General features: G+C 39.9%; 4 protein-coding genes across 15 annotated transcripts; 2 read left to right on the forward strand and 2 right to left on the reverse strand.

Moving 5' to 3' along the window:
* The first annotated feature begins 589 nt into the window (after positions 1-589).
* TBC1D9 (TBC1 domain family member 9) lies at positions 590-109,841 on the forward strand. 3 transcript variants are annotated; one of them, XM_033857344.2, is made up of 22 exons: positions 607-1,481; positions 50,198-50,308; positions 62,347-62,465; positions 69,664-69,892; positions 70,326-70,587; positions 72,361-72,568; positions 73,397-73,450; positions 78,321-78,527; positions 79,429-79,599; positions 80,217-80,367; positions 83,821-84,035; positions 86,086-86,203; positions 87,326-87,611; positions 88,111-88,240; positions 91,933-92,031; positions 92,205-92,273; positions 96,454-96,694; positions 101,778-101,843; positions 102,745-102,831; positions 106,378-106,452; positions 106,547-106,650; positions 107,741-109,841. In XM_033857344.2, the coding sequence occupies exons 1-22, from the start codon at positions 1,352-1,354 to the stop codon at positions 108,464-108,466; spliced, it is 3,858 nt and encodes a 1,285-aa protein (XP_033713235.1). In that variant the 5' UTR covers positions 607-1,351; the 3' UTR covers positions 108,467-109,841. The 3 variants fall into 3 exon arrangements, 2 of the variants coding, with proteins under 2 accessions (XP_033713235.1, XP_019782063.1); XM_019926504.3 differs by lacking the exon at positions 73,397-73,450 and having other exon boundaries at positions 612-1,481; XR_012332162.1 differs by lacking the exons at positions 87,326-87,611; positions 92,205-92,273; positions 96,454-96,694; ... (3 more) ...; positions 106,547-106,650; positions 107,741-109,841 and having other exon boundaries at positions 590-1,481.
* Positions 109,842-113,336: 3,495 nt separating this feature from the next.
* Positions 113,337-142,465, reverse strand: ELMOD2 (ELMO domain containing 2). Of its 3 annotated transcripts, XM_019926502.3 has the most exons (10): positions 142,334-142,453; positions 141,463-141,545; positions 141,052-141,199; positions 139,120-139,148; positions 129,738-129,835; positions 127,986-128,115; positions 125,425-125,558; positions 122,114-122,182; positions 121,236-121,369; positions 113,337-116,893 (listed from the first exon to the last, which is right to left on the reverse strand). In XM_019926502.3, the coding sequence occupies exons 3-10, from the start codon at positions 141,191-141,193 to the stop codon at positions 116,748-116,750; spliced, it is 882 nt and encodes a 293-aa protein (XP_019782061.1). In that variant the 5' UTR covers positions 141,194-141,199; positions 141,463-141,545; positions 142,334-142,453; the 3' UTR covers positions 113,337-116,747. The 3 variants fall into 3 exon arrangements, with proteins under 3 accessions (XP_019782061.1, XP_004316152.1, XP_019782060.1); XM_004316104.4 differs by lacking the exon at positions 141,463-141,545 and having other exon boundaries at positions 142,334-142,465; XM_019926501.3 differs by lacking the exon at positions 142,334-142,453 and having other exon boundaries at positions 141,463-142,304.
* A 7,824-nt stretch (positions 142,466-150,289) lies between these two features.
* CLGN (calmegin) lies at positions 150,290-206,186 on the forward strand. Of its 6 annotated transcripts, none has more exons than XM_019926500.3 (16): positions 160,869-160,994; positions 163,859-163,970; positions 173,753-173,905; positions 176,640-176,713; positions 177,380-177,438; positions 180,633-180,774; positions 184,302-184,383; positions 185,816-186,008; positions 188,948-189,137; positions 197,168-197,281; positions 197,406-197,556; positions 199,101-199,316; positions 200,467-200,592; positions 200,812-200,971; positions 202,249-202,349; positions 204,186-206,186. In XM_019926500.3, exons 3-16 carry the CDS (start codon positions 173,762-173,764, stop codon positions 204,264-204,266), a joined length of 1,833 nt encoding a protein of 610 aa, XP_019782059.1. In that variant the 5' UTR covers positions 160,869-160,994; positions 163,859-163,970; positions 173,753-173,761; the 3' UTR covers positions 204,267-206,186. The 6 variants fall into 6 exon arrangements, with proteins under 6 accessions (XP_073661649.1, XP_033713242.1, XP_019782059.1 ...); XM_033857348.2 differs by having other exon boundaries at positions 205,355-206,186; XM_033857350.2 differs by lacking the exon at positions 204,186-206,186 and adding an exon at positions 201,077-201,163 and having other exon boundaries at positions 202,249-202,355.
* A 4,791-nt stretch (positions 206,187-210,977) lies between these two features.
* SCOC (short coiled-coil protein) lies at positions 210,978-220,958 on the reverse strand. 3 transcript variants are annotated; one of them, XM_019926499.1, is made up of 4 exons: positions 220,778-220,958; positions 214,490-214,561; positions 214,036-214,119; positions 210,978-212,591 (listed from the first exon to the last, which is right to left on the reverse strand). In XM_019926499.1, exons 1-4 carry the CDS (start codon positions 220,956-220,958, stop codon positions 212,449-212,451), a joined length of 480 nt encoding a protein of 159 aa, XP_019782058.1. In that variant the 3' UTR covers positions 210,978-212,448. The 3 variants fall into 3 exon arrangements, with proteins under 3 accessions (XP_019782058.1, XP_073661652.1, XP_073661651.1); XM_073805551.1 differs by lacking the exon at positions 220,778-220,958 and adding an exon at positions 219,042-219,095; XM_073805550.1 differs by lacking the exon at positions 220,778-220,958 and adding an exon at positions 215,789-216,020.
* Positions 220,959-288,358: the final 67,400 nt, after the last annotated feature.

A 288,358-nucleotide genomic window follows, 5' to 3' on the forward strand; every position in this document is an offset into this window, starting at 1 on the left:
GACTCGAAATACCGGGGGAAAGCAAAACTGTCTAGGGATAAGCATGGCCTGGGTTGTGTGTCTCTAATTTCAATAATTCTTAAAACAAATTTAAATCCATCTATTAAGTGTGGATAAATCCTTGAATTCTGCCATGTCCTGTCCTCGAAGAGCCAGACGCCTCATATAGGGACAGCTGTGGTATGAATTAGTTGCTCTAAGCTTCTGGGCTGCTTCCAACTTCGCTATTGCTCATGCCCTACAGGTCAAGGAAAGAAGTGATGTAATGCACTTAGCTGGGCCATTTTAATTACCATGGAATGCAGAGGGGGCGGGGTTACAGGCGATGACACGTTTGACGCATGACTTGCCCTAGGGATGCAGGAAACAAAAACATCGACAACCATTGGCTGCGTCCACTTCCGACCCGGGTCTCCAGCTCCAAGTCTGGAACCTTGAAACACATTTCTTGGGAACAGGGGTGGCGCTAGCCTACCGAGCGTCAACCATAAACACACATAGCGCGCGCGCGGGCGCGCGCCCGCACACACACACACACACACACACACACACACACCCACCCACCGAGGTCCTCCCTGCTGGGATGGGCGTGGGGCCGAGTGCTCGCCACCCGGTCCCCAGAAGGTTCCCCCAAAGCCAGCCGCTGCGGCCCGGCTCGGCGCGCAGGGCCCGGGGAGGATTCGCGTCCGCGGAAGCTGGTGTCACTCGGGCTAGCTCCTAGCGAGCCGCGCTGTCGTCATTCATTCGCAGTGTCCGGATCGTCCTTCCAGCTGGGAGCTGGGCTTCACCGAGGGTGCGAGCGGCCCCAACGCGAAGTGTTAACGCGCGAGGGCTCTGAGCTGCTAGAGACGGAGGCGGCCCGGACCCTGGGTGGGCGCTGAGGGAGCAACCGCGTCCCAGCCCAGCTTTGCCCGACCCGCGGGGTCGAATCAGCTGGCGGCGCCCGCAGCCCTGCTCGGGGCCGAGCCGGATCCCGGGACTGAGCCACACCACTTCCTCCTTCTCCCGCTCCCCTTCCTTCTCCTCCTCCCGCCGCCGTGGGCCCCGGCCGGGCTGCGGAGCGAAGAGCCTGGGCGTCTGCGGCCGCGGGCTCGCGGAAGGCGGCGGCGCCGGGGAGAGGATGCTGCTCGCGGTGCCCGCGTCCTCGCCATCCTCCCCGGCCGCCCGCGGGGGCTTTGTTGTGACCCGGGCGCCGCGGGCCGCCCCGTGGTGAAGTCGCTCTCCGCCGCCGCACCTAGCTGGCGGGCTGGCGAGCGGACGGGCGGGCGCGCGTGTGCCCGGGAGTGCGCGCCGGTGCACGCGGGACCCGACCTGCCGCCCCATTGTGCGTGCGCCCTCGGCGCCCAGGAACATGTGGGTGAACCCCGAAGAGGTGCTGCTGGCCAACGCGCTGTGGATCACGGAGAGGGCCAACCCCTACTTCATCCTGCAGCGGAGGAAGGGGCATGCGGGCGATGGAGGCGGCGGCGGCGGACTGGCGGGTAAGGATCCGCGGCCGGTCTCTGCGGGAGGGGGGCCGGGAGCTGCGGCGCCGCCCGCCGCCCTGGGCTGCGGGCACCCGAGAGACGCCGCCCTGTCCCTTGGGGCTAGGCGACCCGCCCGCTTTGCTGCGTGGAAAGCATCAGGAGTCGTAATTTTCAGACTGAAAGAGATGCTTCTTTTCTCACCCTGTCAGGCGATGGGGCCCTTCATGTACCGGGCGCCCCATAAGTGGGTGATGTTTATGATAATGGAGATGAGTGAGTCTGGGGAGGGGGGAGCATCAGTCCTTAGGAATTGAATGCGGTACTTCCCCTCTCCCCCTTTTAAAATATACTGCTTTCTGTATGGACAAGAGAGGGGAAGGGCGGTTAATTTTTACTTGATTCTCTTTTGGTAATGGCAGGATCAGGTATAAAATGCTCTTTTGTTTCCAGGGAAGCAATCAGTAAGGAGCTGGTGTGGTCATTTCCTATGTTAGTTACGCCTGAAGAGAAAAGGAAAAAGGAAGGAAAAGGAATTTTGTTGTTGTTGTTGCATCTAATTAGGCGTAACAAAGCAAGTTGTCTGGTTATAAAAAGAATCAGAAGTATAACTGCATTTTAATCATTTTTAACTCAGTCTCTTCCCCAAACCCCCTCACAAGGTATTGTTAATATTGTAACTATTACTAAAACCATGCCATATCATTCCACATGGTAAAATCAGATGCCTACCCCAAGTAGTGCCATATTAGAAAGGTCTTCTTTTATTAAGTAACTAGTTTGCATGGTGGGAGATGACAGATAATCTTGAACTCATACCATACTAGAGAAATTGGACCTTCCCCTCTCCCTCGTGGTTAGAATGAACAGAACTGGGATGCTTTTTAGAACGAAAAAGTTAGCAGAAGGAACAGGAGAGGTTTAACCAGGAAAGATATTGTAGAAAAGAGATGAACCTTGACCTCTGCAGAGTTCAAAATATATCCCTCACCAGGAGCTTGCATGCTAGGTAAATTGGTGCTTTCAAAATGCCCTGCTATGAACTCAAAATTCTTGATATAGTGTGTATGTAGTTGTGATTCTAATTTATGAAATAGTTTTCTCGAGTAAAATTCAAGTGTCACACTGTACAGCACCTACTAGTTTGCTTGCACATCAGGGCACCTCTAGATAATCTGATTTTTCTGCACTTTTTCTACCATAAAAGAAGGGAATCTGCAGAGCTCCAGACTGTGTTCCAGAAATTCTGATTAGTGGCCTAGAATCAGTATTTTCCAGTTCATTTTGTAGAAGTTGTCTAACTATGTACATTAATATGAAACTTGCATATCTAATATTGGTATCAGCCCAGATTGTCCTTTAAGTCTAAAGCAACAATGTAGAGTAGATAGTTTCTTGTATTAACAAAGAACATTTCCTGCCTGGAGATAACCCTTCCCACACCGTCAACTACTAAGTATTTGTTTTCTAGAGTCATTTGCAATAGGTTATAAAAAATAAGAGATGCAGAGCCTTCTTTTTCTAGTTAACTTTTTTATTGCATTCCTACTGACTCTTAGAGCTGTAATTAACTGCAGTCCATTTGGAATCTCATCATCGATGACTTATTTCAGATAAACTTAGCTTCTGAATTGAGAAATCATAGCTATTGCACTTATCGCTAGAATAATTGAAATCATTGAAATGAGTAAAAATATTCCTGCCAACAAAGGCTATTTTCAACCAACGTAGGAAAAATGTTTGCTAGATTGGTTGGTGCCACATCAAATTTATGAGGGGCATTTTAGAAATCCTTGTACAATGTACAGTATATTCTAATTCTAATGTGGGCTCATTCATGCATTCATTAACTCACTATATCATTTAAAATATTGGTTGGTAACTTCTAAAGTGCCCGTGTCATGAAGCTCACAGCCTAGCAGGAGAAGACACATGCGGATAAAATTATCCTATAAATTAATATAAAATCTCCATTCCGCAGGGTCCCAGCAGAAAACAGAATCCAACCTAGTTCAAGTGAAGAGAATTTAGTGAAAAGACAACCCAGATGAAGGCAGGGTTCCCAGGACCAGTGAAAGGCACAGCAGTGGAGAGCTGTTATAGGTGGCAGGAATGATGCTGCTGGAAGGGTTTGGGCCTCCAGAGAAGCAGCCACCCCTAGGAACACAGACCACAGCAAAAGAGGGTGGGGAGGACATGTCCGACTTCTCTCTTCTCCTCACCTCCCAGCTTCTGCCGTTGCCTCTCCTCTGTGGAACCCAGTAGAAGCTGGCTGGATGGACTGTCCTGGTGATCTAGTGCCTAGGGATCAGCCTCCCAGGGGTGGAACTGGGAGGTGGGGACAAACTGAGAATGACCAGCACTAATGTCAAAAGGAGACGTTACCCCATTCCGGGTAGGGGTAGGTGCAAGGAAGGATTCCCTGTAGAAGAGACCTGGAGCTGAGAACTGAAGAAAGAAAAACATTGGCCTGTGAGGAGAGGAGGGAAGAGCAGGTGTTGGGTATCCTTTATTGGAGATCTTCTGGAAGATCTCAGGACCTTTATATAATGTGCATTATCTGGACCAGTGCACCATCATCCACTCATCGAATGGATTACGGATGAGTGGGAAACCCACTCATTGTGAACTGGTCAGGAGTGCTCAATGGTTCACAGTGCTTGTGAACCCTTATAGATTATTACAGCATATTGAGTATAGTTCCCTGTACTATACAGTAGGTCCTTGTTAGTTATCTATTTTATATTTAGTAGTGTTTATATGTTAATTCCAAACTCCGAAGTTATCCCTGCCCTCCTTTCCCCTTTGGTAGCCATAAGTTTATTTTCTATTGTGAGTCTATTTCTGTGAGTCTATTTCAGTTTTGTAAACAAGTTTTGTAAATAAGGTGTTAGCACAAAAGCTGTAAAAAGATAATGGGCCTCAATGAGGATACTTGCCCCCCCCCCCCGCCGCTTTTCAAGCTATTCTCTTTTTGATTGCAGGCAATATACATGGGTATTGACACAATGAAGTTTTTTTGTTTAATTGTAGATGCATTTGATTTATTTATTAACCCCCTTTAACTGAGATTTCGTACACATACAAAAAAGTGCGCAAAATAGAGATGCAGAGTGCAGTGACTTATCACACGTAACACCTTGCAACCAACACCTTGTAACCAACACGAGGATAAAAATTGGAACACTGCCAGTACCCTAGAATCCTCTCTTGTGACCCTCTCCCAATCACTACTCACCCCTGCCCAAAGGTAAAAAACAGAAAACCTGTCCTGATGTTTTTTGGTAAACATTTCCTCACTTTTCTTTACAGTTTTTCCGACGAAGCGCCTATCTCTAAACACAGTATTTTGGTTTCGCCTGTCTTTTTGAGCAAGGAATGAATGGAGTAATGGAGTATGTATTCACATGTGTCTGGATTCTTTGCTTTGTGATATTTATGAATGCTGTTGCTTGTGGCTGTAGTTTTTTCCTTTCCCTATGCTGTGCAGAAAACTATTATATGAGTATAGCACAATCATTTATCCGCATTTATCCACTGTTTTGTTGGAGGACCTTGGATGGTCCATTTGGGGTCTGTGGATAAGGTGGCTGTCATCACTCTTGTTTGTGTTTCTTGGTGCCTGTGGACATGCATTTCTGTTTGGTCTGTACCCAGGAGAGGAATTGCTAGCTCATAGGTTATGTGTATCATCAACTTTAGTAGATAATACCAAACTGGTTTCCAAAGTAGTTGTACCAACATACTCCCACCCACAACGTATGGGAATTTCCCTTGCTCCTTATCCTTGCCAACATTGTCAGTCTTTGTAATTTTAGCCTTTCTGGTGGTTTTGCAGCAATATCACATTGTGGAGTTAATTTGCTTTTTCCTTATTGATGAGGTTGAGCACTTTTTCATGTTTATTGGCCATTTGCAATATTTTGTGACATGGTTGTTCAAGTCTCTTGTCCCCTTTGTCATTGGGTTGTTTGTCTTTTTCTTAGTGATTTGTAGGTATTTTAAAGTATATTCTGGATGTGAGCTCACTGTTGGTCGTACGTGTGGCACAATCTTCATTCTGTTGCTTGCCTATTCACTGTCTTAAGGATGAAAAGAGGTTCTTAATTTTAATAACCAAGTCCTTTACAGATTCCGTTTTCCTTTATGGTTAGTGTTTCATTGTGTTCTGTTCAATAAGTCTTTTCCTACTCTGAGGTTATAAACATAGTCTTCTATATTTTTTTCTAGAAACTTCTCAGTTTTAACCCCCAAATTTATATTTACAATTCACTGGGAATTAATTTTTGCATATTGTGTGAGATGGGGTTAAAGTTTTAAATTAAAATAATTTATGGACCTCCAGTTATCCCAGCATAATTTACTGGTAAGTCCATTCTGTTCCCACTGCCCTGTGGGGCTACCTTGTTCATAATTCAAGTGTCCCAATGTGTGTTTGGGCTCTCTAGTCTATTCCTTTTGTCTATGAGAATATTTTTGCACCAATACCACACTGTAGTTTTATAATAGGAGTTTATATTCATTAGATCAAGTCCTCTTATTTTGTTCTTTAAGAGTTTCTTGTCTAGTCTCTGTCTTTTACATTTATGCAACATTTTAGAATCAGCTTATTAAGTTCCACCAAAACAAAACAACAGCAACAACAAAGACTTAAACTGTTGGGATTTTGATTGAGCTCACATTGCGTTTATTAATAAATTTGGGCAAAATTAATATCTTTATAATATTGAATCTTCTGGTCCATGAACATGGTATATGCCTCTATTTATTTAGAGCTTTCAAAATTTCTTTCAGTGATGTTCCATAGTTTTGTCTGTAAACGTCTTTCACACCTTGTATTGGATTTATTCCTAGGTATTTTTTTTACTCTGCTGTATATTGTTTCCGTTCTTAAATTTTATTTTCAAATTCTTTTTTTGCTAACCTATAGAAATATAACTTTAAAAATTGACTTTGTATCCAGAGCCTAGCTAACTTATGAAATGAATTCTAGTAATTTATCTGTAGATTCTTATGTATTTTTTATATACACAATCGTATCATCTGAGAAATTTGTTTTTTTTCTAATCTTTATGCTTAAAAATTTTTTCTTTGTCATTTTGCACAGGCAGATTGTACAGTGTTGAATAGAAGTGCTGATAGTACATATCCTTTTCCCTTTTGAGGTCTCAAAAGACTTTCAACATTTATCATTTGTTCATCAACTATGGTGATTTTTGTAGATTTTTTTTTTTAATTGAAGTATAGTTGGTTTACAATGTTGTGTTAGTTTCAGGTGTACAGCAAAGTGATTCAGTTATATATATATATATATGTATATATATATTCTTTTTCAGATTCTTTTCCCTTATAGATTATTACAGGATATTGAGTATAGTTCCCTGTACTATACAGTAGGTCCTTGTTAGTTATCTATTTTATATTTAGTAGTGTTTATATGTTAATTCCAAACTCTTAAGTTATCCCTGCCCTCCTTTCCCCTTTGGTAGCCATAAGTTTGTTTTCTATTGTGAGTCTATTTCTGTGAGTCTATTTCAGTTTTGTAAATAAGTTCATTTGTGTCATTTTTTGGATTCCACATGTAAGTGATATCATATGATATTTGTCTTTCTCTGTCTGACTTATTTAACTTGCTATGATAATCTCTAGGTCCATCCATGTTGCTGCGAATGGTATTATTTCATTCTTTTTGTAGCTGAGTAATACTCCATTGTATACATGTACCACATCTTCTTCATCCATTCGTCTGTTGATGGACATTTAGGTTGCTCCCATGTCTTGGCTATTGTAAATAGTGCTGCAATGAACATTGAGGTGCATGTATCTTTTCAAATTATAGTTTTCTCCAGATATATGCCCAGGAGTGGACCGTATGGTCTACTGGATCATATGGTAACTCTATTTTTAGTTTTTTAAGGAATCTCCATACTATTCTCCACAATGGCTGCACCATGTAGATAATTTTTTTTTCATTTAAAGGGAATTCTTATCCCTAGTTTGCTAAAAGTTTTTAATTATATATGGCTCCTGAATTGTTTCACATGCTTTTCTATATCTATTAAAGTAATCGTCTGATTTGTTCTCTTTTATTCTGTTAGTGTGGTGACATATTAACTGATTTTCAGGTGTTAAATCAAACTTGTATACATAAAATAATCCAACTTGGCTGTGACATGTTATTGGGTTTTTTTATGTGTTTATTTAATATCACTTGCTAATCTTTTATGTAGGATTTTTGCATCCTGATAAATTAGTAGAATTTTCCTATAATTTTTGTTTTTCACAATATCCTTGTCAAATTTTGGTATCAAGATTATACTGGCCTTAAAAATAAGTTGTGGAGTGCTCACTCTTTGTTCTGTTTTCTGGAAGACTTTGTGTGATAGCAGTATTGTTTCACCTTGACACATTGGCAAAACTCACAGGTGAAGTTATCTGGCCTTGAAGTGTTCTTTGTGGGTTTGTTGAATGGTATGACAGCTATTCAAATGTTTAAAATTTTTCTTTTACTGTCAGTTTTATAAGTTGCTTATTTCTAGGATTTATCTTTTTCATCCTAGATCTTCAAATATATTGGCATAAATTTGTTAATGACATTCTCATATTTTTAATGTCTGTAGGATGTACAGCGATAGCCCCCTTTTTTATTCCTGACATTGGTTATTTGTGCCTTCTCTTTCTTAATCGGTCTTTCTAGGAATTTATGAGTTTTGTAAAGAATCAGCTTCTAGACCTGTTGACCTTTTCTGTTTACATTTATTTTCTACTTCATTAATATCTACCATTTATTATTTCCTTCTTTCTGTTTTCTTTGAGTATACACTTATTTTTCTAGCTTTTGAAAATGATATTAGTTCATTGATATTCAGCCTTATTTTCTAGTATATTTATTCTAGATAATTTTTCCCTCTAAGCATGGCTTTACCTGCACTTCACAGCTAAGTTTTGATATATAGTGTTTTGGTGGTTATTTCACTCAAAATAGTTTTTTTCCATTCTGATCTTTTTTTGCATGTTATCTTGAGTTATTTAGATATATAGTTCTTAAGTTTCAAACATTTTGGTATTTATTTTACTGCAGTTAGAAACCATAACCATATTTATATGATTTCAGTGCTTTGAAATTTAGTAAGATTTGTTTTATTCCCTGTTGATGGTCAATTTTTGTAAATGTTACACGTTGTGCTTGAGAAGAATAATGTGCCTTGCAGTTGCTGGATAAATGCTTTATTTATGCTCAGTGGTTAACTCTGCTGCTTGTGTTCAATTCTTCCACCATAATTGTGGTTTTGACTATTTGTCCTTGTAGTACTTCCAATTTTTGTTTATATGTTTTAAGGCTGTATCATTAGGAATATATACATTTGTAATTGTAATATATTTCTGGTGAATTGAACATTTTATCATGAAATGTTTGTATCTCCAGAATTGCTCTTTGCTTCATCATTATAGTTGTAGCAGATTTATTTGGCTAATATTTGTATGGTTATCTTTTTCATACTTTTACTCTCAACCTTTCTGTATCCCTCTATCTATCTGTCTATCTATATATGTGTGTGTGTGTGTGTGTGTGTGTGTGTGTGTGTATATATATATATATATACATATATATTTTTAAAATTCATTTTTGGCTGTGCCGCAGGGCATGTGGGATCTTAGTTCCCCGACCAGGGATTGAACCCAGGCCCCCTGCATTGGAAGCATGGAGTATTAACCACTGGACGACCAGGGAAGTCCCTGTATCCTTATATTAGATGTCTTTTATAAGTAGTAGATGGTTGATTTTTTTTTCTTAATCCAGTTAGAAAATCTTCACCTTCTAATTGGATTATTTAGTCAATGTACACGTGACTTGGGTTTAAATTGACTATCTTATTAAGTGCTTTCTATTTTTTTCTATTGGCTCTATGTTCTTTTTATTTGCCTTCCTTCCTTGCCTTTTGGTAGCATATGGGTTTTGGGGGTTTTGTTTTATTTTAATGCTTACATTTTTAAGCCTCCATTAGCTAGAAGTTTTTTGTTAATTAATTTATTTATTTTTGGCTGCGTTGGGTCTTTGTTGCTAAGCATGAGCTTTGTCTGGTTGTGGCGAGTGGGGGCCACTGTTCATTGCGGTGCGCGGGCTTCTCATTGCGGTGGCTTCTCTTATTGCAGAGCATGGGCTCTAGGCGCGCAGGCTTCAGTAGTTGTGGCACACGGGCTCAGCAGTTGTGGCTCGTGGGCTCTAGAGCGCAGGCTCAGTAGTTGTGGCACACGGGCTTAGTTGCTCCATGGCATGTGGGATCTTCCCGGACCAGGGCTCGAACCCGTGTCCCCTGCATTGGCAGGCGGATTCTTAACCACTGCGCCACCAGGGAAGTCCAGCTAGAAGTTTTATATTCATTTCTCTATTCTTTTAGTGGTTACTATGGAGATCATAATGCCTTCTTGACTTAAAATATATTGTTAATTGGTATTTTCATTTTATTAAACATTTTTTTAATTGATACTTTTAATCTCTTCCCAGATAATGCAGGGACCTTGGCTACTTTAACTCCATTTACCCCTCACCCCAACCCCACGCCCTCAATTCATATGCCATGGCTGTAATGTATTTTAATTTTTTATATATTTTCCACACAAGAGCATATATATAATTACTACTATTTTTTAAAGTCTGTATTCAGTTAGACTTCCACATATGTTTACCATTTTTATTGTTCTTTCCTCTTCTCTGCTCTTTTTTCTAGAATCATTTTTCTACTGCCTGTAAAACATCCTTTACTCTTTCCCTTAGTGAGAGCCTACTGGTGACAGATTTTCTCAGCTTTTTTATGTCTGAAAATGTCTTCATTATGCTTTCATTCTTGAAGTACATTTTTGTTTTGAATGGTTGGCAGTTAATTTTTTAAAGCATGGTTAAGATATTGTTCCATTGTCTTCTGATTTGCATTCCCTCTCTCTCTCTCTCTCTCTCTCTCTCTCTCTTTTCTGGAGCAGTAAACTGTCACTCTGAATTATTGCTTCTGTGTAATAATATGTCTTTTTCTCCAGCTGCTTTTAAGGTTTTCTCTTTGACCTTGGTTTCCTGCAGTTTTACTATGATCCAGCTATTTGTGGATTTTAAAAAACCCTGCATGGGGTGGTAGGACTTTTTTGATCTATTGTTCATTGGCTTTGTAAACTTCATCCAATGGCTCTTCAAATATTGCTCTTACCCCATTCTCTTAGTCTTCCTTTCTGGAACTCCAATTACATGTATGTTAGACATCATTGTATCTTCTATGTCTGTTACCTTCTGATTTTTACTTGCTTCATTTTGGTTATTTTCTTCTGATCTGTGTTCCAATTCACTATCTATTTAACTGTATTTAGTCTGTATAAGCCTACCCATTCTTAATTACTTTTCAATTCTAAGATTTCCATTTGGTTCATTTTTATAATTTCCAGTTATCTGTCAGAACTCTCCACTTTTAAAATCATTCTTGAGCATGGCAAGCATAGTTACTTTAAAGTCCCTTTGAACTGCAATATCTTCAGCCCATGTGGGTCTATTCTGTTGTCTGTCATTTCTCCTAGTTTTCATTAATGCTATTATATCATCCTGTATGCCTGGTTACTTTTCATTACGTAGGGACATTGTACTTCTACTTTGCAAAAGTAATCTGAAATAGAAGACAGTGTAGCAGAGAATTTTTTTCTGCCAGTTGCAAACCAAAATCACTTTATTTTTAGGTATTGATATATTTCAAAACTGAGCTCTAACCTGGGTGGTTTTGCCTGCTTAAGAGTCACACTTATGATTAGGTTGTAGATCTCTAAGGTCTCAACCCAAAGAGAGAGGAGCATCATTACTTTCCTGCCTCTTTGCTGACACTGATTGCTACCCTTGTCTTTCCAGTTTCTGATTCTGTTAAAAGCACATCCAGACTCTCAGCCACTCAGCGGCCCCTTTGGGAAGAAGCAAATGCCTCCCCAAATAATAGTTTCCTCCCAAGTAGGGCTCTTGTCTCTGAACCACTTTCCCAGGTGAAGTAATTTATCTCTTTTTAATTCTTTGATATTTTATTTTATTTTTTTTGCGGTACGCGGGCCTCTCACTGTTGCGGCCTCTCCCATTGCGGAGCACAGGCTCCGGACACGCAGGCCCAGTGGCCATGGCTCACGGGCCCAGCCGCCCCGCGGCATGTGGGATCTTCCCGGACTGGGGCACGAACCTGCGTCCCCTGCATCGGCAGGCAGACTCTCAACCACTGTGCCACCAGGGAAGCCCTCTTTGATATTTTAAAGTACACTTTTGTCCCATTTGTATAGTTGTCCTCAGTAGCAGATAGTCGTGCAAATTACCTTGTATGCCATTATAAAGTGGTGCGACTATTATCTCCATTTCATAGGAAAGGAAAGTAAGGCATTAAAGAGATGGAGTGATTTGCCACAGATCACACAGCTAATAAGTGGGGGCCTATTTGACTTTGTATTTATTTTTCTTTACAAGACTAATTATAGTGACATAGGTTAACTTCATTTTCCTCACTATCCCCCTTGAGAATCTAATAAAAGCAATTGACTCTACCTCCCTAAGAATGAAAACACTGAAAAATTTTACATGCAACTTTAGGAGCTTCGTGGATCCTGGCGAATTAGAATATGGGTGCTTTAAGTTAGAGGACATCACCAAGAGATTGAGACAATTTCTCATTACCCAAAACCAAAAGTGTGATAGCCTCAGTTTCTCATTACCCAAAGTCAAAAGCTGTTCTGTTAGAAATGTTTGAGTACCAACTGTGTTTGGAAGGCTGCACTTTATAAAGATATAAAAGAAAGAAAAGGCAAGTTTCTCTTGCTGAGCTATTACTAACCAGCGATCAAACCTGGATGAATAGGGACATCCCTGGTGGTCCAGTGGTTAAGATTCCATGCTCCCAATGCAGGGGGCCTGAGTTCAATCCCTGGTCAGGGAACTAGATCCCGCATGCTGCAGCTGAGACCCAGAGCAGCCAAATAAATAAATTAAATAAATATTTAAAAAAAAACCCTGGATGAATACATTTGGGAGAGCTAAAAACATAGGCATGGGGATGATACAAGTACAGACTAAGACTGTATCAGAATATTTTGATCTGAGATTTAGCAGTGGACTGTCCAGGAAATGGACTTTTTGCACCGCATGGAGACCATCACAACTAGGGAAACATGACATTTGATAAAGGAAGGCAGTTAAGAAGCAGTAAACATAGGGAAAGCTTCCCCTTTCCTGCCTAAAGGCAGGAAATAAATTCTCCTTTTGCTAGAGACAGACTCTTATCAGCCCAGAGGCAGCACCAGAGGACTCTGCAAACAAACCTTGTTAAACTATCCCTTATCTTCCTAGTTAAGTAAGATGAGGACTACCTAACCCTAGTTGGATTATACCCCTAGCCCAAACCCCTTTGTTTTGACAATTCTTCACAAATATAATTGTTTCTTTGTCTAAAAGGTCTAAGAGTTTCCTCCTTTGGCCACTTCTTTGGGTCTTCATTCTCTTGTGAAGGCTCCTGCCTGCATGTACAGATTCACTACGATTTGTATGCTTTTCTCCTGTTAGTCTGTCTTTGTCAGTTTAATTTTCAAACCCAGCGGGGGAGTCAAAGAGGGTGGACGAAAACTTCCTCCCTACACCAAAGAACTCCCAGGAGTGAGAGAGACAACAAAGCGATGTTCTAGAAGGCCTCTTGTTTTTAGGGTAAATGCATTCATCTTGCCAATTTGCAAGTTTTTCTTTTAAATTTATTTTATTTATTTTTATTTTTGGCTGTGTTGTGTCTTCATTGCTGTGCGCGGGCTTTCTCTAGTTGCGGTGAGTGGGGTCTACTCATTGTGGTGCGCGGGCTTCTCATTGCGGTGGTTTCTCGTTGCGGAGCACAGGCTCTGGGCGCGTAGGCTTCGGCAGTTGTGGCTCATGGGCTCCAGTAGTTGTGGCTCGTGGGCTCTAGAGCTCAGGCTCAGTAGTTGTGGCACACGGGCTTAGTTGCTCCGCAGTATGTGGGATCTTCCCAGACCAGGGCTCGAACCTGTGTTCCCTGCATTGGCAGGCGGATTCTTAACCACTGCACCATCAGGGAAGCCCCCAATTTCCAAGTATTAATGAAATTGCTCTTAGTTGCACTTAGCAGTTAACATTTTTCTTTGTAGATTAATTATGTATAAAAGCCAGTACAATGTGTGTTAGTTCCTAGTGGAACCTAATGTTATAACTGTGTGTTGTCGTGAGCAGTGATCTATAGTTCTGTATGGGGTTGGCTCATATACTTACTTAATAAGCAAGTGCTGCTGGCGAGAAGCATGGTTAGACAAAAGCAGATGTTGCTTGCTTGTTCCATGAATTCCTCCCCCTCTGCTTGTTATTATCACCCTCAAGAGGATTTTGTCCACAGAATGATTTAGTCACCCATTCCAATTTGTCTTGAGACTTTACATTATTCTACACAAAAAGCTGTAAGAATGAATACATGTAATTTGTGTAGGATTTGAGATGGCTTTTGACATCTTCCGGGTGTTTGTAAACTGATCTCCAAAAGTAGGAAAGAGAAAATTTACTCCAAGCCTCCTTTTCAGAAAGTTGAGGAGTTGAGGCTGACTTCCTGTTCTAGGGACACGGCGTATGTTTTCAGCCTTACCATCATCACACGCAGAGGGGACACACTTTATTATTTATTTATTGGAGTATAGTTGATTTACAATGTTGTATTACTTTCTGCTATACAGCACAGTGAATCAGTTATACGTATACATATTTCCACTCTTTTTTAGATTCTCTTCCCATATAGGCCATTACAGAATATTGAGGTAGAGTCCCCTGTGCTATACAGTAGGTCCTTATTAGTTATCTATTTTATATATAGTAGTGCGTATATGTCAATCCCAATCTCCCAATTTATCCCTCCTTCCCTTTCTACTCTGGTAACCGTAAGATTGTTTTCTACATCTGTAAGTCTATTTCTGTTTTGTAAATAAGGTCACTTGTAACATTTTTTTAAGATTTCACATGTAAGTGATATCATATATTTGTCCTTCCCTGTCTGACTTGCTTCACTCAGAATGACAATCTCTAGGTGAGGGGAACCACTTTACGAAGAGATCGGGTTTTAAATTGTGGGATGGTTCCCAGGCCTGCACACAAAAACCTGTTTTGTAGTTGTGTCCAAATCAGGAATTTGTCACTTGGAACTGAGCAGATTGTAATGCTGACGGCTGTGGTGGGTACCACCTCCGGTCTGGGCCTGGGTCTCAGGCTAAGCCCAGGCATGCTTCCTGGCACCCTGAGTGCACCAGATGCTATAGGCAAATTGGGAAGCCACCAAGGTTGCTCTTCTCACTACTTCTTTGGTGTTCTCTACCCCCTCACAGGGCTCTAGTCTTTTTCAGCCCTTCCCTTCGTAAACATACAACTGGAGTCAGAACCTAATTCAAATCCCAGCCCCATCTGTTACCAAGAGATGTGATTTAGGAAGTGTCTCTTCCTTTTCTGAGCTTGATTTCCTTATATAATATGGCTTAATCACCTTTCAGCACCAGGAGTGAGGATTCTGTGAGATGAGTGATGTAAAATACAGGAAACACAAGGAGCCCTTCATAGATGATGGCCCATCATTGTTCTCCAATCGCTGATGATCTCTATTAGGTGTAAGGAGGCCATTGGCTCTGAGTAATAAACACCGGTGTGTGAGCAACTCAAGTCTTACGGAGACATTGCATTTTTAAAAGGTGCTGATATAGCAAATGGTTATCTGTCTGAGGTTTAGGCGGCTTAAAAAAAGTTAAGTGAATACTCAGGCTTTTTGGTGAAGGGAATTTTTGATAAGCAACTTTATTATTTATTTATTTATTTTTAAACATCTTTATTGGAGTATAATTGCTTTACAATGGTGTGTTAGTTCCTGCATTATAACAAAGTGAATCAGCCATACATATACATATATCCCCATAACCCCTCCCTCTTGTGTCTCCCTCCCACCCTCCCTATCCCACCCCTCTAGGTGGTCACAAAGCACCGAGCTGATCTCCCTGTGCTATGCGGCTGCTTCTCACTAGCTATCTGTTTTACATTTGGTAGTGTATGTATGTCAGTGCTACTCTCTCACTTCGTCCCAGCTTACCCTTCCCCTCCTGTGTCCTCAGGTCCATTCTCTACATCTGCGTCTTTATTCTTATCCTGCCCCTAGGTTCTTCAGAACCATTTTTTTTTTTTAGATTCCATATATATGTGTTAGCGTACGGTATTTGTTTTTCTCTTTCTGACTTACTTCACTCTGTATGACAGACTGTAGGTCCATCCACCTCACTACAAATAACTCAATTCGTTTCTTTTTATGGCTGAGTAATATTCCATTCTATATATTACCCCATCTTCTTTTTCTATTCATCAGTCACTGGACACTTAGGTTGCTTCCATGTCCTGGCTATTGTAAATAGTGCTGCAATGAACATAGTGGTACATGACTCTTTTTGAGTTATGGTTTTCTCAGGATATATGCCCAGTAGTGGGATTGCTGGGTCGTATAGTAGTTCTATTTTTAGTTTTTTAAGGAACCTCCGTCTGGTTCTCCATAGTGGCTGTATCAATTTACATCCCTACGAACAGTGCCAGAGGGTTCCCTTTTCTCCACACCCTCTCCAGCATTTATTGTTTGTAGATTTTTTGACGATGACCTTTCTGATGGGTGTGAGGTGATTCCTCATTGTAGTTTTGATTTGCATATCTCTAATGATTAGTGATGTTGAGCATCCTTTCATGTGTTTGTTGGCAATCTGTATATCTTCTTTGGAGAAATGTCTGTTTAGGTCTTCTGCCTACTTTTGGATTGGGTTGTTTGTGTTTTTGATATTGAGCTGTGTGAGCTGCTTGTATATTTTGGAGACTGAGCAGCAACTTTAAATCATTCTACCTGCACACCTTCCTCCCTCCTTCCCTTCCTTCCTGGGGATGCACATTTTGAAAGCTCTGCCAGGAAACACAGACCTCCCTCTCCCCCTCTCTCCTCCCTTCCTCTCTCCTGGCCTCAGTGACTCTGTGGCAAACTGGGGCCACCTTTTCCTTATATTTCTATATATTTTTGTATGTAAAGATGCATGGTTAGTCATTCAGAAATTTGTAATTTAGAAATGTCATCACTTAATAGTTAGGTAAACCAGAGAACTTATAAAGAAATCATTGACCCACTCTCCCCTTTGCTTTGTTTCCCTTTCCTGTCAGGGGATGTGTTCAGAGGACAGCCAGTCATTTTTCAAGTCATTCTGCAATTGCCTCTGGCTTCTGGTTTGCTCCAAATGGCATTTCACAGGGTGCTGTTGGTTATTTACACTTGCTTTCAGGGAGCCAGAGGTCCTTGGCTGTGGGATCCAATCAAGAGCTCCATTAAGGTCCTCCTAACTCTCCAGGGGAGATCTGGGTTGGAAACTTTCATTGGGATGAATCAAGTCTTCTACTTTCTGTTTGAGCCCAAGGAGCACAAGGCGAGGTGAATAACTATCCAGCCCCTGAGGTGAGGTCTGTGAAATGCATGCCCACCTTCCAGCTCCATTATTCTAGGCTTGCTGGGCAAGTATTTGCTAGAGGGAAGGTCAAGTAGAACATTAAGGATTTGATCTGTGTTTACCCTCTAAGCAGAAAAGGTGAACTCTTGTTTTTCTCATTTCTTTTTTTCTAGATTCCTTGCCTTTAATATTTCTTACTAAGGAAACTCTTTACGTTTCAGTAGTACAAATGAATTTTTTAAATCTTTGTGTTAACCTAGGAACCAAAGCAGTCTCTAATAAAAGTAAGCAGGCCTTGACAGATTTACATTTGGACTTTTTAATTAAAGCTTTTAAAGAAGTCATTAATCTTTTGTTTACTCCATTGGCATTTTATAATATTTGCATATCTATTACTATAATGAATAATGTAAAGTACATTATTTCTAAAAGCATCTTTGTAATAATTTTCAAATCTGTGTGGTCTAAAGGCTAATTTTCAAAGTCGTTGTTGTGGTCATATTATTTTATTAATGCTTGATTGTATATATTTTCTATTATTTTTACAATTAATATAGAGTATAAAGGCAGAGGAGCTAACATTTGCTGAAATTCTTCTGTGGTTCAGGCATTCTGCTGAGAGCTTTTCACACATCACTAATTTGATTTTCATAACAACCCTGTAGGTTAGTTATTCTTTCCTCTGTTATAGATGAGGAAACTGCCTGCTGGAAAAGTTTAGTTTCTTACTTGAGGAGACCCTGCTAGTAACAGACAGAGCTTGGATTTATACTTAGGTTTGCCTGCATTTGGAAAGAAAAAAGGATTAAAAGGGAGATAAAGAAAAAGGAGAGGGCTTCCCTGGTGGCGCAGTGGTTGAGAGTCCGCCTGCCGATGCAGGGGACACGGGTTCGTGCCCTGGTCCGGGAAGATCCCACGTGCCGCGGAGCGGCTGGGTCCGTGAGCCATGGCCGCTGAGCCTGCGCGTCTGGAGCCTGTGCTCCGCAACGGGAGAGGCCACAACAGTGAGAGGCCCGCGTACCGCAAAAAAAAAAAAAAAGAAAAAGGAGAGAGGAAGATGAAATTGGAATGCACCCTTTGGAAAGCCAAAGGGATCTGAGGCAAGGTCAGTCCCAGTCTTAGAAATGCAACCTTGAGCGTGGAAGTGAAGGTGAGAGGCAGAGCCAGGTGTGGTATCACTGGCTGGTGGCTGTCATGGTTACAGCTAGCTGACTGTATGCCAGGGAGGAAGCCTGAAAACTCTCTCTGGATTTTCCTAAAAAAGGTCTTCAAACTTTCCCCATATCCAGCCTTCTAGTTAAGCTGTCTTTGGGACCATGATATAGAGCCATTCCAAGGTATACAACTGAGAGAGCATTGAACCTCCGGATGGAGGACCAGGGAAGGAAAAGGCCTGTTTGTGTGGATACTGCACAAAGAAAACCAATATCCATGTTTACTGTGTGGGAGGTCAATCTCAAAAAGATTACGGCTACCAAAGGAGGAAAAACGTATATTTGACATACACTATTGATTTTTATTAACGTAATCTGTGTCAAATGTCATAAGATTTTTTTGAATTTAGTGTCTTCTTCTTTTTTCTTTGTGGATATAAAAATATTGAGTTTTTTATAGGATTGTTGTAATAGTTTGGCTCCCCAAACTATTTTTTTTCTTTTAAAGATACGGTAGAAGAAAGGGGGATTTCAGGTCTTTGAACGACCTGAAATTATATACAAGATTTATGGGAATTCATTAGGAAGGTGTATTTTTCTGGAGCTGAGGCTCCACCACTTTCATTGGCTCCTTAAAGTGGATTATGAATCAAAGAAATGAAGAGCCAGTACTCTAAGGTCTTACCTTTCTCAACTCTGAATTTTCTACCAAAGTGATTTTTCAGGAATTCATTGCTATTCCTTGCAGCAGGATTATTACAACTTGTAAAAGTCAGGTAATTTTGTTAGCCTTCTGACCAGTTAAAGATGTTCAGTTTGCTATATAGTGTTTAAGCAATAGAAATGTATCACTGCCTGAATACAATGATAAAAATGTTAGTGCTTCTTTCTTTCTTTCTTTTTTTAAATTTTTATTGGAGTATAGTTGATTTACAATGTTGTGTTAGTGGTTCTTTCTTACTCTTATCCTGATACCCATGTATGTGGCCCTTCAACTATACTTCTCAGTTTCTCGTTGTGGGGAAGACCCTAGAAGTGTGTGTGTGTGTGTGTGTGTGTGTGTGTGTGTGTGTGTGTGTAGAGGGGGGAAGAAGAGAAGGAACAGGGTCTAGATAAGCCAGGGGAGGGTCTTGCCTTAGTCTAAGGACTGATGTTGCCCCAGCTGCTACCTTCCTTACAAATGATTCCATCAGGGAGCCCTCCCTGGGATGCTCTGTAATGTAGAGCATACAACTCTGACAACTAAATCCCCTGGTTCTTCCTTGTTAATTCTCCTTCCCTACAGGAGAATGGAGAGAATAATTGGGTCCAAATACAGAACAGTGAGTAGGCATTTCCCTTTTGCACTATAAAATTCAGCTATCATATAATTTACAAGATGTGGACACAACCTAAGTGTTTGCAAACTGATGAATGGATAAAGAAGATGTGATTTATATATACAATGGAATACTACTCAGCCGTAAAAAAGAATGAAAGTTTGCCACTTGTAACAACATGGATAGATTTGGAAGGTATTATGCTAAGTGCAATAAGTCAGACAGAGAAAGACAAACACTGTATGATATCACTTAAATGTAGAATCTAAAAAAATAAAACAAACTAGTGAATATAGCAAAAAAGAAACATACAGATAAAGAGAACAACCTAGCGGTTAGCAGTGGGGAGAGGGAAGGACGAGATAGGGGTAGGGGATTAAGAGGTACAAACGACTATGTATAAAGTAAATAAGATACAAGGATATATTGTACAACACAGGGAATATAGCCAACATTTTATAATAACTATACATGGAGTATAACCTTTAAAATTCGTGAATCATTATGTTGTACACCTAAAACTTATATAATACTGTACATCAGCTACACCTCAATAAAAATAAATAAATCAAATCAATTTCAGCAGTTCTGATAGGATGCTATGGCTAACCATTACAGATCGTGCACTCCACTCCACTTATTAAACGATCGTCAGGGTATTGACCCTCAGGCTAGGAACTGCAAACTCTTCTTCCTTCCTATTCTCTATTTTGCAAAAGAACCATCTCTGGTCTCTCAAATAGGGCCCTGCTTGGGTGTAACCTGTGAGCTTTAGGAAGAGGGTGCCATATGCCCTCTGACTTTCACCCATTAATCTGCTCTCACCTGTTTGCGCCCACTGTCCCCTCCCCCGTCATTGTTTCCTTGATAAAAGTCATTGTTCCTCTCTTCTGACAACTCCCATCCTCATGGCAGATTCCGTGGAGTCGTCATAAAGGCACCACGTGCTTTTGCTTTTGAAAAGAGTCATACATTTATGGGCTGTTCTTCTCAGAGCCCTGCTGTTCTTGTGCCTATGATTCCAGTTTCAGGGAGTACCCCATGACTTTTCATAACTTCAGTAGCTTGTGTTGTACCCTTGATAGAAATATCTGTGATGAATTATGATCTGTCTCTCCTTTCTTAGTGCCAATAAAAACTTTGGCTAGCAGAGGACACCTCTTTCTTTTATATTTTCTGTGGACGTTTCAGTTTGTCACACGGACTGAATGCAACTGGATGTTACAGCTGTACTTAACTTTAGCATGTGTGCTTTTAATGGCCGCTTGCAGATTTCTATTTCTGTGTGCTTGTAACCCATGTTTTTTTAAAGTTTAGATGAACACAGGGATTTTATAAAGTCCTGAAATGAATTCATTTTTGCCTTGCGCTTACTCTCCAACTAGATCTTTGTCTTACAGGATCCATAATTCCTGCACAGAACGGGAGAGAGTATTTTCAAAAAGCTTTGTAAATGGGAACAATCATTTGTGAAAGGGCCTTGGAAATGTCCTTCAAATAGAACGTTAATGTCAAAGAGGGTATCTGTTCCTTTTGAAGATCACGTATGGCAGATAGAGTTTGATAAAAAGAAATTCTATATTGTCTTTTATTATAAATTATATTTGGGGTGAAGGAGTTTAAACATTTCTGGTGGTTGTTATCTTAAAGGACTTTCTGGAATGGAAGGAGACCCAGCGATGCCATGGTTTTTAACTTCTTTGAGACTGGTTTTCAACTGAAAATGGACATGGTTCCTCCTACCCGTAAGGGCCAAATGAGATGCTGAAAGTCCTTTGAAAGCCAGAAGTGTCAGGTTTAATATGGTATTAAGATTCCGTGTTTCCAAATGAAGTCCTCTCTTGTCAGAGTATCATCCATCTACCCAGCAAAACCGGGAACAACCCGATGACAGTATCAGAAGTCTACTGGGCAGCTATCGGCTTAGTGGTAGCACGTACCAAGCAAAAATGGTGTGTAAATAAAACGGCCTCGCCCACAAGGAGCAGGTGTTCACTGAAAGAAGGAAGGAAAGAATGAGAAGAAAAGGAAGGAGAGAGGGAGGGAGAGATGGAGGAAGAAAGAGAAAAGGAAAAAGAAGAGAAGAGAAAGGAAAAGAAAAATGTTTTGTTACAGTAACTGTCTGGGATGGTAAATTGTCAGGTCCTTAGTTTTTTAAATCTAGGTGAAACTGACTACTTCTTTGGAAGTAGTTTAATACCTTATTTTACATCAATCACAGAGTTAAACATAAGCGTAGGTAGTTCCAAGTACTTTGAGATTTCATGTACCTTTGGATTCCATGTACCTTGTTACGATTTCATTACAGGATAATCCAAGTAGGAAACAGAGAAAGCCTGCCTAACTGTTTTTGGGGGGGCCTTTTGCCCAGGTACAGTCAGAGGAATCTGGTTTTATGGAAATGAGTGCAAATTGAGGTAAAAAGAATTTGATGTTGCTTAGTTTAAGGTAGTAGGGTTTTGTGCTGAAATTAAGAGGGAAAACAAAGATCCAGGCGTTAAGAAGTATCAGATCTACAATCCCTAACAACCCCTGAAGGATCTAGAAAACCTCTCTCTGAAAGACATTTCTTTGGAAATTTTTTCTTATTTCCCCGGGCAAGTCTGGTCCTGACACCAGCTAAATAAAGGAGGGATTAGTACCTGGATATTTAATAACTCCTGGCATTTAAAACTCAAATAATTATTTTTGAAGGAATTGAGGAAGGAGGGAAGAGGGCTACTGTCTATATTGTAAAGGGCAATTTTTTAAAACATTAAACATTTAGGAATATTCTTCATTGCACAAAGAACTATCTTTTCCCAAATATTATGAACTCCTAGCCCTTTCAGTCTATCTTTTTTTCTTTCCAGCTTTGATGCAGATGTAGTTTATGTTTATAGAGATACATTTCATTCCTATGAACAATGATTGTAGTTTTTTTAAAGTACCATGTGATAAATGGAAACTGGCGCTTGGCCCCAATCAGGGGGACAATAGGGAGTGGTGAGGACCAGGGCAAATTGGGGAGTCCATGCCCTATCGAAATACCTAGTCACAGGCCAATATTTACATTGCAATTGTATTGTATGGTGTCACCCTGATGCATATTGTTATAATTTATAAATATATACTGTCAGTTGAATTGTATCAGTAGGGATGTTCATTCCCTGATATTCGTTCAGCATGTTTGAAATTAGCTCCAAAGTGCTACGGATTTTAATAATCACACTTTCCACAGAGAAGTGGTTTTCTGGTAACAGGAATGGGATTCTGGGGCTTGGTGGAGTGTTGTGTCCTGTGTCCTGTGGTATAAACAATTCTGGAAAGACTTGAGTTCTGTGTCGAAACCAGTTTTAACTGGTAATGGTGTGTGTGGCTGATTTTACATGACCAAGACCAGATTCCATTTCAGATAATTAAATAAGCACTCAGTGAGATGAGAAATGAGCAGTGTTTGTTTTGGACTAGGAGAACATGGGTGAATAAATGATAACAATGTCCTAATTGGGAAAGGTGTTCTGGTTTCCTCAAAGTCTTCTTGTGTTTGAGACTATCTTACATTAATGTCTAGCTATTAAGGCAGAATGTGGTTGCACATTTCAACATATTTGCAGCTGAACAAAGGTACTGTTAATGTTTGATTTTCTTTACAAACAAGACCTATGACAGGTGTCTGACAGGGAAGTCAGCCAGAGAAGATTAAGGTATAATTTACCCCATCCCTCTAAATCCCATTCCCCTTTAACCCATTACGTATTATATATTATTCATACATTTATCAATAGTCTTGAGTTTATATTTTCAGCTGGTACTACCTCTCGGGACAGCAGTCAAGTGTTTAAGAATGTAGACTTGTGGCTAAGAGCGTGGCTTTGGAGCCACTACCTGAGCAGGTCCTACACAGGGCACTGTGCACTTAGAAAAATGCATCCCTTCTGAGCTGTGCCACTGCGAAGACAGCCCCCAGGGCAGAGCTGGGGCTACATTTCAGCCCCACCCATCTCTCTTATCCAGGTACTTTTATGCAAAGCACGAACAGCTCAGAGATCTAGAATAGCCCCGTATTTGAGTTTGAAACCCGCATGTCACTTCCAAGCTGGTGTGGTTTGGGGCAAATGGTGTTTCCCTACCTCACACTTCTCATCTGTAAGGTGAGGATGAAAGTAGTGCCTATATGTTGGAGTTGTCTATATTTATAGACGGAAAGTGTTGAGAACAGCCATCGGAACCTAGTAAGAGCTCAGTATGTCATGGTGCTCGATATAAGGAGTGAGAGTGGGGAGGTTCAACCTATGGCATTTGGCTCCATTCGTATTGGGTGATGGTTTCTATTAGCTGGAAGAGGTGGAAACTCAAAGTACTCTTGCTTCTTACTGGATTCAGCCTTGAGGTCCAATGCACCAGTTAAGGAACAGTTTCACTTCACAGTGTAGTGGGAAGAGAAGAGGATTTGGAATAAGTTGGCCTGGCTTCGAGTCCCAACTCTACTAACTTCATGTTTACATGTAGGTATAAGGCGAGAAAAATAACACCTACCTTGGATTTTCGCCAAGATCAGCGAGTAATCTTGAGAGCACTGAAGCGCTCTACAGATGTTTAGTTTAGTTTTACTACGGAATCGCATAGGGTTTTAGACCAAGTGTTCCTTCCGCAAGACAGGCACCAGCTTGCAAACCATTTACTCTTTTGTGAATCAGTCGTTTCAGTGGTTTCAAAGAAGAAAATTTCTGGATTTTGGCAGTGAGATTCCTCATAATAGTGACCTTCCTTAATAATAACAATACGTGACACCAGTTGAGCGCTTACTGAGAGTCTGGCACTCTCATTTGACCATCACAGTGACCCCAATAAGTAGCACTTAACATTATCTTCATTTTGCGGAGGAGGGTTCTGAGCCTAAGGTCACACATGCAGCCAGTAAGTGCTTTGAGCTGGTGGTGTGTGAGCCCAGGGTAGCCTGCCTTGAGTCCACCTGCTTCAGCACTCTGCAGCCAACTTCCCTTTCCCCCTTGCATTTCCCCCTCAAAAGCTAGTTTAAGTGGCCCCACGGTCTGCGTAAGAATGTGGCTGACCCTCTTTGGATAAAGGGCAGGTGTTGGTATCATTTAACTTGAGTTCATTGAGGATAGACAAGTAATGCCTGACTGATTGCATAGAATAGCAGCTCAGAACATATGCAGGGTGGACAGTGGTTGTTCCAGCAGTAGGAAGGGCTGTCTGCAGTGTTCTCCATGTTGGGGTGGGGAGCACCGACCGTTCACATGCGCCCCTTGTGGCGCTCAGCTGCTTAGCATTGTTTCGGTGGCCTTGGGGTGCGAGCAGATGCGTGTCCTGTTTCTTGTTGCTATCTCAGTGCCATCAGATCCATTCTTTGTCAGGGTATCTGACATCTGATTTCCTCTGGTTCCAGCAGTTAGAGGGAAGGGCTTTTTCCTGACTAGGTGATCTTGGTTTCAGAGTGGCCAGCTTGCACACACCAGACTGTAGTTGAGGTGTTAATCACTGGAGTGGTCTGATGATGACCCTTGCAGGCTTACTAGTCACATCCTGGACTGAAGGCGAACCTCAAGCGTAAAGCTCTGTGAAGTTATGGGAAGAGACCAAGTGGGTGGAGGTTTTTGCTACCTAACTAGGAGTCCATGTGGGGGAAGACATAATCCCTGCCACTCACTATTACCCAAATTTTTAGCCCCAGAGAGGCCATGACAAAATGTCTGGATGAGTCGGTCTTGATATCCCTCCAAAACAGAGTGCCTGCTCAGATCCAAATGAAATAATTGCTCAAAGGGGATTTTCACCAAGGAGCGTAGCAAGGGAGAAAACCCTGTTGCGTCATTATTTCTATTTTGAAAACCAAGAGGAAGGAGAGAACAGCCTGTTAAATGGAACTGAAATTATCATCTCCCTGGTGTCATATTGGGCTCTTGGCTGTTGTGATGGACAAGCTGAACTTTGGGGATGAATCTGAATGCAATCTTATCTTCACACCGTCAGAATCCTCTCATTAAAACTGTAGGGATTTGTTCAGACCATGCATATTTCTAACATATTAGGAAAAACACATTAGTTAATATCCATCGTTACCATCCTTACTCTTATGAGAGCTTCACATTCTGAAGTCCAGTGAGGTGGTGTTGCTGTGTAGTCACGTGAAAACTGAAATTTCAACTGAGAGAGAGGGTAACCAGTTAATGGCAATTCCATAGCTGTGGTGAATAAGGACTGTGTGACATAGGGACCACCCAAAGAGGAGGAAGAGTAAGAATTAAGGATACAGAGGGACTTCCCTGGTGGTCCAGTGGTTAAGACTCCGAGTGCTTCCGCTGCAGGGGGCACGGGTTCGATTCCTTGGTCGTGGTCGGGGAACAAAGATCCCGCATGCCATGTGGTGCAGCCAAAAAAAAAAGAAAGAAAGAATTAAGGATACAGAAGGGAACAGAGCAGTGATGCCAGGACCCCAGAATGGCACTAAATGCTGCTGTTTATCTGCCTCACATATGCCTACATTCTCATCAAAGGAAGTAGATTTCCATCTTTTCTACCACAGCTGACTTGAATTCATTGAAAGCTTTAGGAGCATTGTTAATTCTTACCATTTAAAGTAAAAACAAATAAAAAAATTCTTCACGTAACTCAGAAACTGCTTGAACTTGAGAGAATTGTTTCCTTTCCCCCTTATACTGGGTTGTAGCCAACGTTCCTGGCTGACTTTGAACGTGGTATCAAAAGAATGTGCCTGAGGTATGTAGCCAGTGACCTTTATAATCACTATACACATAGAGTGGGAAGTGTTTACCATATTACAGTCTATATTAACTTCAGTCATATAGAGTCTACTTGTTTTAGCTTTAGCCTTGGCGACAGGCCAACTGTGAGAATGACTTTCTACGCTGAACTTGCAAATGCTTTAAAAATAAATGGTCGAGACAACTCTACTACATTTTTCCGGTAGACTCTGGTTTTTAAAGAACATCATATATGGAGAAAGATTTTAGTTAGAAAAGGGTACCACTGCTTCTGTGTAATCAAAGAAGGGCGTTAGAGATGTAAAAAAGAGGCCAGCTGATGCTTCAGGAGCACGCAGCAGTTGGACGAGCTTTTTTCCTTTTCCCTATTTTTACTTTCTGGCTAATTCATCACTCACTTTATTCATTTATCCATCCATTCACTCTCTCCTTCATTTATCTGTTGAACAGGTATTAGGCACTGAGTTAGGCACTGAAGATGCAAAAATGTGTGACATCATCCCTTTGCCTGGGAAACTGGATTCAGCAAGAATCTGCACAGATGTTTAATACTGGAATTAGTTTCTTGGGTTTTGTTAAGACCTAATGAGAGGAGCTTTGAAATGCAGATTGATATGTGTGTGCCCTCCATGGGGAATTGTTATTTGTGCTAAAGGGAGACTATACCATCATGGATGGTCTACGCTCTCATCCCAGTATATGGGTGGTTTGAGACTGCCCCAGGCTCAGGTTTGAGAGTCTGCAAGTGGGCACAGGAATGGGGCCGGGCTGCTTCACAGCTGTGGGCAGCAACACAAAGAAGGAATCGTTGGTGAAGGCAGACTGAGGGGCCAAAGAAGCTGACTCGTCAGAGGCTTGAACAGCAAGTCCAAGGCAAAGAGTCTTCGACTGGGACCGAGACTAGAGGCACTGCCCCTCAAATGTATTAACTAATTACAGCGGTGTTTTGCAGCTAGTTTTGTAGCTAATTTTGCAGCTGTGAACTGCTGGAGGTCTGTGTACACTCTCAGTCTGAGTTCTCTCCGGAATTTTAAAATTTGATGTTTTCATTTTTATTATGTTAATAATTAATAGTGTGAATAAAAGTCAATACAAGTTATTCTGGGTTATCAGAAGGACCACCTTTTGACTGACACGTGTTAGTGATCAAGTTAGCACTTGGATTTACGACTGTGATGACTCCATATCAGTTGTTTTTGAGCCATTGAGAAAGTGGCCGAGGCAGCTTGAACAGCACAAGATGCATTGGGCCGAAATAAGGTCAGAAGATTTCACAGCACTCTACACAAAGGTGTCCTGAACCTGAATAGAGGAAAATGGCTGTAGAGTCACTGCATTGCGTAACAAAAGGTAACTAAGTATGCTGACTTCCGCTCAGCCTGTGCAATATTCCTGCTCCAAGCCACAAGTTAGTGTCAACAAAGCAACCCAGTCTTTCACAATAAGTTAATGTGGTTATTGCATACTTCTATTGGTTTCATAATTTTGCTGTATTTGATTTGTAAACATATTTTGGTTTTATCATTGTGAATGAGTTTCGAGCATGAGAAGTTTATGCTTGGTTTTATGTGTGTCGGTGTTTAAGTCACACCATTTTAAGGAAAGGTAGTACTGAGGGGTTTGTGAGAATGTTTCTACCTTTAAGGTCCATAATTAACATTTGGGAAACTTTTGAGAAGAGGCTGTAATTGCTGACCCTTACCAGCTCTCCCTCATGCCTCCCCTAATTCTTGAGGTTATCGATTTATCAATGTGCTGTGCAAAAACTGCCTTTGACACAGTCACAAAGGCACTCTCTAAAATTTAAATAAATTTTGTGCAATAATATATTCATAGGGTTCAAAACTCCAGAGATTTTTTTTAAAAATATTTATTTATTTATTTAGCTGTGCCGGCTCTTAGTTGCGGCACACAAGATCTTCGTTGCGGCATACGAGATCTTTAGTTGCGGCATGCAGGACCTTTTAGTTGTGGCATGCGGGAACTTTTTTTAATAGCAACTCTTAGTTGCAGCATGTGGGATCTAGTTCCCTGACCAGGGATCGAACCTGGGCCCCCTGCATTGAGAGCACGGAGCCTTAGCCACTAGACCGCCAGGGAACTCCCGGAAGATATTATTATAAATCTACTATACTTCAATTTTTAGAAAATGAAAAAATAATTATTGAAAAATCCAAACATATTAAAAGGTCTACAGTGGAAAATGTCTCGGTCCCATTACTCTTGGTAACCACTGTATTCATTTTTTGTGTATCTTCCCCAGATCCTTTTTGCACATTCAAGCAAATACCAAATCTAGCTTTATCCCACCCTTCCCCCAACCCTTTGTACAGAAAGGTTTCCTGCACCACCGAACATGTATCTTCGTGTAGCAGGACGGAGAATGTCACCATTCTTTTTTTTTCTTTTGTACGGCTGCCTATTATTCCATCAATGTCATCATTTATTTAACCGCTTCCCTATTAATATACATTTATACTGTTTTCAAACATTTACTATAAAACTAATGCTGCAATAAATAATCTTGTCCATGTCATTTAGCCAAGTGAAACATCTGTAGGACAAGCACCAAAAATTGAAATTACAGGGCCATTGGGTCCATGCATTTGGCATTTTGATAAATCTCGCCAAATCACCCTCCCTTGAGGTTTTACCAAGTTTCACTCTCCCAAGCAATGTGTGAGGAATGCCTGTTTTCCCCGTCTTGTTCAAGAGAATGTGTTACCAAACTTTGGATTCTTGCCATTCTGATAAGTGAAAATGGTGTCTCAGTGTATTTTTAATTTGCATGTCTCTTGTAAGTGATGTTGAACAGTTTTTCATCTATTTACAAGCTATTTCTATTTTCTCTTCTGTAAACTGTCTTTTATTGTTCTTTGCCCATTTTTTATTGAGTGGCTGCTCTTTTTCTTACCAACATTTAGGAACTACTTTTAGGGACGTGAGCCCTTTGTCCGTGACCTGAGTTGCATCTTTTATTCCCCCTAGTTTGTCTTTTGACTTAACGTATAGGGCTTTTGCCATGTAGAGGTTTGGGGGTTTTATGTGGTTTCTGAATTGTGAGGCATAGTTAGAAAGGCTTCTCACTCCCTGATTCAAAGGGAATTTTGAAAGAACCTTTCAAAGATGTTGACTCACTGGTGCTGATTAGGTTGCTGCCCTGGGCTCCATCATAGCCCCTTGACCTCGACGCTCACTATGGCTCATCCTGTCATCCTTGTCTGTGGCATAGTTTTGGGGGACCTAAAGCTGGACGAGGGTATTTTCAGTTGCCTATCGAACTAGTAGCAGACCAACTCTGTCAGCTTATATCCTGTTTCTTTTTCTTGGGCATTTTTTGAGAGGGTAGTAAGAGGGAAAGATAGAGCAGAAATGGCCAGCTGACCCTGGAAACTGTGCAATGACCTTAGTCATGCCTGTTTGCGTCAATCAGGCCATTCCACAAATATTCCATCACTTGTTACTTTTGTGATTTTTTTTTTAATTAACTTTTTTTTTCCAGAAAGTAATGCTACTTGTATAGTTAAAAAAGTAGTACTTTGATCATTAAACTTGACATTTTTATGGAGCCCATATATTAATATTTTCTGATTTCAGTCATTCTGAGAGCCTGTCTAGATTGGAAGGAAGCTGTCAGAGACTGGGAAGTAACGATGTGAATCAGTTAGTTTGAGCCTGGCTCTGTTGGTGATGCCTTCTTATAGTAAGCCCTTTAAAGACGGTTGTAATGATCAAGTTGTAGTATATGGACATCTTTTTCTTTATGCCAGCCACCCAGGGTCTCGAGAAGGGAAGCTGCGAGTGCATGGCATAGAAGGGGTAATTACTAGGAGTTATTAGAGTTTGTAATTCAGGACGCCATAACCACTGAGACACAGTAAGGCCTTTGTCATCTGAAAGAACTCTAATGCGTAGGTACCATGATTTCCATCATACAATGTAATTTGATAGTCTAAGAAAAATAAAAAGCTCACCCCCCTCCCAAAGGAGGTCGAAAGAAATAAAGAAGAGGGAGGCAAGGTGGGGGGTTGAAGGGGAAAGAGGGGGAATGAGAGATGATGAGAGAGAACCCCAAAGAGTCATTAGCCATAATTCAGTGACCAGGAGCCTTTTCAAAGTAAAATGAAAACAAGCAAACAATTCCAGCATTTAGCAGAAAATAAGGGTTTAATTGTTTTAATAACAGTCGAAAAGTGAAAAGAAAGTATAGAATGGTACCACTCTAAAGAATTATAATTAGGTCAGAATCATAGCGTTATCTATCATATATTAGTTGCCAGACTGGTTATTCTCCACTAAACCAAAGGTTTATTAAGATCAACATAGCATTGCCATGACCCAGCCTAATACCAGTCATGTGTTAAGTCACTATGTAAATGTTTCTGGATGAATGAGTGATTGAATGGTAAATAAATCGTCTGTTTGGGACATATTTAGGTCTCTGACCTCAGTTCAGACTGAATAAAGATATTTATGGTCTTGACTTTATTGTGACCGTGATTTACCTGTTTGTAGAACCAGATGGAAAGGTTAATGGAAAGGATTTCAAGGACCACACTTGGGTGCCGTTTACATTGCCCCCACTCCTTCTCTGTCTCTGAGGTTTGGGGGCAGGGAGTTGTTTTCTTTTTCCATTTATGGGAAATGAATGAGTGGAGTTGTAAAATGATCAGTGATCAATGGAACGTCTCAAATGACCAAATATCTTTTTTAGTCCTGGCATCTGTGGTGGTCGCTTTGACAAACAATAATTGATTCATACACCCATGTGATATTATGTTCTCGTCCTTGATTTTTATGTCATTGGGAGCTATTCTTTTTTTTTTTTTTAATAAATTTATTTATTTATTTTTGGCTGCATTGTGGCTTCTTTGCTGCGTGAGGGCTTTCTCTAGTTGCAGTGAGTGGGAGCTATTCCTTGTTACGGTGCGTGGGCTTCTCATTAAGGTGGCTTCTCTCATTGAAGTGGTTTCTCTTGTTGGGGAGCACGTGCTCTAGGTGCATGGGCTTCAGTAGTTGTGGTGCACGGGCTTCAGTAGTTGTGGTGCACGGGCTTCAGTAGTTGTGGTGCACGGGCTTAGTTGCTCCGCGGCACGTGGGATCTTCCCGGACCAGGGCTCAAACCCATCTCCCCTGCATTGGCAGGCGGATTCTTAACCACTGCGCCACCAGGGAATGTCCCTGGGAGCTATTCTGATTGTTGAAGGTTGACCTGAGTAAATCTTTCCTCATCCCCCAAAGGTCCCCTGCTTCTATGAATTGGGCATCAGTTATTACTTCCATTGTTTGAAAAAATAGGCTGTAGGTCTCGTGGGGATCCAGGACAGGGGAGGAATAAATCCTGGGTTGGAGATGGGACAGTCCAGCCCTGGGAGACTGGAGTAGGAATTTAGATCCACTGAGGCTAGGTGCGTTGTCTGAGAAAGTCTCAGTAAAAGGTAGCCGGCTAAGATCAGGGCAGAGATGAGCAGATGTTAGCAAGTAGGGAGATTGTATGCTCAGGGAATTGGAATGTTGGCGGCAGGATACCAAGACTGGGATTCAGCCACAGGGGAATAATTCTAGACACTGGGTCAGAATGATCTTGTTATTAATAGGACCAGCAGGAAGATGGCGGTTCCTCAAATACTCTTTGCCCCAAAACAGAGCCTATTAGCCAAGTGCCAGGGTTTTATGTTCCTCCACTCTGGGCTTTAGGTAGCTGGAGAAAGAGAGGAGATGAAGGAGTTCATTTGGACCACTGCAGGCTCACAGGCTTGGGGGCCAAGTCAGGGTCAAACCAGGCTCATCAGCACCCCAGTTGTCTCACAGTTTCCAAGGTGATGCCTGTTGTCAGTGTTTCATCCTAACTGTGAAACATCTTTATTTATGAAAATCGCTAACAACTACACACGTGGGAGTTAAGGAGAATACTGTAATATTTATAGATTGTCAGTTAAAAAAAACAGAAAGGATGCTGTGGGATCTAAAGTACATAAGGACATCGAAATAAAGTTGAAGTTTCTGGAAGCTGGAAGTCCTTATTATTACTCTTTTTATTTTATTCTAGAAGCTGATGCAGTAGAATGAGCACAGGCTTTGGAGTCCTACCGCCCTAGACCCACCGACTGGGGCTGCCACCCAAGTGGCTGTGTGCCCGTGTTCTCGTCCATCAAATAGGGATAAGAGTTGCATAAATGTCGTAGGATGTTGTGAGGATTAATTAGAAGGTGCTCTATGTAAAGTGATTAGGATAGCAGCTGACATATGGTCGACACCCTTATTGGTTTTGTTTGGTTGTTGTTTTAAAGTCAATTGGAAAAATACACATATGCTTGGCATATATAGTACATTTCATTCCATTTCTTCAACCAGAGTGTAAACAAGGCTTCTAGTGGAAACATAAATTCTGTTCCCCAGACCCTTAGGAGGGGCCAGGGTAATTCTGGAAACTTCCTTCGAAGGCTGGCTGAGTCCTAGCGAGGGCATTTATCTCAGAGAGAAATCACCTTCTAGGAACTAGGAAAGGAGCTGTGTGTGTTGTCTGGGCCACAGTGGCTCTTCTCTGGGTGTCCACACAGGAGCTGGTCTCTGGTCTCAGTCACAAGGGTCCATCATTCCATTCTGGGGGATAAACAGAAAATACCAAACTCTGAGGCCTGAACTTGCCAGTATTGGTAGAAGCTTGGGGACCACCTTGGAAACCAGTTCTTCAAAGATTAGTCCCCTCCAGGAGAAGGTGGATGAAGAAGGCTTCTCCCTAATAGAAATAAAAACAGCAGAGGTTTTGCCACCTTCCCTGGGGTGGACAGTGTTACCACCCAAGGAGCACAGTGGTCCTTGGTTTCCCTTGCTGCACCTGCCAGTCCAAGGCCCTTGTCACCCTGTGTGTGGGAAGCAGCTTAGTGGACTCTCTCGGCCAGTTGAACGGATCCTGACTTCACTCACTTAATGTCTCTGGGCCTCCATCTCCTCATCTGTGAAATGGGGATTTCATCTGGGTTTTTTGCAAGGATTAAAGAGGTGATCTGTGTAAGGACAGTTCCTAGTATAAAAGAAGGGGCTCAATTAATCTCCTCCTCCTCATAAAGTTTCCTAACTGGTTTTCCTGCTTCTGTTCCCCCTTCCCTAACGACTGCATGCTGCCATCAGAGGGATTTCTACGCAACACGTGTGACTCCCCAGCCCCAAAACCTTCACCGGTAGGATAAAGTCCAAACAGTGCAGCATGGGGCTGCCCAACTACAATCTGATCTCTATTCCAAACCCTCAGTCAGGCCCCAAACATGCCATGTGCCTTCCCACTGTGCTGGGTCACCTTGCCACACTTGGGCAGCTGCAGTCAGGCACTGTAAATGTTCCACACGCCTTATCTGCTTGAATCCCCACCACAGCCCTGTCAGGAAGATACTATCATCTTCATTGCATGGGTGAAGAAATTATGATTTTTTTTTTTCAAATTATACACCTTGCTGCAAGGTCATGACCCTAGGATGCAGTCAACCTGGGATTCCATCCAAGTTCTTGGTGCTTTTAAGTGCTATCTTCTACCAAGCCCAACACCAGGACACTGTTCGAAACACTCTCTTGCATGAGCATCCCAGCCCTGGTTAATCGCCCTGGAGCATCTATTCTACATACCCTTGAACTAACCAAGCAAATGAGCATTTTATTTCTGTGAGTTTTTTAAAATAAATTTATTTATTTATTTATTTGTGGCTGCGTTGGGTCTTCGTTGCTGCGCGCGGGCTTTCTCTAGTTGCAGCGAAAGGGGGCTACTGTTTCGTTGCAGTGCACAGGCTTTTCATTGCGGTGGCTTCTCTTGTGGCTTTAGGCGCGTGGGCTTCAGCAGTTGTGGCTCACAGGCTCTAGAGCGCAGGCTCAGTAGTTGTGGTGCACAGGCTTAGTTGCTCCGTGGCATGTGGGATCTTCCCGGACCAGGGCTCAAACCTGTGTCCCCTGCATTGGCAGGTGGATTCTTAACCACTGCGCCACCAGGGAAGTCCCAAATGAGCATTTTAATGGTTGCTGTTTGTATGTGCTGCTTCCATCTTCCCAGTTGGATCCTTGTCTCCCCAAAGGTAGCAGAGGTAGATTGTGTTTCCAGTGCCCAGCAAAGAGAGCCATGGGAGCTCAGTGTACATTTCGTAATGACAAAGATGAAAACCTGGCCTCCAGGAATGAGACCGTATTGATTCCTTCACCTCTTCTAGAGACTAATAACCATGGTGACCACTTAACTAAGATTCAAAACGTAACCATGACAAGCACTTTTTCACCTACCACTCAGTCTCCTTCGTAATGCAAGATGGAAGTGTTATGACCTAAAGCTCATTTCATGCTGTCAAATTAAGCATTATTTTAAAAAATCCTGCATACATTACATGGACAAGATACTCCACGGTTTATGTAGCACTTCCTTGAACAGTATGTCATCTGATCTACCCAACAACCCTGGGAGATGGGCAGAGAAGATAAATGATTCTTGACTTAGTGGCAGGAAACTGTGGCTCAGAGAGGCCAAGTGACCTGTCTGAAGTCACACAGCTCGTGAGTTAGGGAAGCCAGAACTTGAATTCGCCACCTCTGGTTACTTTACACAACCCTGGGTGGGCCCTGCCATGTTAGAAACGTGCCCATTCCCATCAAGGAGATAGACCGCTGCCATCTAAATGTTTCCCTTGTATTGCTGACACTGTCCCAAATTTAAACGACCTTAGTTTTTCTAGGGGTTTCCCTGATGGTCTTTTTGGAAATTATTTGAAATAGGCATATTGGTAATTTCCTAATCATTTGGCTTGCTAATTGTTAAAGTGTCCAGTCATTGTGGTTGTTTATTCGTTGGGCCTTCTCTGGAGGGCCAGGAGGCCTGAGAGCCTGGGCATCAGTTACGTGGGGGCCCTGACTCGCTTTTCCTCGGAGTCCATTCAGAGGAGTGCGGGCTAAGGATCAGAGATCCTACAACTTTTACAAGGAGGGGATTTTTCTGTCCTAATTAAAATTTTCCAAGAATGAACCCAAAGAGAATCAAAGACCAGGCAAAATGTCACGAGTCACCTCCCGATGTACATGGCTAGATGTATTCTTTGCCTATTAAAAAAAAAAGAAAAATATGTACATTGCACTTAAATAAAGTAAAGCATGTTTAGCATAACTTTATAGACAAACTCTTGGAGAACTACATATTATCAACTTGAATGCTGTCAGTATGTAACAAAATTAAACATATAGAAATTTTGTGATGTGCTGAAAGGTTTTTGTGCTTTGTTTAGTCTATCCAGAGCTTTCCACCTATTTTCACATCATAACACACTTAGGAATTGGTAGTGTTTACAGGGCACATGGGGTAAGTGCCCACCCAGCTGCCCTAAAGGGCTGAGGAGTCTGTGTGCTGCCCCATGTGTGTCACCATCTCCTGGGGGACCACTGGGAAGCCCTGTCCTGATAGACAGAGAATTAAGGGCTGGGCACCGGGGGACCCAGAGCCCTGCTTTGCTGTCTCTGTCTCAGAGAATGCACTAGTTGCACTGGTGGAAACCCTGAGTGCATGAAGTACACGCCTCTCCCAATCTCATAATCTTCACGCTTTGACGGAGCCATGGAAAGAATCTGTTTTCCTGATCTGTGTTCTAGATTTCAGAGGCCCTGGCCCTCAGCCAGCAAAGAAGTTCTGAAGCTGGAAGTGCTGTGCTGGGATGCCTAACACTGCCCAGTTCTCCGCTGGGCCTTTGCCTCACTCAGCACCTTGTATCCAGTATCTTCCTTGACGTCCCTGAGTCCCTGGTTGGTAGCCGACGTGCTGCTGGGAAATTAGTTTGAGAGCCGTAAATGAGATGTTGTCACAACAGGAAAAGGGGAGTCATGTCTAAAAGGATAAGGGCTGGTGAATTAGCCATCAAGGAAGAATCACTGACATTCTAGAATCATCTATGTAATAGCTGTCGCACAGGAAGCCTGTGCATTTTGAAGAAGCATCTTAAATATCGTTCATTTACAACTGGAAAATATTTAAAACTTAGGCTTTTTCTCCCTCTATTTCTCCCTCTTCTCCTCCCCCCGCCCCCCGCCGGCCCCAACCAATACAGGTGACAGGAAGAAAAGTTGGGGCAAAAATCTTCTGTCTGGATCTTCTGGATTCAGGGAACATATGGTGACTCTACAGAGTCAGGATGTTTAGGGTCTCATAAAAGAATCTGAGGGAGATAGTGTGGAACTGTTATATGTTTTCAACATTGGCGTGAAAGGAGTTCTTGCCCGTGATTATCTTTTTTTTTTTTTTTTTTGCGGTACACAGGCCTCCCACTGCTGTGGCCTCTCCTGTTGCGGAGCACAGGCTCTGGACGTGCAGCCTCAGCGGCCATGGCTCATGGCCCAGCCGCTCCGCGGCATGTGGGATCTTCCCGGACAACAGGGCACGAACCCGCGTCCCCTGCATCGGCAGGCGGACTCTCAACCACTGCGCCACCAGGGAAGCCCCGCCCGTGATTATCTTTTTAAAAAGTTTTAAAATACTGATTTTGTTGTAATCCTATTCTTTTATTGCATATTGTGTTCATTAAATCCGAAGATAGAAATCAAAATTTGAGGGTTTTTTTTTAAGAGGCTTCCCTACTCTAATCTCATTTTAAATGAGCATGCTTTAAATGAGCATAGTATAATGTGTGTATGCATATATATATATGTGCATACTATATGTCTGTATATGTATGTATGCATGTACATTTATGTGTGCATGTGTCAGTTTTGCTTAGAGATTAAGAAGCTAGGTATAGAAGATGTAATTCAGGGTGAAAGAAACAAAGCATGACCTTCACTACTTTCAGTTTCCCCCATTCATTGATAAAACAATAATATAAAAGATAATTCCCGGGCTTCCCTGGTGGCGCAGTGGTTGGGAGTCCGCCTGCCGATGTGGGGGGCGCGGGTGCGTGCCCCGGTCCGGGAAGGTCCCACATGCCGCGGAGCGGCTGGGCCCGTGACCCATGGCCACTGGGCCTGCGCGTCCGGAGCCTGTGCTCCGCAACGGGAGAGGCCACAGCGGTGAGAGGCCCGCGTACCGCAAAAAAAAAAAAAAAAGATAATTCCCCCTACCTTTCATCTTTCTTCATCAGTCTCTGCTTGAAGATATATGAGTCAGTGACATTGCTGGTGTTGTCATACTGCTCTCTATGTCTATTGTGTCTGGTTTATAGCATGAAAAAAGAACAATTTCTTGGTAATGACTTAGAAGTCACTTTGCAAAAACATGCCCCACCCCCAGTATACTGCTTTTATTATCGCCAGTGATCCTTTCTTTTTTCTGCCATCCACTATTGATATTTTTTAGAGTAGTTTACAAGGACTTTCCAGGCCATCCCTGAACTATTTCTTAAGAAATCTTAATTGGGTTTAATATATTCCATAAGGGACTCACCTACATTTGCAGGTCATTAACGTATATTGAAAAACGCGGCAGGTCATGATACACAACTTGACGAAGTAAGGGCATTACTGGCTACCGCACACCTGGCTTTGCAAAGTCAAACCATCTTTGGCAGATTTCCTGGTTTGGTTCCTCCCACTTGTTGGTGCCATGGTGTTCTTTTTATTTTCAGATCCTCCCAGCTTAGTTTTCTCTTTAAAGCTTTATCTGGACCTTAGGTGAAGATTGCTTTCACTTGATTCATCACAAACTGAAATGTCTCTGTGAAATAGCCCTTAGTCTTGTCCAGGTGACTTGAGGCTAAGCTAGAACCAGGATTCTTCTGCAGAGTGCATGCCAGTGGAGTTGGATGCCCTCAAAGTGGTAAAGTCAAGACAAAACACCCAGTGATCAAGCCAGGCTGCTACTGTACCTCTCCCCTGTAAATAGCCCGATTGTTTTCATTACAGTTCTGTAGCCGCTATTTTTATCTGTTCTGGAATATTTGGGTGCAAGTCTGGAAAGCGTATTATTAAATTGCTGTTAATGCCTTGGCACTTTGTTATGTAACACTTGCCTTGCCATCGTACAGAAGAGAACATTTATTCAGAGTCCATCTTAGATGGAGCCAGGGGGGTAGTTAGGGTTTTAGTTGGACACTTTGGGTTACAAGGACCAGAGACTCAAGTTACCTCTGGTACCTACGTTTCCTTGCCAGGATACATGCCACCTGGAACCGGGCCTGGAGAGCGGACAGAGAGCCTGTGACAGCTGTAAGAAGTGGCTCCCCGCCTTTCCCTTGGCACCCTATCGCGGCCCGCTGCTTTGCGTTCTGCGTTTCTGCTCTCTTCTGAAGACGCCAGGCTTCCTCAGCCTCTGCTGTGTATCTGTTCTTTAGCTCAGTGTTTCTGCCTCTGTGTCATCTGGCTTGTTTGCTGCGTTCGCTTCTCATGGAATCCTTTCAGCTTCCGCTTCTGTAGCTACTTGGCTTTCCTCTTCCTCTGTCTCAGCTCAGATTCCCTTGGGAGGGTGTGATGGGCCAGCCTCATCTTCCACTTAGGCCCCTGTGTATCACAGTCCCGGGTGAAAGGCAGCCTCATTTTATACAGTGTGACCCCACGCGTGCATGCTAAGGGTGACCAGTTCTTAGGGTGGCTGGTGCCCATGACAGAAAATAGCAGGAGCTGACTGGTTACAGAGCCTCATCTTTTATGAAATCTTACTGGCAGGATCTTCATTATGATATTTTGTATTCCTTTAGTAGTTCTTTTGTTATTGCTCTATTATAATATATGCATCTTGTAAATAATTATGAATACAAAGTTTTATATAGTTCTAACAGCATAACAATTACTTTTGAAAATATAGTTCTAACAGTTAAAAGAGTTCCTAATGTCTTCCCTATGGGGCATCTCCCCATACGGATGTCATTCTCCAAAGGGAACCATTATTAACAGTTTGATGTACATCCTTCCAGACATTTCCAATGTAGGTATAAACACATATTGCCTCTTTATTTGCCTTACTTATGTGTAGCCAAAGGCAACACTGTGGGTACTTAAAATATAATGAATATGCAGTTTTAAAATATAATGAATACTCAGTGATGAAAGTTGAGAAACTAATTTCATTCATTTAACTTTTATGGTTTTTATTTTGGGACTGTAAACTTCCTGACTTAAAGATAAGCTAGTTATTAAAAACACCCAATCACTACAACTGAGTTAAGCCCTGTGTGTATTAATATGTATCAATTTGTTGTGTCGCTGTGCTTTATATACTAAAGGGAAAAAAAATGAACTTAAAAAAAAATTTCTGAAAGGCAAAGGCCAGACTCCTCTCCATCGGAGAGTGTTTTAAGGATGCCATTCATTTAAATATTGACCCCTAACTGGCATGTTGCATCCTAGCAACAAGATTACTAACCTGTGGTTGGGAAGAGCAGCTTTAATGTAAACACAGTAACCATCTATTTACTTGATGGCTTACTTGATCTCTCTTTGAGTAAAGAAAGCCCAAAGTAGAAGGTTGGAAATAATTGAGAAAAGAACAAAAATTTTTTTTACATCATAAAAGTATTGAATGTACGTTCGAGAAACTTTTGGAAACAGAACAACACAAAAGAAAGTAAAATTGTTTTATCCACCAAATATGTTCATGTTTGTAATCTTTAATAATAATGTTATAATTCATAGCATAGACAATATTATACTTGTAATTTGACAGAGTGGGATCATATAGAACAAAAATTAGAGTTTTGTGGGGTTTCTTCCACATAACATACTAGATATGTTTTGCCATCTCATTAAATAATTATTCGAGGACATGAGTTTAAATGTCTAAATATCATTGATAGATGTACTATAATATATATAGACATTCTAGGTCATTTCCTAGATGTAATTTTATTTTTTTTAATTTTTAAAAAAATTTTATTTATTTTTGGCTGTGTTGGGTCTTCGTTGCTGCGCACGGGCTTTCTCTAGTTGTGGCGAAGGGGGGCTACTCTTTGTTTGATTGCCGGGCTTCTCGTTGCGGTGGCTTCTCTTGTTGCGAAGCACGGGCTCTAGGTGCGCGGGCTTCCGTAGTTGCGGCACACAGCCTCAGTAGTTGTGTGCACGGCTTAGTTGCTCCTCGGCATATGGGATCTTCCCAGACCAGGGATGGAACCTGTGTCCCCTGCATTGGCAGGCGGATTCTCAACCACTGAGCCACCAGGGAGGTTCTACCTAGATGTAATTTTAAATTCATAACTGTTTCTATTTCGTGATATTATTTCACTGTGGAGAAGGGGTTAGGTGAATTAGGAGGAGGGTGGGCAGTCGTCTTGGGACAGTCAGTGGCTCCTGCAAATTCGGCCCACCTGACAAAAGGAGTCGAGGAACATCTCGCTCAGGTTTCCTTGAGGTGGTGGGTGTCGCTTATCTGTTAGAAATAGTGGGCTTCTCACCAATGAATTGCTCCCACCAGCACCAAAAGAACTCCTGCGTCCTCGTCCTCGCTGTCATGGCTGACCTTGGCCGGCCTTGAGCCATCAGTTTCAGGTGTTCAGACTTGCCTCCACAGACAAGATGAGAATTAATATTTCCCATCGTATACATGGAAGCAGCTGTAAATATAATGAATATGCATCTACCTTCCTCTTCCTGGGTTGAGGGCTTACTTGAGGACTTGGATCACAGAGGTGCCTGGAGTGCTTTTGAATAAATTCAGTCCATTGTCCTCATTGGTCTGTATCAGAGCAGACTTGAATCCCTGAAAAAAGTCTGAGAACAACAGCTTGCCTGTGGAGATGAAATCACCGGGGCACTGCCGGGGTCAGGGCTGGCCCCTGGGTATGTGGTCCATGCTGGTGCACAGGGACCTGCATTTAGAAGGGCCCCAGGCTTGGGTTAATGTTCTGCTGTGGCTGCCTAGGAATTTCTAAGAATTTTTAAGCAAGGGAACATGCATTTTCATTTTGCACAGGGCCCAAAAAATTATGTAGCCGGTCTTAACTGGGGTGTAAAGTAAGGTATTAAAGATATATATATATATATATATATATATTTATTTATTTATTTTGGCGATACGGGGGCCTCTCACTGTTGTGGCCTCTCCCGTTGCGGGGCACAGGCTCCGGATGCGCAGGCTCAGCGGCCATGGCTTACGGGCCCAGCCGCTCCACGGCATGTGGGATCTTCCCGCACCGGGGCACGAACCCGTGTCCCCTGCATTGGCAGGCGGACTCTTAACCACTGCGCCACCAGGGAAGCCCTAAAGAGATATTTTAATGGTTCCTTCTCAGACACAGAAGAGAAGGAAAAATCAATTCCACCTGCCCTCCCTTTCTGCAGGAGAAGAAGGTGCATGTGACTTTAAGAGGCTGGCCTGCAGGGTGAAATGGAGCAGGTCCTGGAAGACTTGGCCTTCAAGGATGCTTGGAAGATTTGAGCAGCACAGAACTAATTGGCTGCTTGACAAAGGCTCTGCAGGAGAAATGCTCTTCCGATTTCAGTTTTCTGCCCAGTCTGTTTAGTTATAAACCAGCCTGTGCTTTATCTTTGGTGATGGAAAATATGAACGTATATTTTGAGCCCTAACTTTCTGGGTACTTGTATAAGCATGAAATTCAAAGACCCTGTGATCCAGAATTAGTTTGAAATACTACAGGGGGGGGTGCCCCACCACTCGGACCTTGTCATTCTACCCCCTCGAGCCTGCTCCCCTATCGGTAAGAAATGAGTCAAGGGTCTCTTCAGGGATCACCTAATAGGCTAGTTCAGATTCTCCACACTTTTATTTATTTTTATTATTTTTTAAAATTGAAATATAACTGATGTACAATATCATATTAGTTTCAGGCTGATTCATCACCACACTTTTAAACCTAGGCCCCTCGAAATAAATATACAGCAAAAACCTCATGCCTTTCCCTATTCATGTATTCTTGCTTTCAACTGAGAAATGACTTTGTGGGATTTTATTTTAGTTTGCAGTGGCAGAGCAATAATTTTTTTCATTTCCCAAATAAAAAGTTATAGAATTGAACGTACTCTTTAAAACTATAGGTGATTCTAGTAAACAGAGTCCCATGAATATTGCTGCCCTCCAGCCACCCCTTCCCTAATTAGGTGCTATTTAAAGTGCTGGTTTGCAACCTGTTTGTTTCAACTGCCTGGAGCTAAAGAATAGAAATTGAGATTAAGCATTTAGAAAGCTAGAGCCATTTGTCTGTTGAATTAAATGGTGAAAAATTGGAGGCTTGTATTTTCTTTGTCTCTTTTCCTATTCTGTAGCTCTATTTTAGTATTTCCTAGGCACTATATTTTACAGACGTCTCAGTGAGCAACACACTGGAAACTAAAAACAAACTGATTCTTAACCACAGATAGTTTAAGAACTATCCTAATTGACAGAATCAGCAATGTATTTCCTACACTAGCAGAATTCTCATTAATCCGTCTTTCCACAAACAGAAACAAGTTGTGTGTGTGTGTGTGTGTGTGTGTGTGTGTGTGGATGCGCCCCCTGCCCTCTAGTAACTTGTCCTATTTCACGGCAACCGTGATGTGAGATACATCTGGCTGGACTAGGGTCCTGAGAGGCAGCTGTGAAGGTGAGAGGGAAGAGTTGTGTGTGGCCTTTTTCAACCAATAATCATGGTTTGAACTGTGTTGAGAAACCATTTTTACCTAAATATGGGAGAGGGGTTGGAAAAGAAGCAATACTTATGAAAACAAAAACACTCGCAGACTGTTCTAAGCTGAAAGTAGAATTCCAGTGTTGGGATTGGTCTCTCCCTTTTAGCCAGTAATACCCATGCTTGAGAAAGGCTGTTAGACTCTTTGAGGTTATGACACTGAGAAAACACATTGCTCTCATCTTGAGCTGCAGCTACCTCGCCCCTCAAACCTCCTCTGTCCCTTACCTCTTTAGGCGGCGACCAGCCATCGCCCGGATTTCTCTGCACACAACTGTGACTGGCCTGCAATAGCCCAGGTGGGCCTTCACATTGGTGACATTACAAGCTCAGGTGCAGGTTTAGGTAGGGAGCTGACCCTCACCCGGCAATGCCAGCCTTCCCCTTCACAGCTGTGCGCACATGCAGTTCCCTGATCTTTCCCCAGGTCCCCTGGCCAGTATGATGTGCAAACAGTGTTTACTGATCTGTGGGGGCGGGATGCGAGAGTTTAAATTGATTACATCTTTGTGTTTTCTTGTGTTTTTTTGGCAACAACTGCTCATCTCTGGACTAGTTTCCAAAAGTAGGAGAATAGAAGGACTTACCCTTCCCCTAAATGGCTCTAGTTTTGGATCCAATTTCATTCCATATCAATCTCAATATTCATTAAAAAGAAATTAGAGAAGTTAATTTCCCATGGTAAATTTCAGTTTCAGATATGAGTTTGATCTGCATTACCTCCCACTCTCTGAGATGGGATTTTCTAGCCTTTTTCTCAAATCTTGGTCTCCTTTCGTTGTCCGACTCTTAGGCCAGTTTAATTATTTATGGACAGTTTGCTAGAACTTGTTATATTGGGTTCTGTGGGGCAGAGATGAATAAGCTCTGAAAATAATTCTTGGTTTCTCCCAATGTCCATCAGGTTGGAAACTTTGGGGCCCATTTTATAAATATTCAGCATGATGTGCGGGACATTATTCCAGGCTTTGGGAATTCCAAGGTCGATAAGGCTGTGCGTGCCTCACGGAGCTCACAGCCTGGTGGGAAGAAACTAGTTTTTTTTTCCATTAGGAAACAATGTGATAATCGCCTTAGTAATATGAAGTGCAAGATGGTTGGCAGATCACAGACAAGGGGACAGTTAATTGCCAGGAGATTTGGGGGTGGGGGGGTTGAGAGGATGGGGAGAGTGTGGGAAGAAAGCAAAACAAATGACTGCGGCTTCCCTGGTGGCACAGTGGTTAAGAATCCGCCTGCCAATGCAGGGGACACAGGTTCGAGCCCTGGTCCGGGAAGATCCCACATGCCACGGAGCAGCTAGAGCCCATGCGCCACAACTACTGAGCCTGTGCTCTAGAGACCACGAGCCACAACTACTGAGCCCACGTGCCACAACTACTGAAACCCGTGTGCCTAGAGCCCATGCTCTGCAACAAGAGAAGCCACCGCAATGAGAAGCCCGCGCACTGCCAGGAAGAGTAGCCCCCGCTCGCCTCAACTAGAGAAAGCCCTCGCCCAGCAACAAAGACCCAACGCAGCCAAAAATAATAAATTAATTAATAAATAAAATACATTTTTAAAAAAGCACAGACTTTTTAAAAAAACAAACAAACAAAAATGCCTTGTGACCCTTGACCTGGATATTGAGGGAAATGGATGTTTTCCAGAAAGAAAAAGAAAGAGGACATTCCAGATCAAGTAAAATAACTTGGGTGAAGGCTTGAAGGCTTTAAAAACAGACAAGCAAACAAGAAAGATTTATTCAGAGAAGTGTAAAAATTACGATGTGGATGGATTTTGTATATATACCCATTAGCAACTGCTTCTGGATGTTATTGTTTAAGTGCTTTCTGCCTATTACCATGTAGCTCACATAAGTCCTAAGACATACAGGCAGGGTACCAATGACAAAGAGGCAGCAGCAGGTAGAAGGACAAGGTGGGAGCCTGTGACCTACAGAAACCTTACATGGGAGAGAGGCAGAGGGGCTTGCAAGTGCTGATCCCAAGGTCTTGCCTTTATATAGAACATATATAAAGAAGTAAATCCAAGTGTACTGCCCCTCTGGCTTTAGAAATATCAGTGTGTATTTGCTGAAGTGAATCGAAATCCGGTGTATATCTGAGTGAAAGCCTCTAAATAGTAAACTGAATTTCTGATCTGGAAGTTTCAGCAAATGTCAGCATAGTAGGAAAGGCAAATAACTCAGAATACGGAACTGGAATGGCCAATAAACAGGAAGAGATACCCAAACTCATTAATCGTCAGAAAAATGCAAATTTCAACAACAAGTAGATATTGCTTCTCATCCTTGAGATTGGTGAGAAAAAAAAACAACTGATAATACTAAGTGTTGGGAATATTACGGAGAAACAGATATTCTCTCACTTTCCTGGTACGGGTGTAAATTGGCACAATCACTTTGGAAAGCAGTTTTGTAATGACTAATAAAGTCTCAACACACACCCTATGACCCAACAATTCCATTCTAAAGAAAGTGCTCACATGCTTAAGGATCATGTACAGAGAATGATTGCAGTGCCTATTATAGCAAAAAAAAAAAAGAAGAAGATAGACCCAAGCACCCTTCCTTAGGAAAATGGATAAGTTACAGTATATTTAAACAGCGGACTATTACACAATATTTAAAATGAATGAATCAGATTTGCAAGTATAACCTGGGCAAATTTTCCAAACATTGGGTAAAAAAGATTGCAAAACAATATCTACTCTTTATCATTAATGTAAATTTTAAAATATACATCAGTGTTAAATCTATATTCATGTTCATACATAGGGGGGTCAAAGTATAAGGACTTGGATGGGAAGAATAAAAAACTGGAGGGTGGTGAATGGAGAGGGAAATAGAATTGAGGGGAGCACAGGGGGGACCTTTACCGTGTATGTTATATTTTCTTCTAAAAAAACAAAACAGATCTGAAGCAGATAAGGCCAAGTGTTAAAGTCAGAGTGGTGGGATATGTGTTTTGTAATTTTCAATACTTTTCTGTGGTTTTGAGATATTTCATTAAACAGTGGTACTCAGTACACATTAGCTGTGCCACGTGGCTTGTGGGATCTTGGTTCCCTGACCAGGCATTGAACCCAGGCCACCACAGTGAAAGCACCAAGTCCTAACCACTGGACCGCCAGGGAATTCCCTAGTGGGCACTGCTGTAGCTTCCATATCAGGAGACAGCCCACTCCCCAGACCACTCCAGCATGGTCTCTGTAGGGCTCTATCTCTGACTGGCTACAAAGCTGAGGGAGTAGAGGGAGACCAAGTAAGCTTTAGGATCTTGTCCACTTTAACATTAGATTATCCCAAGATCATCAGTAGATGGATTGATCATTGCCATGGGCACATCCCTATGTGTCCCACACTCTTCTGATACATCCCTGCCCCCAGAGGGGTGAGGGTCCGCCCGGGAGTGGAAATGACTCTGTCTGCATCACATACCCTTTAGCGCCCACAGCTGGTGGGAGGCCTAAATGTACCAATTCTGCAGAGTGTTTTCTGAATCTCCTTGAAAACAGCAGTTTAATGTTACAAGATGCCCCTGAGCTAATGTAATAGGTAGGTGCAGAGCAGAGTTATTTTGAGGGCCATAATTTGACTTAGTTATCTCAGGCTATCAAAGATTGTTTAACACCAGAAATAGCTGACTAGAACAGCTGCTAAAACAGTGCTTTGTGTGGGAAATGATGAAAAGTTCAGTATTTTGACAGCCACTTCAGAGGGATGAGTAAGTAATAAGACTTCTAAGAAAATCCTGATTGCTACTTTTTTTGGGGGTGGTGGTGGCGGGGATTCTCTAGGCTAGACTTCAGATTTCCCATCTTCTAGTATTCAGTGTAGACAGAGGGTATAGGAGGAGTATTTTCTCTTTTCCAGAGTCTCGACTCCTTGTCTCAATAGAGATTAGACAGCAGCCCAGTAATAACTTATTATTTAGGTTTTCTAAACATACCTAACTTGTCCTTTCATCAGACGTGTGTTCAGGGCTCACTGTCCTCCAAGCAAAGTGCGGGGTCTAGGGGTCCAAAGCAAACAGTCAGACCTTGCCATCATGGAGCTTCCAGTCTGGAAAGAGGAGAAGAAACAGAACAAGGCAAAATGTACATGTAATTTTAAATAAATGCGGTGGTTATTACAGAAGCAGAACTCAGAGGGAGATCAGGGTTAGAAAGAGGTGGTGTAAGGTAATTAGGAGTTTGTCGTTTGAGCTGGTGGGAAGTGGTCATTGACGGGCAAGCACAACATTCCAGGTGGAGGGAAAATCCTGGTCAGTGCTACAAAGTGAATGGAAGAATGTATTTATTGATTTGACCAAGTATGAGTCTCAATTCACGACATTACTTTCTGTTGGGATATCCAGGGCCTTAAGTTTTCAGAGGACTTTTACAAAATGTTTTTAATTGTACATGCACCTAATGTGAGCATCCCAGTATTATACTGTCTATAATTTACTTTCAAATATTTCAGCATGGAGCCTGTGGTAAATATGGGGGAGCCTGTTAGTGTTCATCTAAATCTTCGTGGATGCGTGCTCAGCGTTGCTGAGCTAGCATGTAATCAGAAGCCCTCACTCCAGGGGACTCTCCTCGAAGCCACTCAGTTTTCTTTACCTCTGAGTAAAGAAGGTACTTCTTTACCGGAGGTTTTGTTAATTAGGATAATGGATGGTGGAGATGGATTACAGTGGGGGCCATTTGTGGTGGTCAAGATGTGCAGATAGGGTCGGACCGTTTCAGAGGTCTTTGCTCCTTGGTGTTACAGAGTACAGAAGTCTAGTGAGACGTGAAAGATTGGGAAACTGAGGCTCGGAGAGGTTGGGTCTGGGAGTTGGCAGAGCCAGGACTAAAGAACTCCAGAACCCGGACTGCCTCTTGTCGGTTGCCCTGCCCAGTGAGCTGCGCTTGCCCTTGGAAGAATCTATATCTACCCTGACACTCCTTTAGAGGCTCATGAAACCACAGAGGCTAATCCTTGACTGTGACTCCTTAATCCCGGGATGAAGTCTGTATGCCCTAGAAACAGCGTATGTGATACTTCCAGTATTTTGATTCAAGAAGAGGGAAGTATTACCAACATTCGGTTGTTATGAGGGATGAATCTGTATTTCACATGTCTTTGTATTTCTAGTTAACACAGAGGGCAGTCCAGTTTAGCTAGCACTCTTCTGCTTTCCCTATTAATACACTCTACCATCTTCAGATAATTGAAGAGTCATTAGAGGTCTTTGCGGTAAATCCAAGTCACCGTAGAGAAAACAAAAATGCACACGTGTGTGGTAGTATATGGAAGACGACTCCTTGGAAAACTCTGTAGACTCTAAATGTTTGATTTTTGATGTATTTCATACAGGCCAGAGCAAACAAATGAATTCATTTACCCTTTAGCGAAAGTTTGTTTTTCCTGGAGTATGCAGGTCAGCTAATGGTCGCTGTGGTCTGCCGTGAACCCAAGTGGATTCCTGGCCTTAGACAAAGACCAAAAGGACAACTGTAGGGCTGCCCCATGTTAACCTTCCCTAGGCTTCTTGCTTGACCCCAGGTTTGGGAAGGCAAGTGCTATTACAACCACTTTACAAATGAGGAAATGAAAGCCACGAGAAGTTAAATGGCCTGTCCATGTGCCCCAGACCTGGTCATAACAGAGTCAGAGCCAGGACGGAGCTGTGGCAGAGCAAGGGAGGCTGGCGGCCTTTACCTCCCCCCCTCCCGGCCTCAGCTACCATCAGTTCCATACCAAAGCCATCCTTAATAACCATGCAATCTAAGTAAAAGTAAAATTAAAGAAAGGAAGATCTTGGCATGTTCTAGAGAGGTTGCCTAGCCCCTCCTTCCAACCAGCCTCTTGCCCCCAAACCTTATTGTATTCAGTCTTTAAGAACAATCTTGTGGGACTTCCCTAGTGGTCGGTCCAGTAGTTGCCTCCGTGCTTCCACTTCAGGGGCGGGCATGGGTTGGATCCCTGGTCAGGGAACTAAGATCCCACATGGCGCACGGCATGGCCAAAACAAAACAAAACAGCAACAACAAAAAATCTTGTAATCATCATATCATTTCTATTTTACATCATATGATTTTCCATTTTGTGAACACCAAGACATTGGAAAAAAATGTCCTAAGATTATTCAACTAGCCACAGTTCCTAACTGGTCCTTCTGAGTCCAAACCCTGCTCTATGCTGGGTTGCATCTGACTTTAGAGTAATTACGGGCATTTACTTTATGGAAATCTTTTAGATTCATCCTGCCAAGCAAGGAATCCTGTTTATTTGACTTTGTAGAATGTGTGTATGTGTGTGTGTATCCGTGTAATTTTAGAATAGTATAGAAAATGTTTGGTGTCTAATCCCAGCTTGGTGCAGATAAAGGAGGCACACCTTCCTGGAGGGGGGATGTTGGCTGAAAGGCGGTTCTAAGAGAATTTGCACTCCTGGCAAGAGAAGGCACTGCCTCTTCTTAAGTGAGCGTCAGTACACTGGACGTTTGTGTTTCTCACACAAAAATTGCTAAGTTCGTTTGTTGAATGTTCCAGCTTGCCTCGACTTGGATGATGTGAGTAAGTTTCCCCCAGGACCTGGCAAGATCACTGAGGTTGTCAATTGGAAGAACTCAACTTTGTGCTACCACAGTACCTTTCCTGACCCTCAGCCTAATTACTACATCTTTGCAGAGCTGAGTGTAGACCAGGCTTCAAGCATGTCTGCTTATAACAATTGATGTGACCAATGGCAAAGGACTGTGCCGTTGAGATGGAGAAATGCTTGTTTCACAGCCCTGTTCACTTCTAAATGCAGCCCTAAAACACTGCTTGGCCCTCGCCCCTACTGTATTATAAATGCCATAGGGACTCTGTCTTATTCAACTTCGTGCCCACAGGGTTTGCCTTGAACATAGTAGGCACTTATTGTTTGCTGAGCTGAGCTGTACCTTCTCAATACAAAAGAAAAATGAGGTGCATGAAAATAGTACATGGGGCAGCCTGGTACACAGACTCAGGTGTACGTCACTGGTACCTGTGGCTTTGTCAAGTTACTCAAATTAAGGATTTGTTTCTAGGATGCTAGAGGGGAGAAAATAATACACATTGGGTGTAATGTAGGTAAAGCAGAGACCCCAGGATATCAGTGCTTAATACCTTATTTCTTTTGTTTGAAACAGGCATTTATTAATACTACCGTGTGCCAGGGACTGAGCTAGGAGCTTTGCTGGTTTTGTTTCTGAAACCAGCGCTCTTTTAGCTTGTGCAGTGTCTCTTGGAGGTGGGTGGAACACCTCTTGGAGGTGGGTGATGGTAACACCTCTTGGAGGTGGGTGATGGTAACGTCGAGTCACCATCATCACGTCTGAGAGGAAAGTTTTGTCCAGGTGGGATGTGGTGGGAGAGGGCTTGTTGGCAGGTCCCCCGGAAGGGGAGTGTCCACACTGCTGCCTCTGGGGATTTAGAGGAAACCCTTACTCATTTCTCCCCCTTTTCTACCCTCAGGCCTCCTGGTGGGCACCCTTGATGTTGTGTTGGACTCCAGTGCCCGGGTTTCTCCTTACCGCATCCTGTACCAGACTCCAGATTCTTTGGTCTATTGGACCATCGCCTGTGGTAAGTTCAGTGTTTGGAAATATGGAAAAAAGTTATGATTAACAACTTTCTGTCAGAAGGGAAGGAACATTTAATTGTGAGATGCAATCACTTCGTATTTTAGGGTAAGTGACCCTAGCCATTTCGACAGATGAACCCTAAACCTCAGTGCTTAACACATTTTGACAGATGAACCCTAAACCTCAGTGCTTAACACAATAAAGGTTTCTTTCTAACTCTGGTGAAGTCTTGTTTGGATCCTGTGGCCATCTCCACCTGCAGTAACACCCTCTAGAACACAAAGGCTCCAGGGTCAACTTACAAGGAAAGTGCGGGAGGTGGAGGCACACCTGTGTTTCACTTGCTTGACCCAGAAGTGCCACCACTTCCACTCACACCCCATTGGCTAGAACTAGTCACATGGCCCCAGCCTGTCTTCAGGGAAGCTGGGAAATGATGGAGTCCTGGGTGGACTAAGTAATACTTACTTATCCCAGTGCAGTCCTTCCTACTGAGTAGGGATTGTTTATTTCTCCTGATGATAACCTGTAATAATGTGCTGGGATGGTGGTAAACAGTCATGCTGTTATCGGATCTCTCACAAGAACCGCCAGTCCAAAGTGGCTAAGATTTTTTTTAGTTATTTGTTTGCATGTGGCTTTTCAAATAACCATAGGAAGAGCAAGGGCACTGGACACTTACCTTTTTTCTTTTCATTTTTTCGCCTCCACTTGATTTTTTTTTAATTAATAGATTTTATTCTTTAGAACAGTTTTCGATTTACAGGAAAGTTGAACAGAGAGTTTGGAAAGCAGCCAAATACCCTCCACATACATAGTTTCCCCTATGATGAACACCTTAGGACGGAACATTTGTTCCAATGGATGAACCGATGTGAATACATGGTTACTGGAGTCCTTCATTTATTTAGATTTCCTTAGCTTTTACCTGATGTCCTTTTTCTGTCCCAGGATCCCAGTCAGTGTACCATTTTATATTTAGTTGATGTATCTCTTTAATCTCCTCTTGGCTGTAGGAGTTACTCAGACTTTCCTTGTTTTCGATGACTCTGCGACTTCTGAAGGATCATGGTCAGGTATATTGTAGAATGTCCCTCTGTTGGAATTTGTCTGATGTTTTTCTCATGATTAGGCTGCGATGGTGTATTTTTATGAGGAGGACGATCGCAGAGATAAAGTGCTGTTTTCATCAGGTTATGTCAAGCAAGGGCACCTACTGTCCAGATGATTGACGACTGATGATGTTTTTGATCACCTGGCTGGAGCAGTGTTTTTCATGTTTCTCCACTGTCAAGTTACTCTTTCTTTCCCCTTCCCATACTGTCCTCCTTGGAAGGAAGTCACCGTGCACAGCCCACATTTACAGAGTGGGGAGTTTTATTCAATTATTTTTATCACTGTGGACTCATGAGTATTTACTTTGTACTTTGGGCTACAATCCAATACAACTTTATTTTATTGCTCAAATTATTCCAGCTTTGGCCATTGGGGGCTCTTTCAGTTGACTTTATTCAGTTTTTAAATTGATCTCTGCTTGGTAAGAAGTGTCATGCTGGGATCTGAAGATCTAAAGATAATTAGATCCGGCCCCTGCTTTTGAGAATACAAGGAAATACTCAGTTCTAGCCCAGTGTGAACAAGTACCATACAGTGCCATTGCATGGTGGGGCTTCCAACGAAAGACAGGAATCTTGGCCGGCCTTCTACAAGGGTAGGGGGAGTTATGTGGGTGTGATTTTAGGCTGCTGGAAGGCTCTGGTGCCCTAGCAATGCACCCTCAAGGATTTAGTAACACCGAAATTCTAATATTGTAGTTGTATCCCTTTAAAGTTATTCTGGTTCAGATGCAAATAGCTCCATGAGAAACAATGAAATGAATCAGCATTTATGCATTCCACTGAATGAAGGAATGGCATCTGGAGTGGGCAGGGAGAAAACCACCCAGGAGCGAAGGGGATAAAGGATAAAGGAAGAGAGAGGCTGGGACCCTGAGGAAGACAGACTTATCTGTGTAACCCAATGTAAGATAGAGTTCCAGCCTTCTGTGCGGTTCATTCAGCACAAAGGGAAACACCCAATGGCTACTGTAGAAGGGGAGGTGCCCTGTGGAAGTTGGTTGGGAAAATGTCACCTTTAGTTGGCAAACAATGTAGAATGGTGTTAAAATAGACAGGGGAGCCAGCAAGTGAAGAAAGAGAAAGGAGATTAGAAATCAGGCAGAACCGCCAACGCCTCTGGACTTAATGAGGATTTGACACTCTCACTCAGCTTCCAGCACTTTCATCACTTTTGCCTGGAGGCTTTTGAGAACCTGTGCAGCCTGGAGGTCCTCAGAGCCCTTGGGTCTCCTGGGCCTTTCCAGATCAATGCACATGTATGGGGCTATGACAAGCTGGTTTCTATCTGTGACTCTTTTTTCCCACCCCCCTCAGCCCATCCTTTTTTTCTCCCCTGTTACCTGACATCACTACTCCTCACTTTGTTTCCGGGGCTTTGCCAATTCTACTGTCGACTTTAAAAAAGTACGCAACATGAGTGTTGCGAGTTAAGTTTTATTGGGGGCAAAATGAGGACTATAGCCCGGGAGACAGCATTTCAGGTAGGTCTGAGAAACTGCTCCAAAGAGGCAGGGGGGAAGGTCAGTAAAGATGGTGATTTTTGTGAAGGGGGAGTACATGCAATCAACACGTATTTTTTTGCAGAAGGTTTCTGCCAGTCTTGTGAAGGTTATTGCTAGTCACAAGGAGCAGACATCACCATGAAGGATTTTAGTGTTTTTCTAGATATGAGGAGATGCAAGAATTGGGCTCATAAAATCGGCTCCTGAAAATATCTATCTGAAGACCTGTTCCGCCAGTTTTTCCCAGAGCACAGAGTGCCTACTTCCTGATCTCCACCCTGAACTCCTTTCAGGGGGTGTTGAAAGTCAGCAGCTGCAGTAGCACAGGATTTAATACTCGTAGAGGTAGATGGCGAGTGCCAATCTGTAGTTGGCAGAGGCTCTACAAGAGCCAAGCAGAGGCTCCTATGAAAGCTCCTGTGGGGAAGAGCCCAGAGTTACAAAGCCGAGTTATTCCTGAGTTATTTGCCAAGCCAAGGCTAAGGGACACTGGGTAGTAATTGCTGATGTCATAATTTATACCTCAAAGAGATGTACTTTTGTTTTCCCATCACAAGTGTATGATCTCATTATAATAAACCCAGAGTGCTTTTAGCTTTTGTATATATATCGATTACACGTAGAGACAGCTCCAGACTTTCCTTGTAGAAGACACCACGGAAGTGACAACCATTGTGAAAGTCCCATTCACCCACTAATTGTTCCTTCTTATCAATTTCTCTCTGAAACCCAAGTGCCTGGCTCCCTTTCATGAGAAGATTTTAAGAGCGGAAGCTGCTACCTTAAAAAGGATTCTTTGATAGGCTGACCTTTCGGTTTGTAATTTTAAATGTTGGGTTTTTTTTTTTTTGTAAACTACAAAGTTGGTATTTGCTGGGACAGTATGGCAAGGGCTTTGTAATTTGCTGTAGTTTCATGAATCGTTGCTGTAAGAGAAGCTTCAGCAGAAAATTGGATGTCCAACTCACTGCCCTGTAGAATCCATAGCTTTGCAAAACCTTTGTTTTATGCCATGGGCCTTGTGAGTCTTTGCTTTTTGTAAATTGAACTAAGGGCACATCTACCATCAGTGTCTTCACCTAGGCCACTTTCTGTACGAGAACAGTAGACTTCGTGGTAAATCCTAGTCGTATGATTGCCTTAGACTTGAGCCACACGAAGCCAGGCAGGACCTAGTTTTGGACCTAGTCTCACTTACCCCCAATATAGTAATCACCCAGCCCTTAACAGTATGAACCATACAGAAAGAAGAGGGGAACAAAAACCAAGAGTTCTTTGGTGAAACATTATTTTCAGACGCTTCTTTTTATTATCTTCTATCATCTGTGAAGAAATTGATTTTTCTGTTTCTTTGGCACTGAGACCTTTAATTGGGAAGGGGAGCCAAATCCCTGCCTAAGTAACGACTCTTCCTTTGCACTGCTACCCAAAATGAAGCCATCGGTCTCTTTGGTGGATAGTCCACTGTGCCATCGGTTCCAGCCTACGGACTTGCGTTTTCTTCACTGGTTTGTGCGGTAAAGTATCAGTTTTGCCATTTCCTTCTTTTATTTTTTTTAATTTTTAATTTAATTTAATTTATTTATTTTTTGGCCACGCCACACAGCCTGCGGGATCTTAGTTCCCCGACCAGGGATCGAACCCACGGCAATGAAAGCACTGAGTCCTAACCACTGGACTGCCAGGGAATTCCCTGCCATTTCTAAGAACATAAAGGAAGTAATACCATAGAAATTGGTCCAATCTGCTTTGTTGAGCTGCTTATACTCTGACAATTCTGCCTCTCTCCCACCAGTAATTGAGTATTTCACAGCTGTGCTCTCACGAGGGCACTAGACAGCTGCAGGCGTTCTCCCAACAGCTGGTGTTTTGGCATTGGTACCCCAGAGGCAGGAGAGAGCCCAGTCCTTTGCACCCCTCGAGCTTCAAGGTACTTAAGTAGACAGCAATCCATTTGGCTCTCCCCGCTAGAAGAACTGGAAGGTTCAAACGATAAGAAGGGTTATACAGCCTCATGAGAATATGGGCACATAGAAATGCAGGTAGTTCCAAGGACATTACTTAAAGGGCTCTGGGACAAAAGCGTTACGGTTGGAAAGATAGAAGGAAATGTTGACAGTTCCCTCTGGATACATCTGACCTTCCAACAGGACCGATAAAGGAAACGGGGTGGAGGGTGTGTGCTTGATGGACACCTCACTGATAACACAGCCCTGAATGGTACCTCGATTCCCCTGCCCATTGATTAATTTCCCTTTTCTTCACCATCTTAGAATCTCATCTGGGCCTAGATAGGCATTCATTTTCAGAACTGAAAGATAGATTAGCCACCGCCTTGTCCAACACTCAGACTGTGACAGGGTACAGGGGCAAAGTGAAGTGCCCAAGTTCCCATTACTAGTTATAGCCAGTCAGTGCAGGGCTGAGATCAAGTTCTCAGGCCTCCCCACTCCCAGCCCCGTCCTTTTTAAGCGGCACCATGCTGGCTTTTATGATTAAACATTCTTTTAGTTGGCAGCTGGTAAGACCATGAGTTTAATGAAAGGTTGCTAGTTGGTTCTGCTTCTGCTCTTTCTCTACACTGGATAGCGAAATGGTGGGTGATTTAGTTGCCTTCCACATGAGATATACCTAATGTAGAGGTTGGTCAGTGTTTTTTCATCCTTTCTTGGTCTGTGTACCTTAAGAACTATTCTTGTATCCTTGGGAACACAGCAGCATAAAAAAAAAGTGCTTTTTTTCTTTAAGCAATCATGTTTATTGCAGGAAATTAGAAAATGTAGGTAAGCAAAGAAAATATTAAAATATTTTTATTTAATATTAAATTAATAAATTAATTTATTAAATTTAATACTTTTTATTAAATAAATAATTTTATTTAAATAAATAAGTTTTATTTAAATAAATAAATATTTATTAATAAATTTTATTAAAATAAATTTTATTTATAAAATTTATAAATTCTGTTATTTATAAAATTTATAAATTTTATATAAATGTCTTCTGCATCACAAAATTTATAAATTCTGTTATTTATAAAATTTATAAATTTATTTATAAAAATAAATTTTATTAAATAAAATTTATTAAAATAAATAAATATTTATTTAAATAAATATTTTATTAAATAAATTTAAATAATTTAATAAATTAATTTATTAAGTTTAATAATTAATTTAATATTAAAAAACAATAATACCACATTATAAATCTTCACCTTCCAGACTTTATATATATGTGTGTGTGTGTGTCTATACAGATATATGCCTATACACATATATATATGTGTCTGTATATACACATATATGTATAGATTTTCTATGTCAAGAAATACATGTCTATAATGTCAATTTTAATAGGTAGATAATATTTTACTGTGTTTATAATGTAATTTATCTAACTTATGTGCTATTTTTTGGAAATCTAAGGTTTTTTTCCCTTAATGTTAACTGCATTTTGAAAAACCTTAGTGAATATCCTATGAACAAAATATTTCCCCATTACTTTAGTTATCACCTTAGGATAAATTTATAGAAGTAGATACGCTGAGTCAAAGAATATGCATGTGTGTGAGCCTTTTAGCGTCATTAGCCTGACTGCCCTCCAGAAAGATAGCCATTTGCATTCTATCCATCAGGGTAGGAGAGGACCTTGGCATTTAAGTAAAGTATACAAAATAACGACATCAACCACTAATTCTTACTGCCAAGCTTGGATGAGTTACCTGGGCCTCTCTTTTCTCAAAGTGATTATAAAGCTATGAGCATACTGTTATGACCTGTAAGAGATTATAAGCAGAGTTATGTAAGAAGCTTATAATAGTTACACAAGGATTGTTCAAGTAAAGGCCTGCTTTACTTCAATCATACATTCGCTTTTCAATCGAAACATAATAGTGTCGGGGCCAGAGAGATTTGTGCTGAACATATGGTCTGGCAACAGTTCAGCAACTGGTTTCTTAGTGCTCTGACCTCAGAAGTTAGAAATGTCTTCTGCATCACATTTCAAGAGGAGATCTTTGTGTCCTGTTGCTTATGATGATAATAGCAAAGTAACTGTTTATTTAGTGCTTTGTATGTTCCAGACCTGTGCTAAGGACTTTACGTGTATTATCTTCCTTAATCTCTAGCACAAGCTGCTGTGGTAAGTGTTGTTACCTACGTGTTACAGATGAGGAATCTGGAGCGCAGAGAGGTTAAGTAACTTCTCTGTGCTCACAAAGATAGTATGTGGCACGGTAGGATTTGAACCCAGGTGTACTTTTTTGACATCAAAGTCTGTGGTCTGAGCCATTAGGTAATATTGTCTCCCTGATAATCAGGCCCCTTATTACTGCAGAGGATCTAACCTCTATGCATACTTAACCACACGTCTAAAATATGTCAGGAGGGCCTACTGTGCAGCAATTAAGAGTGTAGGTTATGGAGGCAGAAAACTCTGCATTTGATTTCTTAGAAACATGGAAACCTTAGTTTCCTCATCTATAAAAGGAGTGTAATTGGACCTACTTGTAGGATTGCTGTGAGCTTGCGTGTCTATAGTGAAAGCATGGCGCTGGGCCTTGGTTAAACCAGCACGAATAAGTAATAGAAAACACTTCATTATCACTATTTAACCTGTTTAAAATTTTAGCTTCAGTTGGATGTGGATTTTTAAAACACGAATCTCCCTTTTGTTTCTAAAACTGTTCAAATTACCACATTTGGGGGCGTTGTATCTCTTGCCCTCTCCAAATACAAGTTTGTCCTTTTTCTGGGTGTAGAGAGTACTTTGTAAATCCTACAGGGACAGCAGGTGTCACTCCAGTGTATTGGGTACTGCCCTTGACTTCATTTAGTATTTAAATTTCAAAATTATCATCTTTGGGGCTAAGGTTGTATGTGGCTAAGGCCATAAAATAGATGGTTCCCTTTATTTAAGTAGCTTCAAGTGCTATTCATTTGAGGACTGGATAGCTCTGGGATCCAAGCAGCCTATTCCAGTATCTGAAAATACTGGATTGGTTGCATTTTAATCTCTGGGAGGTTTAGTGGGTTTGTTTTGCTTTGTTTTGTTTTCTGCTGTGTCACAAGAGGTTATTACTTTTGCTTGTACACACAAATATATACCTACCTGTGTGCATACACACACTCTTGATCGGTAGGAATTTACCATCTTAGATATTCTGGAATTCAGGTTTTTAAGTCAGTGCTGCAGTCCCAGGGCCAAATTGTATTATTATTAATCATGCATCACAAAAAAAATATCCACTGAATAGCTATCGGTGGGTCTGTAAGCCTTTGTTCTTAATCCTCGGAGGCCAGATACAGTAGAATCAATTTTGTGGGTCCGCTTTTAATGCTTCTTTGTGGACTTCCTGCACTTTAAGGTACATTGCAACCCAGATGAGAAATTAGACTAGGCTGACTTAGTATTTTCCATCATCTTCGATAGTCTTTAAGTTTTGCCCAGGTATACACACAGGGCCTGTGGCTGGTATTCTGAAAACAAAACAAAACGCAACACTGCAAATGATAAAGATTCTCATTTTTCCAAAATTAATTTCTAAATACCCTTAAGCCCCTCAAGTGTTGATCCGGTTTTTCCCACAGCAGAAAGCTTTACCTTGGATTTCCTGAAGGCTTCTCATACCCAACACAGCTTTCTTTGTTGTTTCAGCTGATTGCACAGTCGGGTCGGCTTGTTTTTCCTGCTGTATCTCTGTAAATGCAGCCTTTCCAGAAAGTTGACTGCCAAGTCCTTCCTTTCTCTTCTGAGGCCTACCACATTTTGCTCAAACTGTTGGGTAAATAGACCAGCCCCCTTTTCAGAGTCGTGGCAAAAGCGCTTTGTGTTATCTCACTTTACACAGTAACAAAAGGAAAATTCCAGGCGCTTAAATATGGCAGCACTTGTACTTATTTTCTTGAGAAATGAAAGAGCCATTGATAAGGAACATGGAGGATCCCAACATGTTTCTTTTGGAGTTTTGCTGGTTCCTAAAGGGTGGTCCGGCCAAAGTGTCAGTTGCTCTTGAACTGTTAGCAGGGTGTTTGCTCTGTGATCTCTGAGAGGTACCGTGGACTTTCTGTTTGTTCTGGGATGAGAAGTGGACACCTGCTTCCAGAGATAATTTTTACTAGATTGGCATCTTCAGAATGTGTCTTGTCTGCTGGAGGAGGGAATCCAGCCCTGCCTTTTAGGTATCTTCATGCTTCCCGTCTCCAGAGTCTGGAACTTCGAACACCTGTCCTCATTTTTTGTGCATCTAGGAAAGTGTTCAGAGAATATGGTACATTTGCACAGTAAATATAAATGGAAAACGTACATTTACATTTCTCTCCCTGGAAAGTATCTGTTGGGTATAGATCGGAATCCATAAGTAATTCTTGAAACTACCATTGGCTGATGGCATTTGTGTCTTTCTCTTTCCTCAGTTATGGTGCTAATGGTTTCTTATAATGGTATACAAAGTTCTTCCTTATCTACACCCCAGTCTTCTGTAACTTTGGAATCTTAGACCTGGATATAACCAGAAGAAACCTCTGAAACCTCTTTGGTAGCATAGGAGTGGTCCCAAAGCACCCAGCAATCTGAAACAGTTGAAAACCTAAAGATACTGAGCTTTGACATCCCAGCGCCTCTCCTATACATGGGAGCTGTGAGCGGCTGGTGGTGACTCCAAAAGGCCAGCCTTTTCATGTGACAGTGACAAGTGTGGGAGAAGCAACAGGAGATGGAGGATAGCAGAGAAGCAACACAACAGCAGCAATGGGGGGAGGGGATTTACAGACAGAAATATGGGGATCTACATCCCAGGCAATGAGAAGTAGAGAAAAGAGCTGGTAGTCGTGTTAGGTGGTGGCAGGTGGAGATTGTGGAAATGACGGACAGTGGGGCAGGTGAAGAGGACGAGGTCTTGGGGCAACAGAGAAGGCAGTTGGGGAGGGGGGGGACAATGTGAGTAGTAAACCTGAACTTTGATATAAGTGTGCTGAGATGGCTACTTGAAGACGGGGATCAGCCCTATAGACCTTCATGTAATAACCATGAAAATCGGAGGTACGAGTGAATGTTTGTTGAATGAGTGCATGTACGCATACACCATCTCCACCATGGCTGTGTGTGTGTGTGTGTGTGTGTGTGTGTGTGTGTGTGTGTGTGTTGGGGGGTGATGGGGGGGGTGGACCTGTATGAATAAACACAAAAAAAACCGAAGACGGTGTGTGTAAAGGTGAGGGCACACCTGGTCTGCCCTGGGTCTTGTAGCTGATGGGCTCTTCTGTCCAGGATAACCAAGGAACAGTGAGGTTGACTTGTGGTTAGATTCCACCACCAGTATAACAGGAACTCCAAGGTCAAGTACCTGGTGTGATCACCTGGTAAAGGGCAGCACATGGTGGGATACCAGTCAACAGCCAGACTGCCCCAGCGGAGCCAAGGGATGTGTGCAAACCGGCCTCTGGAAGGCACATCTGCGATCCACATAGGCAGGGGCGGAGGAGAAGCAAAATCAGAGGCTGGGAATTGTGCCCAGTGGGTCTGCAGAAATCCTGCGGTCCCTTGGGTGGCCGGAAGTGCCTCTGTCCTGAGGTGTGAACATCTGACTGTTGCCAGTAGGTACAGGTGGGACAGCGGTTGGAGGGCACGTGGCTGGCATTCACTCTGGACTGGGCTCTGTATCACAGCCAGTCACAGCTGGTGATGGGAGTGACCTGTTTACAGACAAGGAAGGGTACGATATGCTTTAGAAAATTTTCCAATCCCTATTTAAAATTTTAAAGTCTAAAATGTTTAAAGCTCTCTGGCTGACTCATTCCCTAAATATTCCAAATGGCCATTGTACTTTGCATCTGAACAGTGTTTTCTACTTGCCAAAGTGTATCTATAGACATGATTCCGTGTGATTTTTTTTACAACGTTGCTCTGATATGAGTAAGGGGTTGGGTATTTTTATCTGTCTCCATGCTACATGTAAAGAGTTTGAGACAGAGAGAGATGAAGCAAACTGTCTAAAGGCACCCAACTGGCTGGTGGCAGAGAGGGAGGGGAGCCCAGGTATCCTGAGTTCTACCTCTTGCCATGACAACGTAGTACTGAGTCATTGATTGCTTTTCCAAGTGGTTGACTATGGCCCCGAAAGAGTGAGCCATGGAAAGTGCCTGTGAAGAGCTCCAGACAATCTCTTCTTTCGTGTTCCGTAGGGCTGCCTCTCCCCTCAGAAATTTGCTCTTCATCCTCTGCAGAAGCATTCCATGTAGGCAATTTTTGGTGCTGAGGCTTAAAGTAAAAGAAAATGAACGTGGGTTTGGTTTGGTTTGGTTTGGTTTGGTTTTGCCTTTCCTTGATCAGCGGATCTGAAACCCCTCAAACCTGCCTCTTATTCTCCAAGAGATTTTAGTTCTGTTCCTCACAGGTCTGAGTATCATTGTGGACACATTTGTATCTTTGACCTTTCCCAGTCAGGAACGAGAGTGAGATTCTGAGATATTTCGAATTGCTGGTGACGAAGAACAGAGAGAAGCCATTTTTAAGAAATCAATTAAAAGATAAGTTGGAAATCTAAGGAGACATCTGAAGGGGTGAATCGTTCTTTAATTCTGAATTTATGTATATGATATGGGTGATTTCTAACACATTGTTCTTCTGCAGGATCATTAATGATCCCAGAGCAAGAAAAAGAAATTTTAAAAAGGAAGGCAATTTATTACAGTCTTGACAAACACGTTGTGTTGGCATCCCTGTTATGCCCTGCATTTGCGAGTAGAGAGCAGGGTGCCAGGTTATCTATGCTACGAGGCTGAGGTTGTTTCAGTTCGGAAGCTGCCAGGCGAGGTGACTTGTGCTTCTTCTTTCTGATTTGGATGGAGGCTATGAGGATGACCTCATCCCATTACAATTCAGGGCAACTGTGCTGGTGAGAGCCGGGCTGCTATTCCCTAGCGATAGTCCATTTTCACATCTCATTCATAATTGAAAGGAGTGAGGATCATTTTTTGCCCATTATAGGAGGTGGTTACATCAGCTCTCCAGTGACATACCAGAGCCCTCATATTGTTGCAACTTAACAGCTGTAACCTAGTATCCTACAAGATCTGCGTTACCCTGAAAAGTGCAGGTCCTTGGGGGAGAAAAGGAGATAGGGCTAAATCCAGAAAGTGAACAGGAGAAACGTTGCTGCCTTCTACTCTGAAAGACTGTCCAAAAAGTTTCTGGACTCACCTGATCAGACGTGACCATAACACAGTACTTACTCTTTGGGTTTCTACATCCTTCAGCATGTTCTGTGTGTCCCTTCTGAAGGAGAGAAAGCGTTTGGAGGCAGAGCTGGTGGGAACAGTATTCTCCTTTCGTGGCACTGCACATGGATGAAGTGAGCCTGGTTTTTAAAGTATCTTTTACTTGCTGACATTTATCATTATCATTTTACATTCGTACAGGTGGTTCCAGAAAAGAAATCACCGAACACTGGGAATGGCTTGAGCAGAATCTGCTGCAGACACTTTCCATCTTTGAAAATGAGAACGATATCACCACATTTGTGAGAGGAAAAATACAGGTAGTTGTTTATTAACATGGAATCTTTTTTTAAAAAAAAAACCTTTTCACTGGAAAGAATTTCAAACACAGAAAAGTTGCAAAAATAAAAGTTGTATAAAACACACCTGTAGACCCTTTACCCATATTCCCCTGTTGTTAACAATTTATCCCGTTTACTTTATTATTTGTAGGCTCCATTACTCTATTTTAGAGGAATTTCCTCTAGATGCTTCAGTGTATATTTCTAAGAACAGAGCTCTTCTATTAAATAACAACACAGTGTTAACAACAGTTATCGCCTGCAGTAAATTTAATATGAATACTATAATAGTTGGCACATATTCCAATTTTGTTAAATGACCCAATAATGTCATGTATAACATTTTTTTCCATTCCAGTGCAAGATCCAGTCTAGGAAGCTACTGGATTAGTTTTTTGTCTCCTTCAGTCTGGATCATTCAATGCCCTTTCTTTGTCTTTTATGACATTACTGTTTCTAAGTGTATGGTTGTTTTTTTCATAGGACATTTTTCATTTGGGGTTTTGTCAGATGTCCCTGCATGATTTGCTTCAGATTATGCATTTCTGGATGGGACACTTCGTAAGTGATCCTGTGTCGTTTCCAGAGTGTCTTTTCTGGAGGCACGTGACACCCGTCCACCACCCATTGGTGATATAAACCCAGCAAAGTGCTAGCCAATTTCTCCCCTGGAGAGTTACTAATTTTACCCTTGCAATTTTCTGTAGGAAGACACTTTAAGGTTCCAGAAATATCCTGCTCTTTATCAACATTTCTCCCTTGCTTTAGCATCCATCAGTGATTTTTTTTGTTGAACCGATCTTTGTTGTGATGGTTTACAAAATGACGATTTTCCAACTCCAGTGTTCCCTCACATTTAGTAGTTGGCACCTTCCACTCTAAGCAAGAGCCCTCCCTCTATTTACCTTTTTATCTGTTTATTATTGATATGGACCTGTGGCTTCCTGTGTTTTTCAGTAGCTTCTGTTTCATTGCTGGGCTTATTTTGGTACTCACCCTCTTCCACATTTGGCTAGAGCCCCTATCAATTGCCTCCTTTTCTAACTAAGATAAAATGTTGAAACATTCATTATATATTTTTAATTAATTAATTATTTATTTATTTATTATTTTTGGCTGCATTGGGTCTTTGTTGCTGTGCGCGGGCTTTCTCTAGTTGCAGCGAGGAGGGGCTACTCTTTCTTGCGGTGCATGGGTTTCTCATTGCGGTGGCATCTCTTGTTGCGGAGCATGGGCTCTAGATGTGTGGGCTTCAGTAGTTGTGGCTCGTGGGCTCAGTAGTTGTGGCTCGCGGGCTCCAGAGCACAGGCTCAGTAGTTGTGGCTCTCGGGCTTAGTTGCTTGCTGGCATGTGGGATCTTCCCAGACCAGGACTCGAACCCGTGTCCCCTGCATTGGCAGGCGGATTCTTAACCGCTGTGCCACCAGGGAAGCCCTGAAACATTCATTATTAAGCATAAGTTTATGTTTATATACTTTTGGCTTCTTAATTTTATATGGTACAGAAAGGCTAAAGATATCTGGATCTTTTTTTACCACACTAAAAAAGAAAAAAAAAAATTGCCTCCTTTGTCCTTATGACTTGCTCCCACTACGCTTTTGAGCGCTTCCTACCCTGGTCTAACAGGGTGTTCCAGACTCATCTGGTACCTTCCCTGACCCAGGCCTGGAATCGGCCATTTGTTTCAGTTTGCTTTCCATTTTAGGCTCTTTCTTCTTCCTGACATTGAGAGTTTAATTTTATTTATTTTTTGAATACAGAAGATATTAACATGCTTCCAAAAGTCAAAATTCCTCAAAAAGTGTTACCTCCTCCTGCATCCTTGCTACCCTTCTCTCCGCAACCCCTTGTAGTTAACCAGTCTCATTGCTATTCTGGCTTATCCTTCCTGTGTTTCTTTTTGTAAAAATAGGCCAAATATATGTATTTTTCTTATTTCTCTTTAATTCTTGTACATAAGGCTCCCTGTATATATGCTCCTCTGCATTTGCCTTTTTTTTAAAAAAATTAATTTATTTATTTATTTTCGACTGTGTTGGGCCTTCGTTGCTGCGCACGGGCTTTCTCTAGTTGTGGCGAGCGGGGGCTACTGTTCGTTGTGGTGCACGGGCTTCTCATTGTGGTGGCTTCTCTCGTTGGGGAGCACGGGCTCTAGGTGCTCGGACTTTAGTAGTTGTGGAGTGTGGGCTCAGTAGTTGCGGCTCGCGGGCTGTAGAGCGCAGGCTCAGTAGTTGTGGTGCATGGGCTCTAGCTGCTCCGTGGCACGCTTGTTTTAGTATTGTTTTAATTTGTATTTATCTCATTTATGAGTGAAGTTAAACATCTTTTCTTATGTTTAAGGGCTGTTTTTATAACCCTGTTTGTAGACTGTTCATGTCTTTCACCTATTTTTCTCTGAGACTTTGGTCTTATTTTTCCTTAATTTTTAAAAGCTCTTGGGACTTCCCTGGTGATCCAGTGGCTAAGACTCTGCGCTCCCAGTGCAGGGGGCCCAGGTTTGATCCCAGGTCAGGGAACTGGATCCCGCATACCACAACTAGGAACCCGCATGCCGCAGCTGAAGATCCCGCACTCGGCAATGAGGATCCCACGTGCCGCAGCTAAGACCCGGTGCAGCCAAATAAATAAATAAATATATACATATTTTTTTAAGTTTTTTTTTTTTTTTGCGGTACGTGGGCCTCTCACTGTTGTGGCCTCTCCCGTTGCGGAGCACAGGCTCCGGACGCACAGGCTCAGCGGCCATGGCTCACGGGCCCAGCTGCTCCGCGGCATGTGGGATCTTCCCAGATTGGGGCACAAACCCGTGTCCCCTGCATCAGCAGGCAGACTCTCAACCACTGCGCCACCAGGGAAGCCCATAAAAGTTCTTTTTATACAAAGCCTGTTAGCCCTGTATCAATGACGTATGTTTGTCATTTGACTTGGCTCATGATAATTTTCGCCAGGCAAAGTTTACATTTTTATTTGGTCAAAATCATCAATTTTTTCTATTATAGCATCTGCATGTTCAGTCATAGAAGCCTTTCTTTAAATCTAGGTTAAGGAGGAATTCTAGGAAGTGATCCAACAGTGTTTCTCATTAAAATTCTACAGACTGATCAATTTTTATTTTATTTCTTCTACTGTACTAAATTTTTTTTTCTTTTTTTTTTTTGCGGTACGCGGGCCTCTCACTGTTGTGGCCTCTTCCGTTGCGGAGCACAGGCTCCGGATGCGCAGGCTCAGCGGCCATGGCCCACGGGCCCAGCTGCTCCGCGGCACACGGGATCCTCCCGGACCGGGGCACGAACCCGCGTCCCCTGCATCGGCAGGCGGACTCTCGACCACTGCGCCACCAGGGAAGCCCCCCAACTGCTACTTCTTATTAGTGGTTCTCATTCAGTCCCTTTCATCTATTCATTTATTTATGTCTTCTTTTCATTCTTACATATTTTTGGCTCCCCGTCTGAAGGCACTGATAACTTTGAAATGTCACATAGGCTGTAGATGTGTGTGCCAACTGGCAAAGGTGTTTCCATCCCTCTTCCCTCTGAAGTGGCTTCTTCTCCCCACCCAGAGGTCCAGTGCCCTCATGCTGCCTCCTGGCTGTCTACAGTTCCGTAGGATAGCACGCTACCAAAGCCTGCTCACCCTCAAAGCAGCCGAGGTCCAAAATGGGTCTCCCCTGGCCTCCATCAAAGCCAACATCTCTATTCTCTCAGTGGAGTAGCACCAAAAGTAATTAGAGGAAACAACCTTACCTTAGATACTCTCAGGGAAGTACATTGCTACTACCGATGCCAGCCATTCAATCCTCCCATATGACAAAAGAACAGGAGTCAGCAACTTGGTACTTAGCTTTCCAAGTTAATTTTGCTAACTCAAACAATTTTAGACTTGGAAATCTGTGACTCTGCAGGACACAATAAAGACTAAGATATGGCCCCTTAAGATACATGCTAATTTGGAAAAACAACATATATACCCTTTTAAACTTTTTTTAAATTTTTATTTATTTTATTTATTGTTGGCTGCATTCGCTCTTCGTTGCTGCGTGCGGGCCTTCTACTTGCAATGAGCGGGGGCTACTCTTTGTTGCGGTGCACGGGCTTCTCATTGCGGTGGCTTCTCTTGTTGCAGGGCACAGGCTCTAGGCGCGCAGGCTTCAGTAGTTGTGGCTCGCCGGCTTGAGAGCGCAGGCTCAGTAGTTGTGGCGCACGGGCTTAGCTGCCCTGTGGCATGTGGAATCTTCCCGGACCAGGGCTGACACCTGTGTCCCCTGCACTGGCAGGCAGATTCTTAACCACTGCACCACCAGGGAAGCCCTACCCTTTTAATAATCTTTTATTAAATGTCTTTTAGTTGCTAGGTACTGGTGGTAAAAACTGTTCGAGGCATTATATTTGTTTTTGAAATGTATATTTAGTGGTTGAGGGACATATAAACAAAATACTTTCAGCCAACATATAAAGAGAACACAGAGATGAGAATGCAAGTCCTCATTTGGGATTGGGTTAGTTTCACAGAGGATATTTACACTGAGCCTGGATAGGTTGATTTGGGCAGATCAAGAAAGGGGTTTTATGGCATGAGATGCAGATTGGACTTTTTCCCTCTTACACTGATAACCTGTGGACATTTTAAAGGTGGGAACGCGTGTAGCCATACAAAATATATCACAGTGTGGAAAGATGCCTGATGGCATGCCAGTTGCGAAGCCACTGTGATAATTCCTGGACTATGTAAAGGGGCTAAAGTTGGCTTCTTATTAGAAGAATAGGCTGGAGACTTGTCTTGGGTTGTGTTTGCTGTTATAGTTGTTTACATAGTCTGTTTTTTTACTAGAATTGAATGGTGATGGAGATAATGGAAGACTAAAGCCCTCCTTCCCCTCCCTCCCACCATCACTCCTTAGTACCACAACTGCTGGCAACTAGGGTGGAAGGTCTGGCAGTGAAAATAAAATTCAGGACATTATATGTATTGAAAAATAAATTTCAATACATCAGGCAGAGAGAATCAAAAGTACTTAATGTGAGGAAGGACAGTCATAGCTGGGAGAAGGATTCATAAGGAGGTGGGAATTAGACCGGACTTTGAGACTAGGTAGGATTAGTGAAACAGACAACAGTCTGATCCTAGATTTTAAGCACTCAGAATGGCAGGACCACAGGCAAGAAGGTAGAAAAGCACAAAAATGACACATTCAGGCCCTGAGTGTGCCTTAGGTTGACTAAGGCAGAAGAAAACAATTGGGAATCTTGTCAGATGTAGTACAGTGAGAGCAAAGGTTGCAGTGTTGGTTGGATCAACAACGTGCATGGTATAGAATTTTAGATTTTATATGGTGATTATAGGGAAACAGAACTTTGATAATAAGAATTTTGTAGATTTTTAATAAGTTTTAGGAAGATAAATTTATAGGGAGTATCCAGCATATACTGGGAGCGTAACAGCCCAGAGGCAGGAATTCTAGGTATGAGGCAATTTCAGTTTTCTATCCTTGGAATACAGAGGGCTCAGTCATGTCAAGGAGAACCCGAGAAGTTGCCCAAATTCACACAGACATGCAGTGACACCTTTGGGATCGAAACCCAAGACTTTCATGCTCAAAACCTCATGCTTTTCTAGCTACCTTGTGATCAGAGAAAATGGAGATGAGGTGAGAGGTATTTGGTGATTACAAAGTCAAGGTGGAATTCCAAGGAGCGTTTTCTGTCAAGGGATATAGGTAGGAGTCACTTTTCAGGGAATTATGAAGGAACTGGGTAACAATGAAACAGCCTCTCAAGCTACTATAATAATTAAATAGTAGATTAAGCCAGTCACAGGCCGTGTATATATTTTATTTCCTGTGCAACTGACTAAAGGTTGTGTGTCTACTCTAATTTTTGCTCCAATATTCACCCCATTTCTGCTCAGATGGTAGCTTATTCCTTTTATCTATGTTGCCTGATGTCATTCATGGCCCTGAGACAGTGGGTCTGTGGCCAGTGTCAGTTAGTGGCATGTGTTTTGGTCTTTCTTCCTCTCTTTCCATTCATGATGAAATTTCATTGAGTTTTTGTTTTTGTTTTTTTATTTATTTGGCTGCGCTGGGTCTTAGTTGCTGCACGCAGGATCTAGTTCCCTGACCAGGGATCAAACTCGGGCCCCCTGCATTGGGAGCATGAAGTCTTAACCACTGGGGCACCAGGGAAGTCCCAATGTCATTCTTTTATTTATTTTAAAAATATTCATTTATTTTTTGGCTGTGTCGGGTCTTAGTTGCTTAGTTGTAGCACACAGGATCTTCTGTTGCGGCGCGAGGGCTCCAGAACACATGGGCTCAGTAGTTGCAGTGTGCGGGCTTAGTTGCCCTGCAGCATGTGGGATCTTAGTTCCCTGACCAGGGATCGAACCTGAGTCCCCTGCATTGGAAGGCGGATCCTCTTTTTTTTTTTTTTTAATTTATTTTATTTTTGGCTGCGTTGGGTCTTCGTTGTTGTGTGTGGACTTTCTCTAGTTGCAGCAAGCGGGGGCTACTCTTCGTTTCAGTGCAAGGGCTTCTCATTGCAGTGGCTTCTCTTGTTGTGGAGCACAGGCTCTAGGTGCGCGGGCTTCAGCAGTTGTGGCTCTCAGGCTCTAGAGCACAGGCTCAGTAGTTGTAGCACACAGGCTTAGTTGCTCCGCGACATGTGGGATCTTCCCAGATCGGGGCTCAAACCCATGTCCCCTTCATTGGCAGGAGGAATCTTAACCACCGTGCCAGCAGGGAAACCCTGGAAGGCGGATTCTTAATCCCTGGACCACCGGGGAAGCCCCTCATTGAGTTTTTGAGAAAGGCAGATGTTGGTTGACCTTTGGGATAAGTCTATCATGATAAGCTAGGAAAAGTAGTAGAACTAACAAAATCTTTTCATCTCCTCATGTGTAAAAGAAAACTATGGGCTTCATTCTAAGTGAACTTAAAAAAATGATTAGTACCAATAAACAGATATGAAAATCTATATTGCTCTTTGGAAATCTTTTAGTACATAAATGCTGCTTGTTAATTGGCTTAGAATTGGGGAATTGGCTTTGAAAATAATTCAATTTTTTTGAACTCTAGCCTTAGAAATTTTTTGTTCCTTTCCAGTTATGTACAAGATACGGGAAAAAGCAGCTCTAGTCATGGTGATACCAGTTGTGTGTTTTGTGCTTTATCGCTTCTTAGGGCATCATTGCAGAGTATAACAAAATCAATGATGTGAAGGAAGATGATGACACAGAGAAGTTCAAGGAAGCCATTGTGAAGTTCCATCGGCTGTTTGGAATGCCTGAGGAAGAGAAACTCGTCAACTATTACTCTTGCAGCTACTGGAAGGGGAAGGTTCCCCGACAGGGTTGGATGTACCTCAGTATTAACCACCTTTGCTTTTATTCTTTTCTGATGGGAAGGGAAGGTGAGTTCTCTAGAATTTCAGAGGGAAGCTTTTGAAAGTCTCCTGAGGTTTGCCTGCCCTGAACGCATAAACCACATCCAAACATCAACAATAATAAACCTGTAGTTGTAACTGGGCCAGCGCTCTTTTGTGACGACTTAACAATTGAATCCAATCATTTTTGGCTCAGCGGTTGTAGCGAAATTAGTTATGAAGTAGTAGAGATTCACCAAAGGTATAATTCATTTAGTAGACATGGACTTAAATCCGTAATAATTGTAACTCAGAATTTTTGTGGTCCAGGTTTGTCTGTTTAACAAACAGAACAATGATAAGCATGGGCACATAAACTCAAAGGAGGTCAGTGAAATTGGGGGGCAGGGTTGTTAGTTTCCAGTATCTCGAAAGGATTTTGAGCAGCTGTGTGTTGACCCAACCTTGTTCCCTGTGCTAGCCAAGCTGGTTATCCGGTGGGTGGACATCACTCAGCTCGAGAAGAACGCCACGCTGCTTCTGCCTGACGTGATTAAAGTGAGCACGAGGTCCAGCGAACATTTCTTCTCCGTATTCCTCAACATCAATGAGACCTTCAAGTTAATGGAGCAGCTCGCCAACATCGCCATGAGGCAACTCTTAGACAATGAGGGGTTTGAACAAGATCGATCCCTGCCTAAACTGAAAAAGAAATCTCCTAAAAAAGTGTCTGCTCTAAAACGGTAGGTGTCAGAGACTTAGCGTCTTTTAGAGACTTTAGAAACAAGAAACACATCTGTTCCTTTATGAAAGTTAACCTTTTCTGAACAACTTCAAGGGTTCAGAACAGTTTTCCAGGTATAGATACAAAACTGAAAAAGACTACGTAAGGCACTCCCAGTTCATTAAGCGAGGCAGACACGACCAGCTCCAGTACAATGGGATGGGATCTCTTCTGTTCCTATGAGCAGAGCGCCATGAGCACACACATGGGGAGATGGGCAGAGTGTGTAGGAAAGACCTCTCAGCAGAGCTGCTTGGAGCTGGGCTCTCAAGACATAGTAGACATTACTCATTCAGAGTCAGTAGGATGGATATTTCAGGCAGAGGGAATAACATGATGGGAGAAGCAAAAGGGAAAAGCACAGAGGGAAGTTAGTCCATCGCACGTGTGAAAGGTGGCTGGGCATGAGATGAAGTGAGGCTGCAGAGAGGCCTGGAAGTCTGGATCTGGGCTAGAGAGAAGGCGAGGGAAAAGCTGATGCTCTAAAGTATGATGGTATGCATGGAATTACCCCTAACTGAGGTGGGGATGAGGGAAGGAAGAGCTTGTCCAAGGGATATGAGGGCTCAGTTTTGATCGTGTTGAGTTAAGTTGCCTGCAGGACATCAAACTGGAATTGGCAATCATTGCCATCCAGCTGGTACCTGACAAGAAGTCACTGCAATTAAAACGCTTTTGGTGATTTGAGACATGTTTTGATAGAGTAAGAAGAAGATGGGTTACTACAGTGGGTTGAATAGCACGTGAAAGGCAAGACAAGGGCATTAGGACAGTACGGACTGCTTTTTCAAGAAATTCAATGGTAAAGGAGGGGACTTGCTCATTTTAGAATGAAAAAGATTTGACCAGAGGATGGTATGAAGTAGGCAGATGGGAAGAGTTTGTTGGTGAGGGGTAAGTGCAGGGACAGAAAGGAGCATGGAGATAAAGCTAGAAGAAAATGAATAATTTAAAAGGTGACATCTCATAGGACATGGAAAAGGATGCTTATGTGTGCCGATACATCTCCCTTTGAAACAGGGAAAGGAAGTAGGATGAGATAAGGATGGAGTTGGTTTTGGAGACAGGAGGGAGGGAATTGGAGGGCCTGTCTTTGCCCTGTGAAGCCAGAAACTGGATCGTCAGGGGGCAGAAGTAGCATAAAAGCTTGAGCAAAGAGGTTTAAACAGCTGCCATGATGAACAGGGTAAAGGAACTCATTAGGGAAAAGATCATAGTTACCTGAGGACCCAGATGAGGTTAGATACTCTGGTTGTCCTGGAGGTGGGTCGTTCTGTGTTTTGGGCAGTCTTATTGTCTACTCAGCGTGGACAGTGTCAGTCAGCAGATTCGTGTGGCTTGCGTGTACTTGCATTAGGTCGTTCTTAAAAGATAAGGCCCCAAGAGTGGCTCTGGATGAGTCATGGATAAATGTAATCATCTCTTAAGAAATTACTGTATTCTTTTAGAAAGAGAATTATTTCCTGGCCAGGCCTTGTTTTCCTAAGATCCTTTGACATTCACAGATACTGATTGCAAAATGGCTACACAAGGGACCTAAATACCTTAAAATAATTTCATTATACTTTTGGGTCATAGTTTGGAGTTAACGCCAGTAGGAAGCCAAGAAGGTAGGAGTAAGTCTCACTAGATGGAGGAGGGGAAAGATGGGCTGGGGAACCTCCATTGCCGCATCATTTAGACGTACTGAAACTTTTATTTTGTGGGGGGTGTTATTTTTGTTGCTTTCCAGCGATCTGGATGCCAGGGCAAAGAGTGAGAGATACCGTGCACTTTTCCGGCTGCCCAAAGATGAAAAATTAGATGGCCACACAGACTGCACCCTCTGGACTCCATTCAACAAAATGCACATTTTGGGGCAGATGTTTGTGTCCACAAACTACATCTGCTTTACCAGCAAGGAGGAAAACCTGTGCAGCCTCATTATCCCACTCCGAGAGGTAAGTGGCAGGTGAAAATGGAACTTTTAGGGTATTTTAAGAGTTTTACTGGTAATACTTTTCTGTGTATCTTTTACCAGCCGTGAGTTGGCTTTTAACCATAGGTGAGTGTTCATAATTCTTTGGTGAAATCTGCCACTCTTTTTTTTTTTTTTTTTTTTTTTTTTTGGTTACGCGGGCCTCTCACTGTTGTGGCCTCTCCCGTTGTGGAGCACAGGCTCCGGACGCGCAGGCTCAGCGGCCATGGCTCAGGGCCCAGCCGCTCCGCGGCATGTGGGATCTTCCCGGACCGGGGCACGAACCCGTGTCCCCTGCATCGGCAGGCGGACTCTCAACCACTGCGCCACCAGGGAAGCCATGCCACTCTTTTTTCTTTTTTCATATATTTTTAAATTTTATTTATTTTTGGCTGCGTTGGGTCTTCGTTGTGGTGCGCGGGCTTTTCATCGCAGTGGCTTCTCTTGTTGCAGAGCCTGGGCTCTAGGCACACGGGCTTCAGTAGTTGCGGCTCGTGGGCTCTTGAGCACAGGCTCAGTAGTTGTGGTGCACGGGCTTAGTTGCTCCGCGGCATGTGAGGCCTTCCCAGACCAGAGATTGAACCCGTGTCCCCTGCATTGGCAGGCGGATTCTTAATCACTGCACCACCAGGGAAGTCCCATGCCACTCTTTTATTTGTTGTCATTGCTCTAAGTGACCATGGGACCTGCGAGATATTTTCTTCCAGAGACAGCCTGGTATTTTAAAATGTAGATTTCATTCTTGTTCAGGTAAGGTGAGGCCAACAGAGCAGATGACTGTCATTGAAAAGATTGCTTGCTATACTCACAGATTCCACTAGGGGGAGCACGCCATGCCGTGGGGACCACGCAGGGAAGCACCAGGGTGAGTCAGCTGGCAAAGAAGCTGGGGAAAACGTGGGCAAGAGCCTTTATTGTGGTTTCCATGGGAAGAAACAGGCGAGGCAGGGTAAGCAGGCTTAGGATTGGCGAGCTGAATAGTTTTGGCAGGCTCCAGGGCAGAGGGCCTACCCCTAGTTGTCTGGTACCTGGCCCTGGGGTGATGAGGGCAGGTGAATGTGGCCCTGAGTGTGAGAGCAGATATAGGAGGTCACTGGGGTATGGGCTTGCATTGGTTGGTTTGCCTATAAAAGGCCTGCTCACAGGTGAGTCCTTTAATATCTCCAGGAGTTGGCTAACTCTGGGTCAAAAAGGCCCCAAGATGTGAAAACATCAAATACAGAAGCTAGAAAATGTAGTTACTACACCTGACTCACAGCCTGAGCAGCTTGGTCTTCAGAGGAGACAGTCTAGGTTGTGAATCAGAAAGCCAAGTGTTCAGATCTGTCCGGTTTGTCGATTCCTTGCATTAGAACCACTGGGACCACTGGCCACAGTGGCAGATTCCTGAGCCCACCCCAGATCTTCTGGATCGCTGCAAGTTTGGGAAGTCTGTATTTTAATAGAGTGCCAGGCTGATGCCCATAGACAGTGAAGACTAAGAAACATTCTTATTGTATCTGGGGTGGAGGTGCGTTCTGTCGTGTCCTCACAGCAATAGATTACTCTGGTACTTGTATGGAAGCCTTGCTGTTTGGGGTTGAGAAGCAACTCAATGTTAGGATGTCAAGGGCTGGCAGACCCACAGTTTCTGACCTGGTAACTTTCAACTTACTCTGGTCCTTTTCTAGAAATTAAGACGGTTAGAAGCTTTGGCTATTTAATCAAGGTTGACCCTTTATTAAGATTCTCTATAGTAAAGGATTCAAGTTTCCTTCTGCCTTCTTTTCTTTTTTTTTTTAACAAAATCATTTATGTAAGCAAATTTTGTTTGTTTTTTCTTGTTTCAAAAATATTGTATCATTATCACAGAAAATTAGTAAAAATACAAATAAAAAGAGAACAAAATTCAGTCCTAATCCCACCCTTCGAAGACGACGATGTTGACATTCCGCTGTACAGCGTTTCAGGCTTTCTATACATTGCTGTATATATGTCATTTATATTATTTAGATATAAAACATAAAGAATTTTTATTTTTTTCTTAATTCCCTTAACAGTGGGTGTACACTAAACTTTTCCTCGTATCATAAAATTTTCTTTTACCATGTAACTTCTAGTGACTGCATATTATTCCATTAATGGATATGTATAATTTATTTCTTCTTTTTAGGTTACCTGTGCTTGGACCTTTGCATTGTTTTTAGTTTTCTCCCAATCATATATATAATTTTCCTTAAGTGATAAGTTCCTAGAAGTTTAATTGGTGGATCAAAAAGAATGCAAAATGTTAAGCAATTGAAAAATCTAGTTCTCCTTCTTATAGGGTGAACTAAGTAGTATTATAACACATTTGGAGGCCAGGAATCATTGGGAGTGAATTCTGAGATGGGAGTGAATCGTTGGGAGTGAATTCATCAGGACTTACAATTGGCTCTGAAAGGCATTTCATGACTTTTTCCAGCAAACTTTGTCTTAGGGAGTTACTAAACTCTGTGTGTGTGTGTGTGTGTGTGTGTGTGTGTGTGTGTGTGTGTGTGTGTGTGTGTATGTGTGGTGTAATTGACATAGTAGTTTCAGGTGAACAAAGTAGTGATTTGATATTTGTATATATTATAGAATGATCACCACGATAAGTCCAGTTAACATCTATCACCAAGGCTGCTACTAAAAATTTTCTTCATCAAGTACTACCTGAACATAGTAAAGCAGAGTGACCTGGACTGGCTAGGGAAACCCATCCTGGGATTAAGAATGTACCGTGAATGTGTCATTTATGAATCTGAGTGAATCATCACTTTGTTTATCCAGAGAGAACTCAGGAGCAGAGAGGGGCTGGGAGCTGCTGTCCAGACGTCTTCTCTCCTGTTCCCCACCTCCCGGTTTGGTCCAGGTGCTCTGTGTACATTTTAGTGTGATTTATAATAGGATGGTGAGAGTTCGGGGGAATTGAGAGAATAGTGGTTCATGTCCTCAGCCCATCTTCTGCTTGCTAGTTTTCCCCAGCAGGTGGTAGCGCAAAGATCATTCAGTCATATTTCAGGGTAAGTCAGAAGAGGGACAATGGTAGAGGTAGCATTTAAAAATAAAGTGTGTTGGGCTTCCCTGGTGGCGCAGTGGTTGAGAGTCCACCTGCCGATGCAGGGGAAACGGGTTCGTGCCCCGGTCCGGGAAGGTCCCACATGCCGCAGAGCGGCTGGGCCCGTGAGCCATGGCCGCTGAGCCTGCGCATCCAGAGCCTGTGCTCCGCAACGGGAGAGGCCACAACAGTGAGAGGCCCGCGTACTGCAAAAAAAAAAAAATAATAAAGCGTGTTGTGGTTGGAGGATGCAGCATTTAAAGAAATGCTCAATGAGACAGCAGTGCCCTGTCCTTTAACCTGATGAATCGCTGAGATATATTCATGGTAAATCCCGAACCTCGACTAATGGAAGAAGCAAAGGACTTAATGTAATTTTTATTACCTCTAGGTATGATAATGACAGAAAAACACTAGGACGAGGCTCCCACCCTCCATCCAGGTCTGTTTGAGTAGAGGTGGTGTGCTGTGAATTGAGTTAAGCTGATTGATGAGCAGGACCCTCCGTGGGAACACTGCATCCTCCTTGGAACGGCTACTAGGAATTGTTGTTTTATTTAACTTTTTATAAATAAGTAGAAATATTGACTGGAGATTGTTAATATATATTCTACATACAGACTTAAGGTAGACCAAATCGATACGTGTTAAATGTTTACACAGAATCATATTGCTGTAGATTTTATAGAAATTACTGAGGCAGCGAAGCAGGAGGATAAAGTGAAGTGATCGGGGTCCTCATTAGAGATTCCAGATAGAGTCTCTCTTTTCTTTCAATTATAAGTTACCTTGTAAGTGTTCCATATGACACACCAAGATTTGATTAAATTTGATCTATTTTATAACCCAAGTTGGTAACGAAAATGTGTCTCATTATTCTGTAGAATATTCGGATATAGCTGTTGCCCGTTCCTGGTGGCACAAAGCTTATGGGGTAGAATTCTACTAGAACTCGTTTGCCAGTGAAAAATAGGTTGTAACCCGTGGGAACCTTCCTAGGTTTTCTGAGGGAGCTTTCTTGCTGTCTCTGTATTCGTGATCCTGCTAGATACAGGACTTTCCACTTTGACTCCATCACGATGCACATGATGTCTGTGTTTTAGGCAGAGAACTTGAACCTTTAATTCCCTTGACATCTGTCATTTAATCTCAGATGCCTGGTGACTAAAAGAATCAAAAAATCTACTGAGAGAAAAGGAAGTTTTTATCAGTCTTTTAAAATAAGCGTGTTTAACACATGTCTGAAGTGTCATGGGAAAATCCTTTTCATGATAAAGAAGTTGGGTTTTTTTCCCCCAGTTTCTCTAGCTTCTTTTGCACTGAGGGAAAAAAAACACTTTTATGTGCAACTCCAGGTATCTCGGAGATTCCTTTAAAAAAGTATAAGTATATATCTAACTTGTACATATTTATGAAGTCTGAGAACAGAAGACAGGTCCTGCAATTTTTTCCCTTTATGGACCCCAGTAATATCTGTTTGCACTTGGGACCATGCAACTTTTTAGGCAATTCCAAGAAGTTCCTTAGCCTTGAAGGGGAGAAAAGTTTTTAAAGTTCTGCTTGGGAGGAAATGTATTTCACATGAAAATGCTGATGAAGAGGTTGAAGTTGAACCTGTCTAGACTGCTTACATGTGGAAATGAAGAAGGGAAAGAAACTTAACTCTACAGAGTCAGAGCTGCTGCAAATAAACCATTTATCTAGGGCTGGCCTTGAGATCTTCTTCCTAATGTGCTAAGAAAAAAGTTGTAATGCATTTATCCTAGTTTCCAGTTGATGAAAATCCTATTATAAGCCACCAAATATATGTCGTCATTTCAAAGCTAAAACACATGCCCCTCTTTCCTACTTTTCTCCTGACGTGGTAGACTTACTACACCACACACGCTATGCGTGCGCGTGCGTGCGCACGCACGCACACACACACACACACTCACACACACACACACACACAGTCAGCCAATGCAGATGGGGTTGCAGTTAAGCTGTTTACGTCATGTCTGTTCAGAATCGAGCCTTTAAAACTTTGAAGTGGCAAGAGGTGAGGGGTGCAAAGCCCTGGAGTCTAAATGAGATGCTTGAAGGATTGGTGGTGTTTTGAAAGCCATCCCCACATTAAGCTGGTAAAAGGGCCCAGTGTCGTCGGTTGTTTCTGTCTCTTATAGATGAAGCAACAGCTAGGAGTCCTCCCTCTTATGGTTCCATTAAATTTTAATGAAAATCAAAGGATTCCTTTACAACAAGGTTTCTCAACCTTGGCACTATTGGCATCTTGGGCCGGACTTTGATGGGGGCGGGCTGTCCTGGGTCCTGTGCACTGCAGGATGTTTTAGCAGCATGCCTTCCTCTACCTATGAGATGCCAGTGGTACCCTCCACTTGTGACTACTAGAAGTGCCTCTAGATGTTGCCAAATGTCTCCTGGGGGGGGCAAAAATCCCTCTCGATTTATAACTACTAATTTAGAAAGACCAGTAAGATGATTCCAGCTCCAGTTTGATTTGTTACGAGCTGTTTTATTTTATTGGAACAGGACTAAAGAATCTCAGCTTGCCTCAAGAAAATAGAGGAGGTTTCTACAGAGATTTAAGAGTGTTGTGTTCTTTTCAGTGCTACTCAGAGGCTGTTGTCGGATAATCCCTGGAAAATAATACTCTTGGTGTCCTGTTTCTTTTCAGGTGACGATTGTAGAAAAGGCAGACAGCTCCAGCGTGCTCCCCAGTCCTTTATCCATCAGCACCAAGAACAGGATGACCTTCCTGTTTGCCAATTTGAGAGACAGAGACTTTCTAGTGCAGAGGATCTCTGATTTCCTGCAACAGACGACCTCCAAAATATACTCGGACAAAGAGTTTGCAGGAAGCTACAACAGTTCAGATGATGAGGTCTGTGGAAGGCACCTGCAGGTGTTTTGGTTCATCTTCTTACTCTTCCCTGGGGTGCACCTCCCTGTCTGTTAGTCTGATCTTGAAGCTTTGCAGCTGTGCTAAGATGGACCACATACTCTGATGTCTAGAGCAGTATCTCATTTAAATCTCATGGAGTTTATGTTTGGGATCATAGGGCCGGACAGAATCTTAGAGATCATCTGGTCTATCCCTCTTCTTTCACTGTTGAAAGCATTATTAAGTAATTTGTCCTGGTTACATAGCAAGTGACTCTGGTCTATATAAGTGACCTTGTTGGGAATGGTACAGAGGTCACTCAGAACTGAAATACAACATCATTATGATGATTTGATGATGATAAAATACGAATTGTATCCCTATTGAATTAAGCCCTAGACATCCAAAGAACTGGAGCCCTGACAGATATGTAATTAGCTCAAGTGAGAGAGCAACTTACTAGCAGCGAAAATACATGGCAAAAATGGTGAGCTCATGAGTAACATGCCTGCCCCCGTCTTCCTGCTCCAAGCTTCTGTAGGCATTTCTGAGGCACCAGAAGCTAGAGAGGAGGTGAGGGAGGTGATCCCATTAGCAGTTGATTCAACCACATCATGCTTTGCATGCATACTAATCAGAGAGACATGTGGCCAACCAGTTTGTTGTAAAAATGCATCTAAAATACAGAGGAAACCTATTTTGGGCATTGAAGCTCTGTGGCCCATGACCCCATCTAATCCCCATCAAAGTGCTGGTTTGCTGCCTTTCTCCTATTTTGTCACATCACAAGAAACCTCTTAGGAACCATGACGTAACTATCGATGTCTGTCCAGAGGACGCTGAAGAAGTAGATTCTGTAGCCAAAATGGTTCCAGCATCTTGTTGCTCTCTGCATCGGCAGGTGTATTCTCGGCCCAGCAGCCTCGTTTCCTCCAGTCCCCAGAGAAGCACGAGCTCCGATGCTGACGGTGAGCGCCAGTTTAACCTCAATGGCAACAGCGTCCCCACGGCCACACAGACCCTGATGACCATGTATCGGCGGCGGTCTCCCGAGGAGTTCAACCCGAAATTGGTGGGTGCCGCCTCCTCTTGCCCGGAACTTTCTATATTAGAACGATAACGTTGAAAAAATCGTTTTAAGTAAAAATAAACTCATCAACATGTCAATAGATATTTTCCTACAAGTAAAGGATATTTTGTTGAAGAAACACAAATGACATATAAATATAACATATAATGACATGGTTATATGTCATTGGGTTTCAGAGTGGTTTCATCGTGGAAGGAGATGTTATAGAGGGTACAGCTGACCTTTTTTGGTCTTGTTTTTAGCTATTGTATAAGTCAGCCAACAAATAAGTACGTAATGTCTCAGGCCACGTTTAAAAGACATCCACTGTTTCACTTGGAGGTATAGACATAAAGCCATTCATATCATTTGCATTCTGCTGACTCATCTCAGGTAAGTACAATTCTGACTCTAGGACAGAAAATTTCGTGACAGATCCACGGGCATACATGTGTCATATCCGGCAAGGACTCGAGAAAATCTGAGTTCTTTGTTCTCCTGAATTCTGTCCAGAACTTAACTGCTCCGTTCACCAGGGAAAGTTCTGACCTTCCATCGAACTTGTCCTAACCGTTGTCGAAGTACGTTGGGATGTAGTGCTGCTTCATTATCCCTTTCAGGCCAAAGAGTTTTTGAAAGAGCAAGCCTGGAAGATTCACTTTGCTGAGTACGGGCAAGGGATTTGCATGTACCGCACGGAAAAGACACGGGACCTGGTGCTGAAGGGCGTACCCGAGAGCATGCGCGGGGAGCTCTGGCTGCTGCTCTCAGGTATGGCTGGGCTCGGGGTGGGAGCTGGGGACCCCGGGGCTGCCCTTCCGCCTTCCATCGTGCATCAGGGCTCTTTCAAATATGTCACCCCCTGATTCAGTGCTAGATCACAGTTCCTTGCCAGAGGGTTGACTTCCCTCAGTAAAAATACAGGACACATATTCAACAGACCAGACGTTGAAGATACCATCCCTCGAGTCCTCGTAACCTCTTCTGTTCCTTCACTAACTCTATTTAGGATAAAACGGAGACTGAAGAAAAAGAGTGTAATTCTTTGTGATTCTTGGAGTCCTTTCTGTCCTTTCCCAGCTGTGTCAGCTTCATTGAGGCTGTTTAAGTGTGGCACTCCGTCAAAGTCTTCGTTGGGATGGGGGAGAGGGTAGAAATGAAGGAATAGAAGAAGCTTCTCCTTGATTTTTGCCACCTCTTGAATTTGCTGGTTATCACTGGAGACCAGGAAGAGAGGCCAGAATCAGCCCTGGGAACGAAAGCCTTCCTGGATCATACACTCCAAGCTGGAGATGCCGGGAAGGACAGAGGGGGACGCGTCCTGGACCCATGGGAAAGCTGTGTCCATCCTCACTGGCCCACTGCCAGGCTCATGCCCAAATACAACACTGTCAGGTTAAACCTTTGAGCCCTGCTACAGAAACCAGAGGTCCTTCGGGCTAAGCCCATCCTTCCTCCCAGACTAAGCATCCGGTGTATGCCAGGGATCTATTCTGTCACAAACATCAGAGCATTCCTTTGGATGTCACCAGTCTTTAATATATAAATCAGTTACTTTATCTGGTTAGAAGCTTGAAATGTAATCGTCTTAAATAGGCCCATGTGAAAAGTTTTATTTGAATGTGAGGTGATCTGACACAAGCACTATTATCAAAACCTTTTATTTTAAAAATGACATTAAAATTAAAAGCATAGTTACCAGACTTATAAGAAAACCTTTGGAAAAAAAAAACACCTGTAGCTCTTTCTAAAAGTGGATATAAATGACAATTGCCTATAATGAGATATATCTCAGAAGTAGGGGGATAGAATCCTGAAAAATAATTGGTTTTATCTGTTTCATGTAAAACTAGTTTGTTCTAGCCTCATTTACACGTCTTGTTTTTCATTTGCTTTACATAGAGCAGCCATAGCTCCTCATTTAGAAACCCAAATTTGAGTCAAATCATTTCTAGTTACCAGTCCAGCCCAAGAAGATCCTTACCATCCAGTCTGCTGTCTTTCTTGTGTGTGGCGAACAGGTCACCTTGACAACCTGATTCAGATCGCTGACAGAGTAAACAAAAAATTCCATTTTCATTTTATTCAAATTGGAAGTTATTTACAGCCACATTTTAGATGAAAATGAAACACGTTAGCCGCCGGGGAAACAGCATACGACAGTCCACAGCCTTGTTATAAAGACACATTCAGAGTTAGACCCAGCGTTTTCTTTAACTGTGATGGGCTATGTGAGGCCAAAGGGTGATGTGGTCTACACACCATCTCTGTTGGGTAGAGAACTGAGCCCATATTTCCACCCAGTGCACAGGGCGTGGGGTTCATACGGAGGCCAGCCCACCCACGGGGAGAGCCCAGCCCCCAGCAGGGGAGCCCCGCCTGAGTCCTGCCCTGCTTCCCATAACTCTTAGGACCACTGTACCAGGGCCTGGCTCTCTGTACCCACTGAAGTGAGGTGCAGGCCAGATGGCAAGAAATCCTTGCAAATCTCCCTTGAGAAGAGAGCCAAAGCGAATGTTAAGTTGCCATCAACCAGACTGCCTTTCCAGGGCAAGTGTGAGTGATGAGGCTGGCTCTCTGGGTGACCCCCTGTGGCAAGGACTGGGTCAGCCCAGGGTTCTAATTTCTAATCAGTGAAACGCAAATCAGTTTACCCTGTCGTTAAATACGTGTGTGTGTATAGTGTATATATATATATATCTATTCATTGTATAATATGTACATATATGTATGTGTATTTTTATCTGTATATATTTATGTATGTGTGTGTATGTATATATAATTTATACTTAGGTAAATTATATTTAACTAGATTTAGATTCAAATGTTTGCATCCAGAGTTTTTCTGCCTTTAAGAATCATAAAATGCAAATATCTCAAAGCAGTCATTCTCACCCACCTCTCCATCGTCATCCCCAGCACTGAGGAACTCCCCTCCGTAGCAGTGGCTCATCACTGCCGGGAATACCCTCCCCGCCCCCTGCAATTCTAGAAATCCTCCACATGTCCTAATACTTCCTCCAACCGTTCAGTATGGCTGTTTGTGAGCCCTTCAAAGCGTATGCGTTAGCAAACAGTTTTCAAACTTATTTTGAGAAGCAGACCCTCCTTTTTCAAGTGAAATCCTAAGGAGAACCCCAATAAAATACAAGCAAAGCTGCTTGGTTGAGGGAGGGGAGGCCGGCGAGGCCTCAGTTCGGCTTTCTCTGCCCACTTCCCTTTTTTTCTCTGAGAAGCCCCTCAGGATCGTCTGTGGAAGTTCCTTGGAACACAGTTTTTAGGTTGGAAACCTCTATCTTAGGGAGGTTTTTTTTGTTAATTCATCATTATTACTTTTTTTATTGAAGTATAGTTGATTGTGTTAGTTTCAGGTATACAGCATAGAGATTCAGTTATCTTTTTTCGGATTTTTTTCATTAAGGTTATTACAAGGTATTGAATATAGTTCCCTGTACTATACAGTAAATCCTTGTTGCTTATTTATTTTATGTATAGTAGTTTGTATCTGTTAATCCCATCCTCTTAATTTGTCCCTCCCCCATTCCCTCTCCCCTTTGGTAACCATAAGTTTGTTTTCTGTGTCTGTGACTCTGTTTCTGTATTGCATATACATTCATTTGTATTATTTTTTAGATTCCACATATAAGTGATATCATATAGTATAGGGAGGTGTTTTGTTTTGTTTTTTTTAATTTATTTTTGACTGTGTTGGGTCTTCGTTGCTGCATGCAGGCTTTTCTCTAGTTGCAGTGAGCGGGGGCTACTTTTTGTTGCAGTGCGTGGGCTTCTTATCGTGGTGGCTTCTCTTGTTGTGGAGCATGGGCTCTAGGCAGGCAGACTTCAGTAGTTGTGGCTCATGGGCTCAGTAGTTGTGGCGCACGGGCTTAGTTGCTCCGCAGCAGGTGGGATCTTCCTGGACCAGGGCTCAAACCCATGTCCCCTGCATTGGCAGGCGGATTCTCAACCACTGCGCCACCAGGGAAGCCCCTGTAGGGAGGTTTTTAAACAGCCGCTTACTATGGAGTGAGAAGAGGGAAGGAGGACAGAAGTGAATTTACAATCTGGCCGTGATTGCAGCAGACATGTCATCATGGGATTTCATAATTATCTCGCCAGTGTCCTTTGAGGGGAAGGAAGGTGAAGAGTCTGGGTCAGTCAGCTGTGGTTACAGACCAAGGGCGGGGCTTCCGCTTTCTGATGTTGTGTCTGTTGGGTATTTCCCAGGTGCTATCAACGAGAAGGCCACGCATCCCGGGTACTATGAAGACCTCGTGGAGAAGTCCATGGGGAAGTACAACCTTGCCACGGAGGAGATTGAGAGGGACCTGCACCGCTCCCTCCCAGAGCACCCAGCTTTCCAGAACGAAATGGGCATCGCTGCTCTGAGGAGAGTCTTAACGGCTTATGCTTTTCGAAATCCTAACATAGGGTATTGCCAGGTGAATGTCACAGAGGGGTGAGACTTTAAAAAAATGTTTTATTAGCCAGTAAGTAATGAGAAAGGCGTTATGGTTAAGAGAAATATTACCGCACCAGGGTCTCTCGACCTTGGTACTGTTGACATTGTGGACTGAATAATTTTTTGTGTGGGACGGTCCTGTGCTTTGTAGGATGTTTAATAACAATCCTGTTGAATAACACGTTTAATAGCATCTACCCACTAAACGCCAGTAGAGCTCCCCAACTGTGACAACTAAAATGTCTGTGGACGTTGATAAATGTCTCTCAGAGAGCGAAATCTCCTTGAGCTGAGAACCACTGCACTGAGGTTCTCAGCCAGGGGACAAGAGTGCCCTTTCTGGATCCACCACCGTCTGGTGACCTAGCTGGTCACTAGGTGTTCCTGAGCAGGCCTGGGCACCAGGCCTGGACTCTAGGTTCCACAGGACTCTTGCTCTGCATCTCCTAAGCAACTAACGTCCTTGAGAATGTAACGTTTATATGCTATGGTTATATTTTAAGGCACTTTAAAATAAATGCTTAATTCAGTATAAAAAAATGTTGCGCATATACCCACTACAATTATCTCTTATACTAGGTACAGACACCACAATTTGGGGAGCTCCTAGATAACGTCCTTAGATTTAAAGGCCACATACGTACTCAGAGAGACCTTCCGTGACCATCTAGCTAAAAGATAAAGCAGGCTTAATTCCCTTACACCTCGACACAAACATACACACACACAGAGAGCACAGGTCTCCCTGTACCACATGTTATCTTTTTGATAGCACTTAATTTAAATATACATCCAAATTGATTAATCAACCTTTACGTCTTTATTCTCTCTCTCTGACCCCAGCATTTGTGCCCTGTGAGACTTGTCACCACTGTGTCCCCCCTTCCCCAATATTTAGTCCAGAGCCTGTTACCAAGTAGACCTTCGAAAGAACTTACCTTGACTGAATGACTAAGGCACTAACCATGACCATGATCGTGGGCTAGGCAGGTTAATTCTCAAGTAGAATTTTACTAATTTCACTTGGGAAGCTATTGAGTAAGGCTTACAAGAAAGAGCCTATTAGACCAAAATTCCTTTTTTTTTTTAAATTAATTAATTAATTTTGGGCTGAGTTGGGTCTTCATTGCTGTGCATGGGCTCAGTAGTTGTGGTGCACAGGCTTAGTTGCCCCACGGCACGTGGGATCTTCCCGGACCAGGGCTCAAACCCGTGTCCCCCGCATTGGCAGGTGGATTCTTAACCACTGCGCCACCAGGGAAGTCCCCAAAATTCCTTTTTTGACATTTATATTGTTGAAGCCTAATGAACACTTACTGGTTTCTAGAAGATCAAAAGAAGTACAGGAGTGGGTTCCCTTCTAATATAATAGAGTTCATATTTATCTTTTGATCTTCCTCTTTTTAATTAAGAGGACATTAAAGTAGTTGAGCCTTGAGTGGTTGTGAGCTATCTGATAATATCTTTTAATAAAGTAGGTTACTTTAGAATAAAATCCCTGTTACTTATCACTACCATCCTTATCCAGATGGAAATAATGGGCGAGGACTCCAACTTTGAAAGGTTTCATTGTTCCCCGAGGAGAGCCTCAAGCCATGTTTACTTGGTTTAGACACAATTATGGAAGAATTAAAAATTAAAAAGGAAATAGTTACCTCTCTGAATTAAGGATTAAAAACACGGAGATTTTTTAACAGGTTAAAAGCTTTGTCAAATAGCCTTTGGACAAAGTTTTTTTGAATGAGGGTTTGCGTGCATGGGGGGTGAATATTGGTGTTCATGGAGGCTGTTAACAGTTAACAGGCTCAAGGACTAAGGGCTTTTACATTTTTAAAGAGTTGGAAAGAAGACAAAACTTGGAAGAATATGTGTGTGTACTTGCAAAGCCTTTAAAAATTTATTATCTGTTTTTTTAAGGAAAAAGTATGCTGGCCCCTGTGGGACTAACTCAGTCATTTTTCAGGTTAACAAAATTGCTTGTATGTTAAAATGTAAAATGTGTTTGATGACATCTTCTTTCATCCCTTTAGGCCATGAACATTGTCACATCAGTGCTGCTGCTTTATGCCAAAGAGGAGGAAGCTTTCTGGCTGCTGGTGGCTTTGTGTGAACGCATGCTTCCTGATTACTACAACACCAGGGTGGTTGGTATGTGAGGATGCAGTTAACATTTTAACCCTTATCTCATCAGGAAAATGTTTCTAGAACCGGGATACCAGCTGGAACCCCATTTCCAGTCACCATTGGTCAAAAGAGTTTCAGACTACTGCAGCTTTCTAAGATGCGAATGAGAGGGCTTGAATCAATATAGATTATACACAAAGGAGCCCCATGGAGCTTCTCCCCATGGAGAGAATACACGTGTCTCACTGTTTTAGAAAACACTCAATGTGGGTGTCAGTCTGTGCCATGTGAGAGCTACACCAAGCACACAGATCATCAACCCAAAAAGGTTTAACAGTTCTTTCATGAAGAGCATGGAATCTATGGAAAGCAGAAGTATTCAAAAACGGAGTGGGCAGACTAGCATATAAAAATGTATCCAGAGCTCAGTTTCTAAGGTATTTTTCAGAACCGGTTTCATTGCAAAGCAAACAACGGTGGTGAGCATTTAAACAAATTATTGGTATTTCTCCTTATAATCCCCTCCAGTGTTAGACATTCATTTTAGCAGGATAAGCTTTTCATTGCTAGTGTAGCAAAAGGTATGCGTTATGCTCCCCTCTTGTGTTCTGTTTTCATTTCTAAACTTTTGCACACTAATCTGACTCACTGGAAATACTCTCCAGAAATGTCCACAGCTGGAATGCTTTTAAATTGAAGAAGCAATTGTTTAGAGAAATGATTCCTATGTGGGGACCATGCATCTAGATGAGCGATTTTTTCTTTTTTTAAAGAGTTTGCCAAGAAGTGAGCCTACTTAGATATACATTTCATGCCCAGCCAAACGTCATGTTGCCAACAAAAAAAGTAATTGTGTGCCAGGAGAATTTTGTAAATTGACCTTTTCAACAGGCTTCAGAGTTCTCATGTTATTGCTCTTTTGTGGTAAAGAATCAGGAGAGGAAGACCCCGGAAAGAGACGATGTAGCCAGAACTCATCTGGTGACTTGGCTGTGCTGACACCTTGGTCTAGTAACATAGTAATTAGAGTTCTGTCTCAGCAGCAGTTGTGAACTGGATTATTTTCGTCAAGCCATTGGGTTGGGTTCATTAGTGAGAAGGTGCAGTTGGTTGACCCATGGCCTTTTGCGTCCACCTCCACTGCAGGTGCCCTGGTGGACCAGGGTGTCTTCGAGGAACTTGCCCGGGACTATGTCCCACAGCTGTATGACTGCATGCAGGACCTGGGTGTGATTTCTACCATCTCCCTGTCCTGGTTCCTCACACTGTTTCTCAGCGTGATGCCCTTTGAGAGTGCAGTTGTGGTTGTCGACTGTTTCTTCTATGAAGGAATCAAAGTGATATTCCAGTTGGCCCTGGCTGTGCTGGACGCAAATGTGGACAAACTTTTGAACTGCAAGGACGATGGGGAGGCCATGACCGTTTTGGGAAGGTATTTCTCACTTTGAAAACTACCTTGGGGTTTTCTTCCCTGTACATTTTTTTTTTTTTTGCCGCGCCACGCAGCATGCGGGATCTTAGTTCCCCCACCAGGGATCGAACCCAGGCCTCCTGCATTGGAAGCACGGAGCCTTAACCACTGGACCGCCAGGGAAGTCCTCTTCCCTGTACTTACCGTGTATCTTTTTCCTTGGTTTCACGAGTCTTAATTGGCCTGATGGTAATCATAATGCCCACTTTTCTCTGTGGCTGAGCATTTCTTTTCATATGCTTTGTCTTTAGAAGTGAAGGCAATCAACTCTACTTCAATTAAAAAAATAATACAATTTAAGAAAAAAGAAGTGAAGGAAATTTTATTCTGCTCTTAAGGAAATTTTAGTCTTTTGTTTTGATATGCAGAGTTTGCAGATAATGGGTGGACAGGTGTAAAGGGATTCCAGATTCATTGACTCTGGACCTCCCAGTGACTCCAGATGCATTTCTTCTTCCAGGTATTTGGACAGTGTGACCAATAAGGACAGCACGCTGCCCCCCATCCCTCATCTCCACTCCCTGCTCAGTGATGACGTGGAGCCCTATCCTGAGGTCGACATCTTCAGACTCATCAGAACTTCCTATGAGGTAGGTCACGTTCCCTGCCCGAGCATCACAGCACTCTTGAGTGCTCCGAGGGGCTCAGCTGGACGTGTGCCGCAGCTTCCGTTGCTAACCCAGGGGCGTCCCTGCTTCCCTCCGCCTTCTGAGGACTAGTTGCCAAAGCGAGTAGCTCCCTGCCAGCTGACGGCTTCGAGCTCCAGAGATGGACACTGAATGGATCTTATACCACAGAGCAATTGGCATGACCAGCTCAGGCCTTCCGGTTCTTGGCTTTGCCCACCCTGAAGCCTGATCAAGGAGCAGCTCCTATTCAACTCTGGGTGGGTTGAGGAGGGACTGTTGAAAGCAAGCGTGGGGAGGTTGACCTGCACAAATCAGCTCACTTCCCATGCTCATGCCAAGTCCTTAGGTCTTCTGGGAAGTACACAAGCCAATCCTCTTACATCCAAGACACACAGAATACTCTATACCATCCTAGAGAAGAACCAGAGTCCTAGGATTCCACTAAAATTGCTTGGCCTGGGCGTGGGAGGGTGCCTCCTGGTCCATGATGACCCCAGATGTGGTCCTGAATCCCATAAAAGAACTAACGAGGGTCTACAGGTGAAGGAACCACGGTCCTGTGTACCCCATAGCACTTGGGGTTTGTGGCGTCCCCAAGGACTCAGTGCCCATAACATCTCATGGTTTGTTCATCTCCTGATCATTAAGAAAGAGCATGAATGTTCCGCTCAGCACACTAGACCCTCTCCTGATGTTTTGGGATCGTATGACTGGCGACTGTCAGCACTTCAATTAGCAACAGCCTGGATATGGGAGAAATCTCTCCTAAAGAGAACCCAAAATTTGGTGCTTTTAAAAAAATCGGCATGGATCCAGACATCTTTTCAGAAATGTGTGTCCTTAACTCAGAATGGGAGAAAGACTGGTAATTTAGTATTTCAGAAAATTTTCATTGACACTCCATATATATTGAAAACAAAACATTTTTGGTATGTTTTAGAATCATAAAAGTAATGCAGGTTTATTGTAAAAAAATGTAGAAACTGTAGAAAAATATGAAAGAAAAAACCATATCCTGTGAGCATATTTCCCTCAAGTATGGGGTGTTTTTTTCGGTTTTTAAAAAAATTTGTTTAAATTAATTATTTATTTTTGGCTGTGTTGGGTCTTCGTTGCTGCATGCAGCCTTTCTCTAGTTGTGGCGAGTGGGGGCTACTCTTCATTGCGGTGCGCAGGCTTCTCATTGCGGTGTCTTCTCTTGTTGCGGAGCATGGGCTCTAGGCGTGCGGGCTTCAGTAGTTGCGGCACACAGCCTCAGTAGTTGTGGTGCATGGGCTTAGTTGCTCCGTGGCATGTGGGATCTTCCCGGACCAGGGCTCGAACCCATGTCCTCTGCATTGGCAGGCGGATTCTTAACCACTGCGGCACCAGGGAAGTCTTCAAATATGTTTTTATTTTTTGCAACTTACACTTAAAAAATAAGTTTATACCAAAAAGTGTTTTGTACCATTCCAATTTTGACTTAAAATAGATCACGAGCATTCTCTGATATTTAATATATTGTTTGCAGGTTTTCGCAAATTCTTTTTAGCAGTACGCGGGCCTCTCACCGCCGTGGCCTCTCCCGTTGCGGAGCACAGGCTCCGGACGCGCAGGCTCAGCGGCCCAGGCTCACGGGCCCAGCTGCTCCGCGGCATGTGGGATCTTCCCAGACCGGGACACGAACCCGCGTCCCCTGCATCGGCAGGCGGACTCCCAACCACTGCGCCACCAGGGAAGCCCCATAACGCATTTTTTAAAAAATCATTGCCCCAGGACTTTTGGGTAGTCCTCCGTCAGAAATTTTGGATGATTATTTTTCCAGAAAAAGAGCCCATGTGACTGAACGCAATAGTTATTATTATAGCTGTGGGTTGTTTTCCTAAAGGCATCCCCTGAAACCTTTATTTTAAAGAGAATTCTAGACCAAAGTAATAAAGCTTGGTATGTGGAAACTCAGCTTTGTTCTTGACAGTAGATAAGCTAAGGTCTTGTTGAGGTCAGCACTTGGCCCATTTTTAATGGGAAAGAGAGGAGAATGGAGACAAGACCAGGGCTGGTCTCCATTTCCATCCTGTCTGCCTGGTCCCTAATGGTGACTCTTAGGCTGCCAAATATCCTATCACAGGACACAGCAGCAGTTTCCTTCCTCTGCCTGGGAAGACAACCCTGTTTATTTATAGCAATGCCTACATTACCTGGCCTTTCAATATATGATGATTGGTTTTTTGTTTTCTCCTCTCTGCTTGGTGTCACTGCCCTGCTCATAAGTTTCCTTTGCCTTCCCAATGCCTTCTAGGCCATCCTAAAGAAAACACCACAAACACTTGCCTTTCTTTTTTTTTTTTCCACCTATTAGATTGATGGTCCTCAATTCTGCCTGTGCATTAAAACCACTTAAAACAATTTTTAAGCCAAGCTTTCAAAAATATACATTCCTAGGCTCCATTCTAGACTTTGTATCTCTGGTATGAGGCCTAAGAATAAATATTTTTTTAAAGTTCCCAGGTGATTCAAGAGCCCGGTGAGGGTTGAGAATCACTGCCCTAGATGCAGAATGGGGCCACTAGACACAGAGGCCCATTATAACCTGGTTATACGGCACAACACTGGTGTTCTGAAGCAGGCGACTCGTTGCTTCCTGTGCTTCAGGATAATTAGTCAGGAAAATAGAAAAGTAGGGAAAATACCGAAAGCACAGTCAGCCTTGAGATCCCTAGGTTGATGCCAGTTGATCAGCTTTCTCCTGTCGAGTAGAGATGGTAACTTGATTCATAAATGCCTTGCTCATTGTGAAGTCCTACTGAGCCCCTCCTGGAAGGAATGGTACGGACAGTCTAGGAGACGGTTTTCTTCTGTGTGCGCCCCGAGTGCAGTTTTGTTAGATACACAGACGTAGAAGACAAAGTCCCGGCCTTCAGGTTCACCCATAGACTGAGATGAGCTTTCTGGAAGGCACAGGGCACTTTAATAAAAGACCTTTCAGCGGGCTTCCCTGGTGGCGCAGTGGTTGAGAGTCCGCCTGCCGATGCAGGGGACGCGGGTTCGTGCCCCGGTCCGGGAGGATCCCACATGCCGCGGAGCGGCTGGGCCCGTGAGCCATGGCCGCTGAGCCTGCGCGTCCGGAGCCTGTGCTCCACAGTGGGAGAGGCCACAACAGTGAGAGGCCCGTGTACTGGAAAAAAAAAAAAAAAAGGTTGCTAGCCCTCAGTGTCTGCCAATGAGAGACAAATGCTATTGAGCTAGAGATCAGGACAGGAAGCCTCACTCCAACATTTCCTACAACCTCCCAGTTTAATAGTTAGCCTTATATACTTCCTTTCTTCCTGCCAAGAAAGTTCTTCCTTTAAAGCATTATTTCATCCACAAAGGGCCCTTGTAGCCTATTTAACCCTCTCCTTCCCCCATGAACTGTTGATTTGAGGAAGCCTCATGTGGCTTTGAAATTTGGTTCAACTGTGAAGAAGCATGAGAATTTTTTGTTATTTATTTATGGTTGTTTAATGGCCTCCAAATAAACAAAGGCCATATAGTAAATAAAGGTATAGTCTAGGAGGCCTGTCATTTGGCAGGAAATTTCCCACTGGTATCAGGATTTATCTCCATCAGTCCTGCAGGCATGATATCGAGTGCTTTAGCAGATTTCTTGAAATACCAATGTTGTTTTTTTCCAGAAATTTGGAACTATCCGGGCGGATTTGATTGAGCAGATGAGATTCAAACAGAGACTGAAGGTGATCCAGACACTGGAGGATACTACAAAACGGAACGTGGTGAGTCTCTTGAGAAATGGCATGTGACCTTCTTTCTCCATCCTTCCTCACACTCCTACCAACTCAAATTCCTGCTTGACAGACTGAAGATGATTTAAAACAAGAAAATCAGGAAGTTTCCCTTTATGACATTTTTGAGTTTGTGAAATTCATTGTGTTTATTCTTCTTATAGGTACGAACCATTGTGACAGAAACTTCCTTTACCATTGATGAGCTAGAAGAACTTTATGCTCTTTTCAAAGTGAGTTTCAAAGAAAATTCATGTACATTCAGGGGAAAAAGGAGTTCACTTTAATAATTCAGTTAGTTCTAGATTTTTCTGTTAAATTATGAAGGGATAGCATGAGTGTCAACATGCATAAATAGGAAGATAGAGCTGAGAGTGTAAAAATAGAGTACTTGATATGAAAAATAAAGATATAACTCATTTAAATTGATGTTTTAGCGTTCTTCCACTCCATATAATATTTTAGCTGTTTCCTTGGTCTTAAGAAAATAGGGCGTTACTTTATAATTCTCACTGGAACGATGGCAATCAAGTTTAAATTCTTCCTGAGACTCTTGTAAATTGCAATTTCCTATATTAATCTATATTAATATAATCTATATTAAAGCACTCTTAAAAAGAGATATGTAGCTAGAATAAGAATAACGCTGCTCAGGGGCTTCCCTGGTGGCCTGCCGATGCAGGGGACATGGGTTCGTGCCCCGGTCTGGGAAGATCCCACATGCCGCGGAGCGGCTGGGCCCGTGAGCCATGGCCGCTGAGCCTGCGTGTCCGGAGCCTGTGCTCTGCAAAGGGAGAGGCCACAACAGTGAGAGGCCCGCGTACCACAAAAAAAAAAGCAAAAAAAAAAAAACAAGAATAAAGCAGCTCAAATGTCTAAGGAAAAGCTTAGTTGTTAAATTTCTGCAATTTTCCTTTCTAAGTCAGCCCATACCAATCTTGATCCTCAATAAGAAAATATTATGTCAGTAAATAAAGCAGTATAGAATGGTTTTTCTTCCAGAAAAAATACTTGTTTCATAACTGTCATTACCAACATTGTAAAAATGTAGCAATTGCCGAGAAAAAAGTTTTAAAAGATGCCTTTTATGTGGGTACCAATTTTATCACAATCTTTAATTGGCTAGCTTCTTGTGTACAGAGCCTTTTACTCCCAGAACTAAGGAAGACGGTTGAGGACTGCAAAGATATTACAGGAACGAACATAAAGGGACAAACGTAAAGATCTGAGTTGGACAGTAATAGATCTTAGGATCAGACAAAGTGAGAGCTGGGAATATTTTTGCAAATGTTCCCGCTTTGCCTGTTAGCTACTGGAGGCACCACCGTTTTATTTCCTTTTGTCTCACTGGTGCCTAGTTTAGTGTCTCTCCCCACTAGGTGTTCCAAACATGTGTGTTGAATACATAGGTGAATTAGTGATCAGTTTTCCATCTAGTATAATCTCTGCGTGCTTCTGGGGCCGGCAGAGAGAGGTTGATGGCTTTGTGCAGCCCAGCAGCATGACCAACAGAGTGGACAACTGCGTCCCCACCAGGCTGCGTTCAGCACTTGACGACGAAGTGTCTAGCCTGTGCCATTTCGTTCGTGTTTTATTCAGACACGTAAAGCGCGGTAGCTAATTGCTCCGCGTACGTTGGTTTTCCGTAAGGAGGGAGTCCCTCTTCGCTTCGTTAAGCAAAAACTACAGTGATCCAACTAGGTTCAAAACAAGAAGATACAATGATCCAGTTGAGATCAGACTTTCAAAGGATACTGAGGACTGGAAGAAATCTGCTTCACAGGGTGGTGCCGGTAGGACCAGGATTTGGGGTAACTAAACGGAAGCGGGAGTAGCAGCTGGAGGGGCAAGACCATGCACAGATAATGGGAAGCGCTATAACATTAGAAAGAGGAGGCTGACTCTGGGGCACACCGGGAAAAGGAAGACCAGGGCTGGTTGTGCAGAAGTCCAAGATCCGGAGATCACTGAAGACACAGAGACAGGGGTGCCCTTGTCTTCTTACCCGGGCACCCCTGCACTCTCTGGTCTGTGCACCTCCAGGTACCAGGTGTGTCATTTCTACACCGAGGATATTGCCTGAAGAAAGCTTTCTTTACACTCCAAAACCCTGCCCTAAGGGTGTGTTGACAAACACGAGTTCCCCAAGTCTGCTGAGCGCCCCAAGAGAGAACCCGAGACCCTTGGCTGGTGTCAGGAATGGGAAGGACTCTCGGGTACTGTGGAACCCAAGACAAAGACTTCAGTTACCGACTCTTTCTTGAGTCTTTTGAAGACTTTCATTGGCTTTAATTCATCTGAACGAACGTTTATTGAGGCATGACTGTGTCAGACACGCTGCCAGACTCTTAGTCCTTTAAAAAGCCAATTTCTGGGGGGTTTCCTTCGGATACAAAGGAAAGAGACATTTGTCTCCCACGGAGCATTCTGCCTTGGGCTTTGGGCTAAAACTTGGTAGAAAAAGGTGAAAGGCCGCCACCCTGAGGCAGATTTGATGGAAAATGTGGTTCAGGGCCCCTATGCCTTAGTTTCTCTTGAACTCTTAATAAATTAGTCCTTTTTCAATCTCGGGTCCCTAGTGCCCAAATGATGGAGTAGGGGGTCTCATCAAAGAAGAGCGTCATGGTCTGCATGGCTTGTCGTTTCCTGAAGGTTGTGAGCACGGTGAAAGTGTCTGCACCACATTCAGGCCTGCTTCCAGAGGAACGTGAGCGCTTTAGTTAGGAGGAAGTGCTTTGGGTAACCTTCATCCACTGACGAAGTTCCGGTAAAGAGGACCCTTCCTGGGGATGTATCACCAACACAGTCCCACCCAGAGGGCTGCTGGGCATCACTTCAGTGCAGTCCCTCGGACCCTCCTCTCCCTGACGTCACCACCATCACCACTCCTCCCAAGCCCCGCCCCCATCTCCACCCACAGCGCCAGTGCAGCCCCGAAGCCTGGTGGACCTGACACACTTCCTTTATTCTCCCGAGGCTGCCCTGCAGAAACCTCTCCTTCCTCCTCTCTTGCCTACTCTCACTCCGCTCTTTTTGGGTTTATTAGCTACAATTCCCAGCAAACAGTGAGGACAAAGACATTGGTCCTCTTTGCTCCGTTCTAAGTGAGAACGACACTGAAGTACTACGCACTCACCACTGACTCTCCCTTCTCAGAACCCCTAGGCAGGGGGAGGGGGAGATCTGTTTTGTCAGTGCCTTTTGCTATTGCAATATTTATATATGCTTATAATGAAATACTCAGTACAACAGAGAATAAAGTAAAAAATAAAGTCTCCCTCTGGATGCCCCTCCGATCTCCCCAGGCTACCATTCAGTGCTAACTGTAAATGTCTACATACAGGAGAGCTGGGGTGTTCCGTACTGGCCTTTCTATTAGATGTTTTTTCTTTGCGGTCTTCCTAGAATGGGCGTATATTTCTACCAGAATCAATATGACCTCCTGAATAAAGAGGCAGCCTTCTTTCCAAGGACAGAAACAAGAAGCCTTTTGTTGGGTCTCTGTTCTCCTCACCCTAGTGGTTCCTACTCATAATTTCCCTGGAGCTATTTTCAGATGCGTGAAACAGGAGGACCGCACACTTGTAGCCTGACTACTGGATGACTAGGATAATATTAATGGGATTTTGATGACCAGGAAGCAGGGGGTTTACAGGACACTAAACTAGGAGTTTGGAGACTCAAAATCGCATGATGATTCTGCTTTGACTAACTGGTTAGATGACCCTGTGGAAGCTACTTACCCTCTGGGCTGTACCATCCTCGCTGAGGACACAAGGTGATCAGATTGCCTGAATTACAGATCCTTTTTTCAGGTTAACATTCTATGTATTTCTTTTAAATTAAAAAAAGAAAGAGTTGGGACTTCCCTGGTGGTGCAGTGGTTGAGAATCTGCCTTCCAGTGCGGGGGACATGGGTTCGATCCCTGGTCAGGGAACTAGATCCCACATGCATGCCACAACTAAGGAGCCCAACTGCCGCAACTAAGACCCAGCGCAACCAAAATAAATAAATAAAATTTAAAAAAAAAAAAAGAAAAAAAAGAAAGAGTTTGTCTTTATGGGAGTTACTTCTTAAAATGCTTTTGAGTGTGGGGATGGGCAGGGGGAGAAGAAAATGGGGAGGGGGAGGGTTTTCTTTCTTTTTTCACCTACACCAGTAATTGAACCGGGTTTTTCATGCCAGATGTAAACACAGAGGTGGTTGCCATGGAGTTTGGGGGGAGCAGGGTCAAGTGGAGATATATGTAGAAGAGAAGCTGAGGGGCCCTGCGACCAGACCACTGCCCCCACCCCCAGGAGATGCACATGGGTGACCTAAAGCCTTTTTCCAGATTTGAGGGAGGGCCTTTCTTCTTGGTATTTGCTGTGAGATGCAGTCCCCAGTAGTCCTCCTGTTCTTTGATTTTTCAGGCGGAACACCTAACCAGCTGCTACTGGGGTGGGAGCAGCAATGCGCTGGACCGGCACGACCCCAGCCTGCCCTATCTCGAGCAGTACCGCATCGACTTTGAGCTGTTCAAGGGCATGTTTGCTCTGCTCTTTCCCTGGGCCTGTGGAACTCACTCTGACGTGCTTGCCTCGCGCTTATTCCAGTTATTAGATGAAAATGGAGATTCTCTGATCAACTTCCGAGAGTTTGTCTCTGGACTGAGTAAGGATGTGATGTTATTGCATGAGTTGGGGCAGGGGGAGGGGGGAATAGGTCAGTAAGCACCGTGGTCCTCGTGGTTCTCTGTGCCGCCCTCAGGACCACAGCCCCACTCGCTTCAGGAGACAAGGTTTACAGGACAGAGAAGCACATTTTAAGGTTTGCAAGCTGACTGTAAAATTCGTTTTTAGTTAATGGATATATGATTAAATCGTTAATCATATATCGTTAATCACTTCTACATTCGATAGTCCTCAGCACTAGTTAAAATACATTATCAGAGAGTTTGCAAGAATGCCAACTTAAACACTGAAACCACGAATCACGATAACTTTACAAGGGAAGAAATGTTTGGATGGATTGCTTTTCTTTGTCAAAAAATATATTTACGGTACATATGTTTCATAAAATTTTATAAAACATTTCATAATGTTTTTAATAAAGAGCTGAAAAAAAAATGCAACAGCCCTGCAGTCTAAATGGAAGTCTTTTCTCTCCATTTTACGGGGAGGAAGCGTGTCCATCCTGAGAATGCACACCCTCACCTCCCAAGCAGCACGAGTTTCTGCCTGTCAGCCTCACTGTCTGACCTGTTTCCTGTCCTATATTCCACTGGACTCTTGTCCCATTAATACTTGAGCAGAAAAGCTACGTGGTGGTCAAGCTTGGCCCGCCCATTACGAGGTTGTGGATATAGCAGGCATTATGTCAGGCTGTCTGAGATAAGAAGGAAGACTTTTTAAAATTCTAGTTGTGCCACTCTGTGACCTTGGTCCATGCACTTGAAAATGACCTGTGCCCACGAAAGATGAAGGCGTCAGACATAGAGCCAACGATGATTCCAAAAAGTACCCTAAATCATTAAGAATAATGACTGGAAGGCTTAAAGGCCAGAGAAAGCTGATGGTTGTTAAAAAAGCAAAGGGGTGTAGATAAGGTCCTCTTAGATAAGTAAAAACTATTTGTATAAAGCGCTCAGATGTATCATTCAAAGGGGGTACATGGAGGAAACTAGCCTTTTTTAAGTGCGGGCTCTGTTGTGATGCTTTAGAACTTGTACTTTATCACTTAATCCAGACAACAGACCTTTGAGGGTAATAACAGTATTGATAACTAACATTTATATAGCATTTGCTCAGCCAGGCACTGCCCTCATGCTCTATGTGCATTTAATTTACCTAAAGCACACAACTACAAAGCTGGAGTTTGAACTCAGGCACCCTGGAAGCAGCGTTTGTGCAGTTACTATCAATATTATGTTTTATGACCTGTCTGCTTACTATTAATACCCCCATTGTCAGTTAAAGAGATGGAGGCTTAGAGAAGTTAAGCAACTTGCTGGAACGTTCATTTTTAGCAAGTCAGTGTATGTCTGTTATTGAACTGAAAAGCACAGTTAGTACGTACTGGGTCCAGGATTCAGATGAGGGCTGTTCTCATTACTCTGTGCTACGGACAGCAAATAGGATTTTTTCTTTTTAGGGAAGAAGGAGGCATTAATTTTTAATTACAAAAGTAACATAAATACATTCTGCTTTTCAAAAAAGTGAACAAAATAAAGTAAATAAAGTAAAACAATCCGGACAAGGCTAAGGACCCTTTTGACCCTCTCCTAATCTTTTCTGCCCCAGAGTAACTATTATTATCACCTTGGTGTCTATCAAAAGGGAGATTTTTTAAAATTACCTTTGGACAAAAATAAGGAGGAGAAAAAAGAGACAGGTTCTGCACGTAGAGAGGGTTCTAGGAATTTTTGCCGTAAACATCTTTGCTGCAGCCAGTTTTGCTGCAAAGCTCATTGGCCATAAGGCCATTTTGCCATAAGAGATCAAAATAATTGGTTGACAGTTACGATACTAGAAAAAGATAACAAATCAGTTTTTATAAATCCTTCGGCGAGCACAGTCATGCCTCCCACTCGTCAAAACCAAAAGTTCACCAAGCTATGGCAAATATAAAAGAAGCAGCTACTAATTCACAACAGCCTTCGAGAACATTAGTGATTGATTCTTTAGCTAATTTGGATACAACAGATTGTCCTCTCAGGCCGTCTTTACCAAATTTATCACGCAGTATTAGACGTTGGAGGCAAACGAAGAATCAAGCTCCTCCTATCCCCCCAAAAGGAAATAGTAATGTGATTCCTGATGGGCGTAAGTTTCTTGAAAATGGTGCAAATTTTAACACAGTCTGGCTTAGATTAGCTCACTGAAGGATTTGCAAAAATTGACATCTTATTTTCTAATGTAATGTAACCATCAACCAGTTATTTTTATCTTTTATGGCAAAATGGCCTTATGGCCAATTAGTTGTAATGCGAATCTGCTTCTAGCAAAGATGTTCATAACAAAAATACCAGACACGTGTAGAAAGTGATAGGAATAAATATAAATATTTAATTTACTTAAGCCTAGTCAAACCCCAACAAGGTAAATACTCTTCAAAATCTTCCGAAAAGGAAAGCGAGGTTTGCAGTCCAAGATAGTGGAAACATTGGAGAAGAGTACTTGGGCTTCTTAAAAATGCAGTTGAGTTCTCTGAGCAAAGTCAACTCCACCCCGTTTGCCGGGCGGAGTCTCAAGAGCTGTAGTGAGTCATGCGGGTTGATTACAGCTATGGAGACAGACAAGTAGACTAGAAAAGAGAACTTCTGTTCAAGTCTTAAGAAACTAAAGAATGAATTCTGGAAGAGATGGATCAATAATTTCAATGTTCATCTCCAGAAAGATCCCTCTAGAAATTAGTGAACAGAACATCTCTATGGAATTAGAGATGAGGGATTACAATCGCAAGCCACAAATTAACTGGACCTCCTTTTCCAGTGGTATTGCTGGAAGGCAGCATTTCTAAACATGCCATAGATGTCATGAGGCAGCTGGTCACTGGACAGATAACTCATTATAAATGGAAAGTTGGAGGGATATGGATGTTGGTGATTCAATGACTGTCTGAACCCTGCACCCAAAGCATGACGGTCAATGGAGAGTTCTCTAGTATGCTGGGCTTGGTATTTAACCTCTGTGATTGTTCCCTCATTTGCAAAATAGTTATTGTCAGGACTAAAAGAGATAATTCAAGTAAAGTTCCTACAACAGTGCCTGGTTCAAAAAGTGTTAGTTATTGTTGTCACTACAATTACCGCTTATCCCCCTCTACCTGACTTAGTCAGGGATTTAAACTATAAAGGTAGAGAAGCTACCACTACAAAAGTGAAGAGAGACAGCCATTGTGTTGGAGGACAAAAACAAGATTTAAAGAAATCAGAGGAGGAAATGATTGGCAAAAACAAACTGATAGAGATAAATCAGAAATCTTAAATTTTAAGAAATGATTGTAAAAGAACTGTATGTCTGCATATATAGTATAGTGGTTTCAACCATGCGATCTAGGGTCAGACAAATCTGAGTTCAAATCCTGGGCCTGCCACTTGCTAGCTTATGACCTTGAACATTACTTAATATCAATAAGCCCGACTTCTCACCTGTAAAGTTGGGATAATAATTGTGACCATCTCGTAGAATTATTGTGAGAAGTGAAATGCATATGGAAAGTAGTTAACATAGGATTTAACACAAAGTGAATGGTTCAAAAATGTCTGTCATTATTTTCATGGTTAGTATTAGTCAGTGTGTAAGCATTTGGGGGTTTAGTTAACTATGTGGTCAATAAGAAACTCCAGAGTGAAGAGTATAAAGAGTTGAATGCAGACTTAGGCTAAGAGTCAAGAACAGTTCCACTATTCTCTGCAGTGGACTAGAAGCTTCTGGAACTCTCTGTCCAGAGGGTTATTGATGGACACATTAACACATAAGGTGGATGTGGGTAAGAATAGGGAAGAGTGTACAAACGATGTCGTATAAGAAAGTTGAAAAATGTAGAGAGGGTATAGCCTGGGGGACATAAATTTGCCTTGAAAAGATAAGCTGGAGAGGAACAGGACAGCTGTCCTTAAAATCTGAAGGATCGTTGTAATGAAGACGTAATAGACCTATTTTTTTTTTTTTTTTTTTTTTTACTCTAAAGAGGAAGGAAAAGGAATAGTTCTAAACCTTTTTTTGAGTTGTGATCTCTTTGAGATCTGATAAGGACTGTGGAAATCTTCCCAAAAAGTGACATTGGCACGTGGCCACATTTTACATTGTTTGTGGTTCATGGAATTTTTGCACTTGAACCTGTAGGTTAAGGGTCCTGACTGAAGTAAAAATGACAGGAGCCCTTTCAGTGTTTCTAGAACTCCCCAGTGAGATGAGATGCCTCTGGTTGTGATGAGCTTCCCGTCCCTGAGGATGTTCAGACGTCTCTCTTACATGGATGTGGGTGTGGGAGGAGGCCCGTGCGTTAAGTGGGAGGTGGGACGAGATAACCCCTGGTGCCCCTGCCAACCAATCCAGATCCTGTGATTCCCCTTTTCCCAAATCTGATGAACCTTCAACTAGGCGCTCTGGAACACGCGTTTACAAAGGATTTTCTGATTCCTGAAATACATATGGACTGTAAGGGAAAAAGTAACAGGATTCTTTGGGTTGAAGCAATGGTGATATAATGGCGGCTAGGTTAGGCTAAATTGAACTGAAGAAATATTTAAGAGACCCCAAAAGCAACTAAAAAAGATTTCTAAAATGAGTAATTTGAAGCACTCTTAAACGTGTATTGAGATTATTTCTGAACTCTAGCAAGTGTTTAGGGTGTTGAGGCCCAGTCACCTGACTTTTCTTATCAATAACACTAGTTAAATTTGTGCCAGCCACTATTCTAAGTGTTAACACCTTTAGTTCTCACATTTCATGGGCCCTGATATCAAGACCACTGGTAGTATCTTCTAATTTGTCATCCTGCCTCATAGAGGGGAAACTGAGGTACAGAGAGGTTCCCTCTCCCAAGGGCACGTAGTAAGTACAAAGCATTTGAAACCAGGTATCCTGACTCCAGAGCTCTCAACCCAAATACATCCTGGCCAAACCTTCTGCCACACGATACCTGGGTTTCAATTTGTAAAAGTAGGTGCTTCTGGGGGATGCTGAGCCTGGGTGGGGGGGGATTGCAGCACACATGGTGCATTTCACATTTTTACTTATGTGACTTCTAGGTGCCGCATGCCATGGGGACCTCACAGAGAAGCTCAAACTGCTGTACAAAATGCACGTCTTGCCTGGTAAGCGAGACGCACAGAGTAGCACAGGTACCTGTGACTCTGGCCTGGCTTGAAGTCTTTTTTGGCGAGACCTGTTTGCCTTTTTTTTTTTGATGTACAAAATCACTCATTGGTCACTGAGAACAAACTGAACGATACTTTTTACATGAGTTCCTGAATCAGCAGGTGCTTATTTCAATGATCACTCACCTGTGTGAAGTGTGAGTTGCAGTAATAGAAAAGAGCAGGCTTCTGCAAGAGAACGAATAACACTTGGTAACTCGTGGGATTCTGAGTCGAGGGGGAGCAGTGTTACCACCGACAGAAACAGTGGGAAAGATGGTGAAGTTGTGAGTTCAGTTCTAAACAAGGATGGCCTCCAGCTGGAAATATCTAGCAAATACTAAAAAAGAAATGGAGGGAGAGGTGGAGGGAAAGAGAAAGAGAGGGAGAGGGAGAGAGAAAGGAAGGAAGGAAGGGAGGAAGGAAGGAAGGGAGGGAGGGAGGGAAAAAGGGAAGAAGGAAAAAGGGAGGGAGGAAGGGGGATTAGCTCCAAGGATAGAGATAGGGTAAAACTACAGATTTGGGAATTATCATTATAGTTACAATTTCCCAAAGTTTGGTTCCTTAAACCCTCATTCCATAGGATTTAGGAAAAGTCTCCAAAAAAGGCAAATGTGAAGGGACACTTCAGTGTGGGGTTGTTATAAAGGAAGGTGGAGTTAGAACTGGAGGGAGCCCCTCCCCCATAAGGGTTTTGAGGAGGTGGGCATTCAAGGCTCGCACCAGTGATGGGACCCCCCAGCCCACCTTCGTAACTTCAGCTTCTCATGAGCCCCGTGTCATTTCTTCAGCAATTAAAGCACACTTTCATTGAATCCTGGCCCTGCCAATATGAGAATCATCTCTCCTCCCTCTCCAGAGCCATCCTCTGATCAAGACGAGCCAGATTCCGCTTTTGAAGCAACGCAATACTTCTTTGAAGATATCACACCAGAATGCACACATGGTAAGTGACTTTCCTCGTCAGGGCCTCTCTGTTTCTTTTTCTACAGAGCCCTCTGTTATTGGGAAAAGTTGCCTCCAAAGCTAGGCAATCAAAGAAGTATAATGAATACAAGTGCCTGATATGCTACTTTCTTTTTAAATTTTTGAACTTGACTAACTACTGGGGAGTGGGAACTTCAGCCCACCAAAAGGACCATGTACATTGTGTCCTGCTGGCTTAGAAAAAGCGTTAACTGGAGAGCATATACTTTGTTCCCCTCTCCTTGATAGGGAGAAGCGCTCATTAAGAGCGTCATTCTGTTGTTATGCTGCTGTCCAGAATCTGGACTAGCGTTGACATCAGATACGCTGCTCTGTAACAGATGTCAGCAAACTTTGGACCAAATCCAGCCCACCACCTATTTGTACGGCCTGTGATAATATAAAATTTATTTATTTTTTTTGCGGTACGCGGGCCTTTCACTGTTGTGGCCTCTCCCGTTGCGGAGCACAGGCTCCGGACGCGCAGGCTCAGCGGCCATGGCTCACGGGCCCAGCCGCTCCGCGGCATGTAGGATCTTCCCGGACCGGGGCGCGAACCCGTGTCCCCTGCATCGGCAGGCGGACTCCCAACCACTGCGCCACCAGGGAAGCCCGATAATATAAAATTTATATCAAAGAATTAATATAAAATTTAAACATTACTGCCTATAAATAAAGTTTTATTGGAACACAACCAGGAACACAGCCAAGCTCATTCAGTTATATATTGCCTATGGCTGCTCTCACACTATAGTGGTAGAATTGCCTCAGATATTTGCCATCTGGCCCTTTACGGAGAAAGTTTGCTGACCCCTGCTCTGTGCGGTTGTTAGATCTACACAGACATGATCCGGCTCATTGGAAATATCTCCAGATTTACATATGAACCTGTTCTGTTGTGCCATGTGTGGATCTAAGCAGCGACTGGGCTTGCTGCTGCTGTGCATTATCTCCATTCTATTGATACTTCATCCGTAGGGCAGGCGGCCTCCTGACTTCACCCAAGGTTGAAAGTCAGCATGGGTTGCTCCTGGGTCCTTTTGCCTCTTAAATCTTACGGTCCCCAAATAAGCACAGCTTAGACCTGCTTTTAAACTGTGAGCCCCTAAGTGATTGAGTGGAGAGGAGCAAGGGCCAGACAGTATTCTTATTGGTGATAGATGTTAAGGGCAGGAGTTTTGGACAGGATGCTAGCTCTGTTTGTCTAGATGACCTCAGGCAGCTTCGGGCATCTGGGAGCACCAGGGTCCTTGTGTGGAAAGTGGAGATGAGAGCTGTCACATTGGGTATAGTAAGGACTTAGTGAGATAATGTAGTAAGCCTCTTAGCATAGTGCACATCTGACAACATTCTTCAAATCCTTAGCAATCATATTTTGGCTGCAAAATGTTAGCCGCATTTTTCTTAGTGGGAACTCATCTCAGAAAAGGAGTTACTTGTTTCAGAAATGCTTTAGGAATGGTTACATGCCAGTAGCATTTAATAGCCTCAAAAGATGCTTTTTAAAAAATGTTTTTTCTGGGCTTCCCTGGTGGCGCAGTGGTTGAGAGTCCATCTGCCGATGCAGGGGACACTGGTTCGTGCCCCGGTCCGGGAAGATCCCACGTGCCGCGGAATGGCTGGGCCCGTGAGCCATGGCCGCTGAGCCTGCGTGTCCGGAGCCTGTGCTCCGCAACGGGAGAGGCCACAGCAGTGAGAGGCCCGCGTACCGCAAAAAAAAAAAAAAATGTTTTTTCTAACTCCATAAGTACTATTGCTTTGTATCAAAAATTTTTAAATATGGGTCAAAATATATAAAATAAGCTAATGATATCTTAAAACTGCATGATATAAAGATAACTATCAATAATAATTAATATCTTGAAGTATTCCTTTTTTATCCATATAATTATAATAATATCCATAATGTATATAGAAAACTGGGATCAAACTGCCGATACAGTTTTGTTCGTTTGTTTGTTTTGGCTGAAGGATTGTTTTATGAACAATTTAAACATAGAACAAGCGTGTTCTGGCACATGCCATCTCCACCTCTTCTGCCTGTACAGTTTTGTATCCTTTTTTCACTGAAAATCCAGTGAGCCTATTGCGATGTCATTTACACTCTCTGAAAGCATGGTTTTTAATTGGCTGTATAATATCCATTGCATGGGGCTTACCATAACATTTTGGACTATCTACTTGTTCCCTAAAGCTAGTTCAACATTAAGAGGAGAGGACTTTCTCCACGGCATATATAGTTCATTGTCCTCAGTCTGTCTTAAAAGCTGCTGAGATTTAAATTTGGCACTAAATATGTAAAGGTTACGTATGCGGCAAACCAGCCTCCTTTTGTATGGCTGAGGAAGTGCTTGGGATGCATTCTTACAGCTGACAAACTGAATGGGAAACTGGGGGGATAGTACACCTCTCCCTTTTGAAGCCCTGGGATGTCCTGTTTTAAGAAGAAAGAAGAAAACAATTATAAGTTGTTTTCTTGAAAGTCAAAAAATGCCAGATTATGAATCTGAAGGAATTTAGTAGCACATGACATTTGTTTTTCTTTTATCAACATAGATGTCAGTTTCTTTTTAAAAAGTGAGTTCTTGATCTTTTGCAGAGCCTGACAGGTCAATCTCATGTATACAAAGTTAAGATGATAATGTAACAAAGGGGGGAAATCAACATTCACTGGGGCCAGCACCACCGTTTTTTAAGTACTGAACACCACATGACATCATTCCTTTAATTCCTATTTATACACCGAGCCCTGCTTGTGAAAAAGGATTCTTGGGGAATCTTTCACCTAGAGATAGAGTTTTTCGATTGTAAAAAAAAAAAAAAAAAAAGCACTACCTAAAAGTTGAGAATTACGTTTTATTCAGCAAACATACCAAGGACTTAAGCCAGGAGGCAGCCTCTCGCATAGCTCAGAGGAACTGCTCTGAAGAAATAAGGGAGAGCCAGGATATATAAGATTTTTTTCACATAAAAAAAAACAGGTAGTGGGAATATCAAAAGATTAGTGTTAATTAAAGAAACCAGATATCTCAAGTTAATGAATTTAGTGCTTCTCTGTGTATGGGAAGATGCAAGAGTCTGGGCTTACTGAAATCATTCCTTTGATACGCACCTTAGCTATCTAGGGCCAGTATCCTATTTTTCTCCATCCTGAATCCCCGCAGGGTGGAGATGGCACAGTTGGGGGCAGCTGCAGTGCTGCTGGCTTGATGGCTGCAACATCCTTTGTTTACTGACCTGGCAGGCAACACTCAGTTGTCAGATCAAATATGAGACGCCCAGTAAAATTTGAATTTGAGGTGGACAAAAAATAATTTGCTTAGCGTGAGTATGTGGGATATGTGGGAACTCAAACTTTAAAAAATTACTTGTTGTTTACCTAATTATTTATGTGCTGGGGTTTTGTTTTGTTTTGCTGTGTTAGGCAACTCTACCTAGAGGTTTTTCTGTTTTCTACTACACCTGCTCAACCTATGGGTTTACCATGTAACATTCTCCTTTTTTTCTTCTGAATCTTTCCTGGTAGTGGTTGGATTGGACAGCAGAAGCAAACACAGTGCAGACGATGGCTTTGTTACAGTGAGTCTAAAGCCCGACAGAGGTACAGACTTTCTCTTCTCTGTGTTTCCCTTACTGCTGGTTCAACAGTTGCTTCTTGACCTTTGAACACTTATTTCTCGGCATTTGGGTTTTAGGGAAGAGGGCAAATTCTCAAGAAAATCGTAATTATCTGAGACTCTGGACTCCAGAAAATAAATCCAGATCAAAGAATGCAAAGGATTTACCCAAATTGAATCAGGTGAGTACCGAACAGTGTAGTTCATGCATTTCAAACCTTGAAGCTCTGTTTTCTAGTCATAGATAAATGTGGAATAAGTACTCCTCAAGGCGCTTAAGTAGTACCTGTTCGGATCTATTTTGTGCATTAAAAGTATGCTCTGTTGTGAGAAAATGACCTCCTCAGAGAATATGTGAACCACGAAATATTCAAATTTGAGAATACATGCATTCTCATCCCAATCTTTAAAAATACCCTCAGGTACTTGGAAGACAAGCTCATGCTGTTTTCAAACCACTGTGCTCAGCTATAAAGGTGTCTGACATATTTTTTTCCTTAAACAGCTGAAATGTAATGAGGGCGATAAAACAATATAAATAATTAAAATACAGGTTGCAAATGCTGTTTTCTAACAGAAGAACAGATAAATCATCCTGGTGGGGGTGGGAGGCATGACTTCCGTCCGTGGACACCAGCAGATGTGTCATGGGAGAGGGGATTGGAGCTGACCTGACCTTGGAAACATTGGGCTGCCTGCTGTAGTGTGTAGATATGAGATGAGGTGAGATCTGCGATTTACTTAAGATACTGCAAGAAAGGATAAAACAGTTAGTGAAACATTTGTATGACATGGTCCTTCTTCTTTTTTTTTTTTTAATATTTACTTATTTATTTTGGCTGCGCCGGGTCTTAGTTGCGACACGTGGGATCTTCATTGCGGCACGCAGGCTCTTAGTTGCCATGCATATGGGACCTACTTCCCCGACCAGGGATGGAACCCAGGCCCCCTGCATTGGGAGCGCAGAGTCTTACTCACTGGACCACCAGGGAGGTCCCCGTGGTCCTTCTTGACTCTAGAATGATAGGTACTATTATAAAGGCGTATTATTTCATTCTTTCTGCTTTCATGGATGTTAGAAGTTTTCCCAGTTTAAAAAAAGGAAGCATTGAAAGAGACTTTAAACTACACATCCATCCTCCCTACGGTAGGACTCTTCCGGGATCTTGTAGGAGTCCTGATATTAAATGGCTTTGCAGTCCACTTGGGTCCTGCCTCCGTGCTCCTCATGAGGTGGCCACATGCTTGTGTTTTCCCTCCATCACTTTGCAGGGGCAGTTTATCGAGCTGTGTAAGACGATGTATAACATGTTCAGCGAGGACCCCAACGAGCAGGAGCTGTACCACGCCACGGCGGCGGTGACCAGCCTCCTGCTGGAGATCGGGGAAGTGGGCAAGCTCTTCACTACCCAGCCCACCAAGGAGGGCGGGAGCGGAGGTGGCGGGCCACCCGGCAACCAGGGCCTCCCCGGCGGCATGCTCTTCCCCAACAAAGGGCCGGGCCAGCCTTACGCGCCGGACCCCGTGGAGCCCCTCCCGGCCAGCTTGGCGGGGGACGGCGAGGAACACTCCCTGGGGGGACAGATGGAGGACATCAAGCTAGAGGACTCCTCGCCCCGGGACCACGGGGCCTGCTCCTCCATGCTCATCTCCGACGACGACACCAAGGACGACAGCTCCATGTCCTCGTACTCGGTGCTGAGTGCCGGCTCCCACGAGGAGGACAAGCTGCACTGCGAGGACATCGGTGAGGACACGGTGCTGGTGCGCAGCGGCCAGGGCACAGCGGCGCTGCCCCGGAGCACCAGCCTGGACCGGGACTGGGCCATCACCTTCGAGCAGTTCCTGGCCTCCCTCCTGACAGAACCTGCCCTAGTGAAGTACTTTGACAAGCCCGTGTGCATGATGGCCCGAATCACCAGTGCAAAAAACATCCGGATGATGGGCAAGCCCCTCACCTCGGCCAGTGACTACGAGATCTCGGCCATGTCCGGGTGAATCCCGCGCCTTCTGTAGGGACACGCAGGCCGGGGGCGGGGGGAGGGTCTTTTTTATGTTCTGTGTTGGGGTTTCTTTCTTCCTTTTAAATTAAATATTTATTAGTACCCGGCTTAAAGCCTAGTGTTTTCATAATATAATACAATGAAAGCTGTTGGAGGAATACTTAAACACCTCGATGTAGGCACAGTTCACTCTCTTGTCGGGGGAGGGGGATTTACCAGAATACGGTTTTATTCAATGAATTCCGAAAGAAAGATGACTCTGTCCGTGATATGTGTGTATTTATAACTTCTTAATCTTGCTGTTGAGCTGTATACATAGTGCTGTTTAACACTAAATAAGGCGGCAGACGTGTATTGGGGCTTTTTAAATAAAATTAGAGCTGTTAAGGAAAGTAGAATGCCACAAACACAGAATGTTCTTAAATGGAATAGGCACTGTCAGCTGGGGTAAATCCTATACCACTTTTAGGGAGCATTAAAACTATTTTTTAAGATTTGAAATATATTTCATAAAAGTCCTCTATTCAAAAATCATGTTTCACAGATGTTCCCTTTTGAGGTTCTAAGCAATTATGAAAGTGTGAGTGATTTTTATGTGATGCCGGAATAACACCTCTATCTGATCAATTTGGACAAATACCAGGCCAATTTTGCATTTACAGAACTGATGATTTAAGTCAGCTGGCCAGAATTCAGGGGAAATGAACAGTCTTTTGTTACAGAGAATCTGAAAGTGGCAACAGAAATGATTTGAGGGCTCAGGATTTTTTTTTGGGGGGGGGAGTAAAAATACTGATGCTTCTCATACTAGATTTTCAGCTTCTTGTTACTCATTGCAAATGAAGCAAAAAGTAAAACAATGAACTTTACCATTTCCGTACTCTCCGTAGGTTCAAGAAATTATACCATGTATCACATATGACCATCTTTCCAGTTAAATCCATGTAAAGTAGAGATAATGTAAATTGAAAAAACCTGCAAGATAACGTAACTGAATGTTTAAAGCGGAACTTGTCACTTTATATAAAAGAATAGTATGCTCTATTTCCTGAATGGACTTGGAAATGAAAACTATCGCACCTGCACTTTGTATTGTTGCTTCTTTTTTATTCCTATTATAGTTTTGTCTTTTACAGATGTTGGAGTTTTTTTTCTCTTATTGTTGAATTCATAATCATGGTCACGTTTTCTTTGCTTATGCAGAATACTCCTTCCAATGCATTCCTTTATTTTAGTAGCCATTGGTCTTTATTTTAGCTGTTGCTGCTGTTTTTTATTTTGTTTACAGAATGATTTTTTAAACTGTCCAATGAAGTAGTGTTAACCTCAAGTAGGATAAATGTGAACAAATAAAATACATCCGATACTCAGATGTGGCTTTTATCTCAGTGCTTGAGTTCCTGTCTAAGGTGATAACATTATTCTTTTGACAACGTAGCAGGGGAAATTATGTTAGGCAACCATTTTGACTTAGGTAACAAATTTTTGTAGGCAAATATTTTGAGGTAAGAAATACAGTATGGGGAATTCCCCGGGCGGTCCAGTGGTTAGGATTCGGCGCTCTCACTGCTGGGGGCCCGGGTTCAATCCCTGGTCAGGGAACTAAGATCCCGAAAGCCTGCAGCATAGCCAAAAAAAAAAAAAAAGAAAAGAAAAGAAATACAGAAATACACTACATAGTGATGTGCATATGAATGTAAAATAAGGAAGAGAATCATTGTCAGTCATCTAATCATTTAACTTAATCCTACATAAGTGATAAAAGGGTGAAAATACCTCTGTTTAACCCTGATTAGTACACGGTAACACCATTTGGTATGTATTTGAGTAGTCATTCATTTGATTCGACTCTTAGATGGTTATACATTATTCCATTATTCTATCACTTAAAGATGCCTCAAGAAATAACTCTATAGAGTCTGATACTCTCTCTCACCTCCAGAATTAAAGATGGGTTTGCGAGGGGAATGAACATGTATTTAAATGTGTAGCCCTAGATAAATGAGAGGAGCCAGAATTTTCCATTAGCACTGAGAACGGGATTATAACTGAACAGCGCATCACCCTGAGAGTATATGTTCCTGTTGACACTCTGTCATAATACTGTCCTTATTTGTTCCAGCACCTCATAGTGTTTCTGTCACAGTGTCAATATACTATATAACAGCAGGTTCTAGTCCGTTTGCTTCGAAAGGCTACCTATGGAGGAGCCCTGAGCCTTTGAGTTGATTCTTTCCAGCTCAGTCTCTGAGACCGTCTTGTCAGTGCCTTCTGCTGTCAGGCATCATAATCAGCTCCACGTTACATTTACTGCTGTGTTTCTCCCCCGTTGACTTCTGAGGTTTCCCTCCTGCTTATTTCCCCCCAGTTGTTAACTGTAAAGTGTCTTGTAGCAGATGTCCTAATATCCAGCCCGGCTCACTCGGCTCTGACCACTTTAGTGATGCTGGCCTGACTTCCTATTGTCCTGTCAGCACCTGTACGTTTTAGGGTCTTCTTCTGGCCACCAGAGACATATCTGCCCACCTGTGCATGGCACACTAGAAGAACAAGGAAAGTAACACCCCCCCCACCCCGAGAGCAGCCCTGGACCAATAACTGATGGGAGTTGGCGGTGAATATCTCAGGCCCCTCAACGTCAGGTGGAATACCTCTGAGCGATCAAAATCCAGTTACACACAGAGCTATTTTGCTTACCTCTAAAACCATTTATGGGATGACTTCAAGTCCCTCTCTCTGTTCCCCACTCTCTTACCCGTATTTCCTGGGATCACTTCCTGAATGAATTACAAATCTTTGTCTCAAGGCCTGACTCTGGGAGAACCCAAACTAAGACAAAGCACGAACTTAGAGTAGCATGTTTTTTTCAAGAAGGTAGAAAACATAGAACTTCACTTGCTGGGATCCTGGTCAGCCAATGGGCAGTAGTGACAAGTCGCTACCAAACTTTAGTCAGGCTCCTCTGAGTTTTCTCTACTAGGTCCTGTCCTTGGGCATGTCCTCAAGAGCCCAGTTTTAGCCAGAATCCTGCTAAATTGGTTTAGCCAGAATCCCTCACCCTCAACATGTGATCACTATTGACACCAAATTCCTCATCCCTGCCCTGAATACCCAACCACCAATTCTTTTAGATGTTCTATGTACACATTCATATCATTTATAAGCAATAACTTTTCTTTCCATCCACTTGTTTTCCTGCAGTAGGTGGGACCTCTAGCAGTTTTGAATTTATTTGCTGTAACAACTTGAATGATTGGTCCTTATCCCTTCTTAATAGAGTACATTTCCCCGCTCTATTGATGTTGGACTTGACCATGTGACCTGCCACAACTAAGGGAATGCTAGTATACATGATGTGAGCAAAGGCTTGAATGTGTTTGAGCAATTGGGTTTATTCTTGTGCTTCTGCCACACCATGAAAAGAGCATGCCTCAGGTAGCCCACTGACCTCAGATGAATTAGTCACATGGAGCTGACCGGAACTGAAACCATGGCCCCAATTTAAGGCCAGCTGAATCCAGCTGAGATTAGCAAAACTGCCTGGCTAGCCTACCCCTGTGTGAGGAGGAAATTGTTTTTGTATGCCACTGAGATTTTTTTTGTGGTTGGTTGTTGTACATTGTTATTGTGGCAATAAAATGACAGATACAAGTGGTGACAGAGGACATCCCTTCTTAATTCTGATCCCAATGTTTTACAATTAAGTATATTTGCTGTAGTTTATTTGATAAAGATGCATTTTACAAAATTAAGGTAAACCCTTTCTATTTCTCATTTGGTTAAAGTTTTTAACATGAATGGATGTTGAATTTTTATCAAATGCTTTTTCTACATCTATTAAGATCTTCACATGATAGTCTGATGAATTGCAGAGTGTACACTCTAAATTATCTGGATGAGTTTGTGAAAACTAACATTATTTTATTTTTAAATGTGTTAACTCACTGGTGAAAGCCATATAAAACTGCAGGTTTTTTAGTGGAAAGGTTTTTAGCTGCTGAACCCATTTAATAGCTCTAGGACTTTTTGCTTCCCTATTTGTTCTTGGATAGTTTTGTTATGGTAAGTTGTATTTTTCTAGAAATTGTTATATTTCATCTAATTTTCATAATTTTGACAAGGTTACTCAATATATTTTCTTTTCAATATCTGTAGGATCTGTAGTGATGTTTCATATTTCATTCTTGACAGTATTTATTATTTGCTTTCTTTTTTATTGTTTATTTGCCTCACCAAGGTTTATCAATATTGTTCTTTTCAAACATTTTATTTTTGTTGATCCTATTGTATGCATGTTTTCTTTTCTATGCATCTAAGCTCTTGTCTTTAATATTTCCTTCTCTATTTTCTTTAGGTTTGTTTTGTACTTCTTCATCAAACTCCTTGAGATGATTGTTTTGTCTTTAATTTTTAAGCACTTCTTTTCTAATATATACATTTAAAGCTATAATTACTATCTTTAATGAGCATGCACACACACACACAGAGGAATGATTTGCAGCTGTAAAAAAAATATGGAAGCTATGTATTAATATAAAAATAGATCTATGATACACTGTGAAGCTAAGAAAAACATATTGCAGTAAAGTATGAATTATTCCTATCCTTTCTAAGAACGGGGGTGAGGTGGGGATGGTAGCTTCTTTTCTGGTCTCATAATCAATTGTTCTTATCCAATAACATCTTAAATAGGTAATTAGTGGATGAGTTAAAGTCACAAAAATAAAAAAAAATTTCTGTATATTCTGATTTACTCTATAGGAACATGATTAAAGGATTAAATAAGAAAAGTATTATTTCATGAACATAAATGACTTAAATAAGGGATGAGGAAGATGGGAAGCGAGAAGTATTAACAGAAAGGCTTATAACAATTTCAACATGTTTTTATTTGCTCACAACATTCCAAACAAAATGACATCGCATTTCAACTATTGCTTTTACATAAGAAGTTAATTGCTTTATCCAAAGTAGACAAAAATCTATTTCTTTAAGTTGCCAACCAGCACTCTTTCCCCCAGGGAAAGCTACTGCTTAAATATTTTTTGAATACTTTGTTTAACAAAAACATAGACTCGCCCTATAACAGTAATGCAGTAGTTGGGTCTTACCTGCACTACATTTAACATTTTTCTTATCGAAAGCTGAAGCCAGGAAAAAAAAAAAAAAAAACAACTCACTCACGATTTTTCTCAGATTTTTACCAATTCCCTTAATCTTCATTAAAAAAAAATTACTCTGTGGAGAGGTTCATAAATATGAAATGGAAACTAAGCCTCCCCAGAAGTTGGGTGGACCATTTATCCTGAGAAAATAGCTGCTGGTCCCCAATCATTAATTCAAGAAGGATAATAAACATTATTGCCCTCCAATTTCTTCTCTTCTGTGCCAAGATAACATGTAATCTCTTTTGCTCTGGCAATGAGCACTCCACTTTCACACTCATGTAATGCTTCTCTCCTTAGGGCAAATCTTTGACCAAGTTCTATTTCACTGAATGCAAAGGGGAGAAACAGCACATAAACAATTACGAACACTGGAATAAAAATGAAGAGTACATGTATTTCGCATAGAAAAATACATACAAATCCAAGTTGCTCTTAAAATAGAAAAAAATCAGGACGGGCATTTTTAAGAAAAAGATTCTGTTTTCTAAATTGTAAATGGTGCCAGTAAGACACTGATTTTTATATCTAACTATATCACCATATTTATATATAGAAAGGGGTGGTCTAGGTTCGCTGATATCCCCTGATTTCTCTCAATTCTTTAGAGATTGTCTTTCAGAACATATTTAAACTGCAACCATTTTAATTATATTTTTAGACTATTCTTATCACTGGTTCACTCTTCAATCTGGCACATACAAAAATTCATTTCAGCACTGATTCACTTTTTTGATGCTAAAACAAACAATTTTCCTGCTACTTCAATTCTATCACTACTTTGGTATTTTATTATTATAGAAACAGGTAAGATTCTAAATACGGATTTTCAGACTACCTAAAATTCTAACATACATATGTTGAAAGCAAGGAAAAGTAGGAAGGCAGACACAATTATCATATTTTTCTTTTCATGTATGTCATTATCACATGAAAGTCAGAAGGCTCATGTTACATTCTAATTTACAACTGATGACACTTAGCTTGGCTTTCAAACTAGCAAACCTCAGAATCTGTTGGTGGCTTTTAGACCAATTTGCTACAGAATTATCTGAAATGGTTACAGATTATTTTAAGCAAAAATAGAACAATGCATTATACAAACAGAGGTGGACTTAAATAATATATTATTGAACAAAATTTCTAGTAACATTTTAAAAACATTATTAGAAAGTTTGTTTTACTCCCTAGAAGGGGAAAAACTTAATTACTTGAAAAGTTTCTTCCATACTTGAATCATTCTTTTATTAAGCATACAGACAAAGGTTTAAATCAGTTCAAGACCTCATCTGTTAAAAGATGAAAATATAAAGGTAAACATTTTCTAAAACTAAAAGACTAACAATTGCTTTCCATGTAATGGTAAACACCTTGATAAAATGAACTTTAATGGTTAATACCCGATCCTTATCTCACAGAGCTCTGGCTGGATGATAAAGCATAGAAAACATTTAAAGAAGTTAAGATACTCCCAGGGTTGAGAAGTCTCCTATAAGAAACCAGTTTTAAAATTCCTATAATACTGAAAAGCGTTTTGCCACTATTATAATAAAATGAGCCCAAGTTTTAAGTTTTATCTTGTTGAGAAAAGAATTTTAATGCATGCACTTTTAATGTATGTGCTAGACAACACTGCATCTGTTATTTTCCAATTGTTTATTTTTTTTAACCACTCTTCTCTTTGGCAAGTTTAAAGAGAGAGGTTTGTCAATAGGCATAAACAAATACTTGAAAGTTTCAGGTCTTGCTATACCACATAAAAGCCAGTCCTTAAACACCTGATATATACCATTTTAAAGCTGTGCTAACTATCCTCATGTTTTAGATTAAATTATGTGTTTAACAGGCTGCTTTCTGTAGGATTTAGGGAGAATCTGGTAATCAGATGAACCTATCTTTAAACTTTTAGTTTTGCTATGAGTACAAATGTCTAAAACACATAGAGAAGAAATCGTTCCTGTTAGAATCTCATCACTATATAATCCTTGACAGCACTTGCTGCTCTCCTGAGATTTTCGGAGAATAAAGCTATACAAAAAGCACAGTCATCATCCTTAGGCTACTTTAGAATCCCACAGACTGTTAACTCAATGAATACCCACGAAGTCCATACATCATTATCTAGAAACACTGTGGAGTCAAAGCAAAGTGAAGCAAGACTTAACAGTAAGTAAAATAAACCAACGATGTTTAACTGAGATGTTTAAAAGCTTTGTTTTTCTCTTGTTAAAACTCAAAGACAGCTTTATTGAAATAGCACCTGTTCTTTGAGTATAATCAAGATTTTCTTAGCAAATGCATCTCTTTTCATAAACATACATCCATACAGAAGCTTCATGAAAGGCCCTCATACCAAGCACTAACTACAAGTTCTTCTCTCTAACTGATAAAAAGCAAATACTGAAGATGAGGAAATGTCTTTAAGCTTTAAAATTCCACTGTGATATTTCAATGTGGTATTTAAAAACAAAAAAGCTAATCACTAATACTGTCATTCCCTCATTACCTATTACATGACATAATCAGAGAAACCGAAAAGGCCATAATTCTTCGTCGTCTCTGACTTATCTATATGCTCCTTTTGCTCCTATGAGGCAACGGTATGACTAGTGATTGAAATGCAAACAAAGAAAACCATGAAGAACGAATCTCTCTGTTAATTAACCTACAAATAAAATAAGGCAAAGAAAATTAAAAAACAATCATTTCCAGACTAAAAAACAAAAAATCTTAGGAGCTCTGAAAAGATACCAACTTGATAGCTACAATACATAAACATGAAAACTGGTTTTTACACATTTTAATCAATCAAGTTAATAAAAATACCTGATTTGTACTTTTACACTAAACGGGTTAAGTCCCAAGTTCCAAACTGTAGCTCACGTGACTCTACAGAGGGGATCTTTGGAAGGATAAGGTACCTTTGGAGGACAGTGTATAAACAAGTGTAAACATACACTGATTGTCTACTAGCTTTCTTAAATAGTTTCTGAAACATTTTTGTAGGAAATTATATATAAGGAGTGTAAATGATCAGATAATTTCTATTACAACATATAAATTCTGTTGTGTGTGCAAAATGTGGTAGAAATAGAAGATACTACGGATGATTCATATTTTTAAAGTAAGTGATACATTACAATCCAGTAAGAGTCCTTTAATCTTTTCATGAAACTTCTCTCTGTACACGTTGAAATACATAATACTTTCTGGCTTTTCTTCAAACCAAAACTTGTCAAATTCATACACAAGATAACCTGCAGTTAAAAAGAAACCATAAGTACAGTGCTCAACAGTGAAATCACATCCAACCATCTCATTTTAAAAGTATATCCTAATCCATATTAGGATTCAATGATCAGAAACCATCTTAAACTACTAGAAACCTGAGGAACTTTATAAGAAATATTTTTGTATGTTCAAATTAAATATCACTTTCAATAAGATACTTAGAGTACATATACTCTTTGTCGCAAAAAAATCAACAAAATGCCTCAAATTTAAGAGAGACTGTCAAAAGATACCTTGAGAATAGGAAAAAAAGGTTATCCCCAGAGACCCCTGAAACAGGAAAATGAAAGTACAAGAAAATGGATAAAGTATAGAAAAGCTGTTTTCTACTTGATTTATAAATCTAAGTTATTTCTGCTTTTTTCAATGAACTATCATATCAGCACCTTCCCTTTTAGAAAAGAATACATGAACTCGAAATAGGCTTAATACTTTTGTTTTTCAATATCCTTATTACAGTAGCCAAATTCACACTCAAAATGTTAAAAATATTTCAGATAGGGCTTCCCTGGTGGCGCAGTGGTTGGAAGTCCGCCTGCCGAGGCAGGGGACACGGGTTCATGCCCCGGTCAGGGAGGATCCCACGTGCCGCGGAGCGGCAGGGCCCGTGAGTCATGGCCGCTGAGCCTGTGCGTCCAGAGCCTGTGCTCCGCAACGGGAGAGGCCGCGGCAGTGAGAGGCCCGCGTACCGCAAAAAAAAAATTCAGATAAATGTGTAAACAGACATATTTACAACAACAAAAAAATGCGAATTTAAAACCGCTCCTAAACCCTATTTGGATTCAACCAAATGTATCTATTTAATTATTTAACAGATGCTTCTATAGTCCTCGCCATGTGCTCATTCACTCTCATAGCAATCCTATGATGCAGTACCGTTATTCCCATTTTTCTGTAGAGGAAATAGAAGTGCAGAGAAGTTAAATGACTTGCCCAAATCACATAGTTTGCAGGTGGTCTCTATTATGTTGTAAATTAGACTTTGTTTCCACCAGAATCTCATTTCCCCTTCTGAAAAGCTATTCAAGAAGGGATAGAAGTGACTTATTTCAGATAAATGGGGGGGGATAAAGCCAGTGACTTTACATAAAAGGGTGGCTAGGCTATCATAATTGCCTAGTGTGAAATAAACGTAAATTCAATTTTAAAACATTAGTCATAAAGCAAACATTAACAGGTAAGAACCGTGACATTTCAACATTGAAACAGCACTTCAAAAGAAGGTCCACTGAAGAAAGATTTCAGATTAATCCCTTCATATATGATAAAACAGATTTTTGTCAACCAGGATACGGGACAAATCAAAGAATAAGGCCTCTTTGAGCAGACAGACACCATCTGCTTCCTGTTCCCAAAAGACAAGCTGAGAATGGTAATCTTGTAACTAGTTTAAACTAATATTTTAAGTCTTTCTTTCATTCAAAATTTATTTTGTATATACATTAGCACAAAAGTACATCTACAGAAATTACTCATCCATATATAAACTGAGTCTGTGTTCTCCAGCACCCTACCCCCAGTATCCTGAGAGGGGTGTGCAATCAAAAACGTTGGAGATTAATGTTCTTGGTAGTATGAAAAGTCAGACAACCATCTAAATTTTATAGAATACAACTTGTTTTCGTATTTCTGGCTATCAGGTTTTAGCTGTTTACCATTCCTTTAAATTGCTTTCATTACCTATTCAAATGACTATATAGTCTAGAACAAACTGCTCAAGAGTAAAATACTAGAAATTTCTTGCTTCAGAGTGAGGTCATTATAAGGTAAACTGGTGTCAGAAAAAGACTGACTCAAAAAACTGAGACTGTAATGGCTAAGTTGATTTAATGAGACATGAGGAAACTGCAAGATACCGAAATTCTAGGATGCTGGCAGGGCCGTACATGGCATAAGACTCCTAAAGCTTGCCATGAAGTGATGGAAAAGAGTTGTTTCCATAAAGCACCCCTATTGCCCTTTTGACTCTAGGAGTTTAGAACACCAGACTCAAGAGAAACACCATAAAAAATTTCTAAACTTACAATTCCCTGTATGCTTCTACTGCCCCTAACCAAAGCTGCAGGGACGCTTGAGGTTTTCCCACAGGGATTAAAAACAGGAGAACCACAGGAACAGGGATTAACTGTAAACTGGTATGAGGGATCTTACTGGGGTGACAAAAATGTCCTACAACTGGATTATGGTGATGGTTGTACAACTCAGTAAATGTACTAAAACTCATTGCATTGTACACTTAAAATAGGTAAATTTTATGGTATATAAATTATATCTCAATGAAGCTCTTACTAGTCATAACTTTTTGGTTGTAAATTTGAGGAGTTATTTTTTTGGAACCACCAAACCAATGGTCAGTGACTTCCCAGGATGACAGTGACTGTGTGCTTACACGTTAAATGCACAAAAGGTGACAGCAGAGCTAAGGAGCTAAATTACCACTCACTGCTTCCGCCTTGCCCATGGAGAACCACAACAGCAAAACAGCAGGAGAGGCAAGGGGGAAAGGGGAGATGGACACAGATCACAGGAAAAGAAAAATAATCTCTTTATATAGTTCTTTCTTTTAGATAGAAACTACTATCTTGGAACTGATTCGTACGAATGAATTGGGCTCAGTCCCCCAACCAAAAAAGGTAGGTATGTTTAAAAAATAAGGTTTCACATTATTTTCTAGTCAGAATACGCCCCTTCCTAGAAAAGCAGAGCCTTAATTAAGACATGAAACTTTATTGGTAAAGGGTATGAAAATCAATTTTGAGGGGGAAACTTCTGCGTAAAAGGTGGATGTACGTATGTGCGTGTGTGTTTGCTTTAAATGTTTCAAGAAATTTGAAAAACATAAGCTTCATTGTTTTCCTGATGATCCACATCTCCATGGATAGGACTGATAGAAACAAGGCAACTAAGAAGGTCCTATAATGACTTTTCCACCTCACATATTACTTTGATGCTCTTCCTGGTCAGGAGCCAAACAAGATGCTGGTGTTGAGGGCACTGGAAGCAACAGTATCCAAAGATGCTCCAGCTACCCCTCTGCAGGGGAAAACAATACTGCACAGAGGTCATTTTGTACAGCTTTCCTACCTGTCACTCTCCTGTATTTATTTAAATATGGTAAAATGCTTGATTGGGGGGAGGGAGTTTTTTGGTTGTTTCTTTTTATATTTGTTTTATGTTCAACAGGCACCACTACACAACCATCTATTTCATACAGAAAACAAATATCTGGAGGCAGTCAGCAAAGTCCCAGGAGTTTAGGCACTATGCTCAAAGTCAATGAGAGATGTAGGAGAGGAAATCAAATCAGACTGGTGGGGGGAAAAAACAGTTCCTCAGCAACAAGATGAAAGAAAATGACTAGATTTTCATGTTAAATAACTATACCTTCAATGTGGAGATTTGGAAGAGGGTCATCACTGAAAAACTAGGGAAAAGGCTATTACAGTAACGTAGTAACAAAGGACTGATGTCGTGCAGTTACAATGGGATAGGAAAAAGTAGACAAGTGCAAGAGAAATTTAAGAAGTAGAGAAACCTGGAATTAGGGAGTAAGTAAACACGGGAGGTTGTGGGAAAGAGAGACCTGGATGACTCCTTCAAGAATGGAGTTGAAGAAGTTATGATTTGGACACTTATTATCTAAGTAGTTTCCTATATGCTAGTTTCCTATGTCCTATCTAAAGACACAAAAAGATCAAGAAAAAATAGAGTATGAAGCCAAGCTAGAGTTGAATTCTTTGCTTCTGAGCAATAGCTTCAGAAGATGGGTTCATTCAATTAAACCTTCAGCGTTCAACTATCACAATGAAAGTTAATGGAACAGCGGTGATATGACTGCTTTAGGAACAGTTATTTAATACCCCAACCTAACACAAGAAAACCTGGCCTTGAAATAAAAGGTGTGTGTGTGTGTGTGTGTGTGTGAAAGGTTCCTTTAAATTTCCTTACAAGAGCAACCAAATGATCCGTCCTTGACTCAACAGCATTCACTAACCAGTATCCAAGAAGAAAAATTCACTTTATAGTTGACTGGAAAACAAATGTCTACAGAAAAACTGTGTAAATCCTACATTTGCATACATGTCAAAAATTGCCTCACTGAATTTTTTAAATCAGCAAATATATAAACTGAAGCACAAGATACTCTTGGATACCCATCTTCCATTATCTTCCTGTTTTTGAAAGACTCTAAATAGTAAAATGACAAGTATAAGTTACATATTTGATAAAGGTATTATATACAATACTTTCCTAAGGATTAAAAAATTCTCTTAGAAATTTCTACTTTTAACTCATTTCAATACTCACAATAAAACTGGTGAAAGTGTTCCATTGTTGGTATACCAGGAACAAAGTTGTAGAGGTGAAACTTCAAAGCTTCACTCTTCAGCAAGCTATAAGCCATCTCTGTAAGATTGATTCCAACTATTGCATAAGAATACCTATGTCAGAAACATTACCAGTTATCCCAGCTAGCCAAAATAGCTCATAAAGTAAATTTTAAATTATGCAAGGAATTAGGAAAAAGTAACTTTGATCCATTTCTAACACTGTATTGATTTTACAAAAATTTCTACATATTAATTTTTATTCTTTAGAGGCTGTTGATTTTCTGGATATTATCTAAGATATGAAAACAAAGCTCTGGCCACGTGAATATCTAAAACCAAAATCATTTAAAAAAAAATTAAAAAGAGTACTACATACACCCTCATTGATTTCTAAAATATACTGAGTAATCTGATATTTTCTCCTCCATTATCAGGGTATTTATTTTTATGATGTAATAGTGTTATAATGCTTTTTCAAAGATAGGTATCATTATAAGAATAATGATAAAGCTAATAATATGATGTCAACTTGCATTTCACTTCACAAGTTTCAAAGCTATTTCTCACTTTCTTATTCCCATTTCAAAGCCATTTCCTATATTCTTATTTTCAAATCTATCTCTCAGAAAATGTTTATAAGGTCCTTATCTCCATTTTATAGATAAACTATACCTTGTGATAAAAATATATTGAATTACATACAAAATTGGTTTATGATCTCATTTAGCCATAAAATAATATATCATGCAATATTCTTTATGAAGTTCTTATTAACTAGAATAATCTAATTTTTAAAAACACCCGGAAATACTTTCAATTCAAGAGCTTATGGTTTCTTTAACATATCCAGCTTACCCTAACTTTGGATGATTTGAACGTGAAAGAATCTGATGAGCTTCACTGGTATAATTTTCACTGAAATACCTGAAAAAGTTTAAGAAAAATAATGAAATTAACATGTCATTCAAATTGAAGATATCCAGAAGCAATTTTAAAAGCTACTGTCAAAGTGACAGTCCTACTGCCAAAAGCATCCCAATCTCCATCTCAAGTCACTGCAGTGACTCCGAGATGCTTCTGAATCAAAACTTAATTCTGAGCTATCAGGCCTATCTAGTACAGGACATGAGCCCTTCGCTAGACTTTGAAGTATTTTGACAAATAAATGATCTAACAAGAGACTTTTATCTACTTTAAAAGAAAATCTAGAGTTCTGATTATTTGTTTGTTCTAAATTTTCTATAAAGTAGTCATTGTGTACCTGTTAGGACACTTCCTTTCACCTGAGCTCATTCCTTCTGTTGCAACTTGAGTCTATATTGCTTAACGCCACTGTCAATGCAATCAGAAGAAAGTCAATAGCCTTCCTTTTGCACTAAAAAAAACCGCTCCTTGATTAGTGGTGTAACTAAAATACTGGCCACAAAACAGAAGTATTAGCAGGTACAACAGAGAAATATATAAAGGTTCATAAATACTGTTGGCTTGTACTAATGCAACCTCTTCAAGTTCTTAAAGATAGGGACCAAATCTATTCAAACTTTGGATCACCCCATAATGCACTGATACTCATACACATATGATGACTGGCTGGATGTTTATGTAAGGATAAGAAGTAGAAGAAAAAATGGATTTCCATGGTTTATTTAAATTTTAGAAGGCACAGTCATTGACATTTTCATAAAGCATAGAAATTTCTAACCAAATGTCCCTCTATTTTTCCTTCTGTAAATTAATACTACAGACTTCCATTTTTCTTCATTGGCTCTAATTTTCAACCCATTTTAACAGGGATTGTTAATTTAGAAGTTCATGAATGAATGATCATTCATGAAGAAAGGGGGATCCATGAATCACTTTAAATTATTCATACATTTTCTGTGTGCACATTTTCTGGGGAGAGAATATACAAAACTTTCATTTGATTCTCAAAGGGATCTGTAAATCCCCAAACAGAAAAAAGTCCTGTTTTAGTGCAATGCTTTCTTTACATGTTCTAATTTTCTACTTTATCTGGAGGCAGGCTCTAAAATGCCCTTAGTAGACTATTTATATTTCTTTCTTTTTGCATGATACTCAATACAATTCAGTATTATATTAGTATTTCAATAATCAAGCTACTTTTAAAATATTCAATCTGTAACACAGAGAAACTTTTAACTTCCTTGCTGAACTTACCTAGGAAACCCCTATGTAAACAGTATCTAAGGAAAATAAGCATCTATGTAATAAGGAGACCTATTCCTTACAATAATCTGCACTGACTTACTTCCCTTCTTTCCTTCCTTCCTTCTCCTTTCTTCCTTCCTGCCTTCTCTCCCTTCCTACATATATTTTTGGCCTTAGCTTGTATATTTTACCTTTCTGCTTCTATTTCCTCATTTATTCAGATTTTTCCAGTCTCTCTTCAATTCATGTTCTGTAAAATATCCTTTTTATTTTATACCTGCCTGAGCATTCATTTACCTAAAACATCGTTATCTATCAAACTACCAGCTGTCCTTCAAAGCAACAAAATATTTCAAGAGATTTGATGACAGAGGCCAAGAAATTTTTAAAATTCATTACATAAAGGTATTCGAACAGCTTGCCTGCTTCCTGACTGTATCTTTATTTTGATCCTGAAGAGTTATAGCTCCATACACAGGACAACAAACATAATTAGAGAGAAATTAGAGCTAATTTTATGTTTTCAAGCATCTCTAGTACATCAATGGCAATCAAATAATTCATATATCTGAATCTTGGTCATTTTTCAAATTAGTAGATACTAGCTCTAAATAGAGTAAAAATATCTGCAAATCATTTAAAGGTCTATCAGAACTCCTTACCACAGTCTTGAATCAAATTCTATTAAATTATTTAAATTTTAAGCTAAATTAAATTATCTTCTGGCAAATGCTGAAAAATCTTGATTTCTGAGGAAATGAACCAAAAGAAAGCTTACTCAGCAAAAGTTAAGAAAGGAAGCATCAGAAGAATGTGTGTGTGCCTAATTAAGTTTCAATTATCTGTGTAGTTTACAAGTACCAAGAAAAAAGATGGTCTTTAAACGCTAAAAACAAAAGATCCATGTGTTCTGAACAATAATGAATTTTAAAGTATTTCATAATTTTTCCAAGTGAAAACAAACTGCATTTATTCTAATTAAATTCCCCAAATGGAAGTTTCTATTTATCAAAGTGGAAAATTGGAAATCTCATTTTCTGTAATTATTACTATTATTCAGACAACGGTGTTTTATCTTTGAAAAGTAGCTGCATGGAAAAGTTTCATGCTCATACAATTTAGGTACTACAGAAAATGAAATACTTTTGTAACTGGAAAAAATTGTAGATATTGAAGCCCTACTGTTATCTTCTATTTTCCCCCCAAACGGCCTTATCCATATTGACCTAGATACCTTTTCTGAATATTAACATAAATTAGCTCAGTTTCAGGACTAATTTTTCACAGTAACAATTATCCAAACTTTCTTAATGGTTAGTGTTCCCATTCTAGGCATTTTACAGTCTATAAATCACAATTCAAGGACAGACCCAAATACTAGATTATCTTCATTTGCATATTCATATTCATATTAATCTTCCAGTTTACTTTCTATAATAGTTTTGGCTATCAATTCTGATTTTAGTTACATATTTTGAGATTTCATACATGTGCCCAAGCATAAATATTAAAGAAGAAAAACAAGAGACAGTTCATACAGGCTCTGAAAAGTCAGGGATTTAAATTACTTGTCACAGATGGCAAAGAAGTGTTTAGAGGCTTTATCATTATCTTATCTGGTTAAACCTCCTAAAATGAAGTCAGAGAGCCAAGAGAGAACAGGCAAGAGGATAAAGAGAGTAAGAAGAGAGTACACACAGTTCCTTAAAAGGTATCAGAAAGGCGGTCAGGAAGAGAAAGAAAGAGGCAAGTATTGGGAAGTAAAGAAATCACACACATGCACGCGTGTGCGCGTGCACACATGCACACACACACACACACGGTATATGGCTTATGTATTCATATTGTTGCCAGCGCATTAGTAAATACCTTTAGCATAGCAGTTATTAAAATTCAGAGATAGTATAAAACTAGATTGATTCTCACTAAAATTTAACAAGATTAGAGATTACATGTAATTTCATTTAGAGAATTAAAGAGAGTTTATTTTCACTTACACAAGATTGATTAATCCAAGTATTCCCATGCCTCTGAAGTCTGTTTTGGGATCATCACCCTGGAAACCAATGTCAGCCCACTGCTTGGAGATTCTAGCCTTCAATTTTTTCGTGGGCATTAGAAGATTCCAAAGCTGTACAAACATGCTTCCATATTACAAATAATAGTGATGCTCGTAATTTACCAAGACATTTTTCTTCTCATAGCTGATATACTGGTAAGTCGAATGCTTTAAATTAAACAACTTTTGTAGACAAATCATAGGCTCAACAAAGACTATATTTAGAGAACTTTTCAATTAGCCTAAAAAATGTAGCATACTTATTCCAATTTAAAAGACATACAAAGAACAGTAGACTTTGAAAAGGTAACAAATACACAGAAATCGAAAACAATGAGATGTCTTTACTTACTAAGTAATACATATATACCAGAATTAGTAAACTGCTTCCTTGAGAAGAACACAGTGCCAGGCACTTGGCCCTTGCCTCAAACACTATATACTTAAGTAGGCTCTATTCTAATGGTGGGTGATTATCCTTAATCAGAAGGAAAATAAGTCTGAGATAGGGAGGGAATCATGGAGAAATAACACCGATAGTATTAAAACCTATATGATCATTATTTTACAAATTTTCATAGTTTTAAAAGAAAAAGAATATGACTTGGTTGTAAGTAAATATATTCCTTAAGATTGAGGATTTAAGAACAACTATCACATATTGGATAGCAACAAACCAATTAGTGCAAAATAAAGTTTAAAAAATGTAATCAGTCATTTTCTAAATTCAACACCACAAGTCATCAGACAAAAGAGACTTAACAAAAGTTGATAAGAAAGTTTGTGAAAATTTGCAAAACAGTAATACTTGCTTTTTTTTTTCCCCCACTTCACTACCATTTCAGGCACTGCTGAGTAAAGGACTCCTAATGAAAGGAGTATCCTGTTACCTAGAATGAAATGTGAAGACTTTGTGACCTTACTGTAAGACAGGGTCAGCACTCTGGCCCTGAAGCGAATCCAATCATTAGACTGGGTTTTACCTGGTCCCTTCTTTCATTACTCACACATGCACCTGCTCACCTTAGCCTCTCTCCATGAGCTCAGCAAGGGTTTGATTATGCCAAGGATGAGGCCTCAGTGATGTGGTGAGAGACAAGGTAAGACCACTAAAACTCAAAATTCAGCATGCATAAATATCATCAAATTTCGGGGTTCCACCCCTGAAGATTCTGATTTCGTAGGCAAAGGTGGAACCTTGGATTCTCAGTATTAAACACTGGTTAACTTTAGTGAAGGTGGCTCTTGGACTGTACTTAAAGAAACACAGATCTCCTTAGCCCCTTACCCTGCTGAGCATGTGTGAGGCTGGGTGATTCACTGCCAGCAACTGGCTCTTCACCTCTGAATGAGTTTCATGATGAATCACCAAGTTGAAAATTCCCTTGACTCAAATGCTAGGACTTGGGTCTTACCCCTTCTCTAAAGGAAAGGTATTGTGTAGAGAGGGTCTGAAGTTAAGGGAATAATGATGACGAGGAAGCTATAAAGAGGTCAACCCTTAGTGAGTGCCAGGCACTGTGCTAACACTTGAAACATAAAAATTCAACCCGCAGCAACAGTCCTTTGAGTAGTTTTATTATCCTCACTGACAAAATCAAGTTTTATTTTTAAAATTAGGTGAAGTGTATATTTATCTCCTCCTGAAAACAAGTTTTGTTGTTTTTAAACTTGCCTCTTACTGTTACTTGAATACTCTCAATGTCTGTTTCTTTCCACTGCACTTTTAGTTTATAACAGACTCCTAACACCAGGTGCCATGTGCTATTTTCCCTAACTATAACCATTTAAAAATATAATTAGAATAGGTGAAGTGGATGGGCAGCTGATTCAGCTCTATTTCAGAACTGATCTTTCTAAAGCACATGACTTCATCTCCTCTAGGCCTTAGAACTAACCTCATCCCTACAATAAAGGTACTAGATCGGATGATCTGGAAAGCTTACTCCAGGCCTGATATTCTGGAATTTCAGCATCTCACTGGCTTCATGCATTTTTACTTCAGAAATAAGAAATAGGAAGGTCCTAAGTAAATTTCTTTACTCTCTTAATTTTTAAATCTATTGTGGCAATATTTGGCACATTTCATAAATCCCAAAAGATCTGACATAATAATCTGAAAAGGGACATCTATGTTCATAATTCAAGAGTAAGCTGAAAAAATGCCTAATTTATGTGAGGATTTATATAAAAAGTAGGGGGAAAAAATGTGAAGCTTGTGGACTCGTACTTCTCAGTTGAAAAGATCTCCCTTTATAAGTTTATAATTTATTTCAGAATTAAAAGCATTAAAATAAAATTTGAATCTATTTCATTGATGCCTATCAGGAAATTATAAAAATAGTTAACTAAAAAATCTTTCACCAATATAATAAAATTCTCTGAGAGGCAAAGAAATCAGATGGCTGTGTAAGCCTCCAGATTCTCCACACAGGCCTTACTGGCTCAAGCCTGATTTATTTTCCAGTGTAACTCCAAATACAGAACACCAAAACTTACCTTGAGAAGCAGCTTTTCATGTTGCAGGTTATCAGAATCATATGGTTTTTTTCTCACACTTTCTACATCCAAATAGAGCTGTTTATAACCAGATATCTGTAGTAAGCATGCCTTCATACAGATTTTAAAACTGAAAATGATAAAAGTTATTATTTTAAAAAAAAACTTTTTATTTTAAAAAGTTATTATTATAAAAAAAATTTTTATCACAATAAAGTAATGCCTTCCATAGCTTGTGGTTCATATGTCTATTTAGAAAGCATTCCCTAGCTTTTGGTTTAATACAAGAAGCATCAAGAGCCTCTGTAAACACAAAACATTATACAAAGTATCATGCAAGATGTGACAGAACAGGGCCTACAAAGAGGGCAAGACAGGTAGGAAAGGCAAACTTCCAAAACTGCAAACTTTGTAAATCCTTGATTCGTTCACTTCTTTCCATGTTTACTCTGGGCAATCTCATGTGTTCCCCAATCTTCATTGTGAGACACTACCAGCAGACCTAATTTTCCAAGGATACAGCAACACACAGTGCCGTGACAGGTTCTCCCCGTGCTTCCAAACACAACAGCTCATCCTCCCTGAAGAAGCATGCTCTTTCTCAACTCTAAATCCATTAGTGGAATCACTAAGCACTAGTTCCCCAAGCTAGAACGCTCCAAGTTCTGACCTTCCTCTCCATCAACAATACATCAAAAGGTCCCTGAGCCCTTATCCTTCCTAGCTCTGAAATGTCCCTCAAAGCCTTCATCATATGTATCCATTTACCCTGGTGTATTTATGGCTTCATCATCTCCTGCCTGAATGACTCAGTTTCCTGACTGTTCTGTCTTTATTCCTTCTACCAGCCTCCCACTTCTTCAAGTTTACCCTTCATCTTCCTAAAATACATATCTGATAATGTGGCTTGTTTGCTTAAAAAAAAAAAAATCAGAGGACAATATCTAAATCTCTCGGTGTGGCATGCGAGCCTCCTTGCAATATATCTCTGATCTTACACTCCACTCACTTCTCCAACCTCTGCTCTGCGCCTATTCAACGCTCCGGCTACAGAGGACTCCCTGTCATTCCCAGATACTCAAGGACTCTGTGTCTTGTTGGCACCTTCCTCTGCACGAATGTCCTCCCCTACCCATTCAACAAGGTCCAGCTCAAACATTACCTCTTCTGTGGACTTATCGTCACGGTTCTCTCCTGTACCCTCCCCTGCTTCAGCCCAAATAAATTACTCCTTCCTCAATATTTACAAAGAAAATACCAAATGAAGAAAAGCTTGTAAATATTTACTATCTCAATATACTTGTGCTGGGAACACAGAAATGTAATAAGTCAAGTCCTCTTATGGAACTCAGAATTTATTTGGGGAAGAACAAGAGCAAATCAATGACTACAGTACAATGGGTTAAATGTATGATAGAGGACCTTCCTGGAGGAGGACAGAAGAACTGAATTTTGAAGGACAAGAAGGACACAGGAGTCATTATTTAAATTTGGGAAAGTAATGGTAAGTTACCTTAGAGAAGGCAGATGATAAACTGGCAATAGTACTGGACTGGGAACCCAGAGATATAGGTTTTAGTCCTGCTTCCATCACTCACCTCTCTGGACCTCACTTCCTCATCTAGTGAAGTGAAAGGGTTGAATTAGATGATCTCCACAAACCCTTCAGCTCTAACGTTTCACAACTGTGTGAGATCTCCAGCCTCACAGGATGTAAGCATACGATAAATGAGAACACCGTAAAACACATACCTGGCATCCTTCTCGGGGTTAATATTCTTTTCCTTCATTATGTCTACTACACATCTGTCCACTTCACTCTGAACAACAAGTGTCGCTTTCTGTAAGATCTATTTGTGTGAAACAAAGCTGAATGAGAAAAATCCCCTATTGCTGAAAAAGAACAGTATGCTTTGAGGTATTTAGTCAGCTTCATAATGCGTGTATTAAGATGCAAAACCAAATGAAACCGAATTTGTTTCAAATTTTCAGTAGGGCTAAAATCATACATACATAAAATAGAAGAAAAGCAGCATGATGTATTAGATGACATCTTCCTTAACTGAGAATCAAGAGGTTCTAAGCCAATGAGTTCTTAGCAAATAAGCTCCCACCATAGTATGCTTATGAAGCAAATACTTTTTATAAAATTCTAAAATTACATAATAAAAATATATGTAAAAATTTTTAATGCAGAAGGAAAAAAGTTTAAATTTTAAATGCAGAAGAGCAAAAAGAAGAAAAGTCAAATAATCCTACCACCAGAGATAGCCACTGGTAACAGATTAGCAGATATCCTTCCAGTCTTTTTTCTATGCATATAAAACAGATTTCTTAAATAATATGTCTTATAAATGTCCACTGGATCCTTCCTCTCAAGAAATAAGCAAGTTCAGGCCTTCTTTACCCTTAGAAGGCTACTTTAACTCTTATCCCTCTTTAAGCTACTATCAAAATTCCATCTGATATTCCTTATACTCCAGACAAAATGATCTAATCATACTTGGAGTTATGCTTCTGCATATCCTGGGCCTTTCTTCTGGAATGATCCTTTTTCCCAGTCTCTAGACATATCAATTCTTCCCATTGCTAAGCTAGCTCACATACCAGATCCAGGAAGCCTTCCCTGATTCTATTCAAGTGGAAGTAACCTCTCCTCTCTTGGAATCCGCATAATAATGTACCTGTAACCTTTCTGTGACACTTATCACTTTCTATAGTATAGTTATTTTTATATATTAAGTGGAAAATTCTCTGAGGACAGAGACTGTATCTAACTCATTTTTTCATAACTTATATACAAGAGATAACAGACATATAATTATCGAACGGAGATATTTGACAGATGAAAACCTTAAGAAAGGCAACTGTTTCAGTAAAAGTCATGTACAGCTATTCCATTACTTTTCTTTAAATTGAGGTTAGCTTAAATACAATGAAAGGAGTGGATGTTACATATTCAGTTTGACCAGTTTTGACAAATGCATATACCCAAATAATCCACATCCCTATCAAAATATAGAACATTTCCATCACTGCAGAAAGTTCCCTCATGCCCCTTCCCAATCAATCCCTCTCCCAACAAGCACCCACTGTTCTGCTTTCTATCACCATAACTTTGTGGTGTGCATATAAATGGAATCATAAAGTATGTACTCTTCTGTCTGCCTTCTTTTGCTCAGTAACGTTTCTAGAATTCATCCACATTCTTGCTTTCGTCAGTAATTTGTTCCTTCCAATTGTTGAGTAGTATTCCATTGTATGAATACACCTCAATTTGCTTACTCATTCTCCCGGTGATGGGTATTTGCATTGCTTCCAATTTTAGACTACTACGAATAATATTTTTTATCTTTGTGAAGTGACTCTTCGAGGCTCTTGTCCTTTTAAAAATTATGTTGTCTTTTTATTACTGAGTTCTAAAAGTTCTTTACGAGATATAAGTCCCTAATCAGATATATGTGCTGCAAATATTTTGTCTTGCCAATTCATTTCTTAAAGGTGTCTCTGATAAGTAGTTTTTATTTTGATGAAGTCTAATTTTTCTATTTTTTATTTAAATGGTAACGCTGTGTCCTCTCTAAAAGACATTTTTTTTTTTTTTTTCCCGGTACGCGGGCCTCTCACTGTTGTGGCCTCTCCCGGTGCGGAGCACAGGCTCCGGAAGCGCAGGCTCAGCGGCCTAGCCGCTCCGCGGCATGTGGGATCTTCCCAGACCGGAGCACGAACCCGTGTCCCCTGCATCCGCAGGCGGACTCTCAACCACTGCGCCACCAGGGAAGCCCTCTTCTATGCTTTCTTTGAGAAGTCTTAACGTTTTGGTTTAAACATAGCTCTAAAGTCCATATCAAATTAATTTTCACATGTAGAGGGAGATAGGAGTCTCCCCTCCCCCAATTTGGATATCCAGTTGTTCCAGCACTATTTATTGGTTTTCCAATACTTTCCTGTCCTCACTGAATTGCTTTAGCATCCTTGTTAAAAAATTATGTATGGTCTATTTCTGTTCTCTCATCTGTTATATTTATCTATTTGCCTAGAAAGTCTTTAAGTCAGTATAAATCTTCTAACTTGGTTCTTTTAGATTATCTGGGCTATACTAGTTTCCTTAAAATTCTGTATAAACTTTAAATGAGCTTGCCTGCCGATGCAGGGGACGCGGGTTCGTGCCCCGGTCTGGTAGGATCCCACATGCCGCGGAGCGGCTTGGCCCGTGAGCCATGGCCGCTGAGCCTGCGCATCTGGAGCCTGTGCTCCGCAACGGAAGAGGCCACAACAGTGAGAGGCCCACATACCGCAAAAAAAAAAAAAAAAAGCTTGCTGGGATTTTGATTGGAATTGCATTGAATCCATAGGTCGGTTTGGGGATCAGCATCTTAAGAATACTGACTCTTCCAATTGATGAACACAGTATATCTTTCCATTTTAAGTTTTCTCAGGAAAAGGAGTCGTAATGCGGACGTCTTACATAGCTTTCATTATATTTATCCCTGAGTATTTTACGTTTCTGGATGCTACTGTAAGTGGAACTGTTCTTTTTTTGTTTTCCAAAAGTTTGCTCTTAACATACGGGGACATACTGTGTCCTACGACATTGCTAAATTCATTTATCAATAATGCTGGTTAATTTTATAGATTTCTTAGGATTTTCTATACTCACAAACTATGTCATCTGTTAATAAAGACAGTTTCTTTTCAATCATTATGTCTTAGATTTCTTTTCCTTCCCTTACTACACTGCCTAGGACCTTTAGCACAATGCCGGATAAAAGGAGAGTAAACATCCTTGCCTTGTTCCCAACTGAGTGTGGAGAGCATTCAATAATTCAGTGTTGTATACCTATCATGCTAGCTGCAGGGTTTTCATAGATGGCCTTTAATAGGAGGAGGAAGTTCCTTTTACTCCTAGTCAGTTGAGTGTTTCTGACCATGAATGGGTATTGAGCTCTGCCAAAACAGTTTTACAGTATCTACTCAAATGATCTTCTTTTTCTAATTTACTTTGTTAATGTGGTAAGTTACATTCATTGATTTTGAAAATGTAGTCATGACATATTATTCTTTTTATATATTACTGGGATCAATTTGCTAATGAAGAATTTTTGTATCTATATTCAGGAAGGATATTGGTTTGTAATTTTCATTTATACAGTGTCCTTGTCTGGTTTTAATATCAGGATTATACTGGCCTCATAAAATGTGTTTCTACTCGATTTTCTAGGAGCTTATGTAATAGCAGTATTATTTTTTCTTCTTAAACGTTTGATAAGAGTTCACTAGTGAAGCTAATATTGGAAGATATCTTGTGCAAAATGTTTAAATTACAGATTCCATTTATTAGGTATATGGCTATTTCAGTTGTTTTATTTCTTTGTGTTAGTTTTGCTAAACTGTGTTTTTCAAGCACTTTGTCTCTTTCATCTAAGCTATAGACGTCATTGGCATCAAGTTGTCCATAGCACCTCCTTATACTTTAGTGACTACAGGCTGTGGTGATGCCCCCTCTATCATTCCTGATATGGGCAATTTGGGCTTTCTCTCTTTCTTGATCAGTGTTCCTAGAGGGCTATTAATATTACTAATTTTTTCAAAGAATCAACTTTTGAGCTTGGTGGTATTTCCTATTTTTATCTGTTTACTATTTTGTTAATTGTTTCTTATTTTCATTATATTCTTTCTTTTATTTATTTTGGGTTTAATTTTCTCTCTTCTAGTTTCTTAAGGTATAAGCATAGCTCACTGATTTCAGGCCTTTAAAAACTGCTTTGGGTGTACTCCACAAATTCTGATATGTTGTGTTTTCATTACCATTCACTTCAATTCTCTTTCTAAATTTCCCTTGTGAGTACTTCTGTGATCCATGGGTTACTCAGATTCTTAATTTCCAGATATTTGGGGATTTTCTAGATGTTATATTTTTCTTATTTCTTTTTTTTAAAATTAATTTATTTTATTAATTTATTTTTTTGGCTGCTTTGGGTCTTCGTTGCTGCGCGCGGGCTTTCTCTAGTTGCGGCAAGTGGGGGCTACTATTCGTTGTGGTGCATGGGCTTCTCATTGCAGTGGCTTCTCTTGTTGCAGAGCACAGACTCTAGGCACGTGGGCTCCAGTAGTTGTGGCAAGTGGGCTCCAGTAGTTGTGGCAAGTGGGCTCAGTAGTTGTGGCTTGCGGGCTCTAGAGCACAGGCTCAGTAATTGTGGCACATGGGCTTAGCTGCTCCGTGGCATGTGAGATCTTCCCAGACCAGAGACCGAACCTGTGTCCCCTGCATTGGCAGTTGGATTCTTAACCACTGCACCACCAGGGAAGTCCTCTTATTTCTAACTTAATGCTGTTGGAGACAGAAAACATACTCTGTATGCATTCAGCCCTCTGAAACTTACTGAGACTTAAAAGACCCAGTATATGATATATCTATATGACTGTTCCATGTGTACTTGGGAATATGTATTTTGCATTTGTTGGGTGTAGCACTCTATAAATGTCAATTAGGTCAAGATGGTTAATCGTATTGTTCAAATTGTATAGAGCCTTCCGATTTTTTTTTCTTGTTGTACTATCATTTATTGAGAGAATGCAGTAAAGTTTCCAGCTACAATTGTGGGTTCATATATTTCTCCGTCTAGCTGTGTCTATTTTGGCTTCAAGTATTTGGCAGCTTTGTTAATAAGTGTATACACATTTAATACTGTTACGTTTTCTTGATAAATTAGCCGTTTTATCATTACCAAAAAAAAAAAAGATTTAGTCTCCAGTAACACTCCAGGTTTATATTTTCTAAAAGAAAGCCACAAAAGCTTTTTTATGCTTATTGTTTGCATGGTATACGCTTTTACTTTCTATTTGTTTGTGACTTTATGTTTCGAGTATGCTTCTTGAAATAACATTCAGTTAGTTGGGTCTTGCTTTTTTATCCATCTGTCAATCTCTGTCTTATTCTCTAAACTTTTGGTAGATCTTTGGTTCCTAATCAAAAACAAAATAACAGCTGGATGGAGGAGAAATATAACCCATTACATTTTCTAAGGTCTCATGTATCACAACATTGTCTAAGTTCTCATGGAGCTCATGAAGGTATATTCAATACTGGAATATACAGGACTTAAAGAATTTCTTAGGTCAGCAATTCTAAAACTTTCTCTTTTAACCTAAAACTACGTAAGTATACAAAGACCCTTTTCCCAATGATGTTTACTTTAGAGCTAAGGAAAAAGTAGGTGATAATAAACAAGAAAGCAACATATACAAATCACTTATCATATATTTTGTAAGCAAATAATATATGCTTATGCATATGATTTTATTACAAAATAACATTCAATAAACATAAAAGTAATCTAGTCTTTTTTTATTATACCTACCTTGATGGTAAGTTATAAATTATATGACTAGCCAAATTATATTTATAGCCAACAAACATCAACAGTGAGTTTCACCATGCAAGCAAATCTGGGGAAATTATATATACATTTGTGTTAGTGTAACCACAGAGTGTGAATGTTTCATTTTTGCGGTACGCGGGCCTCTCACTGTTGTGGCCTCTCCCGTTGCGGAGCACAGGCTCCGGACGCGCAGGCTCAGTGGCCATGGCTCACGGGCACAGCCGCTCCGCGGCATGTGGGATCTTCCCGGACCGGGGCACGAACCCGTGTCCCCTGCATCGGCAGGCGGACCCTCAACCACTGCGCCACCAGGGAAGCCCGAATGTTTCATTTTTGAACCACAATGCTTATGTGGTTATATACTTAAAGTCTAATTTTGGGAAATTAGAGACCAAAAAATATGCAAATGTGCATTACTATACCATCAATGCACAGACAAGTAAACTGATGCTATAAAACTAATTTATCATTCAATAGCTAGAATGTTATCACTACTATTTAAGAGCTAAGACAGCAGCTCTAACCAAACAACAGCCAATCAAAAACATGACTAGACTGACAAAGTGTTCTTTCCCTAAATTTCAAATTTTTCAAATACCCATATATGCATAAGTACAGTGGAGCTCTGCAACATTACCATACATCGAATAGCAGCCAGACCTCTTAGCAGAATACTGAACTAGACTCCTCAAGTGCTAAAAAGGTTTTCATTTTCATTTATAAATCCCGAAGTTTTAGTAATCCTTAATATATAATTGATAAGTGGTTGGTCCTAATGTAAAATACAAGCAAATGAGACTCAATTTTTAACAATCAAGGAAAGAATTTCCACTACAGAACAATTCACAACCCAATAGGACCACACTATCACTGCTTTAGGGAACTGGCCTTAATAGATTAAAATCACTTTTATTCACAGCAATCATTGGTAATGTTAAGTATTTAAATAACTAAGAGGTTTTCATGCATATTTTAAACTTCTAAAAATTTTGTAGTGTATGTTGGTTTAATCCCATCATCACTAACATAATATTAGTGATACCTATCAGGTACTGGGTATTCTCTTAGGCTGCTTTCATTATAATAATATTTCTAATCCTGAAACAACCATGTAGATATTAATACCTCCTTTGACAATGAGAAAATGAGTAACTTGCACAAACAACTAGAAAGTGATACAATCAGAATCTGAACTCAGATTTTTTTCATAGGAATATAAAAGTAGAGCGGGTTAATAGAAATATCACAAAATCAGAATTCAATTTTACTCTACAAAGTAAATGAAATATACAAATGAGACATAATACACACCATAAATTGTATATTTAAACTGAAGAGACTTCCTCCATTAGCTTATTGACAAGTTTACCTTAGATTTAAAACCGCAAGAAAGCAAAGCTCCTGTGATTTAATTCCGTAAGTATTTAACTACCCATTTGTTGACTATTCCTTTTTAGTATGCCCTCCAAAACACAATTAGCAATTTATATATTTAGATAATAAATTCATAAGAATACAATTTTTTTTTTTTTGCCGTATGCGGGCCTCTCACTGCCGTGGCCTCTCCCGTTGCGGAGCACAGGCTCCGGACGCGCAGGCCCAGCGGCCATGGCTCACGGGCCCAGCAGCTCCAGGGCATGTGGGATCCTCCCAGCCAGGGGCACAAACCTGCCTCCCCTGCATCGGCAGGCGGACTCTCAACCACTGCGCCACCAGGGAAGCCCAAGAATACAATTTTAATGTTTACTTTTCAAGTGAACTTTAATTGCCAGTAAATGAGATTAAAGATAATGAACATTTTATTTTCTTTAACTTGTAACCACTACCTTAAAGCCTCCAAACACTTCAGCCCACATTTACCTCTTCCGTCTCTAAATGCCTGATTTTAATTACATTAGATTTCAGTCTTTTTTTTTTTATATACCAAAGACCCTGGTGGAATGTTGAACATACGGCAATCATTCAAATCTTCGCTCAAGGATTTGACCAAGGCACTAGAGTTCTTAAAAAGTATCATCTTGTGTGCAGTCCTACTTAAGTTTGGGGTAATTTTACAACATATAAAATCCCATAAGTAAATTTTACGATCAAAAATGTCATTACAATCAATTTTGGTAATGATGGTTACACAGACAGATGTGAAAGTGAGTTCCCAGTTCCAGAAACCCTCCAGAGTTTCATTTACAATTTATGATATTGTTACTTTGTGAAATTGCATCCGAAGTTTCAATTAATGGAACTATACGGGTGGATAGGTATAAACAAATTTTTAGAATGAGCAACTTGTTAACTTTCTAGATCCCTACAGTCTCATTTAAAAAAAAGAATATTAATCACTTTATAGGATTCTAAACAAAGGGGTAGGACTCTAGACTCTTCTCTCCTCCCCGGTATTCATTCACGTATATGAGTTATTCCCAAATTGACCACTCATAAATAAAAGACTAACTAAATCAGTAAAGCACCTATTTTATAGGTCACTCTCCAAAACTTAACAGATATGCTTGCAATATTCAGCAGTGTCCATTTTCTTTCCAGCATGAATCAGTAACTCATATTAATATCACTAGACAGAAGCAAATCAACAATTTTTGACCCTATATTCTCGATCCACATTGTACATCATGACCAAATACAAACATATATACGGATATCTAAAACAGAGATAGATGCACACACAGATAACTAAAATTAAATTTTCATGAAACCATATTTAACCTTACTACGACCGCTGTTTTCTAATTATTTTCTATTCCATTCCTTTTGTTGTTGTTGTTTAATGCTGGCTGTGATCTACCATGGGATTTCAAACAATGGTCTACATGTTCCATACTCTAACTTTGCCACACCGAATAATCTATATATAGAGAAAAAATATTGCAAAACACTATAGGGAAGCATGTGGTGGACTGAATTATTGGTCCCTGTTTTTCACTCCTGTGTAATTGAATTATATACCCACATGCTTAACATGGCCTCATGGTGGGCATAATGTATTTTTCCACCCCTTGACTTGGGCTTGGCCATGTAACTTACTTTAGGGATATTAATGGACATGACACAAGAAAACTTAAAATATGCCTCTGTGGCTGGACGTTCAACGATCAACTGTGAGAAGAATATTTCCCAGGTACCTTTTCAACCTAGGTCCCACAATGAGACAACTGCAACAGACCTGAACTTGGCACCAGCTTGAAGAAGAGCTTCCCCAGTTGGCCCACAGACACATGAGCAAGAAATAAATAATGCATTTATTTATAATGCATTTATATAATAAACCTATGCCCTGAGATTTTATAAGTTTGTTACACAGCAGCAACTGACTAATAAACATTATGAGGTATGACTTATTTTGGATCAAAAGGTACATGACCCAGGATTTTCTATAACTATCCAAACCTATCTTAAGGACACAGTCTATTAGAAAGTTTTCCCCCTAAGACCCTGCTTTCCCAAAAGCTAACAAGTTTTGAGGTAAAATAAACAAGCAAAACCTCAGAACAGAAAAAATTATTCAAATACCTTCTTTGTGCATGAGTAGTGCACACAAACACATACACACACAGAAAAAAAAGGTTTTAAAAAATAGAATATTTCTTCTAAGATGGGAAAATTTCACTCAATACTCTTTACAGCAAAGACTCTTCTAGTAGGACATTAAAAATAATTCACTCTAAAATTGAGACATTCTTTTAAAGAAAAAGTATCTCCAAGTTAAGTTGTCTAGAATAATCACCTTGATATGATCCTACCTTATTCTTGGAGTATGTCAAGGAATTTTCTGAAATGAAAAAAAAAAAAAAGAATATTATTACTTAAATGCTGTTTGTGAATTACTCCGCAAATAGTATAAATATCAAGCCAGTAATAAATTACTTTAATAGTTCCAGAAGATATAATTTCTACATGAATAACATAGCAAACATTAAAAAATTTTATCCTTACAGTATGATTCCAAAATTCTCAACCCAACACACATACCAGAGCCAAAGAGGTAAGACCAACCTAATTTCCCCAGAATCATCTGTTTCTGTGCGGGCCCGCAAGTGTCTACTAACTGCTGCAAATTCATCCATGGCTACCTCAGAATAGCTTGGGTTCCAGAAACTCATCTTAAGAATACAGTGAGAGTGCTCTATCCTACCTTTTCATGTGTTAGCCTTATGAAGTAAGCGTTTATATTTGAAGAACTAGCAAACAAAACATACAACAAAGGGGCAAAAAGGACGACTTTAGATTATCTGGACAATCATTCTCTAACCAGACAAAAAGCAAAACAGCTTTTTCGTTCTTGCTTTCTGCTTCAAGAATCACAAGAACGTTTTTTACTGGTCTATTTACAAATTTTTCTGGCAAATAGTAAACAGTCTCCTTTTCTCAGCAATTTGAAAAATTCAAGAAAAATGTTCTTGCTGCAAAATAAAGTCTTAAAATGTTCTTCCGCCATAATATAAAAAACCAATCAATACTACTAAGAGTTCTTATCAATAGGTACTTTGCTCTTCTCAGAGCAGTCAAAAGGGCAAATCAAAAGAGCAGGCAATAATTTAAGTCAGCTACAAAGTTGTGAAAAACCTAGGGAGGTAATTAAACTTCAATCATCTAGCAGCCCTGAGGCTCACTCTCTCCTTACTCTGCCATTCTTCCCCTGTTATCTTGGCTACCAACACGCACTCCTCAAATCTTACAGGGGTGGATTTCTTAGTTGAAGCACACTTATTCAACACAAAAGAGGCTGTGGTTAAGTCACGATTTTCCATCTGACACAGTGAACATGAACTGCAGCCCATCCCTGGTCTGCCTCACTCTGGCCAAAGAGAAATGACCTCGATGATATTTCTCACTCATCTGTGTTCTAATTTAAAGCCATATTTTCAAGTAAGTATTGAAAGCTGATCAGTTTTAGAAGGTACTAGAGCAGCACTGTTCAACAGAAATATAATGCAAGCCCAAATGTGAACCACATATGTACCTTAACATTTTCTAGTAGCCATATTAGAGTAAAAGAAACAGATAAAAGTAATGTTAATATATTTTAACCCAATAGATCCAAAATATTATCATTTCAACATACAATGAATATAAACAATTATTAATGAGATACCTTTACATTCATATAAAGCCTTTGAAATCCAGAGTATATTTCCTAGTTCTGCACATTTAATTCAGACTAATCATATTTCAAGTTTCCAATAGCCACATGTGGCTATTGGCTACAGTATGGGACAGTGCAGATTTTTAGTCTACTAATCTTTCCTAGGGATCACTAGATACCTGTTATTATTCTTTCATGAACTGCATAAGAGATTAAAAGATTGAAGGATGCTGAATATAAAAATGGATCTCCTTCACTGAAGTGAAAATTTCAAAGGGCTTATAGAAGTATAGAGATTTTTCTCTAGAAAGTAGGCTGCAACCATAATCTAAGGTAAAACTGATGAATTTCAGGAACCAGAGAAGGTAATTCTTTGCACAGATGCAGAACTAAATAATAGTTTCTTTTTCTATAGAATCAGTTTTAGCGCTGGAAGGATTCAAAGTGAGATTTCAAAGATCATGAAACTGAGATTAAGTGACTTGATCGTGATACACAAGCGCTATTGTCACTATCAGTACTGAGAAAAATATTCATTCAGAGTTAAATTTTTATTCGTTTTTAATTATCCTTTTTCGAAAAACATTACCTATCCTGTGTGTCCTTTGTGCACCTACATAGGTATCAAAAATTCGCTGCAATTCACATTTTCCAGTCATCTGTCGTAAGAGCCATTTCATCCAAAATCGAAAGAAGTGCCCATAGAAGAACTCCCACAAAGAAATAAACATTTTTTCCTGGAGAAGGAAATATATGACAGGTTTAACGACCTTAAATTGGATTTAGAAAAAGAGAAAAAATTAGTGTATCCAACTCATCAAATCCCAAATTATATTAATAGATATAATGTTGTTCCATTGTGTCTATTTTGTAGTAGTGTTTGGGCATCTAAGAAAACAATGCCAGGTGTAATATATACCATTTAGATTAATTAAATGATGCTGGCCAAATGGTTAATTTATCATTTTAAACAATTAACTGTAAAAATCAAACTACTTACTTAGATTCAAGCTCTCAGTTCACTATTTAATTTCTTATTCTTTGAGAACAGGGCTCAACAGTTCAACAACAAAAGGACCCCACCTAAAGCAACAATTAAATCAAATATACCATATATCAGAATTGTTTGTATAAAGAATAAGTCTTCTTAACCCCTGTGGATAATCCCAGTTACAGCTGTCCCACAGTCAGGTGATGGCAGCAAATAAAAACACTACATATGGCTTACAAATGAAGTACACAAACTGAACACGGAATAGATCACACCCTGGCTAATTGTTGATTTTCCATTCAACAGGTGAACGGCAGAAATACTAAGAAGGGTAATAGACTACACCCTCGATAAAACTGAATATTTATGCCATAAGAAAAATCTTCGGCTCCTAAATGAAGCGGAGTCGGGGAAATGAAAGTCAGGAGGAGTTACTCAAAAACAAAAATGCTCATCTCTTTCCTGCCTTAAACATTCCCACAGATAGATCATCTCCTGAGGGACTGTCAAATTCGAGATCCCCGCAGGTTAGTGCAGAATCAGTGCACAGAGACTGGCTCAACTGTGATTTTAAAATGAATCCATCTGGTCCGCGCTCATCAAGACAAAAGAAGCCGAACTGCAAAGCAGAGGGAACGCCTGCCTCACGGCGCCTGAGCTCCCCAGCCCTCTGGGAGCCGCTGCGCCGCCGAGCCCCCCTCCCGGAGCCTGGCCGAGCCCAGCTCGCGCCGTGCCCGCGAGTGGGAGGGAACCGCTCGCACAAAGCCCCGCCGGCCCGGCAGCCCCGCGGGACTTTCCGTAGGACACCGCGGGGCCCGCGCGCCTTCAGCGCAGCCGCACCCAAGCTGCACCGGGCGAGAGGAAAAGAAACAGCAGCCACCTCACGGGAACGGGAAGAACTAGGAGGAGCTGGAGCTGCCTCGGTTTCCCCGACTGCAAACTGCCGGCAACGGAAACGACGCTACTCGCGGTACGCTCCCTGCAAGCACCGCGACCCGGAAGTCGGGGAGCGAAGCGGCGGGAACGCCTTCCCCGGCACACTGCCCGGCCCCGCCCCGCCGCCCTCGCCGATTGGCCCGAGCTCCACCAATCGCTATCTCTGAAAGGATGTCGAGCTGGGCTGCCCCGCCGCGCGTGCTCGGATTCTAGGGACACCCGACGGTTTCCCTGGCAACCACTACCTTGAGGCACGCCCCGCGCCAAAGATCGGTCTTCCGCAGAGCGGCTCCGTAGATTTTTCTCGCCTTAAATTTCAGGTCTTTTGCGCAAGCAGAAACGGTGTACTACTCCTAGATTCCAAGCACGGGAGAAGCGATGTGCTTTGCGTAACTTTCATACCGCCAAGGTAACAAAAGTGCTTTCACCTGCATTTAATCTTAATTCTGTTAAGTAATTAGTAACAGTCCCACTTTATGGATGAGGAAACAGAATTTACGTTGAATGACTTGCCCATGGCTACTACGTGGCAGATACGGAGAGCCCTGTACGTTGAGTAAAGAAGTTTAGACTTTGTCCTGTAATGATAAACATCTAATAGTACATGGAACATTTATTCCTTAGCTGGTTTTTTCTTGAAAAAGTAACTTATGCGCATGACTTTTTAAAAAAATCCAACCTCAAACAGTACATTCATTAATTCAAGTATCTGTTAATTGGCCGTTGATGCACCAGGCAGTGTTCTAAGAGGGAGTCATACATTAAATAAATGCAAATATTTAGTATGTCAAGTGGTACTAAAGGGGTATTAGGGAAAGGAGGGAGAGTTTCTACATACAGTGTAGACAGGGGAGTCTCCGTGTTAAGGTGACATTTGACCAGTGTTCAGAATGAAGTAAGGGAGTGAGAGTATCTGGAGGAAGAGTATTCCAGACACTAGAAAGGCAAGTGCAAAGACATACTTCATAAGGTGGAGGAATAGTAAGAAGTGCAGTATGCCTGGAGGAGAAAGAACAAGGGGAGAGTAAAATACAAGTACAAAGGACAATTTACACTGAAAAATAACTTCCACCCACCCATGCACAACTCCTGGTCCCTCAGCCTCCTTTCTCGAAAGCAACCAGTATTAGTTGCTTGTTTGTACCTTCAGGGACATTCTATGCGAATATATACATATATATATATATATATATGCCCCCTCCATCCCCTTGTTAGCACAAACTGAAGCAGCAGTGCAAACTTTTCCACACTTCAACCAACATTTTTTTAAAAGGTGCTAATTGTAAAACGCTAGACATGTGAAGGGTGCATAAGCCATCATCCCTGCCCCATAGAAGCAACTAACTTGGTAATGAAATCTGGACATATACTCTAATAATAAAACAGACTCAGATCTTGAAAGGAACTTAAAGATCATCTCAATGAATATTTTTTATTGTACATAAAAAGATTCAAAAAGGCAAAGTACACAGCCAAATTGGCAAATTAAGAACTAGAAACAAACCTATATTTCAGGTGTCTCTCTATTATTACACAAAACCTTCATAGAATAGAAAGTGAAATAATTCTGTAGTACAATTATAAAATCCTTTTACCTTTTCAATGTGCTACACTGAGAGTTGGGGGTGGTGGTGCAGAGAGGAACCCTTCTGCTGGTCTCCATGCTACCTGTTGGCCCACTTCTATCCATGTTTTTCTCCAAGAGAGGAGAATGCTCACCTGTTTGGTCAGAACCTGAGAAGTTGGTTGAACTGCATTTATTGGAAGCAGGATCACTGTCTATTAAAATGCCATGTGCATATGGATTTCCTCTTCTGTCTTCCACGAATTCATTTGCATATAACTAGCAGATACAATAAACCAGTCCTGTGCCTCAGGGAAGATTGGCCTTCTAGCTTTCTCATTTTATTGTCTTTCTTCTTTGTGGCTGGCTAAATGGTGGTTAGATTAGAATTCTGGCTTCAAGGAGAAAGTGGGACCTACTTAGGTCTCTGAACTAAATTGTGTGCTTCTACCAGGCCTTATCAGATACACCTACATGGAAGAAAGAGGCTATGGTGTAATGGAGTTTGGTTATATTTTTGTGTAGTACTGAGGAATCTCTGCTTTTCTTGGATTCTCAGACTAAACAACAAAGGCACTGTTGATTTTAGAAACTGCTTAATGGAAAGAGTTGTTTGTATGACTGTTAATCAACAATTTGTTACAGTGTTTGGGGTTTGATCCATGGAACACCCAAATAAAATATCAAGCCCTCTTGTGGAGTGTGTGAAGTCTGGAACGCAGCGAGTTTATACTGAGAAGGAAAACTGTATACTCCTTTCACTAACAGTGAAATGGATTACTTCTGCAGAAGCATTAAAAACGTTATGGACAGAGGCAACCCTGACTGGTTTTATGATGATTTGTGTTGCACTTTCCTGAAACTAAGTTAGACACTGTGCTTAGGGGGAACCCCTCGTGTATGGATTCCCCATATAATTTTTTTAAATGGAAGGACAAGGAAATACACAGAATGCCAAGGCAAATTTGTTCTCACAGCTACTAGTAACGGGGTTTACCAATGAAAATTTAAGCTATGCAAAATTAAGCTAATGGACTGGGGTGAAGATATTAACCAGAACAAAGGAAATAACCATTGAATCAGGTAAAACTATTTATATGATTGGTTTTTTTTAAAAGAAAAAGGGTGAGGGGGAGTAAAGAAGCAAGAATTTTGACAGATTCCCTACAGAGGGTTTGGTGGCACATTAACAATAGTTGGGAGCAGGGAAAACTATTCAGGCTCCTGTGTCAGCCTCACCTAAGTTAATCTGTCAGATCTGTTCCAATTATCCCAGCCTGGATGAGTTTAGGGCTAAGGATGCTGAAATAGGGAAATAAGGTAGATTTAGCACAGGGAAGTTATTTTAATTCATCATTAGTGCTGTGGTAGAAAAGGACGACTAACTTGAGGGTCAAGAAATCATCAATTGACCCCTGTTAGGAGGTCCAAGATTGTATGATATAGTTTATGTTGAGCGGCAGAGGACAGTGGAAAACCTCTGGGGGATTATCTAACGATGATGCAAAATGTACCATAATATCATCAGGGGAATGGAAGGGCAATATTAAGGTATGAAAATTGAAGTTTGGAGCAAATGAAAATGTTATGGTAGGCAGCACCAGAATCATGATGAAGCTGAAGCTGGAGAAATAACAAAGTAGGAACTACCCAGTGCCTCCTTTTATCTGAATCTGTAATTACAGTGGATGTGATGAAGTTCCTTGTCACTACCAGCTTAAAGCCAAATGTCTTTTAAGAGACAGAGAAGTCTGCCCTTTATGGATTTTTAATTAGACACCCAAAATGGGAGCCCTGAAAATTGCTCAGACCTTCCTTTGGAGTAAATATCAGGCAGTGTCAGATTGGGGAAGGACACAGTAAATCTCATCTCTCATTAGGAAACAATGGGAGCAGAATCTCCACTAATGCTTTCTATTAATCCTCTGTGGCCCAGGAGAAAAGACCCATGGGAATAACTGTTAGCCATCATGATTTGAACAAGGTAGTTACCATGACTTAAATTAGTGTCTGTCCTGCCAAGCACTGTAGAAACTGCCTAAGACGTTGAACAAGCTAACGTTCAACAAGCTAAACAAGCTGCTTTTGTGATAGATTCACCTATGCTACCTTCTTTATTTTAAATTTACTTAACTATAGTTGATTTACAATATGGTGTTAGTTTCAGGTGTACAGCTTCAGAGTCGTTTCCATTATAGGTTATTGTTCAATATGGTTCCATGGGCTATATAGTAAATCCTTGTTGTTTATCTATTTTATATATAGTGGTATGTATCTATTAATCCCAGACTCCTAATTTATTCCCCCTCCCCTTTCTTCTTTGGTAAACATAAATTTGTCTTCTGTGTCTGTGAGTCTGTTTCTGTTTTGCAACTAAGTTGATTTGTTTTTTTTTTAGATTCCACATATAAGTGATATCATGATATTTGTCTTTCTCTGTCTGATTTACTTCACTTAATGTGATCATCTCTAGGTCCATCCATGTTGCTGCAGATGGCATTAGTTCATTCTTCTTTATGGCTGAGTCATATTCCATTGTCTATATGTGCCACATCTTCTTTATTCATTCATCTGTCATTGGACCTTAGGTTACTTCCATGTCTTGGCTATTGTAAATAGTGCTGCTATGAACATTGGGGTGCGTGTAACTTTTTTTCCCCGCCTTTTCTGGATATATGCCCAGGAGTAGAATTGCTGGATCATATGGTAGTTCTATTTTTAGTTTTTTAAGGAACCTCCAGACTGTTTTGCATAGTGGCTGCACCAATTAACATTTCCACCAACAGTGTGGGAGGGTTCCCTTTTCAGCTATGCTATCTTCTTGATCTCACTCTCAGAATGAGATCGGTTTGCTTGTGCATGAGAAGGAATGTGTAATATATTTATGGTCCTTCTTCAAGGACATCTGACCTCTCCAGCTCACTGCTACAATTTGGTGAGAGTGGACCTAGATATGATGACCATCAAAATTAATTCATTATACTGATTACATCATGATCATTCCCCACCTTGGAAGGAGAAACTCAGGAGATTTGAGAGCTGTCATGGCATGTATGACTAGCTGAATCAATCTAGTTAAGATTTAAAGCTTATTTTTCAGATTTCCTTCCCGTTTAGGTCACCACAGAGCATTGAGTAGAGTTCCCTGTGCTATACAGTAGGTTCTCATTAGTTACCTATTTTATACATAGAAGTGTATATATGAAGGGATATCTGTATACGTATAACTGATTCACTTTGCTGTACAGCACAAACTAACACAACATTGTAAAGCAATTATACTCCAAAAAAAATTAATAAAAAAATAGGACACATACACATTGGTAAGCAAAACAACGCTTGGAAAATAAAGATGGTAGATTAAATTAAAAAGATTTAGAGCTTAGTGAAATCAGTGAAATTTCTAAAAATAACTTTGGGCCACCAGAGGTATTTTATAAATGGTAAACAATAAATTACTCCCCCTCCAGGACTGTCAATAAAAAGGAGACACAACACCGTACAGGAATATTTGGCAAGCTATGAAAAATACGTAATGGGTAGTGGCCCAAGGATTCTGCTGAGACCCTACGATTCTCACACATTCATACATAATTTTAAATGTTTCTGACACCACAATACATGCAAATTGGAGGCTTTGAATGAAATATAATACTGCCACCTCGTGGCGACTACTGGGATTTTGGGACTCAAAAAGTTCCTGATGAGAGGCGGAGTCAAGATGGCTGTGTGGAAAGACACGGAGTTAGCATCTCCCCACAACTAGGGCGCCTGATGGCCGCTGGTGGGAGACTCTGAAGCCCAAGAAGAGGGGAGGAACCCCAAAGTGAACCGGCGGCTTGCGGGACCTTGGTTCATGAGCCCAGGGTCAGGCCGAAGCTCCTGCAGTGGGAGCTCTGAGTCCAAACCACTAGATTAACAGAGAACCTCAGACCCCAGGGAATATTCATCGGAGTGAGGTCTCACGGAGTTCCTCATCTCAGCACCAAAACCCAGCTCTACCCAATAGCCTACAAACCCCAGTGTTGGAAGCCTCAGGCCAAACAACTGGTAAGACAGGAACACAATCCCACTCATTAAAAAAAAAAAAAAATGAGACGGCAAAAAATATGTCACAGATGAAGGAGCAAGGTTAAAACCTATAAGACCAAATAAATGAAGAGGAAATAGGCAATCTACCTGAAAAAGAATTCAGAGTAACGATAGTAGAGATGATCTAGAATCTCGGAAATAAAGTGGAGGCATGGATTGAGAAAATACAAGAAATGTTTAACAAAGATCTAGAAGAACAAAAGAATAAACAGATGAACAACACAATAAATGAAATAAAAAGTACACTAGAAGGAATCAATAGCAGAATAACTGAGGCAGAAGAACAAATAAGTGAGCTGGAAGACAAAATGGTGGAAATAACTGCAGAGGAGCAGAATAAAGTGAAAAGAATTGAAGACAATCTCAGAGACCACTGGGACAACACTAAACGCACCAACATTCGAATTATAGGGGTCCCAGAAGAAGAAGAGAAAAAGAAAGGGTCTGAGAAAATATTTGAAGAGATTATAGTTGAAAACTTGCCTAAAATGGGAAAGGAAATAGTCACCCAAGTCCAGGAAGCACAGAGTCCCATACAGGATAAACCCTAGGAAAAACACACCAAGACACATATTAATCAAACTAACAAAATAAAATTTAAAGAAAAAATATTAAAATCAGGAAGGGAAAAACAAAAAATAACATACAAAGGAATACCCATAAGGTTATCGGCTGATTTTGCAGTGGAAACTCTGCAGGCCAGAAGGGAGTGGCAGGATATACTTACTTAAAGTGATGAAACAGATTAACCTACAACCAAGATTACTCTTCCCAGCAAGGATCTCATTCGATGGAGAAGTCAAAAGCTTTTCAGACAAGCGAAAGCTAAGGGAATTCAGCACCACCAAACCAGCTTTACAACAAATGCTAAAGAAACTTCTCTAAGTGGAAAACAGAAGAGAAGAAAAAGACCCACAAAACAAACCCAAAACAATTAAGAAAATGGTAATAGGAACATACGTATCAATAATAACCTTGAATGTAAATGGATTAAATGCCCCAACCAAAAGACACAGACTGGCTGAATAGACAAAGAAACAAGACCCATATATATGCTGTCTACAATGTAGAGACCCACTTCAGGCCTAGGGACACATACAGACTGAAAGTGAGGGGATGGAAAAAGATATTCCAGGCAAATGGAAATCAAAAGAAAGCTGGAGTAGCAATACTTATATCAGATAAAATGGACTTTAAAATAAAGAATGCTGCAAGAGACAAGGAAGGACACTACATAATGATCAAGGGATCAATCCAAGAAGAAGATATAACAATTATAAACATATGCATCCAACATAGGAGCACCTCAATACATAAGGCAACTGCTAACAGCTATGAAAGAGGAAATCGACAGTAACACAATAATAGTGGGGGACTTTAACACCTCACTTACACCAATGGACAGATGATCCAAACACAAAATTAATAAGGAAACACAAGCTTTATTATTATTATTATTATTATTTTGCAGTACATGGGCCTCTCACTGTTGTGGTCTCTCCCGTTGCGGAGCACAGGCTCCGGACGCGCAGGCTCAGCTACCATGGCTCACGGGCCAGCTGCTCCGCGGCATGTGGGATCCTCCCGGACCGGGGCACGAACCCGTGTCCCCTGCATCGGCAGGCGGACTCTCAACCACTGTGCCACCCGGGAAGCCCCATTTTTTTTAAGTATAAAATGAAGATAATCATAGCATATTAAGTTTATTGGTATCTTCATTTCACACCTTTAAAAAAAGACTGAGATGTTGTGAGGACTTAACGAGATCATATATGCAAACTGTTTAGCCCAGAGTCTGGCACAAATGTCACTTCCTACTACAGGACAATAAAGTTATTGAGCACTCACCTCGAGCCCGGCAGTGGGGAGCTTTCCCATAGTTTCTCTCTTTTAATAACCAGCAGCCCTGGCAAGCGGTTCAGGACTCGGAAGTGCCGAGCCGTAGGGTAGGAGGCAAAGGATGCAGTTCGGTGAAGCGAGCTCCCAGAGGGCTGGTGTGCAGGGTGGCCAGAGGGAAAGGGCAGGGTGGGGGGAGGGAGGGGGTCCGCCACCCCGCGACGCCGGGGAGCGGGGCGCAGGCGCTGTGCGTGTCCATCCTCGGCAGGCAGCGTGAGCGCTGCCGCTCTGCTCTTCGCGTCGCGCTGTCGGTTGCAGCCCGTCGAATCAGCTCCATGAGGACCAGGCATGTGAACTTGCTGACCGCGCTCGTCGCCGTCTTGCTCTTCAGTTTCTCCTGCTTCTGCATCTCCAGGATGACTCACAACAGTAAGCGGCGGCTGGCTTCTCTCGCTTCCTTCTCGCCTCCCGGGCTTCGGGGCTCCGGGATGACTGGGGAGGCCGGGTCGGAGAGAAGGGGAGAGACGTACTAGGAGCTTTCAGATGTAGGGCACCCTCCCCCACACACACACCACGCCCTTGTCCGCCGGCGGTTAAACTGTAACGGGCGTCCCTGGTCCACCGGGTGGCCGTGACCCCCGCCGGGCGCGCGCGCCAACCAACGGTTGGTGTGCGCGGCTGCCCGGTCCTCTCTTGCGTCTGCGGGCTCCTTTTCTCTCAGAGGTTCAGGGGCCCCTTCTGTGCCCACCTTTACCCACACTTCGTCGTTTTCTTCCCCAGCGTTTTCAGGGAAATGTGAAGGTCTGACTTAAGGAGCTCCTCTTACACAGCCAGCAAATCTCTCCTCTTTCGTGTCCTACGTTATAGTTTTGAGCCACACTGGAAGGCTCCCTAAAGTATTTGTTTTGCGAAGCTGAAAAGGGATGAGATGACGGAGACGTGATCAACAATTTAGAGCGCTGGTTTAGCATCTGAACTTTCTCAAATGGACCGTGTGCGTTACCACTTTGAAACGCACCAAGGTTTTTAGTTTATTGCTGTCTGTAGGGTTGCCAATTTAGCAAATAAAAATAGAGGTTGAGGGTTTCCCTGGTGGCGCAGTGGTTGAGAGTCCACCTGCCGATGTAGGGGACACGGGTTCGTGCCCCGGTCCGGGAAGATCCCACATGCCGCGGAGCGGCTGGGCCCGTGAGCCATGGCCGCTGAGCCTGCGCATCCGGAGCCTGTGCTCCGCAACGGGAGAGGTCACAACAGTGAGAGGCCCGCGTACCGCAAAAAAAAAAAAAACAAAAAAAACCAGAGGTTGACCAGTTAAATTTGAATTTCAGATGAACAGTGCATAAGTTTGAAGTATAAAAACCGCATGGGATATATTTATACTGAAAACATTATTGTTTATCTGAAATTCAAAGTTAACTAGGTTTCCTGTATTTTCTCTTTCAACTCTAGTCCGTAGTGAACATTTTAGCGTTCATATGGTTGAATTTTGAATTTAAGACGTAGGAGCCCTGCAAATATATTAACTCAGCCTTCCAAGATTATTCTTAGGTTGCTTTCGGTTAAATTTTCATTCTTCTTATTAAACATATTTATGTGTGACTCAGGGTGCACACAGAGTAATCTTGGTAGTACAATGGACTGTCAAGTTTAGAAGTGGCTTTAATCCTCTAATGTTTATGTCATCCCTCTCATTAATGTTAAAATTGTTTTAGTCCCTTACTACTAAATTTTGTCATGTACACACAATATCAACATTTTACCCCATTTGTTTGAAAGATCAGAAATGTATATTAATTTATCTGATTTATACGACTAATCTTCAATCATTTATACACTTTTATTCGTCATTTTCTATAAAGAATATTATCCAAATGTGTTTTTATTTATTTTAGAACAATTAACAACGTGCACTCTTATAACAAAAAATAAACCGTTACTCGTAATTAGAAAGCAAAATGGTAACTTCTTCTTACAGTAATTTTGGAAGGCAATTTAGATTGGTAACCTCAGAAGGCATTTTAATAGTTTGTATTCTTATAATGAAACGGTAGACTTTGTGATACATACAGTCATTTTGATGTGTTTTTCAGTTATGACCAGGATAAAGAAGTTTGGTTCTTCCCAGTGTTTATATTCCCATCATTTGTATGTTCAAGTTCAGAAAATGAGATATTGTTCCTTAGAATACACTACTCTTAAAAGAGCAGATAAAACAGGTTTTTCATTTTCTATGTATGTGTTTCTATGGAAACTAGTTCTAAAATAATTAGGAAATCAATTCTAGTACTGTAATGAGATGTTCTTACATCAACAAAACACAAATTTCATTTAGTTTCTAAAGTAGTGATTTTTAAAAAATTTTTTAACATCTTTATTGGAGTATAATTGCTTTACAATGGTGTGTTAGTTTCTGCTGTATAACAAAGTGAATCAGCTATACATATACATATATCCCCATATCTCTTCCCTCTTGCGTCTCCCTCTCTCCCACCCGCCCTATCGCACCCCTCTAGGTGGTCATAAAGCACCGAGCTGATCTCCCTGTGCTATGCGGCTGCTTCCCACTAGCTATCTATTTTTCATTTGGTAGTGTATATATGTCCATGCCACTTTCACTTCATCCCAGCTTACCCTTCCCCCTTCCCGTGTCCTCAAGTCCATTCTCTACGTCTGCGTCTTTATTCCCATCCTGCCCCTACGTTCTTCAGAACCATTTTTCTTTTTAGATTCCACATATATATATTAGCCTATGATATTTGTTTTTCTCTTTCTGACTTATGAAGTAGTGATTTTTATAAAACACCAAAATAATCCCAATGTTTTAAAAATTTGATCTTTAGTTATAATTCTTATCAATGAAAATTTGGGAATGTATATTAGAAAGATAGCCACCACCTCGTGCTTTATTCTTTCCCTACTTTAAAATTAATTTTTATGTGTAGATAAATAATTTTTAATCTTTTAATTTCTTTTTGTAAGCTCAGTAGTATTAATAATTTGTTCAACAAATATGTAAGCTTCATGAGGTGAGGAATTTTTTTCCTGTTTTTGCCTGTTTGATTCACTACTGTGTCCTCAGAATCTTGAAAAATGTCTGACATATATTATGTATGCTAAATATTTGTTGAGTGAATGAATTTAAAAATTACCTATTCATGTTGTAGGAACTACACAAATAAATTTTTTTTAAACCCTTGCTTTCATGGGGCTTACATTCTGGTTAGGGGAAATGAACAACAACCATAAGTGATGTAATTGCTGTATGATGTCAGGTGTTGGCAGGGGCAGGAGAGAGAAAGTGTTATTTTAGATAGGGTTGTCAGAGAAGGATTCTCTGAGAAAGGCATATTCGAGTAGATTCCTGAATGAAGTGAGGAAGCATTCTATATGGATAGCTGCAGGAAGAGTTTTCCAGGCAACAAGAAAAGCAAGTGCAAAGGCCCTGTGGTGGGATCATCTTGATATGTTTGAGAAAAAGCCAGGAGGACAACATGAACAGGAAGGGAGTTGTAGGAGGATGAGATCATGGAGACCATAATAAGAGTTATGACTTTTATTCTGAGTAAGATAGGAAGCCATCTAAACAAGTGTTGGTGAGGGTGTGGAGAAAAGGCAACCCTTGTGCACTGTTGGTGGGAATGTAAGTTGGTGCAGCCACTGTGGAAAACGGTATGGAGGGTCTTCAAAATATTGAGAACAGAACTACCATGTGCTGCAGTAATTCCACGTCTGAGTACTTATCTGAAGGAAAGAAAAACTAGAACGTTACTCAATGCCTTTGCATAAATTGATAAAAACATCAATTCCTGAATTATGTGCTTATTAGAATACAGTTTTTATCAATTTATATATGTCCCTTATAATATGCTGCTTAGTTTGCCTTGTTCCTGGACTTTCCAAAATGCTGCTGACAGTCTTTATATGGCCTTCTAAATTCTCTTTGTCATGATCAAAACCAGAAGTCTGTTACTTGTCTCAGATGCCCTGGCCGGCTCTGCTCTCATTATGTTTTGCCAGTGGGAGGCAACTGTGCCAGATTGGAGGGTGCAAAAAGGTAGTGTTATGCTGCTTTCGGTGGTTCTTCCACCAGACTACTAGCCCTCACTGGAGTGTCAGGTGTTCAGGCAGCAGCAGCAGGTCCGGTATTGTCAGTGGTGGCAGGTGTGGGAGGTAGCTAGCAGATGGCTAGGAGCCCCTGGGGTGGCTGCATCACCCAGGAAACATTCTCGGGGAAGAGAATCTGGAATTGCTTATTTGCCCTACTTGGGGTTAAACACAGTGATAACCTACCGCACTGCCAGTGGGATACCTTCTGCGGGGGCGGGGGGGGATACTGGAAGTCTCCAGCTGATAGGCATTGGCAGAAGTTCTCTCAGTTATCACCTGTTGTTGACTGGGATGACGTACCTTCTGGAATCAAGGCCCTGGAGATCAGGTGGCTGCTGCTTTCACCAATAATGTGTGAATGATGACTTTAAGGATTATGGGTGCGATGGGTTTTATTACTATGCTGAAGAGCTTTATCTATCTGCCTTTTCTTGTCACTGATACACTCTCCTTCTTGAAACATGTTCTTAGCTTAGCTCTCTCCGTTTCCTAGTTTTTTCTTGAGTTTGAAATATTGGAATTCCCCAGGGCTCACTCCTTGGAACTTTTCACTGTCTACACCCACTCCCAACGTGATCCCATCCAATCACATGGCTTTAAATACTAAATTCTGACCCCTCTCAAATTTATCTCTCTAGTTCTGACCCAGAGTGATATATTCAACCACCTATTCAACACTTTCACTGGGATGTCAATATTACTCTTAACAGAAATATTGATCCCCCCCCCAACCTGCCCCTCTCCTCTTCACCATTCCAGGACGTGGCAACTCCATTTCTCCATTGTATGCATTTCACATTATGCTGCAGAGCTTGCCTATGTACTACATGTTTTTCTTTTGTATGTATAACATTTTTAAAAATTGAATTTGTACAGTGGGAATACAAAAGTAAGAAAACTGAAATGGTAGGAAGCATACAGTACTCAATTCAGTTGAGAATATAGAAACGATCAATTCCTTTTTCAAAAAAGATTTAAAGACGAATACCTTTTTATACATATGTGTAACTGATTTATTGAAGCAGTTCAACTTGCTGGGCTGTAAATATGAACAGTTTTTTATTTTTCCAATTATTGCCCATACGTGTCCTATCGGAACCCTTTTCTGATAACTGTAGACGTTCATAGTAATATTGAAGACTTACTCTAAGTATCTTTTGGTCACTTTTGGTTATTCACCAACTCTTATTCCAGTTTTTAAATACCTATTCTGTTCTTCTAAAAAAATTTAATCTCATAGTTAATTAAAAGCTTTCTTGTCATTTCCCTACTGGACAGGGACAGACTAGACTTGTGGTTCTAGGAATGCAAAGGCAGGAGAAGAAAATGGTCTGTTTTCGGACATTTTTCCCCTTGTTTGGTGTAAAACTTCCTCAACCTTAGTGGCTTAAAAAATCACTTTGTTTAACTCTCACGTTAGTAATCAAATTCAGAAAGGGCTTTGCTGGGCAGTTTGTGATCTGCGTGGTGTCAGCTGGGGTGCTCGGGGCTGGAGGAGCTCCCAAGAGGTCCCCCTTACCCGGGCATCTCTCTTATCTCCCACGCGGCGGCTCATCCTCTGAGGCCTCTCCAGGTGGTTTGGGCTTCTCACAGCATGGTGATCTTAGCAAAGGTGTGCTTTTTGACAAGGCAACTACCTTTCGAAAGGCAGAAAGTGGAAGCTGCCAGGAAGACTCCAGCCCAAACTGCTACTGCATTACTTCTACTGTAGCCTACTGGTCACAGCAGTCACAGGGCTCACCCAGACACCGGGGAGTGGAGAAATTGACTTTCCCTCCTGACGAGGGACTAGCAGGGTCGTGTTGTAGAAGAGCATTTGCTATGGGAGATGCTGTTAAAGTCATCTTTGGAAAATCTGCTGCACCCCTCCTTGGTCCTTGGTCTATACCCCTATGGTACTGGGATGAGAAGGAGTTGGAGAGGCAGAGGTTTCCTTGTGTGATGGCAGCATGATGGTTTCAGTTTCTCTGGAAGATGCTTCTGTGTGGCAGACATCCAAGGCTGGGTCTTTCATGGCTGCTTCTGAGGGTCTATTGGGATCTCCCTACTTCCCATTCCCTGCTACCTGAGCCTCTCCCCCACCCCGCCTCTGCCCTCAACACAGCCTCTTGTCGCTAGGATTCTCTTGCCTTGCAGGTGACCCTCTTCAGGTGACCTTCAGTGTTCACTCTAGCCACAGCAGACTCAGGTACCTTTGCCACTTCTAGCTGTGTGCCTTCGGGCTACTTCACAGATGTTCCCTCTTTGCTTAGCGATTTCTCTCCCTCTCTCCTGCCCCTTTTCATCTGGCATGATATATTTTTTTTAGCTGCATAAGTTATTTTAATTGTAAGTTCATAAAAGTCTACATTAAATGCATCATCTTACAAAATAATAACCTATGAGAGTATATAAAAAATGACTGAGCCAACATTATTTGGTACTTTTGATACTTCCATTAACTTCAACTTAACTATTCCCTTTCCAAATATGAAATTTAAAATTGTCAAGCTATTTACAAAAAGATGTGTAATTTATTTCCAAAAAAAGATGTGTAATCTTTTACAGACATTTTGTTGGTCCAGCACTTCAGCAATTTTCAGGTAGAGATGCTCCCCAGCCGTTGACGTAGCAGAGAGAGGGATCATTGTGGAGCACCCAGATTTTGAGTGAATTTCTTGGGGTCTCTCTTTCTAATCTTGTTGGAAGGAAGGCACCCTTATCCCCAACCGAGTGAGAGAGTATATGTGTGCATATATTCATAGAAAGCCGTGTGGGAGTATGCCTGCAAAAGAGCATGGAGCCTCTAAGTCAGCAGTGACCAGGATCCAAGTGTGGGCTGTTCAAGACAATAATTGAAATGTCTTGTGGAATTTAAAATATGTAGAACAGGGGGCTTCCCTGGTGGCGCAGTGGTTGAGAATCTGCCTGCCAGTGCAGGGGACACGGGTTCGAGCCCTGGTCTGGGAGGATCCCACGTGCCGCGGAGGAACTAGGCCCGTGAGCCACAATTACTGAGCCTGCGCGTCTGGAGCCTGTGCTCCGCAACAAGAGGCCGCGATAGTGAGAGGCCCTGTGTACCGCGATGAAGAGTGGCCCCCGCTCGCCGCAGCTAGAGAAAGCCCTCGCACAGAAATGAAGACCCAACACAGCCAAAAATAAATAAACAAATGAATAAATTTATAAAAAACAAAATATGTAGAACAAAATGCATGACAACAATTACAAGATAAGGTAGGAGAGGGGATAAATGGAGTTAAGTGTACTCAACTTGTAGCACCATTGAGAAGTGAGGTTGTAAGAATTTGTATTAAGCTGTAATAAGTCAAGGATTCATATTGAAATCTCTAGTCTAACTACTAAAATAATAGTCAAATAATGCATAATGATATCACTAATTATAGTAAATGCTCCAAAAAAGAAATTAAATTATTTCCTGACTGGATATAAAAACAAAACCCTGTTTGATGATGTTTACAAGAGACACACTTAAAATTTTTTAAAGACATAGAAATGTTGGAAGGAAAAGGATGGAAAAATATATACCAGCAACCCAAACCAAAAGAAAGTTGGTATAGCTATATAAATATCAGCCAAGTAGACTCTAAGGCCAAGCACAGCATGTGTTGAACAAGGGTAGAAACACTTCATGAGCAATCAAGGAAATGCAAATTAAAAACACAAGATACCGTTTCATACCATTCAGATATTTTAACTTATGAAATCAGACATTTGGTGAGGATGTGGAGCTGTAGGAATGAACACACACTTCCCTTTGGGGGGATGTGAAGTATACATTCAATCACTTTCATGATGAAACCTATGCCTTTCCTACGTCCTAGCAACTTTCCTACTAGTCAGGGCTGAAATTGGCGTGCAGCCTTATCAATGGCTTACGGCCAGCTTCTCTTCTCACTGATGAATACCCATGCCTTATAGCTTGTTAAATATTTAAAATAACATCCCTACCACCATCTATATCCTGGGGAAACTTTTGAACATGTTTACTAGGGAACATGTACCAGAATATATTCTTGATAGCATTTAAAAACAATTTTTCAACAGTAGAAGAGTTAAAAATGTTGTTGTATATTCAGAAGAGTGGGACATTTTACAGTAATAATAATGAATGAACTAGAGCTTGACTTACTGATATGGATGAATTTCAAAACATAAATTGAGCAAAAGAAGCAAGTACAGGAAAATACATATATTATTTATTAATGTCTAAACACCAAATGTGCATCAGCTTGCAAAAGTGGTAAAACCTTAAAGAAACGCAACAATTAATACAAAACTCAAACCGGGAGGAAGGGGAATTTGATCTTGGAAGGAAACAGCATATCTAAGGCTAAGGTAGTAGTGGGTTCATGGATGTTCGTTTTTATTATTGTTTTTCAAACTTTTACATACTTAAAAAAAAAATTAATAAACAGAAACCTCAATCAAACAGAAGTGACCAGAGGGGGAGCTCTCATGCCCTGAGATGCTGGCAGAGCCCAACAGGAAAAAGAAAGACTCCTCTTCTTTAATGTCAAGGACTCAGCCAATGAAAAGTCATGGACTCTTTGTTTAGCCCTCCCAACTTCCTTTCCCCCTCTGTAAAAGAGAGCTCCTTCCTTTGCTGTGTAGTGACTTGCAGTGACTTGCCATGGTTATGGGCTCCGAATTACAGTTCTCTGCTGATACCAAATAAACTCATTTTTTTTTTTTTTTGTGGAGAAATAACTGACAGTCTATTTGTTTTAGGTCATCAATAGTCTTTGTAATGTTGAAATATTTCACCATAAAACTAAGGAGTAGAGGAACCACTCATAGGGAGTTTAAAGGGCATGGTACGTAGTGTAATTTGATTATTGCAAAGCATACGTGGAGGGGTGTAATCTGAAATGTACTTACCTTTTTAGCTTCATCTCCTACCAACTGCTTCAAATATTCTTTCTTTGGAACCACACTGGGTATAAAAATAAGTGAATAATAAGTTTAAAGTGGGCCAGTACTTAAACGCAATGCTTTTTCCCCTTCTTTCTACCCCTGAGTGAATCACTTGCTCTCCCCTCACTACGCCATACTAGTTTATACTTATGCATTTATGTTGTAGTTTTCTTAGTCAGGAATACCCTTCCCTGCCCTCTGCTGTATGCAAAATTCTATACCTTCTTCAAGTTTTCAAATATTCCCTCTTCTCTGAAACCTTTCCCACTTCCCTTCCCGACACTTCAATCTTCCTTAAGAATTAATCATTCAAAAAAAAATCATTCCTGCCTCCCTTTGCCTGTGGCACTTAAGGATAATTCCATTTTAACAATTATTTTATAATTAGTTGTTTTTTTTAACTGATTTTTTAACATAAATTTATTTATTTATTTTTGGCAGCGTTGGGCCTTCGTTGCTGTACACGGGCTTTCTCTAGATGCGGCGAGTGGGGGCTGCTCTTTGTTGGGGTGCGCAGGCTTCTCATTGCGGTGGCTTCTCCTGTTGTGGAGCATGGGCTCTGGGCATGTGGGCTCAGTAGTTGTGGCACGCGGGCTCTAGAGCACAGGCTCAATAGCTGTGGTGCATGGGCTTAGTTGCTCGGCAGCATGTGGGATCTTCCCAGACCAGGGCTGGAACCCATGTCCCCTGCAAGGGCAGGCGGATTCTTAACCACTGCGCCACCAGGGAAACCCCTAGTTGTTTAAATATATGCTCCTTTCCCTTATACCTTGCATCCTGATTGTCAGTTATTCAGAGCAGGAACCTGGCTTTATCTGTGTTTGTTTACCTATCACACAGCACAGTGAGTGACACATGGTAAGTATTAAATGTAAGAAAGTATGACTATCTCAGCTTGCTTATCATTACCAGAGGTGTTTAGTGAATGAAATAAGGTGGAAAAGTCAGGTCGTGGCCATATTGTATCGGATCTCCTATATTAAGGCAAGCGTTTAGACTTTATTCGGTGAGCATCCCGGGAATCATTTAAAGTCTTTGAGCAGTGTTTCCAGAAGATTAAACATAGATTGGAGGTGAGGGACTATTTAAGAGACAATTATAACAGTGCATCTAGAGGCACTAAAGACTTGAACTATAGTAAAGTCAATGCTGAGAAAGATAAAACAAAAGGGTCTATGATGGTGCTTCTCAAATTTTAACATGCACACCAATCACCTGTGAATCTTATTAAAGTACAGATTCTGACTCAGTAGGTCTGGGGTGAGTCCTGGGACCCTGCGTTTCTAATAAGATCATAGCTGGTGCTGTAGACCCATGCTGTCCAATATGGTAGCCTTTAGCCAGGTGGCTGTCAAGCACTTGAAATGTAGTTAGCGCAACTGAGGAACTGAATATTTTAAGTAATTTAAATTTAAATTTAAAAACGGAAACAGTGCAAAATATTTCTCCATTAAGCAAAATTTTGTTGTTTTGGTGAGACTGCATTTAAAAGAAACCATATAGTACATTTATTACGTTAACATTTAACATATCTATATCATACACTGTCACGAAATTGTAAGCCTCCCTGCCCACCACAATGGCGTCTCATCAGAACATCTACAACTCTATGAAAGGCCTGGGGTACTAACTGGACGCTGCTCAAATGTGATTTAGTCAAAATTCAGGACCTAATTATGTGCATTAGAAAGCAGAACCTCACAGTCTGCAGAGGGCAGGCGCTCTGCGGGAGGGAAAAGTCTTCGGATGGATAACGATAAGGATAAGGAGGAATTCCAGGCCAGCTCCGGAGCCGGATCCATGGAACGATTGGCCGGCTGCGGCGGCGCGGCGAGTGGTCGGGAGGGTGCGCCCGACTGCGCCTGCCTCGCCCAGCGGCGCCCCTCTGCGGCCGTTGAGCCCCTCGGTGCAGGTGCGCGCGGCACTCGCCTCAGGCCGCCGGCTTTTCCCCGCCCACGGCCGCACGCGCATGCGCAGTTACCAGTCGCTGCTGGGCGGCCGCCGGCGGGTTTGCTCTAAGGAGGCGCCGGGACCAAGTGGCAGCGACTCGGACATCTGAGCTGCCACTGCCGAAAACGGGCCCGCAAGGCAGGTGCGTGGGCAGTAAGGCACTTTACCGCGTCCCTTTGCCCACGGGCTGGGGTGAGGAGTCCGAGTCCTGGCTTCTTCCCTCAGAGCGGGGGTTCCTGGGCCGCACCCCTTTCTTTGGCGAGCCGCCAGAAGGAACCGGTAGGGGCCAGTGAGGGGGTGGGTGTTGAGTTCGGGGATGGGGATGCAGCCAGCGAGGTTTTTGGGCGGGCTCTCCTGGCCTCGGGAGTGGGAAGGCCGGCCCGGGCGGCGGGCGTTGAGGCCACCTCCGCGTCCGTTGGGTCCTCCGGAACTGCTGTGTCCGGAGGGGGCGGCTGGCGCGGGGAAGGCCAGGTGTCCCCCTCAGCCTGGCCTGTCCTCGTCGGTTAAGGGGCCCCAGGGAGCCGAGTCCGTTATTCCAGCGGTTGCCATTTCAGCCCCGTTCCACGCTCGATCCCCGCTGCGCGCTCCCGAGGGATGGAGAAGGGGCCCGGTAGCCTCTCGGCGCCGCTCACTCCGCCGGCTACTTTTCACAAAAACGCGAACCAAACCAAAATAGGCTCAGCTTACGCCCTCCCCGCCTCTGTAAAGGCGAAGGGCCCTTACCCTCACAGAGGTGTGTCCTGTGACTCGCGGCCGCTCCCTCGGGGCGATGCCTGGAGCCCGGTGCGCGCGGATAGGGAGGGCCCTAGAGGGTTGTGTTGAATCCCACGAAGCCCTGAGGACTCGAGACTCATTATCGCCGAAAGCCTGTTTACGATATCAGATACTTGAGCTGATTTTATTTATAGCATCTGCCTGAGAGACAAAGAGAATGGAATCTAAAAAAAAAAAAAAAAAATGGTCATGAAGAACCTAGGGGCAAGATGGGAGTAAAGATGCAGACCTACTAGAGAATGGACCTGAGGACACAGGGAGGGGGAAGGATAAGCTGGGACGAAGTGGCATGGACATACATACACTACCAAATGTAAAACAGATAGCTCGTGGGAAGCAGCCGCATAGCACAGGGAGATCAGCTCGGTGCTTTGTGACCACCTAGAGGGGTGGGATTGGGAGGGAGACGCAAGAGGGAAGAGATATGAGGATATATGTATATGTATAACTGATTCACTTTGTTATAAAGCAGAAACTAACACCATTGTAAAGCAATTATACGCCAATAAAAATGTTAAAAAAAATCACTGTAGAATTAAAAAAAAAAAGCAAATGGCAACAAAGCTCAGAAGGGAGAAAGTAAATCGAGTGGCCATGGGAAGACCTCTCTAATTAGAAGAGAGTTATTTTATACTGAAGCTTTTTGATGCATAAAAGCCATCAAAACCCTGATCTAGCCTTCTGAATTTGCTGGCTTTAAAATTTTTACGTCACTCTAGGTCTTTTAATCACTCTTGGTAGCCCTCCTTTTGGTAGTTGTTTGACTTCTTTTCAGTTTTGTCTTTATATCTAATTGGTTTGATCTTCCAGTCACGTTTAGACCTTATCTCTAAATCCTTCTGAAGATAGCCTTTATCTAGTTAATAAAGTTAATTATTGTGTGTGAATGATGCATGTTAATGGATCCGTAGAAGCTGAACAGTGCTATAAATTGACCTTATTGCTTGTTTTCAGTACCTAATAAGTTTTAGTGCTCTTAACTACAAAGCTACAATGGAACTTTAGATCATCCAGGTTAACCCTTAAACTTGACAAATGAAAAAAAAGGTTTAGAACAGTTTGAAGCCCTTCCCTTTTTAATAACAGAACAGTACACTTGGTGCCATGGTGCCAAGCTCAGTGTACTTTCTATTATATTATTTTGTAGTTGAGCTCCTGAAGCTGCATGACAACTAAAACTTTAAATAGTGATTTTTCAAACACTACTTTTGAGCCATAGCGGTGTTGGTGAGTCCTCAGTCAGCCATTAAAACCGAATAGCAGAAAGGCATTTCAGTTATAAGAAATACTATATAGAAAGCATGAATGTGTTAATAGGTGAGTGTTAAGAGTAAGAAATGAGTCTTAAAAGGGCAGAATTTATACTGAGAACTACAGACAACTATTGAACATTTTTATAAATAGGTAATAAATTAAGACTTGTTCTTTTTTAGAAAATTCATGCTGGAGAGAAGGTGGCAGATAGATTGATTGATTGGGAAGGCTGGAAGTGAAGAAGCAAAGTCAAAGTTTACTGATCCTTTTTAGAAACCATGGATTCCCAAATTAAGGCTGTGGCATGGATGTAGAAAGATACATTCAAGAAATATCCAAATGCACTTACTTACCAATGATACAGGATATCAATGAGAAAGAATAGTCTTAAGATAGTGGCAAAGCAACTTGGCTAATTTGGTTGACTGGAGGTGAAGTTAATGGGAGAAGGGAATTGAGGAGATAGAGAACAGGTTTGGGAGGAAAGACCAGCCTCAAATTAATGGAGGCTTTGGTACATCCTTGAAGATGGATAGTGATTTGAAACTAAAGAGTGGCCTCTGTGCTGTGGAGATAACATTTGGGAGTTTTTAGCTAGCTTTTATAGGTAGAAGTCAAGAGTATATGAAATGTAAGGAGAAAGTCTGGGGACAGAACCCTAACGAACAGCAACATTTACAGTAGATTAGAGAAAGAGCCCGTGAAGGTGGCAGAGCAAATGAAGAGATCTTCAAGAATCAGGAATAGTATCATAGAAGCCACGGGAGGAGAGGGCTTCAAGGAGGCAGTAGCAAGGTCAAGAGAGAGCAGTAGGCAATAGGACTGAAAAATGCTATTGCATTTACCAGCTGAGACGTGGTTGGTAGAACTGTTTCAAAGAAGCTAGAATCAAGTACAAGAATGATAAAAGTATTAGTTTTTCATTGTTGCCATGCCAAACTTAGCAGCTAAATGCAGCACAAATTTATTTTCTCACAGTTCTATAGGTCAGAAGTCTGACACAGGTCTCACCGAGCTAACATCAAGGTGTGGGCAAGGCATCATTCCTTACTAGAAGCTCTGGAGAGATTCCGCTTCCTTGCTCATTCAGGTTGGTTGCAGAATTTACTTCCTTTTGGTTGTAGGACTGAGGTTCCTGTTTCCTGTTTCCTTGTTGACTGTCAGCTGAGAGTTATTTTCAGTTTCTAGAGACCACCTACATTCCTTGGCTCATGCCCCCCTTTCCTCCATCTTCAAGATCTCTATGGTGGGCGGAGTCCCTCTCACTCTTCAAATCTCTTTTGCCCTCTTTCACTGACTTCCTCTTCCACTTTTAAGGGCCCATGTGATTATGTTGGGCCCACTTGCATAATACAGAATACTGTCCCTATTTTAGGGTCAGCTAATTAACAACCTTAATTCCATCTAAAAAGCCCCCTTTGCTATGTGAGGTCACACTCACAGGATGAATAGGGTGTGGACATCTTTGGGGGGTCATTGTTGTGGCTACCATAGGAAGTTAAAAGTACTAACAGTTCATGGATACATTCTTTCTAGATGCTTTTGTTAAGGAAAGGTGATACCTAGAAACATTTACATTATGTAGCATGTGATAATTATAGTCAATAGTAAGCCTTACTGTTTATCCTTGAGTTTTGTAACTAAGAAATGCAAGTTATCTTCTTAAATACTCTGAAATTTCTGTGAACACTATAAAATTTTAAAGTCTCATAGGAGTATAAGGTAATACAATGAAGTTGTTAGTTTTTATATTTTTATGTAGCCTTAAGCTGCTTTAAAATTTTTGCTGGAAAGATTTTAAACGCATTTAACCAGCTAACTAGATATATGTGCATAAAATATAATTTGGATACACATCAGAATATGGCTTTTAAAATATAAAGCCCACAGAAACTGGAATGGATGTCTAAAGGATGGAACATACTAACAAAATATTTAACCTTGTATTTTATAGGCCTAGAACCCCACTGCCATTTAGTGAGTTAAATTGTTAAACCTTCTAACCTTGGAGCCTTAATGAAAGGAATGTAGAGTTTGAATAGACCTAACTTTGAGTCTTGCCTTTGTTGTTTATTAGCATTCTGTATTCTTGAGTAAGTTACTTACCTCCCTGAGCCTTGCTTTCCTTATGTATAATGGGGTACTAATACCTTCACCGCAGAGTAGCTGTAAGGATTGGAATTAACATGTCTGAAACACAGTAAATACTTGAAACAGCACTTCCTGTTCTCCTTGTTCCATTCCTCCCTTTTCAGTTCCTTTCTCAAGTGCAGCTTCCTTTGCCCTTGGCCTAGGGGAATCAGTCCTTTGCATCCTTTGCACCTCACTTTGAATGTAACTTTCTCAAGGAGGCTTTCTCTGCCCCTTCCCCTACCCTGTAATTTCAGTTCCCCAATTACCAACTCTTACAACTTCTTTACTAGTCTGTCACTTGTTACAGTTTACGTGATATACCTGGGTTATTTGTTTAATGTCTGATTTCCATCCCAGACTATAAGCTCTTTGCGATCAGGGGCCATGTGTGTTTTACTAATTACTGTAAATTCAGTGTCTAACATCATGCCTGGCACATAATTGACAACCATAGGTATTTGTCAAATGAATTTGTGAATGATGAATTTTATTATTTATCTCCTGGCTAACCTCTCTTGAATTTCTGGAAACATCAGCCACCACAAAATTAATAAATCCCTGGTGCAGCTTATTGTGAAGGATGCTCGTTTCTTCTGTGAGAAAGTACCTGCATTTCGAATGGAGTCTTGCAGCTTCTTTGGAAGAAGGCTGCCTCTTTAAGATACCACTATTACCTACCTCTCCACCTTATTTGTGATCCTTCGAAGTGAACTTTCTATGTGCTACATGGCCTACATAGCCAGATAATTCCAAGAATACCCTTTAATTTTGGTGAAAATTTGTCCAGTTTTATTTTTCTGATGTGGTAACACAGAATTTTTTCATCTAATTTTTTGTTTACTGTCTTTTCCAGTAAATTATGAATTGAGTTGTTAAAATGCAGCATGTCTACAGCAAGATTCTGAAATAACTCACAATGAGATGTTTCTTCATAGATGTAGAGTAAAAATGAAAAATATGTTTAATTCCCCCATATTAAATTAGAACATAAAACTGCAAACTTTCTAGATTATTATCTCCTTATCTATAGGAAAGCTTTAATTATGTTAAGTTTTAACAATGTTCTAAAAAACTTTAGAGGGCCATTGTTGGAAGCATTGACATACCCATTTCTCTGTCATAAAACCATAGTTAAAGACATCTATTATATAAGGATTCAGTCCATAAATTTTTCTAGGAGTTAAATTCTAAAAAAGGATTTTTTCCTCCAAGGATCTTGTAAACTTTTATAGACAGTGAAAACTTCATTTTATTTCTGGCCTTCCCCTAATTGCCTGGAAAGCCTTTTGCCAAATTTATCGTTGCAGTGCTGCTACAACAATAGTCATTCTAGTTTGTTGCTTAGTAACATCTACTTCTCTCCAGCCATAACCTTTTTTTCTTGTCATTTATGCATTCATTCATTCTGTGAATATATATCTTTCTCTGTTTATCATGTATGAGCACTCTTTGGCTAGCACTGTGAATACAGAAGTAAGAATTCTGGCTCTCGGTGGGCTTATATTTTTGTCTGTTTTCTGCTGCAAGTTTCCTCAAGCAGTTCTTTTGGAACTATGTAGAAGTAGTATAAATCCTAAATAAATAAATGTATCATTATAATGTTTATATAACCATTATTTTGAAAATGATGCTATTTAGTCCATTTTAACTTTAGTGTGTAGCTATGTTTTTAAAACCCAGTGCAGAGTTAGTTCATTCTTTCTATAATTACTATGACCAAATACTATCCCCATATCCTGGATTTCAGCTCCGATCACTTCACTAATCTCAGACCTTCAGTAGTTTCTGAATTTTATAAGATCAGATCCAGAATCTTTGCAACACTTTGTAGGTCTTTGCCTAAATCACCAGAAAGTTGTATTTTCAACTATTATTTCTGCTGTTATGGTTCTTTCCCCACTTTTTACTGTATTTCTTGAGATATTTTCATTGTTTCTAAGTCCTTCTGATTTAGAAAAAAAATACTCAGTTTTAGTTAACAGTATATATTAGATAAGATAATGCTCATATAGAAAATTTTAAAATCCCAGATGCCTAACATAGTTTCTGGTTGCTGGTGTTCTGAGGAGTAGATGACTGTGATGGTTGATTGTATCTATCTACCTGATGGAACCACAGAGTGCCCAGATATTTGGTCAAACATTATCTTGGGTGTGTCTTTGAGGGTGTTTTTGGATGAGATTAACATTTGAATGGTAGGCTGAGTAAAGCAGATTGCCCTCCCCTAGGTGGGTGGCCTTCATCCAAACAGTTGGAGGCCTGAATAGAACAATAAAGCTGATACACCAGTGAGGAAGAGGGAACTCTTCCTGCCTAACCGGCTGAGCTGGGACTTCAGTTTTTTTCCTGCCCTTGGATTCGAACTGAAACATTGGCTCTTCTTGGGTCTTGAGCCTGCTGGCTTTCAGACTAGAGCTTATAGCATTGGCTCTCCTGGCTTCCAGGCCTTTAAACTCAGACTAGCACTACATCATTGGCTTTCCTGGGTCTCATTTAACTCCATTCACCTGAGTCATGCTTAACTCCAAGAAAAATATAGTATAGTCATGTCTCCTGAAAAAAGAGAAGACAGCTTGGTGATCAGCCAGCAATCTCTCCCAAGTATCTCATACTTGGCCAAAGTTACTTATATTTCAATTTGTTATTGAACCAGCCCAGAGGCAGTGCAGAGAACATACAGGAGATCAAAGATATATGCAAATGGATGTGCTTCTCCACTGCCTCCTTTCTTCTTCATGAAGGCACAGATATTTTGTGATTTCAGCAACCTGTATGGAGTGAGGAATACACAGGACGCTTAGAACCATGGGCTTGCTATCTTTTATACATTTGTAAGGTGGCAAGGGGTGGTGTCAGCACTAAAAGTTCTGTATTATACCATATAAACAAATTCTTGCTGCACTAAAACTGTATAACTTAGGACAACCATATAGCTCAATAAGGAATTAGAAGACTTGAACAACACTATAAAGCAATTGGACTTAATACACATACACAGAACACTTCACCTAACAATAGTGGAAAGAAAAATTAATGCCAGTCTTCCTCAAACTCTTCCAACAAGTTGAAGAGGAGGGAACACTTACACACTCAGTCTATGAGGGCAGCATTACCCTGATACCAAAGTCAGACAAAGACACTGTAAGAAAACTACAGACCAATGTCCCTGATGAATATTGATGAAAATACATATTTTTCTTAAGTGCACATGGAATATTCTCTAGGATAGACCATATGTTAGGCCACAAAACAAGTCTTAACAAATTTTTAAAAGTTGAAATCATTCTAAGTATCTTTTCCAGTTACAGTGTAATGAAACTAGAAATCAGTAGCAGAAGGAAAGCAGGAAAATCCACAAATATGTGGAAATTAGAAAACACACTTTTAAACAACCAAATGGGTCAAAAAAGAAATCACAAGGAAATTAGAAAATATCTTGAGATAAATGAAAAAAAGAATCCCACAAGAGACCAAAACTTATGGTATAGACTGAAAGCAGTGCTAAGAGGGAAATTTATGGCTGTAAACATTTACAGTAAAAAAGAAAGATCTTAAATTAACAACCTAACTTTACAACTTAAGGAACTAGAAAAACCCAAAGCTAGAAGAAGGAAGGAAATAATAAAGATTAGATAAGAGATAAATGAAATAGAGAATAGATAAACAACAGAAAATGTCAGTGAAACCGAGAGTTGGTTCTTTGAAAAGATCAACAAAATTGATAAACCTTTAACTAGATTGAATTAAAAAAAAGACGACTCAAATAATTAAAATCAGAAACGAATGAGGGGACATTACAACTGATCCTATAGATATAAAAATATTATAAGGGAATGCTATAAACAATCATATGCCAACAAAATGGATAACCTAGATGAAATGGACAAATTCCTAGAAAGATACAACCTATTCAGACTAAATCATGATGTTGTAGGAAATCTGAACAGACCTCTAACCAGTAAGGGAATTGAATCAGTAATCAAAAACCTCTCAACAAATAAAAGCCCAGGAGTAGATGGCTTAACTGGTGAGTTCTACCAAACACTGAAAGAAAAATACCAACTTTCCTCAAGCTCATCCAAAGCACTGAAGAGAAGGGAACCCTTCCAAACTCATTCTATGAGGGCAGTATTACCCTGATACCAAAACCAGACAAAGAAACAACAAGAAAACTGCAAACCAATATCCCTGATGAATAATGTTGCAAAAATCCTTACCAAAATATTAGCAAACAAAAATCAAAAGCACATTCAAAGATTGGGACTTCCCTGACAGTCCAGTCGTTAAGACTCTGCGCTCCTACTGCAGGGGGTGTGAGTTTGATCCCTGGTCGGGGAAGTAAGATCCTACATGCCATGTGGTGTGGCCAAAAAATAAAAAAAAATAAGAAAAAAAGATTTATACACCATGACCAAGTGAGATTTATTCCTGGAATGCAAAGATGGTTCAACGTATGAAAACCAATTGGTGTAATGCATCACATTGTCAACGGAGGGGAAAGAAACCATATGATCATCTCAACTGATGCATAAACAGCATCTGACGAGTTCCAACACCCTTTTATGATAAACACTCAATAAAATATGAATAGAAAGAAACTTCCTCAATGTAATAAAGGCCATATTTGAAAAATCAACAGCTAACACCATACTCAATGGTGAAAGACTGAAAGCTTTTTCTCTAAGATCTGGAACAAGACAAGGATGCCTGCTTTTGTCACTTCTATTCAACATAGTACTGGAAGCCTTAGGCAGAGCAGGTAGGCAAGAAGAAGACATCCAAAATGAAAAGGAAAAAGTAAAATTATCTCTGTTCACAGACAGCATTATCTTATATGTAGAAAACCTAAAAATTCCACCAAAAAAATTGTTAGCACTAACAAAAGAATGGTGGTTGCCTGGGGCTTGGGAGAAGAGGATACGGAGGAGTTGTTATTTAAGGGGTATAGGATTCTAGTGTTGTAAGATGGAAAAAGAGGTGTGGAGATAAGATGTATAGCAGTGTGAATGTTCTTAACACTGCTGAACTGAACAGTTAAAATTGGTTTAAATGATAACTTTTATGTGTATTCTACCACAATTAAAAAATTTTAAACTACACAAGTTAGTTACTTCAGTGTTTTATAAATTACCCCATTGTCAGGCCTCTCAAAGCTCCAGTGCAGGCCTAGCAGTATCTTACCTCTCTTCTTAAGAAATGATGTGTGACAAACCTCACAGTTTTGTTTGGAGCTTGATGACACGTTGGCACCATAGCATGGTAGACGTCCAAGTAATACTGCAAACTTCATGATGCAATTCTCAATTGTCAGTTGGTGCATCACTGAATAATCATAGAATACTGCAGAATTAAGCAGAAACTGTTAGGTCTGTATTTCTGATTTTTTAAGAAAGGAATAAATAGCAAAAACAACCTTGGACTATATCATTTTCTTAATGGAGACTATTATCCTGTAGAACTGCATTGTCTGCAGAATGGTTAATGACCACTTACAGTTTATTTTTAAATATTCCACTTGTATAGTAAGGTTGATATGACCATTTCTGGGTGAATATCTTCATAGCTTAATACTAATAATCATCGAAATTTTGGAAATTTCCAGGAGGTTTGAAATGTGTTATGTTACGATTTTTGCAATTTCTTTCCATTGCTTTATCAGTAAACATATAATCAGTGGGGTAATATTAAAATAAGAAGTAGAATGATATATTGATGTAAAGTTTTGGATTCTCATCTTGTCTCACATTTCCAGTCATGAGAATTTGATCAGGTTTTTGGATCCTTCTGCTTTCAGTTTGTAGATTGGGAGTAATGATGGCTATCCTCGTGATGTCCTAGGTTGCAAAGATTAAAGTAGCTAGTTCCTTTATGCAAATGAATGATTATAGTCATAGAACTTTAGAGAAGAAACAAACTTTCCAGATAAAGGGTTTTCTAAACTTTTTTCTGAAGCTTTGGCAACTGTTTCTGAAAGAAAGGAAGAACCTAATGTAGAAAACAAATAATATACACTGCTGTATTTGAAATAGGTAACCAACAAGAACCTACTGTATAACACAGGAAACTCTGCTCAATACTCTGTAATAACCTAAATGGGAAAAGAAGTTTAAAAAGAATAGATACATGTATAACTGAATAAATTTGCTGTACACCTGAAACTAATACAAAATTGTTAATAAACCGTACTCCAATATAAAATAAAAATTTTAAAAATAAAAAATTATATAAAGCAAAAAAAAAAAGAAAGAAAGAAAACAAATAAAATTGGCTGAAGTAAGAGTAGGGTTCCAGAGAGGACACTGCCTGCTTGGTTTCCCCTTAATTCTTCTCTGGCAGCCCAATCCACCAGAGCTCAAACAAAGCACTTAGAACATGTTTTTTCAACAAATTTAATTATTAAGAAACTAAACTGTGCATTCATTTTGAAGGAGAAGATATGGGGCTAAAGTGATATTAATGTTCATTATTACTGCTATTATTTTATGCATTTCTATTTTACTGAAATGTTATTGATAGCAAGTCAAGAAAAACACCTTTTGCTTTGTTATATAAGTCATGGAAGGCTCTTAAACTTTCAGAACAATGAAGCTTTTAGGGTCGTTAACAGTTAATAAGCAATGTGTAAATATACTCATATCTGTGCCAATAAGTGAAAATTTTAAAAACCCCTACCTTACTGTTATTAAGTCAAAGTGATCCCTTTATATTTACTTTCTATCCCAGTTAACCTCTTTTTTATGACTCAAGAGAGATTAAACGCTTCTAATTATGATTAGTATGCATCATTTTTTGTGTTGTCTTTGTTTTTAAAAATGGTGGTATTAACACACCTTTTAATATAGAGTGTTCATATTATGGTAGAATGGTGTTGATTTTTTTAAACCTGCATTTTCAAAGTAAACTTTAAAGTTGTACCCAGTGGCCTTTAGAAGAAATTAAAGCTAACTGGCCCATATATTCATGTAGAGTTTTGATCTCATTTAAAAGGGTTAGTTGAGCTAACCAAATGGAAAAATGCTTTTTATAGTCTGATGCTTCTTTTTTGAAAACAGCTTAATTGATATATTATTTGCATGCCTACAAGTTGACCTGTTTAATGAGGGTAGTTCAGTGGGTTTTAACATATTTACAGAGTTATGCAACCATTACCATATTCCCATTTTAGAATATTTTCATTACCCTCAAAAGAAACCCTGTGCACATTAACCCTTTCTTCCCATTTCTTTCCTTTCCTTAGGCAATCACTTATCTATTTTCCGATTCTATGGATTTGCCTATTTAAATGGGGTCATACAATATGTGGTCTTTTTATGACTGACTTCTTTCACTCAGCAAAATGTTTTTGGGATTCATCTGTCTTGTAACACATTAGTACTCCATTCTATTTTATTGCTACATAATATTCCAGTGTATGAATATTCCACATTTTGTTTATCCATTCATCAGTTGATGAACATTTGGGTTGTTCACACTTTTTTGGCTATTATTAACAATTTTTTTTAAACATTTACGTTCCAAGTTTTTGTTTGGACATCTGTTTTCATTTCTCTTGGGTAGATACTTAGGAGTGGAATTGCTGAATCATAAGGTAATTCTATTTTTAACGTTTTGAAAAACTGCCACACTGTTTTCCAAAGCTCATTTTGTATTCCTGCCAGCAATGTATGAGGATTCCAGTTTTTCCGCAGCCTCCCAAAACTTGTTATTATTATCTCTCTTTGATTATAGCCATTCTGGTGGGTGTAGAGTGCTACCTCATAAATTCAGTGTTTCTTAGGCAGACCCATATAGGTCTGTAGATATGTTCTGCAGAATCTAAGAGTTCTAAGAATATACTTTTTAAAAAAAAATTTTCATGTTGATGGTAATATAACTATACTCTGGAGCATCTGAATGACTGACCACGTAATAACCAAGACTGCCACACTATTTCAGTATTCATATTTACTTGTTTAAAAGTCCACTGGCACCAAGAAATAAAACTTTCATTTTTAACATGCTAATGGGAATAGAGGGGGCTGTAATTATATAAATTATGTATTTCTGCCAAGAGGAAGCCAAATAATATTTGGCTTCTACTCATCTCAATTAATGCTATAAGGAACAGAGGTTTTGCAGTATTTGAATAGAGAAATGGTTATACAGTTGACTCATCACAGTATTATGGGGATGATAAATGCAAAAGAACTTTATGCATAGTGCTCAACCTGGTTGCAATAAATCCTATATTTGTTTGAATTTCCAGCTGTGATTTGATTTCAGTAAAATACTATCACATTCAATTGTGATAAAATTATTTTTCTTTTTTTGGTGTTTACATATAAATTTATTTTGTTTTTATGATTGTAAAATTTCCAATTGTATGGTTATATACACTTAAACAACATTATAATAAAAAAGTAACTCGAGCGAACATTTAGGAATCATGATCCTTTTTTCTTTTTTTTAGAGGAGTCCACATATTATGAGTTCATTGGTCACTGTTATCTGTATCTTTAGGTTTGTGCCTTTGGCTCTTTGCTTTTAGAGGCAGGGCTTTAGCTGTAGACTCCTGTGAGATTTTGAAGTTTGTGTTATCACTTGTTCAAAGCATAATTTAAGTAAGTTTGGTAATGATTTGTTTTGAAAGCCATCCGAGAAAAAAAGAGGTATTAAGGAGAAATTATTTCTTTGTAAATATACCTACACATATTTTTCACAACTTTGTTTTGTTTTTACTGATTACTGTCAATTTCACAGATAATCAATATGCGTTTCCAAGGCTGTCGGCTATGTTTGGGTCTTCTTTTCATCTCAATTAATGCAGAATTTATGGATGATAATGTTGAGATGGAAGACTTTGATGAAAATTCAGAAGAGATTGATGCTAATGAAAATGAATTCTCCTCAGAGGTAAGGTTATTGAGAAACAAGCTATAATTTATTCTTTTAGGGTTCCCTGGCGGTCCAGTGGTTAAGACTTCACCTTCCAATGCAGGGGGTGCGGTTTCCATCCCTGGTTGGCGGGGAGCTGCTAAGATCCCACATGCCTCGTGGCCAAAAAACCAAAACATAAAACAGCAGCAATATTGTAACAAATTCAATAAAGACTTAAAAATTAGGTCCACATCAAAAAAGTCTTTAAAAAAAGTAATAAAATATTCTTTACATGAACATAGGGGTGACTAATTTCTTGAGATTCACTTCTATTCAAATAGTCTTTAGTTTCAATATAAATAGGAAAAACATTGCCTTTTTCCAACTATTTGTTGCTGTGTTTTTAATTTGTGCATGGCACCTAGCACAGTTTTATTACCAAATAAATATGGGGAAGGTCTTTACTATCAAACTAGGAGTTCATCACTGGCTAAAGAGGACTAAATACTTTAGCTAAGGGAAAGGTTTTTAGTCTTATTTTTGACACTGCAAGCCCTTTTCAGATAAAAGAAAAGGTAGTATAATTTTTTCCTAGAAGTAAAGAAAGTAGTGTTTCTTTATTTCTCTGAGGGAAGAAAATGCTAAATAGGATGAATTAGAAAGGGGAGTGGTGATGAGGTAGGCATTTAGTAAGGCTCACAGTGTTTCTGTCTCAGCATTAAGATGTGTGTCTTGAGGTGGTGACTGATAGGAGTCTGGAAAACAGGAGTCTGGAGGTTTTTGTACACTTTGACAATCCATAAGAGCTTTCACATTGAGAATATTCATATCTAATATTGAGACAATCAGAAAATTTTTTCAGAATATTTTTGGTGAGGAAGTATCAATTATATTGTGCTAGCCACTGTTAAAGGGCCAAGGAGAATAATATATAGTTGTTACAGACTTCCTTTTAGAGTCTTTAATTTGCAAATGCAAGTGTTGTTTAGCTGCTTAAGGTGAATATTCTTTCTTCTGTTAAGTTTTAAGCTCCACAAGGACATTTCTTTTAAAACCTGGTTCTGTGATCCACAGAAACTAAGTAGTAATCAAAGTGCTTATGGCTGACTTAGATACAGCTACTGTGAGGGTTTTGGAGGTTAATACTTCAAAGAAATTTCAGATACCTATGACTCTTAACTATATTTGATGATAATTTGAGAAGATGATAAGAAATGGGGGGAAAAATTTTTGATGCTTCTAATTTTATAGCATGAGCAATCTAGATATGGTAAAGTACAAGTGAAGTATAAATAAAGCGCAAAATAAATTGCTGGTGATTTAAAGGGTCGTCTAACAGAAGGAAGCCTCTTGTAACACCATTGCCCATTTTTGCCAATCCATAAAAATATAGAGAACAGTAAAGTTGTAAGTTCTAATTCAGAAAACTTCATGGGAGATTTGCAATTTGGGTAGCAGAATATTGACCTGTTAGTAAGTGTGTGGGATTTTGTTTAATTACTGATTTTCCTCCCTTAGACAGGAAATGTACTATTAGGGAAGGGTAGGGACAGTGAAAATAGTAGAAGTACTTCTGTATGCTTTTCTCTTAAGGCTGAGAGAAGAAATTTCATAATTAAACATACAGGTAAAATCATAAAGGCTGATTAAGAAAGGACCAAGATTTATGTATTACTGTAAGCAAAATTTTATTTATTCATCATCAGTTCAAATTATCTTTTGAGGGCTTCCCTGGTGGCACAGTGGTTGAGAGTCCACCTGCCGATGCAGGGGACACGGGTTCGTGCCCCGGTCCGGGAAGATCCCACATGCCGCAGACCGGCTGGGCCTGTGAGCCGTGGCCACTGAGCCTGCGCGTCTGGAGCCTGTTCTCCGCAACGGGAGACGCCACAACTGTGAGAGGCCCGCGTACCGCAAAAAAAAAAAAAAAAAAAAATCTTTTGACAATTTGTCAATAAATTTAAATTATTTTATTGGTGCATTCGGTATAGTGTAGTGGTTAAGTGTATAACCTTTAGAACCTAGGCTCATATCTTTTAAGTCCTGCAAGTGTCTAACTGTATGACAGTGGGCAAATTATTTTGCCTGTCTCCCACAGTTTCATCATACGTAAAATGGGAACAATAAAGTACTTCCCGCATAGAAATATTATGAGGATTAAAAGAGCCATCAAATCACGCCCCCCCCATCATCATTATCATCATAGCGGCTAACACTTACATGGCACTTGAAACAATGCTTTGAGATAATTGCTTTGCAGTCCTTTCTCTTTTGAATCCTATTTTTCCTCTGGGTTTCTAATTTCTCAGAATGTTGTCATCATCCTCTAGTTACATAACAGTGAAATTTAAGAGTTAATTTTAAACTAACCTATGTGCTTACTAAGTTTTTCATCTTACATGTTTTTCATCTTACATCTTTTGTTTCTGATGACTTTTTATCCTCATATATTGTCACCTGTTAGAATCCTTTCAAAGCCACATCCACTGCATCATGAGGCCTTGGCTAATTACTGCCTCCCATCCCTCCTGTGTTAGGAGTCAGTGTATTCTGTTTGCACATAGAGTTTTTTTCCACCGTGTATGTCTTATATTCTTCTGTATTTTCTTACCAGTAGAATACAAAGTTTTGAGACCAGAGACCATGTCACCTACCATCTATCTATATTACCTATATGTGAATTCCATACTAGGTTCTTAATTAGTGAGATTATTTAATTAAAATATTTGTGAAGGTGAATAACTTTAGATTTTTAAAATCTATTTTCTAGATTAAATATAAGACACCTCAACCTATAGGAGAAGTATATTTTACGGAAACTTTTGATAGTGGAAGGTTGGCTGGGTGAGTATTCATTCAGGAGAATTTTTTCCTTGATTTGATTAGCTTTTTTGAAGTTATTGGTTGTTAGCCTATGAAAATTGCCTCTACCACAGTACCTTAAAAAAGGGTTAACATACTTTATTTCACGGTGTAAACCAATACCTTAACACATTTTTATTATTGATAGAAGTGTTTAATTTGAATTGTTATCATTTATACAAAGAAAATATACAAATGAATCATGAATGTAAAGTGAAAACTTACATTTCTTCTTTCCTTAGGACAGATATTAATAACATAATTTCAGATGACAAATTCAAGTTAATGTTTTATCCTAAAAAATAGTAAAAAAACAATAAAAGTTATTATTTATTGATCATTATATGCCAAACACTGTCCTAAGTAGGTGGGTAAGAACTATCTTTATCTGCCTTTTACCAGTGAGGAAACTGAGGCTTAGTGTACCTTAGCTATGATCACACAGCTAGTAAATTACAGATTCTAAATTTAATTTAACTCTAGCTTTACAGGATTATGTGTAGACATCCTTATTTAGCCTCTAAGTATTCATTTATCTTAGAAGGAAAAGCGACTATTGGGTAATCTTCTGTTGTATTTCTGATATGCATTGTATCTATAAATAGTTTTATTTTTAATGATATACATTTCTTTCAACTTTATTTATAGGTGGGTCTTATCAAAAGCAAAAAAAGATGATACAGATGCGGAGATTTCTATATATGATGGTAAAATATTTATTTAAATATTCAACATAAGCAGTATGACCCAGAGTTCACTAGCTTTTGAGATTATATATTTATTAAATATACCTGAGGCCCCATCCTGCTTCACAACAGAATCTTGTCAAAAGACAAATAGAGTCTTTTGTCTCCTTTCCAATATTTCTGGAAGTCCAGGTAATCCATACTTAAGCCACCATCCAGTTTTCTAACTCTGAACAGTTAAATATTCACTCCACTGCAGTTAGTCTCTTGCAGGATTTCCCAGGCTACTGCTGTTCTCTACTGTTTTCTCTCAAGCATGGGCCGCCTAGATCAAGTTATAACTTTCGGCAGGGTCCTCCTAGAGGACATTTATGAGAGCTGTGGGACATGTGGCTCCTAGCCCACAGCCATTATCACTGTGTCTCTGATAGGTTATCTTCACGCTTCACTGTGAAGGAAAAGTCCTGTATGCAAGGGTCAACTTTTCTTCCCCAACAGGACTCTCCTGGAGTGTGACGGAAGAATTTCTTCCTCCTCTTAGTCTAAAACCAGCCTCCTCAGTTGTTACATCCTAAAGCAGGATCAGCCTCAGTCGAGGTGACAGATAGTGGGAATTTCCTCTCTCTCAGAGGACCTCAGACCCATAAGGATGTGACCTCACACTGAGACTCCAACAGGCATTACATGAGAATAACAACAGAACAACTAACAGCATGTATAGGATGGCAGCTGTCTACTTCCGTTTCATAGTGTCTGTTTTAGTGTGAGATAAAGATCATGCCTACATGTCTTCCTTTGTAGTGTTCTCGATCCCAGTGTGTATGCTTATGTACTCCAAAAAGAACTCTACCATATGCCCATAGCAAGCAATACTGCATTCATTCTAAATCCATTTAGAGAAAAGAATAATTTCCCTCAAAGAAGCAGCAAGTCTGCAGAGATAGAACACTACCTAAAATAATACCCACAGAAATACCTGCCATCGAACAGAATGCTTGACTTAAAACATCTATGTTTAGCTTACTTTACAGTTTTTTTAGAACAGCATTGGGTAGATATTTGCTTTATGTTTGTGTTTTAGAAGTATCTTTTGATGGAGTTTTCCTAAAATTAGGATATGGTCTATTTTAGGAGTAAGTTTGTCTCTATTTCTTGCTGGACAAAAATGACTTAGTGTTTAAATGAGTTTTTCCCCCCCAGCTTAAAATTAGAACTCAAGCAAGCAGAAAACAAGCTTCTTAACACCTAAGTTTGGTCTGTAGTCTTATTAAACAAAATTATCCACGAAAATAATTTTTTAGCATATTAGATTTGGTATGTTTGGTTGACTTTTTTCAATTTCTTGAAAGCAACTTTGAAAAATACAGAATCTCTTAAAGTTCCAGGTCCTGAAAATGGCATTTTGTATATAAATATTAGCAATGTTGTTTATATAGTGGTTAGTTGAGACCAATATCAGTTTCTTTGCAGGAATATTTAGTATTTCTAGTCGTTAATCACAGCTTCTGTCAAGTGCCACTTGAGTAAAACTAATTCCTGTATTTTCAGGAGTAAGCAAATCTGTGTGAAAAATTATGTGCTGGGTAACAGGGTTTGCATTTGGAGGAGACTTATTTAAATTTTTCAGATTAAGTTATTAATAAAAGTACAGCTGTTTAAAAAATCACCAATTCTTTAAGTGACCAACTTTCAGGATATCTTATAAAATTTTGTGAATTCTTTTTGAAATTATAGTTACATCAGCGTTCATATTACCTGGCACTGTATAGAATTTGAGTAAATGATTGGTTAATGAAAAGTTATTGTTGATTTGAAGTTGGGAAAAACCTCTTGTCCTTGAAGAATAATCACCTTGTCACAGGTTTTCTAAAATTAAAGTAGTACTTTTAGATAGTACCTTTTCATAGCGGATAAATGTATGCATGTAATTACAAAAGAAGGCAACATAGTTTAAAAAGGCCTTTACTATCAGTATCCTAAAACCCCTAAAGATAAAGTTGTTACTTCTTAAAAGAAGACCTTTGTGATTTGGTCAAGCCACAGGTTGGCAGTGATAATACAGTTGCTCATCAGTGTGAGAGAAGAAAAACCAAAAGAATTCACTTTTTTTAGAAAAGTACACTATAGCCAAATTAGGGGACAAAAAGGGAAATAAACTTGAAAACTTTAAAAAATGGATTCTTAAGAACCCAATACTGTGTGCACAATGATAGACCAAAATATACCCTTCTCTGGTTCATGAGACTGTCAGGTTCTTGCACTGTTGTTTTTTTAGAAAGAAAAAAACGTGTATAAAGTACATTAGTAATTCAAAAGTGCCCATTAATATTTCAAGTTGGCACAATACCGGAAAATAGCCAGTTTTTGCTAAATTGAGTTTTCTTGGAATAGGCGATACCTCTAATTTTCAAAGCTAGAACATTTTATACAAATTAATATAAATTAGTTATTTTCTGTTTTAAAAAGAGTAAAGGAGGAAAGTCCAATCCACAGCTTTGGGGCTGCAGCTAACCCGTCTAGCTTTGCATTATATGCTGCCTGTGATCTAATTGCAGGAGCTTCCTGATCTTAAACATGGGAAATTCCAGCCCAGAGAGGACCTAACTCAGCTTTGCTGTGCTACAGCCTAGTGCTTATCTAGTATGTATGACTTCCTTGGCCAAAAGTTCTGAGAACTGATTGGCTTAGCTTAGGAAGTGTTAACTTTAGTTTGTGTTCTTTGGGCATAACAATTGTCAAATTAAAATTTAAATCTCTACAATAACTTCTGCAAAGTAAGAAAAGTAGCTGATGATACCATAAATTTCAAAAAAATTGACTGAGGCAAACTCATTTTCTGTTAAGAATGTACTTTGTCTCCTGTGTAATTTAAAAATACCTCATTTTAAAAATACAATGTTGATAGACCGTATGAGACAAACCACATTTTGCGATTTCATTGATTACAGTCTTTCAGAGAAATCCAAACTAAGCCAGCTTTAGAGGTGCTTTAATTAAGTACTGTAGGGTCTGTTATTTATTAGTTTCCACAGTTTTAAGAGAAAAAGAGAACATACATACATTCAGGTGCAGATATTATTTTCTGATTTAAAATGTGATTTTATTTTTTCCAAAGTAGCCTTCATGGAAGAATCTTATTGGTCACCACTTCTGATAAATAATTCTTAAGTCAGTGTTTTTGGTTTTAGTTTAACTTGCTTTGTTTTGTATTTTAGGAAGATGGGAAATAGAAGAATTGAAAGAATATCGAGTACCTGGTGACCGAGGACTGGTGTTGAAATCTAGAGCAAAGCATCATGCAATATCTGCTGTATTAGCAAAACCTTTCATCTTTGCTGATAAACCTCTGATAGTACAGTAAGTTTTATTATGTTTTTAATACTTTTTCTGACATTTATATTAGTTTTATATAGTTTGGCTTCTGAATATAGGTATAATGGGTATAAAATGGGCATAAAAAACCAGATTTTCCTTTTCCATTTCATTTGCTTAAATACACAATGCATGTATACACACAGACACCCTGAGGTTTCGAGAGAAAAGCAGGTTAGTTGAAAAATTATATAATATATGCTGTAATATGCAACATTCCACCACCATAAACTGTATAGTGCATACTAAAATCACCATTTTTATTTTAACTCTTTACTTAAAATGACTTGCTATTAAGATATATTAACCTCAGTATATTCAGAATGGAACCATAAATATTGCTGGTAAACCAGTGATAAGATCCAAAGGCAGCAAATTCCTTTTAAAGAGGAAGTGCCCTTTTAAAGGGCACATGATGTCACAGACAGTCACCCCTTCCCTCCCCTGCAATATGACATAAACTAGTTTTATTGTCATGTTGTTTGCATGTGTAACTGTCGTAAAATCCAGTGTAAATTCCTCAAGCTGTTTCACCTATACTGGTGTAAAACCAAAATAGGTGTGTACAAATATAATTACAAAACCAATGAAATTCATATTAAAAACAAAGAAAAGGAAATGTAGAAATGTTACTTTCTACCTTAGATGATTGGGCTGTCCGAAGTTAATTACAGTGTAAGGAAATACCATTAACTGTAAACTTAACACTCCAGAACCACTTCAGTTTTTTGTTAACATGTTAAATATATTCCTATGTGGTGTAACTAAAATGCCATTTTGTATTTTAGAAATTTAAAACAATATGGCATTTGGTATAATTGGGCTAATTTTTCAGCTGTGATGCTTTGGCTTAGTTGCACTGTTATTTCAATAAATTTAAAATATCAAATAATGTCAAAGAGTATACAACCATTTAAACAAATGAAAAATATTGTTATAAGTACTTATTGGGATTAATATTTGAGCTTGATATATGTCATTATTCAGAGTTTGGAGTTTCTTTTTTCTTGAAAATTTGAAAGTAATCTTCTTATTCTGTTGAAGTTAGGTGAATATAATATCATTCTCTATTTTAATCCTTTGTGGCTTAACTGAAAGGGTAACGGAAAATAATATAAAGTTTAACTTCTCCAGAGTAAAATGAATCAAATTTGGTATTTTCAGGAAGTATAAATCACTGCTAGGCAAGCAAGTGAAAGACAGCTTGCGAGATTAGAAGCAAAGATAGTAAGTCTAAAAAAAGTATTAAAGCAGCTGTGAAATTATTATTCTGAAAAAAGAAAAGGAGAATCAAGAAGAATGGAATAGCAGTGTTTGATATGCTTGAAAACAGTTCAAAGAAGGGTAGTGAATATTTGTTATTCTTAATTTTGATGAGATGAGATAAATAAAAAATTTTATATTAACTACTATAAATACTATAGATTTATGACATAACTTTACTCTAAAGCTGCTTTTTCCAAATTGTGTACATATTAATATGCATTATGTGGTCATATAAGTTTCAGAAACTAAGAATATCTGAACCTTAAAGATAAGGAAGCATATTTGCCCATTAAAGACTTTGAGAAGTTCTCTGTATGAAAACCTGTTTTTAACTTGAATATTGTATTTCGCAAACATAATTGACCACAGAAGTTTTTTGCCCCCTTAGCAATAATTACTATTTCATGGGACAGTTTAGAAAATGCTACTCTAAAGAAAATAGGGTTAACATATATTCTGCATTTGTCCTCATTTTTCCTATGATCTAAGATTAGCAGCAATGAAGCTCTATGACATACATTTCACTGATCCTCAAATCCATTGTGAACTATTTATACTAGGCACAAGTTAATGATTTGAAAAATCTGGAAGTTTGCAGCGTATGAAATAGACATAGTGATCGAGTCTAGGCATACTAAGACAGCAGAGCTGTCTTAACATTTATAGAGACAATTTACACAATTGTTCTCTCTAGTTCTTTTCACAGAACCCTTTTTCCTTGGATCACCTATGCTAAAACTATATCTCTTTTTATTTTATTTTACTTAGAGTAGCAAATATTTACCTTTAGTTCACATTATGCACCATTTCTTTTACTTTGTACTCTTCAAAGACATGTTTCATGAAAAAAAGGTTTATCAGCTACTGCTTAAAAGTATTGATAAGGCTTTGAGGAAACAAACTATTTAAAAAATGAAAAAGAACAAAACAAAACTTTTCTTCTGATCATAACAGAAGCTAACATTTTTGAGCATTTATTGGCCCATTACTGTGCATGACAACTTCTAATCATCATAACAGTCCTTTGAGGTGTAGGTATGGGCAATATTCCCACGTTACAGATGAGCAAATAGAGACTAGAGCTTCAGTAACGTGCCTTTAGCCAAGGTCTCAGGTCTTCCTGACTCAGAAGTACTTGCTTGTAACCACTGTTGCAGATATCTTGAGAAATAAAGCAGAGTAGAAAGTAGGGAGGAGAAATCACCATAATCTCCAGCAACTCAGAGATGATCACTTAAAAGTTTACTGTATTTTCTCTATTTCTTTTCTATACAAAATACATATACTAATTGGGTTCAAACTGTCAAACTTTTGTATGCTTTTTTTTTTTTTTTACTTTGTCTCTAAACTTTCTTCAGAAACATTTTAAACTATAGTCCTTCATTAAAATTATCACTGTGTCCTGTTGCTCCTCTAGTTTTCATCTCTTTTTGCTTTAATTCATTAAACCAAATCATAACGTTTTTGGTTTTCACTGTTTTTCAGTTTGATAACCAGTTTGTTACATGTAATTCATCAATTTACTAAAAATCTCTTCTAAATAGTGTTCAGTAAGACTGTCATTGCCTAAATAAGACAAAACAACAACAGAACTTTTGCTGAGAATTAGAGTGTTGTAAATCTATGAAGAGACTGCCATGTCACTTCACTCTTTTAGCTGTTACACTGTGTTTCCCCTATCTCCTGGCTGTTAAGATCTGGAATATTCCAGGTTATTGACTGAGATTATGAAATCTCTTTGCTGGTGGTATTTAATTAAATGTACAACTTATTTAACATGGTTTCAGTGTAGCTGAACTAAAAGACAAATTAGTAGCAGACTGGATATCTAGGATCATTAGCAATTTCTTAGAAATTTGTGCTGTAGCCATGACCCCCATAGTCTTTGTTTTTAGTTTATAAAGACTATATATAGTACGTACCTTATTTTAATTGGAAGTTTCCTGTTAAAAGTTTTAGTCAAAGTATTTTATTCTTAATTCAACAGTTTTGATGAAAAAATTATTTCAACAAATTGGTTGGCTTTTGTATAGTTGATTATAATCATTCTGTTTTTAATATTTTAAGGATGTGCACAGAAAAGTCATTTCTGCTTGTTCCCTATAGGTTGTGGATATGCTTTGTATGAGCTTTCTGGTAATGTAAAATGTTTGTGTCTAAATGAATTGAGAGTAATACATTAGATTTTGAAGAACAGTTAGTAATTTTTATTTATCAGCAGTATGATTCTTTTTCCCTTCATTTAGATATGAAGTAAATTTTCAAGATGGTATTGATTGTGGAGGTGCATACATTAAACTCCTAGCAGACACTGATGGTTTGAATCTGGTATGATATTTTAATGTTTAAGAAAACCTTATTAAAGTTAATAAGTATTTTTAAGGAGCAATTGACACAACTGAAATTTTCATTTTCAACTGAAATCGAAAATAACTTTGAAAATTTTTACCCACCATGAGTTTATATAGCTTTTACAGTGCGCCTTCAAGTTTCATACACAGCTTTGTTACTTGATGGCATCAGTTTTGTAATCATTAGCCACATAAAAAAGTTTGCTGTGTCTATAAATAAAAAATAACCTGGTGCTTATAAATGTCACTAAAAGATCAGCTTACAGTTATTTTCTTTACAAAATAATAATCACAGGAGAAGTAAGATAACAGAGCAAAGCAGTAAAACACAATGGCCAAAGAACCAAATTAAAAAGGCGGGCCAGTTCAGGAATTGGCAGTCTGCAAAAATTTACTAAGTTAAAAATGTTTTCATAGTGAAGCAGGTTACGTTAGGACCATTTGAGGTTTGGAGACATTTCTTATAGCATCCTCCTACAGGAGGCTATGTCAGGATTTCTGCATATAACAATAATAAGATAAATGAGACATTAATGAGATATTTGTCAGAATGCGTGGCTATGAAACAGATTAAAGGATTCATTTACTGTTATTAGGATCAGGTAAAGGGGAAGCCATTTGTAGTAGATGGTGAAACACTTAGGTATTGTGAGGTGATGATCACCTGAAGGTACAATGGCAATAATAAAGTCAAATACCAAGTATTTTTCTAAGCACTTTATCTAATTAATTCAGTTAATCCTCAGAGAAACCTTATAAGGTACGTACTATTATTATCTTCATCAGAGGTAATGAAATAGAACCACAAGGAGGTTAAGAAATTTGCTCAGGGCCACACACAGCTGGTTTAAAGGCAACGGTAGGATTTGAACTCCAGATCCCATGCTCTTAACCAGTGTCCATGCCAAATGAAGAGAAATGACCAATTATGAAATGGGGAGCATGTTGCAGTGTCTGCTTTTGACAGACACAGTCTGTCAAATCAAGAGTCTGAATCTCTTCTTCACATTGTGCTAAGGGGCGCCATTTTCTGGTGTCTTACTGAATAGTAGTAATGGCTAAGTAGGCACTGTAGTCTTAAGTCACAGAATGCTTTTCTCTGTGCTTAATTTTCTTAATAAAATATTAATACAATCTATATAGAGTAACTAAAACATTATGATGTTGCTAGGGTGGTTCCAGCTTCTCTCCTACATCTTGAGGATGGAAGTAATGTGTGCACTTAAAAAACTATTTTGAAATAAAATTTGTTGTGTTTTCCACATCCTTTATTGTCAATTGTGTCAACTAATTCTTTGGTGAATTAGCATTTGATACATTTTTGTGAACTCTACCCAGTGGGGTAGAATAGAGAAATCCATTAAATACTCTAATTCTGGACTAATCCCAATACTCATCTCTCTTTGAAGGAAAACTTTTATGATAAAACATCCTATACCATTATGTTTGGACCAGATAAATGTGGAGAAGATTATAAACTTCATTTTATCTTCAGACACAAACATCCCCAAACTGGAGTTTTTGAAGAGAAGCATGCCAAACCTCCAGATGTAGACCTTAAAAAGTTCTTTACAGACAGGAAGACTCATCTTTATACCCTTGGTATGTCCTTTTAATTCATTCATTAATTCAAAGATATTTGCTGACTACCAGTGTTTTCGTGGCAAGTGCTTTGGGAGAAACACAGGTCCTTCTGTTAAGGGCTTATATTTTTAGGAGAATAATACACACATAGCACAGGTAGAAAGTAAAGTGTCGTATGAGGTACAGTTAAGAGCTCAAAAACAATATTACTTCCAGTTTGGAAACTTGGAGAAAACCTAGTGAAGGCGGTTATATTTGACTTAGTCTTGAAGTGTAGATATAATGTGGAAGATAGGAGAGGAAAGGGATATTTTAGGCACCCTGACATTAGTGGTGCTGAAAGAATAGAAAACTGGAGAAAAAGGTTAAAGAGGAGGAAGCCCTTAATATTAGACTTTATTCTATAGGCATTTGTCATTGTTGGGTCCTGCCTTATGGTAGTTGTGGGAAAACTTTGAAAGGGAAAGCATTGAGCGACCATCTATTAACATACTTAGCTTTACTTTTGTAACTAGGAGTTTGCGTATATGTTGACTAGGAGGAACACTACATGGGATTGTTTCTCCTCTTCCCAAGAACATACAATTATAGAGGTTTGTTCTGCCCATGATTACTTAAAATCACAGCATGTCAGAACCTAACAGGACAACTCCATCCAAGACTAAGGTATTTCAGTTTTCTTTCCAAAAACTGCAGTTACAGAAACATTCATTTGGCCAACACAGGGACCAATTTTATTTTTAATATCAGTATTGATATCAAAGACCTTTTTCTGAAATTGGAAAATAGTACTAGACATTTTGGGGAGCATAAAGTAAACTGTAGAAATGTAGAGATAATGAGAAATTATAACTAGAAAAAATGAATTTTAATTAGACTTTGTATAAACCTGGTCAAAAGCACTTTGGTAGTGTAATCAAAGGCCACAATTCTACTTTCAGGAATTTATCCAAAGAAAATAATCCAGAAGAAAGAAAATGACCTATGTGTAAAAATATACTGTAAATTGGAAGCAACCCAAATGTTACAGTAGTGGTTTTCTTTCTGTACAATACAAAATGATAACTATGAAAATATTTGGCAACAAGGAAGAGACGTTTATAATATTAAAATTGGGAAAGAAAACGAGATTCAAATTGGAGGCACATCCTGATGGCCACTAGACATATTATGCGAACAAAAAGAAAAAGACTAGAAAAAACTAATTTTTATTAATCACCTGATAGGTACCATGCTCTATGCTAGACACTTTGTTTACAACCGTCCTGTGAGGTGAGCAGTTTCTCTCTATTTTGCCTTAATTTAGGTTAAGTAACTTGCCCTAGAAAACAAAAGTAATTGGTTAAGACTGGAATTAAAACTCAAGTCTGACTCTTAAACATTTGCTTTTCTTACTACTATACACAAAAACTTTGTTATGCTAGGATTATCGAGTGGCTATTTTCTTTTTAAAAAAAAACTTTCTGTAATACTATATTTTTATAACATTATCCTGTAGTTGTTCTAAGAACCTTACAGGGACCCTTAAAAGACTTATAATCCAATGTCTTTTGATGTAGATTCATTTAGAACATTGAATACAGTTTTCTAAACGGAAAGGTTTTCTGGCTAAAGATTTTGGGCAAAGATGTCTTTTCACATATATGTAATTGTCATGTGCTTTTCTGATTTACTATAATTTTAAAACAATTCAGATGCAAAATTTATTCAGAAAATAGTCTTTTCAGGATTTTTCTTGAGAAATGTCTTTTTTTTTAATTAGAAAGGGTCTAGCACATTTTTGCATTTAAGATCTTATTCTCAGTTCTGCTTCAATCTTGACTTTTTTCCTTTGTGTAGTAATATAGTTTTATAATCTCAGCTGTAATAGAAGAGGAAATGGTGGAGAAAAAAGAGAAGGGAGAAGATACTGAGTGTTCATTTACATTATTTGAGTTTGTATATAAATTGCAATATTTGATTTTGATATAAATAATTTGGCATTGTTGTGACTGAAACCTTTGGAGATTATTACTTCAGCATTGCTTTTACAGAAAGTGGTAGCCCATTTACCTAGTTAAGTCAGGATCATCCTGACATTTATTGACAGCTCCTACTTCCTTAACTTACTAAAAGCAAATGTTAGGCAGCTACTTTCATCTACAGTTCTTTCCAAAGATATAAATTATACTCAGTGACTCCCCACCCCATGTTTACAGAAGGGAGAAAGAGCTTTTATTTTGTCATTACAATGATAAGGGAGTCCTTTATGAAACTTTTGGCTTAGGGACTTTTAAAGAGCTAGAATTTACCTCAAAACAAACGTACTAAAGTGTGAGGTTGAATATTTTCAATCATCCTTAAGACATTTTTCACTATAGTGTATGAATCAATAAATTTGAAATGTCAATGATCTTTATAGATTTCTAGGAAATCATAAGAATGTATCAATGTTAAGTTCCTGATTTTGGTGCCCAGATTTGGGTTATATAGGAGAATGTCCTTGTTTATAGGAAATATACATTAAAACATTCAGGGATGATACGGATGAGGTCAGTAATTTACTCTCAAGTAATTCAAGAAAAAATAAAGTTCTTTATAGCATACTTGCAACTTTTAAAGTTTGAGGTCATTTCAAAAAATTATTTTAGAATAGTGAAGATTGGGTTGTATTCTGTAACTATGAAAGAGTGAAGCTGACTGGTCATGTGAGTCCTAAGCTGAGTTAGCTATTGGGTATTTTTTATTTGAGAAGTAATGGAGTGTTTTATTAAAGTATTATTATTACTTAAAATTTTATCTTTGGTTTTAGAAAGCATTATATCTAGTGATTTCAGTGTATTTTGATTTAATATGTTGGTAATTCCTCTATTGTGGTTGAGAGAAAATTTTACCCATGAAGTTTAGGGTAGAAGATTATCTTTAACATGTCATGTCTGTCAATATGATAAGTGTAATATGTTTAAATTGGTCTTTAGTGATGAATCCAGATGACACATTTGAAGTATTAATTGATCAGATAGTTGTTAACAAAGGAAACCTACTAGAGGATGTGGTTCCTCCTATCAATCCTCCCAAGGAAATTGAAGATCCCAGTGATAAAAAACCTGATGATTGGGATGAAAGAGCAAAAATCCCTGATCCTTCTGCTGTCAAACCAGAAGACTGGTAAGCAAAGAATTCAGTAGCAAAGCGTTCTTTGGCATAAAATAACGTGTGTTTATGTGAAGTAACGTGTGTTTAAGTGAAGTTTACAACCAATGAAGCTTATCCTTTTAAACATCAGTACTACTTATTTTGACTATTTTGGGTGAAATTCTTCTCTAAAACGGATTTTGCAGTCCCCTGCCTCTTAATTTTCATTTTAATTACTATTTTAATTTTGTTGCCCTTTTCAATATAGTATTTGTATTTTGTATGTTTTCAATGCTGTGGGGGAAAAAATTCCATGAATCTAAAACACCAACACTTTAATTTCAGTTCCCAGTTTGATCTTTATCATGTATGTGTGTGCATACTTTACATAGTTGCGGTGTATTCAGTTAATGATTAGTTGGCTTAAAAAGCCATATTCTCAGCATCTTATATAGGATTTACTCATACCAGTTTGCTTACCCATAAAATGTTCACTAGCTGAGTATTTGTGTGGTTTCCATTCTACAGGATTATGAATATTTTCCTTAAAAGAAATGTATTCGGTTCCAGATTACCTATAGCTTGAATTCAGATGGTGAGGGATACTTTTATATCTCTCCATTTAACTGAGATATTCTTTGTCCTTCAAATATGTTTTGTAATTTCTCCCTAAAATCTTGTTACCTTTATTCCTAAGAACTTTTTTTTTTCCTGCTGACAGTTAACTCTTAATTATGGTTTTGCTAAGTAGATTATCTGTCTTTATGTATTTAACCCACCCTATTGGTTATCTATTGCTGTGTAACAAATTACCAAAAAACTGAAGACAACAAACATGAACTCACCCAGTTCCTGAGAGGCAGGAATCTGGGAGCGGCTAGCTCCCCGGTTCTGGCTTAGACTCTCCTGAGGTTGCAGTCGAGCTGCCAGTAAGAGCTGCCTGCATCTGAAGGTTTGACTTGGGCAGCTGGCTTCCCACTGGCTTCTTGTAGCCTTTGTCAGGAAGTTTCAGTTCCCTGCCACCTAGGCCTCTCCTTAGGTCAGCTCATGACATGGCAGGTGGCTCCCCTGGAGGGAGTGATCCAAGAGGGAGAGAGCACAACCACAGAAATTGCAGTGCCTTTTATAACCTAGTCTCAAAAGTGACATGCCATCACTTCAGCTGCATTCTGTTTGTCACACAAACCAACCCTAGTACAGTTGGGAGGGGACTACATAAAGGTAGATGTACTAAGTATGAGTAAAAAAAGTTTTATTCTTAGTTTACTAAGAGTTTTTTTTCTCCATGATTGGGTGTTGTATTTTGTAAAACACGTTTTGTGCATCTATTGAGGTGACCACGTGGTTTTTCTCCTTTATTTTCTTAGTGTGGTGAATTACATTGATTGATTTTCTAATGTTGACTAACCTTGCAATCTCCTTGGTCAACAAGTATTGTCCTTTTGATGTTTGCTGGATTCTGATTGCATGTTTTTTTTTCTGTCAGATTTATTGAAGTATAATTTTCATACAGTTAAATCCATTTATTTTAGATATACAGTTCTATGAATTTGGAAAAATATATACAGTGATGTAACCACTACCGCAGTTGTGATGTAGAATATTTCCATCATTCCCCAAAGGCCTGTATATCCTTTTGTAATCAATTCCCTCCTTCCACCTTTAACCTCTGGAAACTACTGATGTGATTTCTGTCCCTTATAGCTTTGCCTTTTCCAGAATATCATATAAGATGGAATTATACAGTATATAACTTTGGTTTCTGATTTCTTTCACTCAGAATGATGCTTTCTGAGATTTATCTGTATTTTTTCTTGTATCAGTAATTAGTTTTGTTTTATTGCTGAGTAGTGTACCATTGTAGGGATGTATCATAATTTGTTTATCCATTCACATATTGATAGAAGTTTTGGTTGTTTCCAGTTTGGGGCAATTATGAATAGAGCTGTTACAGACATTTGTGGTCAGGGCTTTGTATAGACATAATTTTTCCTTTTTCTTCGGTAAATGCCTAGGAGTGTGATTGTACGATAAGTGTATGTTTAAATTTGTAAGAAACTGCCAAACTTTTCCAAAGGGCTATACCATTTTGCATTCCCACCATTATGTAAGAGCTCCAGATGTTACACATTAACAGCATTTGGTGTTATCTGTTTTTTGTTTTTGTTTTTTTTTTAAATTTTATTTATTTATATTTATTTTTGGCTGTGCTGGGTCTTCGTTTCTGTGTGAGGGCTTTCTCTAGTTGTGGCAAGCGGGGGCCACTCTTCATCGCAGTGCACGGGCCTCTCACTATCGTGGCCTCTCTTGTTGCGGAGCACAGGCTCCAGACGCGCAGGCTCAGCGGCCATGGCTCATGGACCTAATTGCTCCGCGGCATGTGGGATCTTCCCAGACCAGGGCTTGAACCTGTGTCTCCTGCATTGGCAGGCAGATTCTCAACCAGTGTGCCACCAGGGAAGCCCTGTTATCTGTTTTTTTAACTGAGATATAATTGACATATAATATTGTAATAGTTTACGTGTACAACATAATGATTTGATATATGTATATATTGCAAAATGATCACTACAGTAAGTTTAGTTAACATCCATCGCTTCACATAGTTAACAGCTTTTTTCTTGTTTTGAGAACTTTTAAGATTCACTCTTCTTAACTTTCAAATATATGATATAGTGTGGTGAACTGTAGTCACCACACCATACCTTACATCCCCAGGACTTATTTATCTTATAACTGGAAGTTTGTACCTTTTAACCCTTTGGTATTATCTGTTTTTGTTTTTCTGTTTTTCTTTGAATATTCTAAAAGGTTTGTAGTGGTATCTAATTGTAGTTTTGATTTACATTTCCCTAGTGACTAATCCGTAATCTCCCTAGTTTTCATTTACTTGCCATTCATATCAGTTTCTTTGGAGAAGTATCTTTTCAGTTTTTTCCCCTGCTTTATTTGGGTTATTTTTTTGTATTCAGTTATGAGTGTTGTGTCAGTTATCTAGTTCTGTATAACAAATTACCCCAAAATTAAGTGGCTTAAAACAACATTTGTTATCTCTCAGTTTCTTGTGATTCAGGATTCTGACTGCAGCTTAGTGGGTCCTTTGGCCCTGGGTCTTTCAGCTGCAATTAAGATGTCAGCTGGGGCTATAGTCATCTAAAGGCTCAACGAGGAGCTAATCCAGTTTCAGTTTCACTCAAGTGGCATTGGCAGGATTCAGTCTCTCAAGGGACTGAATTGTTTTTGGACTGAGGGCCTCGGTTCCTGGCTGGGTGTTGGCCAGAGTCATCCCTTGGTTCCTTGCAATCTAGGCCTCACCACAGAGTATCTCACAACAGGGTAGCTGTCTTCAACAGAAGCAAGGGAGAGGGGAAGGGAGGGGAGAAGACAGTGCGAAGAAGATGGAGGTTACAGTCTGTACTGGGTTAACACTGTCCTCCAAAATTCCATGTCTACCCAGAACCTGTAATTGTGACTTTATTTGGAATTAGGACCTTTGCATCTGTAATCAAGTTAAGATGAAGTAATACTGGATTAGGGTGGGCCCTAAATCTAGTACTACCGGTGTCCTTGTAAGAAGAGGGAAATTTGGACACAGACACACAGGGAGAACACGATGTGACAACTGAGGCAGAAATTGCAGTGATGCATCTACAAGACACGGAATGCCAAGGGTCGTCAGTGGCCACCAGAAGCAAGGAAGAAACAAGGAAAGATCCTGTCCTGGAGCCTCCAGAGAGAGCATGGTCCTGCCCAAAACTTTGATTTCAAATTTCTAGTCTCCAGAATTGTGAGATAATAAATTTCTGTCACTTTAAGCCACCCAGATTGTGGTGTTTTGTCACAGCAGCCTAGGGAAACTAATATACAGTCTTTTATAACTTAATCTTGGAAGTAGCATACCATTACTAATTTCTGTTCATTAATAGCACGTTATTAGGTCCCACCCACACTCAAGGAGAGGGGACTTCACATGGACATGAATACCAGGAGGTAGGATCATTGGAAAACAATTTCAGAAGCAGCCTACCTCAGTCTGAGATTGCCAGTGCCAGAGTCCCTGAGGTGAGGACCCGGTTAGGTGGCACCCAGATTTCGCAGTACAGACACCGCAGTAATAAATGTTACTTTAAGCCCCTAAGTTTTGGGGTAATTTGTTATGCAGCAATAGTCAATTAATATAGATAAGCAGTATGCAATATTTCCTTTCACTCTGGGGCTTGTCTTAATTTTCGTAACAGAGAGCAGAAGTTTTAAATTTTTATGAAGTCTGGCTTGTCAATATTTGTCTTTGATGATTCATGCTCTTTGCATCTTACTAAGATAAGATGTCTTTGCCTAAATGTGACAAAGATTTTCTTTTGTTTTCTAGACAAATAGTTTTGACTAAAACTCTGTTCTGAGTTAATTGTTCTATGTAGTGTGAGGTATAAATCAAGATTAATTTTCAAAAATATGGGTGTCTAATTGTTCCAGCATCTCTTATCATCCATTTAATGTCTAATGATCTGTACTGCTGTCCCCTCTTTCTTTTCTGATATGGCAGTTAGTGTTTTTTCTTGATGTGTCTAGCTGAGGGTTTATCAATTTTATTGAGCTCTGTGGAGGACCAGCTTTTGTTTTAGTTTTTTCCCTTCCATTGGCCTTTTTTCTATTTCATTATTGCCTTCCTCTTCTTACTTTGGACTTAATTTGCTTCTCTTTTCTACCTTGTTAAGGTAGAAAATAATTTTCAATAGAAGCAGCTGTAAAATTTCTCTAAGCACTGTTTTAACTAAGTTCCACAAATATATATTCAGTTCATACTGTTATATAATTTCCCTAGTGATTTTTTCTTTGAATCATGTATTTTTAAATGTGTTGCTTTGTTGTCAATTATTTATGGATTTTCCAGATATGGTTTTCATTTTAACTCCCAAGTTAATTCTATTGTGGTCAGAAAACATTCACAAATATCAATTACATCAGCATTGTTCAAAAGCTTTTATATTCTTAACGGTTTTCAGTCTGTTCTCTTACTGAGAGAAGAGAACTAAAATCTTCAACTATGATTGTGGATTTGTCTTTATCTCCTTTGAGTTCTTTTAGTTTTTGCTTCAAGTATTTTGAAGATCTGTTACTAGATCAATTCACAGTATTTCATGACCTCTTGAGGAACTGACCTTTTTATTATTATAAAATGTCCTTCTTTATAAACTCTTATAATACTCTCTGACTTGAAGTCTACTTGGTCTGATATTAAATCAGCACTCCAATTTTCTTTTAAGTCATGTTTCCATTGAATATTATTTTCCATTATTTACCTGTAACCTGTATATGCCTTTCTTTTTCAGGTGATTTTCTTGTAGGCAACTACATTTGGGTCTTGCCTTTTAATTTGAGTGTTTTAAACCATCTACATTTAATGCACTTATTGCTGTGGTTGGGTGTAAACCTACCATCTCACTACTTGTTTTTTCTTTGTCCCATATATTCTGTGGCTTTTTATAAAATGTTTTTCCTGGCTTTTTTCAGATTGAGTTATATTTTATTTGAGTCTTCTATTTTTTCTTCTCTATTGGCTTTTTGGCTTTTCATCTGTAGTTGGTTGTTTTGCCGGTTGCTCTAGGGTTTGCAATATGCATCTTAAACCTATTTCAGTCTACTCTCAAATAGTGTTATGCCACTTCATGTCTAAGTTAATCATATGAGAGTCTTATATTTTCTCCCGTACATCCTTCATGCTATTATCATACATTTCCTTCTTTATATACTGTGAAGGCCATGCATATTTATTCTTCAATCAGTCTCTTTTTGTCAGACAGTTATGAGGGGAAAAGATCTTTTATTTACCCACATATTTACCATTTCTGGTACTCCCCTTCTTTTGTGTAGATAGAAATTCCTGTCTGTTATTGTTTTCCTTCTGCTTGATAAACTTGTCTTAATACATTGTAGTACATACCTGTTGTCATTGCATTCTCCTAAATTATTTGTCTGAAAATCTCTTTATTCTGCCTTCATTTTTGAAGGATTTTTCACTATGGGGTTATAGGTTGATAGTTATTTTGCAACAGCCATTCCTTATCATGAGGCTCACACTGATTCTGATGAGAAGTCAGTTGTTATTCTCATCCTTGTTCTCCTTTACCTAATATGTCATTTTTTTCTATTTGGTTTTAAGATTTATTTTCACTGTTACTGGTTTTCAATAGTTTGATTTTTGTTGTGCCTTGATGTCATTTGCTTGTGTGTGTGTGTGTATATTTGCCTTGCTTTGGATTCTTTGAGTTTTTTGAAATGTGGGTTTATAGTTTGTATCAAATTTGGGTAACATTTGGCCATTATTTCCTTAAATATTTATATATGGCTCCCCATCTCTTTTTTGGGATGCCACTTAAATGTGTGTTAGACTGCTTTATGTTTGTTACACAAGTCACTGAGAATCTATTCATTTTTTAAAACCAGTTTTTCTCTGTGTACTTCATTTTGGAAAGTGTCTATTACTATTTCTTCAAGTTCTTGTTGTTTGTAAACGTTGGGGTTTACCACCTATTCAAATAGAACGTTGCTCCTGGAAAACCAAAAGTGTTAACTTGTTGACTGTCTTTTAGATAAATAGGGGTACTGGTTAGCAGTGAAAATGTCTTTGCCTTAAGGGAAATAGTATAGGGAAGTAACTTGTGCAAGGTAGGAAGAATAGTACTTTTTAAAAAAAATTAATAAGTCACTTATTAGTGTATCACTTCCATGAATTCATGCTATCAGAAAAGGTAGGACTACATCCCTCCATGTGGGCTTTCTAACATTGCTTCACATTTGTTTGCCCATAAAGAGTAGGGCTGGGAAATGAGAGAAACTGTACAATGAGAGAAACTATATACCAACCTCATTCTGATTGGTGAAATGTGTGAGAATTTTTTTTATAAAGTGCTAAAAGAGATGCACCCTTAAATTTTAAACCCCGGTTACTCTGAGCCCTCAGAGACCCTAAGGTAACATTAATAACAGGCAAGTACAAGTCTTTACATACATAGATTTGATTATTTCAGTTTGTTACTCAGTCTTTACATATATATTGTTGATTATTTCAGTTTGTTATTCAAGTTTTGTTTGGAAAATCGTAATGTAGCTTATTTAAAATTTTTACTTTTCTGTAAAGACGAAAATTATGTTAGTAATTCTATTCACTACTTACTGTGACTGTGTTTATATACTTCAGAATTTACTAAGTGTTATTTTTTAATGAAAATATAAAAATTACTAGAATTAAATATGGAGAGTTTTTAAAAAATAATATTGGAGTAGGGAAGACCTTTCCAAATATGACATAAAATTGAAGAATCATAAAGGAAAATGTTAATAAATTTCAACTACATGAAAATAAATGTTTTACATGGCAAAAAAAACCAAAACCTCACCATGAGCTACATTAAAAAATGCATGAGAAACTGGAAAAAAAATTTACTTCATATAGCTGACAACTGATTTCTTATTAATTTCTAATATATTCCAGGATATTAATTATAGCATTATTCGTCATAGTAAGTTTTTGAAAACACTATTCTTAACAATAGATAGATTAAATAATGATATATTCACAAAGTGTAAAACTATGCAACTGTTAAGAAGAATGAAGCAGATATATATTTATATAAAACAGAGCTCCTAGAACAGTCTTGACATGTAGTAGTCATCCCATATATGTTTGTTGATGAATGAGTTTTTAAGTGAACAAAAACAAGGTCTAACATACTCTGTATAGAGTGCTATCATTTGTGTAAAAAAAGTATGTGTATATATATATATATATATATATATATATATATATATATATATATATACACACACACACACACACACACACACATATACACACACATACATATGTGCATGTATGTATAGAACATAACAAGTAATATATATAAAAAAGTGTATAGTAGAAGATTTAGGTGGATGAGAGAGAGGGGAGGTAGTAGGTACAAAGACAGGGTAGGAAATGCCTTTTGGTACCTTATGAATTTTGTAGCGTGCATTTTTAAACTGCTTGAATAATTAATAATTAGCATAAAATACTGTATTTACAGGGATGAAAGTGAACCTGCCCAAATAGAAGATACAAGTGTTGTTAAACCTGATGGCTGGCTTGATAATGAACCGAAATTTATTCCAGATCCTAATGCTGAAAAACCCATTGACTGGTAAGCATTCTTCATCTTCAAATGTCAATTTCATATGTTTCTTACTTGCTTTTTTGTTACTAGTTTATATGACTGACAGGAGAGACTTGAGGTTACTCCATTTGCTTTGTTCTAATATCCTAAGGAATGAAGACATGGATGGAGAATGGGAGGCACCTCAGATTTCTAATCCAGCATGTCAGATTGGGTGTGGCGAGTGGAGCCCTCCCATGATAGGTAACCCAAAATACAAAGGAGTATGGACACCTCCAATGATAGATAACCCTAACTACCAGGTAATAACCACTTGTTCCAGTCCCATAGTAAACTTTAAAATGTTGTGCTATTTATCTAGTTATTGATAATGTTATGTTAACTTCAGGAAATTTGATTTGTATAATAGTGTGCCTTAGCTATCTTAAGAAGTCAAAGAACATAGTACTCCAACTAATTTATGTTTAAAAACTGAAACATTCCTTATTTAATTTTCTGGGGGAATAAAATTAAGAACTAAAGATAAGTTACTTTATACTATATTTTTCCTTATACTGATGATCACTTTGGAATAAAATTTTATTTTAGAATTAAATATAAGAAGTGACTTCTGATCAAGAAGACTCAGGTTGCACATTTTAGTAATTAAAGTCTGTGCTTAATTAACATGCTCCTTACTCTCTGGTATTATTAAAATTGAATTTTTTTCCCTAATATGAATCAGATATTTTTTGAGTATACCTAGTTTTGGAGGTAGAAGTCCTTATGTTATCCATTTAACCCTCTAGTTTTATCTAATTATTCATTGATATTTTCTAACATTTATTTTATATATACAGTTATATATTCTTTTTGCTCACTGTAGTTTTTCTTCATAGTATTTATCACAAAATGTCTGTTTTGGTAACTTTTTTAACGTCTATCTCCTTCATTAGATTTTAAACACCATAATGCAGGGACCATGTCTGCCTTGATTACCACTGTATCCTAGCATCTGGCATAGTGCCTGGCACAGAATAGACATATGTGATGGTGGAATAAGTCAGTGAGTGATCATATTGTCCAATTTATTTGATTTGGTTGAGTTTAATCATTCAAGATGTAATGGAACTTCTGTGTTGAATAATTGTTCTGAGATTCAACCATGGTTGATTATTGATGCCTATCACAAGTATATGTTGAAAGGTGCGGTTCCATTTTTGCCATACAGTGATCTCTGATTTGAACAATTTTAATGATATCTTGTCTTGAATATCTTTACTAAATGTAAAAAAAAACCCAACTTGTCTAATATAGTGTCAGTTGTGAAATTTAATTACTCAGGTTTCTGTATTGGATTTTCACTCTGCCTCTTTTTTTTTTTTTGGCAGTTTACTTATTTATTTTACTTATTTTGGCTGCACTGGGTCTTCATTGTGGCACTCAGGCTTCTCTAGTTGCAGCGTGCTGGCTCTAGAGCACACGGGCTCAGTAGTTGCACTGCGTGGGCTTAGTTGTGGTATGTGGGATCTTAGTTCACCAGCCAGGGATCGAACCCAGGGCCCCTGCATTGGGAGCACAGAGTCTTAAGCACTGGACAACCAGGGAAGTCCCCTTTTGCAGAGTTTAAAGTCATTGTTCATAGGGAACATCGTGTACAGGATATATTTCATAGGGAACATCGTGTTCCAGATAAGAAGAAACAAGATTTTATTTCTAGTGAATTACTAATGAATTAATTATAAGTTAAAGTTTTCTTTTTTCCAGTTAGTATTGCTAATTTCATTCAACACCAACTACTTCTTGAGTAACATTTATAATGAAATTATTTTATTTGAAAATGTCTTTAAATTATTTTTTCTTGCAGGGTATCTGGAGTCCTCGAAAAATTCCTAATCCAGATTATTTTGAAGACAATCACCCATTTCTTCTGACTTCCTTCTGTGCTCTTGGTTTAGAGCTTTGGTCCATGACCTCTGATATCTACTTTGATAATTTTATTATTTGTTCGGAAAAGGAAGTAGCAGATCGCTGGGCTGCAGATGGTTGGGGAGTGAAAATAATGATAGAAAATGATAATGAGGTACAGTATTTACCATATGGTAATAATAGGATGTGGTCCTGGTTATAGGTTGTACAAATGGCCTTTAAAAAAGGTAAATAAATGTGCAATAATTACTAAATGCTAAAGAAGCATATTTAAATAAATTTATGTAGACAGAGTATTTAGCTTTACCAAATATGATACAGCTTCATTATAAACTAATAATGAATTATATATATGTAAGTCTTCATTTCATTTATTAAATTATGATAGCATAATGGGATTGAGTGCCTTTTGATGGTTATAGAAATGAGACCACTACTACTACTAGAAATGAGACTTAATATCTTTGTCACCTATCAATTTAAGGCCTAAGTGGGAACAGTAATCTAAATATTCTTTATTCATTTTAACTACTTTTCACTTAGAGGAGTATAGAAACTTTTAAAATTTAATATTATTATGTTTCAGTTTTTTTCCCCAAATCTTAACACTACTTAGAAAAGAATAAGCTAAGTATTTCAACACAATGCATCTTGGAGAATCTGTCTTTAAAACGAATTACTGTAAAGAAAAATGTGTACCTCACATTAGGTCTCTTTGGATATTAGCAAAAACCATCAGAAGAGTAAGTAAAGGTAAAGGGATTCTCATTTGGAAACTCTTTTAACTAAAACATTTGATGATTTTAGATTCTATTTTAGTAAGAGAGACAATTTCCTTCCTGAAGGTTGTGTGTAAAATTTGTTAATAAACAAGAAAAAGAAAACACAATGATTATCAGGTTGATTTTTTTTTTTTTCAGTAAGTTTTTTAAATGTACAGGTTGAGTTATCAGAGAGTTGTGTACTTCTAAATGAACCAGATAATACATCCATAAGGAGTAGTTCTATCCTGAAACTTACCAAAAAAGAAAACTGTCCTAATTCTTGCTGGTAGGTTAGCAGTATTCACCTATATAGTATAATGTACCTTCTACTACAAAGTGTCAAACAGCAATGCATGCGAATAATTATTTAAACTTTATGAAGTATAAAATGAGAAAATAAAATATTTTTTATCTTACAAATTCACGATTCCTTAATATAAAACCACCTAGGTGAAATAAGTTTTTTGTTTTTGTAGGCTGTATTTCTGAATGAAGGTTTATAAAATCTTAATTGCCTTTTTATGCTTATTTCTTCTCTAGCCTAGTATATTCAAACAGTTGACGGCAGCTGCTGAAGAGCGCCCATGGCTTTGGTTCATTTATCTTGTGACAGCAGTGCTTCCAATAGCATTAATTACTTCATTTTGTTGGCCAAGAAAAGTAAAGGTAAAGAAAATGAATTTTTGTCAACAGTTAAAAAAAAAAAAAAAAATCTCTTAGTGTTTAGGAGTTCTATATTGGAGCAAGTGGCTCTTAAAAGTGATAAACTAAATTGCCTGTAAGTTTTTACTGATAGTTCACTATGATATCACTTATTGCAAAAAAAATCTTTTTGTAAATAGTGCTTTGCTTTTAGTAAAAATAGCTTGTGTTACACTGCGACAGAAAAGATATGAAGATGCAGAGTTCAAAAAACTGGACATATGTAAACCACAAACAAAGGGAGCACTAGAGCAAGAAGTAAAGGGAGAGAAAGCAGCCCTGGAGAAACCAGTAGACTTGGAAGAGGAAAAACAGCAAAGTGATGGTGAAATTCTTGAAAAAGGTAAGACGATGACGGTGATTTATAATGGGAACAAAGCTGGGCAGAGCTCACTTAAAATAGTAGATTAAGTGGTAAACACTGGCTGTTGCACTTGTTTATTGTCAGATTTATACCATTTGAATCCTCGAGAAGGCGTGACTGGCGAAGAGGAGTAACATCCTTGCCTGGGTTGTACCTGAGCAGACATCCAATGTATGACTTTTGTTTTCTAGGAAGAAAGAGGTGTAAAAATTGTTCAGTTGCTTCAGAACCTAGCAACTATGAATCCCATATGCCATAGCTTGTTTTTGTTGTTGTTGTTTGTTTGTTTGTTTGTTTGCGGTACGCGGGCCTCTCACTGTTGTGGCCTCTCCTGTTGCGGAGCAACAGGCTCCAGACGCGCAGGCTCAGCGGCCGTGGCTCACGGGCGCAGCCGATCCATGGCATGTGGGATCTTCCCGGACCGGGGCATGAACCCGTGTCCCCTGCATCGGCAGGCGGACTCCCAACCACTGCACCACCAGGGAAGCCCTGCCAAAGCTTTTTGCAAAGATTTTTCTCCCCTCCAAGGATGAGATGGGAGGTACAGACCATGGCTTCTGTAGAAGAGTAATCGGTTTAAGGCAGGTGATTGCAGCAACAAAATCCACACCAAGTCTCCCAAGGGCTGTTGTTTATCAGATAATTTATCATGTGGAACGAACAGTTTAATCTCTTGAAAGCATTGCTAAATCATACGTCCCCTTGCCACCCTCTACTAAACTCCAGAAGATGTTAGAACTGAAGACAGCTGAGGCTTTTTGGTGCCTCTCCAATGTGACTTCCTTATGCACATTGAGGTAGCAATAAAACTATTGATATTTGTCAGGCATCCCAAGCCAGGCTCCAGAATGAGCCCTTTATAACCTAAATTATATCTTGAGCACTGTTTTTAACTTAATAGTTGATGCAACAGTTGACTTAAAAAACATACTCCCTCATGCACACACGTATATTTACGTATATGTGTGTACACACACACATACACACACACACACACACATTCTTTGGTTTTCATTTTTACCTACAGAGTGCTTTAAAATTCTTTAAACCTGCCCCTTTCCTCAAATATGATGATTTATTTATAAAATGATAAAATAAATATTTCTATTTAAATTTTATAAAGGTCTAATGGAAGAAATTGCTTATAAATATTGGAATTTAAATACATCCCTCCACTTTTATTTAATACTTTTAAGTAGCAAAATTCTAATTCGAGTTTTTGCCTTTAATAAAATCTATTTAATAAAAAATTCTAGAAGAGGAAGGTGAACCTGAGGAAAAGAGTGAAGAAGAAATTGAAATCATAGAAAGACAAGAAGAAGGTAATAAATCAAATAAGTCTGGATCAGAGGATGAGGTAAGCAACTCTTTAACAGAAAATAAACTAGTTTCTATGTATGACTGTTATTCCATAAAAAAATATTTAATAAAAGCAATCTGGTTTTTGAAGAATTTTTTGCCATATTTCTCCCAGCTTTCTTAAGAGCATACATATTGCTTTAAAATGTATCCTTAAGGAAAGCATGAAAATAATGTAATTTATGTCCTCTTAATGCCTAATGAAACAGTATAAAGTAAGCCTTTGGTTTACAAAATATAAAGAGAGAGCTACGTCTGTAAAAAATGACTTCATTAAAGTGTTTTGTTGAAAGGTGTAATAAGCAGACCATCTGAATATTTAAAAAGTAAGTCTGTTTATTACAAGACAATTTTCTTTTAGCCATTGTGAAAACGTTCTCACTGTCACAGTTATTTACTGTAACATTTTGAAAGATTGCATTCATTGGGTAGTTGAGTACTATGCCTGGTAATGGTGTTTTTCTCAAATCTTTAATAAACTAGTTTTTCATTAACTTGATATGTCTGCCCCCTTTTCCATCCTGATGTATGACAGAACTTTCCACAGTGCCTTTTTTTATAGTCAGTTATTATGGAATCAGAAACCATCCAGGTATAATTCAGAACCCGAGCTTTCTTCTTTCACCTAGTATATACCCCCCAAGCCTGTTTTCTCTGCTTCTCTAGCCCTCTAAGAGCTGCATAACCCCACCTGCCGGTCACCGTCCCCAGCACTCTCATAGCTTAGAGTTAGGTAGGATAAAGGTCCGTTATGCCTGGACTGTTGCATGTGATGAGATAAACTTGCTATTTTGTTTATTTGAAGAAATCTCCCAGATAAACTTCTGTTGTTATTGTTTTAATTGTTTTCTAAAGCTTATTCGGTACATATACCTGGTTACTGGTCTTAGCTGCCTAGTGAGTTTTTTTTAAATGGGCTTTGGGGCTCATTATCTAGTATGAATATCTTTATTTAGAGGGAGCTGGGTGAAGATAATTTCTTTCAGAACAGAGTTTTAAGCAGTCCTTGTTTCCCGCCGTCACTCTTTTAATAATAATATTTGGAATCATTCACTGAATGTGTATTCTAGTTATATTTTGCTTTGTAAAATATTTTGTGTACTTTTAAAAGTATCTAAATCCCATCTTTTCAGTCCTTTAATCTTCTTATATGTTTGTCAGTGAGCTAACATAAATCAATTTTTATATAATATAACCTTTAGAAATAATTATAACTATTTTGTATAATACCTGCATTATTTTATTGTTATACAAGTTTAATTTATATATAAATGATTATTCTGGAAGGATAGAATTAAAGGAGAGAAAAAGCCCAAACCATAAGTTTAATGTTTCCCTTTCCTCTCTGTTAATTTTTCTCAAAGTGTTAGGTACCAGAAGTTCTGAAAAAGTCTCTGTAAAACCAGCTCAGCAATTCATTACTTACAGAAACATTGTGATGTATAGTTAATGCTTAATATCCCACAATGAAAATATCATGTAACCTTTAATTAACCATGACATTAGATTAAGTTGTAAATCATGAAGTAAAATCATGAATTGAGTTATTAGCATTATTCCTTGTCAGATGCATATTTGACAAACAGTTATTCTAAAAATGTAATCATGGCAAAAGATGAACAAATTGAAACATCAATTTACCTACACGTTTTTGATCAGTTATTAAGTAAAGGACCATAAAAATAAAGATATATATATATATATATATATATAAACAAACATAAAGATGTTTTGTTAGAAACATGTATTTTAGAGAATAAGAAATACATTATTTACTATTCTCTACTAGTTGCCCACTGTATGAAAATAAACGTTTTCATATTTTTTTCCCTAGATGAGGGAAGCAGATGAGGGCACAGGATCTGGAGATGGGCCAGTAAAGTCAGTACGCAAAAGAAGAGTACGAAAGGAGTAACCTGTATTCAAGTATTTTTAATTCCTAAGAGAGAGAGTTGGCATTCTCAAGTGAACTAGACTCAATCTGCACATCCTGTTTCTACTATCTAGCAATGATATTCTTTCAGACATTTATTTTAATCTTATTTTTCAGAAAAAAAAAAACTTTGAAGTTAACCTGGTCTTTGAACTTAGAATAAAAGAAAAGTGGCACATTACATGTCAAATTTTAAGAGATTAATAGCATTAGAAGTTACACAGTTTTAATAGTTTGGAGAAAGTTTTGGTTTCTACAGAGCAAAATAATATGCAGCAACTTCACTGCTATTGGAAGAATCAGTTATTGGAATTTCCCCTTAAACGGCTATACTACAGTATAACTGGTAGTTCCACAGTATACATAAGAGTGAGTTCTGTTGTACAGAGCTAAATGCAATAAGGTTTCTGTATGGTTGTTTGTTTCTATCAACAATTGAAAGTGTTGTATGTGACCCACATTTACCTCCTTTGTGTCAAATTATAGTTATGGTCCATTGTTCATGTAAATTATAGAGTCCTTTAAAGAGGTGCTTTGTTGACAGATAAATCAACAAAACTGAAATGTCTATGTGTCATTCGTAGAATCACTGGTCAATAGTGCAGCATACTTATACTTGAATACAGAGATAAGAGGTTTATCAAAACGAAATGGTGTACAGATTTTTTTGAAGCTGTTACAGTTGTTTTATGCCAGAATGGCTTACTCTGTTTACAAGATTGCTTATGCCTACATTGCTCTTGAAAATAACATTTAAATATTTTTTCTTCTTTAAATGATACCATCTTTAATAGGTAAATTATTATTGGGGAGTCTTTCTTTTATCTGATCATTAAGAGATTGTAATGGCTAATAGATATCAATCATCATGCTTTGTATTTTTATCTTTTTTCTGACAAAGTCAAATCTATCTTCTGACAAATTCAAATCTATTGTCTCATCTAGCTTCAAAGCTGCCTCTATGGTAGACTATTGCTCCTCTTTTTAAAACACAGTTGACCCTTTAACAACAGAGGTTTGAACTGCGTGGGTCACTTATACACAGATTTTGTTTTCAATTAATTCTATAGAACTACACGGTATGTTGAATCCTCTGATGCAGAATCTGCAGATAAGGATGGTCAACTATGGGACTTGAGCATCTGTGGATTTTGGTATCTGCCACGCATCCTGGAACCAATCCCCCATGGATACCAAGGAACGACTGTAGGTACCAAAAGTCACAGAAGTACATTATAGTAGAGCTGTATTATTCCATTTAACATATTTAAGAATTTTTCATGTTTGGGTGACAGACCCTTTGGAAGGTGATCTAAATCTTTGAGACCATGGAGCTACTTTAATACCAACTATCTAGAGAACGCTATACTAGTTGGGTAATATTTTGGATTCCTTCATGGACATATACATCCCATCCTTGGGTAAGCCCGCCTCCTGTACATCCCCCTCCCCAGTAGTACATTTAAAGCTTATATATAAGGAAAAGGAGCCTCTAGCTTCTCCTCTGACATAAAGGAAGCCAAACACAGCCAGTATAGCCACTATTCACTCCTTATTTCAGGGAGTGAACTGAAAATGAAAATAAGTGCTTTATTCCATTGCTGTGTTCTGAACTTTCCATAAATTGGTGGTGGACAATCTTAATATGTAGTTAACCATACTTTGTATTTATTTAATACTGACTAAACTTAACGCATCTTGCAAGGACTCCCTTTCTTGCTTTGTATTTGGAATGTCCAAGTGAACTAGATACACTGAATGATTCTAGATGAGATTGTTTCTGAAAGTAAATTACTACTTCATGAGATAAATCCTTTCTTAACTTTATGGAAAACTTCTTGCCGAAAAGTGTCTTATATATGATCATTTTTTTCTAAAGATTATTAAAGCTGTTTTTACTTTCTTGGTTGCAGATTAATTTTAACTTTCACATTTGGTTCAACTCCATGAGCTTGTAGTGGTAAAATCTGAGCAACCAGTTTTTGCCAGTTCACTGCTCCTTCCTGTGGATGTACCATGCCTGATAGTTTTAAATTTGTGTATTAGATCCATGCAGTAGACAAAGCATAGAGTCTTCTTTAATAACGAAATGGCTTTTTCCTTTTACCACCGTAATGTGACTTTATTGTTTAAAACGATTTAAGTTTTATCCTTTCCTCTAATAAAGGAGAAAAATAAATGTATTTTGCCCTTTATTTCAGTTGGCCTTTTTAGAGGCTTTTTAACTTGACCAGGCTAAAGTAACTTCCTTTTCCTTGAACATTTTTTTAAGGTAACCTTGCTTCCATTGGTCATTCCTCTAGGAAGATACATACTACTAGAACTAGGAGCCTTTTTAAAGTGTCAGTCTACATTTGCAAAACACAGAGGATAAACCTGCTTACGTGTTAAAATTAACCACTAGCTATGAATATAATGTACCTTGGAAATTTAGAATACTAATTTAGAAAACTAATAGTTTTCAGTGAAAACTGTTTAGAATAGTTAAAACATAAATATATTACACTCTAGGTACCTATGAAGCTTTTTTGTTCTCTTTTCAATTGTGGTTCTGTTTTTAACTTCAGCAGGATTTAAAGATGAAATATCATATGGTTAATATTGGAATAACTACTTAAATCTCATGTAAAGGATTTATTTAAACATAATAGTAGCATTTTCTACATAAATTCTAATAATCTCTTTCCAAATTATAGCTCCCATTTCCATAGTATGACAGCTGTGAGGAGTTAAGGAAATAAAATTATCCCTAATCCGACAGGTCAGATGAAGCAGGTTGATGGGAGAGAAAATGTATTTTTGAATGCATTTGAAGTTTGTAGAGATCCAAATACGTGGAGAAGCAATGGTAATTTTAGAGAAAATGGGCAACAGGATAATTTTTTTAAATGATCTTTTAACACCTAACATAGTATCTTACCACATATTTTGTGTTTCTTAAATGAATAGAGTTTTACGTCTTTTGTAAAATTTTGGAGTAATTTCAAGTTTTAATTACTTAGACTAAACATTTGATAAGCCATCTATAGATAATAATAGAAAATTTAAAACAAGGCAAATACATTATACAATTGATTACAATGTATTACTTTAGCTTCTGTCATCACTCCTCAATACCCCTTCCATTATATGGTAAATTAGGTCCTAAAGCCAACATAAAGTCCGTGTTATAGTAAATATCTTCAAATACCATTAATCTCTATGATTTAAGTGAAATAGACTGTAGCTTGCTTTTAGGATGGAGTACCTAGAGGCAATTAAGTCATTCTTACAATTATTAACCTTTCATTTAGTCACATTCTCTGTTCTTTCACGATGTACAAGTGGTCTCACCAACTAAGTAATACCTGGTCTTTGCTGGCAATTTTGATTATATCAGCATTGAAGAAATATCTGATGACAACCACTAGAGGGTGTTAACTCAAGATAGGGAAAAACAAAATTATTGGGGAAAGTAAAGAAAGACTGCATTCTAAAGAATTAAGATCAGTTTTGCTTTGTTTTGGACCATAAAAGTAACGCTAGAATATATAATTCACCTTTCACTTCTCATTTGGAGAAAGGACTTGATCAGGAATATAAATATGACATCATAAACTGGTTGGAACTGCATGCTTGGATGATTTTGGTTATTTCTCCACAAATTGTTTTATTGTTACACGTACAATTCCAAATTCCAAAAATCTCTGTAAATCTGAAGTTTTTCATGTTTGACATCAAAACTCATTTGGCAGCCAAACCTGACCTCCCTGACAGGCTATCTGTAGTCTTTACTTACGTAACTTAGTATTAAATTCATATATTTCGCTACAAAAATATTAATGTATTTGATTCCAAGTACTGCCCCAAGCTGTACTGGTGTATGAGTCATAATACTTTATGAAATGAAAAATTCCAAATTCTGAAATATCTGGTCCCAAGAGTTCCAGATAAGGGATTGTGAGCTGTATTAACTTGCTATAAGTAAAGTCCAAAGTGAATATAAAGAGGACAAATTTTGGATAGAATACTAGTGTTAGTATTGAGGGAAGTTCTACTGGGAGACCCTGAGGAAAAGCAGGGTCATCATTCCATCCTGCCAGTCATCATTCCACCAGCATTTAGAGCTAGGAAGTATCACTATTAAAAATGTCTTCTGACACTGGTTAAAACAATAAGGAAGACTTTGTTTAGGACTATCGCAATAGGGCCAAGACGATCACCATAGGGGAGAGAGAATGGGCTTAACTCCAGATACAGTGAAGACAGCTGGGGATTTATAGTCGTTGAGCAGAGTGCGTCGGGGGAGGGTTGGTGGATGGAAAATTCCTCAGAGGAGACATCGAGGGTAGAAGGGTGCTTGCCATGCCGATTTAACAGGATTCTTGCTGAAGGCAGGCAGGGTGATCAGATTCACTTAGCAGGATTTTTACTAAAACTGGACTAGGCAGGCTGAAGACAGGGCCTAAGATGAGGCCTAAACAAAGAGGGCTCAGAAGAACCTGGTTAAAGTTTGGTCAAGGAGAGAGTCTTGATCAGAAGCTAGGCACAGTCCCTGTGCACATTGTTTACCACCTGTATTTCTTTTTTTTTTTTTTTACCACCTGTATTTCTAATATAGAAATGACATCCTGAAGATATTGCCATAATGAAAACAGAATATATAGCACTGGTTTACCATTCATATGACGAGCAGGTGGGGCATGTATTTCAGGTAACATTTTGTCACTTAACAGCTGTAGGACAGCAGTTGGATAAGCCAAAATGTGAAATGAATTGGCTGTTCCTTGATGCTTTTAGCAAGGTATCGCAGGAAGGAACTTACCAGTGTCCAAGTAGAGATGGAAGGGAATAGAGAAGGATCACACATATTAGGTACCTCACAAGATTAGAAAAACTAATTGCTTCTGTACCCTGAATAGCAGAAAAGGTTCAAAATGGTTTTATTTTTGAGGTGTGGGAGGTAGAAGGGGAAGGCCAGTTAAGACTTCTCTTCCAAGTGTTAAGGCAATCAAAGGGACCCAGCCCTGCAGTGACACCTGGGTGTTGCAGTCCCAGTGCAGTCTTATTTTCAGTTGGTTTCAAAGTAGCCTCCATTAAAGAGAGGCAGGGTCCTGTGAGGAAGGAAAGCAAGCAAACTTTTGAGAATTTGGTCTAGAAAAGAGCTTGATTGTGATTCCTAGCCTATGGAACTGAAGCATATCGACAACAAGGTTGTTTTTGAGGGAATCGTACAGCCCAAGAAATGTGAGCTTGGCCTACAAACGATGGGCAGCAGACTCACACCAGCGCGAATTGGACTGCTTTCACAACTCCCGTGAGGGGAATGGACAAGGAATAACTTTCCAGTTGGGGGAAGCCATGGAGAGCAATGGGTAAGGGAAGTCCCTTGCCAGAGATTACAGTCAGGGTCTAATCAAGGAACTTCGTCCACTATCAGAGACAGGATCTTCACAGGGTCTCTCTCTCAGAAGTATTCCACAACTGCTTTGATGTGTTTCCCTTTATTCCGTTGTCCAAATTTCGAGTTTTTATTTAGGTATCCTATCCCCACTACACCATTATAAATGGGCAGAGCAAATAATCTGTCATCAGTTTAGAGGCGGTCAGACTATTAGGAGTCACATCTACAACTGACAGACCTTGACAGAGATCCTAGATTTTGAGCCGAGTCAGTAACTGGATGAGGAGAGGTTGAGTACATTGTGTGTATGGGAAGAAGGCTGGGCACAGATACTTAATAGCGAGAGAAGAGGGCTGTGGCTGAAGCTGCTGCCACTCATCCTCTGGCAGCTTCCATAATAAAGTCGTAGCTGGAATATGGCTTCCAGCCAGCAACTACATTTCTCAGCCACTCTGGCATCTAAATCCCCATGCCCTTGGGAATGTGAGAAGACATGAGCCATTTCCAAGCAGGCCCAACCCAAAAACCGTGCATGTGTACCCCATGCATTTTTCTGCAAATCAGAATGGTGATAACTAGTGTGACTTGGAAGCCACGGTTGAAAATGGCAGAGAAATCCTCAGCTCACAAAGCCTGTTTGTTAGTTTACAATGCTCACCTCAGAACCATTAGTTGGAAGAGAAACTTGTTTTTTTTACCACTGCATCTCGTTACAAGAGCTTAGCCTAACCTAAAAAATACAACCACCTTTCCCCTGGCAATCTTGGATCCTTTTCTTTGAATTCTTTGCTTTTATTTTTTAAATTAAGGTATAATATCCTATATTTGTTTTAATAAGAATAGTATCCCCAGACTTCCCTGGTGGCGCACTGGTTGAGAATCCACCTGCCAATGCAGGGGACATGGGTTCGAGCCCTGGTCCTGGAAGATCCCACATGCCGCGGAGAAACTAAGCCCATGCGCCACAGCTACAGAGCCTGCGCTCTAGAGCCTGCGAGCCACCACTACTGAAGCCTGCGTGCCTAGAGCCCGTGCTCCGCGACAAGAGAAGCCACCGCAATAAGCCCGCGCACCGCCATGAAGAGTAGCCCCCACTCGCCGCTACTAGAGAAGGCCCACATGCAGCAACGAAGACCCAATGCAGCCAAAAATAATACAAATTAGTTAAAAAAAATAGTATTCCCTTAAACATCCAGTAACTGGTACTTAAATAAGATATGCTACTTATCCTGTGGCTTTGAACAACCCCGATACACCACTGCACCGCTGTATATATCCCAGTTACTTACGCAACAATATCAAAACACATGCAATTTTTGAAACAGCTTTTTATTAAACAGCAAAGCATAATGGCAACACAGTTTTAAATGTTTAAAAATTAGGTCACAAAGGGATGCAAAATGTTTGCAGTATGACTATTATATATTCATACAGCTAAAGTCATCAAATCTTAACACCAATACAAACATTAAGATTATTCCATGATTAGCCTAAATTTAATAACCATAAACTATATTAGTGGATCTCTTTTCCTATTTAATATTTTAACATTACTTCTGATACTGATTTCTTTACCAAATGGAATGTACAAACTAAATTTTAAAAAAGTGTTAAATGACTAAAACTCTGCAAACCAGTAGTTGGGTTTACAGAAAATTCTGGGAGAAGTAGTGAGATAAAATACTGAGAAAGCATCAATTAGTATACATGTAAAACTCTCCCATTTTATTCATGATTCTGATACTAATACAGTTTTTAAGGGACTTTGCAAAGTTGATCATCTGGGTACTGCAAATAAACCTGAGACCAAATTTTATTCTCTTCTAGGTATGGTTTATATAAGGTTAGCCAAACTTAATCCATTTTCTTATATATTCCACCCCCCCCGGCCCAAATCTAATCTGTGCCAGAGATAACACAAATCTGGAGTAAAACTGTTTGGAGTTGGTTACAAGTACTTACCAAGTATTGAATACTTCTCCTACCCTATTTCTGTTTTTCCTCAAAATTTTCTATTTCAAACACACACACAACCAGAGCTCATCTTTTCAGGTATCAAGTGGATTATTTTGTGCAAAGGAAGTTTTTAACAACATATCTTCCCAATACGATAATTCAGTTTCAAAGAAAAATCTTCATCTTTATAGCCCCCGTTTTCAATTGATTAAACAGAAACCAACTATCCTATCTTATTACTAAATATAACAAATAAGCCCTAAACTGAGAAAATATCTTATTTTGGTTAAGTTTCAACAGAGTTCGGGCTACTCTCTTAGATGATTAACTACTGAAATTACTTTTTACAAATGTGAAACCAATTTTTTCCTTAGGGGAAGGAAAATGGGAAGAAAGCAAATGGAGAAGAGGCACACGATGGTGGACAGGGTATATAAAGCTGTGCATTCAGTACGTGATTTTGGTCACTTTGTCACAACACGGTGGTTATTTTCTTGTATCTCTAACTATGCCTATAATAAAAGACAATGCTAAACCTATAAATCAAAGCAAATTTGATATAACATTCATTTTCAAGTTTCATAAATATATGCATTTCTAATTATAAAGTCTCTACAATACCTTTGCACATTTTCATAGACTAACATAATACACAAACTCATGAAAGTCTTCTGTTATGCTCTTAATTTTGCTTAGGTCTGACATTATCTTCATAAATACTCAGTGAAGCCACAAACAAAAGTACTGTAACTTTTGGAATCTATCCAAGTTTTAAAGAAAAAAAGATCAGCAGCAATTCCGTAAGACATAAGGGATATCAATCCCTTATTTTCTTTTGCTTTTTGTGTCAGTTGTTTGAAAAACACTAGAAGCTGACATGAGGTTTTCTATATATTGTCCAAGAACTTGGTTTTCTGATTTTAGCTTCAGATTTTCTTCCTTAACTGCATCTACCCTTGCAGAGAGATCTATATGAAAAATAAAAAAGCACATTGTCAATAAAATGATGGCAATGACTCCGTGTTATAAAATGGTTATTAAGATTCATTCTTAAAAGAAATACAATCCTTAAATTGTCTGTTTTTAAACTCAGACTACTTTAGAAGTTAAGGTAAAGAAAGTAAACTGAGTGCAAATCAATAGCCAAAATCCCTAAAAAGAGATTTCACATTAGGCTAAATGTTATTCTTTGTTATTCTTTAACAGCATTTTTGTTAACTAGTTAACTCTTAAAATGGTTATTTAAAAAAACACTGTTTTTAAAATGTGAATTTTGGTTCATATCATCATAAAACCATAATGTCTTTACTAGTAATATTTAAGACAGTGTAGTAGGTGAACATAACTGAATTCACATACTGGATATAGGCAGTCAGTTTCCAAGCAATTGATCGTTTTGTATTTTTACATTAGCAAGAAATTCAAAAGAGCAGGTCTTGATGATTAAAAAAAGAAGATACCACACCTCAGTCATTCAGCAACTAAGTTACTGAGGTGCCTTCTAAGAGACAGGCACTGTTCTAGAGGCAACAGTAACAAAAAAGGTCCCTTGCCCTTTACCAGCTGACATTCTAATGGGGCTTAGGGTGGGTGGGGGTCAGGAGAAAAAGCAAGAAGGGTAAGGGTCACAGGAAGCCAAGGGCGGTTGTCCTGTGATACAGTATAGTCAGGGATAGCTATTTTGATTAAGGAAATTTCGCTAGAGACCTAAAGGAAGTAAGGGAACGAGCCACACAGATATGCAAATGACTAAGGGAAAAGATTCAAGCACAGGGGAACAGCAACTGCTAAGACCCTGAGGAGAAGCTTGCTGAAAGAACAGCAAGGAGGTTGAAGTGTCCTAGTCAGGGAATGTGACAGGACTGAAAGGTAAAAGGGAAGTGAGAGACTTACAGAGAGGAACCTGGCTTCCATTAACTGTGAGATGGGAAGCCACTGGAATGACATGATCTGCTCAACCTGTTTTCAGAAAAAACCACCACCACCTCTTAATTTCGTTGAAAACCAAAAGATGTTTCACTGGTGGAATTAATTTTATGCAAGACATTTAGAAAATGGAAAAACTCAGATCAGTTCCCTTATAATCCCTGAGGCTAATACACTGATTTTACACTCAAATAAGCTTTATTAAAGTGGACTTAGTAACACAACGCAGGGACTTAAACGGGGCTCATTATGTTAGACCTTAAAGAGGGAAGCATAAGAACACTATTTGACCTCCTTATTGAAACGTATCTGTTCTTTGAAATTACCAGCCAAAGCTACAGGCAGGAGAGGAAAAAAAACAAAGTAGACTTTGAAATTTATACTTTTAAAAACTGCACAGTAACAAACAAAATTTAGCAATTTGCTTACAATTACAATTTCAATTACCTGGATGTTAGTCAAGAAAAATACAAAATGCAAGCTAACCTTCAAGGGTGTGTTGGAGTTCCAACACTTGATTAATAAGTCGTGTTTTCTCCTCCAGTTCCACCTGATTTTCAGCATCAACTGCTGTAATGAAAAGGTTCAGATTTACTATTAATATTAGCTACCATTTGTGTAGTATAGCACTTAAAAGATCTGCAAAATGGTTTATATTCATTCTTACTTGACTTATACAAGAGCCCTGTAAAATAAAAGGTTATATTCCACATGGCAGATGAGGACACCAAGGTGAAGGTAAAATGTTTTGCCAACATCTCATAGTTAAAGAATGGAAGTTGCCTTAAATCTTTTCTAGAACTAGATGGGATTATAAATAAGTACACTGGCCAAGATCAAAGCCTTCTAAGTATTGATTCTCTGATCTTTCTGTTGCTTAATAAAGCAATGTATGCGCCACAAAACCAGGAACATACAAAAAGGAAAACGAAGAACATACCATCCATGTCAGCATTCATCATCTTCGGTAACAAACTTTTGGGCCTTGGATACAAAATTCTTGATGAATGGTCTGCAATGAGAAAAAGTTAGAAACACAGACACATAGAGTAATGAAATATAAGCTTGTTTTTCAGAAGAAAATTAAGTGACCCAGTAGGACCCTTTTCACATGCTTTACTAAGAATAAATACCCAGTGGGGAAATAAGCAAAGAATATTTACAGTTTACGAAGAGAAGTATTAAGTAAATAAGAGAAAATGTTGAGTTTCTTGGTACTCAAAGAAATGCATAATAAAATACCACTGTATATTTCATAAAATATTTTTCTAAAAGAAGATAATGATCAATGCTAGCGAAGTTATGGAAAAACTAACACAAAATATTGGACACAAATTTTAAACGTAATATTTTTGGAAAGCAGTACAGTAATAAACAAGATTCATAAAAACATTTAAATATTTTTTACAAAGTAATTTTACTCTTGGAAATTTAGCCTAAGAAAAATTAAGAAGGAAAAAAATTACATCTATAAAAATCTACTTCAACCTTATTTATAACCCAGTAAACTGGAAACAACATAAACTGTCCATTCAGAGCCTGGTTGATTATAGTTGCCATTTCTAATGGAGCGGCTACTAAAAATAATTATGACTATAATAACATGAAAGAATGTTTATGCCATTGTATATTCACTGATGTAAATTATGTGAAAAATCTTTAGTATGGATAAAGAACACACAGCAAATTGAAAAAGCTCTTACATTAAGGATAATGGCAGCAAGGAAGACAAATCTCTCTAAAAATATTCTTCATTATTAAAACACTGTTTCATATATACCAATTAACACTTTTTAAACATAAAATTCAAAAGAAAAATACTCGTTATCTGAAACACTAATATGGGTTAAATGAAAAATATGTACTTGTCACCTCCTGGTTATAGTTAAAATAGATTAATTAGGATGTAAATGAGTAAATAAATATTAACATTTTCTTGTGTCCATAAAAGGCTCCAAAATATTAGAGCACTAAATCCTTGTGAAACATGTTCTGCTCTATTGCTAACATTCATTTCACATGCAATGTGCTCAAAATTTATTAAATAATGTACCAGATTATTACTGAAAACAGATTTGTTAACCAATCTAATTTACTTAGTGAAGCAACTTAGATCTTAGTCAATGTTGTTACTCTTTCTTCAAGTATTTACTGAGCACCTACTACACCCAAGGCATTGTTATGCCTCCATATGCTGAACAGTAGAACCCAAACCTACTGAACAAGGATGTCTACATACCAGAACTAGAATCACAATCAAAACAGTGATCAGTGTATTGTATATTCCCTCATGACACTTCAGATGCTGGCATGAACATGGCAATAGAATGCTCAGTGTACACATGTATAAACTGCCTCTCAAGTAAGAGATCACTCAGTCTAAAAAAGAAAGATATTAAACCTCCTTTACACATAGTTTTATTAAAGAAGTAACACTAAAAATAATGCTTAATACATCTACTCCAAGTCTTCCCACTTACACAGCATTAGCGCTACTCTCCCTGTTTTTTTTTTTTTTTTTTTTTTTTTGCGGTACGCGGGCCTCTCACTGTCGTGGTCTCTCCCGTTGCGGAGCACAGGCTCCGGACGCGCAGGCTCAGCGGCCATGGCTCATGGGCCCAGCCACTCCGCGGTATGTGGGATCCTCCCGGATCGGGGCGCGAACCCATGTCCCCTGCATCGGCAGGCGGACTCTCAACCACTGCGCCACCAGGGAAGCCCCTCCCTCACTGGTTTTAATTATCAGGTTCTTTGTACTTCAGAAAAAGTTTTAGATAGGTAGATATAGTTGCATATACACACACACACACACACACACACACACACACAGATGACCCTTGAACAAGGGTTAGAACTATCCGGGTCCACTTACACTCAAATTTTTTTCAATAAATACTACTACAGAACTACACGACCTACAGTTGGTTCAATCTGCAGAAGCGGAATTGCGTATATGGCAGGCTGGCTGTAAAGTTATATGTGAATTTTCAATCGTGCAGAGGGTCGGCACCCCTAACCATCGTTGTTCAAGGGTCAACTGTATAAATATGTGTGTATATGTGTATATATATGTCTATACACACACACACACACACATAAATCCAAACAGATTATGAAATTTTTTTCAAAAATTCTTTAAGTCATTAAATGCTTTGGATAATAGCATTCGAAGACCACACTTCAAAAATTATTCTTCTCCATTCAATCAATGTGTCTTTATAATTGAAGAGGAAGAGTGCTAGCAGTGAAAACTTTATTTGGCCCCTCCCCGAGAGAAGATCACTTTCATACCACTTCAACTATTGATACTTGTCTGGGAGGGATGACAGAGGTAACAGCCAAAAGCAAAAGTAAGTGATCTTGGGAATACTCAGCAACAGCAGACTTCAACTTGGCTATCTTCCCTGCTACATGAGAGAAGTATTCCCCATTTTTTAAAAGTTTGCTTTATGCCACTTCACTTGTATAAAAGACCTACATTAGTACCTGTTTTGCTAAACAAAAGAAATCTGATGAGGATTTTCACTTTCGTGAAAAAAGGCAAAAAACAAAAATAGCATTCAGCGTTTGTTTTGCAGCAAGGTGTTATAAGAGGCAGCACTCACTCTGAGCAGTGACACCAAGCTCCTTCCCTGAGAACTACACTCAGCATCTCAGCCTCAAGCCACCACAGCTTTGACCTGTGTCTGTGAGCATCCGTGTTTTATTTATTTTGTGCATCTGTTAGCAAGATGTGTCCTAAGATAATTGCTTCATCACTTTACGCCATTTCAGCTTACAAAAGGTAGGAATGCTCTACTTTCAGATAGTAGGGGGAAACCTGTATATTAAATCCTCCAGATTTCTAATATCCAGTCTTTTTAAGAATACACCTGAAACAGAATTCTCATGACAGCCGAGAAGAGTGATATGATACACCAGTCAAAGCAACAGATAATCACAAAATCAATGCACTCAACTTTGAAATCAGATCTAGTATAGGGATGGGTTATACTTCTTTTGCCCGTATTTTAGTCTAATACTAAAATTAAACCCAGAAGTCTTCCATAAATGCAAAGTGTTCCAGGCTGACCAATGTAGTAGGTAAGGAAAAAGAAGCCAGTTTCTGAAATTTTGGCCACATATAACCCAAACAATAGAAAATTACTCTTAGAAAAACACATCCAGATTGGGGTGGAAGCAAGAGCACAAAAGCAGGGCGCAAGGACAGTGCTATAGGATATACCACATAACCCAAGACAGCACTACTCACATCATAGCCCATGTAAGATTGCCCTGAGGGCTGAACAGTGCAAAACCTGCCCAGCTGTATATGGCAGCCGTGTGCAACACCAGAGTATCACCGGCTGCCTCTGCATGACAACAACAAAAAAACACAAGTAGCAATTTTTTCTTATTGTTATGTGATCAAATAGACCAGTCTCAAAACGCTACTCCTGTATATATTCTAAGTCTGTCAGGACATCCAGAGTTATAAACAGATTTATTTTATATATGGGATCAAAAGGTTTGTTGAGCTCTTTAAGTCAAAGTATTTTAGCCATGGATTTTACTTCCTTCAAAATAGGGTCAATCCTCAAACTTTGCAATGCCTACATTAGCACAGTACTACATCATAATATGCACTTGACACAAGATTGAATTTTTCAACTATAAAATTCTTCTTCTCAATCTATAGTTGCTATCATATCAATCCAATGCTGTGTCAGATGTGCTCTTAGGAGTTCATTTTCAACTCCTTCTGCTCCTACACATAAATCCAAACCTGACATTAAAAGAGAGAGAACCCAGGGGCTTCCCTGGTGGCGCAGTGGTTGAGAGTCCGCCTGCCGATGCAGGGGACACGGGTTCGTGACCCGGTCCGGGAAGATCCCACGTGCCTCAGAGCAGCTGGGCCTGTGAGCCATGGCCGCTGAGCCTGCGCGTCTGGAGCCTGTGCTCCGCAACGGGAGAGGCCACAACACTGAGAGGCCCGCGTACCGCAAAAAAAAAAAAAAAGAGAGAGAGAACCCAGACAAAAGTATCTCAAGTGTGGGAACACCGAAATAAATGTGGGGTGCTAAAACTGATCTGTTTATCCAAAATCTGCCTTAGCTTATCCAAAATCTGCCTTAGCTCTCTGCAATGGATATGACTGTCTGGGATTCCTCAACTCTGACCTAAGCCGAGGGCAGATCTCATAAAACTTTTCTCAAAAATCACAGTAAATTTTAGTGCCTATCTTCATCTAGCCTTGGTCAGTGGAAGAGAATCTAGAGTTATTCTGATAAGTTAAGTCCAGGGAGCAAAAGTATGGAAAGAACAAGGATACAGAAATGTGGCAAGCATTAGTATCGACCCATTTTCCATGCCCTCACAGTCAACTGTGACCAAAGGCTATCATCTTACCAAGTACACCTCTACCTTCTTTTCGAGTATGCCCAACAGTACCATGACATGCTCTTCATAAAAGGCAGTTTAGCACAGTGATTAAGAACACGGATTTAGGTTACCTGGATTCAAATGCTAGCTCTCCTATTTATAAGCTCTGGAACCTCAGGTAAGATTAACATCTCAGCCTCAGTTTCCTCATCTGTAAAATGAGGTTAATAACAGTATGTACCTCATAGTTTTGTTGTGAGAACATTATGAGTTGATATATATAATGTGATTGCAACAATACACAGTAGTTATTCAATAATGTTAGCTATTATCTTTTCTACCTTTTAGCTGTACTTCAGGCCACAAGAAGAATTTTAAAAAATTACCTGGTCCACTTGCCTCATTTTTACAACTAAGCCAAGGCCAAGATGATAATGGCCTACCTAAGACCACAATAATACTTACATAGACAGAGCCAAGACTACATACAGTCAATGTCCCAGTCTAGTTTTTTCCACCACTCCACCACAGTATGCTCACGACGGAGACCTGAGATTTTGAGACTTTTCTGATATCCACCCAACCTAAACCTCTCAACTTTTCTGCATCTAAAACTGATTTTCATCATCTGTCATCTACTTACTAAAGGAACTAGCAAGACTACTAAACGTCACTGTACATTAATATACTAAATTCTTTACATATACTAGCTCATCAAATCAACAGGACATGGCACTTTACAAACGTGGACCCTGTATCTCAGAAAGGCTACATATCTTGCCTTAGAGTTCACAGCTGAAGTCTGTACCGAGAATCTGAACTCAGATCTAACTATAAAGTCCCTGCTTTTTCCATTATGCAATGGAAGGCACTTTAATATGACCCTAATCTAAATTTGCAAAACATTTTGCAACGCCTGATGTCAAATTTCTTTGCTATTTCTACTATCTAAAAAACTGAAGGTAATTTTCATTCACTGCAAGCTGCAACGACTTTCAACATGGCTTGTTCAAGTCCCTTCAAATTCTGACTTGTTCTGGTTAAGTCCAATTTTAAATTCCACAAAATTAAGGGACTGTTTGGCCAAATATTTGACCAGAAATGAGATCCCCAGAGTGGCTAGCTATATTGAGTTTAATCAAGGAATGAGTACAGGCACGGAATATATAGACAGAGCTTTGGATTCTCAGGTACAGTGTTGGGAACAGAGCACACCATCTGTCCTTAACATTACGTCATAGTACTGGAATCGATACACAACGAAAATCCTGTCTTTCAGGAATGTCTGTTTCTCCTTTCCAACAATCCTAAGTCCCCAAACTTGTCCAGCAGGACCCCTGAAAGATGCCCATTGAGAAACTAACCCGGGAGCTACTTTCAGAGCCTGAAAAGATGTCGCCAGCCCTGGTTTCACCGCTCACTCGGCTCCCTCCCCGCCCCCGCGTCCTCTCCCCCGCCCCCGTCTCCGAGTTCTCCGCCGAGAAGCCGCGGGCTAGTCCAGGCGTGCCAGGTCCCAACCCACACGAACGCCCCTCCCGCAGTCCCACTTCAGGGCGGACAGAGGCCTTAGCCTCAGGATCCGCGGGGAGAAGGCGGCAGGAAGTCCGCGCCACGGACCGCGGGCGGCCCTCCACAAAGCAACCTCTGCGCCCAACAACGAGAGGATGAGAAAAGAGGCTGCGCAGGGGTTCTGCGGGGAGCCAGGCCTCGGCCGCCCACCTAACGCCCAGGCCTTAGGACGCTCTTCCCGGGTCGCCGTACGCCGAGCCGCGTACATCCCGCCCCTCCCTCCAGGCTCTCGTCAGTACCGAGGCCGCAACTCCAGTCGCTCGGGGCCAGGCCCTCCGCAACCCACGACGGCCCTCACCTGCCGTTTGAGGCGCCGGCAGGAGGAAGGACCAGGAGGATACCTCAGGCCTGGACACTCGGACCAACTGCCACCGGCAACCCCGCCCTCTCCGCCCACAGAGCGTGCGCCGAGGCTGGAGTCCCGCCCCGGCCCTGCCCCTCGCCAGCCAATCCCCACTCAAGAAGGGACGCCTGCGCATTAGCTACACGACGCCCCAATCGTCCTACCTCAAACCCTCGGGATCCACCTTTTGCCATAACAAAAGGGCACTGGAATCCAATCAGGGTTGAGGTCGTTGTGGGCGGGTCCGGGAAGAGCAACAGCCAATGACAGTACAGAAGCTAAGCTGAGCGTGCGAAAGCCAGTCCGAGCGAGGCAGTTCCTCAGTCTCAGCCGGTCCGTGAAAATGGGGTCAAGAAATGCAGTGTGGAAAATTGTGGAAAATTCTGACAGCTGTCAGGAAGGAGGTTGGTAAAACCTGGAGGTTGGTAAAACCTAACACTGGGCGAGAGAGAAATCATTCAAATTCAAGAAAAGGACGTGTGTGGACATAACAGAGAAAGTACCCTGGTTCTTCAGTTCTAAAAGCAGACTTTTCCATATTTTTAATTTCCCAAATCGGAAATCTCTTAAGTGTACGTCTAACGGACTGTTCCTCTCCTCATCTTCCCCAAACTATCTTAAAATCCATAATGCGCCGGACCATTTAATAATATTTTAGAATTGAGAAAATACCTTAATACTACTTTAGTGTATAGCACTTTTGTTCACTTTATCCCATTTGATCCTCACAGCAACCCACAGAAAGAAGCTTAAGAGTAAATAAATTTCCTGCGCAAGGTCATAGACGTAGTGTGAAATGCTGTGTGCCAGGCTTTGGGATGTAATGTAATCAGGCTGGGTACCATTCACAGGTACCTAGCACTTGACACAAAGCAGCATGCTGGCTTTGAATATTTGTTATTGTTTCGGCTTTGGCACATCCTCCTGAGTTGTAGAAATGAGTCATATGTCCACCTGTCTCTTGACTTTCTACTTCTAGCACAGTTTGCCAACATAGAGCCTTACTTTTTTTAAGGGATAGATAAGAATTTTTTCCGTTCAGTGTTTGAGATCTATACATTTGACTAGAACTAAGATACACACTATGAGGAAAATTTACTAGAATGCAATGCAGGAGCTAAATACACGAGAAATAAGAAAGATTGAACATAAATCTAACAGGAGTGTCAAAAAGAGAGACTAGAGAGAATGGGTGTGGTCAGTATTTAAAGAGTAATAACTAAGAATTTTTCAGGGTTGTGGAATATTTGAATTAGATTCAAGAAGCACTTATTCTTGAGCAGGATTAAAATAAGGAATTCTATACCTGGACACATCGTGGTGAAACTGCAGAACACCAAAGACTAAGAGAACTATTAAATGCAGATTTTTTTTTCTAGAAGAACAGGTTTTGGGGGGGTTGTTTTTTCCTGTTAGTTTTAAATAGGGTAAAATATACATAAAAGACTTACCATTTAAATAACCATTTTAAAGTGTGCAGTCCAGTAGTGTTAGGTATATTCTCATTGTTGTGCAGCCAATCCCCAGAACTCTTTTCATCTTGCAGAACTGAAATTTTATACCCATTAAACAACTCCCCATTCACCTCTACTGCCAGTCCCTGGCAACCACAACTCTTTCTGCTCTATCAATTTGACTATTTGAGGCACCTCACGTAAGTGGAATCATACAGTATTTGTCTTTTGTGACTAACTTAGCATAACATCCTCAAGGTTCATCCGTGTTGTAGCATGTGTTAGAATTTCTTCTTATTTAAGGCTGAATATTATTCCATTGTAAGTATATACCACATTTGGTTTATCTATTCATCCTTCAGTGGACACTTGAGTTGCGTTTAGCTATTATGAATGCAGCTATGAACGTGGTATGTGCAAATATCTCTGTGAGACTGCTTTCAGTTCTTTTGGGTATATATCCAGAATTGGAATTGCTAGATCATATGGTAATTCTGTTTTAAAAGCAACTTTTAAAAATGCGATATTAACACAAGAATAGACAAAAAGAAAGTTAGAAAAGCAAGTTCCTGTACCTGGAAGTTGGTATAAAATAAAGATGTCTGGTAAGGAAGAAATGTTGGTAAGGTTGTGGGAAAAACTATTACTCATTATTCTTGGTAGTAAAATTGGCACAGTAACTTTGTTAATTGGCTATATAAAAGACAAATTATGGTGGTTTTAGTGAAATTGGCTATTCGTATAAAAATATGAAATTAGATCCTGATCTCACACCAAAAATAAAATAAAATTCCAAATGAAGTAAATGTGAAATGTGAAAATACTCTAAACTTTTAGGAAAACACAGATGTCTTTATGATGCCACCGTAGAGAAGGATTTGTTAAACCAGACAAAACAGTGTCATTCATTAGGAAAAGATTTTAAATTTTGATTGTTTTATACACAGATGAGAAGACATTTTAAGTCAAGTTAAAAGCAAGCCACAGACTGAAATAATATAGTAAAGCTCTGAAAATGTAAAGAATTCTGACAAAGATTAAAAAAATATTCAAATAACATGAACAGGCAACTCACAAAAGAGGAAAACTGAGTGGTCAGAAAGATTTTTTTTTAATGTTTACCTTCACTAGTAATCAGGGGGATTGATATTAAAACAAGATAAAGGGGTCAGTTCATTAAGAAGATGCAAAATTGTAACAGTGCTACAAAGTGGCACTGAAGCAAAAACTGATAGAACTGAAATAAGAAACTAGCCTACAACAATAGTCAGAAAGTTCATCACTCCCCTCTCTGTAATTTGTAAAACAAGTATACAGAAAATCTGTAAGGATAAAGAACCCAGGACCCAAGCTTACCTTCACATTCGAATCACCTAAGAATCTCCTAATAGCTCCAAAGAACAGACTACATCCCAGATTTATTAAATTATGGTCTCTAGGGTGGGATACTGACATGAATATTTTTAGAATTTACAAAGGTGATTTCAACAGAGTGCAGGCAAATTTGGAAATTGTTGATATAAAAGACCAGAATAAAAACTTCTATCAACATATTTGACCCATTTGACATTTATAGAACATTCGACCCAGTAACTAGAGAACTTGTCTTCTTTTCAAATGCACATGGAATATTCACCAAAATGGACCATATTCTATCATAAAACAGCCTCAACAAATTTTAAATGATTGTAGTCATAACAAAATATTTTCTCTGCCCACAAAGGAATTAAACTAGAAAGCAGTAACAAAAAGATATTTGTAGAAAACCAAGTAGTTGGAAATTAAACTACTTGCTTCTAAAGACACTATGGGTCACAAGAGAAGTCACAAGAGAAATTAGAAAATATTTTCAATAAATGTAAAGATGTCAAAATTTGTGGGATGCAATGAAGCAGTGCTTAGAGAAATTTCTTTACCATTAAATGCTTATATGAGAAAACCACCTATGAAATAGTCTTGCAAAGAAAGTTTTTTTTTTTAATGCAGCCTGACCCAATCAAGTCCATAAACTAGAAATTTAACAGGAAATACAGAGGACAGAGAAATATGTTAAGTCTACCATCTGGATAAGCTTAGCGAAATCTGACAATGGAACAAAACAACAGGACAAGAACAAATAACAAGAAACAAAGCCCTTTCTTTAACAAATAAATCGCACTGGAAGAAAAAACAATGGAAAGAAGACTTGTAGATAAAAAGACACTTAAAATACATTTTAAAAAACAGACCCAAAAAAACCTATGGTTTATTTTGAATGCACCCTTGGATGATAAAACTATTTTTAAAATGCAAGAAAATGATTACTATAAGTAGGATACGGTAATTCTAGAGCATTCAACTTTTTAAAATTTCAGAATCAAACATATATCTTGCTAGAGAATTTAAACTTAAAGGAAGTCTTTAGACAAGCTATCTGAAGAAGATAACACACAAAAAGGTAACCATAATATTAGAAGAAGCATATCATTCACAAAATGTTGCAAATTGGATAAAACAGTGTTGCTGATAGTTGTCCTTCAATGAATAGAAAAAAATTCTTGAAATGGCAAAAAAGGTGGGAAGAAAGAACAGTATACCCAAGTGATTATAAAAAGGGAGTAGAAACCTTGGCAAACTAGTCATGAAGTGAACATTCATCAAATTATTTACTTACATGGTGTTTCATATTTGCGTTACATTTTTCAATAAAAAATCGTTTAAAAATAGCCACAAAATTCCCTTCTGAATAAGAAAAACAGTCAGGTACAAATAGGAACCACTGAAATTGTATAGAAATATTTGATTATAAGATGGATATTCATGTGATCTGGAAGGTGCATATATTATAAACCATCTAAATAAAAGCACAAATTAAAATATTCTTCATAGAGAATGGGGAACTCTAAATGGAAAACTATTGTTACAAGACAAAATATTATGTGCGGAAGAAATAATAAATAAAAAAATAGAGAACCTCCAAGGTTGTTTTGATGTTCTAGTCTGATATACTCTCATCAAGCACATAAAAACTTTTAACTTGTTTGCAGTAATTAGAGGGATCTAAACATACTGTGGATATTTTAAAGTGAAATATGCTAAATGGAGGCATTTTGATAACTTTCAAGTGTAGCCAGGTGTGTTCTCTCCTACTTTACACTCATTAATTTGCAAAATGTGTTTCATCTCATTCCTAAAAAAGAACTCACATTTTCCTTTTTACTTATTTTTTTCCCTTGAAAGGTTATTGAATTCATTGGAGAATGAATGTTGTCCTGAATTTGGTGAGTAAAGAATATTTTCTGCTTGTGGAAACTTGATTTCAAGACTAGACTTAATAGTATGCTCTACTGTTATTTGGAAATTAAGTTGTTTTTGTATACTTTTCTGAAGATTATAATTTCCTGATAATAACCAATAGTTGGCTAATTTGAACAGAATCATTTTCATTCATCTGTTCAATAGAGAAAATGTAAGAAATTACCAGTGTATTTTTAGTGCTTCTCAGATGAAAATTCAGAAGGATTTCAGGGTCTCCATGGAATCAAGCTTTGAACTTCTTGACAAAAATGAAAATAGTAAGGAATGATTCTGTGCAGTCTTGATGCTTATTTTTCTCTAGACAAAGTATTGTCTAATCAGTGTTTCCCAAGTATTGACGCTTATAGCTCTGGTTGAACATGATGAATAGTTACATATTTTATCATAATAGAAAAATATGACAACTAACCCTCAGTTTGCAGATGTTGTTGTTTAGAACAAAGCTAAGTTCAAAAGTGATGTTAATTAAATGGTTAATTTAATATGGCAAAAATTGCAATGTTGGTATGCAAATGTCTGGTTTGGAAAACCCTGGTCTGTCAACAGTGCAGTAAACATTGGTTTGAAGAAGAGGAAACCTGGGTTCCAGTTCTGACTCACCCTATATGTGTTCATTCAATTCTTCATATATTTCCTAGTTTAAAAGTTACTTTAGTGTTCCTTAGAGCTAGATGCTGTAGCATATTCAGATATTTGAAATTGACTGTAAGGTTATGGGGGATGAATCACTTTACCATAGACCCCTGTTTCCTCAAATGAGGGATTGGGATAAAGTTAATTCTGCCTCTCTAATATTGTATAAAATAACTGAGGAATTTATCAAGTAACACTACCAGTGAGTTATAGCAGTTGGTTCCCCATATTTAAGAGTCAACCTTTGATGCTTTGGTTGTGTCTGACAGTCCAGCCCTTAGCACCGTACCTGCCATAACATCTGAGAGCTTTCCTGAGTTAGTTATCTTTGAGCCACTCCATTTTAGCTTTTGTGATTTGGGGTTTCTGTGATTCTCTACACATGAATCTACCACTATCAATCATTTCAGCTGAGTACCTGTTCCACTAAATTTTTATAAAATAATCTGCTTTAAAATCAAGACTAATCATTGGGCTCTTGGAGCATAAAGGGGATTCTGTTTTAATAAGACAAAGTGATTCTTTGAAGGGCCTAGGAGTCAGGGTTGCAAGAAATAAGATTTCATAAAAAGAATGCACATGAGTTGCTAGCAAGTCTCTAAAATGTTGGGCTGCGGATGGATTTTCTTACTTTTGATGCACAAACGTAATCCTCATAGTTTTCTGTTTCCCTGGTAACTGTTTACACTAAATAATCAACTTGGGAGAGTTCCTCTGTCAGGCTGTGTCAGGATTTGGGATTTTACACAGCGCGCAAGCTTACAAGTTAGCCTACTATGAGTTCGTGAATGCTGGGAGAAGACGTGACATGCCTGCGTCAGAGTCCAAGGACTCTGTTACTCACAGCGGCGTGAACTTCATGCTGGTTTGCTTCTGTTTCCCATTTCTCCCAAGCCCCCCATAGATGCCTGCACACGCAGAGGGTTATTGTACAGGGAGGAACGCTGAGCTCAGGGAAGCTATTGCTTTTACGGCAAGTGGAAGCAAGCTTGCTCTTCCACCAGGGGAAGGCATTACTTCATCCCTTAGAGTTGCTCTCTGCAAACACACCCTCAGAAACGGCCTGAATAAAGGTCAGGCAGGTCCTTGTGCTCTTGGCAAACCAGCAAGAACATGCAGTGACACTCAGGGCCCATGGCAGACTGCCCCTCCCCCAAACCTCTAACCTCTTTAGTTTGTGACAAATTCCTATTTTCCTTCCTCCTTCCTTATACAATTATCTCGAGGGAAATAGGAAAAAATGTCTCATAAAGTGTTGGTGGGATGCCTATCAGTCAAAAAGGAAGAAAACTACACTAGCTGGCTTTGAAGAAACATTAGTATTGATAGAAGTCAATGGCATAATCATAGTAAATACATTTTTAGATAAATCAAGTCATATTTTGTAACATTCCCCCTACCCTTTCTTTTTCGCTATTCCAGCAGACTTTGCAACAATCAGAAGGAAGGACAAGGCTGTCTGTAGTTTGTTTGAAAACAAACGGTTAAAATTAATAATTGCCAGGATAATTACTAACACCCATCACAGCAAAAGCAGATCAAGCCTTCCCCAACTTGAAGCAGAGATCCAGCCAGGCTCCCTTTCTTTTTCTTTGCTAATGAGGGCAGAAAACGAGAGAACACCTTGCTGCTAAGGAATAGGGGCTTTGCCCATCCTGCTCAGATATGGCCTCTGTGTCTTGTCTAAACGCTGATGACAACTGATTTAAACAGTTCAAGTCCCCTTAAAGCTGTAGAAGAAATAACTCCTAAGTTATGGAAAGAGCCCAGGACTCCTTGCTACTCATCCTTGATGGTAGAATTGTGAGTTCTGGAGTTTGAAGTAGGTTTCCTTTATGCACAGCATGAAGCAAGTTATAAGTAAATAGGATGTAATTTTCATTTGGGGAGAAAATTGATATGCCCTTCAGAGGCATCCTGGAGTCCATCCTTCTCACAGAAGTTTCTTCAGAGGTGATCTCTATAGATCTTTATGTTTCAGGGCATTAATTTCACTTAGAGCATTGTTTCTCCCACTTAAAAAGTTTTATGTCAAAATACGTTTTAGTATATTTTCTAACAAGCATCATTGGCCACAACCCAACTCAGCATTTTAACATTTTCTGGTATGTACCTCTGTGGTTTAGTTTTGGATTTGATGTCAAAGGTGTATAGTCTACTCTTAATATCACCTCAGAAAAGTATCATCAGCTTAAAAAAGCCACTGGTTTTGCCATTCTGCAAGTGACCACCTGCAGACATGGGAATTTAGAGTGCTTGGTGGTCTGTGAGTACTGAGAGTATCGGAATAGAAACCCTCCTATACCCGATTCCTTAAATCCCTTGAAGAAGAACCAGCTGATCTTCATGAATGCAGCCCAATTGCCAGTACAGTGTCTACATGTGTGTCTGGAAATACTGGTTGAATGAGTGCATGAATGAATTTTCTGCTTTGGGTCCTTCCTTTTCCTGTCTCATGAAAATCAGACAATCTATGCTGCATTAGAGGATGACACAGTATTTCCACAGTGTCTTTTCACTTCAGAGCTCACATGACTTTCTATCAAATTATCTCACTGCCCCTTAACACATCCCAGTGAAAGGGCAGCAAAGCCAAAGAAGTCATTTTCCTTATGGTCCAAGTGGTGGTTCTTCACACTTACAGAACATTAGGCACACATGAACCATCACCTAGAGTGACAACTGATGTCACCTCATCATAACTTATGTCTCTGGCAGCTGTCGGGAGATACTCAGAATACACTAAAAGACACCATGAACAACATTTAGGGGCCAGAGAGAGGGAACTGCTAGTGACTTGATGGCGTATGTTCTCTTTGAGATGGTACGCTAGTGACCTCTAGTGGCAAAATTGATTCAAGATCAGTTTCTATTGATAATTCACCACAAAAGATCTTTCTTATATCAATCCTGTGTTTTCCATTCATGTAGTAACCTTTTCTACTTGTAGAATGACCTTAGTTATGCACAATGACTTATTTGTAGCTGTTCATATCCAAACATTTTTCTTATTTCATAGAATCAACTTTTGAGCTGAAAGAGCTCTCGAAAGGATTTGTTGGTTTTATTTCATTATGTGTGGAAAATGAGACCCAGAGAAACAAAACGACTTGCCTGAAGTCTCACCTCAGGGGTGGAACTAAAAGTCTAATAAGTCTAAGGCTCTTTTCAAACTTCAGATGACTGCAGCCCAGCTGACATCTGACTGCAGTGGCATCAGGGATCCCCAAGGGAAAACTGCCCAGCTAACCCCCCTGAATCACTGAGCCGCAGAACAGCGAGCAAACAAAACGGTTGTTGCCGTTTTGGGGCATGTTATACAGCAAGAATAATCAAAACAAAGAATTTATTTAGGAAATTTCTCTGATTCTATACAAAATAATGAAAAATACAAAATAATATACACCTCTCAGGTACTAGTTAATCTTCTATTAATAGTCAGAAACATCAGCTATAATAAATCAAAGAGCTCTCGGTCCAAGTGAATACATATTCTAACTGATAGAAATATAAGTTCTCCTTCTTCCACTAAACTACCCATTTTAAAGATATTTACATTTTGAAACTATGGACCCAGTAGAGGATATATGTGTTCTGCACCCTATAAAAATCAATGAGTCAGTCTCAGTCAAAAAGTATCATTGGAACTCCTAACGTGTTGCTCACTTAAGAGAATACAGACATCTCTCAAAGAATTTATAATCTAGTTGGTAAGACATATCGAACCCACATTAGCTAGAACAACTGTAAAGCAGGGTGGTGCTAAGTATGACAGAACTTTGGAGAGAAGAGAGAGAGTGGGACTGGATTAGGAACACATCTGGGGGTAGGGACATGATGGAGAGACCTTCTGACTAGTAGACTTGATATTCTCCCAACTGCAATTATTACAAGAGTTGGCAGTGCTTCTCCCTTCATTTCTTTCTGTATCTCCAATACCTGGCCCATAACAGGGATGCAATATAAACATAGTGAATGAATGGCTGAATGATATGTGTTTGGAGGTAGTAGGAAGTAAGTTGGAAAAAATTAATAAATGAAAGAGTGAATGAATGAATCAGCTGAGGAAGACATGGAAAGCCAGGCAGGAATTTGATCCAGTGGATTCCTAAGGTGGTGAGAGACATGTTTTCTAGAAAGATATATGGAGAACTAAGTATCCAGAGTGAATCGGTAGGAAGACACTACAGGAGGAGGCGTATATAATAACAACAGTAATAGCTAACATTTACTGAGTTCCAACTATCTGTAAGGTGCTGTACTGAGCACTGAACATAAAATAATTCATTCAGTCCTTACCATAATCCTATAAGGTAGTTACTGTGATTATCTTTACTTTGCACGTGAGAAAACTGATATTCCTAGAGGCTAGGTTATACGATTCTATGACTGTTATAAAATTCAGTCATGAGTGGTAGAGGCAGTGGAAAAGGAGACAAAGGGATATTACCGTAAACATTTTTAAAAAAGTAGAAGCAGGATGAGTTAACAGATTAATCAACCATGGAAGATAAAAGTGAAGGAAGGGTCCAAGATGACCATGATTTTTAGTCTCGAGTTCTAGGAAAATGATAGTATCATGTTGCAACTCTGCCACCTGGGTGGGTTACCCTATCAGACACCAGCCCTTTTTCACCCAAGGTTCTGAGAGAGAACTAAGCCCACCTAAGGTATTCATTGCATGAAATAAAATCAATTCTCCCCTTGCATCTAGAAAGGTACTTCTTATGTGTCATCCCTGAGAGAATTGAGAAAGTAGTCACTCAGATCCTTTTCCATGTTCCAAGGTTCTTTTGAGGAAGCCTGGTTGAGAAAGGCTATCATTGTTTAGCAGAAGACTTACTTTTGAAAACTGTATTATTTAGCCTGTTCACCCTTGTCCTTCCCTCAGAAAACAACCTCAAACTGTATAACTTTGACTAAGAAAGTCCTGGTTCCAAAGTTCTAACTTAGAGCAAATTCCTAGCTCTGAGCTGCAGCCTATTTGATGGCCAAATCCACTGAATTTAATTCTTCTTGAACTCAATAGCTTGAACTGTTAGTTGTTTTGTTTGTTTTGCTTTGGTTTTTCTGTATGTTTTCCTTACAAAGAATTTTCTTGGAAAGATTTTCCCCTTCCACAGTAACTTTGCCTTCTTAAAATGGTGATTCCAGGACCTAGACTTTGTAGGTTGGTGACACTATACCACTGTGTAGAGAGCCCAGAATCTCCCAGACTCTATAGGTCTTTCCTGAAGCACTGAGTGCTTCTCTCACCACTTGGGTTTGATGTGGTTTCCCTGCCTTGTAATCCACTGAGGTTGGGAAGGGCTTACCTCATGGTGACATTTCACTGGAAGAGTCCTATGTGTTGACCAGAACATCTGTAAACCCCTTTAGGTCAGTCACCAAGCTGATGGAAAAAGGTTTCTAAAGCCTCCTAACCATAAGTCGTTCACCTTTTATATCTTTAAATACATAAAGCTTATGGAATTTTCGGGAAGGGATTATTAGGACTGAGGTGGTGACAGAAAAAGAAAATGAACTGCTGTTTCAGGTGGAACAATAAAGAACTGTGGTGGATTTTAGCTAACTACAACCCAAAGTTCATATTTTGGGCTTAGTTTTTGCATATTAGCAGTGACAATTTTACAAACTTCAAAAATCATTTGTTTAGTCAAGGGTATTAGTTGTAGAGAATTTTCCCTTGTACATCACAAGTATTTTTACTATATTTATAATATATGTAACATTTATTCCCCACTTACCAGGTGCCCCACAGTTTTACAAGAACTATTTTATTTAATTCTTACAAAATGTTTAGAAGGTAGGTACTTGGTATCCCCATGCTATGGAAGAGGAAACTAAAGCTTAGAGAGGTTAAATAACCTGCCCAGTGTTACCACAGTTTGCTGAGCCAGGACTTGATTTCAGGGCCTTCAACTACAGAGCTTGGAAACTTAATTATTACGCACTGTTGCCTAAGGAAAAGGCATCTTCCATAAATGAATAATAAGGGAAATAACTAGCCTGTGAAGCAATATTTATTTGTGAATGGTTAATAGACTTAGCAGCAATAATTGTAATGTGCAAATTATATGTGCTTAAACCTAAATTTATCTGAGCTAAAGACTTCTTCTCCATGTACTAAAATTATAAAACTAAAACTTTTCCCCAAAATCATTCAATTCAGACTAGTGAAGTATTGTTTCATCTCCTGGACCAGAGGAGCAAAAAGTGCAAAGGTCAGGCCATGAGATTAGGAAGAAGGAAATAGGAAGAGGACCTTGGACAGCATAGATGTGAGGACAGTGTAGATGGGAAGGAGGGAAGGTAGAAAAGAGGGAGGTAGAACGAGGCAGGGAAGGGAGAAACAAGACCAGAGACGTCAGTTGAGAGGGAGAAAAGTCAAGGTAAATACAAAGAACAGAGTGGATTTTAAAATTTGTGGAGGGAATAAGGAAGATGTGAGAAAAAAGAGAAGGCATGAGGTACAACAAATTAAAGATGCTACAATGGATCAACCTCTATTAGAATGTTGAAAATGAGACCGAATATGATGGTGTTTTCCTTAAAACAAACGTAGGAGGAAGAGTTACAATAAGTAGTCTAGTGAAATGACAGAGACAGTTCTGCTCTGTATCTTGACCCTTTTGTCAACATGGCCCATCTGGTATGTGGAAGTTGAGATCATAACCATAACATGAATCCTGAATTTGAGGTCCATGTGGAAATAGCAGTGTTTGGCTTATAAACATCCCATCTTCTGAGAGGAATTAAGGTTAACAACTTTGGGGAGCCCAGACACATGGTAATAGGAACACGTGCTGTCTACACCCACCATCCACGTGGTGGCCATTCATTGCAGGGGAAGCACCGCTTGAGGCTCAAACCAGACACACTGAAGTGACAGCCTGAACTGAGAACCTGGTACATAGTAGTCTCTCATTAAATATTTGTTGAGTGGATGAATGGACAAAAGAATGTGCAACTTTTCCTTGTTGGTCATTCTTTCCTATCTCTCTTTTGGAGACTAATTTATAAGAGAAGAAGAAATCAAGTGAGTGTAAGTGAGAATTTTAATAACTCAAGGCAGTAGGAAGAGAATCCATATATGCTTGATTAAAATACTACATATAAAAGATTTCAAGATAGTAGGTAGCTCTTCCTCTTCTCCTTCTTTAAGGGCACGCTGAGGATTTTTTAACCCACTCAATAAATTAGGAAACCATGAGTCTATTCTGATTTACATACATACATACATAATAGTCTGATGTGAAATGGAATATTTACACAGTTTCAAAATATCTCCCACCCCCCAAATACTTGCTTATTATTAAAAGAAAAAGGAGTAAGTTACCACCATAACCAAGGGGGCAAAGTGAACCTCACTAGTAAAGGGATAAATAGAAATTACGTACCACCTGATAGGGTGCAATGAGAAAAACACAGCATCACTTCTGATATTCTTGCCAAGTGTATCAATATTGAGGACCCTTTTATAAACTAACTGCTCTATAATCTGTAAAAGTATCAGGGTTACAAAAGTAAAGATTGAGAAATTGTTCCAGATTGAAGGAGGCTAAATCGACACGACAACTAAATGCAATGTATGATTCTAGCTGGGTGCCTTTTCTGTCACGGATATTATCAAGACAACTGTGAGCCTTAAATGCACTTTGAAGATGAGGTGACAGTAATGTATGAATGTCATTTTCCTGACTTTGTTGGTTGTATCATGATTATGAAGGAGATAGTCCTTGTTCGTAGGAAATGCGCACTAAAGTGTCTGGGGGTGATGGGGCATTGAGTTGGCAACTTACTCTCAAATAATTCAGGAAGAAAGGATCCTTCTTCACATGCTTGCAAGTTTTTGGCACTTGAGATTGTTTCAAAATAAAACTTAAACAAATAAGATATGACTATGCTGAAGGGTGGCATTTACAATTTAATGTCTTATCTCCCCTTCTCCCCGCCCTCTGTTCCTGGTGTGTCCTATAGCCAAATCTACCACTTTCTACATTTTATTTTCCTAATACAACTTTTTGCATGCATCACTAAAAATGCAAAAGGCAGTAGTGATGTTTTGATAGGTGTCCTTAATCCTAGCACTGGTATTTTCACATGCTTCTCAAAATCAGCACTCATGTTAGGATTAATATCTTTCTTCTATATATCAGAAAAACCTGTTAATCTTATCTTTAAGAAAAAAATTATTGTATAAATAGAACATGAAAATGTAATAACATAATCCCTACACATTAGTAAATACATTTTCCCAAGTTCTCGTCCCATCCTAGTCCATATACATAAATTACTTTTACATGGTTGTAATCACAACATAGGTACAATTTTATATTCTACCTTTCTTGTCTGAGCATATTGTTATTTTATATTCTACCTTTCTTGTCTGAGCAATATTGTTAGAGAGCTTCTGGGGCTCTTCTTGCCCTCTGAATCTATGATTACATTTTTGAAACAGTGACCTCATAACATAACTAAGGGACCATATTACATTGTTCAATGTCTGCAAAGCACCTTATTGCTTCCACCTTGTCAGTGTAATGCAGTTATGCAATCTGGTAATTGCTGTCCTGATGCACTGTCATTTGATGAAGGCTTTGAAGTCACTCAGACTTGGGCTGCTATCCCAGCTCTGCTTCATACAAGTTCCTAAACCTTTCTGAGCCCCAGTCTTCAATCTCAAAAACAGGGATAATAATGTCTGTCACATGCTATTTGTGAGGATTAAATGAGATAATGAATGTGAAGTTCTGAGCACAGCACCTGGGATGTCTTAAGTTCTCAATAAATGTTATTAACATTCATCTAAGAGACACATGACTAGTTAATAGAATGTGGGCTCACTCCAAATACTTAATTTTGTGACTCTCTTAGTTTTATTTGTGATGAATGTGGGTTATTTTTTAGATGGTATCAAATATCCAAAGAGTTCACCAGGATTTCTAAAGAAACCAACTGATTTTCCTAATTGTCTCCAGAATTGAGAACCTATAGGAAAATTAGAGTGACAGGTGACTAATCATCTTTCTTCAATGTCTGCTTTAGATTATCTGTCTCCCACACCCCAACACAAAAGGTTGGAAAAAAAGAATCCCTTAAAAATGTAATCATTGGAACATGACAGAAATATTAAACATACAGTTTGCTTTTCAAAAATGACCAGTTAGCTGTGAATTTGCCTAATTCCTTTTACAGTCAAATGATTACATACTATGTAAAATGGATAATGTCCCAACTTACAAAATGGACCGATAAAGGAGTTACTGTTTGTGTTAGCAGGAAATATTCTACAAGTACTATTCTTTGAGAAATTCCTTGAAACATAGGCTCTCCCTGGGCAATTGTGTGTTTGACGATCACTAAGTATTTCACAGAGAGGCACTGGCTGAAAATGTTAGTGTTTAGGGGCCAACCATCATTGCTAACTGTGACTTGCTCAAATTATATATCAACTGTGTTTTCTGGGTTTTTTTTAAACATCTTTATTGGAGTATAACTGCTTTACAATTGTGTGTTAGTTTCTGCTTTATAACAAAGTGAATCAGCTATACATATACATATATCCCCATATCTCCTCCTTCTTCATCTCCCTCCCACCCTCCCTATCCCACCCGTCTAGCTGGTCACAAAGCACCTAGCTGATCTCCCTGTGCTATGCGGTTGCTTCCCACTAGCTATCTGTTTTACATTTAGTAGTGTATATATGTCCATGCCACTCTCTCACTTCGTCCCAGCTTACCCTTCCCCCTTCCCGTGTCCTCAAGTTCATTCTCAACTATGTTGTATTTACAGAAATTCTGTTTTTACACTATTTTAAAGCAGAAGGGACAGGAATCCACTGTACATTGAGGAACACTGTCATAGCACAAAGAAACTCAAGCCTTTAAAATTCTAAAATTAAAAAGGATAAGAAACAGTGTTGAAAAAAAAATCTTCTAGATACTTTTATAAACAAAGCTTTCTAAATAGTTATCATGACCTTAGAGAAACCCACTAACCTTTTCACCAAGAATGCAAATGAAAGCAAAATATTCACATAGATGAAGGAATAATAATTGTCTTTTGTCTGCTTGGAAAAGGTAGTGAAGATTCTCAGGAGGGATAAGAAAGGACGAATGTGTTTTAAAATGCAAGCTTTTTCCACTTTTACTCGTGTCATGCTACCAGCGAGGAGAGAACCAAGCATGTGCACAGCCAAGTAGTCTGAGCCAAAGTCATTAAGCTGACAATGAAACGTGTGTGTGGAGAAACAAGGGAGCAATGATTAAATGGGGAAGAAAGCCAGTAAGGGCTGAAAAGCGGTGACTGTTGGCTGTGTGCATCCCAGGGAGGCTGGTGGAGGGAAGATTCAGGTCGCTCTCACAAAAAGTTGGCAAGGAACAAACACATGAAAAGATGCTCAACATCACTAATCATTAGAGAAATGCAAATCAAACTACAATGAGGTATCACCTCACACTGGTCAGAATGGCCATCATCAAAAAATCTACAAACAATAAATGTGGGAGAGAGTGTGGAGAAAAGGGAACCCTCTTGCACTGTTGGTGGGAATGTAAATTGATACAACCACTATGGAGAACAATATGGAGGTTCCTTAAAAAACTAAAAAGAGAACTACCATACGACCCAGCAATCCCAGTACTGGGCATATAACCCTGAGAAAACCATAATTCAAAAAGAGTCATGTACCACAATGTTCACTGCAGCTCTATTTACAATAGCCAGGCCATGGAAGCAACCTAAGTGTCCATCAACAGATGAATGGATAAAGAAGATGTGGCACATATATACAATGGAATATTACTCAGCCATAAAAAGAAATGAAATTGAGTTATTTGTAGTCTGGTGGATGGGCCTAGAGTCTGTCATACAGAGTGAAGTAAGTCAGAAAGAGAAAAACAAATACTGTATGCTAACACATATATATGAATCTAAAAAAATGTTATTGATGAACCTAGTGACAGGGCAGGAATAAAGATGCAGACGTAGAGAACAGACTTGAGGCCACAGTGGGGGAAGAGGAAGCTGGGACGAAGTGAGAGAGTAGTATTGACATATATACACTACCAAATGTAAAACAGCCAGCTAGTGGGAAGATGCTGCATAGCACAGGGAGATCAGCTCTGTGCTTTGTGACCACCTAGAGGGGTGGGAGGGAGGCTCAAGAGGGAGGGGATATGGGGATATATGTATACATATAGCTGATTCACTTGGTTGTGCAGCAGAAACTAACACAACATTGTAAAGCAATTTTACTCCAATAAAGATGTAAAAAAAAGCTGGCAAGGGAGGCTCACTATTCTCCTGGACCATTCATGGGGGCTGCCACTGAGTCCCTTCCATCTCCAATGTCAAATTCAAGGATTGAAAATGAAGGTTAAAGCCTATCCGTGAAAGCAAAACATGTCTTTCTGAAACAGCTTTTACAACAACTCTGATTCTGTGATTGGAGTACATATTGTTTCCTGTAGGGTCACTGAGAGCTTTTGAATCACTTAAACATCATTCCTAGGGTTGAGGAGCACAGCTGAAGCTGGTTCCTCCAGTCTGCCCTGCTCTTTAAGCATCACCCTCCTTCTCTCTACACTCCAGATTCTGTTTGAAGGCTCAAAGAGAACCTTCAAAGAATCTCTCAGGGGAACCCCAAGCGTCTAAGGAAACCAGGCTCTGACCCTCAAATTTGGAACAAGTCAGGCAGGCTGGAGGCCTGTGAGGGGAAATGTGTCCAAAGTGGATCCAATTCAATAGAAGCCTTTTTGAAATGAAGGTCCCCATGATGGAAAATAGCCCCCGGCTCCCTTCTTGACAGGAAAAAGACGTGGGGAAGGTCAGCATCTCATTAGCTCATGAGCTCAGGTAAATCAAATTCACCCTTGATCTTTTGAATCTCCTCTGGATTTTTCTCTAGGAAAAAAAGTTAGCACAATTATGAAGGCTTTCATATAAATTTAACGTAAAACATTCTTACTCCCTTTTTTGTTGTTGTTGATCTAATAAAGAAAAAACACATTACTGATACAAGGCGATTGATGGATGGTTTTGTCTTTTACGGGAAGAGTCAAAATATTAATACTTACGTTTTGATGAGAAAATTAGAGAACAATCTAGATTACTGAGAATATTTAGATACTGCCCTAACATTCTGTTTCTTAAGCTTGTTTATTAAAACTAGTTTTTGCATTATGCTAGATTGTTTTATTTCAGTTAAGTGGATTTCTTCTGATGGAAGATTTTTTTTCGCAGAAAGAGCACTTACAATTTCTAGCGATACATTAGTGACCCCAGAGTCATAGCACTCTCAGAAGCTACTGAGAAGCAGAGTTGATCTCCTTTTTCTTATTGAATCTCTTCTGCTAAGTCTAAAGACATTTTGCTGGGCCAGGGGAGGTATTCCTAATGCCACTGTCCATATTACCTTCAGCTTACAGGAAGAGCTATTTCACTTGGCCGATGACATTGTGTATACTTATATGGATCCCAAATGCCAATTAAGATTTGCTGAAACTTTCTGCCATTGCTGGTGCAATGAACACCCTTGTTCAAGCCACTAAAAACAAAAACACTTGTACCATTCTAGAGGTGATCTCTTTTGGCATCTCTAAGTATGTCTGAATAATCTTTTAAATTAATATTCATGGCCAAATTCATTGGAAGGTGTAAACTGAGGTGAAGCAGGGAGCGCTTCACTGTTCCTGACCAGCACATGCGACCAACCCTCACCTCATCCTTGTGTACTTATTGAAGGATGCCTCCACTCCAGGAGTCATCAGCACCATATCCTCCCATGAGGTCCAGGGTAACACGGTCAAGCCATTACCAGCAGTGCAGGGGACACTGGAGCGTGGTGCTGGCTGCAAACACTGGCTCCATTCACCATCAGAAAAGAAAAGCCTGCTCCCTTTTTTCGGACAAGACTCCTGCTATGACTCAGTGTGTCTCCCAGCTGGGTAGCCACGAGTATGTTTCCTTCTTTAGCCCATATTATAATGGAGGGTGAGATGAAAAGGAATACAGGCCCTTGATACCTTCTACTTGGAGTGCTAACTAATGCAGGGCGTCGTGTCTGATCTGCTGCTTGGCTGAGGGGATGGCAGATGGCCTTCTGAAAGCTTTTCAAACCCAGACCACTTTCAGCGGGGCACGAGGGGGGTATTGTTACATTTTCCAAACGGTGGTAGGAAGAGGTACCAAATAAAAGCACACGACAATTGTGCCACTTCTCCAGGAAGCTTATTACCACCTTACAATGAGGGCTAGTTGGGATGCCAAAAACAGATGCAGAAGCAGCTTTGACTATTATCCAGGAGAGATTTTAGAGAGCAGAGTCAGGAAGGAGGCTGAGGCATAAAGGAGGACAGTGGTGGGAAGAATATTGGCAGGGAAGAGGTGAGGGCCAGGATGAAGAGGAAAAAGAGGAGCTGTCTTATTTGTATCAGAAGAGAATCATGCTCTTGTTTAAAGGGTTTGTTCGTATCCACCCCCCGACCCCTTCTACCACAAGCCTCTTTATCAGGAAGACATCAGCAGTCCCGCTTACAGAGCAGCATCCACAGGGCGCTGCCGTTACCATGACAGCCAATGTTGACAAATCTTGGAGCCTTTTAAGAAACTTGTGTGTGATCTCTTTGAAGTGGGCAAAGGAGGAACTAAAACGTACTGAATACTTACTGTAGGCCAGGCTGGTTCAGGAAGCTTCCTTTATTATTTCATTTAATCTTCAAAACAATTCAGAGACATACTCTTATGATCATTTCATGACCTAGGAAACTGAGGCTCAGGGATGTTACATAACTCGCTAAAAGTCCAACAGACTCAAGTCCAGGCATTTCTGACTCCAAAGTTCAAGCCCTTTCTGCCACACTACTCTGAGCCAATTCTCCAAATAGCCAGGTCCTGTCTACTACCTGGCAAGTGATAGTAGGTGCTCAATAAATGTTTCCTGAAAGCAGAACTAAATGACCCAGAAGTGGAGATAGGAAAGAAACTCTTAAAACTAGAAATGATTTAGGAAAGCTGACCTTAGGAGTCTATTCTCAGCTAGGGGCCCTCATCCCAGTGTACACACAAACTCAATCAGAATTATTGGGCCAAAATGTTTTGAGTGTCTATTAGGTGCCAGACATTGCGTTAGGTGCCAGAAGTACAGACATTTTAAAACCCAGGTTCCATCTTCCAGCAGCTCACAGTCTGTTGGTGGAAGGAACCCATATACATACAAGTATAATATGCTGTGAAAAAATATAGGTAGAGATAAGCTTGGCATTCTCAGAAAGGAGAAAGGAAACCTTACTCAGCCTGGGAAGGTCAAGGAAGGCTTCCTGGAGGAGGTGATGCCTGGATGGGTTCTTAAAGGATGAATAGGAATTAGCCAGGCAAGAAAGGGTGACTTTTGTTATTCCAGGCAAAGAGAGCAGTATGAGCAAAGTCCAGAGGCATGAAATAGACAGCATGTGCATAGAACATTAAGTGTTTCCTACTGAGCCCAAACTTTGTGGCAGGAAATGACACTGAAGAGATAGGTAGAGCCAGGAAGAGGGAGACTTTAAATGCCACGTTAAGTGTCTTGGACTTCAGCCAGCAGGGGATGCAAGGCATCGATCGGTCTCTGCAGGGAGAGGGAGTGATATAGGCAGTGTGGAGGAGAGATGTGAAGGGATAGAAATTGAAATAGGAAGAACAGTTGGGCAGTTGATGCTGTGGTTTATGTGGGAGATGATGAGGGCCTGATCAGGGAAGTGGTGATAAGATTGGAGAAGGCCAGATTAATTTGAGAAACATTTTCAAGGTCAAGTCAACAGGAATCAGTGCTTTGATTGGGTTGTGAGAAATGATAATGGGACGACATGTGAATTTCTCGCTTTAGGAACTGGGTAGATGATGCGGCCATTCATTAAAATTATGAATCTTACATGGGAGCAGATTATGGGGTGCCCAAGGGGTAAGATGAGTTCATTTGACACCTGGGACATATCTAGGTTCTAGCAAGCAGTTGGATTATGAATCAGAAACTAAGAAGAGAGATAAAGACAAACGATAAAGATTTGAGAACAGAAGTCTGAAAATACATTCTTCTGCAGTCATAGCTGACCTGCAGATGTGTTTTGTTTGGACTTCCATGATACTGTTTTTAAAATTAGGATTAGGTGGAAAACAGGGAAGAATCAGGAAGTTGCACCAAAAAAACCCCTGTATTTTTGGTGTCTCTTGAAAACTGTGCTTTTTTGCATTTCCATTCTTTCATGACAGCAGTCAGCTAGAAGTGGGAAGCAGCTTGGCTCTCTGAGCAGGGCACATGCTCTTCAGGAGCCTCAGTCCTCACCTGGCTGGGCGCCTGGCCCAGAGGCTCAGCGTTGGTTGCTATCTCATCATCACAATTGCTGTTGCCTTGCTTACAGTAGAGTTAAAAGAAAAGTAAGCTTTTCTTGTTCTCTTAATCAAAAGTAGCAAAAGAAATCTAGTCCAAGAGGACTGTGTGTTTCAAAGAAAATGATGTTGTGAAATTAATAATGTTCCCATATATTTGATGTGCAAACCAACCATGTCCTTGTTGAAAGAATTAAACTTGAAACATCACTGTGAAATAAACCATATTAAGAGTAATATCTGCTATATGTAAAAGATACATGATGACTTTCCATTTGTTTGTATCTTCTTTAGTTTCTTTCATCATTGTTTTGTAATTTTCAGGGTACTAGTCTTTACTATTGTTAAATTGTCCATACCACCCAAAGCAGTCTACACACTCAGCGCAGTTCCTATCAAAATCCCAATGGCATTTTTTACAGAAATAGAAAAAACAATTCTAAAGGTAATATGAAACCACAAAAGCCCCCAAATAACCAAAAAAAACCTGAGAGAAAAAAAGAACAAAGGTAGAGGCATCACACTTCGTGATTTCAGAGTAATAAAAATATATTACAGAGGTGGACCTTCAAGATGGCAGAGGAGTAAGACGTGGAGATAACCTTCCTCCCCACAAATACATCAGAAATACATCGACATGTGGAACAACTCCTACAGAACACCTACTGAACGCTGGCAGAAGAACTCAGACTTCTCAAAAGGCAAGAAACTCCCCACGTACCTGAGTAGGGCAAAAGAAAAAAGAAAAAACAGAGACAAAAGAATGGGCACAGAACCTGCACCTCAGGGAGGGAGCTGTGAAGGAGGAAAAGTTTCCACACACTAGGAAGCCCCTTAGCGGGCAGAGACTGCGGGTGGCGGAGGGGGGAAGCTTTGGAGCCACGGAGGATAGCACAGCAACAGGGGTGCGGAGGGCAAAGCGGAGAGATTCCCACACAGAGGATCGGTGCTGACCAGCACTCACCAGCCCGAGAGGCTTGTCTGCTCACCCGCCGGGGCGGGCGGGGCTGGGAGCTGAGGCTCGGGCTTCGGAGGTCGGATCCCAGGGAGAGGACTGGGGTTGGCTGCGTGAACACAGCCTGAATGGGTTAGTGCACCACAGCTAGTGGAAGGGAGTCCAGAAAAAAGTCTGGACCTGCCTAAGAGGCAAGAGTCCATTATTTTGGGGTGCACGAGGAGAGGAGATTCAGAGCACCTCCTAAACGAGCTCCAGAGATGGGCACGAGCTGCGGCTATCAGTGAGGACACCAGAAACGGGCATGAGACACTAAGGCTGGTGCTGCAGCCACCAAGAAGCCTGTGTGTAAACACAGGTCACTGTCCACACCTCCCCTCCTGGGAGCCTGTGCAGCCCACCACTTCCAGGGTCCCATGATCCAGAGACAACTTCCCCGGGAGAATGCACGGCATGCCTCAGGCTACTGCAATGTCACGCTGGCCTCTGTCAGCAGAGGCTCGCCCCACATTCATATTATAACTACTGTACCCCTCCCTGCCCCCGGCATGAGTGAGCCAGAGCCCCCTAATCAGCCACTGCTTTAAACCCGTCCTGTCTGGGTAGGAACAGAAGCATGAGGGCGACCTACACGCAGAGGTGGGACCAACTCCAAAGCTGAACCCCAGGAGCTGTGGGAACAAAGAAGAGAAAGGGAAATTCCTCCCAGCAGCCTCAGGAGCAGTGGAGTAAATCCCCACAATCAACTTGAGGTATGCTGCATCTGTGGAATACCTGAATAGACAACGAATCAACCCAAAATTGAGGCAGTGGATTTTAGGAGCAACTGTAGACTTGGAGTTTGCTGTCTGCAACTGACTTGTTTCTGACTTTTATTTTTATCTTAGTATAGTTTTAGTGCTTGTTATCATTGGTGGATTTGTTTATTGGTTTGGTTGCATTCTTTTTCTTTATTACTTTTTTATTTTAATTTAAAAAAATTTTAATTTTAATTATTTTATTTTATATTATTGATTTATTTATTAAAATTCTTTCTTTCTTTCTTTCTTTTCTCCCTTTTCTTCTAAGCCATGTGGCTGACAGGGTTAGGTGCTCTGGCCTGGTGTCAGGCCTGAGCCTCTGAGGTGGGAGAGCCGAGTTCAGGACATTGGTCTACCAGAGACCTCCCAGCCCCACGTCATATCAATTGGCAAGACCTCTCCCAGAGATCTCAGTCTAAACGCTAAGACCCAGCTCTACCCAATGGCCAGCAAGCTCCAGTGCTGGACACCCCATGCCAAACAACTAGCAAGACAGGAACACAACCCCACCCATTAGCAGACAGGCTGCCTAAAATCATACTAAGTTCAAAGACACCCCAAAACACACCACCAGACGTGGTCCTGCCCACCAGAAAGACAAGATCCAGTCTCATCCACCAGAACACAGGCACCAGTGCCCTCCACCAGGAAGCCTACACAAGCTACTGAACCAACCTTACACGCTGGGGACACACACCCAAAACAATGGGAACTATAAAACTGCAGCCTGTGGAAAGGAGACCCCAAACACAGCAAGTTAAGCAAAATGAGAAGACAGAGAAATACACAGAGATGAAGAAGCAAGGTAAAAACCAACCAACGCTATGAGACTAGATATCAATTAAAGGCAAAAATCTGTAAAAAATACAAACACATGGAGGCTAAACAATACACTACTAAATAACCAAGAGATCACTGAAGAAATCAAAGAGGAAATCAAAAAATACCTAGAAACAAATGACAATGAAAACACGACAACCCAAAGCCTATGGGATGCAGACAAAGCAGTTCTAAGAGGGAAGTTTATAGCAATACAATCCTACCTTAAGAAACAAGAAACATCTCAAATAAACAACCTAACATTACATCTAAAGCAATTAGAGAAAGAAGAACAAAAAAACCCCAAAGTTAGCAGAAGGAGAGAAGTCATAAAGATCAGATCAGAAATAAATGAAAAAGAAATGAATGAAATGATAGCAAAGATCAATAAAACTAAAAGCTGGTTCTTTGAGAAGAAAAACAAAGTTGATAAACCATTAGCCAGACTCATCAAGAAAAAAAAGGAGGAAGACTCAAATCAATAGAATTAGAAATGAAAAAGGAGAAGTAACAACTGACGTGCAGAAATACAAAGGATCATGAGAGACTACTACAAACAACTATATGCCAGTAAAATGGACAACCTGGAAGAAATGGACAAATTCTTAGAAATGCACAACCTTCAGAGGCTGAACCAGGAAGAAATAGAAAATATGAACAGACCAATCACAAGCCCTGAAATTGAAACTGTGATTAAAAATCTTCCAACAAACAAAAGCCCAGGACCAGATGGCTTCACAGGTGAATTCTATCAAACATTTAGAGGAGAGAAAACACCAATCCTTCTCAAACTCTTCCAAAATATAGCAGAGGGAGGACCACTCCCAAATGCATTCTATGAGGCCACCATCACCCTGATACCAAAACCAGACAAAGATGTCACAAAGAAAGAAAACTACAGGCCAATATCACTGATGAACATAGATGCAAAAATCCTCAACAAAATACTAGCAAACAGAATTCAACAGCACATTGAAAGGATCATACACCACAATGAAGTGGGGTTTATGCCAGGAGTGCAAGGATTCTTCAATATATGCAAATCAATCAGTGTGATACACCATATTAACAAACTGAAGGAGAAAAACCATATGATCATCTCAATAGATGCAGAAGAACCTTTCAACAAAATTCAACACCCATTTATGATAAAAACCCTCCAGAAAGTAGGCATAGAGGGAACTTACCTCAACATAATAAAGGCCATAAATGACAAACACACAGCCAACATCATCCTCAATGGTGAAAAACTGAAACCATTTCCACTAAGATCAGGAGCAAGACAAAGTTGCCCACTCTCACCACTATTATTCAACATAGCTTTGGAAGTTTTAGCCACAACAATCAGAGAAGAAAAAGAAATAAAAGGAATCCAAATCAGAAAAGAAGAAGTAAAACTGTCACTGTTTGCAGATGACATGATACTCTACATAGAGAATCCTAAAGAGGCTACCAGAAAACTACTAGAGTTAATCAATGAATTTGGTAAAGTAGCAGCATACAAAATTAATGCACAGGGCTTCCCTGGTGGCGCAGTGGTTGAGAGTCCACCTGCCGATGCAGGGGACACGGGTTCGTGCCCTGGTCCAGAAAGATACCACATGCCGCGGAGCGGCTGGGCCCGTGAGCCATGGCCGCTGAGCCTGCGTGTCCAGAGCCTGTGCTCCGCAATGGGAGAGGCCACAGCAGTGAGAGGCCCGCGTACCACAAAAAAAAAAAGAAAGAAAAGATACATGATGGAGAAACCTAATAAAATGAAATGAGCATAGAAATTTCAATAGTTTGTTTTGGAAACTGAATGAAATAAACAATGATATACCATTGTCTCTTTCCCACAAATACACTGCTTGGCCCTAAATGTGTTTGAATTTACAAGCTGTTTTAGAGTCATTGGTATATAGCATGGAACCAGAGAGAGAAGGAAAGCAGGCCAAGGGCAGAATCTTGGGGAAAGACTTGTAGGAAAGGGTTCCCAAAGGAGCCTGAGAATGATGAGGAGAGGTTAAAGGAGAACCTGAGAACTGTGGTAGCATCAAAGCCAGGGGATCAGAAAGACAGGAAGGAAGGACATCAATACTATCAAATGTCTTTGTCCTGCACTGTGTGTCTGTCACCCAGAAGGGAGGCCAGTGCAACAACTGTACAGCTTAGACCAGAGATTCCCAAACTACCTTGGTTCATGGTGCCCTTCATTTTAAGTTATTTTTTTACAGTTCTCCAAGGCCAAGAGAAATACCAGACAGTTCCACAAATTAAGTATTCAGGTCCAAACATCTTAATAAGTATCTGTGGCCTTAAAACTTAGTAATCATTTGAAAAAAAAAAAAAACACTACACCTAAGCTTAAAGAAATTTCAATTTCTTTAAAACTTCATTCTTAAGTTTTCCTTCTTAACAGCAGGAAACTCAGCATGGAAATAGATGTTATTAAAAGAAATGTAGGTCAATCTAATGTGAAATTGTGAACAAGCTGCATTTGTTTCATCATAATTTGTCTTCCCATTTTTATTTATCAAAGACCAAGAACCTCTTATTAACAAGAGCATACCAGTACTGCCACATCAAATTGATACACTTATCTCCAAAAGCCAAAGAACATGGGGTTTCAGTTCTTTCCTGCTACAAGTACCTGAGCAATTTCTATTTGCCGTCTTGGAAAGCTGAAGCAGCACGAATCAGAGCTAGTGCCTCAGCCCACTGCTGGTTACCACGCTGGACCATCGCTGAAGGCCCCTGGTGCCCCAAGATTCTGTGACTCGTCTGCCCAGGGATGAGGAGGTCTTGAGGGCGAGCAAGGAGCCTTCAAAGCCCTCCCTCGGCTGTGACAGCTCACCACCAACCCAGGCATCCTGCTTACCCCGTCCCAGTTTATCACTTTATTCCACGCCTACTGCCGGCCTCACATTCGGTTAGCTAACAACTTCGACGGTGTCCCTCTCCAAACCGTTGACAACCTTGGATTAGACACCTGAGTTCAAATCCCCGCCCACCTCTGCTTTTGTGGGCCCTGGAAGCGCGAGGGCGGCAGAGGATGAGACGCGGAGGGTTCGGGATGAGGCGGTGCCGAGGACTGGATGAAAAGTCATCTGTTTCACAAAGGCTCCTTCTCAGCCTCAGCGAGCATCAGCTTTCAGGCCCAGCCCACGTCACAAGGGAGAAAGAATGCTGGGCGGGGGCGTCTTCGGAGCAAGCCAGCGCCCCGTAGGAACCGCACGCGCCCACGGCATATAGGACTCCCCACGCGCACGCTCAGAGCTCATCGTGTCTTCCACGAGCTAAGGAGCAGATTTTCCCAGGTCTTTGTTTCCTTCGCTGCCGTCTGCAGCTCTGTCATTTTTCTAAAACGCCCTGATGGGAGCATGTGAAGGCCAGCGGTATCCCACTTCTTCAACAGCCCCGGGACCTTGTACTTTTCCTCGCGTCGTAAAGGCTGAAAATGCGCCTGTTTGATTTTCAAAGCCCCCAGCATGTTTACGCGGTGCTAGGAGGCCAAGCTTAGCTCTGGCTGGCTGGCAGTTCGGCTAATTGGCCACACTTTAGAAAGAGGCTTTTTGAATCTGAGCATTTAGGGAGAAAGTGGAGAAGCGTGGCTGTATGAAAGCAATTGATATTAAATATTCATGTTCTGCTCTGTTAATCAGAATCAGGAACCCCCACTGCTTAGCTGCAGTCTTGCTGGCTTCTATGACTGTGCTAAGGGAACTTGGATACAAAACAATGCCACCAACCCCCCCCCCCCCCCCACACACACACAACGTAGTTGCTTATAGGTTTGAAGTGTTTCTAGTTAACATTGTGCCACTCAGCAGTGTCTGTTTTCTCTCGGATGTTGAATGAGCCATAGTTATCCCTTCCATCAGCGTTTTAGAACCACTGCTCCCCTCTTTTTCCTTCTCTTGTGTGGAATTCAGCAAACTTTGTCCTTGCTTAAAAACCGGACATTTTCTGCAGTAATTTTTAAAGCGAATTGCAGTGTATTCTAGTTCATTTTTCAGAAATGGTAAAATTATTTCACGAAATAGAGAAGTAGTGGACTATAATTGAACAAATTGGGGTAATAATATCCTAGGTTGTTTTAGGTCTTCTCTCATCACTGACTTCATATTGGCAAACTGGTGCTAAGTAATATAAATGGAGTGTCTGTACTTTATATATATAACATACACTTTACATATGTTGAGGTCATGTTTCCTGAGCTCTTAGGAAATAAACGTTTTATATTTTTATTTGTTGACTGATTTTTTAAAGTACGTGTAATTCAACCACAAGAACCTTTAAAATAATCACTTAATTTTAAAGGAAAAAGAAAAATAGCTCTTAATTAAACATTTTTTTGGTTTTATTTTTGTAGCTATATTTTTTCAAGTTTTCTTCAATGACTACGTTTTACCATTATAATAAAAACAATAAAAACTATAGTTTTAAAAAACAGCTGAGCAGTTGCTGAATTTTATGTTTCAGAATTCATCAGGTTCTTCCTTACCTGTGTCGTCTGCAAGAGAAATGTTGGTGAAAGTACGATCCTCCTCTTCCTCTTGGCTGGACCCGTCCATCTTGTTCACTTTTCAGGCCTGTTAGTGAGAAAAATGGGGGCAGGGGGAACGGCAGTTCTCTCATGTGATCGCCCTTGTTAAATAATTAATAAATGAGCGCCCACGTAGGTGCTATCTGATCCTTGCACAAGCCACCCTCTTCCTGCTTTCCACCTGAGGAGTTCTTAGTGCGTGTTGTGGACCTAACCGGAAATGATTAGGGACCCAAGTTAAAGAGTTACAAACCTTTACCTGAAGCTGTTGAGTTGGCACTCCTGCTGTACTCTGGCTAGATGTCAAACCTCGCCTTCAATCCAGTGTCAGTTTCCTTAGACTGAATTGTCCACGAACATTGCCCCAAAAGCCCTGGAATGAGGTTGGGGGGAGAAATTGAGTTTTATGTGATTAACAAATCTTTTGGACACCTACAATAAAATTCTAAGGGATTTGGGTCAGTGACCTAGCACATGACTTGGTCACAGAGCCTCAATTTCCTATCCTGTATCACAGTGTCTTCTGTAAGGATTAATAATGATTCCAAACAATCAGGCATATGTGAGGGAATAAGATTCTGTATGTATTAAGCTCATCAGTGCCCTCTCATATTACTGTATATTACTCCATGAAAGCTCATTAAAATGACAGGATCTCCCTTCTCTATTTCTGGAGGAGCCAAAGGGGAGAGATGTTGGGCTTGCCAGCCCTTAGGCCAAAGGCCCTTTGCTAGAGGAGGAAATTTTCCTGTACAGCTGTTTTTCTTTGCCCCTAGTCCCCCTCGATATACATAAACAAACCCAAAACTTAAAAAAAATTTTACATCATCACTCTTTGGGGGAAAAAATCAGCCAAATTTGATGAAGAATTTTAAGCAGGTATTAAAATTGAGCTACTACATGCTATATTTTGCCCTAAGTGCTTTGATACATAGGATTTCTTTTATTCATCTGAGTTCATTATTGCTATATCAAGCAAAATGGATGTAAGCTGTTGGAAATCCTAATGTTAAAAATTAAATTTCACTAGAATTCCCCCTAATTTTCCAATTCCATCCTACACATATTATGTGCCTATTTGATACAAGCTGGGGACTTTGGAGGGCTCAAAGTAAGAAATAGCTATTGCTGTTAATAAGCTTGTTAAAAAGCTCAAAGGCAAGATTCATTGAGGTTTAAGAAGGTAAAGAGTATACCTGGTTGGCAGATCTTGAAAGACTTAGAGAAGGTGACATCTGAGATGCTTGATCAGTGACAAGTGGCATCCAATAGGCAAAAATGGCCGGGTGGTGAGTGCTTTCTCAGTGAAGGGACATGGACAAAGGCTCAAAGATGAGGAAGCATTAGGCACATTTGGGAACCAAGAGTGGAAGGTACATGCAGCTAAGAGATAGTAGATAAGGTGGCATATAGGTTAAGTTCATAGCTAAGAGAGTTTTGAATGCCAGACTGTGTTAGTCCTCTAAGAATCGGACACTAAAGTAGGATTAAAAGGGTGAGAGAATACAGGGATGGAACCAGGAAAGGCTGGGAGAGCCATCAGAACATGATGCAGAGCTGACAAAGCAGGATGGAAAGTCTAGCTTGTCCTTCAGACTAGGGAAATTTCAACAAGGTTGTCAAAGAGTACTCAAGCCAAAGTTGACCCTAAGAGGCGTCCTGTTCCTCCCAGGAATGGTCTCCCTTAGCACTCCTGCAGTGCTTAGTTACTGGATGGGAGCAGCTGGTGGGAAGTGAGACCTCTGTGCAAATATGGTGATGGATTTCAGAGGACAGCAGCTGGGGCTCTTGGTCAGTTACACCAAAGTTGGAGGTCTACAAGGCATATGCTCATGGCTACCATATGAGCTGCATTTTCTAGCAACTCTATATATAATCATGGACGCATAGAAATACCTCTCTTCCTGATCCATCCTCTGTCAGTCGTAGAAATAATAGCACTCACTTAAGTAGTTACTAGTGCTAAGCAACAACCCCATGAAGTAGGCACTAATATTATTTCCATTTTAAAGATGAGGGAGCTGAGGAATGGAGAGAGATTAAATAAAAGACAAGCAGCTAAGTAAGGCTGGGATTGGAATCCAGGCCCTCTGGATCCAGGGTCTGTGCTCTTAATCACTATATTTATACCATTTTTCCTGGCAAAGAATTTAGAAACCAAAGTGTGCATTTGGTTTAACCTATGTATTTGGGTTTTGTTTTTATTACTTATGGCCAATCGTACTTTTTGTTACTATTAGCCTAGGCACTTGTTTTTTGCCTTCTTTCTGATTACCTTCAAGGACATTTCTCATGAAGTATCTATGTTAATGGACAGGGGAGTGAAAAGAGATAAAACTCAAGTCAGTCAGCTTTGCCACTATTCCCATAGTCTTTGGGCAAAGTTATAATGGAGATGTTCACTTTTAACTGTAGTGGAGAATTATCTGTGGATTTAAATTATCTATGTCAAATATTTACTCCTATGTTTTCTTCTACTAGTTTTATTGTTTCAGCTCTTAAATTAAGGTTGATCCATTCTGAGTTAATTTTTGTATATGCAGTGAGGTAGGGGTGCAGCTTCATTCTTTTGCATTTAGATATCCAGTTGTCCCAACACTATTTGTTGAAGAGACTATTCTTTCCCCTATTGAATGGTCTTGGCATCCTTGTCAAAATCAATTGACCATAGAGTTTTTGGGGGGGTTTATTTCTGAAATCTCAGTTCTATTCCATCGGTACTTATGTCAGTACCACACTGTTTTGATTACGGTAGCTTTGTGGTTAGTTTTGTAGTCAGACAGTGTGAGTACTCGAATATTTTCTTTTTTAAATAAAGTTTTAACTATTTGGGGTCCCTTGCAGTTCCATATGAATTTGAAGATTGCATGAATTTGGTAATGAATTCTTAGATTTGACACCAAAAACACAACCAACAAAAGAATTAATAGATGAATTGGATTTCATAAAAATTAAAAACATTTGTACATTTTGATAATGTCAAAGGACATTATCAAAAATGTGAAAAGGCAACCTAAAGAATGTAAGAAAATATTTGCAAACCACATAGCTGATAAGGATTTAATGTCCAGAATATATAAAGAACTCTTAACAACTCAACACAAAGAGACAGACAACCCACTTTTGGAAAAGGACAGACAAGTGCCTGCATGTGGTCACGTCTGCCAGAGACAAGTGCTGCCTGTCTGAGCCCCAACGTCTGAGGAGGGGCTCTGAGGTGCTTGTCCAGGATGTTTTTTTCCTAAACAGCACAGAGCCTTGCTTTTCTGGATGCTCCCCCAGTGGTTTACTCCCTACTTTTCAGGCATCAGGGCTGTGCCTCTGAGGTGGGAGAGCCCAGTTCAGGACATTGGTGCACCAGAGACCTCCCAGCTCCACATAATATCAAAAGGCGAAAACCTCCCAGAGATCTTCATCTCAACGCCAAGACCCAGCTCCACTCAACGACCAGCAAGCTATAGTGCTGGACACCCTATGCCAAACAACTAGCAAGACAGGAACACAACACCATCCATTAGCAGACAGGCTGCCTAAAATCATAAGGTCACAGACACTGCAAAACACACCACCAGACGTGGACCTGCCCACCAGAAAGACAAGATCCAGCCTCATCCACCAGAACACAGGCACTAGTCCCCTCCACCAGGAAGCCTACACAACCCACCGAACGAACCTTAGCCACTGGGGGCAGACACCAAAAACAACGGGAACTACGAACATGCAACCTGCAAAAAGGAGACCCCAAACACAGTAAGTTAAGCAAAATGAGAAGACAGAGAAACACACAGCAGACGAGGAGCAAGGTAAAAACCCACCAGACCTAACAAATGAAGAGGAAATAGGCAATCTACCTGAAAAAGAATTCAGAATAATGATAGTAAAGATGATCCAAAATCTTGGAAATAGAACGGAGAAAATACAAGAAAGGTTTAATAAGGACCTAGAAGAACTAAAGAGCAAACAAACAATCATGAACAACCCAGTAAATGAAATTAAAAATTCTCTAGAAGGGATCAATAGCAGAATAACTGAGGCAGAAGAACGGATAAGTGACCTGGAAGATAAAATAGTGGAAATGACTACTGCAGAGCAGAATAAAGAAAAAAGAATGAAAAGAATTGGGGACAGTCTCAGAGACCTCTGGGACAACATCAAACGCACCAACATTTGAATTATAGGGGTTCCAGAAGAAGAATAGAAAAAGAAAGGGACTGAGAAAATATTTGAAGAGATTATATTTGAAAACTTCCCTAATATGGGAAAGGAAATAGTCAAGTCCAGGAAGCACAGAGAGTCCCATACAGGATAAATCCAAGGAGAAACATGCCAAGACACATATTAATCAAACTCTCAAAAATTAAATGCAAAGAAAAAATATTAAAAGCAGCAAGGGAAAAACAACAAATAACATACAAGGGAATCCCCATAAGGTTAACAGCTGATCTTTCAGCAGAAACTCTGCAAGCCAGAAGGGACTGGCAGGACATATTTAAAGTGATGAAAGGGAAAAATCTACAACCAAGATTACTCTACCCATCAAGGATCTCATTCAGATTTGACAGAGAAGTTAAAACCTTTACAGACAAGCAAAAGCTAAGAGAATTCAGCACCACCAAACCAGCTTTACAAGAAATGCTACAGGAACTTCTCTAGGCAGGAAACACTAGGGAAAGAAAAGACCTACAATAACAAACCCAAAACAATTAAGAAAATGGTAATAGGAACATACATATCGATAATTACCTTAAATGTAAATGGATTAAATGCTCCAACCAAAAGACATAGACTGGCTGAATGGATACAAAAACAAGACCCGTATATATGCTGTCTACAAGTGACACACTTTTGCCTAGGAACACATACAAACTGAAAGTGAGGGGATGGAAAAAGATATTCCATGCAAATGGAAATCAAAAGAAAGCTGGAGTATCAATTCTCATATTGGACAAAATAGACTTTAAAACAAAGACTATTACAAGAGCCAAAGAAGGACACTACGTAATGATCAAGGGATCAATCCCTTTACAATAACAATTGTAAATATTTATGCAGCCAACATAGGAGCACCTTAATACATAAGGCAAATACTAACAGCCATGAAAGGGGAAATCGACAGTAACACAATCATAGTAGGGGACTTTAACACCCCACTTTCACCAATGGACAGATCATCCAAAATGAAAATAAATAAGGAACCACAAGCTTTAAATGATACATTAAACAAGATGGACTTAATTGATATTTATAGGACATTCCATCCAAAAACAACAGAATACACTTTCTTCTCAAGTGCTCATGGAATGTTCTCCAGGATAGATCATATCTTGGGTCACTTATCAAGCCTCAGTAAATTTAAGAAAATTGAAAACGTATCAAATATCTTTTCCGACCACAACGCTATGAGACTAGATATCAATTAAAGGAAAAAATCTGTAAAAAAATACAAACACATGGAGGCTAAACAATACACTACTAAATAACCAAGAGATGACTGGAGAAATCAAAGAGGAAATCAAAAAATACCTAGAGACAAATGAGAATGAAAACACGATGACCCAAAACCTATGGGATGCAGCCAAAACAGTTCTAAGAGGGAAGTTTATAGCAATACAATCCTACCTCAAGAAACAAGAAACATCTCAGATAAACAACCTAAACTTACATCTAAAGCAATTAGAGAAAGAAGAACAAAAAACCCCCAAAGTTAGCAGAAGGAAAGAAATCATAAAGATCACATCAGAAATAAATGAAAAAGAAATGAAGGAAACGGTAGCAAAGATCAATAAAACTAACTGGTTCTTTGAGAAGATAAACAAAATTGATAAACCATTAGCCAGAGTCATCAAGAGAAAAAGGGAGAAGACTCAAATCAATAGAATTAGAAATGAAAAAGAAGAATTAACAACTGACACTGCAGAAATACAAAGGATCATGAGAGATTACTACAAGCAACTCTATGCCAATAAAATGGACAACCTGGAAGAAATGGACAAATTCTTAGAAAAGCACAAGCTTCCAAGACTGAACCAGGAATAAACAAAAAATATAAACAGACCAATCACAAGCACTGAAATTGAAACTGTGACTAAAAAACTTCCAGCAAACAAAAGCCCAGGACCAGATGGCTTCACAGGCGAATTCTATCAAACATTTAGAGAAGAGCAAACACCGATCCTTCTCAAACTCTTCCAAAATATAGCAGAAGGAGGACCGCTCCCAAACTGATTCTATGAGGCCACCATCACCCTGATACCAAAACCAGACAAAGGTGTTACAAAGAAAGAAAACTACAGGCCAATATCACTGATGCATATAGGTGCAAAAATCCTCAACAAAATACTAGCAAACAGAATCCAACAGCACAGTAAAAGGATCATACACCATGATCAAGTGGGGTTTATCCCAGGAATGCAAGGATTCTTCAGTATACACAAATCAATCAATGTGATACACCATCTTAACAAATTGAAGGAGAAAAACCATATGATCATCTCAATCAATGCAGAGAAAGCTTTCAACAAAATTCAACACCCATTTATGATAAAAACCCTCCAGAAAGTAGGCAGAGAGGGAACTTACTTCAACATAATAAAGGCCATATATGACAAACCCACAGCCAACATCGTCCTCAATGGTGAAAAACTGAAACCATTTCCACTAAGATCAGGAGCAAGACAAGATTGCCCACTCTCACCACTATTATTCAACATAGTTTTGGAAGTTTTGGCCTGCAGCAATCAGAGAAGAAAAAGAAATAAAAGGAATCCAAATTGGAAAAGTAAAGCTGTCAAGAAGTAAAGCTGTCACTGTTTGCAGATGACATGATACTATACATAGAGAATCCTAAAGATGCCACCAGAAAATTCCTGGAGCTAATCAATGAATTTGGTAAAGTAGCAGGATACAAAATTAATGTACAGAAATCTCTTGCATTCCTATACACTAATGATGAAAAATATGAAATTGAAATTAAGAAAACACTCCCATTTACCACTACAACAAAAAGAATAAAATACCTAGGAATAAATCTACTTAAGGAGACAAAAGACCTGTATGCAGAAAATTATAAGACACTGATGAAAGAAATTAAGGATGATACAAATAGTTGGAGAGATATACCATGTTCTTGGATTGGAAGAATCAACATTGTGAAAATGACTCTACTACCCAAAGCAATCCACAGATTCAATGCAATCCCTATCAAACTACCACTGGCATTTTTCACAGAACTAGAGCAAAAAATTTCACAATTTGTATGGAAACACTAAAGACCCCGAATAGCCAAAGCAATCTCGAGAAAGAAAAACGGAGCTGGAGGAATCAGGCTCCCTGACTTCAGACTACACTACAAAGCTACAGTAATCAAGACAGTATGGTACTGGCACAAAAACAGAAAGATAGATCAATGAAACAGGATAGAAAGCCCAGAGATAAACCCATGCACATATGGTCAACTTATCTTTAATAAAGAAGACAAGAACATACAATGGAGAAAAGACATCCTCTTCAATAAGTGGTGCTGGGAAAACTGGACAGCTACATGTAAAAGAATAAAATTAGAACACTCCATAACACCATACACAAAAATAAACTCAAAATGGATTAAAGACCTAAATGTAAGGCCAGACACTATAAAACTCTTAGAGGAAAACATAGGCAGAGCACTCTATGACATAAGTCACAACAAGATCCTTTTTGACACACCTGCTACAGAAATGGAAACAAAACCAAAAATAAACAAATGGGACCTAATGAAACTTGAAAACTTCTGCACAGCAAAGGAAATGATAAACAAGACGAAAAGATAACCCTCAGAATGGGAGAAATTATTTGCAAATGAATCAACTGACAAAGGATTAATCTCCAAAATTTATAAGCAGCTCATGCAGCTCAATATCAAAAAAACAAAGAACTCAATCCAAAAATGGGCAGAAGACCTAAATAGACATTTCTCCAAAGAAGATATACAGATTGCCAGGAAACACATGAAAGAATGTTCAACATCATTAATCATTAGAGAAATGCAAATCAAAACTACCATGAGATATCATCTCACACTGGTCAGAATGGCCATCATCAAAAAATCTTCAAACAATAAAGGCTGGAGAGGGTGTGGAGAAAAGGGAACCCTCATACACTGTTGGTGGGAATGTAAATTGATACAACCACTACGGAGAACAGTACAGAGGTTCCTTAAAAAATGAAAAATAGAACTACCATATGACCCAACAATCCCACTACTGGGCATACACCCTGAGAAAACCATAATTCAAAAAGAGTCACGTACCAAAATGTTCATTGCAGCTCTATTTACAATAGCCAGGACATGGAAGCAACCTAAGTGTCCATCAGCAGATGAATGGATAAAGAAGATGTGGCACATATATACAATGGAATATTACTCAGCCATAAAAAGAAATGAAATTGAGTTATTTGTAGTTTGGTGGATGGACCTAGAATCTGTCATACAGAGTGAAGTAAGTCAGAAAAAGAAAAACAAATACCGTATGCTAACACACATATATGGAATAAGAAAAAAAAAAAGTTCTGACGAACCTAGGGTCAAGATGGGAATAAAGACACAGACCTACTAGAGAATGGACTTGAGGACATGGGGAGGGGGAAGGGTAAGCTGGGACAAAGTGAGAGAGTGGCATGGACATATATACAGTACCAAACGTAAAATAGATAACCAATGGGAAGCAGCCACATAGCACAGGGAGATCAGCTCTGTGCTTTGTGAACACCTAGAGGGGTGGGATAGGGAGGGTGGGAGGGAGGGAGACATAAGAGGGAAGAGATATGGGGACATATGTATATGTATAACTGATTCAGTTTGTTATAATGCAGAAACTAACACACCATTGTAAAGCAATTATACTCCAATAAAGATGTTAAAAAAAAAGAAAAAACATTTTTGAAACATTTTACAATATAAAAAAAAATCTACAAACAATAAATGCTGGAGAGGTGTGGAGAAAAGGGAACCCTCTTGCACTGTTGGTGGGAATTGATACAGCCACAATGGAGAACAGTATGGAGGTTCCTTAAAAAACTAAATATAGAACTACCATACAACACAGCAATCCTACTACTGGGCATATACCCTGAGAAAACCATAATTTAAAAAGAATCATGTACCACAATGTTCATTGAGGCTCTATTTACAATAACCAGGACATGTAAGCAATCTAAGTGTCCATCGACAGATTAATGGATAAAGAAGATGTGGCACATATATACAACAGAATATTACTCAGCCATGAAAAGAAACGAAATTGAGTTATTTGTAGTGAGGTGGATGGACCTAGAGTCTGTCATACAGAGTGAAGTAAGTCAGAAAGAGAAAAGCAAATACCGTATACTAACACATATATATGGCATCTAAAAAGAAAAATGGTTATGAAGAACCTAGGGACAAGACGGGAATAAAGACACAGAGCTACTAGAGAATGGACTTGAGGACACGGGGAGGGGGAAGGGTAAGCTGGGACGAAATGAGAGAGTGGCATGGACATATATACACTACCAAATGTAAAATAGATAGCTAGTGGGAAGCAGCCGCATAGCACAGGGAGATCAACTCAGTGCTTTGTGACCACCTACAGGGGTGGGATAGGGAGGGTGTGAGGGAGGGAGTCGCAAGAGGGAAGAGATATGGGGATATATGTATATGTATAACTGATTCACTTTTTTATAAAGCAGAAACTAACACACCATTGTAAAGCAATTATACTCCAATAAAGATGTTAAAAAATGTATATGACTATGCCTTCTAACAGACAGAACAGTTCTCAGAGCTTTCTGAGAGTCTGCTGCCTGTGTTATAATCCTCAGTTTGGCTCAAATAAAATTCTCTTTTTTCTTCTTAAAAAAATAGGTAAATAAAAAATAAAACTAAAAATGGCCATGAACAGATGTTTCTCCAAAGAAGATATACAAATGGTCAATAAGCACATGAAAAGATGTTCAATATCATTGGTCATTAGAAAATGCAAATCAAAACCACAATGAGATATTACTTCATACCCAGTAGGGTGGCTTTAATAAAAAACAATAACAACAAAAATGGAAAATAAGTATTGGCAAGGATATGATGAAATATGTACCTTTGTATGTTGCCGGTGGGAATGTACAATGATGCAGCCACTGTGGAAAACATTTTGGCAGTTCCTCAAAAAGTCAAACATAGTGTTGCCATATGACCCAGCAATTCCACTCCACCCAAGAGAAATGAAAGCATATATCCACACAGAAGCTTGTATATGAATGTTTATAGCAGCATTATTCATAGAAGCCAAAAGGTGGAAACACCCAAATGCCTGTCAATGGATGAATGGAAAAATAGATTGTGATATATAAATACAGTGGGATTTTGTTCAACAATAAACAGGAGCAAAGTACTGACACATGGTACAGTTAGATGAACCTTAAAAACATTATGTTAAGGAAAAGAAGCCAGACACAAAAACTCACATATTGTATGATCCCTTTTATACGATATAACTAGAATAGGCAAGACCATAGAGTCATAAAACAGGGGATGAGGGAAGGACGGAATGTGGAGTGATTACTTAAGGGGTATGGGGTATTATTCTGGGGTGTTAAGGAAGTTTGAAACTAGAGAGAGGTGGTGGTTGACCAGATTGGGAATACACTAAATGCCCCTGAATAGTATACTTTATAATGGTTAATTGTTCGTTATGTCAATTTCACCTCAGTTTTTTAGAACCGATTAAGAAAATCCAATCAGGAAAAAAATTATCCATGTTTTACCTGTCTATCCATAATATGAATGAATGAATGAAGTACCTTAAATCATAACATACCCAACAATTTCAAATTCAGCATAAGACTAGTCTACCATGTCTCATAGAATTAATAAGGCTAGGAAGGAGGTTAAGGTAAGGATACAAATCTTTACTAAAATACAATCTTCCCTAAAACAGGATTCAAAAGCATATACATTAAGGCCAATATACTTATATAACAAATCATTTTCGCTCATTTTTAAGTGTGGTGTGTGAGATATAAGAGTGTGTGTGTGTGTGTATGTGTGTGTGTGTGTGTGTGTGTGTGTACATGGTAATGGGTGTTGGGGGTAAGAAAGCTGAAGAAAGTCTAAAATGAAGAGAATTAGTAAACTAATCAGGATTATCACACTCTGTCATGATCTCAAAATTAAGTTTCAATAATGAAGTTTCAATAATGAAGCACTTTGGGGATTCCCTGGCGGTCCAGTGATTAGGACTCTGCACTTCCACTGCCTGGGGCCAGGGTTCGATCCCTGGTCGGGGAACTAGGATCCCGCAAGCCACTCAGCTCAGCCAAAAAAAAATGAAGCACATTGGAAGCTAGTGTTTACTATGCCTTTTCTCAGAGGTTTTTCTAAGCAATAACCCAGGAAACATCTCTAAGGGCTCTGAGTACCAATTATGACATCTGAAGTGCATGTGATCAGGAGATTCCTGGAGAGAACCTGGCATATCTAAAGAAGGTGCTAAGCATTCCTCTGCTGTATAAAAGATTCTTTCTTTAGGAGTAATTTCACGTGAGACTATTTGGATATTTTCAACAAATTAGTGCAAATTGGATTAATTCAGCCCATTAGCTACAAAGGGGGAATGTGATGGCAGAACTTTATTTACATTATATGTAGCTAATAATAATAGCTAGTATTTGTTGAGTGATTACTCTGTGCTTAACACTATTCTAAGTGTTTTACCTGTAACCATCTTATTATTCCTCACAACAACCTTAAAAGGAAACAGACACACTTGGATGAGATCGTTTGCCCAAGACTCACAGCCAGGAGGTGGTGGAGCCAGATTCATATCCAGGCAATAAAAGTCCAAAGCCCACACACCAACCACCCTGGTGCATGGCCTCTATAATCACAGGCATCAAAATATACAATCTGATTAATATTGTATTTTTACTACTCTAGGTTGATTTTAAAGATAAAGATCAAACACTAAAATATGTAAGAAAGGAAATAGGAAATTTTAGATTTGCACTCTTCTCTGGTCTACAAGGAACTAGGTTAGCTATTAGTGTGGTATTTTAAGTAAAATTTTTTCCTTAGTTTTGCCCTGTTTTAAATAAATTTATTTTGTGATTTTCATAAGTATATTTAAATTATATGTCATTTGAATCAGGTATTGAATTTCAGTAAATATACTTTAATATGCTAACAGCTCACATCAAGAAATCTTTAACATACACAATTAGCTTTGGCAATAGGATGATAAATAGAACACAATTCCTGACTTCAATGATGGATATTCCTTCATAAAGCATCATTCTGGATTCTTCAGCATTTGCAGTAGTGAACCACAGCATTCATAATATACTCATTTAGTTGGGTATATAACATGTATTTAGTAATAAAATTTAATAGCAATTGGTAAAAATGAAAAACATATAGTAAATTGAACGTTTTGTGATTCAGCACAAGGCCAACAAACGGTTAAGTAATGTTAGTTAGTAGCTCTGTTCTGCCCAATGACCTTTAGGCAGTCTACTCACGGAGCACAAAGATGGTGGATTTCAGTCCACTATTCATCAGACATTATATGGCTTCAATGTGCTTCAAGGGTAAATACCGTATTTCTTTCAATGCCTTTCAAGATGTCCAATTCTGGAAATTTTAGGTAAATTTTAATACCTTTTATTTTATATATTGCATGTAAGTTTTAGCCAGTGTATAAACTGACTAGATTGATTCAACATTCATTCAACAAATATGTATTGAACACCTGCTACATGCTAGGTACTGGAGCTGTAACAATGAATGAAACAAAATGCTTTCTATCATAGAGCTTACCTCATTCTTGGTGGTGAAGACAGACAATGATCAAACACACACACACATATACATACACAAATATAGAGAGAAATATAAATATACTATATGTACAATATATACAAATGTATATATCCAGATACACGCACATACAATGGAGAGAAGTACTGTGAAGTTCTATGAAGGAAAATAACGCAGGGTAAAGGGGACAGAGAGGGTTATAGGAGTGTGGTGTTACTTAATATAGTGTGTGAGGGAAGGCCTATCTGATAAGATGACACATGAGCAGAGACTCAAGGAGTTGAGAAAGCACATGTGAGGACATCTGAAGGATGAAAGAACAGCAGGTACAAAGACCTGGAGGTGGAAGCAAGTCTGGCATGTTCAAAGAAGGTCCCAAAGGACAGTGAGGCTTGAGAGATACCCAGAAATACAGCCTACCCTTATAGAGCCTTCCAGGCCCTTTCAAGCTCTTCGGGTTTCACTCTGGGAGGTGGGGCACATCATGCAGAGGAGAGACACGATCTCACGTAGGTTCATTTAGGATCATTCTGACTGTACTGAAGAAAATTGGCTCTGGTTGGAGAGTGGGGAGGAGAGGAAAGGCAGAGGCAGGGAAGTGAATTAGAAGACTTGCAATAATCCGGGCCAAGAGGTGATGCTGACTTCCACCTGAGTGGTATCTGGTGGTGTGAAGTAGTCCAATTCCAGACATATTCAAATTTGGAGCCAGCTGATATCGCTGATGTGGGGAGTGAGAGGAAAAGATGAGCCAAGGATGAGTCCAAGGTGTTCCATATGAGCAACTAAAGAAGGAGGTACCATTTGCCCCGGTGAAAAAGACTGTGGGAAGTGCCCCTGGGGGTGAGGGAGAAAATAGTTTGCTTTGGGGTATGTCAAGTTTGAGATCCCTTTAAACATCCAGATGGACATGTTGAGGAAGCAGTTAAATGTGAGTCTAGAGTTCAGGGCAGAGGTCGAGGAAAATATAAACTTAGGAGTTGGCCGGGATAGATGGCATGTAAAGCCACAGGCCAGGTGAGATCTCTGAGACAATGGTGTAGACGGAACAGAGGAGAGGATGGTTTATGGATGTCAGTCAACATGTGGAAATCAGGAATATGAACAGGAATCAGTGCAGGAGACGGAGAAGGAGCAGCCAGCATGGGAGGAGAATCCAAAGAGCTGTGTCCTAGAAGCCAAATGAAGAAACTGTTTCCAAAGGACAGAGTGATCAGCGGGGTTAAGAGCCGTTGTCAGGTCAGTTAAGGTACGAACTGAGACGTGATCGACTCTAAGATATTTATGCCTGTAAGATATTTATGCCTGGTTTCAGTTTCCCCCTACAAAAAATTTTAAGCCATGAGAAAAATCCACGGTTACAAAAATAAGGGGCTAGGGCGTGATCAGGAAACGGAAAGTATAACGAAAAAGGCAACTTGGAAAATATCAACAAGACCTTTCCAGCAGGGTAGATTGAAATCAGAGGAGAACAGGATGGAAAATGTATCACTTCCACAGTTTAGTAGTGGGTCCAGAATTTCTCTTTAGGAAGAACTTAAGGTCAGTGTTCTGATTGGAAGGGGGCAGGTGGGCAACTTGGAGCCACATTTTACATGAGATAAAAAGATTATTGTTCTTATCAAATAATTGCGGAGAGAGAGGATTAAAAACCACCCTCAAGCATTCCCTTGGAGCCACCACTGCCCAGACTCGGGCTGCCGAAAATGTCGTGCAATTATTCCCGTGCAGAGCTGCCTGGTAGAGGAAGGTAGGGCTTGAAATCCATCCCTTATTCCTGTTCACCAAGCTGTGCCCCAGACTTCACATGTGTGCCTTTTTCTAATTTGCATATATGCTAGCAGTGGTCCTACATGGATGCAATGGAAACTGTTCTTTCATCTCTAAGAGGTACAAACTTTATTTATAAATTAAATTCAGGTATTAAGGAGAAAAATTGCCAGAACTCACTTCTCCACATGAAAACTCTTCCTAATCTATGTTTTTCAAAGGTGAACTATCCTTATTTTCATGTCCAAATCCTGCTTAGGCATTTATTAGTATTAATGCCGTCAAGATCAGTTGCCTCTTACTATTAAAACATGTTTACTGTTGAGGAGAAAAAATAAACCCATGAATTAAATCTGACTTTAATAAAATTTCACATGCCCTCCTAGGAACCAAGAAATTGATACTTGCTTGTGTGTGGAAACTGCAATCCTTGTCTGAAAAGCTTAATCGGTTGGCTTGCTAGCGTCAGTATGTTCCTAGTTTGTGGGCTGTGTTGGCTTCAGTGTTTTGAATCCTTGAGGACTATGCCTATTCATAGTGAGTGACAGGAGATTTCCCGTAATTGTATATGCCATGTATACACAGGATGCCTTTGGGAGGTATCAAGGAAAGGACTGTCAGGGTAGCAACGGTGATCTTGTAAACATGTGTCAGATGGAATTGCTATTGATAGGCAAAGGGCCTTTCAAGATTTTGTTTGGAGATATAACATATGTAGTAAAGTGTGCAAATTGTAAGATTGTAGATATGTAATATATAACCAACACTCAAATCGAAATCATTTCCAGGGCCTTAGGATAAGACTTTTTGAAAACTGGTTTACTTATTAGCATTCAGGTCTATTTTGCAGCAGAGAAAACAAAACAACCTTTAGTTACAGAACCGCTTCCAGTAGTCTACCGAAAGGCACTGTGAGAAAAATTGTGTTAAATGCATTGAGATGAAGTTATGTTGGTACAGCGGTTGACTCTAAGGTAGCGCACAGCCATTGCTATCCTCCACTCCAAAGTGAAAATTACTCATTTCTGTCCCTTGCTTGGTTGCAATCTCTTTGCTTTCTCAAACAATTTTCCAGTTCTGTTCCCTCTCTTCAGTTCAAAACACCTTGATTGAGTGCTGTGTGCGTGGGGCCGTAGGTACAAAGGGGAAGGGGTTATGGTCCCTGCCCTCCCAGAACTCATAGACCAGTTAAGTTTAAAGCAAAGGGTGGAAATGGGTGATTCCAACCCAAAGTGTTAACTGTGACAATAGTAACAGCTAACGTTTATAGAGTATGTCCTAGTATCAAGCTTTTCTCTCAGGATGTTACATGCGTCTCCTCATTTGAACCTCATCATTATTACCATTACTTTCCTGATGAGAGGATGAAAGCCCAGAGCTGCTGGTGATTTGCCCAAGGACAATATGGCTGGTGAGCATGGCTGCCAGCCTCTGGCTCCATCACCCACACACGTATCCACTTTCCTGCAGCTGTTTCTCAGGCGTGGTGTTGGGAGCACATGCAGGGCAAGAAGGGAGAAGGGAGGTCGCTGACTCTTTTGTCTGTTGAGCTGCCCAACCAGGAGCCACATTCAGCACTACAGAAAAATATGCCCATCAGCGTCTTTCTCTGATGCAGCCCTAGTCCAGCCCCTAACTTGCTATCTGACAGACTCAAATAAAAGCTGGCCACACCGCTGCAAAAATTAAAAGACATGTTTTATTTTTGTATGACATATAGCAAAAATTACTCCAGAATTAACACTTGACTGTTTTTTGTTGTGGCATGAATTTCTCCAAATCACAGGTAATCAATAGAATCAGGTATCAATTTTTTAAAATTTTCTGTTCAAATTGTTGAGTTATGAGTGCTGCCCACTTATGAGTGATTTTTTTCGATCTTGAAAGCACAATAGGGAGTTGCAATCTTAGGGAGTTGTAATCTTAGGGAGTTGCAAATCGTTAACAGCAGATCAGTGTAGTGGTACCAGATTTTGAAATCCCACCTAAAGGTGGTGTTTGCACCTTCCTGTCGTCAGGACCTTCTAGAGCAGGCAGAGACTCGGGGCAAAGAGAGCAGAGCCTTCCCTCATGATCGCCAATAGTCTTTTCTCCTCAAACACAGACAAATCATGTCCATCTGCATCCTCGTGATGTCTTCGCACTTAAGCTCCTCAGAGGACGAGGACCAAGTTTAAATTTCGAATTAAATTTCGTTTATCACAGGTTAGGGGCAGATGGAAATAGGATAATTACACAGAGTCTAGTACTAGTTATGACGGTGTTCTTGTGGGAAGTGATTCCAGCCTCTTCAAGCCATCTTACATGATGTCAGGTAGGCTGTAAAAAAAAGGAGGTTTGTGTAATCGTTTGCAGAGAAAGTAATGGCAGGAACACTGAGTAGTCCTAATGGTAGTCAAGGATGCTTACCTCAAAAGACCCAACCACATTGTGAGCGGTGATTTGGTTTCACCAATTTAATGTTATTAGATTGAGCTTTATTGGGGCTACAGTTTTCTTTGTGTTTGATGTATAATTTTGTTATGGTTTCATAGCTGTATATGAATTGTAAACAAAAATGTACATATTTGTATGTTGATACATATTCTTAAAACAAGATGGTACGCAGATGAATGGATAAAGAAGATGTGGCATATATATACACAATGGAATATTACTCAGCCATAAAAAGAAACGAAATTGAGTTATTTGTAGTGAGGTGGATAGACCTAGAGTCTGTCACACAGAGTGAAGTAAGTCAGAAAGAGAAAAACAAATACCGTATGCTAACACATATGTATGGAATCTAAAAAAAAAAAAAAGGTTATGAAGAACCTAGGGGCAAGACGGGAATAAAGATGCAGACCTACTAGAGAATGGACTTGAGGACACGGGGAGGGAGAAGGGTAAGCTGGGACAAAGTGAGAGAGTGGTAGTGTGTATGTGGACCTCCAAACACTACCAAATGTAAAATAGGTAGCTAGTGGGAAGCAGTCGCATAGCACAGGGAGATCAGCTCGTTGCTTTGTGACCAGCTAGAAGGGTGGCATAGGGAGGGTGGGAGGGAGTAAGATGCAAGAGGAAAGATATATGGGGATATATGTATATGTATAACTGACTCACTGTTATATAGCAGAAACTAACACACCATTGTAAAGCAATTATACTCCAATAAAAACGTTAAAAAAAAAAGACAAGATGGTAAAAGACATCAACATTATGAGTTGACAACCCATAAGAAGTTTTACTCTTAAAAGGGGTATGTGTAGATTACTCGTGTTGGAGGACTGTACCGCAACCCACCCACCTGTAGAGGGAGGCAAACAAACACAGGCCTTGCTCCTAGGAGCTTCCATTAACACAGCATTCATGCATCGCTGGCAGTGGACAAAAGTGAAGAGATTGTGCACCAACATTTTTGAAGTAATGACACTATATTTCTTGCTGTTTTTTTTTTTTCTACTCTTCGACATACTTTAATAGTTGTTACTCAGCAAATAGTATTTTTCTGCATTCCTTATCCCAATAAGGATCTCCTGGACATCCTGTTTTTCAATGTGCATGTAGTAAAGTTCACACTTTGTAGTGCACAACTATTTGGAGTTTGACAAATGCATAGAGTCATGTTTCTACCACCCCAGTACCATGTAGAGCATCCCATCACCCTAAAAATTACCCAGTACAGCCCTTTTGTAGAAAACCTCTCCCTTTTCCCCCAACCCCTGGCAACCACTGACCTGTTTTCTATCCCTATAGATGTGCCTTTTCAATAATTTCATAAAGATGTAATCATACAATATGTAGCCTTTTGAGTCTGACTTCTTTCACTTACAGAATGCATTTAAGATTCATCATTATTGTGTGAGTTAAAAGCACATTCATTCCTATGGCTGAGTAATAGTCCATTGTGTGGCTATATCAAATTCATTTATCCATTACTCATTTGAAGAACATCTTGGTTGTTTTCAGTATGGGTGACTTCGAATAAAGTTATTATAGACATTCTTATATAGTTTTTTTGTGTGAACATAAGTTTTTGAACTCATTTGGAGTCGAAATACTTAGGAATGAGATTTCTGGATCATGTTGCAAGTATATGTTTAACTTTATAAGAAATGACCAAACTGTCTTCCAGCATAGTTCTGCTATTTTGCATGTTCAACCGCAAGGAATGAAAGTTCCTGTTGATCTGCATCTTCACCAGTATTTGGTACTGTCAGGTTTTTTGATTTTAGCAATTCTGATAAGTATGCGGTGCTATCACATCATGGTTATCATTTGCATTTTCCTGGTAACAAATGATGTTGAACACCTTTCATATGCTTATTTGCCATTGATATTTTCTTTGGTGAAATGTCTGCTCAGGTCTTTTGCCCATTTTACAAATTGGGTTGTTTCTTTTCTTATTGTTGAGTTTTAACCAATTCTGGATACAAATTTTTGTGAAATATGTGATTTGTAAAAATTTTTTCCCAGACTACCTTGTCTTTTCATTTTCTTAACTGTATCTCTGGCAGAGCAAAGATTTAAGATTTGATAAAGTCCAATTCATTAATTTTTTTCTTTTATGGCTTGTGCTTTTGGTGTCAAATCTAAAAACTAATTGCCAAACCCAAGATCCTACAAACTTTCTGCTATGTTTTGTGTTAGGTGTTTTATCATTTTACACTTAAGTTTTTCACTTAGGTTTATGATCCATCTTGAGTTAACTTTTTTGTTCAGTATATGTAGAGGTTTATTTTTTTGCCAATGGTGTCCAATTGTTCCAGCATCGTTTTTTGAAAAGACTCTCCTATATCCATTGCATTGCCTCGGCACCTTTGTCAAAACTCAGTAGACTATATTTCTATGGGTCTATTTATGAATTACCTTTCACTTCCATTCTTCTCTGCGTTGATCCTTTAGCCAATACAACACAGTCTTGATTACTGTAGCTTTATAGTATGTCTTGAAATCCTACAGTGTGAGTCCTACAACTTCTTTCTCTTTTCTCTTTCACAATTGTTTTGGCTATTCTAGGTCCTTTACCTTTCCATATCAATTTTAGAATTGGCTTATCATCTGTAAAATGCTTACTGGGATTTTGCTTGCGATTGCACTGAATCTGTATTTTAATTTGGGGAGAAATGACACCTTCATAATCGTGAAACTTCTAAACCATGAACATAGTGTATCTCAATATATTTAGATTTTCTTTACTATCTTTCATCAGTATGGTTTTCAGCTTACAGATCTTGCACATATTTTGTTAGATTTATACCTAACTTCTTAACTTTTTTGGTGTAATTGTAAGTGGTATTGTTTCTTAATATCAAATTCCTGTTATTCATTGCCAGAATATAGGAATATGATTGGCTTTTGTATATTGACCTTTTAAAACTTATTTATTTGTTCCAGGAGTGTCTTTGTAGATCTCTGGAATTCTCTACATTAACAATCATGTTGTCTTCAAATAATGACAGTCTTATCTCTTTCCTTTCAAGTCTGTATGCCTTTTATTTATTTTTCTTAGCTTATTTCATGGGCTGTCACTTCCAGCATGATGTTGAATAGGTATAGTGAGATTGAATATTCTTGCCTTATTCCTAAACTAGGGGGTAAGCATTCAGTATCTTACTCTTAAATATGACGTTAGCTGTAGATTTTTCATAAATTCCCTATATAAGATTAAGTTCTCTTCTATTCCTAGTTTTTCTAGAGTTTTATAATGAATGGATGTAGAATTTTGTTTTTACTCCTATTGAGATAAGTGTGTGTGTGTGTGTGTGTGTGTGTGTGTGTGTGTGTGTGTGTGTGTGTATTTTTTAGGCTGTTAATACAGTAGATTATGCTGATTGAATTTTGAATTTGAGCTAGCCTTGGGATCTGGGATAAATCCCAACTGTTAATGTATTATCTTTTCAATGTATTGCTAGATTCAATTTACTAATATTTCATTGAGAAGCTTCCCTTTACATTTATGAAGTATCTTGGTCTGTAGTTTTATTTTCTTGCAATATACAGTTTGGTTCAGGCCTTAGGATAATGCTGATCTCATAAAATGAGTTGGGAAATATTACCTCCTCTTCTATATTCTGGACTATACTGTGTATAATTGACATTATTTCTTCCTTAAATGTTTTGTGGAATTCACTAGTGAAACCACCTGGGTTTTCTTTTTGGAATTTTTGAAGCTACAAATTCAATTTCTTTATTAGATATAGGACTATTCAATTTAAGTACTTCTTCTTCAGTGAGTTTTAGTGGTTTTGGTTTTTCAAGAAATTGGTCCATTTTATCTAAGTTGAATTTATGAACATAAAGCTGTTTGTAGTATTCCCTTATTATGCTTTTAGTGCCTGTGAGGTCAGTAGTGATGTCCTTTTTCATTCCTGATATAGGTAGGTTATGTCTTTCTCTTTTTCTTGGTCAGCCTGATGAGGGGCTTATGAATTTCATGACTTTATCAAAGAATCAGCTTTTGGTTTTGTTGATTTAATGTACTGGGTTTTTGGGTTTTTTTTCAATTTCGTTGATTTCTGTTTTCTATTTTTTCCTTTCATCTGCTTGCTTTAAACTTAATTTGTTCCTCTCTAATTTCTTAAATTGGAAGCTTAGGTTACTAAATTCAGATCATTCTGTAGCTCTTTTCTGATATCAGTATTTAATGCTATAAATTTCTGTCTAAAGACACGTTAGCTGCATCCTACAAAATTTGATATGTTTTATTTTTATTTTCATTTAGTTCAGAATATTTTAAAATTTCCTTGGAGGCTTACTCTTTGACCCATGGATTACTTAGAAATGTGTTACCTAATTTCCAAATATTTGGGTATTTACCAGATACCTTTCTATTATTGATTTCTAGTTTAATTCCTTTATAGTTTGAGAATATACTTTATATATTTCCTAGTCTTTTTAAGTGTTAAAAGGATATGTTTGAGAATACTCTCTGTGCACTTGAGAAGAAGGCACTAGATTCAGTGCTCTATAACTGTCAAATGGGACAAGTTGGTTGATGATGTTATTTAGGTCATCTGTATCCTCACTGACTTTCTGCCTATTTGTTCTAACAGTTTCTGAGAGAGAACTGTTGAAGTCTCCACCTAAAATTGTAGGTTTGCCTATTTCTCCTTTAAGATAATCTACCGATTTTTGCCTCATGTATTTTAAAGCTCTATTGTTGGGTGCATACACATTTAAGATTGTTATATTTTGTTGGAGAATTGACCTTTTTCATAATGTAATATCCTCTTTATCTCTGAAAGTATTTCCAGTTATGAAGTCTACCTTGTCTAAAATTAATGTAAATACTTTGTGTTTGCATGATATATCTTTCTCCATTCTTTTATTTTTAACCTAAATATGCCTCTATATTTCAAGTGGGTTTCTCATAGACTGCATATACTTGGATCTTGTTTTATTTTTAGTCAATTCTGATCACTTCTGTCTTTCAACTGGTGTGTTTACATTGTTCACATTAAAGATAGTTATTGGTATGGTTGGATTAAAATCTATCGTCTTACTAGCTATTTTCTATTTCTTTCATTTATTTATTTCTTTTTGCCTCCTTTTCTGTCTTCCCTGGGTTTAGTTCAACATTTAAAAACGTTTTTATTGGTTGACATAGGGTTTACAATATACATTTAAAAAAATCTAAATCTACCTTCAAATAATATTATTCTGTTACACATGTAGTACCAGAACCTTATAACAATATATTCCCAATTTCTCTCTCCGTCTGATGTGCCATTGTTCTCATACATTTCACTTTTACCAATGTTAGAACTACGATAATACATTGTTAATCTTGTTGCTCTAAATGGTCAGTTATTTTTAGAGCAGTTAAAATAAGACAAAAATGATTTTATAAGCCTTTTATTTATTCTATTTCTGACACGCTTCATTTCTCGGTGCAGGTCCAGTGCTGTGACAAATTTGTACCTTGAAGAACGTCCTTTAGCATTTCTTGTAACGTGGGTCTGCTGCTGGTAGATAGGCCCTTGCATTTTTGTTTGCCTGAGAAAGTCTTTGTTTCTATACTTTAGAAGGACATTTTTTTCTGGATGTAGAATTCTGGATTGACATTTCCCCCCCGCTTTCAGCATATTGAAGATAGCTTCTATTCTACAGTTTCTCACAAGAAGTCTGCTGTAATTCCTAGGGGAGATGTAGGAGATGTATCAGGGTAGCAGGTCTGGGCAGTAGCTGCTATTCTCCTTACCTAGCTAGCACCTTTGAGGGCATTTTCTTAGGGTTCTCCGCTAAGAGAACCCTAAGTGAGTACCTGACGTTCCTGGAAGAAAAACCTAAAGATGGTGTGAACCCTCCTATGTCTGCAGCCCCCTGGGGCTTCACACTCTCGAGCTGGCCCACACTTGGCCTTTAGCAGTTCTTTAAGCATTTCTAGTTTAATCTTCTTACCAGCTTTTAGGGCATTCGGCAGCATCTGTCTCAGGTGAGCAAACACTTGAATCTTATTTCTCCCTGCAGGCCTTTGTCTTTTTCTTGGTTTTAAGTTAGTTGTTTGCCTGCAATATCAGTTCTCTGATAGGTTCAGGAAAAGTTGTTAGTTTTACGTTGATCCAGCTTTTTTCTTATTGGAAAGATGGGAGAAATGCTTTCTCCAGCTCTTAAGTCTCTGCTCTTTCACCAGAACCGTTAGTTATGTTTTCAAATTTAAATTTCATCAGCATTAATGTGATTTTGAAAGTTTTGGAGGATTTTCGCAACAGCCCCAAAATCTCTCTCAAGGTATATTTGGAAACTACAGCTGGGAGTCACCAATGAAGAGGGTATACTAATATGATGGAATAATATTCTGTGTCAGTAATTTATATAGATTTTTCTTTTCTGTATGTTTCTCTCAAACTTGGAGCTGATTCTGTGTTTCAGTGCCTCAAGGGAGGTATGTAGTAGGACAGGAAGAAGTAACTTCCAAGAATTTCTGGGTGTTGTTTCCTGAAGCCTGAGCCTGTAGTATAACTTAGAAGATTGGCTGAGAAAGAACACATGGGGGTTTGTGAGAAGAGGCAAAGAGGATAACACAAGGAAAAGGAGCCTTTCCCAGACTGGAAAGAATACCCCTGTACCGACGTGAGATGAGGAAGGCCTTGGACTAGAGCAAGAGAAGGCTGCAAGAAGCCATAAAGGAGGCACCGTATACGCTACCTGGGCAGACAGGACCCCTAAGCCACCAAGAGATTCTCTGTCTTAGGTATGACTTGAAAGTGTAAAAAAAATAAATAAACAGAAACCTGAATTAAAATAGTTGGGAGGCCACAAAATATACAAACAGCTCATACGACTCAACAACAAAAAAATAAACAACCCAATCAAAAAATGGGCAGAAGACCTAAATAGACATTTCTCCAAAGAAGACATACAGATGGCCAGTAGGCACATGAAAAGATGCTCCACATCACTAATTATTAGAGAAATGCAAGTCAAAACTACAGTGAGGCACCACCTAGCACTGGTCAGAATGGCCATCATCAAAAAGTCTACAAACAAAAGTCTACAAACAACAAATGCTGCAGAGGGTATGGAGAAAAGGGAACCCTCTTGCACTGTTGATGGGAATGTAAGTTGGTGCAGCCACTATGGAAAACAGTATGGTGGTTCCCCAGAAAACTAAAAATAGAATTACTGTATGATCCAGCAATCCCAGTACTGGGAACATACCCGTACAAAACTATAATTCAAACAGATACATGCACCCCTATGTTCATAGCAACGCTCTTCACAATAGCCAAAACATGGAAACAACCTAAATGTCCATCAACGGATGAATGGATAAAGAAGATGTGGTACATATATACAGTGGAACACTACTCGGGCACAGAAAAGAATGAAATAATGCCATTTGCAGCAACATGGATGCAACTAGAGATTATCATACTAAGTGAAGTAAGTCAGAGAGAGAAAGACAAATGCCATATGATATCACTTAAATGTGAAATCTAAAATATGGCACAAATAAACCTATCTACAAAACAGAAACCGACTCCTAGACATAGAGAACAGACTTGTGCTTACCAAGGGGGAGGAGGGAAGGGAGAGGGAGGGACTGGGAGTTTGGGGTTGGTAAATGCAAACTATTACATTTGTAATAAACAACAAGGATAAACAACAAGAGTGGATAAACAGCAAGGTCCTACTGTATAGCACAGGAAACTATATTCAGTATCCTGTGATAAACCATAATGGAAAAGAATATGAAAAAGAATGTCTCTATGTGTATAACTGAATTACTTTGCTGTGCAGCAGAGACTGGACAACACTGTAAACCAACTATGCTTCAATTAAAAAAAGAAATAGTTGAGAGACCAGAAGAGGGAGCTCTCATGCTCTGTGACCACAGCAGAGCCCAACAGGAAGAAGAAAGATGATTTTTTCCTGGCGAAGACTCAGCCAATGAAAATCCATGGACTCTTTGTGTACTATCCCTCCCAACTTCCTTTTCCACTATAAAAGAGTTCTCTCCATTTTTGCTGGGGAATCATGGTTGCAGACCCCAAATTGCAATCCTCTGTTGATTCCGAATAAACCCATCTTTGCTGGAGAAGTATCTGGCAGTCTATTTGATTTAGGTCAACAGAAGCATCAAAGTGCCACGAGTCCTGAAAAGCCCTTGCAACCAAAGACAATGAAGTCTTCGTGGAAACCTATGGGACAGGTGGAAAATACCAGAGTACTTTACCTTCACAGACACCTTCACACTGCAGAATGTGCTGGACACCTGATGTGACCTTGAGGGAGGGAGGGGAGCTCACCAGAGTGACGGAGATTATATTTTCTCATGAGCCCAGCAATATCGGGGCTCAAATTCGAATTTAGCTGATTTCTAGAACTACAGATTTAATATTGCTTGCACTCCTTAGTTTGTGGACTGAGGATCATACCTGCTACTAAAGGATTTCATTCTCAGGGACATAGTTATTGTTCTGTTGAATATGTTTTGGATTCTAGCGACTCCAAATTTTTCCCCACTTAGATACATCTGAGAGGTTGGATGTGCCCTCAACTGTAAGGATTCCTCCTGGGGTGTGGGGTGGTAGAGACAGCAGGGGAAAGGCACTTTGAATAAATCCCCCAGGGGATTCTGAAACCGATTCCTTGCGCACCCCTTCCCTGAGGTTCCCTCTTCTCTCTTGTTCTGTGTGCTATTTTTCACTTAGGACCCTGAAGCAAAGACACAGTTTGACTCTTTTAAGCAGGAGGTATGTTCCTATAAAGGTGTAAGTAAAGCAAACGTATTTCTGTGAAAACATATAGTGCTATATACATAAGTTGGAATGATGACCTTTACGCATTACAAACAACTGAAAAAAAAAAGTGTATTTGTGAATCTGTGGCCAGAAGAGAAAAAAAAAATCCCTGTATTTCCTTCTTGGGAAGTGGTTATTGACTTGGGAAACTGTCCTCCTTCTGACTGGCCTCCCACCGAGGTCGTAAGAAGTATCCTGTAAAACTCACATAAGCATCTGAATGAAAATGTCCCCAAAGTGCCCAATCGAGAGAATTACCAGGCTTCTCCCATTCAGTTCTGTTGACTGAGGCCCCTGGCCCTGGTTTATCGATGAGAGCTCCTTGATTTGACCATAGCAGAGGTGTGTGTTTTTTGCTAGTGTTTCTGTCAATGGGAATAAGCGTTGGGGGCGGATAACGCATTTTGTATCACATTTTCCAGAGCTTCTGTCTGATGCCATTGTGGAAAAACACAGTTAGGGACCTGGTTATGGGACTCACTTTCTTATTTTTGGAAATGTTTCACCGCCACAAAAGGCCACAGCAACCTGATCTCTTACAGCTGCTCTACATGTTGGGTTTATCTCTCTGATCTAATAAAATCATATTATAGCACTCTTCTCCTCTGGGGGTGGGGAGGCAAGAATCAGGTAAAGCAGAGACTTCTAAAAATCTAGGTTAAAGTGTTCAAAAGCATGCTGAGAGAGGAAGGTTATTCCTTGTGATTCCACCAGACAGTGTGGGTATCACTGGAGACACACTGAGGGGAACCAGTTGTTTCCCAGAGAGGTGAGGTGTGGGCTCTCCTTGGACCTGCTAATGGAAGATGTCCTGGGAACAGAAAATGCCATCCAGAGACTGCATGAAGTGTGTTTTTGAGAGTTTGCTCCTATGACAGGACTCTGGTTAGGACCTCAGGCTCTGGAGTTAAAAATGAGTTTGAGGGGAAAGGGGGAGAGAGATCAGCTAGGGGTTGGGGTTAACATACATACACTACTATATATAAAATAGGTAAACAACAAAGACCTACTGTATAGCACAGGGACAATACTCAATATCCTATAAGGGAAAAGAATCTGAAAAAGAATATATATAGTATATATACAATATATATATTATATATAACTGAATCACTGTGCTGCACACCTGAAACTAATACAACTTTGTAAACCAACTATACTTCAATAAAAAACAGAGTTTGACATGGCGGAGAAGGGGAGGGTGGGATCAACTGGGAGATTAGGATTGGCATATATACACTACCATGTGTAAAACAGATAGCTAGTGGGAACCTGCTGTATAGCACAGGGAGCTCAGCTTGGTGCTCTCTGACGACCTAGATGGGTGGGATGAGAAGGGGGTGGGAGGGAGGCGCAAGAGGGAGGGGATATATGTATACATATGGCTGATTCACTTCGTTGTACAGCAGAAACTAACGCAACATTGTAAAACAACTATACACCAAAAAAAAAAAGAGTTTGAATACCAATTCTACCAGTTACTAGTTGTGTGGCTTCAGGTTAGTCACTAAAATATAAAAAGGGGACAAGTTAGCACCTATCTCACAGGGCTATTGTGAGGATTAGATCACGGCATGCAGTACAGAGCCTGTGGAGCCGACACAGTAAATGTTAGGTATTATTAGCCACATTCTTCCCTTTTAAAATATTTAAGCTACAGTATACTACTTTGTGTCATTACTCAAAGGTCATGTCCCCCTAGAAAAGGAATGTCTGTTGACATCCAGGGGAAGAATAGAGATTTGCATTTTTATTATTCCACTCACTGCGAAGAAAGAATAGTACATTCTGTTCAGGGGATTTGTTGGGGTCAAGAACCAGGTTCTTTATGTAGGAGTCCTGACATGTTATGGGGACACTGACTTGCCACCTAGTCCTCAGGTTCTTGATAGAAAGTGTGGTCTGGTGCTTGATTCTCTTGGGTTCAGGGGGCTCAGACCCATTTGGTGGTAGGAGCTTATTGTAAGAATAGACAGGAAAGTAAAAAAAAAAAAAAAGGCAGGGAACCGTCAGCAACCATATAGCCATGACTCCTGGAGACTTGGAGGGGCACAGTCTCAGGTCCCAGTGGCTCCTCTAGCCCTGGTCATCTCATTGCACTCAGAGACCAACTTCTCACTGCTCCTGAGACCAGTGTCTCCACCGAACACCTAGCCAGCTTCTCTGCCAACTTCTGCACTTGCTGCTCTTGCTTCCCTGCCTCCCTGAGATTCATATGCAGGAGAAAGAATTGGCCTGGCATATTTTGTTTTCCTCCAATGTGTAGGATGCCTGATATGGCGCTGAGTTCTCACTCACAGGAAGCCCTGAAATCCCAAAAGGACATAAAGATTAGGACCCCATTCCTTCATGAAATGATGACTTCCTGCCTTACCCTTGGCTTTAATTTGTAAATTAGCAAGAGGGTCTTGAATTTAATGGCCACCTCCCCCAGGATACTAGCTTAGGCTCTCAGATCTGAGACTCCTATCTCTTAGGTGCCAATGGAAGATTTGCAATAAAAGAGAGAAATGTTTTGCTCTTATTACTCTCCACACTAGCTCATATGCTCAGTTTAAATCCACTTTTCCAGTTTGATACTTTTTGCTTGCGGAATAAACTTCAGCTTAGTGACTGTTTAATTTGTTCAAGTAGAAGTACAACAATGAATGACAATGCATCAAATGACCTGAAGATCCCCTGGCATGAAAAGACAGAGCATGACTCAGGGAGAGGTAATCCGAGGAGCCTCTCACCTGGACATTCCAATTGGAGGGTAGGAATAGAACCTAATCAACCATCATTTATTATGTCACCTTTATTTAGTTAACATGTAAAATGTCATCTCAATCTTACAGAAAACTCATGTGAAGGCGGATGTGACCTTCAAATAATTTTTTTTTTCTTGGTAGTTCTATAGGTTGTAAAATTCCTAGCTGATATAGTGAACAGTACTTTAAATTAAAAAAAAAAGAAAGTGGCAAAGAGGCATTCTGCTCTGTTGCAGTAACAGCTACATGTTTATGAGATGAGACAACAGAAATCCCTAGATTGAAAAGATAATTTTACTCTAAACTACAAATTAAATATATAATTATGTAATCACATATGTAAATCTGGGTCTCTTTTTACTTTCAGTGCCCCTGGTTCAAGCACAAAGGGTATTTTTAGTTCCTGTTTTTCCTTTTTTACCAAGCTTGATCAGTGAACGAGAAAGTCTTATCAATCATCTACTTGTTGGAAAGCATGGAGCTTTTGAACCACACAGCTCATTTCAAAATTAGAAATGCCCCGACTTAGGACCCCACGTCAAGACTTTCAGGAGGCAGTTGTCACTAGATCTTAGGTCTGACATATGTCTTTGGGTAAAAGCAGCTAAGAAATGTTCCTTGAGATGTTGTGGGTGGAGAAAGCAATAAAAATGGGATTTCTATTTTTTAACAAGTAAACTCCAATTTGTATTTGCTAGAAAGCTATGTAGCTGTTTCTCACTTAACAGTGTTCCTCCTAAAATATTTGCAAAACAAAATTATTTTAAACGCAAAGCACATTTTCCCATTGACATATTCTAAAGATGCATCCTCCTGGGATATTTTTGGTGACGGAAAAATATTTTATTGCTGCGACTAATGATCACTAACATTTATTGAGCTCTTACTACCTGCCAGGTATTGTTCTAAGATCTTTACATAATTCTCTCATTTTGTTCTCCACAATGATCCTAAGAGGTACTGTCCCAATTTCCCAAATAAGGAATCTAAGGGGAAAAGCGTGTAAACGGCCAGCCCAAGGTCTTATTGTTGGGGTGAAGAAAGGATGAACTCAAGCACTGGTCCTGAGGTCCACCTTACCACACCACTGTGTTGCTACCAAAGCATCCCAGGCTCACCAGGAGGAGAGGGGCAGTTTCATAGTCTACCAGCCATTGAGATAAAAATCTACTGTAAGTTGGATGGTGCGCTTGAGGTCTCCACCATCACCCTTGATATCATTCTAGGAACTTAATCTAAGATGGCCCTACGGTTTCTCTTGGCTTTAAACTCACCCATGGTGGACACTTGGGAAGAGTTAATTGTATGATACAGATTTACTCATTATAAGGATATGAGTTACCGTGCTCTCTCCCTTGGGGTATTTACAGAATTGGTAGTTTAATTGAACTGAATGCAGATATTATGGTTTCCCAAGTGCTACTGAGAAACAGTTGCAGAAATCAGACAGATGATTTGTAAAATATGTTTTACCAATGATAAAGCTGGATTGAAGAGTAAGTCTTCATTGTGGCCATAGTCAGACTCCCTAATGCTTTTTCCCCAAATCTAAAATTGGTACAACTCACCCAAAGAAGGGTTGGCCCTGCAGAACATACATACAGAGCAAAACAGCTGCATCAGCTGTGTCTACTGTGGCCCTCCACTGAAACAAAGTGAGAGCTAGGTCTTTAGACCTGGCCGTAGCAGCAGATGGCCCTGCACCCCTCATGACTGCCATTCATGAGGCAGGAGGTGAGCAAAACACACCCATCCTCAGATGGGGAGATTTAAAAAGAAAGGAGAAGAAAGGGCTGAGTTTCTCATGCTCAGTTCTTCCAAAGTCACCAAGCAGACAAGGTATGACTTGGCCCCCAGGGAAGAGTAAACAGGGTGAGAGAGGAGCTGAAGCTACTTCCCAAGGCTTTCAAAAGGGAAAAAGTTCCTAACATATAGTCCAAGACCAGAACCCTATGAGGGAGAAGAAAGAGTCCCTCAAATGCCAGGAGTTGTGTCGAGTGCTTTGAGCATGTTGGTTGCTGCTTCTTTGATGAGTTCTTGTTCGTATAAAACAGGGACGCAGATCCATTGCACATGGAGTGAAGGTAACTGAAAAGTCTATTGTTCTTTGCAATTTATTTAAGATTTGATCATAACCTATGAAAAAGGAGATAATGAATCCAGCTGGCAGCAGTTAGGTAGCTGGGAACACACCCATCCTGGCATCCTAAGAAGATGGTTGTCAAGGGGAGAAACTGGCTATTTTCTGTGTCTGAGAGGCAGGAGCAGACTATTTGGAATAATGAAGCAGCAGATTTAGATTTAGATTTATTTAATTAATACTATATTACTTCCAGCACTTTAGGAATTCAATAGTGGAGCAACCCAACCAAGAATAACTAGTTGAAGATCAATTTGACTTGATTTTCCATGTGGCAAAGATAAAAAAAAAAAATCCATGTATGAGAATTTACAACCATTCTTCTCCCCACATTTGAAGGATGTTATCTCAGTTGCTCAGTCCTTAGGTCTCTGGTGTGTTGGTCAGGAAAATGGGTAGAAAGGGCAATTGGGACAAAGTGAAGAGAAGTAGTTTGATCTAAACAGGAAAAGACATAGAGCCACCGAAGGAAGCAAAAACCAAAACCAAAAATGTTCAGGACCCGAGAAGGATAGCAAGAGAGGGGGAAAGCGAGAGTGACAAGAGAGGCAACCTGGGCTGGAGATTTTGGAAGAGAGAAATTTGAGTAGCTGCCATGCGCTGTGGGACTTGGGGGAGAGAGGGATGGAGAAGGGGATTTGCAGCAAGTTTGTCATGGGTACTTCTGAGTCACTCTTACCTCTATCAAAGAAAGCTTTAATAAAGATCTTCATCACTCTTCAAGATTTGGGGATGGGATTTATTTTTCTCTTGGATAAGTTATCATGAGGGGTTAGGCTTTAAGGAATGGCAAAGAAGCCCAGATTTATTTGCAGCTATCTATTTGGACCTTTCTAGAATGAACCACCCTGTGGGTATGGGTGCCGAGCTTGTCCACACCGTGTAAAGTGGTGATTGTAAAAGGGTGTGCCCAGGAGGTGGCCAGAGGGCGCAGCAGGATGTGACGGTGGCTCAAGCGCAGAGCGGTGACAGCGTATGTTAGAAGCTGGCTCTCAGCAGAAGCCAGAGACCTGAGGTACGATCACCTCTCCAGGCACTGCTCACCAACACACTTCGGGTCACCTACCAGTGGGCTTCCCTGACTAAGACTTGTGAACAGTCTTTAGCACGTTGTCTTTGGGCCTTCCGAAATTCTGAAGGATGTTTGGTGAAGAATGGCCCACTGGAGAAGCAAGGTTCCAGCTGCTGGGTACAGGGCCGTGGAAAGTCACTGCTCTGGGATTCAGTAGTGCAGGCCTTGGAGACCAGAGCTAATGCTGCTTACTCTCAGCCTCAGCTTCCTCACCTGCAAAACAGCAGTCTTGGGAAGATAACATTAAGGATGCCTTTCAGCTGTGAACTCACTGATACCTTTCCAGGTTCTCCTTCTTTACTGCAGCTATTGGCGCCAATTGGTCCTGCTCCAGAGGCCTGGCCAACTCCCCTTCCGCACTGCACACATAGTGCCCTTGCCAGTCAGACCTACCCGGGAGTGAGCAAGGACAGCGGGCCCTGGCTAGAGCATGAAAGCAGCAGGCTTCTGAATAGTAAGCGCTAGGCTGGCTGGGGGAGACGGAGGGCATCTCCCAGTGACCCAGGAGCTCTGGGAACCACGGCTCCTGCCTGCGTGCGCCCATGGGAGTGTGAGAGCGCGCGCGTGCGCGCACACACACACACATACACGCAAACGAGACGTTAGAGCCTGTCCCTGGAGTTTAGACAGCTTGCCTAGTAGGAGAAGGCAGCTTTGTTGTTTTCCAGACACTTCTCAGAGCCACTGAAACAGCAACTGGATAAATATAGGAGGATGACAATCATCACTGAGTGCGTGTGCGTGTGCTAACAAGCCCGGGAGCTGCAGACTGCCACGTGGTCCCCAACCTCCAGGAATGGACACTCGAGCTTTCCAGAGCCAGAAAATCTGAACGTAATATGCCTTCATCAAAGAAGCCCGGCAGGAGGGTGAGATGAGGCCGCGGGCGCGGTCCTGCCGTGGCTCCTCTGAGCATTCTCGGAGGTCGCCCTCTGCTCGGCCCTGCCTATATATAGCCCTGCTGACTGCAGTGCTCATGCGATCTTTCTGAATGAAATACCAGAAATCCTTCCAGGCTCTGTGAAAGCAGCAGCTAAGTGGTATTTGAAAGTCCTAAGAAATGAGTGGGGGAAACAGAGCAGGTGTTTTTTCTCCTCATGAAAGGCAAACGCTGATTTGGAAGGTTTTGAGGTAGGGAACGTGGGCCAAACTCAGTACTGCCAATTTTTAATTACCAGCACAATTAGCTGCCTGGCTTCACAACAAGCCTATTTTGTCAAGCTCTGTTTAAGAACCAGCAAATTGCAGCGTTAGCACCAAACAGATGAACAGCACAGTGATCATATCCTACTCTCGAAAAATCAGTGCTCTGCCTACAGGGTCCTGGGCTTGTAGCAGCTCCTGCCACCAGCAAGTACCTGACACCCTCTTCCTGGCCCTGACTAAATTGGCATAAGGGCAGGGATCCTGTCTCTATAGGGCCATCTGCCCTGTGGTTGATCACTCCACATTAAGTGAACTATATTAAATCAGTGTGATATATACATCAACGTTAACTCCTCAGGATAAAACACAACAGAGCCCCTCTGTCCTCTTATTGGCATCCCTAGTGATGAACGTCACTTGAAATAAGTTCCAACTATTTAATGTAAAGGCATACAACCCCTACAGGTTACTAAGTAACATCTCCTTGGGGACAGGATTTCTATGGGAGGCCCAGTGTCCAGGAGTGTCCATAGGGCCTTGGAATGCTTGGCAGAACTTTTATATGGTTTAATCTGTTACTCACATCAAGCCTAAGAGACTCAGACAGGTCAGGAGTGCTCCTCTGGGGTGTGTAAGGTCTCTGAGGAGCAAGAGAGGCTCAGAAATGACAGCAGAGGAGCTTTTCAAGGAAAGAGAGACTGCAGACACTTCTGGACCACAGACTTTGCCTCTGGGATTGAGTCAGAGAAGCAGAAACCACAGACTTTGATCAGTTCCTACTCTGCTTTCACTGAGCCTGCAGCCCTTTCCTTCCTGGGTCAGACACTCCAGAGCAAACCTTAGGGCAGTCATGGTGGAAGGAATCTCAGACCCCTTGGGAGAGACCTACGCAACGATTCTGATTTCAGCTACTCTGCAGTAGGACAGGCAGTGGACTGAGTAGTGTTAATTGCAGAGTCACTAAGAACATCTTGCCCGCAGATAGTGCCTCCCTTGATGCCTGATTCCACCAATTATAAATCCACTTGCAAGAGACAGGCATTGCTTTTCTTTGAGAGTCATCTGCAGATACTGAACAAGGGAATGCCAGTCATTTCCCACACTTTCCCTACAGATACCTACAAATGTACAAACGGCATTTCCTAGGTTTCCATACCAAGTGGCTTCCATTCAGGTGAGGCCAAGGGGAGGCCCTAACAGGAAGGGGAGAAGTTGGGATATTTCCATCTCTCTCTCTGCCTGGGCGGCATCTCTCGCGGTATCCGTGTTTCCTTGTGGTCCAAGCTCTCACCAGGCAGCTTGGCCATGGCTCCAGTGTCCTCTGGACAGTCCAGGCTCTTCTTCCTTGATACCTGCAGCTCTAGCTGTTATGCATCTCTGCCTCACCATCTCCTATTAGCTCTTCAGCTCTTCCGTCTATTTGTATCTAGGTTCCCTGTTCATTCCCTTTATTGAACTATGTGACTTGAGCTCTGTTTTCTTGTCTCAACTCTGGCTTATTCAAAGGGTTATATATAAACATATTATAAGGAAGCCTAATGATAATTTTTTCTCAGCAAGACCTACAGTAGCAGGGAAGGCTTGGGAAGCTCAAGAAATAAGGACTCAAAAGGGAAAAACGATGAAGATTTTCCCCCAGGTCTTGTCTACCCTACAACAGGCCCCTCTGACTCCAGTGTTGTGTAGGAAGGCCATAACCCAGCAGCCCCCTGCCAGCATCCTGACTTGTCACTCTCTGGCTTTACACTGTGAAATCTTTGCCCCTGCTGACATCTGTTTGCTGGTACCCATGATTCGTGAGCTCCCAACTGCAGACTTTTGCACACCCATCCTCCTCCCCTACGACACCTCTCTGTCTGTATGACTCTTCCTCCTTTGCAGCCCTACTTGAAGCCTAAAACCTGAGCATTCCGTTATGGGTGTATGGCCTTAGCAAGTTATAGGTGCAATCTGAGCTCCAATGCTCTTGCACTCTCTTGTTGGTTTTTGCCAGAGATCTTAGAGTTTTAATCATACATACTTTCCTATTTGACCAATAGAATTCTAAGGTCTATACAGCAATGCGAGCATGTCTACTATTTCTTTTGCTCCCCTTTCCTACCCCTCCTTTGGTCCCTCCAGTCCCGGCAATTATAACATCTAGCACTGCTCTAGTGTATTCAGCAAATATTGATATACTGCCTAAACGGCTTCCCTCAGCTAGGAAGATAGGCTTATATCTATTTGTCAGGACGGCATGCTTTCTGTGGGAGCAATGCTGGTCTGAAAAACCTCAGATCTGTTCTTTATCTGACAGATCACCCCCAGTAGAATGCAGTCTCCAGGCATGAGGTTTGCTCAGTCATTATTTTTAACCCTCCCTGGGCCTTGTGTGTTCACACTACATTTGCAGTGCAGTTGTTGGTTTTTTGTTTGTTTGTGTGTTTGTTTTTTCCCCCAACACAGACCTCCTGAAGGGGATTCTTGCTGATGGCATCTGTGGCAGAGACAAGCTCATGCCTGAAGAGATAAATTATTTATGGTGAATGGTGCCCTAATGGATTGTGTGATCAATAATGCTTATAATAGTACAGCACCGGTCAAATCACAGAAGGGCTTGAACGCATGTCTACATCATTCTGAGAAGACAGGGTCTACCAGATATCAAGAGGGAAAAAAAGGGAGTACTCATGACATCAACCTCAAAACAGCTCTAAATGAGGAGGAAAGTGCAGCACTTTTTTTTTTTTTTTCGATTAAAGAGACAAGTCAGTTTTTAGTCACAGGAATCACTGCACCAAAATGCCCCCAACAGTAGCCACTTACCAAGACCAACCTTACTGCACTGATCTAGCAAAGAGTCTCCCCATGTTTCTAAGTTTTCCAGAAGCTCCACAGACAGAAAGCTGAATTTCTCCCTGCGTGTTGGTATAGGGCCTGCCTGCAAGTAATGAAGACATTAGTATCTGTTGCTTAGAGTGTTAATTGCTTAGCTCCAGTTTCTAGGCAACATCCAATAGCTCAACAGGCCTCTGTGTGCACGTATGATCCCAAGTCTGAACTTTCTCAAGGCTCTGCTCTTTTTGTCTGCTGGAAAGTTCCACTGGGAGGTCCAAATGGAATTTCACACTCAACATGTCTGGAGTCAGTCGCATTATCTCCCTCTCTCTCCCCACCTCCTACCTGCTACCTTACTGTCCATCGCCCTCCGCCAAAAATGAATCCCTGTTTTCCCTCTTTATCTACTGTCATCCTATCAGTGGCGCTGACATCTTGTGGTTCGCCATGCCAGAGCATCACGCTCTTCCCTTTCAAGGCCCAGCTCACGTCTTTCCCTCCCTGAAGCCTCCGCTGGAACCCAAACCCCCATGGTACTTGGGTCTCTCCCACTGCACTCATCCCATTCACGCTGATGTTACGGATGTTTGTGCATGTGTCATCTCTCAAACTACACAATGAGTTTAAGGAATGGACCATGTCCAATCATCTTGGAATATCCCGAAGAGACTAGCACAACACGATAGCAGACTTTCAATTAGCATTTGTTGAATAAATGAGTGAATGATCTACAAGCAGGTGGTGGAGGTGGCATAGGCCATGTTTGTCTTCTTTATCGCTTCTACCCCTAAAGTGTGCCCTAGAGGAGAGTGGAAAGGAATTAAGAGGAATTTAGGTGAAAAATCTCTGAACACTTTCACTAGACTGACTTCTACTTCCTCTTCTCCGGATTCTTGTAGGTATTTCACAAAGACATAAGAGTCCAAGGTGTTGGTCCATAGCCCCAGCTCAGGAGCTCAGGAGACAGTCCTGGAGAAAGGGGAGAGGAACCTGGGCTCTTCTGGGCTGGTTTGAGTGTGGAGAAGCTATCCCAGACATCCTTAAGACTCCAGGAGGCTGCAAAGGAAAGAACCAGATCAGGACCCCAACTACGGCACTGGAAAGTGCCTTTCTAGTCCTTCATGGGCTCCAATAACCTAACAAGGTTGGTGGCAGGACCATGGGGCCTGAGGCTTCACTTCCACACACTCACACAGGCTTTGTCTCATCTTTCTGAATCAGTGGGGTTGTCTTGGTAGACAAGGTGTAGGGGACAGAGAAAGACAAAATTATTTTTAGGTAAAATTCATACACACGTCTAGCCAGGAGTAGGGCAATCAATAAACGGTAATTTCTTTCTGTCACCCCCTGCAATCGGTGGAATCCAAGATGCACTCCTGGGTGTAACTCTCAAGATAAAGCCTCTTTGCATAACCTCTAAAGAAAGCTTTCCTTCAAGCTCTAGGAAAGGTGCAATAATAGATTTGCAGGCAGTTCCCCAGTCCAGGTTTTAGTGCCCACATCACACTGAGTTCCAACATGTGTGGCAAAATCTCTCCTTGTTGCAAGGTGCTGTAAGGCTCAATTGTTGCAGTGAGAACTTTAATTTTGTATTTTCTCACTTGGGTGCAATTAAGTTTTCAAACATAAAAGTGAGCTAATGTCATCTTTGAGCATTTCATTTACTTTCTTTTTCTTATAAAGGAAACCGCCCTTGAATATATTTGGCTATGTGATTGCACAGTCAAATAAGGACACATTTAAGTGTTCTAGTGGGTAACTGCATCTACAATCTACTTTCATTACTGGCTTCCAACACTATACATGTATAGGAACACCTACCTTGATAATGTCTCTTGATATTCACTTTGGTTTCTTGTGAATGACATAAGCATTACTTAGCTGATTTATTTCCCCTTCTAATCTTAGCAAATCACCTGATTATCATTGAGGACGATATCCATTCTGGAGAGACCAGTTAGGATGACTTCAGGACTAGAAATACTATGTGGCTTATTTTTAGTGCATTTCATCTAAGGATTTTTCATATGAATAGGGAAATGAAAACCTTTAGATAGGTGACTGACTCTGCACGGTCTTACATTGATTGGTTCAGGGCCCATTCCAGAAATCAAATCCATGATTCCTGATTATTCCCTCAATTCCTCTAATTCTTTAGAGGCAAGAATCTCAAAGCACCATATCTCTTTAATACCTTTTGTCAGCTAGGTTCTCCTCTCCTGTATAACTTACCCCCAGGACCATAGCAAATCTCTAACAATAAGTTATTGATGAGGGCATGACGGAAAGAATGAAAAACAAAATGACGAAGAACCCCTTGACCTTCTGTGGTTACGGAACCTTGTCTCTAGTTTTGTAATCTGAAAAAAAAAAAAACCCAAAAACAAAACCCGGCTGATCCAATCCATGACTAGAGAAATCAAAAGCATGTTCCATGTGCTTTTGACAGTTAGGATTCTTTACAGAAACATGAATTCTCAGGAAAAGAGTGATTATGTAATTCCACGGCAGGTTGACTGTTATGGGAAAATGTGTACTTTGCATTTATCAACGTTCAACTGTAACTGTCTGTAACTTCACAACTGAGACCCAGGCTCTCATTTTATTTTCTTAGCTAGGCAGGATTGGTCAAGGATCCATCCTACCAGAAAAAAAGCCCTCAGGACCCCGATCTCACTCCAGTAGAAAATGGTGTTGGTGACAGAGTTCTAGGAGAGGCTTAGCATGAACAGCCGGTACAATTGCCATCCCTGAGGAAAGCTATGATTAAGAGCTTGACCCTCGGTAGTAAACAAAAGGGTTATGAGATTGTATGTAGCACCAAAGAGTTCGCTGGACTGAATATTTGTGAAGCCCACGAGTACAGAAGTATCAGAAGGCAGATACTTTCAAATTTTGTATACTCTATCCGTCCTGATTCTGCAGAGATGAATTGAAGATGAATTTTTTTTTAGCTAAAAGACCCTAGGAAGGAACATTCAAAACCTTACTCTTTTAGAACTTACTAGAAGTATGGAGGAAAGAACAACAGAGTCCTGTCTGCTGTAAGTTCCCCATCAGATATATGCATTCTCCTCACCTACAGCTTCAAATATGCCCCCATCTTGAAGCTGGGAGAAAAGCCCAGGTTAGTTCTCCACCATTTTCCGTCCGCAGTGTCCACTCTAGGGTGACGACTGCCTTTCTCCCTGGACCATGAACTAAATAGCCTCTCTGCTTTTTTGTAAGCTTAGCTCTAGTGGCAAATGTCCCTTTCCTCAGGCCCCGGTTTTTTGAGGCGTGTGTAATGTAAGAAGATGGCTGCCCAAGCTAGCCAGCTCCTCAAGCTTGATCTATTGATCAGAATGTCACTGCCATTAGGGAGGTGCCAGCCCTCTGTCCTGAGGCGGTGGCTCGTTCCAGAAGAAGGCTGCCTTGCCTGTACACATGATGTGTTTGAGGACAGGAGCTGAAGACTATTTCATCTGAAAACACCAAGTTAATCCATTTCCTTAGAGCCACTTAGATGCTAAAGAGCAAAAGCAGAATTCCTACTAGTGCTGTTGACATTTTCTGCCTCAGAACGATTCCCTTTCAATCAGCAAAATGAGTGCTTTACGGAGTCTGAGCTTGGCTTGAACAGCACAAGAAAGACCAAAATACCTCCCATGAGAACCCTCCTGACACAGGCTGGCTTCCATCTACATGCTCAGTAGGTTTTAGGTCCCTCTTGCCCAGCATAGCTACCCGGCTTTCTCTCCAGGGCTATTCTGAGCTTCTGCCAACATCCAGTGATGAGGCCGACATTCATTAGCGCTGATGATTCATATGCTGTGCTTTCTGATCTGGGGTCAGGCACTGAGGAACATCTGCAGGAGATGCTGGGCTCTGACTGCTAGTGCCTCTGCTTTCTAAAGAAACCTATAAGGTACCAGCAAATGTAAAGATGCAGGCTCTAG

This window comes from Tursiops truncatus, chromosome 5, assembly GCF_011762595.2.
Source record: "Tursiops truncatus isolate mTurTru1 chromosome 5, mTurTru1.mat.Y, whole genome shotgun sequence".
Taxonomy (NCBI): domain Eukaryota; kingdom Metazoa; phylum Chordata; class Mammalia; order Artiodactyla; family Delphinidae; genus Tursiops; species Tursiops truncatus.

Coding starts and splice junctions, on each gene's coding strand:
- TBC1D9 (XM_033857344.2), top strand. CDS start 1,352: ATGTGGGTGAACCCCGAAGAGGTGCTGCTGGCCAACGCGCTGTGGATC. Junction 70,588..72,360: donor AAAGTGTCTGCTCTAAAACG/GTAGGTGTCAGA, acceptor GTTGCTTTCCAG/CGATCTGGATGCCAGGGCAA. Junction 72,569..73,396: donor TCATTATCCCACTCCGAGAG/GTAAGTGGCAGG, acceptor CTATACTCACAG/ATTCCACTAGGGGGAGCACG.
- ELMOD2 (XM_004316104.4), bottom strand. CDS start 141,193: ATGTTTATTTCTTTGTGGGAGTTCTTCTATGGGCACTTCTTTCGATTT. Junction 129,836..139,119: donor TGACATACTCCAAGAATAAG/GTAGGATCATAT, acceptor TCACACAAATAG/ATCTTACAGAAAGCGACACT. Junction 116,894..121,235: donor ACACTTTCACCAGTTTTATT/GTGAGTATTGAA, acceptor TTTTAACTGCAG/GTTATCTTGTGTATGAATTT.
- CLGN (XM_073805548.1), top strand. CDS start 173,762: ATGCGTTTCCAAGGCTGTCGGCTATGTTTGGGTCTTCTTTTCATCTCA. Junction 186,009..188,947: donor GACTCATCTTTATACCCTTG/GTATGTCCTTTT, acceptor ATTGGTCTTTAG/TGATGAATCCAGATGACACA. Junction 189,138..197,167: donor GCTGTCAAACCAGAAGACTG/GTAAGCAAAGAA, acceptor CTGTATTTACAG/GGATGAAAGTGAACCTGCCC.
- SCOC (XM_019926499.1), bottom strand. CDS start 220,958: ATGCGCAGGCGTCCCTTCTTGAGTGGGGATTGGCTGGCGAGGGGCAGG. Junction 214,120..214,489: donor GATGAATGCTGACATGGATG/GTATGTTCTTCG, acceptor TTTTCATTACAG/CAGTTGATGCTGAAAATCAG. Junction 212,592..214,035: donor ACTCCAACACACCCTTGAAG/GTTAGCTTGCAT, acceptor TTTTTCATATAG/ATCTCTCTGCAAGGGTAGAT.